Raw genomic sequence first — 248955 nt, forward strand, 5'->3', positions numbered from 1 at the left:
AGTGTAGCTTTATAAACTTCTCCCTTTTTTTTCCTTTTTTCATGTTAAAGCATTTACTAGAAGAAATTATTCCAGAGCAATACAACAATCAAACTTTGCAAAAGAACTGAGAGATGCTTGAGGAGCAGCCCCTCTCTGCCTCGACTCATCAAAGGCAACAGAAGTCTTTCTAAAGAAGGTGACACCTCTGGTATCACAGGTATAGATCATTACAGTCTTAACAAAGGAAAATCTGGCAGAATAATACCACAACACATATCCCCAGATCAAAGTAATGTTTTTTCCTTGGCCTTGGAGGTAAATAGACAAGAGGAAGAAAATATATCAATTACCCAAGGAAATCACAAACTCTTTCATTAGCATTGTTTGACACAGCACATACTACAGAGCACACCACAAAGGAGAAGAGGTTCAGTGCTGTACTCCCATCCCTTTCACCTGCCCTACAGTGACTAGATTTAGCTTAGGGCAACTTGTGTCCCATTAATACAATATGAGATTGACAACTGTGCAAAAGCATCCATAGCTCACCTTCTCACTGTCTTCTTTTTAACTCTGGACATCAGCAGCTTCTGAATAAACCATCCATCTCCCTGGCAGCAACACCAACATATGATCTTCCATCATCAAACGGTTTAGCTGACTTGAAGTATCCCTTTTGCATCGTCGTGGTTTTGCCCAGCCAGCCAGCCAGCCCCTGGGGCTGAGGATGGTTTTGTCCAGGTGGATTTCTGGACAAAGAAGCCAATTAAAACTCTCAGTAACGCCTTTGCTAATTACATATTTAAGAAAATGAAAGAGAAGGTGGGTTACGCAGTTGAAATCAGGAGCAGCAGCCATGTAGGAGAGGCATCGGCTGGCCCCAAGGTGGGCCAAGGCCCCCTCCTTCCCCGGCTTGGGCCGGGGGCAGGGGTGGCACTGAAGCCTCCCCTTCTCTCTTGTAAGAGAGTGAAGAAAAAAAAAACTTTAAATGACTGACTGCTTGGACAAAGAACCACCGCAAAAGAATTCTAGCAAAGAGATAAGGGACTTCCAAGGTCAAAGCTGGCAGCCGGAGGAGAGAGAAGAAAAGTGCGAAGGGGGGCTTGTTTCTCTCCCCTTTTGCTCTCTCCCTTCAGCAGGGAAAAGACTGAAAAATAAATCCCTGCTACCTGTGAAAGTTTGTTGGGATGAGAAGACCCCCATGTTGCTTGTGGAGGAGCCTACACTAGAGTAAGTTGCATGAGGAAGCCGAGGACTGAAATGAGGCAGAGTCCTGTTGAAGATTTGTTGCCCTGAGAGAGACGAGACTTACGCTGGAGCGAAAGATGGCTCGGGTAAGCTTGGGGTCTGTGTGAAAGATCCATGCTGCTGCTGCTGCTGATTTGTGACTCTGAGAGAGAAGAGCCTTACGCTGGAGCAGAAAACGGCCCAGGCAAGGATGTTGGGATCTCTGTGTGGGATCCATGCTAGACCCATGTTGGAGAGGTCTATCAAGGACTGCTCTCCCATGGAGAGGGACCTCCATAAGGAAATAGGGGTGGACTCATAAACCATTATCCCCTGTAACCCCGTGGAAGAAGATCCATGGTAGGCAAGTGTCCCCTTGCAAGACCATGGAAGAAAAACCTTCAGGGCCTGGGTAATCCCCCAGCCTCCGGTCTTAGCCCAGGAGGGGGGTAGGCCCAGCCCTGGAGGCTGACACAGAGCAAGAGAGAAAGAGAAAGAGTTCCAGCTGCGACGAGAGTGCTGCAGAGTTATTGAAGAAACCTGGAGCTCCAAGAATGGACATACAGACTACTTCTCCTCCTTGGACTGATATAAAGGGGGGAGAAGTATTTCTATAAATACATAGTACTTTTACTTAAGTAGAATTGTTATAGATATAGTTTCTTAGTAATTTTTATTTTGCTAGTAATAAGTGTTCATTCTATTTTCCCTAAATCCAATCTCTTTTGTCTGCATAAACCTTCTCTCAACTAATAGTAATTGTGTGGGGGATGTGAAAGCAAATTGACCCAAAGTAAAACCACGACATGCATAAATGTTGAGCATCAGAAACTTCTTGGTTCCCTCCCTGTCCCCAGCTGGTTTGTCACAGCAGTATAAGGCCTACCAAACCACAAGGCAAAATTAAACACTGAAGTGCAGACACTCCACCAGGGGCTCTTTTGTCAGATCACTGACAGAGTTCCCTGCTACCTACCTCAAGGGCTAACTACCCCAAGTTGCCCCAGCAAGACTGTGTCACAGGACAGAGGCTGGTGTAGTTAACTTGCAGCAACTGTTAAGTGAACCAGCTCAACACAGCATCACTGAAATAACCGGGTCTAGATCTGGAGTGAGAGAAAACTGCTGAAAACTAAATTTGACCACATAGCAAGCAGTCGAAGACAGTGAAAATAAGGACACATCTTTAACAACTTTATCACGCAGCTTTGGTTACTTCATCTGTACTTTGCTTCCTATCCTATCTTAATCTATCCTATGACCTATTTCAAGTAGCAAGCTGAAGCTTTAGCAGCTACTGTTTAAAAAATAGCAGTGAAGTGCCTCACACTAGTTCTCAGGGGTTTGGCTCTCAGAAGTCATCGTGGAAGATTCCTATTTCAACACATTGCAGGTGCTGCTGCAATATCTACTTCTTCCAGACACCAATATATGCCTAAACTGTAAGGTGTGTTGAGGGACATTCAGCTCTTTTAACAACTGTCACATTCAGGTGAATTAAGATGTTAATTCCCACCTCCTCATGTTGTTGCTCTCCACAGTCTATCATTACAGCTCGGTCTGGAAAAAACACTCTCCAGGCAGAAAGCTTTGACAAAATATTTAGCCAGAGATTGTCTTTGTTCTGCTCCCTCTATATCTGCAGAGGCTCTGTTTCTTGCAGCTGTTTTTCCCCACTAATGTCCTGGCCATATGGCCGGTGATGACTGCAGTGTGTAAACAGTGTCAGGTACTCAGCAAAAGGAAGGCATTCACATTTTAAGGACATCAAGCATGTTCCCCATGGCAGTCCTCAGAGCCAGGGGTGCTGTACAGCAGCATCCTCCCACAGGTGTAAACAGCAGTGAATTTGCATAAACCAAGGTAGGGAGACTAAACACAGTGGAAAAAAACAAATGCGACCAAGTAAATTCCGGCAAGCATTTGGGATGACCTATCTGCAGAATCACAGAATATAAGTACTCTATGAGACAGAAAGTTGTGCATAAGTTGTAAGATATTATAAAATAACAGAAGGGTATTCAAATATACTTAGATCCCACATAACCTGCATGCAACATAAATATATGATAGATGGCAGCTATTCAGTAACTGCAAGTAACCACAACCACCTTAGCAGAATGTTATTGCCTGCTTGAGATAATGCTTGCAAATTGGTTTGGCCTATCTAAAATAAAAAGTATTGATTTTTTTTCCTTCTTTTTCTTTTTTTTTTTTTTCATTTTTCATTTATTTTATTTTCCACAGGAGAAAGTCTTTCTACTTATCTCTCTCCCTTTGAGTTTATTTGATAAGTTTGTCAATACAAGTGCACATAGCTGTAGTAGAAGAGCATCTGAGAGGCATGTCTGTACCAATGCATGAAAAGAAGAATTAAATACTTTCTGAAAAGTCAAAGGCATTGAAGATGCCAAAGCTTTGGCTATACAAGCTTTGATTTTCAGCTTATAGTAGCAGACTAAACTGACAGGATCAGAGCACTTCTCAAGTTTGCTTTTAGCGGGGAGAGAGGAAAGGAGAAGAGATCAAGCAATGCAGATTGGAGCCAAATGGCAAAGAAAATGCACATCTACCACCAAACTATTAAAATAATGGAATGCAAGTACCTTTCAAATCATCCAGAACAGTAGAAGGTCTTTTAGAGGTTATGTCATACTTACAGCTGAAGAAGATTTCTATTGTCAACTTCAATGCAAATTTCTTCCTACTACTGTGGGTAGTTAAGTGTGAGCCACTCTCTCTCTCTCCTGTATGCATCCAGGATAAATTAGGAGGCACTTACTGGACTGCAGAGACCTTAGGTTTCCAAAGCATGTTCCCTCAGCTGTAAATCTGAATTACAGCACCTTCCTGCCTAGAAAAAGCCTGTTTACTCTTCTGTGGAGTATTCCAGACAAGTTGTGGTGACTGCACAGCACTGCATGCAGCGCTGAACTGCTACATCTTGCCACAGAAAGTTCTCAGCTTGCAACAGAGCATGAGCTGGATGTTAAAACCTTCTGCCAACTTAAGTAGCCATTCTCTAGTGAGACCATTCCCTCTCCAGTCAAGCTCAGTCATCTGTCTATTTATTTAAGCTGATTGCATGGGGATTGCACGCTGCAGCTGTAAAACCTTTTGCGGAGGTTTTTCACTGTTTCAGAGGGCCTCTTCTGCCTAAATTGGGCGATGCAATTAGATGTGAGAATCTTTCTGAAGCACCAAATAATTTTAAACACACTTACCAAACTATGCTCCTCACTAGAAATCGATGCCTTTCTGATCTGTAATTTCCTTTTCCAGAAGGATTACCAGTGGAATGATACTCTTATTAGTTCATTGCCTGAGTCTGCTTATTTAAAAGCAATCTAAAAACAATAAGCTGAGCGAATTTGAAAGTGGACTTTTTAATGTTTTGCATATGGAATATAGCACTATAGAAAGCACTGAACAGACAAGTCCAAGGAACCCCAAAAATGTTGTTATTACTCATTTCCCAGAAAAAAGTTACAGATATGATCCACTTACTCCATTGTTACTCCATTGGTAATAACAACAGGTTGTGATGACTGCAAAAGAAAGTGGTGGTTAGAGAAACATTGCTCATTTATTTGTTAAACTGATAATATATACCCCAAATACAAATTATCCCCCAAATACAAATTGCATCAACTTTGTGATTCTAACCCAAATCCTTTCCCTTGTCAAATCTCCTCGAAAGAAGGTCAACTAAGTAGAATTGCGCAAAGTGAGTTTCAAGAATTTAAAGTGAATGAAAGAGTGCCCACCATGTGGTATGGAAAGTACTGAAGTACCAGCCTGCTACAGTTCATTAGTCCTTGCTTTTGCAATGGAAGAAGCCAAGTATCCAAGAACGCACATACTTGTGGGCTGATCTTCTCCTGTATCTTTCCTTGACACCCTGGATTCAGATTTCCACATCTTTTGTGGAAATAAATCCAACATCTTTTGCCTTAAACAGTATTTGTAGGTACTACTTTCCTGCTACGACTAGTACCTATAGTGAAAAGCAGCATGTATACTGTAACTGTTACATATCAGCCTAATTTTTTAACCTTAACCATATTTCTTAATTTGATAATATCAGTTTGATTTATTTTAGAGTGTTTTGTTGGTTTTTTTTTTCCCCTCTAACGGAGCATCAGGGTTTCTTGCAATTACTGAACCCTTTTTTGGAGTTCATGATATCCCATTCAGCTGTTGTCCCAAAATTGTATATTTGAAAATAATTTATACAGAAATAAAGTACTAAACGATCATATGACCAATATGATCATGTGTCATTGTACTATAGGCTTATACACTCGTGATTTCTGGGTTCAAAACTTTGTTAATATTGATTAATATTATTGACTGATACAAGGAATTAGATAGTCTAGTCAGAGACCCCTAATTTCATGTAAGACATCTGGAAAGGCTTCCTGATATTGTTAAGATTTAACTCCTTCTCCTTTTCTATAGCTGCTAGTTAGACATGTTCTTACCTTCCTTTTCTTGTTACCTGTATAATAGTTCTTATCCTGCATTATATTCTCCTATAAAATCCTATTCTCTTCTCTTTACCACAGTATTATCAAACTAACATAGCCTTGGCATTGGACTCACGTAATTTGAATCAGTTCAACTGATTATGGAAGTGCAGTCTGAACAGGTTTAATAACTCTAAAATTCCTCTCTAACCATCTAAATGTGAATTCTGATGAAGATTTATAGACTACCAGAAGTCAAACTGTTAAAGCTGTACTGAAATCTCCTAAGAATGAAAGAGTGATTTTATCTGCACAATAAGAGCTATGGAGTTTATTTTAGCTGCTAACATGATCTAAAGGTATTCTTTAAATAAAAATCTGCCTATTTTTTCTAGTACTATATAATAATTTTGCACATATGTCAATATTTAAGTGAATAGTACTTTCAGACAGAGAGAGTGGGGGAGGAGAGACAGAAGATACAAAAAGCCCTGGAGGAGGAGGGGCTTTGCCTTTCACCCCTGAAGGTCTGATGAGCTGCGTCTTAAAAAAAGTGGTCCTTCAACAACAGGCCATTATTTAAATTCCTGTAGTTTAAAGTCACTCAGTCATTATCTTCCCTCTTCAACTTGAATGTGTTGCAAGCTTCTTCCAGTTCAATGGTCTTTCTATGAGTTGTGTTTTCTAAAATAATTTCCAAATGTGTCCAGATATTGTTAAAAAGTGATGAAGGAAAAAATCAGTTTCTGACTATTTTCTTTACATAATATGAACTGATAGGCCTTACCTTTCCTGTTTAACAAGCTATGCATGCCACATGAAATTTGATGCATTACATTTTTTATTAACATAGTCTAACAAGAAATGCAGTTTCAGCTTTTCCAAGAACATGCTACAGTTCTGGCTGTGTACATCAGCACACAAAGACTGTTGGGAAGGAGTATCCAATGGGTATGAGACAACCTTCTAAAGAAAATGTTGAATGAAGTTGAAGATTTCAGTAAAAAAGGCCCCCAGGGAATTAAGACATAAGAGTATGATATGTCTGAGACACATGCAAGAAAGTTATTGGTGCTATTATCCTAACAAATGGTCAAAATTGGACTTTTGTATGTTATGGTACTAGTGAAAATCTGGCATCTATACTCTTGAATAGAGGAATCTGGAGGGAGGTGGCCTCTAAACAATTTTTTATTGCATTTGATAAACCCTTAAGGAAAGCAGAGCAAGTCTGAGGATTTTCACAAAAACAAGCAGACGTGTACAGAAGTAAAAAGCTTGTGCATCATCAAGGGATATCAGAGACACTGCTAAAGATGAGCCTTATTAAAAGCCACTGGGACTCAGTATGTGATAAACAGCATATGCCCACATCCTGCTACCAGTTAAAAGTATTCAGACAACAAGAGATCTTGTTTAAAGATATCAACATGGCAATTCCTCAGTTTGACAAGAAAGAATTTTATTTTTTTTTTTTAATGTGGATGAAAACCATCTGTGATCTAAAAAAAATGAACTAGTAAATATTTTTTTGCCTAGCTTCAAATTAATAAAGGCACTGAAAAATGTATATGGCCAAAAATAAGCCCATGAAAGCAAAAGAGATTACATTCCCAACACTTTTAAAAATAGCCCTTGCAGGAGGCAGAGGTTATTGCTGCCAGACAAAAATTTAATTATCTGTTAACTTCCCTGAGACAGTCTTACCAAAATGCAAGTAAATAGGAGATTATGCTTATGAAGTGTTGCATTTTTAGATGAAGTAACTTATGGAATTACCTCTGAGACACATTTCACAACAAAATACAAGTGAAATACTACTTAGCATTATTCCCACACAAAATGTCATAATGGAAAATAGTGAGAAAATAATATCTCCCTACCAAAATGATGCAGACAGGCAGTTCAGTTATGTTAAAAATTCAGTTATGTTAAAAAGCAGAATAACACTGGTGAAATGTAGCTTATCACCAGTGACTTTTTAAAAACCTGCATTATAAACTAACATCAAGATAGCTAGTGACCTGCTGGTGTGTATTGACAAAGAAGGTAAAACAATACGTTCAAAAAAGGGATCTACAGGAATTACCAATATTATGTGAGAGAAAGGAGTCCATCTCTGATGGGAAACAGCTGTCACTAACAGCAGAAACAGGCAGTGGTGAGACATAAATGGGCACCTACAGCACCGAAGTGATGTCTGCAGGTCCCAGCAGGCAGAGAATTTAGCTGTCAAGATGTTTGTTCCTCATAGAGACAGTTATTATATCAGGCTGCAATAGCAAAGTCCCAGAACATGCCACAGCTAAAAGAAATAGATTAAACAGAGCTAAACAATGAGCTGAGAATCTACAGAACACTTCATATAAAAACACTTCAGGCTTGCTTACTGGCTATTTATTGAATTTATTTTATAGTGTTGATGATTATGAGCTGTTTGTTACATTTGGCTGGGAGGAAAGAGATAAAGAACTGTACCTTTTAAGAACATGGAGACTGAGCCATACTGATCAACAACCAAAAATGCTGATCAGCAAGACAGCTAATGATCCAGTTATGTTTTAAATTCCCAAATTTAGAGTGGCATTTCATACTGAGACAACCTTTACAATGCAGAGACATGACTTTCCCAAACTTTATTTTGTCTTCCAGAAAAGTGCAAAAAAACCAGTAGGTTTGCTACCATTGCAGGAAAAACAGAAGGTGCCCCCTCTTCTCAACTTGACTACTTTAAAAATTTAAAAGAGTTTTGGAGGGATGGGGGAGAAGAAGATAATAAAGTGAAGAAAAGAGTATCTCGCTGTCTTGAGTCCAGTGCCAGTGCATGCCCTTCTGCAAAAAGCACATATTGAAGAGAATCCCTTGGCTACAGACAGAACAAACTGTACAAAATACACACAGGTTTCCTGGCTTTGCTATAACACAGAGACATGAGACTTGTCTGATCTGGTGAAGCATCTGACCAATTGGTCTCATAACTCTGCTCTCTCTTCATGTTCTTTTAGTAAGATTATTCTCTGCCTTTGCATGTTTCCCTGTCAGAGCCCTTTATTACCCTGACAGGAACTTGCCTGCACCAGAATAAATAGAGACAAGTGAATCAGGCTTAACTGTGACAACAGATTTCCCTCAATGCTGTTTTCTATCGCACTTCACAAGCTCCACTGAGGACACAGAAATAAGGGCAGGATCTAGCATATCCCAGCATTCAGGTTTTTTTTCAGGTGAACCTAATCACTAATGCATTTCCCAATGCTATAAAAGAAAAAAAATAAAATAATTTTTTCAACAAAAGGATTATCAAACGTTGGAACAAACAAAGCTGACAAGGGATGTATGTGAATCACCATCCCTGGAGGTATTTACTTTCTCCATGTTCGTAAGCTCTTGACCTTTCAGAGCACAATGACATTGATGAAATCTTCTACTGACCTTTTCTGATGGAAAAATTTCCTTTCAGATCATTCCCACAGAATAATCTAGTACAGGATCATGTATTTTTGATTTAGAACTGAAAGCTAGTCGTGAGGTATGGTGAGGAAGAAAGGGTTTTATTGTAGCAAAATAATTTGGAGTGGCATATTGCCAAAAACACCTCATGCTTGTGGACTATCTCTTTTAATACTTTAAGGACTAAATCTGATGTAGTCTTTTTGCTTTGTTTCAGTCTTAGTGACTCAAGTGCATTTTTGGATTCTATTTTTAGAGAATACATTTTAGCTTTGTAGACTGCTGAAGTTTTTCCTTCGTCAGATCAAACTCCATTCAGGTTTACGTGATGGGATTGCTCCATTGTGAGGGTTGGGCATGAGGACCATACTCTTTCCAAAAGGAAAGGAGAGGTCAAGCAGGAGTAAGAGGATGTAGAACATGCCAACCTCCTCCATCCCAATTTTCCTTTTCCTTGGCTGATCTGCATCATGTTGTCTGCAGGTTACTTTGGAACTTCTCAGCGCAGTGTCCCACACTTGCAACAGCTCAGTTTTCCGTGGAACAAAACTCAGCTGCTTTCTGTATCTCCCACTGAAAAATCTATGCCCAGTCAGATGTTTAAATGCACACAAAAACAAAAGATCTAAAGCAGCAAGACCACCTGGGTTCCTGGAATAGGTACAGCAAGTGTGCAGTAGTGTTATCCCAGTGATGCCAAAATCCACTCTGGAGTCATATAAAAATCTGCCTCACATCCCACACCCAACGTCAGCCCTCAGCAGTGCTGACCAGCCCCACTTGGGTCACCCACCCTGGGGGTCCCATTTATAAGCTAAAACTGGGACACACAGGTTTTCCCTGGATGGATGTTGAATCTGTTTCATGGGAAGCCCATCTTCAGAACCATCCTTTGGTGGACTCCTCAGACCCACATCTCAGAACCAGCTCCTGCTTCCTCATCACTTTAAAACGCCATGGATGTTGCAGATCCCAGCTCTGACCCCTGCTACGATCCATGACAGGGGGCATCTTCCCTTACACTACAGTAGTTCCCAGTTTCTTTCCTAATTGATTACAATGTGATTATTATTCCCATTGTAACACTTCTCTAAATTATCTTTTTAATTAAGGAATATCTTAACACTGATGCATTTCTTTGCATCCATATAGACTCAAATGGTTGTCTCTAATCATTTCACTCACTTCTCTCAAAACTTGAGAAGAAAATTTTCAGCACTTTGATTGCTCAGCAAAAGATATATTTAGATCTAGTGAACACTGTATGTAGCCAGCCCAGTTAGAAAACAAATATATTGGCAATATGAAATGTTATTTCCTCCGCATAGACGCATAAGTAATAAATATACACTTGTAGTCAATGACAGCACTGGAAATTCACTGGCAGAGGCACAAACACTGGACAACAAATGGCAATGAGCCAATGTATTTATAGTGAACATTGTGAAATCCCAACCCAGGATTCAGGAAAGAAATCATGAAGTCATTCATGGTTTATTCACATAAAGGTATTTACATCAAATAACTTTAAGATCAAATGCTTGCATGACTTTTCATTTCAGTCTAATTTAGAATTCCTAGAGATATGCAAGAAATCCATTTTATATTAAGACCTTCTTAGTACAAACACTAGATTATGTTCTTCCCAGTTAAAAATAAATTGACCTGTCAATAGGCGAAGAAAGCCTGCACAGAACATGTGAGTTGCCAACTGTATTTTCCCTTAAGGTGAGTTGCTCCTGGCACATATGATCTAAATGTCAAATGAGAGACCATTAACATGCCTTAGAAATCATTGGGCTATCTTTTGAGATGGAGTGATATCTGTCATGGTGTCAGTAGACAGACGTGTCTGAGGAGGACACTATAAATAGTTTATTCTAATTTACTGGCTTCACAGACTCATTCCTCTTAAAATTCTGCTAGACATTTTCAGCCAGTTAACCCTTCTACATTCCTCATACTTACTTTTGTATGATTTACAAGTATTTCTGTTCCACAAATCTCTGTGTGTGTGTAGGTGCTAACTTACTAAAGACAGTTCACCTCTCCAGGTTATTGACGTGTATGAACACTGCTGGTTTCTCTCACAATTTAATTGTTTAGATTATATGTTATGACACATAGTAACTTTATGCAGCAAGCCCCAAAATGTTAAAACATGAAAATAACATCTTTTCAATAAAACATTCTCATTTGACTTTACAATGCATATCCAACCCTGCTTTCTAGGAAAGGAAAAATGTTATGAAATATGTAAATTGTAGACTGCCTTTCTTTCAAGTAGAAGAATACAGCTTTCTATTTTCATGACTAAATCAACTTTTTCAGTTTTATGATTAAGTTCACTGCTCATATGAATGGCTCTGATAGAAGAGCATTGCTACACTGCAATTTTCCAAACAGGTATAGAATGTGTGTTTATTGTTGTATTTTTGTATTTATATTTCCTAACCAGAATGATATTGTAAGATCTTAAACAACAATAACAAGAACAAAACAAAACCCCAAAAACAAAACAAGCAAAAAAACAACAAAGGAAAAAACCTACTTTTATATACTTTTCTTCTGCAGACTAACCCATTGTATTCTGAGTTTTGTAATTTCATAACAAACAGTAGTGGGAAGAGGAGATGAGGTCTCCCTAGAGGGGACAAAGCTACTTATTCCCCTAATGTCTGGAATAATGCAACTCCAATGAAAACCAAGTATTTTCAAGTGCTTTGGTTTCAGTTTTAGTTTGGTTTTTTGGCTTTGTTTTGTTTGGGGATCAGGGTTTGGGTTTGCTTATTTGTGGTTTATTTGTTTTCCTTTGATTTCTGGGTTGAATTTTGTAGCTGTATAGTGAAAATGCCCTCTTTTTAAATCATGTATATCAATGAAGAAGTTAGTTGTTTCGATTATCATTTGTTGTATTTTCTGCACACTGCTAATGGAAGAAGCAAACTGAAAATTTAGTGGAGAAAGGGTGTTAAAAAGGAACGAATGGCAAAAAAATTCTGTCTGTATAGATAAATAAAATTAGCTAGATCATGAGTATTTCAAGATTTATTTAGCTGATTTTTGCCATCTGAAGTGGCACCTGCAGTCTAATGTGACCAAAATTACTCCATCTGTGGATATGCTCTTATATGAGGTGTATAAGTGTTTGTGCTCTGCCAACTGCTGGGAGCTGGAAGGCATTAGGGGATAGCTGAATTAGTTAGTCTGATTGGTGGAAGAAGCTTACTGCAGCTCCATGCCCCCAGGTCTGAGGCTGAGCCATATTTTTAGCTGTAGGCACACACTCCCAAGCATAATTGTTCAACACATGTATTCGTTTATACCCAGCCAGAGAAAAATTCAGCACATGCAGACACACTCAGTGCTCAAACAAACAAAACCAGCACAACCAGATTTATCCTGTTCCCCTGTTCCCCCCTGGTCAAGATGAAGGCCCATTAGCAGAAAATGTGTATACAGAGAGATATACAGGATGGATCCTTCAGTGGCCAGCTTGAGACTCTCTGATTATCCAGTAGCTGCTCCTGAATTCCTGTTCTCCCCATATGTTGGCATCTGGGCATGTGACCACCACAGCCCCATTTCTGCTGGTGCTACAGAACTCCCTTGCACACACATGGAAATACACACACACAGACACGTGCTGAGGATCCCTCCAGTAGCTGACCTCAGGCACCCTGTCTACCCAGTAGATGGCTCACAGATCTTCCAGTCTCCAGTTCCCTAATGCATGATGAAACACACACCAAATGTGTTTCTCAGCCAACTCCCAAACCCCACAGAGTGCCTAGTATGTCACTTGGACCCCTTGGTTCTTCCAGTAGCCTATTCACAAAGCTCTGCTGCCCTCCTGGCTGTCACCCCCTGTACACAGCCCCACTCTGTCCCCATAGAGTTGGCACTTAACACCTCCCCACAGAGAAAAGACTATTTTGTCTTTCCAAGGAAAACAGTCAGAAATGGAGTTTAATGAGAGGACAAGGCAGTTTAATGATCAGGTACAGGGCATGGCCAGACACACACATCTCTTTGTATACAACCCCAGCCCTTAGTCCTCTAATTTCCCACACTTGCTTCTCCCAGAACCACCTTGATTGTTCCACTTTCTGCCTGTGGCCCTCCCCTAAGGTTCTGCTCTAAACATCCACTGACAAGTCTTTCATAACCCTAAAATTCTGCTGCCTGCAGTCCATAGTAAGTCCTGCAGTGTGGCTGGTAGCCCACCTCAGACTGAGAGGTGATGGAGTGACTTTCAGGTGCCAGCCCTGGGTAGACTGGTTGTCACTTTTCTGGGACAGGGGCTCAGGTCTCTTATAAGCCTGCTGAGTCACTTTACCTGCCAGTGGTATGCTGGGCTCCTCTGTCTGTCTGGACTTAAGTCTTTAATCACATAACCTAACAGAAGCTTAAGCAAGTCAATACAACACACAGTTGTGTCAAAATACAGACGGGCAATGTCTCTCTCAAGAAATGCTGACATCCAGTCCTTATGACCTAGTAGGTAAATAGCAGCAATAGAAAATAGCTACTGGCTAACTTATTTGCCATAAAAAATGTTTGTAGTTAAGCTGGAATCCTGCTTACTAGCAACTAACAAAGATTGTACCTGGGGGAACAGGTAATTTCAGTAATAGTCTGTGAACTCAGCCTGCCTGGAGGAGATATTAGCTCTTTTAAGGCAAATTACAGATTTGCACCAAGTCGCAGTAACCAGTGAAGCTAATTGAAAAGTTCATAGAATCTAAAACACTTCCTTTAAAACAAAACTCACTGCCCTCTGCACTGACTGAAGGCAGAAGTTACACAGTGATCCATACTGAAGTTAGCACAGAGTGTAACATAAAATTTAGCAATGTGAGTCCTGTTTGGAATTTAGATTCCTCTGGGAGATGTAAGAACTTGCCAAAAATTATACTTTTTTCACTTCAGTGATGAAAAAATAAAAAAATAACTTTAAGACTCCAGTTTTTAAGAAACAATATTTAATTTACTTAAAAATGCTTATCGCCTATTGCTTTTACTCAGTGAGTTATGATTACATGCCAGTAGCAAATACTTAAAAAAAAAATGCTTCAAATTTTATTCTTTTACTACCTATTTAAATTTTTATAAATTACCTCAAACTTGTTTTTAAGGATCAGAGGGGGAAAATTACTACTAATGTTAAATACTACTACTAAGGAAAATAACTGACTTTTTCAGTAGCAGAAACTTGGTTTGTCAATGTATGTGAGGTTTTTGAAGACAGAAGAATTCGATTTTTAAAAAGTATAATAAATCAAAATGCTTATTTTAATTTATTTGAAATGGCTTCACAAACCCCAACACGTGCATGTCCAAGAGGCCACACCTCCCAGAAGATGGAAGGGCTTCAATCCCAGACAGGGGAGGGGAACAGACAAGGAGTTGCTGTGTCCAGCATACAGCATCTGCTGTACCTTGAGAAATTAGGGTAAGCTGTTATGTAGTAAAATGAGACCAATTAAATAAACAGGCCTAACCCCAAAGGGGCTCATGTTTCTTCTGTAAAAGGAAAATGACAGGCCTTGAGGTTGCTACGTTTGTTTCCTTGATTTTGCTGCCTCAACTGAGGCAGATGGAATAGTGTTACCTCTTTCTAGCAGCCTCCAGCTCAGCATTCCTGGAGCCTAAGACATGCTAGGCCATTTGCACCCTCCACAGCGCTGCTTTCCTCTCTGCCTTGGGAAGCAGAAGGCGGGGAACTGCTGAGCTGCTGCAGCACATGGCTCTGCTCCCTCTCACCCCTTTCCCCATCTGTCTTCCAGCCCCCTCAGCCCCTGGCACATGGTGCTTGGGGCCACCCTGCTGAGTCGCTTGGTGAATCCTGGGGTGTGCAAGTGCACCAGAGGCTGATGGTTCACAAATACTAAGTTCCTGACACTGAGAGTTACAACATCTCCTTGCTGGAATTGGACCAGCCTGGCCTGTGCAGCCTCTCAGTCCGGCTCTCCTGCCTGCCCGATGCCACACTGAGTGTGTTAGAGCTGAAAGGCTGTTAACATTTCTGGCTGTGCTGCCACCATGACAAGAAGTAAGTTCCTAAAAGGGACACATGCCCTGAGGGCAAGCTTGTCACGCTGGGGAAAGATGGGCTGAGCTTCCTGACACAGAGGCCAAAACCAGAGTCAGACTGCAGGATGTTTGCCTCTGAAGATAGAGCCCTGCCAGACAGCAGGGACACAGACACCCCTCCAGAGGCAGACTCAAACCCTCAGGAAGGGTTTCACTGCCAGGCAGGACACGGAGCTGCTGGGTACTCATTCTGTTCTCTGCTCACAGCTGCACAAGGCACCTTTCTCCTGTAGGAGGCAAAGGAGCATCAATACCCAGCTCTGGAACAGCAGCCAGTGGCACACAGGGCATGTCCACATCCAGAACTTGTGTGCTGGGTACCCACAGGACAGTAAGGACACTTGCCAGGTAGGAGCACGTTTCGAGTCACTCAGCCCCCAACAGTGTGAGCAGCCCCATCAGCACTACCCAAACACAGCTCAGCATGTTCTTTGCCTGGCCAGCTGCTCTCCCAACCCTTGACCCCCTCCACTACTGGGACTTCCCTCCCCTTCCCCATCCATGGGGAAGTGCCCAGTACTCTGACCAAAGAGGCCATCCATGTTCCTGGTAGCCCAGAGGTCCAGATGCTGACCCTGGAACATCCATTCTCTACACCTCTGGGAACTCTGAGCACAAACGAGAGAGAGCCCTACCTTAAATGACCCCAACCTGTTCCCAGTCGAGCTTCTGGAGGCTCCAGCACCTGAGCAGAGCCTTGATCTGCTGGGAATCCAGCTCTAGCTGGGGCTGGGAGAGTGAAGGATCCAGCCCTACATGCTGATAGGGACCACCCAACACCACCTTAGTCCTGTCTGCTCTACTGCAGGGTGACATTGGGAGGCCTCTTGTCTTCAAAGGTAACAATACTGAATTCTCCTGCCTGGTAAGTTGTCCTGACCAGGTGGGGAATAGGCTGTGCCAGAGCCAAGCTGCCTGGAGTCTACATTTCCACTCAGTCCTCTTGCAGGTGGATCCTGGTCCAGATGGGCCAGAGCCCAGAGCAGCTACTACAGTGCCAGTGCCTGCCTACATCTCAACCCCCCTGCAGACACCAAGTCCAAGACCAACGCAACTCAATTTCCCCTGTGTCCATTTCCATGTGAGAAACTGCTGCAATTTTCTAGTCTGCTGCAGGAGCTGTTGCAGTTCCTAAGGGGAAATGTGGCTTGAGTAGCAGGATGGACAGGCTCCAGTGCAGCCTGCAGTGGACCGTGAATCTTTCCTGATTCAAAGGCAGCCTCAGTGCCAAAACCTGCTCTGTCCTGCCCACCCCCCTCTCTGCACTCAATCAAATGCTGACACTGACTTAGATGTTGTTGAAATGAAGTTGCCTGTTCTTGCAGTTAACATGTCTGCAGTCTCAATCAGTCTCCCGACAATGCTTAGATGTTATTTTTCACGATAAATCCACATGTAACCTTGCACTGTATATCTCACCAAATGATTCTTCTTAAAAGATTTGAGTTTTTACCTTCTACATGAAATAGAACATGAATGGATGGAAGAAAAGATGAAAAACATTTTAGTTTTACAGTTATTGTGTAGCTGTACGTGAACTATTCCACATATTTTTAAGAAAATAGCAACATTCTTCTTTTTCTCTGTCATGTTGTCATCTTTACTTTATGATCAGCATTGTAATCATTTTGAGAAAAGTGAAAAGTAAACCTCTAAGCCATGAAACTGCTTTTGGAAAGGATAGCCTAAAAAACAAATTGTCCCAGATATTGCTCTCAGATTTTATCATTGGGAGACACAAACTCATGCATTTTTCATACAGAAGCAGTGATAGTTAAAATTCTTTCTAGAACTCTGCAGTTTTAATCAAATTAGAGGATGCCTTGGTAGCTATTTAATCACTCTAAAATATGTAGAGGTGTTCTTCCAAAGAATCATATTGTTCTACAAGCTACAAGCTACTATCACACTTAAGTTTTTGAAGTAAAGAGTATGTTTTTACATATTATACAGAAAAAATACCCTTTGATCCGTTACTGTGAAACATGCAATCCAAAGTAACTTTTATTTCTCCCATATTTCTTATGCTAAATTTTTTAATCAATGCTCAAACAAGAAGCTTCACAGCATAAGCACTTAGGGAGCCTTAGACTTTTACAGTTATCCACTAGGTACCATAATAGCTAAAAAGCAGCCAAAACCAGCTGTAACAAAAGATATTTAAATACGGAATTGAAATATCACAATTGACCATTCATGAGAAGAAGTTTTACATTTTTGCTTTTCAGATTCCACACACAGGCTTTGTTATAAGCCTGGTCCATTCTGGCCATAGTATTACCAACATTAGAACTGACTTTGAATTCTGAGATTAGGGTTGGTTTTTGCTAGAAGGATCCTCAAAAGCTTATTTCACACACTTTTTACATTTCCATTCCCTTTATCCCACTGCCTTCAGTTCTGTACTTTATTATAGCCCCTGTAAAGGGTCTCAGAAGTGTCAGAGATTGTGATCTTCAAAAATGGCTTTTTTCATAAGGATGTGTGCATAATTATGTATGAAAGAAAGAGAATAAGAAGACTGGAAGACTCCTGAAAGAACAACAAAGTTACAAGATCTTGAATTTTCTAACATTTTCAAGGAGAGTCTGTTAACCTGTTGGTTGTAAATTGAATTATAAAAACATGAATGGAGAGCATCCAAAAGGCACAGAGAACAGAAAGTTAAGTAAAAATACTCGATTTTTTTGTTTGTTTAAGTACTACTTATTCCATGCTTAATTATAGAGGGCTGTCTCACAAAAGGCTAATATTTATTTACATTTACATTTAGATTTTGTTTCACTGTATTAGCACTGCATCAGAATCCAAAATCCTCCTGAAAAATTTACATGATGACCCTTCCATTATGTTTGGGTTTGTTCCTCTTATGGGGGATATATGACCTCAGAGGTCAGAGGCAGAAGGAGCAGGCAGCCATTTGAAAACTCACTGCTTACACCCCACAGCTCAGACACAATGTAGTGTCTAAGTTAAGCCAGTTATAGAACAATGCAATAATCTGTTTTTACGGATGAGCTTGACCTTGCATCACGGAAACATTGTTGCCCAGCGTAAATTAGCCTTGTCTTTCCTCTGTTTTGAGAGACTGTCCCATTTTTGGACTGATACTAACATTTTCCATAAAGCTGGCACCTGTGTCTTTCATTCCTGTGCTTAAATTCTCACCCCATATGAACAATTCTTTATTGAGCATACTTGCTTCCTTTGAGCTGTCCAACAACAGTTACACATTCTGTTTGCAAAACCTGTAATATCCTAAGAGCTGAAATAAAATCAGTCCTGCAAATGCAACTTAAAAATTCTCAGGAGAAAACGAAATCTTCTTGGGATTTTTTGCCACTGAATCTTCTGACCAAAAGTTTACGGTACATTTATTGAAGACAGTGTTTTCTGTTGCCTTATTGTTAACTGGAACAAAGATGAGAGAAGAAGTTATCCTAAAACATGGAAAAGCACTGAGCTGGCCTTTTCAGCCTTCACAGAGAGGCAATCAAAGAGATGGAGAAGCAGGAGTAGAAAGAGTAGAAAATCAACACGGAGATGGACACAAGTGGTAGAGCAATTCTTCAGCCTGCCTCCACTCCCTGGCAGCACACAGAGCTTTTTGTAAGCAGCACATACTGCAGAATCCCTCCCCCACACTACACACAAACTGTACAATTCATCCAAGTCAACCTGGACAAATGTTATTTTTAACATAACCAGGGTCTGTATTCAAAAATCTTTCTGGATGAATTAACCTAGTTTTGGAAACCTTATTCCAGCCTAGCAAACACCACTCTCATAAAGTCCCTTTATAAATCTTGGCTAAAATTATGTAATGATGAGTTTAGATTCGGCAGCTGAAAGGATTAATTTTAACAATGAGGTCAGTAAGCGGGAGGAGATGATGACGTATGGTGTGGTGGCTGCAATCCAGTCCAAACAGTCAGGAAAGTAAAGTAAATACTTCTAGTCTGGTCTTGGTCTGCTCTTCCTACTTGCACCTGCTCAAAGGCTCATTGATGTACAGTATATGAAATTATAATGCTCAGTGTGCATTATGAACATGTTCTGCAGTCACAACCAGTTGTAAGATTGCAAAATTTTAATCTGTTTATTGAGAAACAAACCACTTAGTCTTGTCACAGGACATGCCTAAGATTTGTTTCCACTGTGCATGTTGCACATACGTACTGTCTTAAAGAAGAAAAAGTTAAAAGTATAGTCTCTTAATATTACAAGACACAGCTGTGCAGAAAAAAAATCCAACATTCACCTGTATTTTCTTCTTAATTGCTCTTCACACCCCCAGATAGAGCTTTAATAGTAGAGCTGTCCTATAGCTATATTGTGCCTCAAGTTCCCAAAGAGAGAAAGAGAGAAAAGAGCTCCCACTAAATCTCGCTGAGTTTTGTGTGTCTTTACTACCACAGTCACATCATTCAGTTCACAGTCCTTAAGATAAATCAAGGAAACTGACCTGAAGCAGTCTTTCCCAAAAATAAAATAAAATAAAAAAATAAACAAACCCCAACAAACATAAACTACAAAAACCCCCACAAATATACAGTTTGGTACTAAAACTTCAAGTCCTATTGTTTAAGTACTTAGCACATGCAGCATTGCCATTTGAGCAGTTGCTTCAATTCAGAACTTTCTTTTTCTGACCACAGAGATGCTGACTGGGAGATTAAAAAAGAGTAGAAGGCTCAGTTTCCTTTTGAACTCTCTCTCAAAGCACTCCAATAAAGATGTGGATACACCTTTGGATATACCAAAGTATGTTCTACTGTAAAATGAAATTGACATAATCCAGAAAAAGGGCTCTTGTAGTAGTCTGTAGTGGAAGAAAGAGCATTTTTTTTTACTTCTAAGTTCTTCATCCACTCATACCATATTTCTGATGCAGCTTTAGCACCATACAAAGAAATGGCAAAGTTTCAGTGGTAGGGGAGAATTCAGATATTTCTTCAGGCCTAGTGCATATTCTGATTTTGCAAGGAAAGTCAACTCTAAGCTGAAAGGTGACCATCTTCACCTTCTCCACTCGAGAATCTTCTGGTTGATTCATCCATGACAGGACTACTCCCTTCACAAGTCATGCTGCCAGACATTCCTTTTGGAGTGAGAAGGTATGGAGCCTGGTGAAACACACCTTTAAAATGAAGGGGGTTATTTTCATACAGAATAAACAAAAAAAGTAAGCAGTGATTTTAAAGAAGCTTTAAGATTTGCTTTGAAATTATTTTTTACTTTTAAGGACTGTTGTGTTTCTCACTTAATTCAGTGGTATGGTCAGGGAGTCAGCTGCTGCCTGTGCATTTCTGTGATTAATGTCTCATAACTAATAAAATGGTCCTCAAAGGGCCACTGAAACTTTCATCAGCTAAGGTGATCTGGCTTTAGGAAAAATGTCAAGTGAAGATATTCGCAAGACAACTTCACATTTCAATCAATATATTACATAGAAGGTTGGGCAAGAACAATTGTCTCAAAGAATCTTTGTTATAAAAGAAAAAACCTCTTCAATATCTCTCAGTAAATTATTCCCTGTAGGCCACAACTGTAGTTTTAATGTGTAGTAGAGCTGTTGGACTGTTTCCCTCACATTGCAATGGACTAAACTCTGCATTATTCCTGCATAAAAGGTGAACAGTATATTGGCTTCTATGGTGTACCTGAGAGTTTGGTTAACTTCTACTTAGGTATTAATGAAGCAGGGACCACAGATGCACCACACCACAGCTCACTCCTTAGTTACAAAGTTATTAACAAGAAAATACTCATGGTGACTTCAGTCTCTTGCTACAAACAAGTTTACGTTGAATACAATTTCACAGAGACATTGCCATGAACTATCAATGTTTTTAAAGACTACTGCATTTATTAAGGGAGCTCTTTGAGGTTTTTTCCTCATTCAACACCAAGTAAGAAGTATTAAATGCAAATGTAACTGAAGGCCTGGGTTGTTCCAACATGAATGAATTTGAACCATTTTGTGATACTTTATCTGACTTGAAAAGAGAGAGCAATGAGAGAAGTCAGTTATTTATTGATAATTTACATTTAATCTTAAGCTCTTTGGGTTCATCTCTTTTTATTCTCATTTTTCTGCACTACCTAGTACCAACAGCAGTTGGCCCAAACAAAGATTGGTAGGCATGGTGATTTTTAATATTGTACAGATTCTTTCTCCCAGTATTTTTTCTATTTGCTTCCAATATCTCACTGAATAGGAAGCTTTAGAGGCAGCAATACAAAACAAGAAGATTTGTGCCCAAGTTTTCTTGGGATTTGTAATAAACTACCAAATGAGGCACACCTAAGTAGAACTGGTGTTTTAAGTTTTCTTCTGTGGGTCACTCCCATGTCACCTGAATAGTTTTCAGGATCCACAAAATTCTTGGTCACGAAACTTTCTAGGCTGTGCAATGAAGCCTACAATTGGGAATATTGCAATACAGAGATAAGGAAGAAATTGATTACATAGTGTTTACCCTTTGGGTCAGAATGATTATCACAATGAGTTATAAATCATAAAATATTGATTCTGACAAATGACACATGACCCAAGCATCAAAATTACTATTATAAAAGAGCAGAACAAGCCCATTTCACCATTAAGGTAAGTCAATCACAAGTTGGATGGCTGACAAATCCAGAAACCACAATGGATCTACAGCCGTGTAGCACTAGGAAATATATCAGTCTCCCTTCTTTACAAGGAAAGTTATATTTAAACCTAATTCTTACAAGAAAATACTCTAATCAGCATCCAGGGACAGACATCACCACTGAAATGATATGGCTCTTAGAAGATAATTTTGGATTCACAATGCTATCAATCTCTGAATGCAAAGATCTCTAAAATGAGCAGTCACTGCACTAAATCTCATTAGTTCAACAGGCAAGCATGAAAGATAGACACCGCTGGACATCCCACAGAGAAAGTCTGATAAACTCCAAGCTATCTGATCTGGCAAGACATCTTACAACAGCTTTTTAGGTTAGAAGCCTTTTTCATTTGCAGTATTAGGCTGAAAAAAATTTGGAAGAATGAGAGGATGAGGCCTCCCACAAATAGGAGCAGGCTCATGTCCACAGGCCCTGGGGAAATTCAACTACATTAATGTGTAGTAGAAAGAAAACATAAGTAATGCAGGAGGTTCATGAAGGACATCAGTGACAATTTCCTGTCACAGCTGGAAAGGACAGGTGCAGTGCTGGATCTCATACTCAGAAACAGGGAATGTTTACTGGGAACTTACTGGGAATGTGAAGGCTGAAGGCAGCCTTGGCTGCAGGGACTACCAGGGGGTGACGTTCAGAATCAGGAAAGCAAAACCAGAGCAAAAACAGTCTACAACCCTGGACTGCAGTAGAGCAGACTCCTCAAGGATGTTCTCAGAAGAGTGCCACTGCAGGAAGAGCCCAGGAAAGCTGGTTAATACCCAAGGATCTCATCCAAGCTCAAGAACAATCCATCCCAAAGAACAGCTATCCAGCATAAAACATCAGGGACCCTGCATGAATGAAAAAGAGGCTCATGACAAAAATAAGTCACAAAAAAAGGGAAGCATTCAGAAGGTAAAAGCGGGGAGAATTAAGCTGGGAGAAATACAGTGACAGCATTTGAGCATGAAGGAATGAGGTCAGGAAAGCCAAAGCCCTCCTGAAACTGAATCTGATGGCAGATAGAACAGGTAACAAGTAGGACTGAGGTACTGAATCTAAGACTGGCCTTCCTGAATCCCAGGTCTCCAAGAGAAGGGAAAAGCCTGGAGCAAAGGAGACTTACCCTTGCTGGAAGAGGACCAGAGAAGAGAATGCTTGAGCAAAGCAGGCAGACAAGAGAGTCCTGATGGGATGGACTCTGAAGTGCCAAGGGACAGGCTGGTGTCACAGCAAGGCCTCTCCTGAAACTCTTTGAACAAACACACTGATGGAAGAAGTGCCTGAGGACTGGAGGAAAGCAAGTCCTCCCTTTGAGAATGGCAGGACATCAGTTTGCCTCACCTGGTCTTCTGCAGAGGCTGGGAAGCAGCTAATCCTGGGAACCATTTCCAGGTACATAAGGAAGAGAAGGTGATGAGGAGTAGTCAGCATGGATTTACCAAGGGGCAGTCCTGCTTGACCAACCTGACAACCTTCTGTGAGCACCTCTCTCTGCAGGAAAGCCTGGACAGGGAAGACTTGGGAGAAATCTCATCAATGTGTTTATATTTCCAAAGAGAATACAAAGAGGATGGAGCCAGGCTCTACCCAGACAGGACAAGAGGCACAAAATGAAAGACAAGAGGTTCTGTATGACAAACGAGAAACACTTTTTTTCTGTGAGAGTGACTGAGCAGTGACACAGGTTGCCCAGAGAAAGGGCAGTTGATGGAGTTCCCCTTCTTGGAGACCTTCAGAGGCCATCTAAGCATGATCCTGGGAAACTAGCTCTAGTTCCATCTGGTTGAGCCCCCCTGCTCAGCTGAGGCAAGTTGGACCAGATGAGCTCCAAAGTTCTCCTCTAACTTTAGCCCTTCACATGCACACATGTGAGTTTAAGAAATGGGGTTCTATACATGGTACTATAAAGTCCATAGGAAAATGTTGGATTCTGATGAAATTACATGATTTCTCTCCTCAAGTAGGAGCAAGAGCATATTACAGATGGCCACATAGACAAGATGCAGTTGAAGGCTGTTTCACTGTTTCCTAAGTTGTCCAATTGTAAGCATTCAAGATAATATATTCCATATGGCTAACATTCTGAGTATTAATTTATTGTTAAACTCTAAATAGAAAATGTCACCTTTGTTGTTGTTGCACAGTTTTTTTGGGAAATTTAAGATTAGAGTCATTATGTGTTAAAGGATATTTTCCTCATATTGGTGGTGTGTGTTTTGCTAGAGGCATTGACTATATATTACTAAATTAATAGCTACACTAAGGAAACAATCATTCAGGCAAAACCTCATAAAATTTGAATGTCACGTTAAGCAGAAATTCAAGACTGTGGATAGCAGGTCTATCAGATCTGGGCACAGTCCAGGAATGGGTCTCATCTCTTTCCTTTATCACACTCATATCTTTAAGTAGCTTTTTGAACTCCATTTGAGCTTTAAAAATAAGGTCATACTGCATGCTATTAAATCAACTTTCTTTTTCTAAAGTAGTCTGTCTGGAGAAGTGACTTTCATTTAATTTTTTTTAGGTGTACACCCTCAATTATGCTGTAAAATATGCTGTTCAAATTACACCGAGATAACCAAGCAATTGAGACCCTCCTTTAAAATAACCTGGTTTTAATAATTACTTCATTATTTCCTTGTAAGCTATACATCTGATCAAATTGAACCAATTACTTGAATTTGAAATGACAACTGCTTAAAAGAAACTTTGATGAGAGGTTTGCAAATCAAGATCCATCTATAGAGTGTTTCTCAGTAAATAGTTCTAACAATGATAGATATTATAAAAGTTATAAATAATCACTGGGAAAACTGAAAGATAGGTTGAGTCTCATAGCATAAATTATTCACTGGAAATATGTGATAAGAACAATGTAACTGCAAGAATAATATCAAAATCAACTACGGGTTCATCAGCTCTCACCAATACTGCATGTGCAGATATGTGCTCCTAACCAAGAACTGTGCAGTGCTAGTTTGAAACAACTGGCAAAATCTCCTTCCTTCTGTGGCACTTCACTGGTAACTCTTTGGCTGAACAATTCATGGAGCTCTCAGTGTGAGTCCTTATAATTAGAATGATTTTGTGACACTGCTGACAGCACCATACCTGCACTTTGTCAAACTGTTTCCACTCATCTATGAAATAAATAGATTAAATGAAGTTGTTAAATTCAGGTGTGTGTTAGAGAAGTTATTCATCTGTCCTGAAGTGTGTGACTATATGTTCTAGTAAAAAAGACTGAGAAATTTAGTTCCATGGCCCCGTTAATTTTATTGCAGCTAATTATATATTGTACCTTATGGAGGTGATTCCTTCACATACCCCTGTATAACCATTATGGACTTTCACTGAGAGTTAATTTCCAGAAATAAATTGATCTAGAAAAACAGTTCTTTCTGGCTACAGCAGCAACAAAGTAGTCACATGGTACAGGATGAAGCCTAAATTATGTAGATATGGAAGAATCAAAGTTGTTTTACTTTTTTTTTTTTTTTTTCACAGAATGTATTTCAAAGGAATGTTCTACATTTCTTACTTAATGATACAAGTGGTCTACCAATCCACACTGATCAATTAAATGCTTTAATTCATCTTCTCAATAACACACAGAAGCTCATTTAGTAGGTCATGGATTGCTAAGAATGAAGCTTAAAGATGTTGCTAGTACCTTACTGGGACAGTTCTGAAGAATTGTGCACCTAGAGAAAACTATGCTTTTGTCCACATTCCTTTTCCATTCACATGTGATAACTCAGTATTAAAAAAAAATTTAGTAAAATATATGAAATTATTTCCTAGGCATGTACAACTGAATTGAGGAATCATTCAACTCAGGTCATACCTATGATGTTGAATTCAAGACCCCAGAAGTAATTAGCCTTTGTTATGATCAGTGCACATGAATTCCTTTGAAACTTTTAAGATAATGCATTCACACTTGAGTGTATATGTAAGTGAAAGTCTTATGAATCAACAAATCAAGTTAGTATGACCTGAGTAATTGCAATTCTCAAGCAATTCTTGATTGAGATTAAGAACTGATTGAAATCAAGAACTGATTTAAATCAGGAAATTTCTCTGCCTCTGTCATCATGTTTGTTACAGTATTTGGTTGTTTTGGCTTTTTTGTGTTTCACCTTATAATATAGCATTCAGGTATTTTCCATAGTACAGAGTGTTATCACATTTTCTTTGGGAGATTTTATTCTACTCTTAATTGAATTCAAGCAGGTGTGTTTGAGATAAGTGATGGTACTTTTGAATAGCTGCAGATCTGATGGCTGGAATCCAGCTTCCATTGAAGTAAAAGGAAACACTTCAATTGATTTAATAGGTCTTGGATCTGATCCAAGGTGCACTTTGACTTAATTGGACTGTTCCTGGGAGTAAGTGCAGTATCTACTTGAGAACTCACACACAAATGAGCACTTGTGAGATCTAATACTTAGAAGTGAGAATCTGAGAGGCAAGAAGAGCCATTCTCATAGTACAATTAGTGAAAAAGCATAAGAAATAAGAACCAGGAAAGTTTTGCAAAAAATAAGAATATGGCAGAACGATACCTCAAGAGTTGACCTTTCACATCTCTGTGAAACATCCATATAAATTTGTACTTTTATGCATGGTAATACAAGCCAAACTCCCAAGGGATAAAAAAAGATAGAAGCAGAACTAGGTCTTATAAACCCAGTAAATGCTGCTAACTATAGTAATTGATCTTATCATCAGTATATATAAAATGCTGAAAATGCATCAATACAATCTCAATTATGATGTGTTAGACTATATTCGTCTGAAGATGTTTCTACAAAACTATAACACAATGTCTTTCCTGGTCCCTTATCCACTGCAAATGTGAAAAGTCCTCAAAGTGATTAATCCTGAACCAATTTGGGAGTGAAGTCGAGCCCACAGGGAAGAAGGGATGGGTGGAGGAAAGGTTTTTTAAGATTTGGTTTTATTTCTCGTTACCTACCCAGATATGATTGGTAATAAATTCAGTTGAATTACCCACACGGAATCAGTTTTGCCCACGACAGTAACTGGTGAGTGATCTCTCCCTCTCCTTAACTCACGAGCCTTTCCTTATATTTTCTCCCCCCACCCCTCTGAGAGGAGCAACTTTGATGGCGACCTGGCTTCCTGTAAGGGCCAACCCACCAGATTTACACAACCCAAACATCTCTAGAAAGCCACCACTTAAAAGCCACCCTCCTCTGTGATGAACTCTGACAAGATGGCTGTTCTAGGTCGGTATGTGAAAATCCACTGCATGAGATGCAAGGTGATCTGTTGGCTCCAGATATACCCAGCCAACTGTCCCATCAAGTTAGACAAGAATTGCAACAAAACAGCAGAATTTAGAGTACAAATGTGGGGGAAAAAAAATCATCCCAGAAAGAGAAATTACATCTGTTTGAACTGCAGAGGAAGAAATTCAGTCCAGTGCAAAATTACTCTGGTTTAAAATTTTCTTATTTTTTCTATTCTTCCCTACCTAACTCTTTCTTCTATATCATCTCTGTTTCCTCCAGTTTTTTAATATTTTCCAATTTGAAAGGATCTCCCACTTCCTTGTCACTAATGCTACCTAATATATCAAGGTATTTTCACGCTCTGTTTTTGGCTTTCTGTTTATTTCTCCTTGTATATTACATCTCTTTGGATTTTGGAAGAACTATGATAAGATAAGCCAGTAAAGAGGCAGGTTAAGTTGTTACTATCAAGAATTCACCTCTGTGCATCACTGAACCAAAGCAGTTGGGTGCAGGAGAGATCTGCATGTGTTACCCACACAGACAGTGATCCCTGTGGCACCCCTCCTCGCACCCCACTTCAGATCTGCTAAACAAGCTTCTAATTAATTTAATCTAATTTCTCTGTTGAATTTTACTAACTTCTAGAATTTTGAGTGGTCATATGAAAGAGGACTCACAAGCCTTTTCCACACCCAAGCACATTTGGTTGTAATAAACATTTGTACCAACTCGTAATAAAATTCTGTAATTTGATAGAGTACCTCCACATATCACCAGCATCTAGTAATTGCTGTTACTTAAGCTCTGATCTTGCAAAGAGTTATGTCTATTAAGATAATGCTGTAACTTTAGAAATATCAGGCTTATTTAGTTAAATTACACTACCCATATGACTAATTACAGAATTGGTGTGTCAGCAACAGAAACCAATACAGACAAACAGCATTAAGGAAAATTGATGATCCTTAAGTCCATCTTAAAACAATCTTTTTTTAACAAACAAGATTTTCCTTTTATATCCCCTGGAGTTTATATGGATAAGTTTAAGTAGACAATCACCTTACTCTCTGAAGTACTGTGTTTGCAATGATGTTTTGTCTCTCACATTTTTGTGATGGAAATAAAATCTTGAGTGAAATTACAGAAAATTGAGAATTAGGTTAAAAATTAGTTTGCAAAGGTGTACAGCTTCTTCCTTAAAATACTAAAATATTGATTTGTAAGAAGAAAGTCTTTGATTCTGACATTTGGGCAGTCTGATTAAAGAATCACTTCTTTAATCACTTACTTCTTCAAATGAAAAAAAAGGTGCAATCACTTTTTTGTTTTTAAGAAAAGATAAATAAATTCTTTCAGACACTACTTTCAAGATGATTAATCACTCAAACCATGAGAGAAAGCAAGTATCACGGTCAGATGAAACTGACGAGTCTACCACTACTAAGAAAACAGTTTTCTTATATTAGTTAAAAGCAATCCAAACACAATGTGGTCCATTAAACTTGCAACCTGGGCTGGAACAAAAAAGGTGTGGGCCAGCAGCTTGAGAAAGATGATTGTGCCCCTCTAGTCTGCCCTCATGGATTCCACCTGGAGTACTGCATCCAGCTCTGTGGTCCTCGGCACGAGAAAGACTTGGACCCATTAGAGCAAGTCTGGAGGAGGCCACAAAGATGATCCAAGGGCTGGAACTCCTGTGCTGTGAAAGCAGGCTGTGAGATCTGGGGTTGTTCAGCCTGGAGTACTGAATGCTCGAGGGAAAACTTTCAGCAATCTTCCAGCACCCAAAGGGGGCTTCTAGAAAAGAATCAGAGGGAATTTTTACATAGGTAGAAAGCAATAGGCCCAGGGGGAATGGTTTTAAACTAAAAGATGAAAGATTTAGATTAGATGTTAGGAAGAAATTCTTTACTGTGAGGCACTGAAACCGTTGCCTAGAGAGGCTCTGGATGCTCCATCCCTGGAAATGTTCAAGGCCAGGCTGGGCAGACCTCTGAGCAACAAGGTCTAGTGGAAGGTGTCCCTGTCCATGGAAGGGAGGTTGGAACTGGATGATCTTCGAAGTCCCTTCCAACCCAAGGTTGACTATTCAGTCTTAATTTTTATAGAGAATTTTTTGGGCAAAATAGACAGAAACAGTCAAATATGCAAGTTTATTATTTCCCTCTGAATAGTGGGATATTTCAAGAAAGCAGCAATATCAGCATCTCAAAACATAGAATCATGCCCAGTATTCAGTCTGAATTAATACGTATTAGTCTGAAGGTAACAGTGAACTCTGCAGCTTTTTTGTTTGTTTGTTGTTGCTTTCTTTTTTTCTGTTTTGGTTGGTAACATGTGGCATTCACTACAAAAGGCTTTGTAAAACAGCTTACCATTGGAAGTTTCCACACAGGTGAGAAGATCTGCCAGTATGACATGGTATTCTACTTTCACTCTAGCTATTGTCATGTTATTTGGATCTGCCCAGCTCTGTTTGATAATGAGAGAACTCTTATGGTTCCCCTGTAATTAAAGACACAGCATTCATCCTAAATCTCTCAACTATTTCGAGAAATAGCATTTAGTTTGGCAATTTATACACGCATTTTCCCCTACCTGGCCCAGAGAGCACCTCAATCTTACAGTTCATTAGATGCAGTAAAGTCTGGTTTAAGTTTGTATAAACAAAGTGGTCGCTGCTACATATAGAGGTCAAATATGTACTTAATGTTTCTTTAACCTTTTTACAATAGAAGGCTTTTCTTGCAATTTTATTCTTGAGCTAAGAACACTTAAGCCACTGAAACACGAGGAGGGTAAGCATGCCAAATTTCACGCAATTCCATTTCCTTAAGTGGAGTTCTAACCTTGATAACTTATTTTATTGCTTGTGCTTTGAATACTTACAGGTGAATTATGCCAAACTTACTGGAACAGCTTGTTTTACCCTGACATTTGAGTTGTTGTCATTTTCAGCAATGGACTTCAAAGTGTATCAAGTCTTGTTAAGGCTGCAGAGATTCAACATTCATTTAAAAATAAAACAAAAGAAAAGGAAACAAAACCACAAAAAACCCACAAAATAAAAAACCCAAACACTACTGCACCTGTGTTCTTTCCAATAGGCAGTAGTTGAATTTATTACAACAACCCTTTTACCTTTACTACATTCCAGCATTTACTTTTACTAATTTTTTTTTTTTTCCCCTGGCAGGAAGCCATGATGTCATTGCTTTATATTCCTAGTCAATGTTAACTCAACTGTAAAATAAATTATGCGAGTTATTTTAGAAACACTGAAGTGGCAAAATCTTACAGTAGAAAATGTAGTAAAATGTCCCCTTTTTAATCATCCCAATCAGCCTTGCCAGAAACTATAGCTAGAACAAAATTATTGCCGTATAGAACAGCCACTCTCAGGAACAGAAAAGGCAATATTTGGATTCTGAAGTGCTAAATAAGCTATAAAACTTCATCAATCTTTATTCAAACTTTTTATTCTCTGCTAAGCAAATATATTTTCTCTCTGAAAGAACAGAAGAACCTCAAAGAGCAACAAGTTTCTGCAAGAAAAAGTCAATTGTAGTTCACCAAAACTTTTCAGAACACAAGAAGGTAACGTTCCTTTTTCCAGGACAGAAACAAATGTCCCCTTAAACAGACCAGGGTGCTTCCCCATAATAGATTTCAACTCTGAAACCTCCATTTTGCAGCAAGATATTATTTCAAAAGGTAGCATACAGCTTAGCAAACTGGGAAAATTGTTTTCTTTCTGGACTTCCAATCCGCCTACACCATGCAGCAAGCCCTGAGAAAGGACAAAAAGATAGCAAAGAGCTTTTTTGCCACTGCCACGGAGAATCCAAAGCTTTTACCTTACAACCATCTGAACCACATACCACAGGTTAAGTGGGATAGAGGAAACCAACCAAAGATGTCATCATTTACTGCATTGCCATTAATAGAGCATGTGTATTTATTTTAAAGTAATATGTGAGCAGAGTTTACATACTTTGTAAACGTAAAGCTCTGTAGAGATGGTGACAATTTCAGGAGTCTTTCCAAAGTACCAAACTCACAGTAGTCATATATACCACCTTACTTGTGTTCTGTCAACCACTAGCAAAATAAGAAAGCCTCTCTCCCCAGATGATGGAAATTTTTACATTCCTTTTGTCCTGAAAGGAGTCTGAGTGAACACACAAAACAATATGATCCTTTAGAACAGTTCCCTTTAGAATTTGCTACTACATTTAATAAGAAGTTAATGATTTTGCTCTCTGTGTATGAGAGGGTTATGAACTTGATTTAAAAAAGAACACTGGAAAGTAAAAGACCAGATTGCTCATTCAACACAAAGGGATGCTTTAATCACTGAATCATCACATAGTAGTGTGAATTAAGTATCTTACTCCACCACTGTTTTCAAGTGACCAAGGAAAGAAGGCATTTGCTCCCTCTTTTTTAACTGTTAAAAAAAAATAAAACAACAAAACAAAACAAAAAAACCCAAACCAAACAAAACCAAAAAAAAAAAAAACCACCACCAAAACAAATCCAGATGAAGTAAAGCAAACTTTGACTTGGTGGCTGGCAACGGAACAGCAATAGGTTTCTAAAACTCCTTTCCCTAGTGAATGAAAGTTTCTTCTTCTCCACTAATTGTCAGCAAGAAACATATCACAGGTGACTGCTCTCATACATATGCTGTTAGTTCTGCTTGTTTGTGCATTCAGTAGAATGAATGACACACCCCAGTCTCCTCATGAGCACATTCAGAGAGTTAGTGCCATCAGCCTGAAGAAATCATGCAGCTGGCTAGAAAAGAAATGTACAAAATTCATTGCACTGGAATGGGATCCTGTGCTTTTATTCATTGTACACTCATCTGTGTGCTGAGCCATTTATATTTCTGTAACTGGTCTGACCTTCCAGCTGACTTACAAACCTAAATTTATTATTTCACTAGGCTATCAAGGTACAAGAACTGATGAATTAGAAACAATTTACACTGTCTATCTATTTAAGAAATTGCCATAAAGTACAGCGCTGCAGGATGAAAATTTGTGTACTAGGGAAAGCAGAGAAAGACATACCACTATTTTGAGTCCAAGTGCCTCAAGGTAATTTAGAAAACACATTGCACTGTATGTTGAAGAAGCATAAAGATTCCACAGGGAGGCATTGTGTAGTCTAATACACTTTTCACTCTAATACAAAACATTACACAGAAACAGCAGATTGGCAGGCTCAAGTAACTAGAAACAAAACTAATCCAGAAACTGAAACAAAATTATTTTTCTTTTTAAGTCTTTTAACAGGAAAAGACAAAGATGGTGTTCTTCATACAGGTTCTGTAGCTTTGAATGAAGCTGCAGCTTTGCCTTTGCTTTATTTGATCTTTGCTTTGAGGTGAAGATTACAATTTCAAATTGTTATAGTCACCTGCTGCCTTGGAGAGGAAGAAACTCTCTTTGACATAGAGTAACCTAATTCCTAGGATATGTTTGGTAAAAAATGCTGAAAGAACAACTTAAGCTACCTTGGAGAGCCATGCATGTACACTAGGAAACACAAGAGTTCTTACTGTCCAGGTCTGGGTCTGTTGTGTAAAACAGATAAAGAATGAAGCTATATTCTAGCTGGATTTATTAAGTGATGCAGTGCTTGGAAGAAAGGAACATGAAGGCAGGTAGTGAAATGTTCTTAAGTAAAACTGGAGGGGTAACTTCATGTACAACTCTCTGGTTTTGACTACGTGTGTGTGCCCACCAAGCCCCTCTATCACTCTCCATCTCAGCTCAACAGGACAGAGGAAATAAGATGGAAAACAACTCATAGGTTGAGATAAGGCATTTTACTAAAGCAAAAGGTTGCACATGTACAAGGGAAGGGAAACCCCCAATTTTATTCTCTACTTCCCATCAGCAAGCAATGTCCAGGCACTTCCTGGGAAGCAGGATCTCAGCACAGGTAGCTCCAGAAGGCCAGCATTGCAAATAATGAATGCCAACCCTCCTTCCTTCCTTCTTTTTTTATATGTCTTTCTATATCTTTTCTATCTTTTCTTATTATCTTTCCATATCTTATGTCTAAGCCATTGTCATATGGTAAGGAACACCCCTTTGTTGGTTTTGGGTCAGCTGTCCTGGTTGTGTCCTCTCCTAAGATCTTGCCCAACCTATTGATGGGGGGGTGGAATGTTGGAGAGACAGCACTGATGCTGTGCCAGCACTTCTCAGCATTACTGAAAGCACCTTTCTAACTACCAGTGCAAAGCACAGCACTGTGAGGATGGCTACGGGGGAAATTAACTCCATCCCAGCTAGACCCAGCACAAAGACTACAGAAATGTTTCCCTGGACCAAACTTATACAAGGGTATTTGTGCAACAAAATGTGTTTTTCAAATTTGTTGGATTTCAGAAGGTGAAAACAGGACAGCAGGATCTCAGTAGGTTGAAATTTTGCAAGTCACTTAAAAGAGTTCTGCACATCACTGAAGAAGCAGTTACAGCAGTGTTATTTCTGGCATAGCTATAGGGAGACTCCTCTGGCACATGAACTACAGGCAGGCATTATTCCCTGCATCAGATCAAATCCATATGTATACGCTGGAAAAACTCTGCCCAAGTTTCACCTGGGCAGCTCTTCTGACCTACTTATTCCAGACACTGGTCATTCAATGGATCTACTCAAATGTCTGGCCAGCAGCTGGCAAACGTGGTACAGTTGCTATACTTCACTGAGATGCAGCCAGGGGAACACTGCAAGGATGTTCCTACATCCTGATAGATGACAGTTTTCCTTCACCCTGTCCTCAGTCTATTTTACCTGTGTTAGTTTGTGTGGCTCCATGTGGTGGGGTGCCCAAGTTAATGAGAAAGATGCTTCTTCATGTTATAGTAAATAGCATTTAAGAAAATGCTTCTCAGGCTGTAGTGGTCTTTTCTCTACAAATCCAAATATCTGATCATTTTTTCACATCACCTGAGTACACCACAGAGGAAGAAACTCTACTTGCCACAAAGAGTCCTGAAAATTTCTGGAGCAGCTACAGGATAAAGGAAAAATACACATTTTTTTTTTTTTTTGATGTGCTGACTGCATTCAAAGCTTGACACTACAGACTGGTATATATTTGGAGTGCTTTCAGAGGTAATGATACAATGGCAAAGCATAGGCATTTTTCTAGCCCATGAAAAATACAATTATACAGGTTTTTTGGAGGACAACTGGAAAGCATGCAGCTAATTATTTTTCCACCCATGGAAGTAGACAATCCTTAGCCCTAGTTAATTGGCTTAACTATATATATATTAGCTTTCATATGCTGTTATTCTATGGCCTCCTGAGTAGCTATTAGGTGAACAAAGAACACGACATTATTTCTTGCATCCAGATAAAAGGTAGTTTGGTTCCTGGAAACTGTGGATACTTTGCTGATGCCTCCTGCATCTGATGGTTTCTTCCTGACTTCTTCAATCAATCAGCGTCAAACCTGAAAGCACAACAGGATGTGCTCTCTGTGGGCATCCAACCAGTCTGAAATGGTACGTTCGTGGAACAAGCAAAGCTCTTCGACATGAGGCCCGGGAAGACAGGAACACGAACACGTCATCAGTCAGGGAATTTTCCTGCAGGTACAACATCATTTGTCAGGAGATCCGTTTTCCTGAAAGCATCTCGGGGGTTTAAAAATTAAACTAAACGCGTTCTGAAAACAGGATTACTTATGACAATTTGTCTCTCTTTTCAATGATGTGATATTATTATTTTAATAGAATAAATTGACTGAATTCTCTCTACAAAGTGGGGAGAGGGGTATGCAGCTAAGCCACCCAAAGGCCTATTGATGTATAGAGTCCCACAGCACATATTAGTGAGGAGAAAAGCTTATATCATTGCTGCTTTTAAGAGGTCTTTTCCACTGTACTTGTAGTTTGCCAAATACCTGATTGCTTCTAGGAGCATCTCAGTTATGAACATACTGTGAAGAAAATTCTGAGCATTTAAGAGAGCCTCATCAGATCAGTCCTTGCTACTGTGTAAGTCTGCTTTGAAATATTTCAGGAGAAAACACTTGGAGTCAAAGAAAGGCACTGGGCAGTGACTGGTATAGTTGGGAAATCTCTAACTCAGAATCATTCCAGTGAGTACCTGTACTCCAGTGAGCATATGTGTATAGAGAAGGTATAAATTCCTTTCTGGGTGCCAAATTTTCTTGCAAGGTGTCACTAAGATCTGTGCACCTAAAAAGAAATATAGGAACTCCTATTTCTTTACAAAAAGGACTGCTGTTTTGCCATATGAGACTTTCCTAGCTCCTTTTTTTCATCCTCTGGGTGAGAAATGAAGCATAGATTTTCTTTCTTGGCTGCCTACAGCGTTATTGTGAAGTATGAGAGAACAAAAATTAGATCGTGTCTACATAAAAATTTTTAATTGAACTGAAACTGGGTCAAAACAATAGCAGTAGTCTGCAGCAGCTATTTCAAAGCTGAGTTTCTAAATTGGATTTTTTAAATTCCTTTCGTGCTGCAAAATCAACATTTAAAAAAATTGCATGAATTATGAGGTTAACCTGTGCATTGAAGAGACACTTTACAGTGAGTGCCATAGGTCAGCTGAGGAGAAAAAAACAATTTAGCTATTTAATGTGTACGTTTCTGAGTTTCAAAATCAGAGGTAATGAGGAGAAAAAAAAAAAAAGAAAAAAAAAAAAGGTTTTCTCCTTGGGGTACTGTAGCGTTTGGGGCCTGGCCTGGGGCCTGGGTACAGCAGACAGAATTGTTTTCAGAGTCTTCTATTTTGCTCTAGTCAAAGAGGAGGATTGCTGTACTGCAGAAGTGTATAGGTTTCGTTTTGGCTCCTAATACATCTGATCTATAGAAATCTCTTTCTACAGCTTGGTGTGATGACAGTGACAAGCCTGTACAGACTGTCACAGATATACTCCCTCAAAACCCTAGCTCAGGCAAACCCACTCAGCTTTATCTGTCACCAGAGATTTTCTGTATCACTTTTGTTTTTGCTTTCAAGTTTCATTAAGTGCATTTGTTTCCTACATTAAAACATGTGGATCAATCTGGACAAAACTCAAAAAAAAACATTTCTGTTGTCAAGGGACAAGCCTTGATCTCAGGTCAATTTCCTCTCTATAGCAACAACTGCAACTAGGAAAAGGCTTTATTCAGAGCCAATCTTGATGGCCTTGAATGATGATTAGGACCAGATCTTGATGACAATAGAATTACTGTCCTCTTGTGAGGGCAAAATGAGAAGAAAATTTGCTTTTACATCAAGTGGGAAAATGGTCTTCAGTAGTCTTTGAACTGGGTCCACAGGCTTTGTTTTTTGAGGCCTGAGACATTCAAGGACAATCTGGTCATCCAAAGGGACAGCTTTTTTTTGTTTATTCCTTGTAAAAGATCAAAGGTGTAATGAGTCCTGCCAGCTTGAAATATATAAATGTGCAGAAATGATTGAAATGTTAAACTGCTCTAAATTGGCGACATTATGAAGTGCTAAATCCGGCAGGGCTTCGGGTGTTTTATTATCTGCCACTTGCATGAGCATCTAATTTTGGTCCTCTGTTCATTAATGCCATAGTGCTCATCCTGTCAGGCTCGGCTTCCTACTCTCCATACAAAACCAGGGCAAGGGAGGGCCTCATTGTGAGCAATGACTTAGCACATCATGTCATTTGGCTTCTCTGACACTGTCCTCGCAGTACAGCCCCTCAGGTACTCAGCAAGAAAACAGGAATAGTGTTTCAGGCATATGAATGAAGATAAGAGCTATGCTTTAATTAGATGACATGTTACGAATTTAACTCATTCATGAGTGACTCTGGGATTAGCTCAGCTGGTTAGAGCAGGGTGCTAATAACACCAAGGTTTTGGGGTTGACCTCTGTAAAGGCCATTCACTTAAGAGCTGGACTCGATGACCCTTGTGGTTCCAGCTCAGAATATTCTGTGATTCTGGGATGCATTACATCTTATTCAATGTGGCTGTGATTCTTTAGTAATTTCTACAAGGCAGAAGATTTTCATACCCCAAACCTTACCAGAGCTGGCTCTGAACTCACCCTTGGGAAGCTTGCCTTCTGTGCATGGATGATGCCCATGCAGAGGGCAGTACCAGTCCCTTGCAGTACCAGGGACAAGGAACGCTAGCTTTCTTCCACTAGCTCTTGGAAGATGCTTCCTTTTGCATTGCTGTCCAGTTTTTTAAGAGAGTGGATCACCACTGCAGAAATATCACTCTAACCAGAATACTATCTCTCTCCTTCCTGCCCTTAGATGTGGCTGGAAAATTCTTCCCAGACAGCATTGCTGAAAAAAAACCCACTTCCTTTCCAGCCCCCTTTCCAGTGCTTTCTTCTCATCTTCATTGACAAGACCAGCCCTCAGTAATCTCGGACCCAGGAGACCAGAGTAACAGAATGCTGGAAGGAAGATTTTCCCTTGGTCAAGGAGGATTGAATTAGAGAACACACAGACAAACCTGACATCCCAAGTCCAGGGACCCTGGAATGCACTCCTAAGTGCTGAGAGAGCTGGCAGATACCACAGCAAGGCTGCTCACAATCATCTTTGAAAGGTTGTGGCAATCAGGAGAGGTACCTGACGACTGGAAGAAGTCAAAGGTTACTCCAGTCTGCAACAAGGGCAAGAAGGAGGACCAAGGGAACTCCTAGCTGGTCAGACTCATCAAAACCCCTGGGAGTGCCTCTCTCTAGTGATGGAGGCCGTCAATATCCCCGTGGATGACCAGGTGATCAGGAGTAGCCAGTATGGATTCACTAAAAGTAAATCATGCTATTTGCCTTCTACAGTGAAAAAACTACCTGGATGGATGAGGAGAGAGCAGTGGATAATTGTCTACCTTGACTTCAGCAAGACTTTCAACACTGTCTTACACAACATCCTCATAGACAAACTCAGGAAGTGTGGACTATATGAGCAGACTGTGAGGTGGACTGAGAAGTGCCTGAACAGAAGGTCCCAGAGGGTCAGAGCCAGTGGCACAGAGTCTAGCTGAAAGCCTGTTACTAGTGGTGTCCCCCAAGGTTCAGATGTATGCTTTCAACCTTACCCATGACATAGTTCTGTGAAAACATGGCTGGGAGCTAGCTAGAGCAATGTTCTTGCTCAAACTTTCATGTTACCCATCACTGTAAAACCTAGGCACTGGTACTGAACAGGTGTGAAAAGATAAACCTCTTGTTTTTCTGACATGTCGTTTGTCACTCTGATAGGACAATAATTACGTGGCAATTTATTGCGGCTTTTTTTTTTAATCTTAACTTATCTACCAATCAGAGTTTGCACTGTGACTGTTGGTTGTATTTTAAAAGCAGAATTGTTACAATTCCACTTTTGCAGTGCTTAAGGAAACAGCGAAAACAAAATGCTGCATATGATCAAAAAAAAGACAGCAACATCTGAAAAAATTCTGGCTAGATAAGAAAGCAAATGTGGTGGAAATGAAGACTTTGTTACTTATATGAGGTATAATTATCTCACTAAAACCCATATGCTTTTAATTTTTTGTCAGGTTCAGAAGGAGCAGAACACACTTTGGATGTTTCAAACTACAATCATTATTGTGCAGGGCTCAACAATATATCCAATAGTGAAGTAATTCCTGTCCTACAAAATATTTGTTATATTAATGCATTGAATAAACACATAGAGGCTTGAACTATTTTTGCAATATCAGGAGCAACTAATTTTGCACAGACAATTTTTTAAAAATCCAGCATTCCAATGTTAGCTTCTTTGCTGATTTCATTTAGTCAGTTTTTCAGCATAGTCTTCTCTCACTTGGAATTTGCATTAGCATCTGCAAATTTCTTCTAATCTCTAGCAGTGGGTTTACTTGTTATCCTACTAATAGTGATTGCCTTTAAAAGTCACTTAACTAATTAACTTTGTTCCAACATTTTTCTCTGCAAAGGTCTCAAAGTAGTGACAGTCTGATTTTCTTAAGCAGCATTGACCTGATGATTCATCAAGTGACAGGAATAAATAGATAAGGTGAACAAATGTGACCCAGAAATCAGGAGGAACATTTCTTTATGCAAAATCAGAAATTCTAGTTTATAATTAAGTTGTTTTACTTTACCGATTACTGACATTTTGAAGCTCATGAATTTCAATGTGGCCTCCCTTTTTGAAGGGTTTTTGAAGGGCACTGCAGTAGAAATGGTATTTGGTTTGAAATTTTTTTTCTGTATGTGACTCAAAATCTGCAGGGGATTCAACTGAATCCCTGAACAAAGTTTGCTGCTGGATTTTATCATAATGTTGATAGTGACACTGACAGGACGTAAATATCAGCTAGGTAATGAAGAAATTGAAGAAATTATACAAATTTATAGCTTACCTCCTGAGGAAGCAAGCACATTGCCTCAGAAGAGCTTCATATGTGTCCTGAAAAAAGAGAGACCACAGGAAAGGGCCTTTAGCCCTATGAGGAGAGTAAAGGGCTACTAACTGAACAAGAAATAGAAAAGCGATTGAAAAGACAGTAAAACAACAACAGGGGAAAAGAGCTTAGAAAAGGGATGGAAATACTGATGCAGACATGGGAAAGTGAACAGTGATGTGGCTTTGGGAATGCGGAGATAGAGACACTGGGAAGTGAGCAGATATGAAAGCAAGGGTTAAGATCAGGGTATGTGAGGAAACAAAGAGTGGTGATGAAGAGCATGAAAAGAACAATGAAGAAAGTGAGGAAAATACATTCAGTAGTAAATAATTATATCCTAGACACAGGTCACTCATTCCACAGCAGGTACATAACCATTTTGTAGAGTGATTTTACTTACCTAGCAAAAGAGCATGAGCTATAGGTAGGCAAAGAAAAGAAGACTTGGAAAAACAATTTAATATCAATTGATTATTAGCTCACACTCAATGCAAGCACATGTCCTTGGAGGCTTGAATCAGAAAAAAAAAATCTTTCTACTTGCTACTATATCAATATTTTTTATTACTATATAATAATTATATTAATTTAAAGCACAGAAGTAGCTTAGAACATTTACATCCCGTGGAGTTTCTCTGTTTGGAGGTGGTCTGTACTTCACAGACAGGAATTATCAGACCTAGGACGGGTATGGAAGCTACTTATACTGTTAGTTCTTCTACTTTTTGGGCAGAAATGGATGAGCTAGTTACCATTTTTTAAGAAATTTAAGCAAACTCGCAACATGCAACTGACCAAGTTTAAAAGACCCCAGTCTGCTATCCAGCTTTTCTCCCTAGAATGAAACTAAATGCCGTATTTGTAGGATGTTCCTTGGAACCTTCCAGCAAATAGGTAGAAAGTAGTTTTCCCATAGGACATTGGCTGAATTGCTTCTAGTGGGTTTGTCTTTTCATTCATTCTCATTCATTTATTCATTCATTCAGTGATTTGCTACAGCTTATGTTTGCTGATGATTGCCTCCTCTACCACCTGTTTGTGTTTCCTTACCATTTATTAATTATGAAAGGAAAAGAGGCAATCATTCATTCCAAGCACACTGCCCTGCCATATAACTACAAAGAAGTGTGTGAAGAAAGCCAAGGCACATGCAGTGCTTTTGTACATGACTCAAAATGGATTCTATTAACCTCAAAAACAAGCAGTTGCCTGAAGAAGGTCATAAGCTAATTACTTAACTTATCATTTAAAAAATTACAAGAACACAGCGGAAATACTAGATAACCACTTTCGTAATTACTAGAGGGTAATAAAGGATTTTCAACTGTTGTTAGTATTGGTAGGAATGTTAGGTAGTCTTTTAAGAGAACAAAAAATTAATAAACACAGAAATCATTTTAAGTAATCAGAGTACTACCAAATAAATAAAAAATATCAGCAATAAACCCTTATATTTAGATTGTCACAGACTATTTTCAGAGTGAGCTCTTCTCCAGGGTGGCTCAAAATTCTGGTCACCAAAACTGGACATCCTAAAACATGTTATTGCTTTAAATATGGGTGTCTTATCCACCTAATACGTAAAAAAGAAATTCTTTAAAAACATTAATCTTCTTTGCACATTATGGTCTAGATAAAACTAAATATTCCATGTGTCTAAAAATGGTTAAATGTATCACCTGAAGAGATTTGTAATGGCATTGAAGGTGAGTTTCTGTGTTGATAAAGTGTGAAGCAAACAAATCAGGTAAATGGTTATTCCCAGACTAATATCTATATATTCTGGAAATTAGGAATTTTAAGTAAAGGCCAAATGGGTTTTGAATTTGTTGGGCAACAAACAGTGAAGCGAAGAAGGCACTTGTTTCTGTTTCATAGCAGTTCCATGTGTTATCACATAAATCTACAGATAAAAAACCAAGGTGACATATATGATCTGCAAGATTCAATTCACTTCTTCAAAAAATAATTGAATTCTTTCTAATTTCTATTTTTCCAATCCTCTTACAAAAAGACAGTAAGCAAGCAGCCCAATTCTAGAATGCAGAGAGAGGAAAACCTTGTTATAAGCAGCTAAAACATTCGAGAGACTATCACATGCAGTCATGATGCATGGGATTAATTTATTGCAGTTTGATCGATTAACCACTGAACCACTTCCTTAGAATCAGCAATGCAATACTTTCTCATCAATGAAACACACCTGTATTCATATTCTGAAAAGTTGGGAGTCTAATAACCATTCTAATCAGACCAGATCTGGATGCACAGTGTGCCATTGCTGCAGCAGTGGAGCATTTCTCCCATTGAGCTTGGATGAGATGATCCTTGGGTATTAACCAGCTTTCCTGAGCTCTTCCTGCAGTGGCACTCTTCTGAGAACATCCTTGAGGAGTTCAGAGTTTTCTCTACTGCAGTCCACAGTTGTGATGTTACTTTTGCTCTGTTTATTCCCTCCTTTCCTGGTTCTAAACGTCACCATCTGGTGGTCCCTGTAGCCAAGGTTGCCTTCAACCTTCACATTCCCAGTGAGACTCTTCCTGTTTCAGAGTATGAAATCCAGCACTGCACCTGTCCTTGCTGGTTTCTCTATCAGCTGAGACAGGAAATTGTCACTGGTGTCCTTCATGGCAATCCTCTTCATTTCCTTACGTCATCCTCATTTTTTCTTCTAGTAGACAAAACAGCAGTTGAGGTTCTCCCACGGGGACCAGATCCTGCAAATATAAGGTGCTGTTTTCTGTCTGTGTAGACTTCAGCTGCCTTTTCTTCCTCATCAGGTAGCCTATAGCAGACACACTCTACAGTGTCACCCTTACCTGTCTTCTCTTTAATCTTCAGGTTCTCTATTGACTCCCTATTGACACCAGGTGCTTTCTAATTCAAAGGGTAAATCCTCCCCCCTCCATCTTCCTAATCTGTCTTTCCTGTAGAGTGTGTAATCCTCCACTGCAACATTTCATTCACAGAAGTCATCCCACCTGTGTGATCCCAACAAGATCAAAGCCCTGCAGCTGCCCACAGATCTGTAACCCAACCATTTATTACCCTTGCTGCCTGTTTTAGTATACAGGTAGTTCAGAGGGGCATCCCAGCATACTGATTTCCCAGAAATTTTTGACATTTCTCCATAATAGGCATTTCCTTGCTTACATGCAAAGTGGTAGAGGTGACCCCACTTTAGTCCCATTTTGCTGATTTTGTGACTCTTTCCCATCACATCACGCTGTGCTATTTACTCGTTGAGCCTGTCCATCGTTCCTTCCCAGGGTTGGTAGTGACTCTTTTACTGCAGCATCATTCACAGTTTTAAGCCCTCCTTAGCAACTCAGACATTCTGCTGGCAAAGATAACTTTGACCTGCTTAGTGAGGTGAAGTCCATTTCTCCCAAGAAGCTGCTGATCTGCGTAAAGTGCTCAGTGGTTGTTGAACCAAAGGCCCCATCACCAGCATCAGCTCCACAGTCAATTATTGAACCTCACTATCAGTACCCTCCCTCCTCCTCACTAGTGTAGGTTGTGAGATGTACTAAAAATAGAATAGACATTGAAGTGTACAACTTTGCATGGTAAAATTATGCAGAATTATATATATGCTGTGCTAACAGTCCATAAATGGTGGGAATTATCTTGTTACTACATAGAAAAAAAAAAATTTTGATTAGCTTACAGAGTATTCACTAATTTGGCCTGATTAGGAGGCTTTGCACTCTGCTGAGTGGAAAGCAATTAGTAAAAATATTCCATACACTACGTGTTTTCTACCACCAGCAAGCAAATTGATGCTACTAATCCTTTCAAATATAGCTGTATTTATTATAAACAAATTCTAGTTTTTAAAGGAATCTGCTGCGTTTTCATTTATACTCATCACATATCTTGCATACTGCAATCCATAGGATGGAACTAGGGATTTTTGACAGCTGATGTTAAGATTTTCTCGAATTAGAATTCTGCAATGTTTGCACATCTTCATAGATAAAATGTTAACAGAGCTCAAATACCCCCTTCATCACAGAAAAAAACCCCAAAAGTTCAGCTTAATTTTGCTTTGCTTAGGCTTGCTTAATTCCCTGTGATCCCTGTGTGCAAGAAATAGCAGAGAAAGATACAGTGAAAACATCTGTGTATTTTAAGGACTAGGTCCTTATGAGGACTGTTAACCCAAAAGTATTAATTAAGACAAATCAGTACACTAGAGAGGAAGTCCAATAAAAGCCAATTGCCTTGGCTGTGTTTAATCTAAGCCTGATATGTGAATGCCAGTGACTACACATCTTACACTAAGCTAATTCAATGTTTCATCAGCCTTAAAATAAGATCCACATTCTGGTTTTTAAACTTGGTGTTTCATATAAATTCATGTCATCCAAAAATGTTCTGTGGCATGTATTATCCAGGACTTAGCATTAACCAGTTTTTGTTAAATACTCTGCTGCTGGAATTTCTTGGAAAGTGTAGTCTCGATTCACATATGCAGTAAAGGAGAATGTAGATTAGTGGTAATGCAACGAGGTAAGCAGTGAGTGCTGTAAAATGTGTGTAAATAACTGGAGGCACACAGGTAAATAGCTGAAATTAAGCTAAATGCTCATTGTAGACTTGCTATTTGAACACCAGATTACCAGGGTAACCCTTTCTTTCCCAAAGGAATCTCCTTTCTTAAGCCCTCCCTCCCAAGAGAAGTTGCAGTTACAACAAACTTGGCTGACTGCATTACATCCCAGACTCTGTGCCTGATAGGTGGGGAAAATATACTCCATTTAATGACAGTAAATTATCAAATTATGTAAATTGGTGCTGATCCTATATATAAAGACAACAGGGAAATTTACACAAGACAAGAATCCATATTTTCCACAGAGCTGTAATCTCAGTGGAATCTTACCTGTCTCAGGTGCTTTAATTTGCTATATCTCTAAAGCATATTTTCAGGTATATACAATATGTATTCCCAAACCCTAAATTTGCTTGTCTGGTAAATTACATTCAAAAGCCTCTCTAGAATGTTTCAACTGAATAATATAAACAACTTTTTTTTTTTTTTTTTTTGATTGTCAGTAAAACCTTTATCAATAAAATTGACGAAATTTTCATGTAAGAAGTAGAAAGTTAGCTTGAAGATGTACTATGATGTTCAAAATTGTTACTTACTATTCAAGGAAAAAGTTAATTACAGTTTCTGTCTCCAGCTAGAGATTCGGGGTTGGTACTGCAATTGTTACTCAATTGTGGTGTTTAATTTTCATTGTATTTAACTTCTTAGTGCTGTCTACTTGCTGAAACTTTGCTGAAAGTACTAACAAAACATGAGGGATTTATCTACATTATTTTCCTATTTCTTATTCTTTCCTTTTAGCTCTAACAGAGTTAAAGCAAGATTGTCTCCCCCAGCTTCCCAGTTGATGTCAGCAGTCTGTAGCAAACCTTACTGAATCAATATTCTCTTTTGAAGACAGCACCATTTGATCTTCCATAGATGAATTCTTTTCCCAGTCCTGTGAACTGAGAAGGTTGCTACAAGGTCTGTGAAAAGAAAGCTTTGTTCAGTGGAAGATGGAATTTTACAGCTCTATAATGCCAGTAGGATGACTTAGCAAAGTCTAGTGACCTAACCTCCAATGCAAAACAGCCCCTTTGAAAGAGAGAATTATATATATATACACAAACATAGTTAATGGGAAGTCTGTCTTTCTACTAACTCACATTTTGACACACTAGAGAATTGCACACTGATGGGAAAACAAGTGCTTATGCTTTGAAACCTACTTTTTGCTACATGAAATAGATTTTCAACATTATAACTAGCTTTGTTTTAAGCACAAACTTAGCTTTTAATTCTTCAATATGAGGAGATTCTCTAAGATAGGGAAGAGGTGTTTTTTTATGATTAGACTGTCTTAAAAAGATAAACATGGATTTTTGCACTTTTTTCCCAGTATATTTGAGAAATTATACTAGATGTTTTATATGACAGGCAAGAAACACACAGTTGACATAACTGTGTATTTTTATTGATCCTATTTTGGTCAATATAGGCTGCAATATCAGGGAATTACTTATGTGGGTACACACTTACTGAAGTGCCTACGTAGTGTACAATTGTGTGTTGGTGTAGTTAGCATTGTGATACCTAGAAATACCCAATAATGCACACTTTGGAAAATGAGGTGAAGAAATCTAAGGTAATTTCCTGAAGGTATTGTAAGGCTTGTAGATGCTCCATTGCTTTCCTCATCTTTTTTCTTTATTAACTTCCCTTTCAAAAAAGTAATTCCTCCCATAAATATGTAACAATTGCTTCTAAGCTGGCCATTATCACATTAGGAACAAAAAAAGAAATCTGGATCCAGAGGGCTCTGAAAATATCTACTTATTTTGTTAAAGTAATCAAGGACAAAATGGCAATAATTGATAGGAAAAGACCTGAGAGCAAAACAGTTATACTACTACATACTTCCCTGTTACATTTGTATATTAAATTCTGCCCACAGATCTGATTACTTTGTGTCAAAAGGATACATTAAAATGAAAAGGTAAAAAATTATTAGAATTGAACAAAAAAATTTCCACATAATGTGGAATTAAACAGACAAAGGGTTCTTATCCTGAAGAAGAAGCAGTTGGGGAAGACTTTGACAGATATCCACAAATCCTTGAAAGAGAGAAGAAAGAATGTTAAAGTTCTTTTTCAGAAATTATATGTGGTAATCATGTGAAACTCTCTGCTGCAAGTTGCTTAAGATACCAGAACAGAAGAAGCCTAATCATCAGTTAGGTGAATGAATGGTAGAAAAAGACAGAGGTATTGAATTGATTGACTGGTGCTACAAATCCCAGCTCATGGAGTGCTGAAAAATTGCTGGAAACAAGAATTTCTCTCGAAAAATACTGTGTTGGCTCTCATTTTACAGTTTTTTGTCTGTGACCAGTGAGAAACATAGATTTCAGGTACTGATTCTCCTGTGGATTGACCTCACATAGTCTTAGTTTGGCTTTGGTAATGACAAATAAATTCTTTGATAAATCTGCTCTTCATTTTCGGCGAGAAGTTAAATCACATTGAGATAAATGTGACCTGACAGAGGCATCTGGTCATACCTAAAAAAGTGCCTTTCACAACAAAATTGGTGGCATTTTAATTATTAGGAGTTTTGGGGTGGTTTTTTTAGGATTTCAGAATAAAAGAGCAAACATGCCTTTACTTGAAGAGCAATGTGAATCATAAAATACACTGAGTTGGAAGGGACCCACAAGGACCATCAAGTCCAACTCCTGTCCCTGTACAGGACAAGACCCAAGAACCACACCACACGCCTGAGAGCACTGTGCAAATGCTTCCTAAAATCTGGCAGGCGTTATGCCTGGGGAGGCTGTTCCAGCACCCAGTGACCCTCTGGATCAAGAACTCTTTCCAAATACCTAATTCAAGTCTCCCCTGACACAGCTTCATGCCATTCCCTTTGGTCCTGTCACTGCTCACAAGAGTGAAGAGATCAGTACCTGCCCCTCTGCTTCCCTCATCAGGGTTTGAAGACCATGATGAGGTCTCTCCTCAGCCTCCTCCTGGCTGAACAAATTAAGCGACCTCAACTGCAGCTCTTAATGCTTCCCCTCAACACTCTTCACCATTCTCATTGCCCTCCTTTGGATGCTCTCTAAGAGCTTAATATCTTTCTTATATTGCCCAAAACAGCACAGAGCACTCAAAGTGAGGCTGAACCAGTGCAGAGCACAGTGGGACAATCACTTCTTTTGACTGGCTGGTTATGCTACAAAGTTACTTAGCCGGGAGACTGAAGGATTTAATGCTACCCCCTTGTAGAAAGCAGGACTTAAAATTAGACTTTTTTCATGGACAATCCTTTTCATCTCATTCTTGCTCTCCACAAGCGTAGGGAGAAGAAAATATGAAGACTCCTTTGAACTTTGTTTCCCTCTTTTGGTAAGCTCTTCAGTGACAAATGGCTTGTCGGATGAGATTGGTAGAGAGATCATTTTTGCAGTGATTGCTTCAATACTCAGAGAGTCTGAAGCTCTTATTAACAAACTGACTATATCCTGGAAATTACCAAAGGGTTGTAAAGCAGTTAGATAATTATAGCTATATTAGCTCTCTGACTCACAGGAAGATCAAGTAACAAACTGGCACTTCTTAAATTATGCCTTTACATCAGGGTAGGCAGACTGGATAATGAGCCACATGCAGGAACTGTAGAGCTGTCTCTTATTTTGATGCCCTTTGAAAATCAGAATGAAAAGTACAATTTTGGAGAAGCCACTTCGGTGAGAATGGAAGTGAAAATAAAATTTTAAAAGACTGCCAGAAGGAACAAGAAAAACAAATATAAATTCACCCCAAAAAATGGACACAAATGAAATAAATTCTAAGGCAGGTCTGTCTGCCCTGTCTTTACCTATGGAAAACTCTTGCAGCTAGATCTGCTGCATCCCCACCTCCAACCTCCCCACCCTTCTTGTGTTCCCTGAAATTCATCTTGACCACCATTCCTTTGTGTGTTATTGCTTGAAATCAAATCAAACACTACAGTCCCTAGCTCTAAAGCCTCTAAGTGTCTCTGCACAAGTACTACTACACTTTGGGGCCCTATAAAACATGACTCTTTTTAGCAAAAAGAGCATTTAGAAAAAGCTTAGAGCAGGAAAACAACAGTATTTATTGTGATGATCACTAATATACAGCAACTGCAGAGCTTTTCATCTCATTTAATTCCTTTCTCAGTAAGTCTTTCAATTCAATATCCTCTAGTTTGAACTCAAAAGTAATATTGCTGAATCAGCTTCATCCTCACAGGGGGAGCATGAACAAAGTCAAAGACTGGAAAGAAAGGCAGTTACACTGCACTATGAGAAACTTCACAGGCTTGGGCAATATCTGTGTCTAATAACACTTTTTTAGGAATTGGGTCAGCATCTTTTTTTTTTTTTTTTTAATTGCTGTTAAAAATACATCAATAAAAAGCCATTCAAAAGTGGAGAAGCAAATCACTGAATGCTTTAATAGTGTACTGATTATTACTGCACTGTGTTTGGGAGCTGCCAATAAGAGGTTGATTTCTTTTGAAAAGCATACCTTCTACTACAATGTTACAGCTTCAGGGATTTCTGAAGATTATGTTTTTCAGCCACTTTCCATTAATGAAGGGTTGTGCATTGAAAACAGATTATAATTAGTTGGGTATCAGAGGTGCTTTTTGCACTAGGTTTTTAAACAGGTATATTGATCCCCTTTTTCATGCCAAAGAGGAAGAATTACCATACCTGGAGGTCTTGAGTTTTGAGAGGATTTGAGCACTTACACAAGGATAACAAAAAAGTACTTACCATAATTCACATGAAGGAGTCATGATGTTATTGGTGCAACAGAACAATGTCTACAGTCTCCATCTTCATAAATGTTGCTGAACAGAGGGAAGAAGTGTTGATGACAACTTAAGGCTGTTTCTGCATGATACTTTTAAAGCCATGTTACTAACTCCCCGTCTCCTTCAACAGTGTGATTTCTAAGGGTTCCTGGACAAGAAAGCTGTCTTGATTATTATGTTTTCATCATTTTGAAAATCTTCTCAAGGGCCTAAGGAAATTTTTGATGAATTTTTCAAGTATTTGAAGCCTTTATGATCCCCCTACAAAAGCTGTGCCAACTGTTAACCAAACTTCCAACAAAGTGAAAACCTTGAACACCTCTTAGTGTAAGTAAATCACCCCTCTCCAGGACTGGTTTTTTTCTGTGAAGGAAAGGTCACTGAGCCTTTCCACACTACTCTCAGAAGAAAAAGGCTTATTCCTCACCCTATCAAACACCTTTTAGAGAAAGTACATGCACAATTAGCCATCCTCTCCAAAGGTGCTGATATTATGCATCATTTGGTGGCATAACTAATTAATTTCTCTGCTGTGCTTCTCTGCCCGAATTCTTTTTAGTATCTTTGGCATCTATAATTTGTGATTTCATGCTTTAAAAAAATGAAATACTGTGATAATTTAGATCTTATAATTTGGGATAAATGTCTTAATGATGTTGTCCACAGAAATGAGACTTTGTGGGCAAAGCCCAGTAGAGAAATCCACATACCCCATGAGTACTGGCATCTGGTAAATAAAACATATATATATGTATATATATATATACATATACATACACATATCAGCTCTCCTGCCCTAACTTGTCTAGGTCAGAGACAGTTCATCACACACACTTGAAAAAAAAGTATTTTAGTATTTCAGATCTCCCTTTCTGAATCTTGCTTGGTTTCCAACATCACAATCCAAGTTTTTAAGCCCTCTTCAGACGTGAAAAAATGAATGACAACCCTTGAATGACAAGAAAACAGTGGCAAGGCTAAAGGGGCCTTCCAGAAACTTAGTAATGTCAGGTTCATTAAGGATTTGGTGGACAACCTGAACTCTCAGCATTTTCCATTATTTAGGCTTCATGGTAGGTGAGCACTTAAGTGATCATAACAAGTGATAGCAAAGAAGTCATTTACTGTGCTGCGTTCAATGCATATTATTAGATAAAAACACCAAAGATTTTAAATTTGCTGATCATCTTGAGGAAATCTGATTTCTTCCCTGGCTTATCCAAGAAGTGTTATTTTTTCATTTGCTTGTTTCACCTGAACATGTGAAACAAGATGTGCCAGATGTAGCCGAACTGCCCCTGCTTTGGGTCCGTACTGGGTTTGTGCTTAAGAGGTGAAGATGTAGAGGATGTGAGTTGAACAAGTTTTCTGAATGAATGGCCAATTTGTCATCCTCATACTTCTGGTTCAGGCTAGGAATGGGCAACAATTATTCAAAGAGATACTTTGATGGGAAGCTGAAATGAAGATAGGAAGTCCATCAGTGTCACATATTTCATTTTTCCTCAAGTACGACCAGGTTAGGATTTAGAAATGAAGGGTGTAGGTCTATTTTCTTTCCTGGCAAAGATAACAGCAGGAATGTAATGTCCAAGATGACAGTTTAAGTGAAGCAGATGGAAGGCTTTCAGAGGTTATTGCAGTTTCTGGTCTTTGGACCACACATGGACATTTCAGAATAAAGGATCTATAGATGCACAGATCTAAGGATCTATAGACACAGCCCCCACACATCTTGACTGATCTGCACATTCCTTGGAAATGGAGAATAACTTAAACAGTTAGGTTTTGGTTTTACTTTTAGTTTGGTTTGTGTGCTTTTGGGGCTTCTTTTTGGTGGAGAGTGATTTTTACTAGCCTTGGCAGAGCAAACAACACCAGCCAGGTTGTGATCACTTTCAACCCCTACTCTGCCTTCTCCAACTGCTCAAATTTCATACAAAAAGGGAATTTTAAAATTTTGGGTTTCAATTTAGACTGTGAATTCACTTCCATCTGTGTTTCCACAGAACATCCTGCAGAAGCTTCAGCACATTAAAATATGTATATTCTGAGAAATGAGGCTCAGAGAACCTTTTTCTTTCTTTTGTTTAGCAGTGCAATGTGATTATGTGACATTTTGTTCCAGATGAAGAAATGATAGCAACCTCTGCAATTTGCGCTTTGCACCATTTACTGTTTTTTTCCCATATTGGTATTTATTTCGTTACTGACAATTTGTTTACATTAGTCTTGATACTGTTTATAATAATTTTTAAATGCAATATAAGAAAGCATATTTCTTAAATGTGCCCAGGAGGTGAAAACATTCTTTTGGATGTGATACACTTTGTTTTAAAAAGGTGTACCCAAAAAGTTCTTAATATATGGGTTATATAATCAAATGCAGGAGAATCTGATCCCAAACAGGCCTATCTTGCTGACAAGTTCAGAGTAAGCGTTACTTTTGTATATACATTAATGATTAGGCAATAAAAGTAATTTATTAAATACTCCCTATTTCAGCATTATTCCTTTCTTCATCATAGTTATTGAAGTCATTGTAAGTTTTTAAACAGTTTTTCAGTTTTTTCAGATAGATGGATAGATAATTTCCTATTGAAACATAAAAACTTTAAACAAGCTCATAAAGGTTGAAAGTCCATCTATTCTAGGAATAAATCCAATCAAGAAACACAAAACTTTATTGTTATTAGTAAAATGTTTGGAAAGAGATAACATAAATCAAAACAACCAACCATAGCTGTTATCACTATCTCAAAGTGAATTGCAATCATTTGGAAATTGGATGTCTTTATGATTCATATAATTTGCATTGTCTGTTTTTCCAAGTTCTTTCTCTGAAAAAAAAAAAATGGCCACAGCAATGACCTCTCCCAGTAATTTAATGAGCAAGAGGAGGTTCTCGTGCAAATTGCTACCACATATATAAAATTATGGTGCCTCCTGGTTCAGACATATGGTCCTCTGAGTATCTGAACTAATAATGACAGTGATCTGCTGCTGCTTAAACAAGATAGAATGGTAACCATAACAGTTCCCTGATTGCTCTGTAAATGCTGGGCTGTCTTCTGAGGAAGCACTATCGATGCACAGTATACTAAGGATACTTGCTGGTAGCAAATCTGCTCAGGAAACAGTGAAATGATGCAAAACAAACATAATTTCTGGAAAGCCCAGAAAAAAAAATAAATCAGGTCTATCCTGATGAGGATGAGCCCTTCAGGCAGGGTAGCTGGTGGACCATTTTGGACTTGATGAACCTCAGAAAAATAGCTACAATGTCCCAATACAGAACAGACTGCTACAGTTATTTTGGTGAGTAGAAGTTATCCCATCTTACCCGCAGGCCACAATTATGCAAATGAAGGGTAAAATCGTCCCCATCATTAGGAGCACGAGAGGTTTGAAAAGGAAAGTGAAAGAAAACATAAGGACCAGAGATTCTTAGGTAGAGGACCTACTTGTTTTAAGGGAATCTGGGAGTATTTTCCCCTGCATCTGTCTTTTCTTCAGTTTCCCAGGATTTCTCCTGGAAAATAGAATGTTTCTTTGAGCACTGCCCCCGGGAATGCAGATTAATTAACTTGATGAACTTCCCAGCTCAGCATTTGAAGGAGAAGTTTTTCATAAATGTAAAAGAGGCAAGTTAAAGAAGAAACCTTGATAGTACCACCAAAACCAAATTCAGAATTCTGAGAACGATTTCACTCCTTTTTATTCAATAGTAGTTCAGCAATGCAGAATGAAAATGCCCATATCAGAGACAGATTGCAGTCCAACAAAAGGTGATTATGTTTTTATACTGACATATCTGATTTTTCAGGGTTTAGTGGAAATGCCAATAAACATTCAAGCTATGAGAATTTTTAAAGTGCATCCATGCAGGTAGTAAAGCTAAAATAAAATTTAAACATTAATTCCAACTGAGCCACTAGGCTGCTTTACCTAAGATTAATCCTTATTAAACTTTCTGGAAACTAATTATTTTAATGCATCAGTTACAGTCTCTAACATATCACACAAATTTGAAGTTGAATACTGTTTTTATTGCAGTTGCTGTAAATTTTCTGTTGACTGCTGTTGAACATGAGACAGTACAAGAGAAAGAATGAGTGTGTAAAGCTTTGAGAGTGGAACAGATTTTACCACTTCGGAAGCAACAAGCTGTTAATTTGGTTTAGCTGCCTGTGGAACTGCAAACTGCACTTGTGAAAATATGTAACATTCACATAACACAACATTTTTTGATGAACATGAGTTTTAAATATGGTCAGGTTCTCTACTGTTTTATGTCATTCATCAGGAAATGATGTAAGACCAGAACAATTGCTGCCTTTGTTCAAAACATCAAATTAAAGAAAAGAAGTTGCTCAAAAATGAAAATAATACCTGGAATATACGATTGAAAAGTAACAAAACTAATCTAAATTATTCTCCAATATTTAAGTTTACAAACAGCAGATGAGTTGAGAAGTTACGTTCTCAAATTATAGTTTAGAGCTGAACTTGAAAGCCCTAAGACAAAATACTTTGAACTGAAAACCTGAGAGCCATCAGAGCAAGATGGTTCCACTGCACTGAAGTACATTTAAAGTATACAGGAATTAACCAGCTGGATTCCTATGCATTCCTCTGGGAACAAGTACCCCAGTAAATTCAGATTTGTGAATTCTGACAGTAAATTCAAGACTTGTAACTCAAAAAAAAAAAAAACAAACCTGTAATGGAACATGAAACTTCAGCCTGTACCTTAAATCTGTGTTATAGCAAATTAGATCCTGGGAGTGCTTTCATATTTCTGTTCTCTTCTGAAAAGTAAAGATTATTAACAGTCATGAAAGGGGAGGCTTAAAGAGTTAAACTAAATTCAGCAGTTAAAAAAACAAACAAACAAACACGAAACAAACATAACCAGAAAAACTGTAGCTCAACAAGTGTATAAGTCCTCCTGGCAACTTTCACTTATATATGTAGATTAGGACATAATCCAGGGCCTAAATGTGGCAAATAGATGATATGTTACAAAGGACATCTATAAACATGGTAGACACTATGTACAAATGGCCTGCCTCAGGAAAACAAGTTTTCCTGCTGAAAGCTTCTATTTAGTTGAACCTGCATAAAGTGACATCTGTTTACAATGAGTCTTTTATTTTCTGTCTATGCACATACAGTTAGCTATTGAAATTGAGCACTTTACCTATTGGTTTGGTGATACTGTGGAAGATCACCATTAAGTTTGAGATTTAGAATTCCAATGTTGAATTAAGAGAAAGAAAAAAGAACAAGCAAAAAGAAAAACACATTTTTCATTCAGGTATGGTATCTTTTTTTCAGGTTTATAGGATCAAAACACCTTTTTATTTTCCACAGCTCACATGCTAGATTCTTTTGGATTGCCAGGTTTCTAAGCTGCAGCAACAACATGAAACGTGTCACATGTCACATGTGCAAGATTTTCTGCATGAAATTCCCATGGAGTGGTAAGGATTTGCTGGGAATTAAAACTGAATTTTAAATTGTCACTTCGAAAGTTCTTGGGAGAACTTCCTGTCCTGTCAAGCTGGGAGCGATGTTAGCATCTCCAGTCAAAAGGGAGAAGGCAGCATTTTAATTAATTCAAAAGAGCAGGATCAGCAACAACTGTACAGAACTTACTGCCACACCTCTAACATGCCATTAAAACAGCTAGATGTCACGTTATCAGATCCTGCTTCTGGTGCTCACTGTTGCTGTCAGCCCACTGACTGCATTATGAAGACCAGGCAATTACCTTGCCCGTGCCTGGAACCTGAAGGCAGATACTTTTGATGTGAATTAAAAGTGCAGCTGAAACACCTTTCAGCTCTTTGGGGTGGCACATGTTTGGTCATGGCATGTGGGCTTGTGTCAACTATTTATACACCACAGAGATTATCAGAGAGAAAAAAAGTGCAGCTGCGAGTTGCACCAGCTTTCATCACTTCTAGTGCTTCAAATTAAAAAGCCAGAGGCAGACAAGGAAATGACTGAAGGTCCACCTTTGTGGAAACAGGAAAACCTACATGTAGGAAACGCTATTGTTGCACACTCACCTAAGCACCAGTGTAGATACGTGCCTGCACATTTCATAGGAACTTTATGGGGTATGGTCTAGAGGTAAGAAATCTGTTTTGGTGAGAAGGTATAAAGGGGAAAAAACACCAGCGTGGGCTGGGACAGAGCAGAAAAGATTAAGTTCTAATTTGATATAAAAACTAATAACAATATCCCTGCAATTTTCTTGGTCACTTTCTGAGCTGTAGCAAAACTCAGAATTTACCAGTCTTGAACTGAGTAGTTAATAAATTAGTTACATTACATTCCTTTAGTGATTGCTTCCCAATTCCACCCTGACTGCCTTTTGTTGAGGCCAGAGAAGATGACACTGCAAGCACGAAGCAGTGAGATGAGGTGTCTTGAATTTTAGTTATGCCATGCATAAAAAAAACCAAAACAAAACTGACCTTAAAATGTCCTGAGAAACATATGAGATGATGAAGAAAGAGAGATGAACAAATGTGATGTTCAGTGTACAGTGGTGACACAAAATGGCTGTGGTTTTGGCATGATGGCAATCATAGGGAAGTAGTAAGTAATGCCTATTAAAAAATGTTAAAATTGAAAGTGATGAGCCTGCAGGATGATTCTGGACCAATGTTCAAGAGAGATATCAGAGATGTTGTAATTTAGAAGGCGAAACACAGATTTTTCTGGGTTGCAAATATGAGTAAGAAAGTTGAATCCTGGGAAACGTAACCTGAAGAACAAATGAAGTTTTTACCCTACTGCAGCTTTTCTCTTGAAAAAAACCAGCAGTTTTTAAAAAGCAGTCCACTTGATTTTTTTACTCAAGTACACAGTGTAGCATTTCCCATTTCTTAGTGTATGGGAGCTACTGAATGCCTGGTGTTTCTTTCAGCATGTAAACAGTTACTATAATATAGAAGAATAAAGTTTTAAAATTTCCCAAGGTGTGCAATTATCTATCCCTCTTTAGAACTATTACATAGCAGATGGAATTCAGCTTTTTTTTACACAGTAATATGAGCTAAGACTCAGGAGACGAGCAGATCTACCTTTAAATTAATTCAGAATACAGTGATGTGGCCAAAATTTAGTGATGCTAACAAGCCATTCAAAAGCACTGGCCATTTTTCATGTTACTGATCTCATTAAGAATGAGAACATGACATAAATGGTAAGCAATACTATAGAAGTTTAGCAATACAGTAAAATAGTGGGTGGACAGGTGGTTTGAAATACCTGTTAATATTCACTGTTTGATACATGACCTTATATAGAATGGGATTTAACAAAACTAAAAAAAGTGTAAATTTACTCAAGACAGTCGGTCCTCTTGACTCTGAAATCAATGGGTTTGAATTAAGACAACAAACAAACAAAAAAATCACTTCTCCCAAGAATGATTATTTTATTTAATTTTTTAAAAACATATTTGAGAAATAAAATCCTTCTACAGCAAAGTGTTTATTGATAAATATTATACAAAACTATCTTGGTTTGGGAAAACTTAGCAGCGATTAAAAAAATGAAAGGAAATAGACCAAATTATAGACCAAATTTTTATTTATAGTAGTTAATGTAAATATAGATGTCTCTACAGGGATGTATAGACATAATAAGGCAGATTGCCTCCAGAATAGTCTTGTTTGTACACAGCAACATATTTCACACATTTCACATTATTTAGAGGGCACCAAGGTCAAAGTTATCATTTCTAGGACAAGTTCAGCCATCCTGATGGGCAGGTTAAAAACTCAACCCAGCACAAACTAAACAAAAAACCTCAGGATGCAAAAAAACAATGATTCTTCCAGCATACATAGTGGGCAGTGGAGAAGGAAGGCAACAAACACGATGAAAGAACCAAAGGATGGTACAACTTACAAACAGCATGTAAGAGGATGGTATTTTTTTTCTGTTTAGAGGATAGTGAGGGGGATACTCATTGCTGTTTACAACTTCCTCAAGAGGGGTTAGTAGTGAAGGAGATGCTGATGTCCCCTTGAGTGTTCAGAGACACAAGGAAAAGGCTTAAAGCCGCATCATGGGAAGTCTGAACTCAGCATTAGGAGAAGGTTCTTTACTGAGAGGGAGGGGAGTCAGGCACTGGAACAAGCTCCCCCAGGAAGTGGTCACAGCCCGAAGTCTGTCTGTATTCAAGAAGCATTTGTACAGCAGAGTTAGACATGAAGTCTAACTTGTAAGTTGCCCTCTGTGGAGCCAAGAATTGTGCTCAATGATCCTCATGAGTGCCACCCAGATCAGGATATTCTGTGATTATATGGGAGAGATTTCTGCTTTTCTTTAAGCATGAAACTAAACTGTTTATTATCAAAGTCTATTTCGTTTTAAAACATAAAACTTTTTTTCCCTCTGTGCCATTTTAATTTTATATTACAACAGATGATGCTTTCTTGAATGAATCAAACTACTTCGGGAACTTTTGTTTAAAATCTTTAAAAAAAAAAAAAAAGAAAGAAGAAAGATGATTATGAATAAAATACCATGATGTTTAAAAGCAAGCTTTATCCTAGAGGACAGACTTGCCCAGTATTCCTCTGGCCTTATTTCCCAGAAGTATTTCATATCAAAGTAAATATGAAATGTGTCCTTTTGTACCTTTTAATATATTTAATAAGAAAGCAACTAAATTTTCATTCTAAAAGCCATATTGAATCAATGCTTATAGAGACAGAGACATACCTTGGGATTATGGTTTCCTTAAATTTCTTCTGACATCAATAAGAACTAGATATTCCTGTAGTCATCAAGAAGCACCTGACAAGTGTTAGCAAATCAGTTGCTGACAACAGGAGAAGTAGCTGTAGGAAAGTCACTATCTTTTTATTGAATTATTCATATTTCAGTTAAACTCCTTGTAAAGTAATTAAAGAGTAAGGTATTCATCTAGAGCATAAATCATCCCTGCAAAATAGGAAGATGAGAGCAGGAGAAAGGGGGGGGGGAATGCTATATGACTAGATAAATTGTTTGAATTTTTTTTCTATTATGCATTAGGTGTTAAAAAGTATTATGGAAATGAGATGGAATAGAGATGAATGTTCTGTTCTTGTGCTGAATGACTTTAAGGACAGGAGTTAATTGAACAGTTTATCACATTCGAAAGGTGCATGAAACATGGCTGTCAGAAGACCTCATCATAAAGTGCACTGTATGCCAAAAATAAAAACACACCCCCACCTTCATTTATGTTTCTTAAAAATCTAATGTAGTTATTTAATCTCAAAGCAGAAATTATCATCATGATCATGGCATCACTACTGAAATCAGGAAGTCATTCACTACCTGCTATATTTCTCTGCCAGCAGTTTTCAGCTGAATGGGGTTTTTAAACAAAGTAGTCTTGGGTTAAAAATACAATCAAGTGATTTTTAGGAGGGAGAAGAAAGTGCTGCAGAATAACAGTTTATTCAAGTTAAATTTCCAAGATTATTTCTAAACTGTGACAATTAATAAAAAAAGTATGGGTTATTCCGAATTATTCACCAAAGGACCTTTACACACACAAGGGTGGACCACGTGGTAACTCGGATAGACAGAAGTCGAGTCAGTCAAGGAGATGTACCCTTTTATTTTCTCAGAGTTTTCCTGATGTGCTGCCAGTGCCGAGATCACCATGGCCAGTACCCTGCAAGTGGGACATGCTGGTTAAGGACAAGAAATAGTTATCCTGGAGTTCTGCCTTTCCCTTCACCTTAGTGATTTCTAACTGCAGTGCCTGCTCAGGTAAACTGTGTCAATGAAGGTTTTCTGAAAAGTTATCTCTGGGGTTGACAGTACTAAGAGAAACTTAGAGTGGCATTTGTTGGAAAGGAAATATTTTGGCAAGCACCAAAGACTGAATAATTTCTCCTGGGAGAAAAAAATTTGCCAGTGAATATTAAACTGTTGGGGCCTCTTCTCCCTCACCAACTTGTCCAGTTCATCTTTTTCAGAGTATCAGAAGTATCCTTTTTTTTTTTTTTACTTTCTTTTTCATGCATAGCCAGTTTTCCCTACAAGGAATACACATTCATTCCTAAAATAAGGTCTTTCTTGCAGGTAAATTTCAAAATAGTTTAATTTCAAAATTAATAAATCCAGTTTAAGCATGCATTTAAACTTGACTTCTTTTCTAAGAATATACCTTTTTTTTCTTCTTTTTTTCTTTTTTTTTTTATTTTTTAAATTGATTCCTTTGGTCCTTTCTGAGTGCACTTTCTGCTGAATGACCATAAACTTCTGCACCTTTGTATTTGAAGACCTAAACATATTGAAATAAAGGATGATAATGCTCTGCTGTAAGTTGTATTTCACTGAGCTTGTCCCTGGAGGCCACCTCCTAGGTGATTTTTTTACTATTATATTAATCAGCACTTGCAATTATCTTCATTTTTGTAAGATAAGGGTTAGTATAACAGTTTAGCTACCTTCTGCTTTCTGCAGGGGTTTTCCAAACAGCAAGTAATACCATAACCCTGGAAAAAGAGTTGGAACACTGCTTGATGATTTCTTATAAATTTAGGGATGGTTTTGGGGGGATTTACCCCAGCACTAATCTAACAAACACAAGTCAGCAGGAGTCACAAGATTCTGGTTATGTCCACAAGCCTCAGCAAAGAACCTTTTTGCCTGCAACAGACAAGTACTGTCACTTTTCAAATGCAGTTCTCTGTTAAAGACCTAATCAACACAAAAACCTAGCCAGAAAAAGAATCATTAACCCTCTGGGGCTTCCTTTAATAACTCCATCACTTTTTCTTTATTATTTTTTTTTTAGAAAAGCTGAAATATTCTCTCTTTCTAAGTCATTTAATGATGGAGCCTTATTATGGTGCCAGTGAAATTGCTCAACCAGCACTTTGGAGAATACTTAGGGGAATGAGACACAGGCAGTCCATCAGGTCAAATCAGTCCATCCATCATCACCTTCAAAACCAGCATACAACCTTTACCACTTCCTAAACCTTTGTGTTGATTAGTAATAAACTTTGGATTTGGTGTCCAGTTTCAAGCTCAACTATGGTTTCACAAAAAGCCTTCACAGAGAATGAGGTATTCATGTTTCTTCTGTAAACAGTGACCTGCCCTTTTTCTGTTCAGATGTCTTAGGTACTGTCCAAGTCAGCCTCCATTAGACACCATTTCTTTTAATTAATGTTTTCTTTATAATCTAGCCAATACTTTTAGTCTAGCCCACAGAGTGAAAAGTAACTCGCACTTCTCTTGGTTGAAGACATTACGTTTATTATTATATTTTAAAAAGCATAGAACAACCCAGGGAGGAAGTGGTTTTTAGCTATTTTTAAGTGCTGTTGAGAAGGAAAAATTCAGCTCAACTGGAAGTAATCCATCCCTATTTTAATCACATCAGCTTTTGCATGCATCTGTCACATTTTGCAGTGAATCTTTTCTTTTCTAGAAAATTCTGCAAGACTTGTAAGCGCAAGCTAACAACCACTAAATATCTTGCACTGCTACAGAGCTCAGATGACTTCTTTCAGGTCTGCATTACCACTACAAAAAACAGTCTTTGAACACCAGACTGCTATGCTGGGGCTACGTCAGTGCAGTTGTGAAACTTAAATTTTACCAGAGGAAACCCTGGGTCCTCCTTTCGGGGACATGGTCACCTCTGTCTCCTTCTCCAAAAGGCCCTCTGTCCAAGAAAAGAAAGAGATCCAGCTCGTAATTTTCACAATGCAAGGACATGAGATATCCACGTTTTCCTGGGATTTCCTGTTTTGAGAAGCCTATTTCCCAGAAGCATCCTTGGAAATTCCATACGAAGTTTAGGATGCACGCAGTATCATCCAACACTGAATGACTTGAAAAGTGTCAAGAAAACTCATCCATCTATTTCATAGTAATGAAATTCATAGAATCATAGAGTGGTTTGTGTTGGAAGATGATCTAGTTCCAATCCCCACACCATGGGCAGGGATGCAGCTTTCTGGGCTGTGAGCACACGCTGTTACTAATTCCTGTTGCTTTTAAGAAAGCGGTCCTTCCCTTCCATCCCTCATGTCATAGACATCCCCCACCTCATGTTTCACACAATAAAATTTTAGTTCCTTTTTCATTTTTAACTGGTGCTATTTGACGAAGATTTTCATGGGGAAAATTTTTTTCTTTACTGCATGAGAACGGGTTTCTATGATGTTATATTCTATTGATAGAGCAATTACATCTTAGTCATAGAAAAAAATGGGTAAAATTAAAGCACGAACCCCAGAGGATTAAATCATGCAAGAAATTAAAGGGATAGTAAATGCTTCAGAGTCAATCATTTTAAAGTACTCTGCACCCACTCAACACCTCTGGCAGCCTTCCCAGTCCCTGTTGACCTGAGCTTTGATTCCTGCCCTCCTCTTCCAGCTACTGCATAACTGTCTCAGGATGCAACTCTGGTAGCTTTGTGACATCAAGACAGCAGTGCTACAAGCAGCCCCAGAGCCTCTCGAGAACCTGGAGGCTGCCAAAACACGGTCAGCATTTCCTCTCCATAGTGAAAAATACGGGGGAGCTGCAGTGACCTGATTCTGCAATTCCTCATTGAAATGAAAGCATAATATGCTGAACTAGACAGAGAACAGTTGGTACTCAGAGGCTTTGTTGTGCCTGTACTGGTGCTGTATTAGAGCCATGACAGAATGGCTTTTCTAACAGTGTTTCTTTTCTATCTATACCTCAAATTTAAAAGTCTATTCTGCCTCCACAGAGCCCAGTTCCTGTCAGTATTACAAGTGCCTTACAAAGGCCCAGCACCTTCAGGCTATAATACCTGGCTGGAAAGGACATGATCTGAAGTGGTTTCCACATTTCTCACAGAGAGGACAAGCAGGGACAAAATTCCATCTGAAACTCTATTATGTGCACAGTTTAATTTAACAAGCAGCAGTATTTCTGCTGCATATTTTCTGACCCTCATTCCTATGTTGTTTGTTTCCAGACTAAATTGCTTTTATTGATTTTGTGCTGTTTTGTCTAATGATTTTTCTTGTAAACCCCACTGAAAATGATTTATGACCCCCATTCCTCTGCTGCAAATTCAGTTGCAGGATGCTTACTCTACCAATAAATCAATTATTTTAAACATTAACTCAGAGGGCCTTCTCAGCAGATTTATCCATCGCACCTTAGAGATGTCGCCTGCCTTTTCCACCTCCTGTCTAACATCTTTATCTCTTGCTGTGCACGCACTCCCCTGTGGAGCACACTTATTACAAATGTCTTTTGAGGATGAGATATCTGGAGAGTGGACTCCACTACTCCAGGTAACTTCTTCTAGCATTTGTTGTGTAGTTGACATAGTTAGCTTATCCACAGCCCTGATAGTTACAAAAGAAATCTATGGATGGTTTAAGCCTTTAAATATCATAAGGGGGTGTCAATCTGGTTTGGCTTACCATCTGTGGCAGGATAGCCCACCCTGAACAGACCTAAAATCCAATAATGCACACTATGCAAGCCATCATGCAAGCTGTCATGCAAGTTCAGCTGCTGGCACCAGGGTGCTGTCTTGGTGTTAAATTATGCCAAGGCCATCCTGGTTCACCAGACTTTCAAATACACATCCTTTTTTTTGACACAAGGTGTGGCAGATAAACTAGTCTGCGAGCCTGTAAATCTGTGACTACCAGTCCATCACTTCCGAACTATAAAAGCCCTGTCCAACTTCCACGGGGGAAATTCTTCCACATACTTTCCTAAAGTGTAGAGCTTCTCCTATGAAGCAGGAATGTCTCTTCATGGTCACTCCCCAGGGGTTAAGAGAAAGAGAGAAGTGTGCCTGCTGTATGGTGAGTTATATCAATCTCTACCTAATAATTATTTCTTTTGCTAGCTTTGATACAATTACTTTAATACAATTTCTTTGTTGCAGTGCACTATATTAGTTATATAATACTTTACTAGTAGGGTTTTTTTAGCTTTTACACTGTGTAGCAAATAATTCTGTTTAAGATCTTTCCCCTGTTCACCTGTTTGTTAATTTGTCATAATAAATAATTCAATTATATAAATACATCTGCTTTGCCATCACTAAAACCTGAGGGACAAAGTGGCTTAATCACACTTCTTATAATGCCTTTAAATTCAAACTGTTAACAAAGTCTGAGGCTAAGATAGGATTCAGCTGCACCTAAACCCTCCTCAGAGAAGGGGTTTAGAAAGCAAGGGAGTACTTTCGGTACCTAGAGACTCGTTGATAAGGCTTTCCTTTTTAATAACTTTGTCTAAGCCTTTCACTCTCCCGTGGCACCATCTACATAACTAGAAACAAATGAACAATCTAAACCCTGGCAAAGCTGTGGTTTGAGCTGTCATTTCCCTTAAGAGCCTGTTAAAGTCAGGCCACAATGTACTTCACATTGTTTCTGTCACATAAAACTACAGAGATTTTAAGTTGCCTTGAAATCAGAAATAAGGTAACTGATTTCATCTGCACTTCCCACGTTTTAAAGCTAAAATGCCAAAATGGTAATCTGTGTTGAAGGATTTTTGTGATATTAGTCCAGGGGAGCTCTCATTTGTGACATACATTAAAAGCTACAGCAAGGAAAAGAATTCTTATATTTCCTGGTAATGACATACGACTGCATAGAACAACAAACCTGATGACACTAAAATTTTATGATGCACTAAAACCTTATGACACACTAAAACCTTATGGCACAATAAAAATAACTTTTCCTCCCATTTTCATAATAATAAACTCTAAGAAGAAAATACAACAAAAGGCAGAAAAAAATGGTACCTTTTTACTTTAGTTTAATCACCAACTCCAAGCTGATTTTTGTTCTAAAACCTCTGCTAGGAACTCAATATTGCATTTAAGTCAGATTACACAATTGAATTAACCAGAGATTTTTGTTATTCAGCTTCAAAGAGTGTGTATTAAGAACTTAAAATCAATAAAAAACAATAACCACAAGATTTAATCAAGACTTACCTATTTCAACTGCAAAGGTGATAGTGGAACTGAAAGAGCTTGACAGAATGTACCAGAACAAAGACAGGCAAATCTTATTTCCCATTACTTTGATGAAGCAGATGTGTTTAAGTAATACTAGATAAAATGGACAGCACTAAAATAGCCTGACTTGATAAGACTTGCCTGTAAGATGCTGCCTTTGCAACTACCCATTTTCTCTAAGTCTTTAGCACTGATAATTGCCTCAGTTTTTCACAGTTCATACCTGTGCAGCCACATACAGACTGTGGACTCAGAGGCACATATAAGCAGTAATTTTCTTATAAATGCATCCCACTGACAGAATTTCTGGTTGCAGAATTTATTTTGTCAGTCAATTTTATATGCTGCATGGCATATATTAAAAAAAAAACAGATGTGGTCATAGTCACCAAATTTACTTAATTTACTTTATTTCTTTGGCTTGTATGTGGATGGATTCATTGTCCTCTGTTCAGTAACAGTTTAACATGTGGCTGGTGCAGACTACAGGGGCTAAAAAGTGCCTGTGCACTGCATACTTAGATATTTTTTATCTGAAATGGGCTCAACACAACCCTGCCCTTGGACTCTGCAAGGACAACATGTTAGACAACACCAAGAAATGCACTGAACCCTAGCCTGACAGGTCATTTATAATTAAACCAGAACTTTTCTTCTGCTTGGCTATAGAAGAATTAGGTATTTTGCGTCTGAATTCAAGTGGTTACATTCATCCAGACACATATTTTAGCTGCGTTTTCTGTGTCATGTTGATTCATTCTGACAAGTTAAAGAAGACACATGCCACACAGTTCATTTTCACATAGACATTTTTGCTCTGCCTCGTGTTTTTTTTCAGGTCTTAACCCCAAAACAGTTATTTGATGTTGCTTCACACTGCATAAATATGCCACGCTGATAGAGAACCTCACACAGCTCCCACAAGGAAAAAAAAAAAAAAAAAAAAGAAAAAAGAGAAATGCCTGATGCTTAACTCCTGAGCATATATTATAAAGTGAATGATCCACTGACAACAAGTACCCAGTTGTTCACCACCTGGCATACGCAGTATAATTTCTCAGCCACTTTGCCAAAAGAGCATTTTGGCCAATACAAACTGGTTTCAAGTCAGACTAGAACAAGAAAAAATTAAAATTAAAAAAATACTACACTCAAGACCATCCATTTATGGCATGTAATAAAAATGTCATGTGGTTTTGTCCAGTACATGCTCTAATCTTAATCTCAGCAATGGTGTTTCAAGGCATAGCCTGTAGACAAGCAATAAGCTTCACAGACTGACAGTATAGTCTGTATTTACTGTGTCCTTAAGAAAAAGAGAGGTTAATGCTAATACATGCCTTAATTAACCCTAATAGGTATTAATAAAACTGTACTTCTATAATTTTACAGAATGACATTAGCTCTCACATCCAAAATATTGTATAAACTTGGCATAATTTCTCTAAAGTAATTGAAGAGTTTTATCTCTCATGCAAAATCCAAGCACAGGGGAAAAATTTTGCTCACATCATGATCTTTTTGACAATCCCCAATCCTGAATGACAGTGATTAAAAAAACCCTCAATACCATTGGTTGCAATACATGGGTAATTTCTCTAAAAGGTTAATTATTAATTATTAATTATTATAGCTATTAGAAAGCTATCCATGAATACTTGATACATCAAGAAGAGATATAAATTGAATAATATTACACAAGGTGGACCTTCACCAGGACAGCTGACAAATTCCTACAAGAAGCAAATGCATAAAAGAGGCCTGTTTTGAAAGACTTTTGTCCCCAAGTGACAAGGCTGTGAAATCCCTGAGCATTAACAAACACCACCAGGGAACCCTTTCTCTTTAGAGACTATGTCTTTCTAAGTAAGAATAACACAAAAAAAAAAAAAAAATTAACACTGGTAAGTTGAGGGTTTTATAATAAAAGAATGATCACCTCACTTGCAATAAAGAATCCCTACAGCATTCAAGTGCAATGGCTATTGCAGATTTGCTGTGTGATACATTAATTTTAAACATTAATCTGCTAATACTCTCGAAGCATCTTAATCTCTACTGAGTATAGTATGACCAGATGAGGAGATACAGCATGGATCAGTGCAAGATTACAAGCACTTTTAATTCAGTCAACGCTGACCTTCCAGCTGTGAGCTTAAAAACAGCTGAAAAATGAACCATTCAGTGATTACTGATTCCCACTGGAATTTAGTTGTCCCTGGTGTTTGTGTGACTAAGGGCCTCACACCCTGTCAATTCTTGCACTGGTTTTGGTAGCACCAAGAAAATGAGTGCTTTATCAGCTTTGGCAGATATGCCTGAGGGCAAGAATTTAAAATGAACTAGTTGAAAGAACCAAAATATTCTAGTTTCTATTTTGAAAAAGTGAAGCATTTGATACTTCTTATCCAGATCTATCTTATAGGATCTGCAGTTTATTTGTTCCCAGTGCTTTTAGGGTCTTGAAAATACGGTAACTAATTAATGAACTGAACTAGCATTAAATTTGCATTAAACACTGCTGTACCAATCCCCTGCTGCCCTTTCCCCCCAAAAACCAACACCTGTTCGTGAGTACCTCTCTGCAGTGATACACTCTGCTTAGCTCTTCAGTCTAAGACATATTCGCACTTCTGAAATCTTAGCCATACAGTGAAGTTAAAGTATTGAATTATGACTTCATTCATTCAATGAAAAAAAAATTTAAGTCAGTGACAAACTAAATTAATTTCATCTCTAAAAACAGAGCTGGAAATGCAGGGGCAGTATCCTTGTAGAAAGTACTTGGGCAGGTGCACTGCACGTTATATTCTTGCTTTTTTCATATTAAACCAAAAATTCCGTTTTAAATTGTGCTAATAGTTCATTTTAATTTCAGTTAATAACTTGAGGCAAAGATTATAAAATATAACTTCATGACCTCCTGACAGGGATGTGTAGGAAAAGAGGAGTTGAAAGTTTTAGAAAACTAATTCAAATGACAGATAGGGCATTTTTATTATCATTGTGTCACACAGGAGCTGCACAAAGAACAAATGTCAACCTAGAGATTGTCACTTTAATAAGATGCAAATATGGTGAATCTCTCTCTAAAGTGATGGAACAGTCCTGAAAGTACTGAAAATACTTTCACAGCAGAGAGGATCATTAAGGAACTTGTTGAGTGAGGCTCAGAGGAGAATGAAGATGAACTCCTAGAGAAGATGGAAAGAGGGCTCTGCCTCCTGCTACATTCACTTTGTCCAGCAGTAAAACCAGTTCTATGGAAGGAGAGGTGAGGAAGAAAAAGAATTCTGTCACAACTACGGGAATATTAGGAAAAGGATGTTTTTCATCACAGTTTCTGCTCCCACACCCTGCCAGACAGTTTGTGCCCTATTCCAGCTAAAGGGGGATCTCACTCTGATACACGTCATTGCTTTTTTAATATGAAATAGTGTCAAAATTTATAATCAAGAATTTAACCCTCTTTATTTTTTCACTAGACTTAGACATACAGCAACAATTAGCTTATTCTGAACTCAGCCAAATATAATAAGTATTGATGGGATTCTTTACAGTGTTGCAAATAATCCCTTTGTCTCTAAACATTAAAGCAATTTTGGGAAGTCTGTAAGGCTGTTTGTCTTCTGCTATTGCAGGTCAGTTTGGGAATTAGAGGAAATGCAGTCTATGATGCGTGCAAGTGGAAAGCTCCTGAATCTGGATGTGCTTAGCAAACAAATATCCTGAATTGGTTGTCATCTATTGACTCTTATAACATTTCAGCTGAAAAGCCTATTTATCATTTACGAAGAAGAAAAATCATCTGGATTGATTTCTAACTCTACTGCTCCTTAAGAAAATGCAAAAGGAAAATAACCTACATCTCCAAAACTCCCAAAGTAGTATTTACAAATGCACACCATTGAAGTAAAACCTTATATTCTTTCTAACATACGTGTCTATATCTGAGAAGAAAAAGAGAGAACTGGAAAGGTACACCTGACTCGCCCCTAGGTACCTACCAGAAGAGGCCCCAAACAGGAGAAAGATATTTACAGAATGAAAGATTAAAATAGAAACAGCAGAGATCAGACAAAGAGGATAAACCAGCTTTCCAGTGAAACATCCTCTTTCTGTTCCCAGCCTCAGTAGATGATTATGTAGCCACCAGAGTGCCAGTGCCTGAACAATTTGTAAGTATGTTTGACAGCTGAATTCACTGATATTTCTTTTCTTAAAAAAGAAGGTAAAGTTGTGTCTGATCACAGCTGCCACATGAGGTTTAAGTCCCATATCAACAACTCATGACCACTCTTGTTTTGTTGGCTGCCCATCAGTTCCAATAGGGTGTTAAATGGAGAGTGAAGGCAAAACCCCAGGTAGAATGATTTCCTCCTCTTTCATAAAGATCTAAAAACATAGGTTCCTGAGGAACCTATGTTTTCTGCCCTCAGGTGTCTGTTAACTAGACCCAAAGCTCTCTAGAGTACTTAACCTTCTGAGACATTATCTCATTTACCTAACAGAAAGCTATAACCTACATTTTCAGCAGTGCTTGTCTAATGGAGAAAAGCACCCAGAGCCATTGCTGTTCTAGGTGAGGTCACCTGAACAAGCTGACACAGAAATCCCCAGCTCAAGGAGAAACACAGCAGGGAGTAACAGGAAAGCATTGTAGATCACTGCCAAACACCCAGATAAACACACAAATTATTTTCCCAGTGTAAGATGTCTCTATACAAAAGTTTCTGTCATAACAGAATGTTCTTAGGAGCATGGCTTCAACCTAAAATAAGAAGTTTTGCTTTAGATCTACAGTATTTTGATCTTAAGAATCACCCAACACCACAAATCAAAGCAATGTGCAATGGGGATTATGCATTAATTATCAAATGGATAATTTCAATGACACAAATTATAACTTCTTTACTACCTAAAATGTATTTCTATTTTTTCCAGAGTTCTATCAGATTTGAAATTTAAAGTATAAAATCATAATAATGTTTTATTTTAAAAAAATATTAAAAAATATAATTTCTATCAAGTCACAAAACTGCTAATACTTTATGGCTTTTCATGTACCAAACTTAATCCAAACCCTCCAATGTTATTTACATAAGCCAATCAGCAGAGGGGATTATTTCTCTATTAAGTCCATGAGTACAGACTGTGAGATAGGAATTACTAATAAAGGCTCAGAATTGCAGTTTGTTCATTTTACTCTGTACAGGAACACTGACTCAAGCTCTCTTTTTACAAAGAAAAATTCCAGATCTGAGCCCAAGTTTATGATCCTATTTGTAAAGCAGCTGCCATTTTTTGCAAAGTCAAGAACTAAAACCATATAAAGAAAGGTTTTAAATCCATTCATTTTTTTTCCTAATTTTTAAGTTTGTTTCTGTGTCATTTATATGAAATATTTATCCTTCTGTATATCCTCATCTATACTTGTTTACCTATATAAATAATATTGCCCCATCACCTTCAAGTGGTAAGTCAACAATGTAAGAGTAAATTCCAATTGTTGATTAAATAAAATTTAATGCTTTAGAACTTTTTTGTAAAAAATATTGCTTAGTCTAAAGAATCCCTAAGAAACACAAGTCCCAAGCAACTGACACACAGAAAGAAATATGGAAAACTCACTCCAAAATGCTACTGAGAAGAACAATCCATTCTCTATAACACACTGTTTTGATCCATCCCTTCTTTCACCATTAGACAAAAGCCATGATTTTCTTTATTCAGCTGTTACAAATTTATGAACTGTTTTGACTATCACAAGTATTTCTATTGTTTACTTTTCAGCCGTCAAAAAAAATTAGACAAGCAATTCTTTTCAAAAATTGTGTTCTTTGTCTTAATTAGGTATCATATCAAATGAAGACCACTGAATGAAAATAAAATAATAAAAAACCCCAAAAAACCTCACTCCACACCAAAAACCATACTGTATTTACTGATTCCATTTGTCAACTGATAACATAACTTTCATCAGCTTAAGAACTGGGCACCAATAGCAGCCATAATGTTATTAGTAATGTCCAAATGTTATCACCTCATGAAATGTTATCACCTGAGGAAACGCTAATCATCTCTAGATTTTGCTATCAGAGCACTGATAGAAATGAGTGGTTTAGGGTACCCAAAGAATCACTGGCAAAGGCATCAGCCAGACAGGTTTAACATAAAAGTGGAAGTGTGGCAAAGTTCATTGGCAAGGTTCACCCTACTACTTTAACCACTAGATAGTTAAAGCACACAGAGAAAATCTAAAATCAAGCAATCTAAAAATAAAATCAATCTAAAATGATTTATGCGGAGGTTGGGGATGGAAAAAGGGCAAGAATGGGAAAGGGTAAGGATAAAAAGGAATCAGGGAGACCCTTCCAATGAGGCACAAGGTTCAGAGTGGACCCCCTTGCCCCAGAATGGACAAACAATTTAGGCCCAAAGGTTTTAACAGCCCTTAAACTTAACAGCAATTAATTGATAGTCTAATTTAAGCAATTTAACAAAAGAGTTTATAGAACTATAAGCACAACAATAGCTCATTTATAGGCCTAACTTATCTTCCAGTATAATGTACTTAAGAATCTAAGACAGAGCTACATTCACAATACGTTTGCCCCAGCACTTTCACACTTGCACAGACCTAAAGCAGCATGTACAAGGTATCTACCTGTGAAAAACTGCCCCTGAGTTCAATGAATTACCCACATCAGATTCCTTTGCATCTTCTCACTGGGCAAAGGGTTGAGCCTCGAGGACTGGGGGTATCAGCCCAGGCTCCACGGGCAGCACTTGACATCAGTCCTCCAAATATCACAAACTCGAGAGTTCTCTGGCTCTGAGAGGCATCCCGCTGAGAGGAAAATTGCTGGTCACAGACAGCTGTGGTACAGAAGACCTAAAAGGGTCTCACTTAGGACTGCAAGAGAGTCACTACAGGGTTGCAAGAACGTTGGCTTTAATCATAGTAATTTTCCATCCTGGCTGCAATTTCAGTCAGTAAGTTTCCTTGAAAGTGTGATAAAAATGTTGTTCCACTTGGGCTGTTACTAATAATGGCCAGTCTTCGCAAGCGAAGATCCGGGGAAGGTCTTTCCACCTTCCAGCCTGCGCATTGGATTTTTTAGGTGAGACACAGTGTGCGCGGAACTGAGCCCACCCTTTAATCCTAAGATTCATCTGCCGGGGCCAAGCGAGCTTGGACGGTGGCAGCGAGGTCCTTAGGACGTAGGTGGGTTGCCTTTAAGGGCTAACGAGCCCCACCTGCCCGGGAGTGGCCCTGACCGGGAATCGAACCCGGGTCTCCGCGGTGATAGCGCGGCGCCTTTACCACTAGACCAACAGGGGCTCTATGCGTGGGCTGTTACACAGGCAAGGAAAATAACAAGGCTGTTTATTGAAAAACAGGAGCTCATTAGACACGACAAGTTCCTAGGAGCTTGTGAGACAATTAAGCCAGTTTTATTTTTGAAGTGTTAGGCTACAAGAAGGTTTAACTACTTTTTTAATAAGATCTAGTATTCTTTCTTATATTACATTAAGACCAACCTTTGGCCAAAAATTCTCACCTCCCCCTTACAGCAGACAATTCTGAATTTATGATCCTGTTCCCTGGTCACACAGAAAAATAAATGAGGACAAGGCTTAGCTCAGCCACTGACCAGCCACGAGGTTTTCAAGAACCCTGTTCTGCGAAAGTACCTACCATGGCACAATTCTCTTAGGAGAAAGAATAATTAGGGAGAAGAAAAGCAGTTGCACCAAACTGGGAAAGATGGGAGAAGTTACATTTTACTTCTATTTTTGTTTTGCTCCAGCACATCTTCATCTTCAGCCCATGTCCAAAAGCACATGTTGCACATTTCATGACTTTTTGCTGCAAGCTACAAACTGGGTTTACCCAAACAGTACTCACTAGAGGTGTAAAAGACACTTTATGCCACTTCTTCCAACCCACATCACCCAACCAAAATTGCTGCTATAGCAGTTCTCCCAGCCCAGATGAACTTGTAGACCAACACACTGCAACCTGCACAAACATATGAAAGCCAAGAGCCGCCCACACCCTACTCCAGCCCTCTTCTCCAGCTGCAGCTTGGCAGTTTCCTCTCACACAGCCTAATCAAGTCACCAGCTCCCAGCACAGGCCATCCCTGCTCCCAAAAAAGGGGTTGTGTGGTGGTAAGCATGGGGCAGGGGAGGCTGATGAGGAAAGCTGGGTTTGCACCGTATTTGGGCAATCAGTGACCACCTCTGCCCAGCAACATGGCAAATGCCGTGCTGCAGGCACTGCCAGAGGCCAGGTCCCATCACTCATGGGTTTCCATCCACTTCAGACCACCAAAAACACAAGCTGGGGGTATGATGGCTTTGCACTCATGGAAAGCTTCAAGAGGGGTCCCTGCTTGCTCCCCTCTAATCGACTACCAATAGTTTTTGTGAAATAAAGAAAACATCAAGCCTTAAAATAAGGGAAAATAAAAACAGGGATGAATTTTCAGCTGGAACACTTTGCTGTATTTTAAGATGAGCAGCTCCTCATACATATTTCTAAATAGGAGTGGAGGTAAGAAAGATAGGAACAAAAGAAATTCCTTGTCAGGGCTCCTGAGTCTCAGTTAGCTCCTAATTTTTAATACACGGCTGTTTTACAACCGTATAAAAAAAAAATTTAATGATAGGAATTCTACTTAAACAAAATGCACTTTATACTGTAGCACATAAAATTATATCCTTTGAGGTTAAAATAAATTTACGTACAGAATATTAGAAATTGTGTTGTTTTAAGTTTAATTGGAACTTGCCTACAGCTTAGCATGAGTGGGCCCCTGCTCAAAGATTGGCATAGGTGAACTTGGCTGAACAAGAAGTTCCAAAACCCAAAATTTAGATATGCTCAAGTTCAGGTGGGAATGCCCAGTACCTCCCCCAGGGTGGGGAGTTTCCCAATGGGTGATTTAGCTCTTTGAGACCTGGGCTATTTTTGGAATCTTCCATGGTCTAGGTGTTGCAGTTGGTTTCTTTAACACCCAGGTTTTAGCCTGAGGTGTCAGGTGTGCCCTGGGCAGCTGCTGCAAACAATCCATTTATTAACAGTCCATCAGAAATGACACAGAGGGTGTAAAACACACAGTTTTGGTTATACCCACATAGTGATAAACTGGTCCCAGCCCCTGTAACTATGACAATCATGTTTTGGGATTGGGTATTTTGTGTGATAAAAGAGAAAATGAAACTTGTTCCTTGCTGTGCTTCCATGTCGCTGCAACACAATGGTAAGATTTTGAAAAAAAAAAAACAAAAAACAACTCAATGTAATTTATTCTATCTTCTAGCTGCCCTGAGATACTCATGTGAAGATTTGGTATATTTCTTGGACCCAATACTCTGTTTTTCAAAGAGTAACAAATGTATGGGTGCACAAATAAGGATGTCTGAAGGATGCCATTGGTCAACCCATTCAATAATTCTTTATTCCAAATGATTTTAATAAAAGCAGATTAACTTACTTCCCTCTGATACTGTCAGACTCCTGAGACAAAGGGGCTTCTTTCAGTTGCTGTTGTTTACTGCATGTCCTCTTGCTATTTCATTGAACAATGAACTGTTTGCTCTGCCAGTTTGAAACTGGAAAAACACATCTGATTGGTAGAAACATCCTAATTCTCCTTAAAATCCAAGGTGGATTTTAAGTTTTGGTGGATATTGCGTTTTGACTAAGCTGTTAGATTTAGGTCACTGTGCTATTCCTTTTGAGGTTATATAACCATTCTGACCTGGATTTTTATAATACAGGGATTTTCCATAGCAGTTCCTGTGGCTGGCAAGCTGCAATGTTTTAACGTGAACATATACAATATATGAATGGGAAGATAAAATATCTCTAGCAATTAGCTATTTGAGTCTGTTTTACTACATGTGTATACAGACAAGGAGAAGTTTAATAGAGTAGTAAAGAGAAAATCAATATTGTATTATTTTAGGTTAGATGCTTAACTGGTGAAGACATCAGTACTGTAATACACAGCAGCTATTCTTTTATTTCATATAGAAAACAAGCTGTGATAAAGTTCTGCCTTAAACAGAACAAGGCACTTGTCTTGGGTTTTGAGCAGCTCCACTGAGCCAAGAGAGAATTTGCTTTCTGTATTATGGTATGGAAGCTATAGTTCACAAAGCTTTATGAGGCAAAAGTGAGAATAAGAAGGAAAGGACAAAGTTATCAAGGTTATTTGTTAGATCAGGAAGACTGCATCTCTTTATGCGTCTATGTTTTACCAAATATGAGCTGAATATTAGAGCGAGATCTTGTTGTTTCTTATGGAACATTGAACATGCAACTCAGGAGGAAGCAGAATTAAAAATGATGCAACACATTGCACTAAGACAGGAAAAAAAAAGGAAAAAACTCTTCACTTTTCTCATTTCACTGGAATAGTTTTATAAAAGTTTCACTGAGAACAGGTGGTTGATACAGAAAAATACCTGAACCACCATTAGAAGGCAGGATTGCCAAACTCAGTATTTTGTATATATTTGCGGTTCTCTTTGTTGGCTGCAAAGCTAAATTCTGTTAACTCACTGATAAGAGTCTCATATTCAAGAGTCCACAAATGGCAGCTAAAGGAAGAAAACCAACCAAATGCCGTGAAAGTCACAATGCATTGTCTCAGGCATTACTGTAGGGTCTCAAAACAACAGCTGTTTTTCCCAGGTGTAAGAATTCACAATACCTTAAAGGTCCAAGAGTTTCACCAGGAAAGCAGCCAAAGGCTATACGCTGCATTCGTATAGATTTTGCACAAATTTGGCAAAATTACAGAAAGGAACTGCTACTGCACTTGAATACCTAAATATTTATGAAACTGCACACTACAAATCTGTATAATTTTGTTGTCTAAATCACTGTTAATATTAGATCTACGGAATCTGTCCCTTTCTTACAAATAAAGACTTTTTCAGCTGTAGAGATGGCACACTCCTAAATTTTTTTCTCAGTAGATTTTATTTATTCATGTGTAGCACTAACCACAGTGCTTCTAAGGGAATTTTTCTTTATTCCTGTCTTCATATATTTCGGTATCTCTGTTATCAGACTGCAAATACATCCAAGTGTAACTGTAGGTGTGGAAAATGACCTGATTTCATGTGCAGAAAGCAATCTCTTTTTTAACAGTGTGAAATTGTGCTGCTTACCCTAGACACCAAGATTCCTGAAAGCGATTGTGCTGTCTGCCTGGGTGTATCAGCATCCTGCTGCAAAGCCACAGGGGTGAAGGGGCGAAAAACGCCTTGTTTCAGAGGGTTATTGCCAAGTGGGAACCCAGCTGTTTTGTATGGGATGCAGCTCATTACAGGACATAATGGAAGACATAAACTGGATTTCTAAAGGATTACAGACTCAAAAAAAAAAATGTGTATTGAATGTAACCTCAGTACATCTTTTGCTTTCACTAGGCATTGCCCTTAAAATGCTCAGGGTGCACTCATGTAGAATTTCCCAATGCAGATTCCTCAAACACATAGATGGTGTAAAGCAGTAATATATATGCTAACCAAGTGTGACTTTCCACTGCAGAGAAAAATGACAGTTGCCTGGGGACATAATTTTGCTCTATGTGGTATCCATACATGTGCACGACTTCGGGGTAAAAAGAATAACAATGAAAAAGGAATTGAGTGCTTTGGCAGGAAAATACTTTTTTAAAAGAATTTCAGGGTGTTAAGGGTTTCGGTAGCAGCGTTTGGGGATTCTTCTGTCCTTTATGCGTGTCAAAGGCTATTTATTATAGATTTGGTTTTCATTTATTTTCAACCATTTGTTGCAAAACAGGAATGAAATAACAACATGTCAGAGGGGCATCATGGACATGGCGAACTACAATTGTTTCATTTATTTTCATCACAGTATTGCTCCAACTTCCTAAGAATTTATAACCTTCTGGATATTATTCAACCAGACCTACATTTTAAAGAACCTTAAAAAATCCTTCCCTCTGTAGAGTCTGCTGCATTTGAAGAGCCATTTCACAGTCTCCTTTGCAGAACAAACACTTAGGTGTTGCTTTAAGGACTCTAGTGTGGCCACACAGCGTTTTGTTTTTTGGGGTTTTGGGGGTTTTTTTTACCCCAGATGAGGAGGTCAGAAAAATTAGTCCTTTAATTACTATTTTAAAATCTGCACTAAAGTGGATCAAGTCTTCATTTGCTGTATTGGCACTCACTCCACCCAGTTTTAATATAAACTTATACTGCAGAACATTGCAGGCATTCAAAACACCAGTAGCTTCCACAGACAACATTAGCAGCCAGATGTGCTCACAAAGGTTCTTTTTTTATTTAATTCCATGGTTTTACTCTGTGACTAATAAAATTATGCAAAATCACAGTACATCAAAAGATGCCATTACCTTAAATGAAGTACTCTACCATAACGCAGGAAAAAAACCCCCACCAGATAATGTTCCATATCAAAGCTGCTTCAGAAATAAATGTGACATTTTAGGAAAGGAATTTGTAAACTAACAACTTGGAAGTCACAGAGGGAAACCGCCTTCCCAAATAAAAATTTTTGAAATCTCATCATAAGAACCTACTGCAGTGATAATAGAAATTTTCCTCATATGCTCTTCATCACATATGATTTAGGTACTGGTTTATGTTTTCCTGTTCTTTCTAAATTTACTGCCTTTCTTTTTTCTTCTGCAGCAAAGAGGAGTTATTCACAAGTAAAATTCTAGTCCCTCACATAATTTTTTACAGAATAAAGAGGGCAAGTTTGACTCTCCCTGCAGGGCAACATGCAGATTTTTTATCTTGCTAGAAGGGAATATGTAGCCTGATGATATGGCACCTCACCTTCTCTCGATTGAGAAGATAATACTGAATTTCTCACTCCAGTATTGTCGTGGTTTTGTCCTGGTTCAATTTACTTTTATACCCCCACACAATTATTATCAGTTGAGAGAAGGTTTATGCAGACAAAAAGAGACTGAATTGAAAAAAAGTATGAGTATTTATTATTAACAAACTAAAACTAAAGAATTATATTTACAACAATTCTACTTAAGTAAAAGGTATTATGCATTTACAGAAGATACTTTTCCCCCCACCTCCCTTTATATCAGTCCAAGGAGGAGAAGTAGTCCTTTTCTGTTCTCAGAATTCCAGCTCTCTCTCTCTCCAGTAACTCTGCAGCACTTTCGTCGCAGTTGGAACTTCTTTATCTCTCTCTCTCATTCTGTGTTGGCCTCCAGGGCTGGGCCTACCCCCCTCTTGGGTTAAAACCAAAGGCTGAGGGTTACCCAGGTCCTGAAGGGTCTCCTTCCATAGACTTGCAAGGGGACACTTGCTTACTATGGATCTTCTTCCACAGGGTCACAGGGGATAATGGTTTAAGAGTTCACCCCTGTTTCCCTATGGAGGTCCCTCCCCATGGGAGAACAGTCCTTGATTGACTTCTCGGCATGGGTCTAGTCTGGATCCCTTACTCGGATCCCAATATCCCACCTGAGCCATTTTCTGCTCCAGCGTAGGTTCTCTCTAGCACCAGCAGCACGGATCCCACACATGGATCCCAACATCCCTACCTGAACCGTTTTGTGTTCCAGCGTAGGTTCTAATACCCGTCAGGGTCATAAATCTTCAACAGCAGTAGCATGGATCTCTCACTGAGATCCCAAGCTTATCTGAGCCGTCTCACTCCAGCATAAGCATCGATCCCTTCGAGGGTCACAAAGTCTTTAACAGGACTCTGCCTCATCTGAGCCGCTTTTACTCCAGCATAAGGCTTTCTCTCTGTTAAAGTCACAAATCTCTGGTGCATCCACAAGCTCCTCTGTGAGCCGCATGGGGGTCTCTTCACCCCAACAAACTTCTACAGGTGGCAGGGTTTTATTTTTCAGTCTTTACCCTGCTGAAGGGAGGGAGAGCGAAAAGGGAGAAAAACAGCAGCTCTCCCCCCTTCGAACTTTTCTTCTCTCTCCTGTTGCAGCTTCAGCTGCCAGTTTCGACCTTGAAGTCCTGTTATCTCATGGCTGGAATTCTTCTGCAGCGGTTTCTCATCTAAGCAGTTTGTCTTTTAAACTTTTTTTCTTCACTCTCTCACAAGAGAGAAATTTCAGTACTACACCTGCCCCGGCCCAAGCCGGAGGAGGAGGAGACCTTAGCCCTCCTCGGGCCCACCGCGTCTCTCCTACATGGCTGTTGTTCCTAATTTTCAACTGCGCCACAACCTTCTCTTCCGTTTTCTTAAAGATGTAATTAGCAAAGGCGTCACTGAACTTTTTGATTGGTTTTTTGTCCGGAAATCACCTGGACAAAACCATCCTCAGCCCCAGGGATGGGCTGCTGGGCAAAACCACGACAAGTATGAGAGGTAAAACAGTTCTGCAGATGTTGTGAATAGAAACATGTGAACTGTTTTATTGTACCCTGCCACTGGCCATCATGACCTTCAGGAAAAAGCCTAAAAGACTATGGCTTTACTGGAGATGCTCTAACAGTTGGAAAATTAAAGATGCTTCCAAACACTTGATACTTGACATAGCTGTCCTCCATTACTTGCCCAAGTGCTATTCCAAACTCTCCTGTACTCTTCCCCTCCAAAGCCTGATGACTGAAGATTTTGTCCTAGGCTTGTAAGACCCATAGGTGTATAAACTACCACATTATCCTTCACCTAATTTTTCTCTTCTTCTTTCCCAGGAAAGCCCTGTGCTTTCTTCATCCTTTCACCCACTTTGCAGCTGGTCCTTAGAGAACTGTTCCTAATGGACCCATGGTTTCTTTTTTAAAGGTAACAAGTAATTAGAGTACCTTACGAACTGTAGATAAGGCTGGTTTTTCCTGAGTGTACTACTTTGCACTTACTGATAATGAGTGAGATTTGCCCTCTCATTTGCAGTCATGAAGCATGAACCAAATTTTCTTTAGCTCTTCCTGGAAGCTTTCAGTGCAAGTATTTGGATAATTTAGTACCACCTCCAAAGAATTAGTGCAGAAGTTATCTAGTTGTTTTCCCATAATTGTAGGTTTCTCTATCCAAGCACAAACCTAGACTTTGTCAGGCATTGAATTTGATCAAGAAACCTTATTATAGTGTAAGGGAATGCAAACCCTGAAAATTATATCTCTGAGGAATTTGTAAATCTAGGTCTGTCCTGTTCCTAAATATGCTGAATTTACGGTGTTGAATTCAGACTTTTATTTCAAAAACATATATTGTGCATTTTGTAAAATACAATTTATTTTTGTATTTTTCATTTACTTTAAAGCTTTATTCATAGTAAATTCCAGTTAGATACATAAGTTTCATAACCATTTATTTAAAAAATATGTGGTTTGTATCTGTCTGACATTTGCCATTGCTCCCAATCTCCTGGGTATGAAGAACTTGAATCCAACAGATGAAGGACTTTCATGAATCTGAGGGAAATTCTACAAAAGCCACTGGAAAAATCAGTCTTTGTCTTGTCCTGACTATGATTTTTAATGTCTTTTTTATTCTTCATGGAATCGTGATGTACTTTCCATTCCTGCAATAAGGAAGAACATTACTCAGGAAAAAATCAGAGACACAAGTTAAATGCACCAGCAGAATGGCTGCTGTTTTGGGTAAATCACTTAACACAAAAAGATACTATTCCTGTTTCTATTACCGTCCTAATGATTTGTCTCCCCAGCATTGCTGGTAGATTTTCTGTAGAATAAAAAGTTTATTCATAATCTGCCCAAGTGCTTTCATTCCTAACCACTTGTTTCTCCAACGTAGATGCATTACCCATGTAAGTGGCTTTGTCAGAAGCCAGAACAAAGATATATAGACACTTTCATGTGTATACAGCTCTAGGTTCCCATGCTTAAGCATTGGACTGGAACAGATGACCTCCAGAGATTCCTTCCAATCCCAACAAGTCCATAATTCCGTAACACGTGTTTGTGTTTTAATGGTGAAAATACACACAAAACAAAAAAAACTCTAACTCCACTTGGGCTGACTCTGCTTTAAGCAGGGAGTTGGATTAAATGGTCTCCAAAGATTCCTTCCAACTTCAACCACACTATGTTTCTGTGGTTACTGTTTACAAGTAGTCACTTTAAAATCATCACTTTTACCTCATTTTAATATCTTGAATAAGAACAGTGTCAAGAGCTATTCCTCAAGTACAGCACATACAGCAAGAAATTTTAATAAAGACAAACACAATGCAAACAGCAGCCCTTTGACAGAAGAAAATACATATGTCAGAATGCATTATAGTCTTATAACACAGTTTGAACCACAGAATATGACAATGCAATATTAAATATGATCTGGGAAAAAAAAAAAAAAAAAAAAAGAAACAGCTCACCATATGCAGTTTTCTTCATTTTTAGCTAATCCTCAGTCCTGGGAGTCTGATGCTGACCCAGTTTCGGCTTACTACAGGTGGAAACCTCACAGTCTGTGACAGTAACAGTTATTATTCCTTGTTTTTCACTGAAATGCATTGACATAAGGTGCTGATGAAGAGTAGCTCTCCTACAAATAAATGAAAAATATTGTTTATTGTTCTTTTGTGCAGATCATTATATTGCACTAAAGCAGATCAAGCAACCAAGGCTGAAGTTATCATTTCATTCTAGCTGTCCCTTTTCAATTTCTCCTAATTTTCTCACGCCTTAATGCCTTCATGAAAACTTGTCTTTGGGAACAATATTTCCCGCACTCAGTCTCTGTTTAAAACATGAATTTTCCTCTACAGTATGAGCAAAGGTTACTCTCTAAGTGTAACATTCAGTTACTCTCTAAGTGTGTGACATTGAAAACATTTATCTCCTTGAATATTCCAAACAGAAATGTCAGGCTCAGACAAATCCCTAACTCAGAAATTAGAAACTCCAATAAAAACGAAAGTAGTTTATTTCATAGGCACCACTGATCAAGGATGTAGTATTTTCAGCAAATTAATTGTTTAAGTTATCTGCCTCACCATGAACAAAAGTTTTATTATGTGATTCAAGCCATTTTCACACTCAGTGCTCACTGTTTGGAGATGCAGGATGTGATCAGGTTCATGGAGCAAAAGCAACCTGACAAAATTCATCTGCAAGTCCATAGCTTTATGGGAGATGGAAAGGTGTAAGTCAGTCAGTGCCTGGGAGTCTCTAGCTTTTATAATTTTTTCCAGTAGAACTACGAGACCAAAAAGCTTTCAGCAAACAAGAGGATTATTTAAAAAAAGCTCCACAAATGGATTTCAAAACAAGACATCGCAAAATAATTTCCTCACACTATCTTTTTATCCCTCACCCCTACTTAATACTAAAGAATGCAAATATTACCACTCTGCTGCAATGTCAGGAACTAGCTTCCACTAAAATTTTCAGTTAATTTGTTTTGGATGAATACATTGTTGATGCAGGTAAACCAAATTAATTACTGCAAGGTCAAGTATTTGGCTTCAGAACTGTTGTAGGGAAAAAATAGCCTCCAAAAACCCCAAATGAAAACAGTGGAACAGAATTTTGGGAAGCAGCAGTCAGACCTGTAGGTTACTGCTGTAGCCTCAGAGTTAAGACGTGAGAGCCACTGAGGATGGAGATTTGGAGATAATTATTCACTGACCAGGCTTCCTCCTACAGTCTGAAATTTTTTGAAGTACTGAACGGAAAGAGAGAAGTGGGTATTTTCTTCCTCTCCTGTGTTACAAGTGTTCAGCCAAGACTTCCAGACGGTGGAGGATTTCACTCTCATATAATGTCTGGTAAATGTACAAGAATGTTCTGAAGAAATGTCAGAATGTGATTTATGGGGTTTTTTAATGCTCTAACTTCCTTGTTTGGCCCGATTTTTAGTTTATTGTTATCAGATTAGTTCCTACCTCCCAGGTACATGAGATGTTTTCAGATATGCTCCCTGATCTCCTTTTGGAAAACCTGTGTAATTGTCTGCCATGTAGAATTAGCAACCACAGTGTGAAAGGTTATTTCTTATTATTGTTTCTTATGAGCTTTGTTTACAGCAAAATAGCAATGTGACAAGGGAAGGAAATGATTTGCTACAAAGAAAAAACAGGCCAAACGATTATCTGATCTCACTGAGCCTTAGGTGATTCAGTGAAATTTCTCAAAAGGTTCTATTAGTAAACAAACAAACAAAGATAGAATAGAAATTACTTTTTTGACATTTTGGACATGATTTTGATTAAAAGCAGACTGCATAGTCCTTGGCTCTTTGCATTAATGGTTTTTCAGCCAGCCTCTCTTGTTTGATGAAGGACTGCAAAAGCTGGCTGAGAGCAATTCAAGGGAATAATTACATCACTCTATCAATTAAATCTCACCACTGCTACTCCCAGAAAATCTGACAAGCAGTGAGCACAAGGGGAGCTGCACTGAATTTCCAATGAAAGCTGATATTTTCAGCATATTTGGTTTAACTGATTGTCACAGCCCCCCCCCCCAAAAAAAGGCTCACAACAAAGAGAAGAACAGCAAAATAAAAGTTAAGCAAGAAAAATACCATGATAATTTGAGACATAACCAAACATGGACATTCAATAGCTATGCAGGGTTCAGTTTGTGTTTTCAGACCAGTTGTAAACTCATCGAAACGAAGTTAGAAAAACAAAACTAATTCACATTTTAATTTTAACATTCCACAACACTGCAAGGTGGCAAGCCAAACAGAGCCATGCTGAAATAAAATACGTTAGAGTGCAGACCTTAACGCAGTTTCCATAGCTGCAGCTGAGTCAGTAAGGCCACTCAATGAAATTAAACATAATAAATTAAAGGCACATGTAATTGGCTCTCTGTATTTACCACCCTCTTGCTTTTCACCACATTTGAATATGCTCAGGATTGATTTGTATTATTTGTTTTCTTTACTTCACAGGGGTCTCAGAGGTTAAAAAAAATGATCACTAAGACCTGAACTGAATTTCTGTGTGCCTTCTCATATGTTTGAGGCAGTGATTTTTTTATTTCTTTTTTACTGCCTTAATAGAAGTTGGTAATGAAAACAAACATGAGTAAGTTAAGACCATCTTTCCCATACACAGACATTCCTTGACGTTAATAACCTGACAAAACCTGTAATCAGTGCCATAATTACAATAGAAAGTTAAAGGTGCTCCTCTTCTGCTTCCTTCCATCTAACACATCTGTTACCAGTACAACCAATGCTCCCTTGCACTGCCCAGTTATCTCCTAAGCAGCAAGGTAAATCTTACCATGTTGACTGAATGCTGATGTGTGAACTCCTTCCCTTCCAGCTTGCCTAGCTCCTCACTCACTTATAAGAGATTGTGAAGGAAAAGTAGCCAGGATCTAGCAGCCCTTCATATGTCACAGTAAGCATGTCTCTGGAAGTAGACAGAGCTGTAGCATGGTGGTTTAAATACTGAGTTAAGAAAAGCCAAAAAAAACCAAAAAACAACCAGCAAAAATAAACAAATAAGGGGACAGCTGGATATCCACCCACCCTTTTTTGTTTCTGTGCCTGTGTTCTCCTAGATTTCCACCAATTCTGTGGTCATTAAAAAAATAACAACCCATAACACAAGGACTAAAAAACTAGTTTTTTTTATTCCTATACTGTAGCAATGGAGGTGGACGCTGCAGCTCCCTGGTGAGGAAGCAATAATCCAGTGGCATGCCAATAAAATCACACTAGTCCGCCAACTACGAGATGGCCTGAGGGGATTATATCTTGGACTTTATCACCCAGCATTATAAAGACAAGGTAGGACAGACAGCACCTCATCTGTGGACAGCTCTGGTTGTCAACAGGAAGTACAGAGCCTCTTACTTACTAATTTTCAGTGGGAATGCTAAAATACGTAAGTTATTCCATATTACCCTTCCTGACACTCCCAAAGCCATAAACTTCCTTCTGCAAAGCCCAAGACTTTATATGGCCAGCTTTGAATACAAAGTCTACCACGTTCCTTCTCGCTAATGTTGCTCACCGCCACAGTAGTTCTTTGTTTTTCCACCTCATTAACATTGGGCTAATTACTCCAAACAACCTCAGCACACTTCACAAAGAAAGGAAGCTCTTGCCATTTATAAAATAGCTGGATTGAGCTGATACCAAAGTGAACCAATCAACACATAAAAAGCATGCAGAAAGTAAAAGGCACACATCCAACAGATCTAAAAGCCCTTATGTAAACAAGAAGGACCTTCTTTATCTTCAAGTTAATGGAATACCAAGTGTTACTAGATCACACTGTTTCTGGCAGATTCACATTAATTTCTTCAGTAAGTGGAGAATTAGCTGTTAGAAAAGCAATTAACTACTGAGTTTTTCCTTCAATTTTTTTTTTTTTTACTTAATATGTTATAAAAAGTAACTAAAAAACTGCCTTCTTCTATAACAGGCAGAGAAAACAGAATGATTTATTTTGCTTCCTATACAGCTTGAACCGCTGATGTGTCAAAAATTTCTAAGAACCATGGCATAATACAAAAAAATTTGAAACTTCTACCATAAAAAAAAAAAAAAAGAAGAAGAAAAGGAAAAAAAAAGGAAGAACAAAATTTTGAAAAAGCATTATTATAATTTTATATATCATAACCGGTTCACTATATCATTCTTAGCTCTACAGTCCATCAACAGCTTTAAAGTGGTGAGCTTAACATGGACTGGTCTACCCTGCTATCTAACTCAGCTGGTACTGGTCCACATCAGTGCCTACGCCAGCTGGTGCAAACCTGGCTAAGTGCTGAGACCCATGCTGAATCAGTTATTCCACCCAGCAACACCGGATTTGCCCATGGGAAAATAAGGGAAACACAGGACAGAACCTTCCAAGACTCAGAGTGCCCACCTGTCCAAGCACTGGAGCTGTAGACGTAGTAATGACTTTGCTTTTCAAAATAGATGATCCCACCAAGTGGGGGGAAACAGGTTGCTAGGACGGGAATAGGTGGCTCACTCTTTCATTCCAATTTTCTAAATATTTTCTTTAGACTGACTATATTAATTCACAACTTTTTATCTCTTACTATTTCCTGCACATGCGGATTTCTTCCGCTACCTTCTATTACCTTCTTTTAAGCTGAAAAGGTGAAAGGAAAGTATCCCAAAAACGTTAGGAAGACAGCACTTCAAAGGAAGGCAGAATTACTGAATCAATCGCATTGCCAGCTTCAATTTTCATGGTTCATAATTTCCAAGAGAATGACTTGGCAATCTTTCCAGTATTTGGAAACATGATGAACTCAATGTTACATTTCCAATGCTGCCCTCAGGGCCATGGCACAGGATGCAAAATGCTGTCTGGGAACTCCTGGCTGACCGTCAGGATGGGGTTCTGCCTGAGTGTATCCTGACGTTTTTCTCTTCCAAGGATAACCAGCTAGCTCCAGGCACCTGTCAGGGGAAACTGACACCTTGAATCATCAATGACTTTCCTCTCCTTCTCCCTCTACTCCTCCCTTCTGCAGGAGCTGCTCAGCTGACCTGACAGATATTTCCTTTATTCTTAGGAAGAAAGGATCTGGTTTATTCTCATATGAATCTGTCAGTCTCAATTCGTCTGCTCACTTCAGTGCAAGTAAATTGGTGCACTTGCTTCCAAGAAAGACATTAGGCTCGGTTGACTAATTCAACACATCTCCCCAGAGGAGGCCAAGAGAGATGTAGAGAAAAAGAACTCTCCACTGTTCTTCTCTGGCAGAGGGGTTGCTGGAGGCAGGGACAGGCTGTACTAGGTTTGAGGCAGAGCCTAGATCTGCATGAGTACTTTTCCAATTCACTTGATCCTGAGCTGGGCCAAAGCACTCAAGTCTTCTCGTCCCATGGGACCATGCCTAGACCTGAAGAGGATGGTTCCAGTCTACCAGCATATCAAAGTTATTTCAAACCTACTGAATGGAGCCACTTCTCGTAAAACAGCTGTCATGACCTGTTAAAGTTAGCACATTAAAGAAGAGTACATTTTCATGTGAAGAAATGTGTGAGAGGCTGAAGGAGGAATCTCTTCAGCCATACTTCAGCCCTAGAAACCTCTGAAGTGCAAGGCAAAGCAAAGCAAGGAAAATCAAAGCGACTGATAAGAAAGAACTCTCTTGTCAAATTGGCAGACTAATGAAAGTATCTGGGTAAATTGTCTGAGCTGTGTTATTCCCAGTATTCCCTTAATACAATGACCGTAATTTATAATTCTGAAAATGAGGAAAAAAAAAAAAAATCAGGTACATTTATTATGGAGCTGTCTAGTAGCATTAGAGATGTCTTTTTAGTTGTTCTTCTCTAACAGTGAAGGTTGTATCAAAAAGGAAATAAAGTGGCAGTTGCCTTTATGGGGAACAAAGCATGCCCTAAGCTCACCAATATAAATTCCAGCTTCACTCTCTACTTTAATTCTAGTCATTTGTGCTTTTACCAAAGCCTGACCAGGCTGGAATGAAAATTTTTCCTGGAGGGAAAAATTCTGATGAATTTTTTTTTTTTTTTTTAAGTTTTCTGTCATCCTGCCTGCCTCATTCAGAGGCAACATGCAATAAATCTTGTCTCTATGGATTCCAGACTCGTATTTCAGCACATGAAGTTTTATTATATTTATTTTCAAATATTTGGGAAAGGCATATTAGGGAACTTGAGAAAATGGTGAGGAACACAGGTCTGGGGAAAGATAGACTGCAGTGGGGACATAAGAGGGCTATTTTAGGGAAAATCTTATATTAGAAAACCTTATTTAAGTCAATGCATATATTGTGAACCATACAGTCAATAAATTTGAGGAAAATTATTCTGGCAAGAACAGCCATCATGCCTTTGAAAGATGAACAGTTTTGAATATGCCTTCATCTGCTGCCATTGAAAAGAAAAAAAATGGGGTTAGCTAACAGAGATGGAATAGAGTGAGTATTTGAAAGGAGCAAAGAGAAATGCTTTGGTTCTTGCTTTTTTTATACAGACACTCTCAGTATGTACCTACTATAAATGGTTATTCCTTGAATCAGGAGATGATGTTCTCATAGCTATTTCAGGATAATTTACCAAATGTTCATACTAAAAAAGTCAAAAAGCCATGGCAATTGGTCTTTTAAAATATCAAAAAACACTACCCCACTGCACGAAAAGTAACATCTTTCCACTTGGTTCTGAGGATTGGCTTGTGAATGGCAGTAATTTTGACACACCTGTTGTAACTCTGCTTTGGTTCCAATCTCTCCATAAGTGCTCCCATCTGGCCTGGTTTTTCATTTGGACACAGTTTTTGTTGAGATCCCACTAGCTTTTCAGAAGCTGATACTTCAGGATCACATTCTCCAAGTTTGAAAATGATCTATTCCATCAAATAGGAAATTAGCCAAAGGGTGGCAGGAGGACCACAGAGATGAGCAAGGAGCTCTTGACTGAACTTGGACATAAAAAGGGACTGTTCAATAGGTGGAAGCAGCAACAGGTGCCTCAGGATGAGTATAGAGTTGCTGTCACATCTTGTAGAAATGAGGATAGGATAGGAAAGGCAAGACAAACTTGAGGAGAGCACAGGATGCAAAGGGAAAGAAGTAAATCATCCACAAATACATAAACAGCAAAAGAAGGCTAGGGGGAACATGGACCAGCTGATGAATGGGGCAGGGGAGCTGGTGATAAAGGACACAAAATAGGCCAAGGTATTAATGATTAATGACTCAGTCCTTATCTCTGAAAAAACCTTCAAGAATCCCAGGCCACTCAAACCAAGAGATAGTCTGGAGCCAGGAAGACTTAGACTTCACAGAGGAAGAGCAGGTTGGGGAGACCTTAAAAAACATGGCACAACCATAGGTCCATAGAGCCTGGTAGGATGCACACATGAGTGCTGAGGCAGCTGTCTGGTTTCAGTGAAAGGCCATTCTTGCTAATCTTTAGATGATGTTGAGGAATACATCCAGTGCAAGTAGCTTGGTTTGTAAGCTGCAGTGCCAGCTGCAGGTTGAGCTCTGGGTGGCAGAAGCCCCAGGCAAGAGGCTGTGAGCTGCTGAACCTTTGCAGGGACCTGTGGTGCTGGCCAGGTGACTGGACACTCAGAGACAGCAGAAGCCCATGACCCCTAGGATTTTCCCCCCTGAAACTGTGAAGGAATAAAAGCCCAGGGTTTTCTGTGCTCCAGGGTCCCTCCTCAGAGCCATCTAGCTCAAGGTGTTATTTTGTTATTTAGTTATTGCACCGAGATTATGCAATTTTCAGGATTAGGAAGTCAGGGAGTCTGCTGTGGGAAACCTGGGGTTGGGCCAGTAAGGGAGCCTGGTCTGACTGTGTGAGTGTGCAGGGTGAGAAGCTCCTTCAGAAGGGGCTTCAGTCCCAGCTCAGGGGGTGCGAGTGCGACTGCCAGAGTGGCCCCTGGATGGTCAGACAGGGAAGTTTCCTTAACACTGGTGTTGATGCCCAAGGACTGGAATAAAGCAAATATCACACCAAGCTTCAAAAAGGGCAAGAAGAAAGACCCAGGGAACTGAACTACAGGCTGGTAAGCCTTGCCTTGATCCTCGGAGAGGTGATGGAGCAACTAATTGTGGAGAACCTTCCAGGAACATGAAGGGTAATAATATGATTACAGGTAGTCATCATTTTCATTACTCTTAATGAAATAGCCTTTTACAATGACCACCTTGACTTTAGTAAGGTTTTTCATGGTGTCTCATAACACCCTCACAGACACCATGACAACCCATAGGTTAGGTGAATGGACAGTGAGGGGGACTGGAAACTGGATGAATGTCTGGGCCCAGAGCATGGTGATCAGTGCACTAGCACATATGTATACTAGTGTTGTACCTCAGGGGTTATTACTGAAATCAACACTGTTTAACATTCTTCATTAATACTTGGGCAATGGGTCCAAGTGTTTCCTCGTCAAGTTTGCAGGTGACCCAAAAGTAGGAGAAGTAGTTAACTTGCCCTTGTCACCATTCAGGGGGACCTTGCCAGGTTGAAGAAATGGATAAACACACTTTTTTTTGGTTTTTTTTTTCTTTTTTGACAGTGAGGATGGTGAAAGACTAGAACAGATTACTCATGGATTTTGTGGACACCAAACTTCAGACTCACTCTGGAGATATTAAAAACCTGATTGAACAGAGTCCTAAGCTACCTATTCTAGGCAACCCTTCTTTCAGCACTGGGAGGTGGACAATCTCCAGAGGATCCTCCTGGTATCAACCACTATGTGATTCTGTGAAATTGCAAGTGCCAGACTGTAATTTTAAGACTGCACTTTATATGATTCACATCAGCTTCATACACCAACTTAGCCACATTCAGTAATAATAACTGTCAGCATCACTTACACCAACAAAATAAGATAAATTTGACGTCTCAGATCATTACTAATGAAAGTTCCAGTTTATTTATACTCATGTGAAAACAAAAACCCGAAATAAACTCTGATAGAAGACATATGGAATTCAGGCAGAGAACACACTTTTCTCTGTAAAGTGAGTAGGAATTTGGCTTTTCATTTCAACATGGACCAGATGTGTACAGTGATAGTGAATGATGTCGGACCCCCTCAGAATCCTCAAAGAACATACAAAAGTGCAGCTTCAAGAGAGAGCAGCAGTCCTTTTGAGAATTTTAGTTCATGCCTTTCTAAAATTGAAGTGTTAATGTGCTTGGGGTTTGTAGTTTTTTGGATTTTTTTCGTTTAATTTATATGGATAATTGCTTTAGCAGCAGTAGGTCTAATTGTAGCAATTAGCAATGTCATGCTTTTCCTTAAAAAAAAAAAATTCCAGCTGAGAGTATGGAAAGGAATAAGGGTAAAAAATTAAATTAGCAGTGCTGAAGACTTCCCAACATAGCATATTTCATTTATACTCCCACTAAATAAAGACACAACAGAATGACTTTAATTTTTGAGCTTAGCATGCAGTTTTGAGAATTAAAAAGCCATGACCACATGAAGGAATCATACAGATCACAAAATATTCTTTCAAGTCTAGGAGATCATCTGCTCATCACCTGAACAGATTTTCCATTTCATACTTCCCTTTGTCCTGATGTGCTGCTTACCCAGAGGCAAGTAAGTGACAAAAAATGCTAAAGTTCAGGCAACTAAATAAACTCCTGACATGTGTGCCACATTTAGCTTCCTTTCTCTTTTTGCACCTTTACTGTATACTGGTAAAACTGATTAGACTGCTGCATCTTCTATGCATTCATCACAGTAACTGTGAAAAGACACAGAAACTCCAAGTAATTTGCATTTCCAAAGAGCTTCCTGAATTTTTTCTAGAAAAGTGTTTCATGCCCAGCCTATTCCAACTTTGCAAGCCAAACTACACCATCCATTCCTTCATCCCCTTGGGAGGCAGGTAATGACAGAGAAGGTCTGTAGCTCCTCCTCTTTCCCCACCCTCCGTCTCCATACAGCACTAGTAGTGACCAGTAAGGCCAGCCTGGATAGTGATACTCCACCTCCCCTACCCCAATGAAATGCCATGGACAGACAGTATATCAATTACAAAGCACATCACTGGCCACAGATAGAGCACAATGCCATGGGTATTAGCATTTCATATTGCTTTTTATGACCAGACTCTACTCAGCAAATGGGTATCCCAGCATCCTCAAAGTCATGGCAGCTGCTTTTGACTCTGTCTTGCAAATCCATCTCAAAACCTTCTTAATCAATTACGGGAGCATTTTACACAGATTCTGGGCACACAGCTGAAATTAAGTCATGCTGGCGTATCAGCCAAACTAAAAAGAGGAATACATTTTTAGAGGAAGACATTAGGAATTTGGGAATTGCTACGGTAATTCTCGTACCATTCAAAGACTCAATTTCAGATGTCATTAATATTTTAAGCTGCTGAATACTTAAGCCACTTTTAAACCTTTCTCCTAGCCATACAGGCTACACCTTTCTAGCAGCCTAAAGTGCAATTTCTTCTTTCCACCAAGCATTTAGCATATTCAATAGCCTATTATATATCCTGAGTTAGTCCGAAGTTACATACAGCAGTTATGTTATGAAACACTGATTTGCAGCTCAATATCACTTCCTGGTACATCACATCACATATTAACACATTGACTACACCTCTTCTGAGAAGAATATTGTCATAGTGGGGAGGGAAAGGACAGAAATAAGTAACTACTTGAGTTTACTGCATTAAAATAGAGTTTCACTACCTTTCTATTTTTCCCTTTATGCTCCAGCAAATGGGACATGCAGAGTGAAACTAACTCTGGCTAGTTGCTCAGTTACTCGTGATAACAGTTTGCAGGAGAAAAGAAGGGAATAGTGAAGAAGTTAGGTCTCACTGGTACATGCAGAGAGAAATATTTTCTCTGCAATGAAGCAGAAAGTCAGTGGTTGGAGGCTAAACCATTGTCTGCAGAAAAGACAAAAGGCAGAAGGAAAGAAGAAGGGAAAACAAATCAATGGGAAAATAGGAAACTGGTATACAGTACCCAGAATAGTTGATCAGGAAAAACAACAAATAAAACACGTATCTTCAAGAAAAAGCATATATGAAGAGGATAAGAAAAGTTTGAATATGTATCAGCTAGGTTCTCTGGATGCTTTAAGTTTTGATCCCCCTTTAGGGAACGCCTATTATCATCAAGCTTTCAAACTAGAAGGTGTGAATGTAAATTAAATCCAGTGATAAAATACAACCTAGAAAAACTTCTGTTGAAGTTGAGTTCTTTTGGCTGTGAAATGAATACAGGATCAGGATGTGATTCTTTTAGCAGAATTTTTTCTTAACCATCTGTTCCATGTCTTGAATTAATATTACAGCCTTCCCTGGAGGAGTTTTGGAGCCTTAAATGTTTCTGCTTCAAGAAAACAGCCAGAACAACAATCAGTTGGGATTGGCCACGATCAACAGGAGTGATGTCCAGAACCCTTTGCTTTGGGTAGCAGCAGCAGAAGCATACAACAACGTGTCTCTTCTCCAAGCACAGTGCATATTAGGTTGTGCAGATGCCAGGTTTGTAAAGAGAAGAAAAGCAGGTTATTATTGCCTTCCGATAGCACTGCAAACGTAGAAAAGAAGGTGGGGAGGGCTGGGGGAGATAGAGAAACACATTCATTTTAATGGCTTTTTTTTTCTGGTAAAGCGAGCTATTATAGTCATAGAGAAAGTTCAGCTAGCTGACCAAATATAATTTATTCTCTGCAAATTTTCATTTCAGGATCTTTTCAAAGAGAGTAATTTTGTAAAGGATAACTTGGTGCAGAGTCTCCTTCTCTGGAGGCATTCAAAACCCACCTGGATGCAATCCTGTACTACCTACTGCAGGTGAACCTGCTTTAGCAGGAGGGTTGCACCAGATGATCTCCAGGTTGCTTACAAGCCCAATCATTCTGTGATTCTGTGAACCTTAAAGCAGTGTTCAAGTGAGCTGCACTAAATGTCTAGCAGCTGAGTTCAGTTTCCTTTAGATACCGCTATGGCAATTAAAGACTGAAGGGCAAGACACCTAATACATTTGTGCTATCAAAATACCACGTCTTGATTCCAGCCAGGACATGGTTAATTTTTAATGAATTTTGTGTAATCAAATACCACTCAATGCACAGTTAACTCCAGTGCTAAAACTGTGAGAATTTATGCCCTTGTTCTGTTAAAAGTAACCAGCAATCAAATGCAACTACGTATTTCTGGCTTCAGAAAGCGCTGCAGAAGCAGTGAGAAAGCTAGAGGGAAGTTCATGTAAAGAGAGATGAACACTATATTCATCAATTTTCATCATGGAAAACTATCAGAGTTTCTGGGTGCTTACAGGCTCAGAGCTACAACACAACGATGATATGCTACGCTGCATTACAGGTGCAGTTTCTTCACTTTACAAAGCATGGAATGTGGGAGGGAAGACAAAGATGGGACTTTAAACAGAGCAGGAGACCCTGCTCCTTACCAGGCTTCCGTTTCCCTCTCTTCCTTTGTCACAGCTGTTGTTATTAAAGTTAAGAAAATGTTTTCAATACACCTTTCTGCATGAGCCTGTCATTGGTTTTGCTCTTTCTTATTTCATCAGCAGCTCTTAATTACTGCAGCTTTGTTCTACAGTCTCTGATAAACAAAAGCAATCTCCCTTTTCATGCTTTCATTCTACTGAATTGAAGGTGATGATTCCAGAAGCTGCAAGCGGAGTTAACACAAGATAAAAATTCCCCACCACACAGATGATTACTCACATCATGGCTCCCACTTTGGTTCAGTTATTTCAGGAGACAAGGTTTTGACAAGAGTTAAAGAAAGGCAAATATCCAGCATGTGTGGAAGAACAAAATAGACTTCACTACATTTTATTTGGACTGTGTTGTGGCTTCAGTCCATTTCCTGAACTTTTCTTTGCTGCCTGAGAATGTATGAGATGTCCTTGCCTGCTTGCCAGCGGGAGTGGAACAGGAACAGCTTTAGCTGTGTAACACTTACAGAAACGGACCGGGTCTCACTTTGCTAACTCCCAACTGACAGAAACAATAACAAAATGCTGAACAGCATTACCAACACAAATATTGTTCTGAGGATAACTTCCAGCTGACAGCTTCAGAACAAGTGAGTTCAAAGGCAGGGTGCCCTCAACCAAAGATGACCCCTATAGGACAACTGTATTTTAAAGTTTTTGTGTCTTTGCTTTGGTGTTCGGGGGTTTGTTTTGTTTTGTTTGTTTGTTTGCTTTGTTTTGTTTTTATTTTTATTTGTTTTTTGTGTGTGTGTGTGTGTGTGGTTTTTTTAACTGATCCATGAAGACAAATTCCCTCTTGCTGGCACTATTTTTCTCCCTTCTGTTTCAGGTAGGACACTAGAAAGATAAAAGCATGCTATGTTTTTATATGACGGAATTAATTCCATTCTTAAGCCTGTCAGAGGGATACTTAAAGTGGAGGATCTACACAGTGGTAGAGGTAATCCTCTCTAAGCAGACAAAGAGAACAGTTTTCTGGAACATACATATTTTTGCTATTGAATGTTCAGCTATAAACTTCTAAACCCAGAACCATTCAATTGAACTTCAAAATGCAAGAGGACTTAGCTGCAGAACTCATTGATCTTAACATGAATTGCAGAGATGGAAAGGATATGTTCCTTTACAAATGTATGTATAGCTGTTCAGTAATTTTTTAATGATTTAGAATTTCTACCTACTGAAGCATTTACACATCAAGTGAAATGCTTGGGAGTTTCTGTAACAGAAATTTCACTAACGTTTGTATTTCTACGATTAATGTTCCTATAACTTGCAAGAGATTGGATGCTATCATATTATAGATAAAAGCATTATCTCTATAAACCTGGCCTTGTGAGAGCCTAAATCAGTATATAATTGTATTAAAGAGTGAAGCACAAATACAATATAAGCCGAAAATCTCACAAGGCTATTTTGTTTCTGGGGCCTGTTGAAGCCCTCAAATGGACTTGGTGGCCTGCTGTACATGGCACAACACAGACCAAGAAGTAGAATCATCTCAGAGACCTCCTACTCATGTGTCAAATAACAGAGAAAAGGAGAAAAATGAAGACGTATTAGTCAGCCATGGCAAGCAGAATCCACTCAGACAACTGTATAAGATACTTAAAGACATAGTTTAGCAGTAGTATTTTACATTGATGATGAAAGAGGTGTGAGTTCAGCTTCAGAAGAGCAGAAAACCCGTATTCATTTAGGTAATACAGAAGATGGGTGGGTAGCTAACATACTGCTGAGCTCCTAACTTTTGTTTACTAAAAGTACATAATAAAAAAAAACTATGCAAACTCCGTTTTAGATTTGCCTATGTTTCTGTTGGCTGTCATCCTAATTCTAACTTCTAGCATGGCTTCCACCAAATTCATTAAGCTCCTCAAGTCAAAAATAAGGATATTGACAAAATTTTCCTCATGCATTTAATATAAACGTCCTTGTCAAAAGCATGTGTTTCACATGAGTTACAATATCTTTGATATAACTTCAGGAAACTGCATTATACAAAGTGGGGCATGTGCTGCAATCAGTCAAAGAATACTCAAGCCAGACAGGTACCTTCCACAAGCCATTAATGTTCATTGAAACTGATATTGTTGGAACTGGGAGGATTTCTGAAGGGTCATTGGTGTTGGTGATGGTGATGTTTAACGGCATCCTATTTCTAGGAAAGTGATCTTGATCTTATAGGTTATAGCAGGTTGTCAAATTGCATTGCTTTGATTAAACTTTGAGCTGCAAACCAATTGTTCCCATGATAAAAAAATATTCTAGTGGACAAAGTAAGCCATGTTTGATTCCTTTGACATCTCTTCCAAAACAACTCATCCTGTGACTTCAAAAGTCTTCTACCAGCTTCTGCCAGCAAGGTCCTTCATGAGCCATTTAAACTCTGACAGCATGGGCTTCCACAAACAGTTCCCTAGCTTCAGTGATGTTTGTGTCCTCACCTTTTCCCATGAACAAGTTGACAATCCATTTTCCAGGGTAATCAGTACACTTCTTCCTGATTTCTAATTCTTACCTGTGTAACCACGGCATGCAGGGGGCCGGGAACAGACCCCACATAGGCAGGCACCCGTGCACCTTGTCATTATGCTTCTCCATCCCTTCTTTGTACCACATCTGGCAATAGCAAATAATCCTCCTCCTCTCTAGGTAAAGGAAGATGTGGAGTCAAACCTCCCAGCAGTTATTTCTCTCTGTCACCCTGTGCTTACTCAGGCTCTCCTGGATTTCTCTCTAGGTCTGGAAGCATGACTTACTTGCCTGCTTGCAAAGGTAGTGCCATAGTCGCCTGTGGGATAACAGCAGCATAAGAAGGGAATGGTAGATAATCTCCCATCAGCCAATAAGTCCTGGCACAAATTAGAGGAGGTACAGAGTAGCTGCAGTGTGTACTGACCAGCTGTGTGAGACTACCAGAGGAATTCTTTTGTCAGTGCCATCACACGGTTTTGCTGGCTCCATCCCATTCAGGAAAAGTGAAGATATGCCTTAGCCACCTCTCATAGTCCCACTGTGGCCTGTTGGCAGACAGTGTTCCTCTCCTCACACTCTACAGACACGGGCACAGTCAATCTTGCCTTCTTCTCTAAACCTTTTAGACGTGGATCGTAGTCCCACTGACAAACCTTACCTGAGTGGGTAGTTCACAGTCCTTCTCTTACAACAGCTGCAGGAATCCTACTGCCTGCAAACCTGTTCAGTTCAAGCAACATTTCCCCCCTCCTCCTGAAGCTGGGTGCAGCCTTTTGTAACCCCAGCAATCACCAATCCCTTCCAGGGCTGAAGCTTTACAAAGAGCTCATATGAGCTCTTAAGAAAATTGGCTTAAATTTTTAAAGCTTTCAGTATAATTACATCCAGAAAGCCCAATCCTTTGCACTCATAATCTGCTTTCTCCTAGATGATGACTTTTACATCACTTTTCCAAAAGCTGATCTTGCCCATGCCACAACAGCAAAGATATTGCAAAGCTTCTGAGACAATTTAGGACTTTCAAATAAGCTCTAGTGTAGCTTTAATCATCCACATAATGTCATCCAAATGACATTCATCCTTTATTCCTCTCTCCTGCAGAATCTGGTTCTAATAAAAAAACTCCCTGTAGAAAATCTTTAAAATTCCTCCATTAAAGCCTCCTGTAAAAATGGGTTCCTGTATAAATGGCCCATGAAATAACATAAATTCCTTCTGTCTTACTCTCAAAGTGAGTGCAGATGAAGAGGTAACTATGATTCACTCATATGGCTGAATGGCAGTGGTACAGACTTCAAAAATAATTTCTAAAATTTAATTTTTTAAAAAGAATTATATCGTGAAAGTATGGTTTATGTAGGACATGGCCTACTGCAATCTCTCTTATCAGCCTGATTTATGAATCTTATCTGGTAGCAAAAAGAACTTTCTGAATCACTTCATTTGATAGAGACCTCCTTCAATACAGAAGAGAGCTTCTGTATCAAAATAAGATAAACATATCCTGCTCTGAAGGACTGATTTTCAGATTCTCAGGAACTGAAGGATATTTAGAAAAGGCAAGTAATCCTGCAATTTTGTATCTCTTCACACCCCACCAATGTCATCCATTCAAGGTGCGTGAAAAAGAACAGTAAGTTGTGGTTCACATCAAGTTTTGTTGGAGGACAAGATGGAAAATACTAAATAATCACGAATTAATATTTAAAGTATTATTTAAAAAGAGATTTTGCAAGAATAAGACAGATAGAGAACACCCAAACATGTTTTGTTGGAAGAGTTAAAAGAGTTGCTTCCCAGGTAAAATTTTATTTCCTTAGAAGGTAGATACAGAACCAGATCCTGAGCCCCACCCAAATGTGATCTTAGTGCATGGCTGCCTTGACACAGTCTACAAGTGTGAAGCCACTCCCAACCCATCCATTTCACTTATTTTCTGAGCAAATTCAAGACTACTGTGATGCCACTTGCGCTTCTACATCAAGTAGCAGAAAATTTATGCCACACTTTGATGCTGCACATTGGCCAGGAATCATGTTAGCTTTATGGTCCTCTTTCAGTGCTCAAATGCTCTCGAAGACCACTTGGAAGTTAGAATGCAGCTTTATGTGATCTGATTCATGTCAAAATTTGGTAAGTGAACTAGACATAAAGATGCTGTGAACAGGTGTAGTGGGTTGACCTTGGCTGGATTCCAAATACCCACCAAAAGTCGCTCTCTCACTCTCCCTCTGCAATTAGACAGAGGAGAGAAAAAAGAACCGCTGAGGAATTCATAAATAGAGAAAAGAGCCGGGACAAGTCACTTACTGATCATGGGCAAAACAGACTCAAAGTAGGGATAGAGCTTAAATTTATAACTACCAGGGTAAGACTTAAAGAGTGAGAAATAAAATAGTCTTAAAACACCTTCTCCCCCACCCCTCCTTCCTTCCATGTTCTCCCTCCTTCCTTCCATGTTCTCCCTCCTAACCCCCAGCAGTGCAGGGGGATGGAGAAGGGGGTTTGTAGCCAGTTGTTGTTTCCCATGGGGTGCAGTCGAGTCTCTGTACCCCGATGGTCCTCCATGGAAGACAAATATTCTCTGTTACTGGTATTACTCTGAAATAGCTACAGTAATCTGGAGTGTACAGCTTGCCATTAAAATATCAATTCCTTTTTAGTCATAGGAAACCTCAGAGAATTTTTATATTGAATTATAACAGATGCTTCAGTCTTAGAGGTATTCCTCAATAGCATCAAAAAACTGTCATTTTTTCCTCCTCCCAAATGTCAAATGCCACCAGCAAAAGTTTAATTGGTCACTTCCTGCCCTCCAGAGTTTTTACCTTTATTGATCTGTTTTGACAGTCTTACAATGAGACCAATCTGACATAAATTTGTTACCACTGCTATTGATCACCCCCTTCAGACAGTTTAAGTGACCCAGAGTAGACAAAAAAGAAAGATTATATAGAGCAGTAACTGAAGGAGCCATTTGTTCCCTTTCATAGGAGGAAATGTCACAACCCAAAAAATCCTCAAGAACAGACAAAACGCAGATTCTCTTATTTCTATAATCCTAATAGATAGCAATATCTACAGGACTTTTCCTACCAGTGTCAGTGATATTCACCTCAGTGCGTTTTCTTTTGTAATCCTGATATTATTATTGCTCTTTGGTGCTTTAGACTAGGTTTGCAGTAACCAAAATAAGGTCAAAGTTTTGTCTATAGTTACCTAAAATTGTTATAAAAGCACAAGAAAGAGGCAAATACTCACCGCTTAACAGTAGTTGGACCACAGTCCCAGGCTTTCGAATCCCAAATATTCAATGGCTTAGCTTAACAATTTAAGTATCATAGGACTTAACAGATATCTCTGGCCATGCTGGTAGTCAAGATGGTCAACTTACTGTCTTAGTTCAGTCCTCAGGAGGTAACTGATTTCTTGACGACAGCAGTACTTCAGTTTATCTTAGAATTATCAAATTTCCTGAGAAGCACCATATATTTTCTGCCTAATCATTGCTGAGTCTTTCCCCTGTGATGTATTTGTACCACTGAGTATCCTGCTTACTGCTGTAGGACAAGGCAGATCCTGGGCAGAAGTTTTTTTGCACCTATGCATTCACTCCACAGATGTTTTTCAATGTAGCAGAGTTTTTAGCTGTACAAATTATATCTGAAAACACACCAGGCTACTAAGTCAGAGAGAAATCAGTGGTTTCTACACAGCTTTTAGCAGGTTTGTGGTGATGATTCAAGAGAGCCAGGATGGCCGTACTTCCTGCCTGACCAATCCAATGGCCTTCTATGATGAAGTGACTCTAACAGTGGACAAGGGAAGAGCTATGGATATCATCTATCTGGACTTCTATAGAGCCTCTGACATGGTCCCCCCTCAGAATCCTTTGTTCTAAATTGGAGAGAGATGGATTTGATGGGTGGACTGTTCAGTGCATGAGAAACTGGCTGGATGGTGGCATCCAGAGGATAGTTAGTGGCCAGTGGAAGGAGGCCCACAGAAAGGTTCAGAGGGCTGGAACACCACGTCTGTGAAGGCAGCCTGAGAGAGTTGGGGTTCAGACTGGAGGAGAAAGCTCCAGAGAGACGTTATGGCAGCCTTTCAGTACCTGAAGAATGCCTATAAGAAAGGTGGGGACAAACTTTTCTGCAGGGTCTGTTGCAATAAGGTGAGAAAAGTAATGGTTTTACACTCTAAGAGAGTTGATTTATATTAGATACAAGGAAGAAGGGGTTTTTTACAATGAGATTGGTAAATTACTGAAACAGGTTGCCCAAGGAGGTGGGATATGCCCCATCCCTGAACAATCTGATGATCTAGCTGAAGATGTCAGTGCTTGTTGCAAGGGCTATTGGACTAGATGACCTTTAAAGGTCTCTTCCAAGCCAAACTGTTCTATGATTCTATGACCTCCAGAGGTCCCTTTCCATTTCAGTTATTCTATGACTGTGTGTGATTCCATAAAATGGAATGTCTCAGGAGCTAAGCACCCTCCTGCTTTTTCAATGTTTTCCCTAAGACTTTGCTTCCTTGTGTCACTGAGCCCTTTAATGTCTGTTGAATCCGTGAGTGCTGGATGCTTCAGACCTAATTTTGGAGATGCATTTTAAATCTGGAAAGGTTTTGTGTTCCTGTTTCTGGCAAAAAACTCAAGATGTCATGAGAATAGACTCAGGGAAGTGGTAATAAAATTCAGGATAGTCTAAAGAGAAGTGACAGGTAAATGGAAAATGTAAATGCCTTGCAACAGAGCTGGGAACCAATTCAACAAAGTGCTATAGTTCAGCAGTTTTACACATCAGTGATGTCATTACAGTGCCTAACTTCATATTTGTATGAATAAACTATGAAGGTTCTGGAAAATCATTTCATCTGGCATATATAATTTTGGGTTAAATCCATAAGCTCACAACAACATTTATGTGAAAAATTAAATTCCTTGCTATGGTGATATTAAAAGGATATAGATTCCCTTAGTTCTCCAAATTTGTCATCAGTACAAGTACAGCAGATGCTAGGAACTGAAGGTGTAAGGGAAAGAGAAGTGGGACAAGACTGCAAAAGTTCCTGCTGAGTGCCAACTTTTTGTAACTGGAGGACATTTTATTCAAAAAAAAAAAAAGTCAAGTCAGATGCGTGCTAGCATTGGTACTGAACTTCAACTCTTAGCATTAAAGATATGTTTCCTGTCTCATTGACTCTGCCCAGAAAAAGAAAATCCCAGCAATACAGCCTCTGAATAGATATTTATCGCACAGGGTGAAGGCAAAACAACAAGAAAACAAATGCAAGTATTTCAGGCGCTGATAAAAAGTACACAGAAGGAGGCACATTTTAATATTAGCTGGGCATTTGCTCCCTCAGCCACACCCAGGTAAAGCAGTGGGGTGCAGTTCTTCAAAAATGTTTCCTGTGTTTTTCGAATGGCACTGCAAAGCATTGTGTACCCAGTGCTTAATGGTTACATCTGTGCTAGTCCTTCATTTGTTTTTTTATTAAACCTTTTAATCTTCTTTTCTTTCTGCTGTTTCTTTCATTCCGTTTCTTGTGCTATTTTCTCACAAATATTTTAATGTCTATTTTAACTAAATTTTGAATTTACACAGGTACTCTTTTTTGTCCACTGTACCTCCTCCTTCCTTGCAAATTTATGTTCATTATCCACTCTTGCCCTACACATCAAGGCTAGTAAAATCGCTTACGCACACATAACCTTCTGACTTTACAAGCCTAAAAACCAGTCTATTTTCCTGACTCCTCATGTGATTTACCACACACTTTCTTTCCCATTGCCCACCACTATCTGCTCCTGTCACAAACACAGCATTTATGCTTTCTTTTTACAGTGCTTCTTTAGCCTGGTGCTGAGCTGAATCCAGGCAGATGTGGTAGCTCCCTGATGAGCACAGCACCATGCCAAGCACAAAAAAAAAAAAAAGAAAGAGAATCTTCTCTTTGGTTTCTTGCATGCTCCCTTCTTTGCCCAGCCCCACATTTCTTTCAGAGCAGGCTCTCTTCTAAGGGTGTTCCAGGACAAATCTTGATCTCTCTGGTCTCTTACACACCACAGGGCAAGATCCATGGATGTGCCCTTGTGTCTGTCCCTTAAACACTTGCTGACTGTGGCAGAAATTATGACTAATATAATTTTACAAGTAAGACAAATCTTCTGCTACCAGCAGTTCTGGAGTGCAAAACACAGTGTTTCCCACTCAGTTTTATCACAGACATCTCCCTACAACTTGTTTGGTTAAAAGCACCTATAGTCTCTGGATATCCTCCAATAACAGCACATGCTGGGGGAATTGGTTCATCACTTGGCCCCAGTTAAACAGATTTGCTCCTCCTTGTCAACAGAAAATATTCAGTTATTACTCAGATTCATTCTGAATTTCCCACTAACAAAAACCTTTGTCTGAATGCAGTAAATAAGAGATCGTAGGTGAATGCGCTTTATTTCAGTCACATAGCTGTGGTTGCAGTGTTACATCAGCTGTATACTACCATCTAGAAGCCTTTGCTTAAAGGAACTTCATCATTTAAAGCAGTGATGTGCCACATAACAGTGCCATTTATGAAGTTGCAACAGAAAGACTAAAACATCTTAGGCACAAAACACTGAAGCATCTTTGACACAAAGCTGTCAAAGATCCCACTCCCAGTTAAATAACACTAAAGTGTGTCATATCTAAAAAGAGGAAAAACTAAAATTTGCCAGCTCAGCTACCACTTCACAAAACTTGATCTTGCTGGTCAGAACAAATCAGGTGTGGAAGATTTACATTTTCAGTACTGCTCCAGAGAGTCGCAGCATTTGTCTCTGCACGTACAAGTGGAATGCAAAGCAATGGGAAAAGCTTTCAGGAAGAAAGTAAAGCAAAGTTCTACTTTAAAACAAGTTTTATGCTCCAGTCTCTTAGCATAAAAAGAGACACACACCTCTCTGAATTTACATCCTTCCTATCTACACTGTCACACAAGAAACACTTTTATTGCATTCTTCACTTGACTGGATTCCTCGTTTTTATCTTGAAGTGATGGTAGCACTTTGTTCAGGCTGCACTGTGCCAGCTACTAGCAATCACACTCTAAAAGCCTTAAGGTGCGTCCCCCAATGCCACAATGATTTGTACAAACTCAGGCTCCTGCTGCTTCTTATGTGTGACTTGTCCTTACGTGGGAGCAGATCCTCGCTTTGGTTTCGAGGCCGAACTACACTCAGCAGTTCTCTCTCTGGTCACCCACAGTCCAAACACCATCTTCAAAGCATTTAATTAGCTTGTGTTTTCTTTAGCCAGCAGTGTATGGACAGATGTGAAAAATTAGCACAGTTTATTGCTCCATATCACCCTAATGAAGAGTGAGAGCAACAAAACTCAGCCTGCAGTGTACAGTACATCTTGGGATCACTGCCTACATGGTTAAACACTAAGTAAACACTAAATCAAGAAGGACACTTTTAATTAATCTCCACAGTTCACATAAATAGCAAACAACTGTTCAATAATAAGGGACCCAGAAAAAAGGATGTAAAATTACAGTTTCTAGTATGTAGGCCATTTATCTGCTGTCTTACATCTTAATTACCATTATTTATTATGGAACTGATAAATATGGTTCTGGAATTCGAGACAAAAGACTTGAAGGGAAAAAAAAAAAAAAGGAGATCAAGCAAATCCCAAGATTTTGTTCTTACAGACTTAAGCATTACAGACTTTTTTTAATTTCCAAAGTTTTTGCATTTTCCTGCTTTGGTGGGATTTCAGGATGAAGGAGACCAGAGGAAGAGGTGAAGTAATAATATCCAGAACACTTTTAACTTACAGTGACAGGCAAATGGAAACAATTTAAAGTACCACTGGAAACTCATTCAGTAAAATATTCTAGTTCAGCAGTTTTATATGGCAATGACATCATGAAACCATAACAGAAATATCATGCTGGCTCAAAAATTGCAATACTATAGTAATATATACTGCAAATGGAAAGACCCAAGAAAAAGGAAAATAGGAAAGTGAGATTGAGTCATGACAAGTCGTTTCATTAATCAAATGAATAAATGCTGACAGATGAAAATGTAAAGAAAATTATTCTAAGACATGAAAGGACTGAAAATGGACAACTTTATGTTACTTACAGATGTATGACAGATTATAACCTTCAGAAATGTTCATTTATTGTAAGTAGTTAGACTTAGTGAAACACCTCACTGTGCTGCAATTAAGCACCATAATTATCACTGCTACCATAACGTCACAGCTGTAGAAGGCATTTTTTGCCTTCTACTACTTCTACTTCTCATGTGATTCTCTTTTTAAAAATAGACCAGAGACAAAACCCCTTTCCCCAGTCAGTGTCTCACCAATTTTTAGTCCCTATGCTTTTCCAAAAACGTTAACAGATTTCAAGTTGCAGGAAAATCAGATATAGCCTGCACATGTGTTTTGTTTGTATCTTAAAGCTGGCATCATTCTTTGGGGCAGTATCTTCGGTGTAGCAAACTACATCTTAAGAAGTTAAGAAACCGAAAGAAGTTTAAATTGCCTATTTGCTTAAAAGTTTAAAAAAAGTGTTTGTTAAGTCTCCACAGGCCCTCAGCATGTGCAGTACACTCCTGTGAGTCGTTTTACCAGCATCATAACCTTTTTCAGGAGTCTTGAGGCATTGTTAAGCACACACTAGTGCAAAGGCTCCGAAAGGCACTTTTGTGCACATCCTTCTGGTCTTTGATGAGTGCAGAACATGCCTCTCTCTGTATTGCTTTTTGGGACGGCCGTTTGGTACCTTTTCCCCCACATGTCCCATGATATGGTAGGACCAAGTGAATGGCCCAGGCCCACTAGCCCCACAAAGGGGAAGGAGTGATGGTTTTGCCCCTTTCTTCACAATGCCCATTCAGAGCAAACAGGGAATGGGTGTGGGACCAGGCTCCCTTTCCCTGTGGGGACAGGGAGAAACATGATGTGCATAGGACAACCTACCACTTCAAATCAATGAATCCTCAGTTTGGCACCCTCCTTTCACTCCCTCCAAACACTGATTAATGAGGCCCTTTTGCTTCTCAAAAGCAGCTGCTGGCAGCAAGCACAGCTCTTGTCCCACACTGGCTTGCACTGCCTGTTCACTGCTCCAAGGAGAGGCTACTGGCAGCACAGGCGGCAGCAAGGAGATGACTTGGGCAGAAAGTCATGCCAACTCCCGTGGCTGAGCTTCAAACCTCCCCCTGGCCCTCTGTTTTTTTTCTTCAGCTTGAGAACCAGTGCTTTGATGCAGAGTATACTCAGCAAGTCTTAGAAAGTCCAACCTGCTGTTTTCCCTTCACCCAGGAGATAAAAATGCTGTTAAATCAGTGAGTGGGAAAACACGTCCTCATTGTGTTGTAGGGATTTCTGAGGTTTCTGGGTGTTGAATGCCGAGATTTTTTTTTTTTTTTTTTTTTTTTTAAAGAATGGCAGTGTCTTGAAAGCCAAAGGGCAAGCAGTCCACAACCCACTTCCCAGCAATGAAACCAGGAAACCTATTCCCAGGGTAAGGAGGTTTTGGGGAAAATTGGTCATTATGTTCTATTGTGAATTCGCTAGTCACACATTTACAAATGGACATCATACACACAAAAATTTCACTTTACAATCAAGATTATGATTCGGACTAGACAAAAGCAAACAGTTGATTAGCACAGACATTCCCATCTTAATCTATACATATGTAACATTACACTAACACTTTTGTGCTTTTTTTTTTTGTTTTAATTTTAATATGATCTTCTTAGAAGGCATATTATTCCTTAGACAAACTAACACAAGTTCTCAAGTTATCTCAGGATAGTTATTTCAAAAGACAATGCAATATTTCATAATAAACATTTATAATCAGGTTTTTAACAAAGTAATTCATCATATAAACAAATGAACCAGTCAGACACTAAATAAATATTTTTACTGGTAAATACTAGCATTTTGCTTATATCATGTAGGACCTGATCCTGCAAGCCCTCTGTATACATCTTTATCCCCACTGAATGATTGGTTTCATTGCTTGTTCTAATCTACTATTTTACTTTGAGCTGAGCAAACACTTTCTGGCCACTAAATTAAGTAACTGAAATAAGCACTGGAATACATCCCAGTAGGCAATGATTTCCTTAGATATCTTTGCAAATAATTAATTTTTTTCTTGTTCATGAAATCATCACAAACATTTATCAACAGGCAGTTTTTGATATTTGCAGTGTGAGCTGCATTGGTTAGTTGAGATCGATCAGATAAATCACACATTCCTTGTTCTTGGCTTTCTTATTGAAAAAGTGTAACCTTTGCACCCAACTTAAAGAGTAGTTTCTGAGAACTATTTCATACGATACTGAATTTCACTTTTGACAAATGTTTGAGCTGACAATACTGGGCAATGAAGGCAAGAGCTCCAGGAGAACAACAAGCCAGGAGCTCTCCTTGAGCAGGGCAGAAAAGCATGAATTACCCTCTATCTGTTCCCATCTACAACAACTACTACCCTCTCCAAGGCAAGGGAATGGCCTTATTTTTAAGCATACAAGAAGCAATTGCCAGCCCTTCAACTCTGACTTTACCCAACCCTTTTTAGGGTTGCTTTTTTCCTTGCACAATGAATCCAGAACAGAGAACCACAGATAAGAGACCTACACACCCTCCTTATGCCTTAGGAAATTTGTCAGGATATCCTGTATAAATAGATTTGTCAGTGAATTCCAAACTCTTAGTTGTTGGTTTGGGCTTTTTTTGAAAGGAAATGCAGAAGTTGATGGCTACAGCTGAAACAGTTACAACTTTTTCTCGCCCAGATCCATTTGAAATGTAGTTTAAAATCAAGGGTACTGAGGCTATTGGATGTACCCACTGCATTGTTTTAAGTTTAGCTGAATCGTGATGGTTTCCTGGATGTCTCTGAGTTCTTACCACAGTAAAACATGAAATTTTCCAAGCATGTGGCAAATATCACAATGACTGTAACAAATCACTGCCTGAACTGAAAAAGGGAACGTACTTTGAAATTACTCTGCCTATATATCTATATGTATATAGGGATATACACACATGCACACAAACACATGCACACATATATATCCCTATATAAACATTTCCCTAAAATTGGAAATTTTTTTTATTATTTTCTGTTGGTATCCCTTTAAATACTTCATGAATCCACAATATGACAACTTCAGGCTGTCCGGAGAGATGTATCTGAACACAGTCTTACAATCTCCACTAATATAAATACATTGGCAAGGAACTTTGACCAGCAATAGTGAATTTTGAAACTTAAATAATTATTCTACAACTATTTTAATTTTAACAACAAGTTGCTGCTGAGTACCAACACTCATGGAAGATGTAAAAAATAAAAAAAAAAATAAAAAAAATAGAGCTTTTACTTCTAACACTCTGTAACAAGTGCAGCTTTATGAAAGGAATGTAAAAGAAAATTATGTATTAGAGACTCATTCTAAAAAGAGAAAGAGCAACTTATACTATGTGTTTCAAAATAAGAATACTGTATGCCTGCACTTTATTATAAATGACCATGTTAAGCCATAGTTACTTCTTGCCTGCAAATGAAGGATGTTGGCTCACAAATCTTCCAAAGTGTATATGAATATTTGATTAAATCCTGTTCGTTGTGAAAACAAAGTTCATTTACACTTTGATTGAACAACGATGAGGAGTTTGTTTTAATAATAAGACTTTTAAGGACCTTGGTAGCCAGTACCAGTTGTATTTGCAAGTAGCTCCTCGGCTTTACTCTCTTTTTAAAAAATAAAGGTACAATTATAGTTATTCATTTACTTTAAAAATTCTAAAGATGAAGAAAAGTAGCATTTATACATATAAGTCCTCATATAAATTATAAAACTCAAGTTTATCTTATAGAGTTCCATCCCCAGAAGAAGCATAAAGCACTTTTGTGGTACCTTCACTGGTAAATATTTGTATCACATCAAATCTGAGAAATGCAACAAAGATGATACTGCATCTGAAAGCTAAAAGAGAACATTCTTCTGATACAGTCTCTTGTGATGGATATGCTCCATGGTATTATACGATTCCCATGACTTGACGGAATTTCAAATAAAGGAAATATGAAGGAGTTCACCTCACCAGTTCAGTAGGTATGAGAAACATCAGTGAACAGCAGAGTCATCTCGTTTGAGGTCAACAGTCTTTGGAAGACAATGAGGAGGGAGTTTAAAACTACAACAGCAAAATCAAATAAGACAATAATGAGGTAAACTCCCTTAAAAAGGCCAAATAGGCTGAGATGTCAGGACAGAGTCCAGTTGTACCTGACACCCAAATGTTTCTGTAGCCAGAGTCCAGCAAGCTGCATGGTAGAGGCAAATGTGCTTGCTTTCGACCCTAAGCACATTTTATATTGTTTTGGATCTAAATTGGGGTCACACTGAACTGGATGGAAAATATGAACAACTCCTACTTCCTGACTTCTGAAAGCCTTCAAGCCAGATGTTATCACTTTAGTAAAGAGGTCTACATCCTCAAGTCCCCAGCCTTGAATAGAGGTATCGAATCCACCAGCAGTAAGCAGATCACTTTTGTAAATACAGGTAATTCCAAATCCATACTCCCTCCAAAATCCAGTTCTTTTTGTGAAAACAAAACTACTGTCAGCTGGAGGGTTGTCTCCATATATTACTTTTGGATCATATTGGCTAAAGATGATAGGATAATAAACCTGTTCTCCCTGAATAGTGTTATCTCTGCATCGCTGGAGGAAGTCTGGCGTGAATACCAGATCAACATCACAGAATAGCAGCAAAGTGCCATTGTCAAATTGAGATGAGGCCATCTCAAGACCTAAACCTCTAGAAAACTTTCCTGCCATTGGAATCAGGGTCATATCTGCCTTAGGATACTTAATGCTGTATTGTTTCATTAGTTCTATGTGTTTGCTAGAGTCTTGGCCCGGCTCGGAACTGAAGAGAATTATTGCCAACTTTACATTCTGCCTGGGAATCAGACAAGTCTTCTCAAAGTTATCCATAAATCTTGAGAAAATATCAAATCTTCCTGTGATAGGGACAAGGATATGTATTTTCTTGTTACTGTGCCCCCCAATGTCTTTGGTGCCTTGCAACGATGAGGAAAAAATCTTTAAAGAATTCGAAAGGAAAGAGAAAGACTGAGTGTCAGTGTTGGTATCCTCCAGCAAGCTTCTTACATCCAGCTCTTCTGCTTCTTTGAAGAAAGGTTTGCTAAACAATTGCTGAAGGTAAGCATGGCGTCTCACTGGAACAGTAACTTTCCTTCCTTTGTGCCTTTTGTACAAAAGCAGTAAATCCAGGATGTACTCCACTCCATGCAGAGGGTCCACCCTGCGGTAGCCATACTGTATCTCCTTGAAATCAATGAGCCTTCCTCTAGACCTAGAGTTCTCGTTGATCATTTCCATTACCTGCATCACGGTATCATCCAGCGCGGCCCGCAGGACGCTGCTCAGGCTCTGCCGGGGTGGCTGGTTCTCCACCATCGAATACAAAAACTTTCCTGTCAGGAACTCCCACTCGATGACTTCACCCCTTTCACGTGGCTGGAAATGGTTGAAGGACGGCATCCCCCCCAGCTGCTGATCTTCCTTATTTACCTCAGTGTTGCTGAGCTTGCTCATCAGGGCACTTTCCCGATGGAGCTGGATGGTCCGATAGCGCAGGTCGGAAATCTTGCGGCTCAGGATGTAGTTGTGCAGCCTGTACTGGTAGGCTGGCCTTTTGTTTGGATGGAGTGTTATGGCTGTGTGAATCTTGCTGTTGTGAAGGTCTTGAATGTAACCCTTGCGGTTGTGTTCGTAGTTTTCGTGGAACAACTGCTGCATCTAGAAAGAGAGAGAGAGAGAGAGGGGTGTAGGGGGAAAAGAGATATTAAGTGGAGGTGCTTTTACTCACAAAAGGACTCACACTGGCATCATGCTGAGTATTACCAATTTTTATATAGATTAGGGTTATTTTAAGGCATAGAACTTCAAAGCATTCAGCAGGAAATATTTACACTGTTTTGGTGCCTGCTCTAGTAGTGCCCACAGTAAGCAAATACCATCCTCTACCTAAGTGAAAAGGTGGGTATCTTGGGTTTATCTGTACTTCATCTAACTGCAGAGCTACACTAACACCTACTAACTGCAGAGAAATAGAATTATTTCCCATGAGTGGTAGATAAAGGAAAAACGGCTGGGTTTTTTGGTTTTTTTTTAATCTGCAAACAGACTGGTCTGTAATTAATACATAAGGAAAATGTGCTAATTAGATTGAAAATGTTATTCAATGAGGTGTTGTAAGCTTGAGCTACAATCGCATTTTGAGATGGGTATTGAAGTTTGTCTTTCATACACTGAAGAAATCATGAGAGATAAGTTCTGATTGCATAAACGTCTCACACTCAAAACATTCATCTTCAATTCTGTCAAGCACAGAAGTTTTGCTACTGGAAGTAATACTAAGCATAAGGCAATAAATGCAAAATAACTCCTAACAAAACTGAGAACCATGAAAGTTATTGAAACCATTAGCATGTATGAGAAACAAACACTGTCACACTTAATAACCAGAACTTTAATACAAAACTTCAAGAACGCCTCTCCCATCCCATTCAAATGGCTTCAAATGGCTCTGCTTGAGCAAACATGGTTGCTACTTAGTTAGATTAAAATTTTTGAGGCTACAGTCATATAACATGTAGAAAAGCAACAGTCTAATTCTGAGAAATACCTTAAGCTATCTTAAATTTGCCTCTAAAAAACCAGCTATCTCTTGTTATATTAAAGCAATAATAAATGTGAAAAAAAAACATACAAAATTACAACATGACTCAAATACTCTTTACTCACAAAAACTCCTCCCTAAAGCTGTCACAGAACATTTGCTCTGTGTTGGAAGGTGAGTGTTTTGCTTGTTACCTACCAGAAGGCAGGTGGGCTCTGCAGAGGGACCTGGATAGACTGGAGAGATGGGCTGACTCCAATGGGATGAAGTTCAACAAGGCCAAGTGCCGGGTCCTGCACTTTGGCCACAACAACCCCTGCAGCGCTACAGGCTGGGGACAGAGTGGTTGGAGAGCAGCCAGGTGGAAAGGGACCTGGGGGTGCTGATCGACAGGAAGCTGAACATGAGCCAGCAGTGTGCCCAGGTGGCCAAGAAGGCCAATAGATCCTGACCTGCATCAAGAACAGTGTGGCAGCAGGAGCAGGGAAGTGATCCTTCCCCTGTACTCTGCGTTGGTGAGGCCGCACCTTGAGTATTGTGTTCAGCTCTGGGCCCCTCAGTTCAGGAAGGATATTGAGGTGCTGGAGTGGGTCCAGAGAAGAGCAACCAGGCTGGTGAAGGGACTTGAGCACAAGTCCTATGAGGAGAGGCTGAGGGAGCTGGGATTGTTTAGTCTGGAGAAGAGAAGGCTTAGAGGTGACCTCATCACTCTCTTCAACTACCTGAAGGGAAGTTATAGCCAGGTGGGGGTTGGTCTCTTCTCCCAGGCAACCAACAACAGGACAAGGGGACATGGGCTCAAGCTCTGCCAGGGGAAGTTTAGGTTAGATGTTAGGAAGAAATTCTTTACAGAGAGGGTGATCAGGCATTGGAACGGCCTGCCCAGAGAGGTGGTGGATTCACCATCCCTGGAAGTTTTTAAAAAGAGATTGGACATGGCCCTTAGTGCCATGATATAGTAATTAGAGTTGGATCAGGGGTTGGACTTGATGATCTTGGAGGTCTTTTCCAACCCAATCTATTCTATGATTCTATGATTCTATGAGATGGGATGAAATGAGATAAAATGGATCAGGGATAGCAACTGCTGTCACAGAGAATAGGAACCAACACCATCAGTCCTGTTAATGTTTAAACCAGCAGTGCAGCAAAAATTGAAATATGGCTTCCTTGAGGACAAGAGATGGACACGGGCAGATTAGAGACTGAATTGGAAAAGAGTGCCTAGGAAAGGGCTTGGTGATGATATTTTCTCTTTGGAAAAAAAAATCCAAAAAAACAACCAAGCAATTTTCTCTTCTCCCTCTATAATTTACATTTTGAATTATGATAAAAGAACAGCTGATCTGTTTAGCTTTCAATCTCTCCAGTTATAAGGCAGACTTCCTTCCTGGCCTTTTATACTTTAAAGTTGCCTGCGGTGAGCTCTGCAAGGTGAGTGTGCTTTTGCATTCTACACTTTTTCTGGAAAAAGTTGAAGCCACGGTTTTCACACCTAGGATTTTATGGTAAAGTCCCCTTATAAGAAAATAAAGAAAATGTGCAATGTTGAAAATAAAAGAAAGAAGGGGAGGTTGTTTTGCAGCTGAATGGTATAAGCATCCTTTCTCACAAAGCCTGACACTCCTCTCTTTCCTAAATCCTCTAACGAAGAATGGTATATGAGCATAAATGAAACAACCATTAACTACCTTCACACATTTATCTTAAGGGACATGATATTACACAGTAAGTTTTTTTGAAAGTAGTATACCGTATTTTATCCAAAAGATTTGTAACAGACAACAAGCTATTGCTGTAAAGCTAAATGCTGTCCTCCAATTGTGCAAATTCTTCTGTAACCCTCAGCTTACTACAAAACCAGCTTCATAGCAGACTTATTAGCAGCCTAATAGAAATGTTCTATTAACGTAATACTGCATTTTTCATGCATTCCAATTTCAGACGTCTTGGTTTATTTCATGTGCTCCACTGAAACCACAGAGAGAGGATGTACTACATTATACTAATGATTTTGCTTTTGCCAATCAACAACAGATTAACAGCAGCAATGAAAAAAAATTGAATCAACTCGGCACTATAGTATTTTCACACATACAAAAACCTGTACTAATCCATTTTCAATTATGTTACCGAAAACTTTTAATAGAGATCAATTTGGAGAAAGCAGTTCAGAACAAATACGACACTGAAACAGTAAACTCTTCCTGAAGAGAGCATGTTTTAATCTTGGTGCAATGCAGAAATTTGTTTTCAATATTGCAGTAAGAAAATGTCTTTTTACAACTCAAATTATTAACATCTAGTTGAAAGCAATTCAATTTGATCCTAACTTTGCTGTGAAATTTCTAAGCAAGGTGCTCAAGCCCCAGAGGCAAAGGGAAGAATGATTAAATTTCCTGGAAAATGGATCTGTGTGAGAGCCTGAATTGGTAAATGCAGTCCAAAATGATCTGAAAAAGGAGGTGGTTTGGGAAGTGGCAAGATTTATTGAATATAAATTAGAATTACTCAGCATGCTGAAAGTAAACCTTCCTATACAAATTTTCATGGTTTTGAATGGCAAGGTAATAAAGTAGATTAAATTCTGTGTAGATAAATGCAAAGTGTATGTGAAGAACACAGTCCTAACTATACCTGAAGAAAGTCAGAGTGAGTGCAACCTGTTAGGACTCTGGCAAGAGAACCCAGTTACACAGTATGCAATTTGGTGCAGGTATCACACTGAGGTTCAGTAGTGATTAAAGCAAGTAGCTTGAGGACAGGACTAGAGTGAATCAGAAATATCATTACATATTGTGGCCGAAGTGCACCTGAATCTTGAAGGCTGTGGGCAAGTCAATATCGTGATGCCCCATCTGAAATCAATCACACAGAATCACAGAATATTAAGGGTTGGAAGGCACCTTAGAGAACATCTAGTCCCAAGCCCCCCCTGCCATGGGCAGGGACACCTCCCACTAGACCAGGCTGCTCAAAGCATTATCCAGCCTGGCCTTGAACACTGACAGGACTGGGGCGTCCATAACCTCCCTGGGCAGCCTTGTTCTAGTGTTTCTCCACTTTCAGTAAAGAAAAACAGAGTAATCCAAAGGCAGCCAAGCCCGGGATCAATGAAGTCAGCGTAACTGAGCACCATAAGGAAAATGGATAGGAACGGTCACCATCTCTTCTCACACAAAGAACTATGACAACCTACTGGAATGCACTCAAGACTCAAAAACAGGAAAGGAAATACACAGCTCAAGCACAGATCTTACTGGGACAGCAAGCTGCTGATGGTAAAATTTTGGATGTCTTTAAAGAGCAAGCCAGCAGTTTGTTGGGAGACTTCAACCATTGCTATGAACTCCTGGAGCTCCAGCTGAGGATGTGTCAAAACATCTCCTTATTGCCCTACACCCTTTCCTCAGCTACTGGTTACTGCAGAAAGAGACTACTTTGCTAAACGAACATTTAGTTTTACCTGATACAACCACTTCACGTTCACTGAAAGCAGGGTATGGGAGAATTAAATTCAGTACAATACATGGAGGCACAACAGTTTTTTTTCGTATTGCATGACTTTGTGACTTCCCTGAATAGTTTGCTGTCATCTGAATGATTCTTACATCACAACTAATGCAAGAGTTGGCAAGGACTTCTGCTTGCCTCTTTTCATCCCAGCTGAAACTATAAGTTGGCAAGAAATGCTAATAATCTAATCATGCTCTGAGGAACTTTGAACTGCAAGCAGGAATTTAAAAAAAAAAAAGAGAGAAAGAAATCACAACAAAGACAATGCTTTATTTTAATGGCAGAGAAATACAATAGCTAATACGTAAGCACAATGTAATTTGCATTGCAAGCTCTGAAACCATTGTAGTTGTTGTGATTTACTGATGTAATAAAAAAGGAAAGTTCTTATTACATATACACAAAAGCCAAAGCCAACCTACTTTATTATTGCAAGACTATTACATATTGAAAGAATGAAGGCAAATGGTGCTTTACTAATTAACACAATTTTTCTTTGAACATTAAGAACAGTTTCTCCAAATTAACAGAGAAGACATAAAACTTCATCCATCCACCCTAGCTCTTCTTAAATCCACAGTAGTATTAAACTGTTGGCCATTTTATCTAAACTGGACTTCTAATAAATGTAGAAATAATATGAATAGGAACTATTCCTACTCTTTCTTTCCCCTGTTCTCTAAGAGTTTAGCTCCACTAAAGATGAAGATTTATTCACTATTTGCAGTGAGTTTGAGTAGATTTACACATGTAAATCTAGGGTGTTTGAGATGATATTGTTTTGCTGAGCAGCAGCAAGCTGTGTGCTTTAGAAACCCCTGAAATTCAGATGACTGCAGGCACGTTAGGATGTTCTTCATAATGTGTAACTATAATAAAGTGCAACACTAAGCTACGGGTCACCATAAGTTTCTGGGCAAGGAAACAGATTTGAGCAAGTAATTTTTGGTCCTATGAGAAATATTGTCTGCCTGGAGAAGATAAGGATTAAGAACGGAATTATGAAATGCGTATGAACTCAGTAACAGGGAAGCAAAAACAAGCTGTGTTTAAATGAGGAATTGTCAGTTTGGAGGGGAGTTATTTCGGAGGGAAGCTTCTGGGGAACAGTATCATACCTAGTGACACTGGCACAAAGTCTTGGACACTGCTCATGACACAAAGTCAAGGGTGTCAGGAATAGCTGAGAGAAGACATCCCACAAGAAGAGCCAGAGAATTTGGAAGATGAAACACTGCAGAAACAAAGTCATTATAATAATACAACACATATAATCCTACATTCATGGTTGTAAGAGGTAGGTGACTAAGTATCTTAAGAGAGTTGACTTTTTAAACTGGAAGTAACTGACATGTAAGAATATGAGAACATTAGCAGGCAGGAAGATGACATGAAGAGATTATGAAGTTTCAGTGTGAATCCTCTGTAGAAAAGGGAAACAAAATTTTGTGTTGCATCAGTCAGAATATTTCTGAAAGACACAGCACACAATTTCACACAATTCTGGACCTGCATCTTTATCAATGTATGGGACCACATCAATACAAAAGAAAGTTGTTGGGACCAGAAACTATCCTACGAGAAGGGTTTAATGTCATTTGGCTTGTTTAACTTTGCAAAATGAAGGACAAGAATCACATTGTCTCTAAACACATGATGTAAATAAGAAAAGGAAAATGAAAGCAAAACAGCCTTAGGTTTACCTGGGAAATTAAAGGAAAATTTATAGCTGTCAGAAGAGTTTAGATCAGATTTTCAATATAATCAGTGCATACAATTCAATCAGGTCATAAGCCACTAGATTGCTTGTGAGTAGGTGAATCAATGACTTAAGATATCCATTCATTTTTTCCTAATAATACAGTGCTTGTTTTTAGCAAGAATTAATTACATATTACTAATTCCTACAAACAAACATTACATTGAAAATACCTAACATCCTCTTTCTAGTCACAGTCCTCAGCCATAGCATTTCCTTATGTTTGCACTTAGTGTAATGGCTAACAAACTAGCTTTATATCTGTAAAAACAATGACTGGTAATGTAATAACACAACCATTTGTTTTTAGTTTATAATGCATCTGAGTAATAATGCTGAGGAGCACTGTGGTAGAAAAACAGAACAAGGATTCGGGTTTCACTATTCAAACTCTTGTAAGGGATTAAAACCTACTGCTGTCTTTAGCATCACTTTGGCATATAATGCACGCAGAAACAACAGGGAAAACTGGAGTGTAATTATAATCTGTGAACGATAGTAAAATGCCATGTGTACAGGAGTTACATCTTGCTGCATATTGAAAGGTGTATCTGCTAGCTTTCCCTAGAGAAGGAAGTTTGAGCCAACACAGTCAGAGAAGAAAGTGATGAATGCTATTCCGTTTCACACACACCATTAAAAGACACATTAAACAACTTAAGCACCAGAATCAAGTCTTGTTGCTGACTCTATCTCCAGGATGAACAAAGCTTGATGTATTGATTCCAGGTCTGATATACAGGGGATTAGTAATGGGAAGAATTACAGGTGCATACCACAAATTCAATTAATACTTACTTCAGCATTATGACTGTTCTCTCAATAGAAGGGGATCTAACTTCTTATTCACACATTAGCTAGGTATAATATGTAGCTATCAAAATAAAAACTAAAAAAAAGGAGTAATTTTTTAGACTATTTAGAAGTAGAACAGCACTTAATTATTTATAAGTGTTCTGCTGGCCCTGATCTTGATAAATAAAGGCTAATAACAGACCCTTTTGGACCATTTTCCCCACACCTCCTTTCCCACATCATCCAAGCCGCTGGACTGAAATCAGCTCAGCACACTCTAAGCCAAGTGATATCAAGAAAAGCTAAAACAATGCATTCATGAAACAGTGCTGCTCTGCTAATATTAGTAGCCTTTGTTGACACATCATAACTCCAAACCAAAATACGCTGCACCAAATCCCAAAGTTTTCCTGAAATGTAATATCGACAGCACAAGAAGGCTCTGTAAAGCCATGCTATTTTGTGTATGATTCCAGCTACCCTTTGGCTACAGAGACACTTAACCAAGCACACAGCATAATAAAATCTAACAAATCTGTACGGGCAAAAGAAGTAGATGTTAAAAGAAAAAAAAAAAAAAAGGTAAATACTTGAACTTACAACATGAGCCTTGGGAGCTGAACATGCCCTCCTTGGCATTAAATGAATATACTTGCAGTCCAGCAGGTAGTTTTTGCAGTTTTGTCCCTCGTTTGCCTCAACACAGAAGGTGAATTTATCACATTATCATTGCCTAATATTGCATCCAGGCCACAACCCTCAGCGTGCATGTACTCTGTCTCCTTTTGAAGATCTTGGTGGGACGTGTGCACTTCCCTAGGCAACAGGTCTATGTCTAAACCTTTTCCAAATGCCAAAATTGTTCTCGGGCTCTTGCCTGTCTGATTATTTCTACAGATATTTTCTCCTCAGTTTAGGCACATCTGCAAGGAAGTCTTTTCATGTCTGATATATTTGTAACTCATAATTGTAAATCAGATTGATAATCAAAAGACACCTCGAGCACTGAAATGAGAAAAACTGTTTAAAAAGTCATTGAGTCAAGAAGTCAAGAAAAAATTAAATCGGCTGGGAAAAAAAAATCCCATAACTCTATATATTTCAACACAATCCATAATTATGCATCTAAAATTTTATTCCTCTCGAGGCACAGGCAGGCAGCTTGTTTTCTTCTCTACTGTTCACCAACTACAATTTTCTTTTTTCTTTTAATCTCAAGAAGCTATCATCTCACGGCAAATACACTTCAGAAAACTGCTGGTTTTACCCTTGAAAGAAGCCTTTGAATCCTTTAATTATTCAAAGAAAACTCGGTAAATGCTTGCATAGCCAATTAAGCACAGATTTATATTCCGGCACTATCAGATAATGTTGAAATGATGTATGAAGAACAGCATCCATAACTTCCATCAAGTAACACCATGAATCCTGTGTTTAAACACTTCATCAACCAAACAAATTAAGTATCTGAAATTATTACACACTTGTTTACATTAATGCCTAAACACCTACAACAAAAACAGGGGGTTGTAAGTTTAGGAAAACACCTGGCCTTGAATGTCTTTGTTGTTTCATAATTAGCAATATTTCACTATTAGTTTAAGTAATTTAATGCCCCAGTCTATTGGCCTTATTTGGATAGATTTTTCCACACAAAATAAAGAAAGGAGAAGCATTATAAAGAAACATAAGAGATACAGGATGATGGAAACTGGCAGACTGAAAGAAGAAAGAGATCAGGGCTAGTGCGTATCTAAGTCTTACAAGGAAGAACATATTAAGATTAAAAACAGGCAATCTCATAGAAGAGAGTATTTGTAGCAGAGCCCCAACTTTCTGTTTAAAACTCTGGGGGCCTTAATGTTATTTAATTTGCTTTGAAGTCTGCATATTTATTCAAACTGTCATCAAAATCTGGCTTCTTGCAAAAGTTCTTGGGTGGACGAGGTGCTCAGATACGGACATGCTAGATCACAGGACTCCCAAAAAGCAGCATCCAGGGGGGAAAAAGTGTGATTTCATATTATCTGTGATTGACAGACAAATGACAGATGACACAAACATTGAAATGTGTTTAAACACTCAGCCATGACTTAATTTACTCATATATATTTACATGGAAGTGGTCTGGGAGATTTAGAGCCATGACAAAGTGTTGCCTACAGCAGGAAATGCTGCTGACTGGTAATCTTGGATCATTAAAGCAATCCACTGAGCAGTGTCCCCCTCTGGGTGGCATATATTTTTATCTGCATGAGGTAAAAGGGAATAATAGAATCACAGAATTATAGAACAATTTGAGTTGGAAGGGAGATTTATTGGTCATCTAGTCCTTGCACTAAGCAGGGACATCTTTAACTAGAACAGGTTGCCTCAGAGCCCCATAGGGATGTGGCCTCTTCCACCTCCCTGGGCAGTGTTACCCCATGCTCTTTGTAAAAAATTTCTTTCTTGTATCTAATCTAAATTGATCCTCCTTCAGTTTTAAAGCCATTCCCTCTTCCCCTAATACTCCATGCTCTTGTAAGAACTCAGTCAGGTGACTGAGTTGGGTACTGGGAGCAAAGCCCAAAGATAACTTGAACTAACACTTTTCTCCAGTGAGATTTTTCTGATGCTACGAATATTAGCCTTATGGAGGAAACATACAGTCATGCAGTAGCAATAATACAGGAATAATTTATAGATAATAACTAATGAAAATCAGGTAAGGATAAAGGACAAAGGAATAGAAAGTCAGCAAATGTAAAGTAAAGGAAATGGGAAAAACCTGTGTGTAATAAAGTACCTAAGAGAGACAAGGCTTTTAATGTTATTGAAGCTCAGAACTCAGCATGCAGCTAAAAGTATTAAACATACAGATAATAAGAACATCCAAGATGACACTATAATAGACAAGAGCAATTTGTTAGCTCAGTAACAGGCCATAGGAAGGTGTCAGCATGATCTCACCACAAATATCAAGCCTACAGAATGCAATAATAAAATATATCACATAGCATTAAAATATTCAAAACAGGACTTTCAGCATCTTTGGGCAACAAAACAATAACGGACTGGTGAAAAAAAGAACCACTCTCTTTTTTTCAATTGGTAAGTGCATCTTGGGAACACTTACATATATTACTAAGTAACATTTTAAACTCTCATATTAAGTACAACAGAAGTGTCAGCAGACCTACTTAGTATGGACCAAGGCTGTCTATTCTATCTCCACTAATTAAATACTCCATCTGTATAATAAAGTATACATAAAATTTTTAACAACTCCTACTAAATCTGAGAATGATTGAAACCTGGTTCTGGTGGCTGGCAGACTTGAAAGTAGTTTCCCAAAAGTTATCACTGGAGAACTAATGACTGAAGCACTCAAAAAGTATTCTTCTCCCAAAGAAACACTCAAAACACACAAAAAACACAGAGTACAGGCAGACTTCCTGTTAAACTTCTTCATTCCCTTGACATAAAAGCTTCCCATCAGTCTGCATACTAGCCAGATTTCTGCATCATAGGTCAGATTTAATCTGGCTGTTTATTAAATTTTCCTACACTGTACTACATTCAGTCATTATCCAGCTGAGGAACTGAACAGCATGATCTCCTTGTCAGCCAAGTATTGCCTTCTTGCTGTGTCAGTAAAAGAAAATTCAAAAGAAGCCCATTCAAATTAGGACTTCATTTCTCATGGTGTAATCAAGGAAGTAAGTATGGCTTCCTTCCAGCTGATTGTACTAGCATTAAAGTTTATGATAAATTATGAACGCCCTTGAGGTAAAGATCCAATTAAAATAACATAAGCAAGGCAGGATGTCTGTTACAGTGCTTCTCTTAGGAGAAATCCTAATTATCGCGGCGAATGAGTTCCAGCAGAGACAGACTTTGTCCAGGCACGGCTCCGTTCTTTGTTGCCCTATACATCTATCACACTGATAGGGACCCGAGCTTTCAAGCCAGGTCAGATGTTTTCCATCAGCACACATAACACACAAGCCCACGTGGCTGATTTCAGTCACAAAAAAACAATCATGCCTCAAGTGGCTTTCCTTGCATGACCTTGTCATGCTTTCTCGAAGCTCTGGCTCGCTCAAGACTGCAGTGTTTTGCTTTACTGTTTTACTCTTCCTCTTTTATCATCTAGGTGGCTGGCACTGTCTGTCCAGCTGCTCCTGCAAATTATATTGCCATTATACTTTTGCACAGGTATAGCTGTGGTTTTTTGACTGAGTGGTATGAAAACATAACACGAGCGTGACCCTATTCTTACAACAACACTGAAAATCAGAATTACACCAAGAATTAAAAAATCCCAAGCCTACTGAGCTATATGCTATATGGGGAATGGAGATCTCAGACAGAACATTGACTCTTCATCCTCCCAGTATTATAAAATATCCCTAACAAGGTATTTAATTTGGGGATTTCTGAATTGGGTAGTGCTGTTGGTTAATAAAAAGTCTTCCAGATAGAGAGTGGCAACTTAAAGCCATTTTATAGTGCCTCATTTGTCTTTATGGCTGAAACTGGTTTCAATAGAGATTTGAAGATTTATTTTATGAAAAAAAGTGTTATCACTCTCCTAATTCAAGTCACAGGATTCAAACTGGGGGGTTTTCTTCAGGTAGTAAAAGACCTGCACATTCACAGATTTGCTCTTCAGTAATAAACTCTAGTGATTTTCCAACAAATCACAAAAGTGTGTCTATCTTGGGGATTAACTGACTAAGAAATTCATAAACTACATGCACTGTGTCTTGTTAAGCATTACATCACATCACTGTTTAACACCATATTCTGTCACACAATAATCAAACACACAGTAAGCAGTTCTATAAATATTTACCATAAACATTTTCAAACAAGACAAAGCAAAAAAAACCCCAACCAACCCAAAATCAAAAATAGGTAATAAATGGGATACAGAAAATGGCTGGGATTGATATATTTGGAAAAATACCCAGGAGAATTGAATTCCTGGTGAAAACATTTCAGAAAACAAATTAAGGACCTCAAATTTTTTACCAATCCAATTGACCAAAATCATTTGGAAATAAGTTGCCTTAGTTTTTATTAGATTGTTGTTTGGCTTGATTTGTGCTTCAGATGGAGTACATAGGGAAGAAGAGAACAGGAAAAGGAGAGTAAAAATTGAAACAAAGGGCAATAATCCATTTTACTGTTCTTTTGTCTCTTGTTGTAAAAGCTTAACGATACCTTGAAGGAATAAGAACTGAACTATAGCTGGGGCTATTTCTGTAGGATAACATTACATTTATTTTTAATAGGATGAGTATTAAGAAAATAATTACTCTGTCAAGGTGGTCCAACTGTTCTATTTCATAACAATGGTGACACCAAATATTAAGATAACCTCTTTCTCATACAATTTATTTTATGATTAGCTTGAAATAACATTACAGAGCTGTCTGAAACCCACCTAATAGGTTTATTACATTTGTCTCCTTGGCTGTATGCCTACAGGGGGCTGCTATTACCGTTAAAACTCTGCACAGTAAATCCTATAAAAAGTAAAGCCAGACAATCATAGAATCATAGAAGGGATTGGGCTGGAAGGGACCTTAAAGATCATCTAATTGCACACCCCCCACACACACACCTTTCACCATGTCAGGTTGCTCAAAGCCCCATCCAACCTGGCCCTGAACACTTCCAGGGATGGGGCATCCACAACTTCTCTGGGAAACCTGTTCCAGTGCCGCACCAACCTCTGAGTAAAGAACTTCCTTCTACAATCTAATCTAAATCTCTCCTCTTTTGATGAAATTCTCCCTTGCCCTATCACTTATCTGCCCATGCAAAAAGTTGCTCTCCCTTCTTTTTGCAAGTCCCCTTGCAAGTACAGTATGGTCTCCCTGGAGACTTCTCTTCTCCAGACTGACCAGTCCCAGCTCCCTCAGCCTGTCATCATAAAAGAGGTAGACTTTGCATTCTGGGAAAAACTCTATACTATAATGTGCAAATGCCCTCACTTGTATATGGATTTCACAAATTCTATCAAAAAGGAAGAAAGAAATAATGTTTAACATATAAAGCCAAAGCGCACTAAAACTAGAAATGAGAGAAATAATGATTAGTGTCCCTGTCATTATTGTGAATATGCTGAACTGATCAACTGTTTGCTGAAAGTTTCAGCGAGCAAGAAGATTCAGCTATCTTTTATTTGGAAATTAGATTTGGTCTTTTCTTTTAGCATCAGCTGGGGTTTTTAACATTTAAAGCATGTATCAACGTATTTTCCTTCAAGATATCTCCAACAGGAGTTTCTTTCAAAAATAGGTCTAAATGGTGTAAACATACAGCATCTGAAATTGCAGTGACCTCTTCTACCACATAGAAATGTTGCATTTAGTCTGTTTTTAAAAGGAAAAATAATGGTGTTAGTAACTCAGATTTAAGCTCTTTTCTGTACTTATTTATAATACCTATGCAACAGGTGCTATGTGCTAGCAACAGCTGTTATATATTACTGTATTTCAATCACTTCAAGTCTGAGTTATAGTTACACTGGTGATGCAGAACAGCTCAACACCACAACAATGAAGAAAACCCACCTAGCCAAAAGGATCATTCTGCATAGACATACTTAGCAAGCATGTAAGTTGCATTAAGTAATTTGTATACTTGAAGCAGCTGAAAAACTTCTTTACTGGTTTTACAATTTTATTCTTTCTCCCATTCAGCTTAAAGAAAATGTAAACTAGAAACTAGTCCTCACTCCTCTTTCAAAGTCAGGTGTTTACAAAGTATGTACTTACCTATATTTTTAAGATGCCTACATTAGAAACCTTAACACATAATGACATGAAATCTATTTTTGCATAAAATAAATTCAGAATCCCATCACCAAATTTTCATTCATTTCCAACCCACGCAAGATTTGGAAAAGAAAGTGAAACCTGGATGCAGCACACACAGCAAGGAGCATCCATGGACAGTTATGCATAATCCCTGTTTTAACACTGGCATTTCTGGTATAGGAGGCACTATTTTCAGTGTGGTCTGATCTATCAGTTTCATGCAGCTGACTTAGATTAAAAGCATGAGAGGAAAACATCAGAGCCACTTAAAATATCAAATGATCGAAAAACATGGCTTCTTATCAGTCATGGCAGTTAGGTGAAGTCCCTGGTGACTGGAAAAAGGGAAACATTTCACCCACCAGTCTTTGTAAAGGGTAAGAAGGAAGAACCTGGGAACTACCAACCCACCAGCCTCACCTCTGTGCCTGGGAGGACCAGGGAATAGACCCTCCTAGAAGCTGTGCTAAGGCAGGTGGAGGACAGGGAGGTGATTCAGGAGGGCCAGCAAGGCTTCACCAAGGACGAGTCCTGCCTGACCAACCTAATAGCCTTCTATGCTCGGGGACTGCATCAGTGGACAAAGGAAGGGTTACAGATGTCGTTTATCTGGACTTCTGTAAAGCCTCTGACACATTCCCTCACAACATCTTTCTCTCTTAGCTGGAGAGAGATGGATTTGATGGATGGGTGGTTCAGTGGGTGAGGAAGTGTTTGGATTGTGGCATTCAAAGGGCAGTGGTCAACAGCTCAGTGTTACAGTAAGCATGTCAAGATCCTCAAAACCCTCTCCATTATCTACACATTTACTTTCCAGAGATGGGTTATAGATTCAATGTGCTCAATATCCACAAATGATTGAAGTTGCAAAGAATAAAAACCTGCATAAATACAGTATTTGCAAATACAAGTAGCTAAAATAAGCATTTCCCAGGAACATCATACAAATGACACCCCAAACTTACAATACTTTAAAGTCTGCAAATTAAGATTCAGAAGTCAGGAAACACAGGGTCCTTTAGAAAAACACTAAGTGGTCGCATTTTAAAAGTATTAAAATATAATTAACTTCCTATGCTCTGTAAACAAAAAGATCATCCATAGTATAGAATCCCATTGGAATAAATGACTTTATCACTTTTCCAATTCTGTTAACTCTTCCTCCCACTCGCTGAAGATTTTCCTCAAAAGATCTAAGTGATTTCATGCAATGGAAGTGCCAAATAATTCTTTTCAAGTTGCATTTAATTGGAAATTATTGCTGTATTGAAGACTTGAAATGGGTTTGTATGACCAAATTCTCTTTTACCACCTATATTAGGTAGATCAAATAAACAGCGTTATCTTTCTCTCCACATTTTTTCCCTTATACAAACTCAAAAGCATTGATGCAAAAAAAGAATTAAGCCTGACCTTCCCGAATTCCTGAATGTAGAAAATTTCAGTTCTTCTATTCTTTACTAAATTCTGGATGTAATTTTCCTGTTCCTTACCAAGAATCAACACTTAAAAACAAGTACTCATTATTCCATCCATACTACATAAATGATTGCTCTTATCCAATTTTTGGAATTCACAATTAAGTTCAGGATCAAAGGTATGGTGCATGGCAGCCTAGGGCCAGAAGATTAGCAAGTTCAAAGCACAAAGGCCCAAGATTGGTCAAAAATAGTCAGGGAGTGCCATTCTGACTCCTGGCCTTTACTATTAATTCAATTAAATCCTAAAACCTCAGCACGGGCTTCATCTTTGAATTAATGAAGGCCAATCAGAAAAAAAGCTTTCAGTCTGCTTTTAGCTGTGGCTGAACAGAAAGGAGTGTAGAAATGAGAACTCCAACTGTTCACTCCAAAAGGTACATGCTCTACAACCTACACATCTTCTGCTCATGTTCCTGTTGGTACCTGTGATCACTTCTACTTTATTTTCTCCTTAAGGCTTTGGTCCTGGTCAGTATTCCTCTGCCAGCTGCAGTGCCCATTTCCCCATTCTCTTCCTATCTGCATTCCCATGTGATTTTTTTTTCCCCTCCCCATGCCCTTCCATTTCACTCCCTGAAGTCCCTGTGGGGTCATGGGTAACCACTCCTCTTGGCACACAGGAGTTGTCAAATGGCAAAGCATCCTTCCAGCAGTGGTACCTTTCCACAGTGCCGTTATCTCCATATTTCCTACAAAACCACAGTCAGTTTGGGGGCAAATTTCCATAGCAGTGGTAAGTGTACACCTCCACCTTGGTCACCAGCCCATTAATTTTCAAGTAATCACCCACAAATATGAATGAGAAACAATTTGTCTTTAAGAGAGCATTTACACTTTCTTTAATACAGACCAGCAGCACAGTTTCCCTAATCTTGCTCTTCAAAGGGCAACATTTTTCATGAAACTTAAACAAATCTGTTCATGGCATAGAAAATTTTAGACCTCACTGGTCAGAAATATAAGCAAAGAAAATAAAGCCTTTTCATTGGAAGATTTACGCAGCCTGTAATTAACAGCCCATAATGTCTGATCAAAAGTCCAGGCAGGTTTACACGAGGTGTTCTGTTTAACCCAAATTTTCCTATCACTTCTATCACTAGAATACCCCCCATCAGGGTTTGTTACTAGATTTGTAGCTGTTTGAGTACTAATTTATTAATTAATGATTTAAAATATATTGCTTAGGATTTAAAAAGTTGCATAAGATTTAAAATATTGGAATTTGTAATACTTTAAAAAATAATTTTATTTATATATTGTTCTCTCTTTTTACATAATTTTCTACTGCCTTTAAACCACAGTCATAATAGATTTTTTCCCTATCAAGAGAAAAAATACGACCTGAAATTAGTCAAAATTTGGATCAATATAATGCTCATTTAACATCAAATATTTACAAAGTTTTGTGCAGGAAAACACATAATTTTTTCCCTCTGTTACAAAACGTAGGTCTCCTCAATTTTGGCTAGGCATTTTCTGAGAGGAGCCCTTTGGGTTACAGTTGTGTTCCCAAGTATCCAAAGACACTTCAGACTTGTGAATACAGGGTATTGCAGCCACTGAGTACACAACTGAGGTTTGGGGATTATTCTTGAAGTGTATTACCACAGATCTGAACTATGCTGAAAATGTAGGAGGAAACCCTGTAATCTGACAATTAAGTAAAACAAAATGGAAAATGGCTTCTTTGGATTATGGATCTGGTAAGTTCAAGCCCTCAAGGGCCAAAAGAACCCAAGAAAACAAGAAGGAATGGCCAATACAGTGTTGCTGTAAATATATACAAAATTTGGAATGGAAATTAAGGCAATGAAAAATTGTTTCCTACATACTGTTTTCTTACGAAGGCGTGGTCCTGCAGACAGTTGCTGTTCCTGTGACCTTCAGGCAAGGATGCAACATGGAGACAGGAGACTCCACTAATAAAAGCCTCAAAGCAGAACTGCAGCAGCTCTGCAACAAAATTTTCATGGAAGCAATCCAGCTTAAGACTTGTGAGCTCAGCACTGTGTGTATTGTATTTATAGCCTCCCACTCCTGTAAATGAAATCTTCGCTGATAAAAGCAAACCCATCATCACTTACACTAGTAAAGTGCTTTGCACAGATGTTCAAGAGCTATGAAAAACATTACGAGTCAAGCTGATTTTATACTTGGTTGTATTTTCTTTTAAAACAGATGGGTTTCTTTTTATGGCTTGTAAAGTCAATTTTTATATATATTTTAATTATCTCTATTCGATCTGTGCAGTTTAATTACTGATTTATTTCCCTTTTTAGCAAGTTATCCATCCACATATATTTAATTCCTGTCTATATTAAGGAATGCAAATAACTTCATTTTCCTTATGGAAGTGATGATGCATCTTTTAAAGACAGCACAGTTAGGTCATGTTCCACATAGCTAAACAAACTTCAGAGAGTAGGCACTGCAACTGCAATTTGCTTTACTAGTCTCTATATCTTATCAGGTAATCGTAAAACCCACTTTTGTTGATGAGAGAAAATAGTATATATACATTAGTATTTATGCACTAATTCAACATCTGATTCCACCTCATTTTGCATAAAGCTTGCCAAGAAATGTATGACAATTATCTCTGCATATCCACAAACTGGGGAAACAGGGTCTCTGAAAAAGTGTGTCACTTTTTAATGTAAACATCAAGGTATTAGTAAAATTCCCAGTTCAAACTTGGACAGACTCATTCTGATTTTGATGTAGTTCTAATTCTGCACATACAGAGAAAGTGGCAGCACCTGCCCCTGAGAATGTGTCCTTTTTTAGTAATAACATGGGTCCTGTTATGAACATTCCCAGATTTTAACACAACCCTGTCTAAATGGTACAGGTGCTTAAACAGTCATAAGAAAGCACATCAACAGTTAAGAAACAGTACAATAGACTCAGTTCACAATCCACAGTTGGAAAGTTACCTACGTGAATATATATAAAATTTAGGAAAATGGTGCAGAACTGATCCCCAAGATTACAAAAAATAGCATTGTTGCTTTAACATATGAAATGTGGTTTTTTTTACAATCCTGTCATTTCTGGACATGTGAGCTGCTTCCAACCAACTGGAGTGCAAAATGCCATATGCATTTATTACTATGGCTTGTAAATCTTTTCCTCTTCAAGAGCAATTGTCTAGAAATAACTAGACATTTAAATAGTAACATTCCTAGTATAAGCAAAATGATGCACAAAGCCTGCAAAAAAGCATTAATATTGTCAGAGGCTAATATGTATATCAACCCAAATTCTGTGAGGCTTTTAAGAATGCCTGTACCTTTTCAACAGGCTGATACAAAAGAGACCAAACTGTATCCAAAACCAGGCATCTTTTACACTTGACCAAGCAAAACTCAAAAGAAAGCAAAACCTATATGCTGCCATTTTTCGTAAACAGCAGCTGCAATTAATTTATATCAGAGCTGCTGTGAAAGATAAGAACTTACAAACCATCTTATGACAGCTGAAGTGTTTTCATAGAAACAAATAAGATCCCTCCCTAGGAACTGACGGATTGAACATTCTGAAGTGCATCACTGACCAAGAACACAGGGTTTATTGTAATCAAATTATTACACTTTTCATTGCGATCATCATCGAAGAAAAACTTCAAACCCCCAGATTTTTGTGCTTTATTGGGTTTATGCGGCCCAATTTTGGAAGTGGAGAGGGCGACATGCCTGGGTCCTGTGAGAGAATGCCAGAAACTTACCCTCCATGTCAGAGACAGTGCCAGCTGGCTCCGTAACAAAGCCAAGCCCCCCAGCAAAGGTCTGGAATAACCTACTTAAGAAGGGAGTTAAAAACCTACACAACTGCAGCCAGAGCAGAGGAGTGAGAGAAACAGCCCTGCAGACACCAAGGTCAGGGGGGAATGAGGGGCAGGAGGTGCTCCAGGCACCAGAGTAGAGATTCCCCTGCAGGCTGTGGGGAAGACCATGATGAGGAAGCTGTCCCTCCACAGCCCATGGAGGTCCCCATGCTGGAGCAGATGGATGTGCCCAAGGGTGTTCACCTTCACCACTCCGTGGGAGGAATTCGGGAGCGAATTTGAGGATGGAAAGAAGGGAGGGGTGGAGGGTGTCAGAGGCTGAAATAGTTAACGACTTACACATTGTAAGATCACCAAAAGACTTTTGCAAACTCAAAAGAAGAAGCTGCTCACTCAGCAAAGCCCACCCCTCCCCGAATATGCCTATTGCGAAACGACCTTCAGATCAGGTAAGTGGGTGCCATTGTCCAACTGTCCCAGCTGTAGGAGAGTACGTATACCTGGAGCTATAAACTCGATTTCCAGCTAAGGAAACAATGAGGTAAATCTCCTTGAGGTGGGATAATCCTTCTTACCATGCCAATGTCCTCCCTTACATGATGACTCCGCTGTGAAAACCCCTTGGGGAGCATCAAAAACTCGTGACATGTCCCATGACATGAAAACTCCCTATATATATATATTTCCACCTTTATCTTTCCTTCTCTTCCTTCCCTTATGCATTTCCTTAAGTGTAATTTTTATGCTTTAATATTGCTATGCTTTAGTAGTGCTATATTACTATGCTTTAATATTTTTGTATTGCTATAGAAGATAACACCCCAAACAGCAAAATATATAAAAATGCCTACCTTTGAAACAAAATTGTTCTAAAATACACCCTACATATATATGTTTACAAACACTGATTATTCAGTGTCGTTTCACTCTAATCCACACTAAGGGATTTATTAACAAGAAACTGGGTTACCCTGCCCTTCTGGGGCGGGTCATAACAGAGGGGAAGATTTTTTGAAACACGATTTTTATTTCTCATTACTCTGCTAGGATTTGATTGGTAAGAAACTCAGTGAATGTCCCCCAGTTGACACTTTTGCCTGTGAATGTAACAGGTCAGTGATCCATGCCTGTCCCTCTGTTAATCCAGGTACCCTGGCCTGTATTTTCTCTCTCCTGTCCAGCTGAGGGGAGGGATAGAGCAGGGCTAGTGGGTACCAGGCAGAGTCAATCCACCACATGTACTTCACCTTGACTTTAGATTAAGATCATGCTTTCATACAAGTTATCATATAGCATTAGGAGGTCTTCCAGAAATAAAAAGATTTATCAAACAAATTTACTTAATTTGGTCTTCTTAAGTCAGGGTGAGGCTTTCCTGGAGCAGTTAGCTAAGGCTATTATACATCAATTGCTCTCCTTACTTTAGCCCAAGTGAAAGCAGTCGTCCTATGAATCAATACTGAACCAAGCATGATTGATTGCAACCTCAAGCACTTCTGTAACTCCAGCTTCCATGACACCCTTAAATTACTGTTCAGCTGTCAGCATCCCGTGCTTTTTAGGGCCGCCTTCCACGCTCTGACTTGAGCTGCCTGACATCAGCTTAAATGATCACTTAACTCCAATCAAGAATTCTTGTACAGAAAATCTGTAATAGGCAAGAGCAACGACAGTCCACCTTCATTATCTTGAGTAACAGGCAGAAAGAGGATTCCTGCAATGATGGGATAAAACAGATCACATGGGATTAGACAGCAATGAGCGCGGAGTGCCAGTGGTGGTGGGTGGGTATGCTCCTGCCTGGGCCTCTGTGCTGGTAGCCGAGGGTTTATCAGCCCAAGCACCCCACTGTCCTGAAGCAGCTGTTGCACTTCACCTGGAAGCCACAGGGATGTATCTGTGAGGGCACTGGAGTAAGTAAACCCTGCCTGCCCTCAGCCAGCTCCGCCCAGCACCAGCTCTGTGCCCCGCTCAGTTCGCAGCTCAAATAATCCAGCCCTGATTAAAATAAGTGACAACTCTACCCAAGAGCTGGAGCACAGGGAAGGTGACCTCCAAATCAGCTGCACCACCTATCACAGAAGACCATGAACTGCAGCGATAGTGTCTCCTGCTGCTTGCAAAATCACCATTTATTGCAGCAACCATTTTAAATCTGATTTCTGAAGGACTTCTTTTCCCCAATAAGTTCTCATTCATATTCCACTTACTTTCGTAGTTAAAGTCATATGTTTTGTGGATTTTTTTTCAAGGTATTTTAGCTATTTAAAGCCATATGGTTCGATTTCCTGTGTTAGTGACTGTAAAAGGTTACTAAAGTTTTTTTTTCTCTAGAGAAGAACATCACAGTTTCCCTTATTTAAAGAGACTTCTCTTCTGTAAGACTCTTTAGAAACTTGGATATTGAAATTAAAAAAAGAAAGCAAAATAAGAACAAGACTAATATGTAACAGATGAAGTCCAGTACTTTGCAAAAACTAACACCCATAAAGATGCTCAACAAGACAGGATTCACTAAAAACAAACAAATGGAAATACAGTAAATTCCAGCATAAGATAAACAAAGGGGAGAATTTATAACTCCAGGACTTGCAACTTAACACTTTCTTAAGTCTCAAAATACGAAACTGAAATCGTTCAGGTGATCACTCTAGTCTCGGATGCTGAGATTTAAGAAACATTCAGATGAAAACAACATCTCCTATGACCCCTGCTGCAGAGTTCCAATGCAAATCCTTGCCATGTCTCACTGCAGGGTCAAGAGTCTACGATGGTGAGATATATACAAAACCAAGTTCTGAAGAAGTTCCAGAAGGGGATTGAATAAAACTATTCCAGATTTGAGACTGTTTTGAGCAACTAGTCACAAAGACACATTGCTTCTGTAATGGTATCGTGGTAAACCAAGTATTCCACACCTTTTTCGACACATAAAACAGAAAAAACAAATATGCCCTGTATAGCCCACACAGAAAATAACTCAGATTTACTTTCAGCTAAATGTGAGATCATATTTTTAAATAATGCAGGTGAAGCTAAAATATATAACCAAGACATGCATTAGGTTTATACCAGCAGCTAATTTTTTAGGATAATGTCCTGTAGCCTGTAGTTAATCTGACAGTTTCATGGACTATTACACAGAACCATGCACTTCTCTCACTTTTTCCCTACATACTTAGATAATTTCTTGAATATTCTGCAATTACTGTAGCTAGATCAAAATTATAACTTTCACGAGAGATAATTAGAAACAGGGAGGAACATGCAAATATGCATAAAATGATGAAATGAAACCCTAAACTAGGAGAGAGGATATCAATTGTAACCAGGTTTCTTCTTTTTTTTTTTTTTTTTCCCTTCTTCTTCTTTTGTGCCAGGAAATAAAATTATTCAAGGAATTTGAAAGTGTTCCACTCAGCATAGAAGATAAATGTGATGAGTAACTGAGATAAAATTTTAGCATCACGTCTGGGAATACTAGCTAGCTATGGATCTTGTTACAGGTCATCATTTTCCCTCTTTGCCTTGTCTTGGGACGGTTACCATAACTGAGCTGCCTTTTATGCAGCTCTTTCTTCTTTCATCAAAACCTTTAAAAAGAAAATCGCAATTTAAGGCATCATTGAGTGCAACAACAGAATTATTTTATTTTATAAGACTCTGGTAACCTTAAGGTATGACAGCAGAGCTGGTAATCTGCTGAAACTACTGTCCTACATATAATATAAACAACTGGCAATTCTGTGACACATGGTTAAGCCCTGGCTCACACACATCAGTGTTTCTAAATCTTTTCTTAATCTCCTGCATCCTTGAAGGAATATCTCAAAACAAACAATTCAGGTAGAGGAAGTTACTGATTAATTTTATTATAGAGCTGGATGGATAAACTTGGAAAACTAAGCACTCCCACACTTTAAAGGAAGTAGGCTTAATATGAGCATAGATCATACTAATTTGAACAAAAGCACACACATACAAAAGCTTAAAAAGATTTTGACTGGTGAAAACAGTTAAGTTTTAAGCAAAACCAAGCCAGTCATTTGAATCAGACATCTTCAGATATTACTAGATGTTATGGTTAAAACACTTCTGTATTTCACTTAGTTCTCTTGTTATAAATACAACCACCACATGTTTATGACAAACAAGGTTTATTGTGAAACTGTTCTGCTATAATTTTGTGGGAGCTGTTATCCAGAATCTGATCAAAGCGTGATTTTATCATCATATTTTTTCACCTCCTTATGCCTTTTCCCAGCTTGTGCTTCTCACATGGAAAAAATTGTAAGAAAAAAACCCCAAAACAAACTGTTTTCTGCAAACGAACTTTTCAGCTAAAAGATGGCTGAGAGCAACTAATAGTCCTCTAACAATATAGCAATCATTATTATTGTATTGCAAATGTAAATTGAAATTCAGCAATTTTGTAGATTGCATTCACAAAACAATTGTTCCTTAATGCCCTTATCTACAAGCACAGTAACACAGCTTATTTTGCAAAATTGTTTTCCTTGTGTTCTTTATCTTTTGCTTCACACATACTATGCCCCACAAAAAATGCCTGTTTTCATGCTAAAGTAAAAAATGAAATGCATTTGTTCTTACATTTCTTTTCCAACTATTTCCAGTGTTAATAAAAAAACGTGTAATGTGACACAAGACTGGAATTCATGTGCTATATTGAAAAACTGATGTAAGGAGTTATTCTGGAAATGAATAGTGAGTTATATCTGAGTAAGTGTTGGATTTTGCTACCTAAAGGATAAGGATTATTTAGAAAGAAACTTCGGGTTTGAAGATCCTCTGTGTTCTCACTTCTCCAGATTTATAAAGAAGAGTACCTCGCACACTTTGTCTCAGTATTCAGATATATCTAATGGAGGTATTTAATGTAACAGATAAACTTCAAGCCTTGGAAAAATAACATGGCATAATAAACATATAATAAACGTTTAACAATCTAACCAAGGGCAGTGTGTTGTGGATATTGACAAAATCCCATAAGTACACGTGAATTGTAAAATCATTCAGGAACAACCCAAAAAACCTCCTGTTCTGGTCTTACATCTTCAGGTCCAAACAACTGTATTTTCCTCTGGCAAAGAGGTTGCATTTGTGCAGCAGAACCATCAGGGATGAAAACACAGCCCACCTGAAGCACTGGTCAGCACTGTAGCTAAATGAGTCTGCAGTGCCTTCACCCTTTCTGCTGCAAAGGGGGCCAGTGCCGTGTGAGCAACCTTCTGTCTTATCACCTGCTTTCATCCCAAAACTGTAGTGGTACAGTCACTGTGCTTCGAAAATCAGTCACCTCCACACATGTGGCTGAAGAGAAGAGAGTTAAGTCTTCTTTGCTTTTCTGGATTACTACAATAGTCCTTATGCTGTCTGACTAGAAAGAAAGGAATCAAAAGCTTTCTGACTTTTCTTTTGAAGCTCAAATTCCAGTTTCCAGAACAAAAACAATTTCTAAATGAAACATGGCTAGTTATATGACAGTCCAATAAAAAAACAAAAAATAGGAATCAGGGAAAAAACCTCATACAAATTGCTGTTGGTGTCCACTGCCAATTCACAGTTACATTTATGTTGGAGAGGGAGCTTGTTCAGTTTTTCTGGTTAGTTTGCTGCAAGAATTCAGCTCTCTAACTATATATACCACCAAAACGTGGCACAGAAGTAACCTAACAGTGGGCAAATGTACTTTTCAGTATATTTCAAAATCTATTTCCAGAGTGCAAACTGCAGAAATACTCTTCAGAATAGTTCTTGTCATCACTTTACAAGCAACACTTCGTAAAGACTAGCTCATCCCAGCAGCTAGTATGCATTAACAGACTCCCATCCTCGGGTGAAGGAAGGGGATTGATGCTCTCCCTTACAGCTGCTGACTTTCCATCACAATAGATGGAAAGTCTATCTACTCCTGAGGAAGGATGCTAAAATTTGCTGGCATATGCAAACCTGATTATATAGTTAGGTACGTCATCTTTGAAATAAATGGTTTTACCTCGTGTCAATTCAATAAAGAAAAAGAAAGGTTTCTGTTATTGTTCTAGAAGAGGATTTTCTGGATTCTTAGTCATGGAAATTACCAGGATAACTGAAAATCCAGAATACATAAAACCAAACCCATCATAAGGATATCTATTTTAAGTATCATATTCTGTTAGAGATCACAAGTGCTTTTTAAACACAGAGTAGAATACAAAGTGTTTCCACACAGAGTTTCTACGGAAAAAGAGAATACCTGAAGAATTTATGTGAAAATTCATTTCCCTTACAGATTGCCACACACAATTTCAGTACTATAAATAACACCCTTTTTATTGCCAACAGAAAAAAGACATATAAACAACCTGTACCCCCCAAAATGCTTATAATTGTCTATCTCCTGTTTTTTTCAACCTACAGGACTCTTATACTGGGTGTCATAAATTAAATTCTGAAAAAAAAAAATTAATTGTATAAAACTAACTCCTACTCCAACTTGTCAAAAAACATATATAGAAAAACAGCTTCAACGATTCTGTGGAAAAAAACCCCAACCCATCACACTGCACTTATAAATTTTTCACTGGAAGGAGAACACTTCAGCTTTTCTCTGCTGACTTTTTAACACAAACCATCTACTTCAGGTTAACTTTTTCTGCAGCCACTCTCCAGCATGTCTGACTTGTGTGCCAAACTTGGTTAAGAATTAATAACCCCAAGTTTCCATTAGGGAACACCTTGCAGCTGCAGAATGCTTGCCAAAATATGAAACCTCGCTGTGCTGTGTTAACACATTTTATTGTGCTCCCTTCTGGTCCCCTGCCTCTTCCACAGAAAGTCAGACACGTCTTCCATTGCTTTAGGCAGGAGATCAGATGGCAAAACCTTTCTGGGTTCACAGAAATGTGTAACTGTAAAATCTATTGCTACATATTGTTTCATGGGTGTCTTTTGGGAGGGACTTTGTTTGTTTTTAGAACAGGAAAAAGGTGTCTTCATAATATTGAAAACTAGGTACGTTCATCCCAGAAATAGATTGACACAATACTTGCAAAAATACTGATCTTCCTCTCCATTGTACCTCAAATGTTCATTAAGCAAAGAGAATAAGAGCAGGTAACTAAAAGTTAAAGAAATGGCTGTTGGAGGATTCAGTCACTGCAGTTTGAGGAAGTGGCGACACTGGAGAAAAGTCCTTTTGAGTTATGATGAAAAAAATGAGGGACAAAGCAAGAAGGTAATGTGGGCCTCTAAAGTCTCACTGAAATTAGTTTTAAAGCTTATGCTAATGCTTGCATATAAGGCATTACTTGGCAGGCGCTCATCCCAGTTTTGTTGTGCTTGCATGGAGCAGAGCCAACTGCAAACAGGTATTTAATAAATAACATCAGAAACAACAGGTACTGTCTGCAAATACAGATACACCTCCAATGCATCATGATACTGCTAGGGCATCACTGGATTGGCTCTCAAAGATCTCTTAAGACCAAGCTCGTGCAAGGATTTCTGCTAAATCCAAATTACCTCAAGGAATGTGAAACTTCTGCTTCTGTATCCTCTCCCTGTCTTTCCCTGTTCTCCCCTTTCCTGTTGTGGAGGGGCTCTTTTTCTTTTTGGCCTCTTCTCTGTAAGTGAGAGGAAAGGGATACTTATGAAAGAAAGATTAAAACACAACTCAGTGAAGTTCCACCCTTCTCCACACCCAAAACTTTCCAAAAGAATGCAAAGAGCTGTCCTTCTCATTAAAAACAAAACAAGTCTTTGCAGCTAAGGAAAAAAAATAAATAAAGGAGACTAAAAAAACGCAAACTTTCCTTAAAACTTTGTGTTTCAAACACTTTAGTGGTTTCCCTCCTTTCTGTATTTTAATGAAATATTTAAAAGGTTTAAGAAACAATTATTCGAAAGATACAAGTATCTGAATCCCAAATCCTGTATGACTGCTCAGTACTTTTCAGTGAGAGGGTGACACTAATACCACTGAATTTCTTGGCTCATTTAGTCTACCAAAATTAAGATACTTAGAATAAATAATCAGACACTTAAAGAAAGCCTAGCTTAGAACACAGGAAATCTGTCAGTTATCAACAGAAATTTATGGCTCTTGCCCAACATGGGAGAAAGCTCTGCAAGCCAATGGTTCGAATGGTACTAACCACTTGGACATGATTTCACAGTACATTTGCAGCAGTTGGCATAAGCCAAACTCACACATTCTCTCTCGGTCAGTTTGTCTGACAATATTTAACAGAACAATGGATTTGACACTTCCTTATGCACCGTGCTGGGCAGTCCTCCCTGTGCTTTAAATGTACCTTTCCAAGGCCAGCTCTAATGATCTCCCCGACCACCATGTAATCATGATCACCTGCCAGCAGTCTTGCAAGTGGAGTGACGAAAAAAACCAACATGAGACAAAACGAAGATGTGAGAACATATGAAATGATTAACTGTGAAAATAGATCCAGGAATCATTGTTCTGAAAGTTTTTAAGATGGCATCTTGAACACCTAATAAAGGAGTCTTCACCAGCCACTCCCTGTTCCCCCTTCCAACAGGTTGTCAGATATTGAGGACAGCAGGCACCATTGTGACAACTCACCTTGACCCTCTTACATGTTCTGCAACATTTTAACCCAAAATTCCTGAAACAACATGATGAATTCTAAGTCTAACCTTTTGAAAAGACTGTCAATCTTATGAGCTAAGGAGAAAAAAAGTTTGGACACATACAACAGGTGTTCAGTACATCTGTTTCAACAGATAATTGCTTTAATTCCTAAGCACTGTGCTTAGCAATTCAGACTTCAAGGTTGAATTTGTATTATTTGAACTTTCTTTGTTTCTGTGATGCCTTTGGGACTGAAAAGTGTTCACCTAACCAAAATATCTCACCCATGCAAAACTCGCAGTATTTGCAGAAAAGGGATGAGGCCTGCCTGAGGAATGGAAGATGGAGGTAGTATTGTGGGAATTCCAGTGCTTCCACCCAGAATGACTTAAAATATATGTCTTTTAACACATTATTTATATGCACATAAAACAAATACTGCTGGAAATTCTGAAAGCAGGAAGAAGGACCAGTGCATAGATAAAAGAGAGAATTTCTTTTGTATACCAGACATGTTCAACTCTTCATGGTTTACGTATTTCTGACTCTCTCTTGTGAGTATACACCTGACAGCATTGAGAGGAGACCTGGCTATATGTTATGTTATCATTTAACTGTTGTTAAATTAACTTTTGTCTCCTTTTTTTTTTAATATACAGAACTGCAATTTGAAAGGCAGAAATCCAATCTGACCTGAGTGTTCCAGGAGCATACTAATACAGCTTTAAGGAGGGCTCAGGACCAAACCTGCTAAGGGGTTACCTGGAAAGAGTGCAACACATTTCAAATTCTATCAAAACTCAAGATTGACAGTTGATTCAGCCAATATTTTGGTCTTCAGTGTTTTACCATCTTCTGAAGTAATACAAGGAAACAAATCTCCATGATGTCAAACCAGAAAAAAAGAATAGATTTTGGTCACTATGAAAATCCCATAGCTGTACCTGGGTCTCACAAAATCTTTAGTCAGACCCTACACATTGCTAAACATCAAAGATGTACACAGAATATTGTCTCAGACCTTAAATCTACATTAACAAATGGGGCCCAAACGACAGATGAATATAACCAAAGTCTCTGACAGCTTACAAAAATTAGCATTATTTGTCTAAGTTTTGATAGGCAACACTCAAGACTGGGCACCTGGCAGCAATCTGAAGTCAAGTAAGGCAATGTTAACAAGAAAGGCACAGGCAGCATTCCATACACAGGGAAAAAGAAAGAACAAGGGGAAGAAGGGGAGTAAAGACAGATAGTCGCCTGTAGAAGAAATTGAAAAAATAGTCAAATGTTTTCTATTCTCAATTGAGCAGAGGGATTAAGCTCAAGCGTGCATTTATCTTTCAACTATGAAATGCAAAATGCCCTATTTTTAGATTTTCTCAGTGTATACACAGTGTAGAAATTCTGAACGGAGAGGCAACATAATCTCTGTATACAAAACAGTATATTTAATCTGTTAGTTTTTATAACTTTCTCTCTAAGATACTGGTGTAAGCAAAATGAATGGACTACTGTTCTGTTCTTCCACAGAGAATAACTAGTTTTTCTTTTACATTCTTAGCATCTTAGTATACATAAGAATAAGACAATCTGTGAATTTTATAAAAAAGCAGAACAGAACAGGATAAAAAAAAATGCAATTTACAGAGATATAACTAGATTATGGGAAACTTTTAGATATTTACAGTTTGGGTTATTTTTCCTTGTCAAGACAATGCTGGAAGAAATAAAACAGTCTGGAAGTTCTACCTAACTTGAGGTTTTATCATTAGTCCCTTTAGGAATTTCTAATTTTTGAAGGCCATAGAAACTGAAGATGACCAAATTTGGAAACCCCTCTAATAATGTGTAGTAAGATGGGTATCTATAAAAAGTAAATACCTTTTGATTCTCAACTAGCATAAACTTGGAACTGACATTTCATTTTAATGGTACATACAATTTAGTCCCTCTTCAAACACAGGACATTAGAATCAAATTTTCCATCACATGGAAACCCCAGAAGAAAAATGCTAAAATTTGAACAGCTGGCTTATGTGAACTTGATTATAGTTAGGTATATGACCACTGAAGCAAATTAATAGTTTTACCTCTTGTTGTATCAATTTCATAAAGAAAAATCTAGAAAGGTTTATGTTATTCTAAAAGAGATTTTTCTGGATTCTCAGTCATGGAAATAACAGGAAAATCAAACTGTCTCCTCTTGGAGTTTTGTCTTTAGAAAGATTGGATTAACACTGAAAGACCTTTCCACCTTTACTTGGAGACACTTGGATATTCTTAATCTTTACTTAATACATGATTACTTTCATCTTTTTAAACTTTGAGATCAGCATGCATTAAAATAAAATACAGTTTTAGACATCGTGAACAAAACCTGCTTCCTTTTCTCCTTCATGAGTTTATTCCTTAGTTCAAAAGACAACAAATTACATGGCTCTACCTTTAAAGGAAAAACTATGGGAAAGACATAAAATTTTAATGCATTGAATGGGAAAAGGACAAAGACTGTGTATACTGAAGAGAGGGTAAGAGAAGCAAATGAAAATTCACACAGGAAGTATTTTGTGTATATTATATTTATTCACCAGTTACATAACATTTCATACATAATACATAAAATAATTTATATGAAGTAAATAATATGTAAAATTTGTTAGCATGATTACTGGAAGAGTACCCACAAAAATCTGATTTTTCCCTAAAAACCCAATCACAGTGTCTTCATGTTCTGTAGAAACATTTGAAATAACAGCAGATGTAAGGCCGCTTAAGGAAAATGCACACAACAACAGTGACCACCAATCTACTTGCAGATCTGCTATCTGCACAGACAACCAAACCCCACAGATTCTCACTTTCAGATGCATTTAAACTGACATGTTTCTTCTCCATGAGGCATGGAAACCAATGAAGAACTCCTGACATGAAATGGAGTCAGTATGAAAATCCAGCAGGATTAGGAAGGGATGACTTCTCTATTTTCTGCACTTGTTTAGAGGGAGGAATAATGAGCCTGTACACAATTCAATGAATACACTAACTTCCTGTTAGTCTGGCACCATCTATTGTATATATTCTGAACTGTAGATCATTTGCACCTCAGTCTGGTAAAACATTTTTCAAACGAAAAAAGATGCTGAGATAAATTAACCAGTCTAATGAAATCAAATGGTCATCTCAGTTTGAAATGCACTTATTCTGGTTTGGAATTATGTGCTCTAAAAAAACTAATGGTTTTGGTGGCAGTTTTATGACTGAAAATATTGGTACTTAGAGTCTATTTTTATCACTTACTGGATGCCTCTCATATTCCTGTGAGTACACTAGCTTTGAGCAGTTTCCAACTGCACCTAGAACAGACAGGTTGAACTCCACAGCATCTATTAAATCTCTATTTTTTTAAAAACAACTGTCTTTTAACATTGTTGCTCACTGTATCTCCACTTTCCCTCTTCTTAGCACTTTGCAGCTCAGAGGGGGAACAGTGAAGAGCATGGTATGGATGTCAGCTCCTTTCCATAAACTCTGGGGAATGCATCTAAAGATACTGGTACAAAACCAGATTTACTGCTGCCACTGAAGAACTCCCCGCTGTGTTGCTGCTACTCATCTGGGTGTTCACAGACACACACTGCACCCAAAGGACAGATATTGCCCTAGGATTTCTCTCACATATCATCACCTCATCTTGTTTTGGTCTCATTTCCAAAGTCTCAGATCTCTCCATGCTATATTTTATTTATTCTGATCATACAACAGCTACCTTCTCTTTCAAGTTCCAATCTGTTCTGTTTTTCAATCCTTTCTGCTGACAGTATTTGACATTTGTTTGATTTTAATTATCCTATTATTTTAGCCCACCAGGAAGTCACAGTAACACAGAAACTTTAATATGGTCCTTCAGCTGTTAAGATTATATTTTTGCTTATTATTTGCTTATAATAGCAAAAATATCACAGGTAACTCCACATTCTTTTAGTCACTGCCTCCAAGAAATCAGTCTAGTTTATCAAGTTCTTTACTTGACTAACCTCACCACCACCTCACCAAAATTTCTCAGCCCCACCTTCCCTCTCAGTTCACCCCATCTTAGTGCCAGCATTGTATTCTCATTTTCTACATACTTTCACTCTGTCACCTCTGCCATCACTTTCAGAGGCATTGTACCCTTGCCATTTCACTGCAGGAAGATGTGAGAAATGCAGTTTAAGTAGATAACACATCCAGAGAGCAACCTGGCAGCAAGTGAGCCAAAACGGATCATCCATTTTCATGGACTAATAGACCAGAACATCCATTAGAGTGCACAGTCAAGCTTACAAAGCAGAGGTGCTTACATAACTTCTAGTTAAGCCCAGTTTTAAATTCTATATATTTACTTTGGCAAAGAAGTAGCCTTCCAAAAGGCATGCTCTGATTTGAAGGTACCACAGGGAAGAGTAACTGCTGTGTGTCCCAGCTGTTGATGCAGGAATTAAACACGTTCACTTAAGCATTGTAAAATTCTCACCTTGAATTCTTCTGCCTTCACCTTTCAGTCCTTTGGGTTTTGTTTATTGTGATAAGAGAAAGAATCATTTAGTACCAGCAATTTTCCCTTCTGTGTTCAAGTAATTCAGTCATGTCTCCATCTCTTTTCTCTTAGCTAAACCCCTGAACACCTATGTTCACCTCCACTGACATTTTCTCCAACTCCTGGACAGTTTCTCTTTTGAATTATTCTCATTTTTCAAAATGCAAATGTTACATGCCCCCAGGTAGCACTCACAGGTTTTCTCGGTGGAAGTAAACCTACTTTCTATTTACTTCTTTCTCGTCTTCAAGGATTTCACTTACTGTGGCAGCCACACTGTGAGCTCAGGTTCAGTGTTTTCTGTTCTGACTCCTGAATTCCATATGGAGCTGTTTTCATCACATTTTTGAAGGAACAGTTTCTTTTCCATGTTCCTGAAGCACTCATTCTTCACTTGCCTCAGACACTGGTCACTTTTGCTACCACTGTGCTCTCTTTTAACCTATTTTTCCATTGTGCTTTTCACTGTCTGTGTCAGGTCAAGCAGAAAATGCAATTCCTAGAAGCAACTGCTCTCTCCCAGCTGGCAAGTATCTTTAAAGTTTTGACACAGTTAGGTGAATCTGAATGGCTTTAACATGTACTCTCTTCATAGAGTACAACACTATTAAGAAAAATTATGCCAAGCAGTATTAAAAGTTAACAAAAATTATTAGTTCTACACAATTTATCTTAACTAAACAAATCTGAATCTCATCAAAGGATGCAAATGAATCTGGCTGACAGTTTTTATTTTCCATGTAACAGTTCTGATGAATGTTAACTACATTCTTCACTTTCAATTGTATTGAATTTTTCTTCCATAAATTACAAGTAATAGTGGACTATTGAACTTCAAGATGCTAATACAGTTCCAGAATGCATTTACAGAACCAAGTTATGGAAGAAATACAATCCATGATAAAAGAGTAAACAGGGACTCAGAGCTGCCAACGTGTGAGCTGGTAGAATCCCTCAGAAACAGCATACAAAACAAGCTATGTTCAGGACATTTCTCTTATGCTAACAAACTTTGAAATTAGTTTGAATTGAAAAGGTTGCAGGGTACATGATTCCTTATTGTCACCTCACAACACAAGGACAAAACAAGACAACCTTTCAATGGACATGAAGAGAGAGGAAATCACCAGCAATATATGAGAAAGGTACCTGGCAAGAGCTGTCACGGTTACAACAGACATGATATGATATAATGAAGTAAAATATTTCATTAAGTTACTGATTAAAAAAGGTCTAACCACATCACTAATGAAAGTCCTCATAAGTTCAAATGAAAATCTCTTTTTGTTGCCTAAGCCAAAGCTTCTCCCTCTCCTTATGCCCATTAAGCACAGAATGCACTTACGAGGTTACAGGAAATGCTGAGAACATTTTGCTGCTCTCAAGCACAGTAATCTCTCACTTTTTGCTGAAGATCTATCACAAAATATCTAGGTTAAGGAATTATAAAGACAAGAACAAACAGAATGGCCACAACCTATGAGAAGATAGTATATGCATTTATGAACTGCAACCACGAAACCCCTAAAAAGAACAAAGTTTCTTCTGTCTGAATATAACCAAGGCCAACAGCCAAAATAACCAAATAGTCTAACTGCTTTTACAGTAAATTACGTAATGTCAAATTTTCAAGATCCTATTAAGGGATGACATCATATTTTTGAGTTAATGCTTCAAACTTCTGGCTCAAATCTACTATTGTGAGCTTACTGTCAAACAGTCTGTAGCTAACGTATGTCCTGAAATCTGGTGTTTTACACTGCACCATTAAACACACAGACCACTATAAAATGGTAAATGTAGTCATACAAAAGCTCCCTTTTACTCAGAAAGTGATGTATTAGAGTGAGGTACATGCTACCTAGAAAATAAAAAGAAATAAACCACCATAAGTAGTTTAAACACAGTGTTTGCTGCATATGGAAGAGGACAGAAAGGGCCAACTGCTGGTTTGTTTTTTTTTAATAAACAGCACTATAATTACAATAAAACAGGACTATATTAATGAAATGCATGGAATATATTAATAAGGTAATATCCTAGTAGGAAAGGGTGAATGAAAAGCTAAGCTTTAGTCACCATACAAGCAGACAGCCAGGGGTCACACAAAGTGACCAACAAGAACACACTCAACCACAGCAGCCACTAAAAGGTTCCCTGTAAAAAGGTTTAAAAAATAATTTTTTAGTAAGTGTTTGTGCAACTCATTTTGCATCAGAGGAATCATTTCAGTTGATAAGTACACTACATAGAGCATTCACTGAGAGCCACAGAAATTAAACATACCATAAACTCTCACCAGTGGTTGCAATACAGGGATTACAACTGACTGCATTCAGGGAACAGCTTAATATATGGGGCTATTTGCATCCACATGTTTAAGGGTATATTATATTTTATAAGGTTTTGTCTTTGACTTGATTCTTAAAAATAAAGGTGGAGAACACTACAGATTCTGAGAATTTAAAATTAGAGGAGATCGGAGGAACTGAACAAGGATGGACAATGAAGAAAAAAAAAAGAGATAAAGGAATACAACATTAAGAAAAAGGCAGTAAGAGGGTATGATACTGCTTAGCCAGATTAATGTTTACTGCATGTTATGTAAATGTCTCTGAATAATACAAACCCATACATATTACAGTAAAGATGATATTAAGGTCTTAAGCTTGTACACAAATGCATCCAGAAAAAAAACCCAACCAACAAACAACAACAAACAAAACAAAACAAAACAAAACAAAACAAAACAAAACAAAACAAAGCCACCAAACCAAAAACCACAAAACCAAAAAACCCCAACAAGGACATCAAAATAAACAGGTTCACTTAAAATACATTCTGGAAAGGGGTGAAAGCACTGTCATATTATTCAGCTTATTTCAATTTCCAAGAGAGTTTTCAAGACTGAAGGCTAATCTATCTTTCCTGGTGTACACTATTCATAAACAAAACAAGAGTATTTAGGGCAACATCTGTCTGAATTTATCACCAAATGTTCTTTCTAGCCACAATTTGTAAATAAATCTCCTTAGGTTTAAAAATTAAGATAACTGATCTGTTTTATATCTATCTTTCAATGGTGTCTGTACAACAAGGACAAAGGCATAGATGTATTTTAACACACATTTCACATTATTTTGTTTCTTTTTCAGAATCAATGGTAACAAACAAATAAATATTGGGTTACCCCTCCCCAATTCTTATTTTACTTTTCTGCACTGATTACTTTTGAGTCCTACTAAAACCCATCACTAGTTTGACCATTTCATCCAGATTTGCTTCAACAGAATCTAATCTTTATGTAACCTTTTTCTGTGTTGGTTAGATTTCAGGCTCTAAAAGACTGGGCTATATTCTAACATTTTTATCTTCCTGACCTTTTCACCTTACCATACAGCCGAAGTCTACTAAAAGTGCCTGACTATAACAATACAGCTAATGTGCTAAGAAGACACAGAGAAAGAGCTGTGGATTTTATGGTAGCATCATTACACACCAGATTCAAATCTCTAAGGGGGGAAAAAAATGCACATAACCCTCTTCTATGTTGCTCCTTTTCCAGAAGCAGAGCTCCCACAATACTAAATGTATAAACACACACACAGGAGCTTTGCAATTACAGTATTGTAGCCATAAGATTGCATTATATGGCATCGCTATAGGAGGAGCCAGATTGATCCTGGGTGGCTTTTTTCTTTACTCAGTCTCAAATCCATGGATAATCACATCTGCTTTGCTGCCAAATGCACAGGATGAGTACAATAACTAATACAAAAATCAATTATATTACAAGTAGATGACCTAGGCAAACAGAAGTTTCATAAAAACCAGACAGCACTCAACGTTTGTGGCATATGCAGTTCCCCTACATAATTCCCTATGCCACAGATAAGGAGCAGTTTATCCTAGGTGTTCTTAATTTCTCTGCTCTCAGGTACAATATCTCTGGCAGAGCATGGAGCGGAAGTGTACATGGATCACTGAAGTGCTTTGAAGGGCATGTAACATCCTCCGACCCTACACACCACGTATCCATGACATGAAACACATCTGCCAACTGCACGTCTAGGATAGCGCCCGCAATCCTACTGTTACTCTGCTTTTTCAAGCATCTGCCACTCGCAGCTCTCCTCCCTCGCCAGGATTTCATTCATCCTGGCAGGCAGCTCTGCAGGAATGACCAGCAGCTGGTGTCTGCAGACCCTGACAGCAGATGACAACATGCTCGAACAATGCATGCTGGAGGCACAAGTGCTCCCTATTTCAGTGTGCTCTTTTCGCTTCTAAGTGAAAAACAAAAAAAAACAGCCAGGACAAGGAAGTTTCAATTTAAAGGAGCTAAAATAACAAAATATACAAAATGAAGTCTCGCTGTGCCGTCTGCAGAGGGTGAAGAAGAGATCCAACTCCTTAACAGCAGAGAGCTCAATAAATCAGGCTGCACTTATTAACATCAATTAGCTTAAGTTATCAAAAACACTTTAAAAGTATCATAAAAAATAGGCTTACAGAGTGCCTTATAGACAGCAATAATCTGACAAGATTATTATCAATTATATTGTGGAGAAAATCCTAATAATACCCATCCCAGTGCTACTACTATGCTGAGAGCTGCAAATGCATTTATATGAGGAAAGCATGAGGTCCTCAATCAATTTATAACCTGTACTCTGTGGAAAAGCCTGTTGCTCAGTTTTCAAGCACAGATTCAAGCATACCTTCATAAACAGAAAAAGTTTTCCTTTCTCCCACATAAAAGCTACGCAAACTTAGATTGTGCTAAGGAAAACAAACAAACAGACAAAACAAAACACCTAGAAGGAAATTCCACTCAGCTTGCAGTTTTCTTTCCACCATAAAATTACACAGTGAAAACACCATAATTTTTACATGCTCCAGCCAGTAGTTTCTTCTGTCTGAATATAACCAACTCCAGTCAGTAGCTAGGCAGATGTCACCTCTGATCCCACCAAGCGAAAAAGCAAAATATGATTTGCATTGATCAGACAGTATTTAAATTTGGAGCGTTGGATCAAGGGAGAGGTTCTGTCAATATGTATCTTCCAGCTCCTGCAAAAGGTGGGATTTTACACAGCACAGTAGACTCCATGTTCTGGGATTATGGGGTGTCTGTCCCAGTGTTGGTGGCAGGGGTCTGTGACAGCAGAGAGAACATCACAGTCATAGCAGGAGGTGCCTTTTTAATTGGCAGAAAATTAAATTATTTTTCCCCAAGCTGAGTTTGCTTTGCCCACGATGACAGTCTGTGAGTGATCTCAGACTCTTGACCCTTTGCACCCCCACCCACTGAGGCAGGGAATGAGCAAGCACCTGGGGGGGATGTTGGTCCTTAGACAAGGCTAACCCACTACACCAGGTCAAGTGCTCAACAAGTACCTTCGGTTTTACCAGAGCAACTACCAGAACAACAGCGTCCAAACACCTTTTTTGGCAAGAAAAGTTTCTACATTCCAGACACAACAACTCATTTTTATCACAAGACCTGTTAAGGACCTACATTTTTTTATTTTGTCTGTAGAGAGCTGCCAGGACACACACTGCTGAAAACACCAAGCCAGTTAGGGGAAGGTAAGCTTGAATCCACAGCTGCAGACACAGCACCAGTACAATATTCATTCTGAATATACCCTGGGTTTACTAAACTACATAAGACTGTAATCAACAGGTATATCTGAACAAAGATTTACATTTCTCCCAGTGTAATTCAACAAAAGGACAAACCACTGAGTATTGGGCTGATACAATATGCTTAGTGAGTAAATGATAATGCAACACTCATTTCAGACGTAAGAATAAATTTATCTATGTTAGTGAAAAAAGGTGACTGATCTATTCAGCCTGTATTTTTTCAACATGCCTTGAGTGATGGCTGACCTAATCTTGAAAATATGCATATTTACAGAGCGTTCTTCAGAGACAGAATTCAGGCAACACAAAGTGATAGATAAAAAATGAGCAGTTGTTCCTTCACTTTTTCGAAAACAGCTTTTCACTCAGCCAAGCCTCATAAGTGTTGGTATTTAAACGAGAGAAAGCAAAAATTCTTTAATTGTTATATGCATTCAATGTTCCAGAACCAATAAGGAAATTGTTGCATAATGGTCAGCAAAAGACTTTTTAAAAGCCCAAAAACGCAAACCAAACCACCCTTGAAACACACCCTACTCACTCCTTTCCAACACATGATAGCTGTATGTAGTCTGGAGCTTACCTGGCTATAGAATATGTGAGGATATCAAGAAGAACAGTTTGGGAGCAGTGAGGTGTACACACCTTCTTCCTTCTTAATTTTTAATACCTCTCTTTTGGTGTTTTTTTTGTTGGTTTTGTTTTTGTTTTGTTTTGTTTTTTTTTAATATGAGCCTAAGACGGACAGCAGCCAAGTCCAAAAATCAGGTTTTACCTTTATTCTCAAGGTGTATAGTTAATGTATGTCAGAAAGCATTAACAAAGTCACTTAGGCCAGTGGAGGCACAATGATGGCAAAAGACTTTGTATCTGTTGATAACTGAAAGCTGTAATAAGAATGCAAATGAGAAGAATAGTAGACATCAAACAGAGGAGGGGATAGAGAAACAGAACAAGTTACACAGACATGGCATCAAAAGGAGAAGAAATGCCAATATATAACATGAGCTCTATACAACATCATGATTCTTTCTTCACTACTAAAATCCAGTGTCTGATCTTCTAAGGGTGTTGTAAGGGAAGAAGAAAACAACAAACAATTCAGAGATCTAGGTGTAATCACCTACTTCTTCACACAACACTAATCATGATGTTTTCCAATCAATCTTTCAAGAGCCTAAATGAGAAAGAGTAGAAAACAATTTCTACAGAAACAACCATCAGAAATTGTACTGAGATTCAATCCTTAAATTTAACCTTTCTCACTACTTGAGAAAAGATCAAGGAGAAAATGGTGTTTGATGCAAAGAGATGTTTCTTGTCTCCATAGAGGATTGGACAAGTATTAATATTAAACTGCAGCATGAGAGAGGCAGGGAGAAAAAAAAGCCTGTAAAAGGAACTTGTGTTAACACTGAAATGGACTTCCTAATGAGGTTATGGGATGTCACTCGCAGAAGGTTCCTAAAAAGAACTTAAGCAAAAATGCATATGGAGTGACATAGAAATTGATCCTGCAAACATGAACTAAATGATCTTGTCAGATCTGCACAAGCCTGTTTTTTTTCAAGAGTTAATATTAAGAACTTTGGCTATCATGGTCAACAGTAGTCAATTCAGGTGACAATTATCTTCATGGAACAAGTGATAATACATACACAGAATCCTTGTTACTTATATAAGAAAAAGACAAAATATATTTTTTTTTTTAATTTAGCCAACTCATAGCTCAAGCTGCTGTTGTTTTTATACATGCAGCTTTCAGAAGACAGACCACATGTGGCACGCTGACCGTCATTTTTAAAAGAAGCCAAAGGGATCTAAGTATATAAAAAACTCCATTCTGAGATATATTCTGCATGGTGCCACCTGACCTTGTTAACAATATCTTCAGGTTTTGACACAATCTTTTCAATGAAGCTACCGACAGTCTACAGATGTTGAGGAAAGCACAAAACCAGCTCAGGCTGGAAACACAGTCCAGCTGAAAAAAACGGGAACTACAAAGAGAAGAATGAATGAAAAATAAGAAGCAACCTTCTGGTATTCAAGAAAATCATTATCAGGAATGTGGTTATGAGCTCTTCCTCATGTTCATTTGCCCTCCAGGGACAGAATATGAGGAATGGTATTCAATTTGCAGCAGGGTTCTTTTGCTTACCCATTAGAAACAGAAAAACCTTTCACATACATAGTATATCTGTCAGTAAATAGGATATACTAAGAGTGTCCTAACTGGGACACTTTTAAGAACTTATGTCCATGTTCTTGGTCTAAGTGGACTTAAGCAGGCCTCAAGGAACTGAATCTGTTGAGGTCAGATGACCTTCATGCTTCATTTCTGTGCGTGAAATTCAGGTATTTAAAATTTATGTAGCCATATTAGAAGGAACAAATCAGAAATTAAATGTATTTTGACAGTGAACTAGGTTAAAAAATTATCCTTTTAAGAACATCTCAGAGCTCATGAAATAATTTATATACACAAATGTCTACTTTAATACATACACAGTTTAATAAAAATTTCAGAATTTGAAGTGGTATCAAAAAATAATAATAAAAATTAAGATAAAAACAAAACAAAGCCCTCAAACCTGTGAATAATTGGTATAAGACCCTTAGTATATGGAAAAAATACCATATTCCTTCTGGAGGACTTCCACTAACCTTGGAGGTTTCTAAACTGCTCAAACCCAGAAGTCAGAAATAAAAAACTGGTTCTGTTTCAAAGGCTATATTTGTTTGACTCTAAAATACAAAGATAGGTCAAAATATTCATGGTTTCCTCAGAGGAATGCCTTTCATGTACAAAGAAGTTCTGTGTCTACTCTTGAAGTAATCAAAGCTTTTACACATCAGGTGGAACAAAGTCTCCCTCTCCCTTAAATTTGTCCTCCTGAAGAGACCACTGCAGAAGTCTTGCTTGGAGGTGCTAAAGTTTGTTTTCTAACTCCTGTTGCTTTTGTGATCCTGTTTACTGACTGCTTTGTGAAAAAAAAAAAAAAAGGGGGGGAAAAAAAAAAAAAAAAAAAAGGAGAAATCCAAATTTTCTTTTTAAAATGCCCCCAAGGACAGACAACACGTGGCAACTTATTCATAGCCAAACAACAAAAGGGCTGTACCACCACATTGCCTGGAAGAGCTCAAGCTCCCCAGCACGCAGGCAGCAGCCACATGTTCCAACACATTACACTGGTAAAACAGAGGTCAGAGTTGAACCAACAAGTTAACAAGGCCAATCTCAGCTCCAGAGACTGAGATTGCACCCCATCACACCTCTTTTTAGAGGTACTGTTAAATCCATCTTGGGTGGGGAAAACAAGTTCACTTCAGCACGGATGCCCGGAAATCACACTTATGACTTCAGCACTGTAATCTCCCCATTTCATCATATTTTCCACTATTCTCCAAGGCCATTGTCACTTGAACTCAGGGTTCACAATGACTCTTGAGTTTCTTCCACTCTGTTCTTTTACAAACAGATTGTCAATGAAAAAAAAGATTCAGCTGTTTTATCCACATTTTCAGGGTGATGTAAAAATGTCACAATGTGACCGTTTGTCACCATGGAACACAGAACCTTCAAATCATACAGAAAAGACCCTTCATGCACTTTGGTCTGTTCCGAATCAATGACCAACAGCTGCAAACAAGGTCTGGATATTTTAAAAGTACTCTAATAAATGTTTCAGCTCAGGTAGGTTGAATCTGCATTTATACCTAATTAATATGTTTCATTTGCTGGCATGGTTACTGTCAGATGGCACATTTCTTTGGCTCATTCATTTGACAAGGGAATCGGTTCAGACAGCACTATACACACTTCACTTTTTTAAAAAAGGAGATGCTTTCTGTCATTTTTAACAGTTTGGCTAAAGTAGAACTTTAAAGTGTGGAAAATACTAGCAGGAATTCAGCATACCCAAACAAATTCTTTATTAACAGAGGCCTCTTAAGATTCCTCTAAATTAGATGGTATTTCAGTCCTCTGTTACAAGGTTGCCAAGGTTACGAGTGACAACCTAATGCAAGAGCTATAAGAGGACCCAAAAAGTGGGATTTTGATCCTGCAGAGCCTGTCTGTGTGAAGCCCCTGCTCCAGCCTAAGCTGAAACGAGAGGTGGCAATAACCAGAAGCAGTTACACAGAACAGTATGGGACTGTCACAGTCATTGACACATAACCAGCATCTAAATCCTTGTCATCCTTGATTACACAGATATCAGGAGAGATTTTAACTTTCACACTGGGTAGAACAGGAGTAGAAGGAAGGGGAAAAGCATCTGACTCTGGAAGACAAACATTCGAACTGTTTATAAACTAAGAACATAATTTAGCCTCCTTCCTTGAACCACCTTCAAAAAGATGGAGGCATCTTTTTCCTCAGTATAGAACGAGTCCAAGAAGATGGATACTGATACACAGCAAGCTGATATGTAGACACAACAAGCATGTGACCACAAATCCCATCTGCACCTCTTCAAAAGTGTTCTCCTTTGCTTATTAAGCCTATTCTTCTGCACTTTTGAAAAAGCCATTGTGTAAAAGATCACACTACTTAAAACTTGCATTGCACTGCTCCAGTGATCACCTGATTTTTTTGGCCTCCAGTATACACTTCACTGCTAAGTAAGCTACATAGGCAGACAAGTATTTGGATACTAAGAGATAGCTTGCACATCATGTTTGAAGACATCATATTAAAATGTCATCTCTTGACAGGAAGTAAGCTACATGAAGACCTCAAATATTGAACGCAATTAAATATTGACATAAAATTAGTGGGAATGGAAAGGTGTTAATGAAGATTAGATTCTCAAGGTCACATGTGAAGACACTGAAAATTATTCTGGAACTGTTCCCAGGCAAATATCACTTATGACTACTGGCTGAGATACTGCTTTGCTGAGACACATTAGGAAGATGATGAAAGAAAAAATATTACAATGAGCAGGTAAGATGCCAGATTTTATGTGTCCTAGGAAGAGTTTTTTGGTTGACAAAACCCAGGAAATTAAACATGCCAATGAGTAGGATAACACTGAGAAGAACACTGGGATAAAACAAGTATCACTTTAAAAGAGTATTTTATTTGCTATCTTCCACTTTACATCACTAATGAAAGAATTTTTACTGTTCTGTGTGGATCTCAACGTTTAAAATATGCTATTAATGAACTAGCAGTGAATCTTCTGGAGTTCCACCAAAACTCACTAAGCTTGAAATGTAGCTTCTACCTGGGGCAGTTTAGGTAAGATTGTAATTACTGTGTTGTCTTACAATCATTTTGCAAGCAATTGCTGCCTGAACTTTGGGAGGAATAAATAAATCCTTTGGACTTCACTTGGTAGCTCTGTATGTCTGCATATGTTACCACAAGCTGCAGACAGAGTGGACCTGCTTGACCTGAGTGTTAAAATAGCACATTCCACTTTTCACATTCAGGATCAAACAAAGCTAAAATGAAACCAATGACCATCACTCTGGGGTCAGCACTATCTGACTTCACACAAGGTGAGAATTCATATTAAGAACCAACAGTTCCCATTGGGGTTAACGTATAAAAGACCTCCTTAGCAAAAGATATTAGGAAAGGTGTTCAGCTTAGGTAATGATGGTCAAATGAGAGATGGTCAAAATCTGGATAGGCCATTTAGTTACAGAAACCTATTCCTACCTCTTTTATAACGTGCAACAGAATTACTTGCTCCTCAGAGAACAATGTTCCTCTATGTGCACTAACAGTGAAGACTGAGGAAACTGCTCCATCCTTTTTATTCTGTTCAGCATTCAAATCTCTCCAAGCTGTCCTGAAGAGATATCTGTAACAATATGTTACGCAAGAAGAACTTGCCAAAGGAGACCTACATGCATGGGGAATGTACAAAATATAACCTGTCCTGTGTTTTCTGCCATGCTGAGGACTGCACTGCAGAGCTTTACTTCAGGGAGAAAACAGCCAGATGGAGGTAAACAACTTCTGTCACACTCCTGCTGATAAACCTTTTTTTTTTCTTTCTCTCCCCTGCTGAGTGTCTTGCAGTGCTTCCACAACTACAGTATTTTAGTTCAAAACTTTTTCAAATCTTCCTCCTGAGGGAGAAGAGTTTGTTAGGTTTATTTTTCTTCTTGTGGAAGAACATCTGTAGTGAACCACTTGGACCCTGCGGTTAAATTTTGCCCTAAACAAGCTGTTTTCGAACTAAAGGAGAAAACACCCTTAAGCAATAGGTCCTGCAAAGATGGGGTAGTTTGTTCTTTTTCTTATGCCAGTCTCTTCCCCAGACCTTGCAGCTGCAAAACTCAGAAAAAGTTTCCTCAGAACTTGGTCCAGGCACATCTGGACACACAGATACACACACTGACACCCTCCCCTTGACACTGCCTGACCCCCAGAGTATTCCAGAAAGAAGACTCTGCATGCTGAGAACTCCTCCCAGACGAGGTACTGGGGGATTTACTGGAAGAACCAAGATTATAAACCCCCCCATATTTTATGCATATGCAGGTGCCCATCTCTAATGGACCAAGGCTGCATGTCACGATCATGATCACTCATGTATCGCTGGAGCCACGGGTGGCATTACCCTTCTATCTCTTCTCCTCTCTTTCTTCCTCTGTTTTTCTCTCTCCAGTTTTCCTCTCTTATGTGACCACACATCCCAGAATGTCCTACACCCCTTTCCAGTCCGTTTTTTTCCAGTTATGATTTCAAAGCAGACCCTCTTAATAAAACTTGTTGGTTTATTGGTTATTTGGCATCATTTCACTTTAATCTGTCCCATAGGATCCATTAAATACAAACCTGTTGTCCTGCCAAGGTGAGTCACAACATCTAACTCACTTCTTCGAAAAAAGCAGTGTGATACAGGTGGGTTGAAAGGTCACCAGCACTTCAGTATTTGTTATCACAAGAATTGAGAGCAGGAAAAAAACCCAAACAACATAACCCCCCCAAACAATTAGCTAGTTAAAAAAAAAAAATAAAAAAAATTCTTCTATGTCAAGAATACAAAACCCCCAGGCATCCTGTGGATGATCAACTTCTAAACTACAACGGTATATTTGGAAAAGAAGAAATATTTTTTTGTGGATAAAGATTCACAGGAATATACAATGTTGTACTGTAATGTTTAATACTGCTATCTTAACTAGATATTTTAGTTACTCTCCCCGCCCCCCAGTAAAAATTAAGTATCTAAATCCACAGATCTCTGCACTAGTTGTTGCACAGAACAACAGGACTTACTCATAGCGCTCTCATAAAACAATTTGCATTTCCAACCCATGGACAGTCCTGTAACTCAAACAGCTGCACTCCTGTGCCTGTAGATGCTGAGGTAGGCACAAAGAGCAGTCCCACTTCTCTGGTCTGCTGCTACTTGGTTTCTGCACAGCTGAGAAGAGGAGGCTTAGTGCTGTGCTCAAGCCACTGAAGCTATTCTGCTGACGGCTCTCTGGCTCTGCACAACTACTACTATTGCTGCTGCTGAGTCAGTGCCTTGCTCCTGGCTGCAGCATTTTGCCATCTAAAATCCAGATAGGTGTCTTAGCAGGTAAACTCACACTATGAAACCACTAAGCATAACCCAACTCCTCTTTTTTTCAAGCTTTCAGTCAACTGCAGGAAAAGCCTGCAGCAATGGCACAGAGCTATCCCGCTGAAAAACACTCGGGATAACACTCTGTATCGGGTTAAAATCTATTCAGTCAGGAGAGCAATGATGTGGTAAGCGGCCTTGACTGCAAGGCTCCATTTAAAAGCACACTTTTCCCACAATTAAAATGCTAACTGGAGGGGATTGGGGGTGTGTTTTAAGATGCTAAATATCAGCAATTTGTCATTAATCATAGAGACGTAATCAAAATTTGTAAGCTAGGCTTTTCCTGTTAAGGAAACTTCCCAACCTAAATATTCAGTCACAGACATCGGGCTGTCACTGCTGGGACCGAAGCCCCTTTGCAGTGAGCAGCTCCAAAGAGCCCATGGGTGCCCCTGCAGAGAATATTCTAAGTCAGAAGGGACCCACAAGGATCCTTGAGTCCAACTCTTAAGTGAAGATCGCCCATACAGCGATCAAACCCACAACCTTGGTGCGGTTACCACCATGCTCTAACCAAAATAATCTCAGGGTCACGCCACTCACACAGTCAGACCAGGTTTCCTGACCAGTTTGACCCCGGGTTTCCCATAGCAGAGTCTCAGATGTCTCGTTCCATAAAGCGATTCATTCACGGTGCAGTAACACAGGAACAGCCTGAGCTGGTGCCCCTGAGGAGGACCCCAAACAAAGACACTCCTGGGCTTTTACAACCCCACAGTCTAAGCACACACAAGTCTCCTGAGTCCTCGGCTCCTGCTGTCAGTGCCCACTCCCCTGGCTGGTGCCACCCTCTTCGTGCCCTTTGTGCAAAAGCTTGGTGGTTCACGGCCTCCTGGCTCTCTGGGCTCCCACCCTGCAACTTGAACTGCAGCTTGCAAACTAAGCTATCTCCACCAGATGTATTCCTAATTTCCCCCAGTTTTAGGCTTAACATAGGTTTTTCCAGGCTTGCTTCACAGACCGAAAGCATGTATTAAAATCACAGTGACTTCTACAGCTACTGCAGATATTAAAGAAATCTAGATCTATTCAATTAAAACTTTCTAATTGTAACAGTGTTTCAGTCATACCAGACACAAAATATGATAAGAAAATCAAAGTAAGTTGTGTGTGCTTTACAAAAATTTGGAGAAATTACTTTTATTTTCTAAATGCAAGAAAGACAGCGACGCTCTCAAAAAGAGAAAAAAATAATATTAATAAATATTTACAACATAATCAGTTATTTTTGCTTATTTTCTTGCAGAGAGGGTATAATCATTGAATTGTCATCACTGCCTTCAACAGAATGCTAGAAAAAGCATTATGAGTTACATATTGCGTTTTTAAAAGCCTGTTGTTTTCAGTGGAAACTACATTAGGCTTTCACAGTAACCACTCAATTTCTAAACTTACTTCTTAAATGAGTATCTCATTGCCAACCTCAAAAATCTGCAATCTCAAGGCAGAAGGGACCTCTCAAGGATTTCCCAACTACAGGGATATCCTGAACTTCAGGTCGCAACAAACTGCAGAACATACTGAGAAGAAAACCTGGCCTCTGTTTCCACGCACAGAAAGCTGATTTGATCCCATGGGAGCTTCCAGAGGAGTAGAGCTCAAGTACTGTAGGCTTGGAATAGGTGTAGGTGCCTGCCCATGAGCACGGGCACACTTTGGCAGCAGAAGGGAAGAACAAGCTCTACCACCAAGAGAAGAACAGCACAGGTAAGTCATTATTGGGACTTTGCTCTGTTGTTTGGTGCCCAGATGAGTAAATTTTAAAAACCTAGGTAACACAATTCCTGCAGACAAGCCTCTGTTGTCCTCCCCATAGGCTAGGACATGTTTTCACAGCAAACAACGCTGCACCTCAGAAACAATTCTCAGTAATAACTTTGCCAATCCTGAGCTTGCAGAGACGGGCCGTGTCAGCTCAGGATGAATCCCAAAAGAGCCACACAGAAGGTTGCCACAAAGTGCCTTACACAGAACCCATGAATTTGGTGTGTAACCTTTCATGTAATGTTAGTAATGATTTAGTTAGAATCTATAATGTCTTTCTGTTCTCTAACATGCAACAGCCATTTCCACCTAGTTATTGGTTTTTTTTTGATACTGAATAAATCACACAATTCCTGTTCTGTGTAACAGCTCTCTCTTAAACCTCCACTGCACCGTGCTGTCACTGCATGTCATTACTAAAGCAGAATAACAATTAATGATGTTGGCACGTTGTGTGAAGTTCTGCTTGGATGGACTCCCCTACACCTAAGGTAAGTGCTTTGCACTGCTACAGTCACAGTTCCAGTGCCCTCTGAGGCTGCAGCTAACATGTGCCATCAATCATTTTTGATCAAATCAAATTTAATACCACATAAAGGCAAAAAATTTTCCAGAAAAATCTTCCAACCAACCATCTCCTGCCCAGGTGTCCTCACCTCAAAATCATCCACAGACATGCTCCATCTCTATGAGAATCATCTTGGCTGATGTAGCATTAAAGTGCTAGTTTAAAAACATAATTGGTCAAATAAATCTTCCATGTAAAGTAGCTGAAGAGTTTTAAGAGTTTGTTGGGCAATGTAATGCAATGTAAAGATGCAATGTAATTTCAAAGAAAAATACTTAATTTCATTCAGAAAATATGTATTACATATTTTTTCAAAACCCCCCAAGTTTTTTCAGGAAACACAAACCTAAAAGCTGGAGAACTTGACTATTGTTTGAGCTAAAGACAGTAAAATATAAAGTGTTCAGCCTATGACAGCTGCAAAATCATCTCACATGCAAATGAAAGGGCAAATGGAATAAATAGGAACATATTTACTTGATAATAAACATGGACTTACTGGACTGGCATGTTTATGTTGACAGACAGACAATACAGCTGTCAGAAACAGATTTACGTATCAGCAAAGGTTTACACACAGGAATGAAACTATATTTCACCCTAATTAATTCCATCCCAAGATATTTACTTCAATAATTACCTGCATTTTCATCTGGTTCCTGTTATATTCATCGGATGTGCCCTCATTTAATTGGATTCTCTCTATTCTCACTGTCCTGAGGCTACTCTCTCGATTTCAAATTTCTTGTTTCAGATCGCTGCTTCTTCTCCTCGCCTTTGATTATCTTCACTGTTACTTCTACCTGATTGGATTCTGTTGCTGATACCTTTTTTATCAGATTTTACTCTATCAGGACCAGTACCTGAAAAACCAATCTTTTCTTCCATTTATTTCTACTCACTCACATTTTTGATTCCTTAAATGCACACTCCCTAGTTTCCTTTTCTGCTAATAGTACAGATATAACTAATACTGAAATATCAGGGGAGAAGAAGATAAAAAATGAAAGAGTGCTTCAATGGAATAGTGTTACTGAAAACACCAGTCATGCCCTTGCCCACCCACCACCAGTCACAGGCCAGAGTAGCCATGAAATTGTGAGAGATCGCGGTTTGGCATCAGCGTTAAAATGAAGAAATGATATGTTAGATGGAACATAACACACCAGTCCCCACCACAAATCTGATAATCTGCAAATGTGCAGCATTGTCTTCAGTCCCTTCTAAAACTGAGAATTCTTTGTTGTGTATTTTGGCCAGCACAGTGGCTTCAAGCATCACTACAGCTGTTGCAAAAACCCCTAAAATTTAGTAACTTCATTTATTGTGAAAGAATAGAAAAATAAATTTTCATATGCATCAACAGAGATTGTATTAAGGTAATGACAAGTACTCAAACTAAAATTCTCTATTTCTTTATTGTGATTGAACATTTGGTAGTCCTACCACCCCAAAATATTTTTTTTTTAAATCCCATATAAGAGATATTTGCCAAGTATTATTTTTAATCTATGATTCCATATGCCTACAGACTGAGATGTATTTTTTTCAAGTTTCTTAAATTTATTTACACTGAATTTTCCCTCATAAAGCGTTTTCAACACAGAAGACGATCGCATTAGACTGGCGCTCAGAAATAATAAAAAGAACCAACTTATTACAATTGTGATGTACACATGCCATGGAAGTGTACAAAAGGATTACTTCAGGGTTACTCCACTTCCCTGCTCCACTTCCTGAGATTGTACAAGGAATTTACACATAGGAAGAAATTGTACTTAAATCCCATATGTTTTGGAAGCTTTATTTCACTGTACGTTCTCCTCTACTGGTAGATTAGCCCCAAAAATAAAACTATCTAAAATCACGTAGACTGTTAATTCAAAAATGTTATTTTGAATGCAGCAAAACTCAAAAGTCTTACTACAACACATATATAAAAAACGCATCACTGCCTCAACTAGATACACATTAGAATAGCAGAAATAATGACAAAGTCCCTGATCCTCAGTCACAAACAAGCTTCAGATTTCTACCCCTACCAACACTGCAGCAAGGCTTGACTAAAGCACCCCAATGACTGTCCTAGATGGGTAGGAAAAGCACAATCAGTTCAAAGGCAACTGGGCAAGTCTAACACTTAGATTTATAGGGTTGGTGGGTTGTTTGTTGGTTGGCTTGGGTTTCATCTGAAATTCTATAATAGCTAAAACACACAGAGATCAAGAATTATAGAAGTGTTTCTAATTAGCCTCATATTTTAGTAACCAGGGTAGAAAAAATTAAGTTATATGTAACCCTTCATGTCTGTTCCCATGTGATACAGGAATCCTCGACTTGTGTCTCCTAAAGGTATGGTTCCATCTATAAATTTCTTCAGTATTTTTTCTGCAATACTTCACCAAGAAAACCATAACCATCAAACAATACAGAAAGAAAAAAAGACAAGTTCTTTCCAAGTCTTCTACTACAAAGTGTTAAAGTCAAGTTCTCATGTACTTTGTCACCAGAAGAGCACCTTATCCCAGTCTTGTAGTTTTGTAGCTTAAACTTGTCTATTGTTCTAGCATAAAATTACTAAAAAGACAAATTTTAAGAGATGTCCAAAATTAGTCAAATGTAAGCCAATGATACAGAGCACTGTCCTAGGATGTGAAATTGGCACAGCTATACTTAAACGTCTATTTGCACATAACTTGTGGAGAAGGAAGAGAAAATAAGAGAAAATCTAAAAAAATTACTTTTAAGATAATTTACTTTTAGACTACAAATAAGATTTAAGTATTTGAAAGATTGAGTTTTTTTCTTCAATGAATACACAGCTTAAAGGTGTCTTAGAACTATTACAAGTGAGCAAAACGTACTGAAGAGTAAAATGTCACACTCCTACCAGAAACTGGGGAACCTATGAGAGAACTGTAGGGATAGATTACAACTCTGAAGTATGAACGTAACTTTTGTTTTAGCATCAGGGTTTGCTTTGTTTAAAAACAGAACAGTGTCCAGATTAATTCATAGACTCTTTCCTATCTGGCTTTACAAGTTTTCCAAAGTTCTGCTTAACGTAACCTGTGGCATGCAACTTTTTCTGTCTGCATTTCCTGCTCATCTAGCTATTCAGAATTGTTTCTAAAAGCATGAAATGTGTTTTAAGGGTTTTTTTTTCCCTCCAGTTTCTCCGATGCATCATTTTCTCCAAAAACACAACAGATAACACAACTCATAGGATATAGCAAAATTAATAACATAATCCCTATGGTAATATAAGTAGTAAAATGTGAGACTAACCACAGTATCAGAAGACAGAAGAGCAAAGAAAAGAATCCACTGGGAAGTAACTGAAGAGAATTTACAAATTATGGTAACTAAGAAACACAAAATACCGTATATAAAAACTGATTAATTCTGCAACATCAATAGAACGCAGAAAAAAGAACTACACTGATCTGAGTTTCCAGAATTCTGGGAAAGTAAGTTTTCAGTCACAGTACAGTTAGAGATCATCCAGTCTGGAGATCATCCAGTCCAACCCCCCTGCCAAGGCAGGGTCACCTAGAGCAGGTTACACAGGAAATCATCCAGGTGGATTTTGAATGTCTCCAGAGAGAGAGACTCCATAACCTCCCTGGGCAGCCTGTTCCAGTGCTCTGCCACCCTCAATGTGAAGAAGATCTTCCTCCTGTTGAGGTGGAACTTCTTGTGTTTTAATTTATGGCCATTCCTCCTTGTCTTATTGTTGGGCACCACTGAAAAGAGTGTGGCACCGCCCTCTTGACACCTGCATTTGAGATACTTGTATGCATTGATGAGATCCCTCCCTGAGTCTTCCCTTCTCTAGATTAAACAAAGCAAAAGCCAACCTCCTTCACCCCCAGACCAACAACAACTCCGCCCCAAACCTTTCCCAAAAACAAACAAACCAAAAAACAAAGCCAAAACAAACCAAACCCTCACCACTCGCTTCCTGTTCATGTTTTAAACTTCTCTTCTGGTAACCCATTGAGTATTTCATAGTAAGGTAGCCAACTGCACTCAAAAGTTGATAACCTAGAAAGTGGGGTTTGCCAACCTTTAAAGTGCATCAGTAGTGTTTACACATTTTACGTACTGAGGGACACCTGACAAAAGCAGATGTTTACTGGTAGAGTACCCACACCCACATTCAGGGTCTACAGACACTACTGGACACACAACAAATGACACTCAAATCATGTTTTATACGTACCATACATACTTAGCTTTTGTAGAAAAAGTAATCAATAAAACCAGAGAAAACCAACGGTGGAGGTTGTTGACCCAGTGTAGGTCATCAAAGATGTCTAAGATATTGCCTAGCCACAATTCACCCTGCAAGCAAATCTGTGACAAATATTTTCCTGTTCCCACAGGTGGCTGAGGATATCCAGCAACAGCTTTATCTGTTCCCTGTTTTGTGTAGCTCCTGCAGCTCCTTCATGGAGGTCTTTCTCTTCCTTCAAAACCTGCTCCAGCTCCCAGATTCCCCAAATTTACTCATCCCTTTTCTCTGAGGCATTACAGCCTCGTTGCCTGGCTTGAATTATCAAGTAATTTCCTATTAGTAAAGCAAAGGGGAGGTGTTGGGCGAAAAGAAGGACGGTATGTATCTTCATGTACAAAGCACACATCTGAAGACTGAAGAAATCTGGTCCCTTTGCCAGGCAACACCACTGCTGAAGGGATGAAGGGATACAGGCTGTGAGTGATAAGAGTCAGAGGACAGGAATTCATATTGCTAGTCAACATGGAAATGGACTCTTGATATTTATAATGGTATATATTCATTTGGTAGAAAATCAGAATTACTTTTTTTAACACCATAGTTATTAACCTACACCACATTATTCCCAGCAAGTACAAAGGGGAAATTTGCAGTTTTTCAATATGCCTTATGAGAGTAAGTTGATAACACTCTCTTTTATAAAGGAAGAAAATATAGCACGGAAATTAAGGTTTTATCTTAATCTGGGGTATAAGTCTATTTCATGCTTGCAAACACTTCTGTCACTTATTATGTGCTATTCTTTGTTCCACTGGCAAGAACACCATCCATTTATTTCCTAAGCAGTATTTTTCCTGCATGAGTACATGGATATACCACTGGAGATTGCAGGATAATGCACAGGCTGAGGCAAACAAGTTCAGCTGGTGTGGTCAGTCTTCACACTAACACACAAACATGACTATGTAGAATACCTTTACATATAGTACCTACACTTCTTCTCATTGCGATTTTTTTTTTTTTTTAATTTTATTTTAATATGCCAGTTGCAGCTCTGTGTGTGTTATACAGTGAAGAACCCTCTAGCTACTAAATATCCAACTTCAACAAGTACAATTCCCATCGAACTGTCCTGTTTCCAACGGGTTTCCTAGGTAACTAAGATTCATAACAATTTACAGTGTTTTTTCAACAGCAAAATGTTTCCTGACAGACACAGTAATTTCTTTTTTTTTTTTTTTTTTTTACTTTGCTGTATTGCCAACAAATAGTATCAGAAGATTTGAACCTGCCTTTAAGATCATTTCCTGGATGCAGCAACAAGAACTACAAGAAGCATCAGGCGATTTAAAACTTAATATAATTTTCTGATTTGCAGTATGTGTTAGAGAAGAGCATCTCTACTTATGTTTAACAGCATAGGAACAAGGAGATAGTAAATCTTTACTAACTGGATCTCCTAGCTGTTACCTGCTAAATATTTCCAATATTTTACCTTTATTATTGGTAGATAAACACATGCACAAATATGTGTGTAGATGCAACTTCAAGCCACAGAGCACTGAACTAAGTGAAGACAAACCTAGTTACCTTTGTATTTTTCTACTCTTTTTCCACTCTCTTCATGAGAATGAAAAATTCTATTACCTGTAAAGTAAAAAGGAGTCATCGTTTTCCATTACAAAACTGTACTTATTCTATATCCAAGTCTGTCTGTACTGTTTCTCTATACTAGTGCTTAATATGATCTGAAGCAGGATATGCTTGTAGCAAAAACATTGTATGAACACTGAAATGTCATTATATGATAATTAGGGCTGAATGTCATCTTGCTGTTTTATGTTTAGAAGAGGAAAAAAATAAATAAGGGAACAGTTTTCACTAAAGAAGGTTCCACCTGATGTAATGGTTACTTTTGAGTCCAGTAGAACAATCTTCTGCAGCTTTACAAAGTGAAAATGTTCCTCTGTCTGTTTTCTCTACACAGGATGAGGCATTAATTTAAAGATTATATGAGTTACAGTTTTACTGAATGACAAATCATATAAGTTAAGGCCAAAATTTGAAATAGCATCTCCAGCTCATTTTTTTCTGTAAATTCTAGGCCTGTTTTAGCAGCCATCATAGGATCACTTTCTCCCAAGGTGATAATACTGGCAAGTTGTGAATAACTAATTTGAAATGGAAGGAAGAGGAAAATTTAAAATGCTATGCTAGGAACTTCAAGGACACCAGAACTGAGATTCCCTTCACATTTGCTAAGGGTATATTTGCAACTACAAACGTCACTAGTCCGTGCAGTGGATATGCATCTGAAAGCTACAGTAGACTTTTTGGGGGTGTTGTTTATTTTAAGGCTGTCAGAATCCAGTCAAAACAGTAGGCTTTCTCTGGCATCCATTTTAATAAATCTTAAAATATACTGAAAAGTTTTATTTTCAATGTGTCAACAATATAAAATTATGCAAGAGGGAAGACTTACTCAAAAGAATACAGTTTTCTAAAGAACCAAATACCTCCTGAAATTAATCATCAGCTTAACATCACAAATAATACTACAGCTAATACTACTAATACTACAGCTAATACTACAGCTTCCTTAACTTCACAACTACGTAACTGAATATTCTCTGTGAATGACACACTTACCTCAACTTTGATAAAAGCCCACACCTGCAGCAGGAAAATCGGAAAGTGTTACTCAACCTCATAGGCTTCTGTTTTGTAGAGGTCTCCATATTTGCTTTATTCAATTTGAAATTTAAATAAAATGATTCAAAATAAAACTAGGAGGTGATGGAGTAAATAAAATATGTCTTCTCGTGAAGACAGAAAGATGCAGTTATTTTATGAATCTAGAACTTCATAGAAGTTGCTTTAGTACAGCATGTTTGGAATAAAGTTCTTTCATTATTTCTGTAGACCACCTGATTAGAAAAAAAGAAATTATTTGAGTGAATAAAACCAAGATCAGAATTTTCACTGTTCTATTTAATTAAAATTGATTTGTGCATCTCAAAAAGCTTTAAGTGGGATGTATATTATAAATACAGGTTAGTAAAGACACAGTAGGACTCCTAACAAGTTTAAAAGATTTTGAAAATTTCCAGTAACAGTTTGAAGTGCATTACGTCATTTCACAGAACTTTATTAGATTCCTCTCCTGAACTGTGCTTTTATTCTACCCAACTCTCACTGTCAAAATTCCTACAATTATTTTAATCCGGTCCAGTTACACTCCACATAGCAGAGGCCTCTACAGTAATGCTGAAAGCATAAAAATGGATGACTTTGAGAACAAATCAGGTTACACAGTCCACATAAATATAGTATTACATTAGGAAATTGCAATTAACTGCTTAGGAACTGATGCAATAATAGATGCTACACTGAAAATACAGTTGAATACTACCAATAGGAACAATTGCATACACTTCTGCTTCAGAAGGAGTAACATTAGCTATTATTATTCCTGAAAATTAAGTTTTGTATAAGAATTGACATATATTCAGCATCTTTTAAATGTCAGTTCCTAGTAAATAATTCTCCTTAGATAAGGAAACAGAACTGCTAACAGAACATGAAGCATACAAGCACCTTCAAAGCAGAAATTTAGTTTCTTCCTATGGCTGTATCAGACAGAATATTTTTTTCAGAGGGGCATTTTTTAAATTTTAAAATACAAACAAGAATATTCAAAGGAAGACAAACAAGAAAAAGTCAGAGATAAAGTACAACAGCTCAGCACGCAGAAAAAGCTTCAATAAAGGTTTTAATTTTATAAGCAAAATAGTGCAAGATGGAGGGAAAGCAGTTCTACTTTCTGAAATATTATACACTGACACTGCTTGTAGATGTAAAACACTGCCAATGCAGTTCAACAGTAAATATGTCCAACTTAATTACAAAACAACCTTCTCCCATAGATTTCCTTTACAGATGCAGTAGAGAGGAGAGATATTAGAGATTTGTAATAGCGCTCCGAAATGTGCCTAGGGACTTTCTTCTGTTAGGTGTATTTGCACTTAGAATAATCTGGGATTTAAAAGCACTAAGGATAACTTCACCTAGTTCTTTCCACAAATTTTTTTAACAAAAGTCTCTGAAACCCAGCTACCAAAGGTACACTAAATATACTACCTGACATTAAGGAAATTAACATGTACAGTTCTACTATTTAAAACACTTCACATTAGAGTACACTCAAGCACAACTGCCAATTTCAAAAAGAAGTAAGGTTAAACGAGGATCAAAACAATCTCTTTTTAAAATTAGTTTTAGGATTTTCTTCTGCCTTATATTGGCAAGTTTAAGAATCTAAAGACATCTTATTTAAACATGTCCAGAGTTTCCCTGTAAGTGGCGGTAAATAAAGATAGAAGTGGTATTTCTCACAAATGAAAACCAAAATAAACTCTCCCTACTACATCCTTTCTCTCCACATAGGCAAGAAGACAACCACAGTATTTCTAAACTAACACTTCAGATTTCTTAACCAGCACCAAGACTGAAAAACAAAGTAATGACATCCCTTTTTCACAAGGTACTACTTATAATGTTAACAGCTCTAGGCATTAAAGTTTTATGATCAGCCAGTATGTTGATGAAGCTATCTCACTCCAACAGCTTTAAAGCATTTCAAAATTCAAAATTCAAAACCTGTACAAAACGAGACAAAGTAACTGACATTCTACAGATATATTTTTATTTTACATACATAACACCAAAAAATAGGAAGAATCTTATTTCTTTGCTTTCTTTCTACAAGATGTTTTAAGATCAAATGTTGACAGATTTGCACAGAAAACCATAGTGGCAAAATTCTCCCAGTAAGATTTGGAATGGTCAGCATTCCATGTATTTCCCTGTCATAAAGTCTGAAAGGCTACACATAAATCCTTAAAGTAACGACTATTGCAGTACAACCTTGTATCTAATTTTAAAAAGGAATTTATTTATTTATTTATTTATTTATTTAACCTCAGAGTAGGCACAAAAGGCTGTCAAGAGATTTGATGTCTAGGTTGACTTGAATGAAGTGATGCCTTCAAGTTAACATAGAGCAGCTGGGTTCCCAAATAAATTTAAGGGCTCATCAGGTGAGCTTAGAGGGCTTTATACATGCATATGTCCATTTTTAAGCAGAACCAGGTAGGCAAAGTTATCCCTTTTTCACTTGTTCATTATTTCTCACTATTTTAAGTAAGAATTCAATTAAGAATTCTTACTAACAGAACATACAATTTTTATTTAAGAAAGCTACCAAAAAGACGAGGTCCTTTGGAGACTATAGTCTTCTAAAATGGGGATACATTAAGGATAATTTGTAGTGTATGAAATGCTACGGGTTTATACTATTTATTAGTAAGCCTCAAAAAACTTCTGGTCAGTAAAAAGGATGATGTATTCCCTGTGTGATGTTATCAACTTATTTTTATCACTGTCCTAAGAATAAGAATCTCTCAGTGCCTTCCCACAAGACACAGCCATGATTCAAAGCTGCAAAGAGAACAGACATGAAGGGTTGTATTTGCTGTCTAAAACGTGACAGCTGCTGGAGTACTTTGCCTGTACAGAGAAATCCGACCATAGAGCAGACAATTAACCAAACTCTATTTCTGTAGAAGTAACTAGTCCAGAACTGGAAAAAAAGCGCCATTTTTCTCATATAAAAAATTGCAAATACGGCTCTCAAAAGCTTTGTTACCATTTTCATAGTCTGTGAAAGAAGACTGCCTTAAAAGTTTCCTCTCCAACACCCCAGACACCGCATTCCTCACAGTTCTTACCTACTGAAGGCTCACAGGGCTGGAGGACAGTGGCTGCATCATACCATTGAAACCTTTATGGCTCTGAAGTTTCTGCTCTAATCTGCTGTCGGGTTTGGCAGTACCTTATTCTCACCCTTCCCAGATGTCTCTTCTTGTCACTGTTTTGACTTACGAAGTTTTAAGCCATACATCGTCTCTCCTTCGCCCGCATGATTTTTCATGAAAGATGCGTTTGCTTGCAGTGGTGCTCACATATTTTTTAACAGGAAGAAAAAGAAGTAACAGCAACACAAGTACTCTGGAGATCTCCACTACCTGAGAACTGCTGCTGTAACACAGATAACATCCTATGGTCTTTAACACTGGTGAGCAGGAAGAAGGAGAAGGAACCACAAAAAAGTTCCCCACTAATACAAAGCATTTTTGAAGCAGCAGACAAAAATATATCAGAATATACCTTTTATACAACACCAAACTAACCTGTCTGGTTTCATGTAATGAATTCAGATAACATAGATGCACATGATAGCTTAAGAACAACGAGTTCATGGTCAATAAAACAAGCTTTCACAAGAATATTCTAGTTGTCCAATAATGAAGCTTTATCCTTTGTTTCATTCTAAATTAGCTGTTTCCCTTTCCAAATCAAAGTACACTGGTATCTGATGATATATTAATTGTGCATATAAATTGAATTGCTCTAAATACATATTGAGAAGGTGAATCTCAGCTGATGGGGTATCACAGGACAGCAAACTGCCTATAAAACATGGCCACTTTATGCTGCACTTACTGACAGTTTTTCTGTGCAATGATCTGGTGCTGCACAACATTAAAAAGTGTAGTTTGCAGTACCTTCATATTTAAAGGTATCATCCTATAGAGAGAGTGTATCATCAAAATCAGAATAAAAACCCAGGACTATTCCTTTAATTCTGTGTAAGGCACTGTCAGCTTTTGAACCTCCTCTTCTAGGTCCATGTTTTCTTTAACACTCTGGGTTTGTGCATTTGCTTTAACACTGAACTTAACTTAAATCATCCAGTTAAGAATTTGTCAAATGCACGTGAAACAAAAGCGCTATAATATTACTGCAACAATTCTGACAAAGAATTTTAAGCTACTCAACAACCAAACTTTACAACATTCCTTTCTAAAAATTAAAATTTAGTCAGTGCTGCCATGGAGTAACAATAAAACTGAGTTATAACAACATCAATAATATTAACACCCCTATCAAACAGTAAACAGACATAAATGAGATATTCTTTACTAATCTTTTAATAAACAAGCAAATCTTACAAAAATGAGCTGTTCAACAAAAAAGAAACTAACTAAAGAAAGAATTTTGATGTGAAGGGTAAATACAAAGGCACGATAATTTGACATCTGTACCAAAATTATCCCATGTGTAGTGATTTGGCATGGCCAGGATGTAAAGTTTAGGCAATGTACATATGTTATAAGCCTATGGACAAAACGGTTCAGGAAGCAATGACTGGAATGAATGGCTCTGCAAATGACAAATATAAATAATCTTCCTTACATATACTACAGAAAACAGGTGGAAGACTTATTCCACCCTGGATTCAAATGAAGCATTTTTCCACTAACTTTATCTGTGTACATATCAATGTGCAAGAAGAGAAAGGATTCTTGCAACATTTTTCCTTCCTCAATTTTATATTATTGTTTAAATGATTTTTTAAAAAAATTTATTATGATGCCTTTCCAAACAAATTGTGCATTATTCACTATTAGTAATTTATCTTTGGCATATAATTCCAAGACTGTAAATAAAAGAATTTTACAAAAAACATAACAGTTATAATCTAAACATATTTATTAGGCTGTTTAGCTAAAACCAGAATAGGTTGTTCACAAACAATATCAATTACAAGGGGGCTAATAAAAAAAAAACTAAAGGAAGAGCACATTTATTCTCAGGAATGCACATATATGTCTTTCAGCCAAATACAGAATCCATTTCCATTATGAAAGAGTCACTATGAAATTAAAAACAAAACCTTAGGAATGAAAATAAAGATTTCTCATAAGAGTAGAATGGCAATTTTCAGTTTGAATCATAACAATCTTAAAAAAAAAAAGCAGCAAACAATTGCAACTCTGATGTTGTCACTATCTCTTTCATGCTAACAAGATAGAAGGAATAATAAATAGTAAAGCTGCTGTGTCCATCCCTCATCTTTTTCACTCTCCTTCTTGTCTCTACTGTAAAAACAACTCTGAACTACCCACAATGCTTGAAGAACAAGGAGTATCACCTTTATTATAACTTATCATAGTCATGAATATTCTCATAAAGGCAGAGGGGAAAAATACAGCTCCTAATGGAGAACAGGTGCTACTTTTTAGTACTTCCTAATAAAAAAGAAAATTAAAAAAGTACAGATTTTACCACTATAATCAGATTCTTACTTTATTTGTAGTTGACTATTTTATAAGTTTCTGAGAAAGGAGTCCTAGGTAAGGAAAAAAAAACCAGCAGAAACCACAAAAAGCAACCCAAATTTCCCTGTATGTTCTCATGGGAAAGGCATTTGATTCCAGCAACTCATCTCAACAGAGTGTAAAAATACAACCTTAATTTAATGTTCAAGATTACCAGGGCCACAGTGATGAACTATGTATCCAAAATAGAAATTAATTATGCTAGGAAGTTCTAAAAATATTGCAAGATTAATCATTCTCTTCATTCACCCAGAGAGGTCAATCTACTCAGCTTTTACTCTTTATGTTCCAAACGTGCAGTTTATACATCAAGAGGATAAACCAGCTGTTACAGCTGAGATGACAACAAAACAGATTTCTGTCAGTCTTTTGGTTAATTATGTCACATTCCAAGTTTAAAAAAACCAGCAAGGATATCATACTTACAAAGGTGGTAAAAAACAAGTATTTGTGAACATATTGGTTGCAATTTATTTCCGTTGTTTCTTTAAATGCTTTACTACTTCCAAATTAAAAGGCCATTCTGCACTGAAACTCTAGAGCCTTTATAATACCACTATTAGACAGCCTTCTTCTAATTGCATTTATTAAAATTAACTTAACTTCTTCAATTTATCTCACAATTTATGGCAACTACAAAAACGTTTATGTAAAGAACTGCTTGTAAGGGCATTTCCTAACAGCGACCCATCTCATCAGAGCAGTGTCTCTCGGAGTAACTACAGCTCTTTACTGCAGCAGCCACCAACTTTTACTGAATTAGGACACCGATAAGACTTAAAATGTAGACGTAAAATGTAGCTGAGAAGGATGTGACCACTCTTTACAGAAGAACCAAGGAAGGCAATAACAGAAAATGCTATCTCTTGGGATCTACCTTTTCCATAACTGATATTTGACAAACCACATTCAAAACTTGCTCAAGGGCTGCTATTATTTGAGGATAAAAGCAATACATCCTACACCTGCAAAGAAGAAGAGGAATAATATAAAACACAAAAATATTTTTTCACTTTTTATAAATGCCACACTATTAAGCAAAATAATTAATAAAAGTGGGACACTGCTGACACTGATCAGATACTCCTCAATGAACAACTAATACCCAGTTCATGACATTGTATCATACATTGAAGCCTGCCTACACAAGTCTACAGAATCAACAAGAATTTAAAAAAAGAATTGTTCTAACTTGATTTTAGTATATATTTAGTATTATACACACACACACACACGTGTATACAGCAAAAATACCCTCCTTCCAACTGAAATACTTTAGAAATAGATTAAAATAGATAGACACACAAACAGCAGGAGTTAATTAAGGGATTTACCCCCTAGATACAAGCTCTTGAATTATATCTTACATTCATATATCAGAATCCAGACATACCAGAATCCAGATCAAAATTACCATTCAAATTATTTGTCAACTAGAGAGATTGTGTAATTACCAACAATATCATAAGTAATGCATTGAATTTACATCCAAGCTAACAGCTATTAATGATTAAATTACACAGAGATTTTAAATACATTATTTGAGAACTAAACAAGGAGATGCTTAAGTGCCTTCTTAATACCAACAAATAAATATTAGTCTATACCTATGGCAAAAAGAACTACGTGTGTACCTACTACCGACAGAAAACTGACTTCATTGAAAGGAAGGTCTTATCATATGTTCTGATTATTATTTTTAACTTTCCTTGCTTATTTTTTAAGTTGTCTTAATGGATCCTGGCTAGAGGAGAATACTACAGTTGCTTCTACGTTTAAGATATCTACCTAAAGAGCCCCAAAAGGCCAGCTTTCCTGGGGACCTGTTCCTAAATGAGACGTGTAAGCCTTGTCACATGTAATGTCTCTCCACATGTATTTTTCAATGTTACAGACCACAGAAGTGTTTATAGGCTTAATGAGCTGCTCCAAAGGGAAGAAATTAGCAGCTACAGTGTTACTAGCTTCTGGGAGGCGCAAACTTTTAATGTTTATACACTGTCTAGCAAAAGGAAAATCAGCATCTGCTAAAGCAGATTCATCCCGTAAGGCAGTATAACCAAACGTATCAATTTCTTGCCCTTTTTATGTCAAGTATTTGGTGACTGACAAAGCTAACAGCCACCTTAGGGTTGGACCACAAATTCCTCTTAGGGCTAGCTATTCCAGCTGACATGACAGCAACACCACTTCAAGGTGTCTGCCACTGCCAGAGACTTTTGGCCCCTCGATTTACCAGTCAGGTGGTAATTAAGCTAATGTTCAAATGAACCCAGTTGATCTTCCTTAAAACAAGACAGGGTGCAATTCCAGGGACAACAGGCACAGAGAAAAGGAACCTTACCTGAAATGACAAGGGCAGTAGGAAGTGATAGCCTTCAGCCTGCATATTTATAAAAATCTCAACTTCCCTTTTAAAACCAGCATATCCCAATCTCAAAGAAGCTGCACAGATAAAACATGGAAAAGACTAAGATCTGCAAAAACTACCATGAAGTCAAGAGTGTGGGAGGGGGAGTGTAAAGTTTCTGCAATGTCATCACTTTTACTTATATTTTTAACAATTGTTGGTACTTAATTAATGATTAAATATACTTTTGTAAATATGGACACTGAATAAATAAGTTAAGTACAAAGTGGAAGTGCACTCCACTAACTTGTGCTCAGTTCAGTTGAAATTCCTGTAGAGAATGCTTTTCCACAGGGTACTTATGGGGTACAATTAAGCTCTGAACAGCTCATAATTAGCACATAATAATAATAAAAATACGAGTCCAGGAGTCTGAACAACAGGGTTTCCAAAAAGGGGATCTCAGGTTTCTAATCCTGATATAGGAAGATTAATTTCCACTAGCAAAAAGACAGCAGGTGCACTTTTCTGCAACAATTAGTGCATTATTTTGTTGCTAGTAATCTAGTACATTAGTAAGCAGATACCTAGCACTCTTTGTGGCTTTAAAAGCATCGATGCCTACTGTCACCAAAGCATTCACATTCATCAAGTAGTTCCCTGTAAGAGTTCTTGTTTTCATTATGCTTAATAGCCTAAGCCAAACACACCAGCAAAAACAGCTGTGGAGAAATAGGGAGGAAAGAAGCCTTTGACACAAGAAAGCAACACATTGCTATCTTTCATCCTTTATCTTTGCATGAACACCACACTGTCAGCTTTTCCTCTCTCATCTTTGATGGGGTGCAGCTCTAACCAGCGGAGTCAGTTTGTTTCAAGTGCCCGACAGCTGCCATCAAAGGCTTTCTGGGTCAATGAACTTAGGATGTGCTCAGAAACGAAACAAAAGCACATGATTTTCAATATACCAGCTAATCTCGACTCAAAGATCTTGATCGGTAACGTCTTGAAAAGCCTGAAGAGAAGTTTTTCAAATTACAACTTTTGACCTGCTGCAAGGTAATCATGAACCAAACTACTCAGTCCTAGAGTAGAACAAAGCAACTTCAATCCAGCTGCAGTCTTGGCATATGCAGTTCATGTCCTTTTGATGGCTCATAAATAAGGGAATAGCTCCCCTATGGGAGCCTCCCTATCGCAAAATGTCCCTTGTTCCAGTCTTAACCTCGAAAAACAAAGTGTACTTTTAATTGGATATTTTTTCAGAGTGCTAATACTCTAGATTGCAAGACTGCCAAGCCACTCAGACAAAGTTCCTTTCACGAACTGATTAACATTTACAGAAACACACCTAACTAAGAGGTGGTACAGTGAAGAATACTGAATCTCACAAGCCCTCTATTAATCAGAAATTAATGAGGCTGAAAAGCAACAACTGAGCAAATGAAATGGAACAGTTTTATACAGCTTCAGTCAAATTCAAGGTAGAGTGTACACTACACTACACTATTTCACTGCCTTTTGCACTTCCATGCTAATTACCATTTCTTAGCATAAATCAGATGCAAATCTGTTTCTGGGTGAGGCCTCAGAGATGAATTATAATGAGAACTTTCAGCTTAATTCACCAGTGTTTGATGTTTAGATTGATTGTCGCTTAAGATGTGGGAAATGGAGTAATAAGGCAAGACCACCACTAGTGCAAGTCATGTCAAAGGAAGTGTTTCTCTTCTTTATTATTCTGATCGTAGTCACATGTTTAAGTTTTGGAGGGAAATCATTAAATAACATAAAAACATAAAAAAAGGACAAAATAAAACAGAAAATGTTGAAACTTTTATCACTGCACTTAATATCACTGATTCTTATTGGACATACAATAGCAGCTGACACCAAACTACATTTAGAATGTTAACCCTCTGTAATCTTTCTTTCCGTCCTTCTAAAAAAAATCAAAGCCTTCAAATAAATAAGATGTCCAAGATCAAGCATCTGAACAGACCTGCCAGAAGTGTTCACGTGGTCATGCCTAAGAGTATTTTAAACCTGCTGAGTGCATGTCTTTGGCATTTGCAATTAAATTCTGCCTTGGACTCACTTGCTCTCAGATCCACAGCTGGACCAGAACTCCATGCCTGCAATCCCGGATAAGGATTTTAGTTCTGATTAAATTAAAAAAAACCCAATGAACTACATTCTACATTAAAAAAAAAATGTGGAGTTTTAAGCATGACACAAAGCTGATTATTCAAACTATTAGTGCCAATATGCATTTGCCTCTAGGATGTAGAGATCTATCTGTTACTTGTAATAGAAAAGCTTGAAACAGCACATATTCTGAAGTGAATACTGAACGTTTGTGTACATATTTCTTACACAAAGTTTCCAAATTCACCTTCCCTTTCTCTTTTTTTTCCACATAGTACACAGAGTTGCGAAAAGTATTTTTTAGGTAATGGGTATATAAAGATGGTGTGAAAAATTTTACATGAAAAAAGGGTTATAAACACTCAAAAACCTCATTGCAACATTGTATGTTTTCTTCTTCTATGGGCATTTGCTTTTTGTATATAATTTTCATATGAACAACACGTAATACAGAAAAAAAAAACCAAATAAAGAAGAAAATGCCAGAGGAATCTTTCCAACCATCTAGACACCATTGGGAGAAAAACTTACAGGAACTCCAATTGGATCTACTGCTGAATGTAAATAAAAGGAAACTATCGAACACGACTAATGTTTCCTCAGAAGAAATAAATATCATATAATAGATAAAATACTACACAGATTTCATTAAATACATTAAGTATGCTATATATAGCGTAGCAAGTATCTTTTTAGCAGTTTCTGTACTCGTAGTATCGCTCATTAGAATCTCCATCAGAAAAAGACCCCTTTAAAACTGAAGTCTGATTATATACTCAGATTGAGATTAAAAGGATGTATTAATCAACAATATATTGAATGGGTGCAGTTAAAGGCTTTGTAATGGATACCTCAAAAGAAATCTTTGCCTTTCTTCCAATGTAATTCGATGAAAATGACCTTCATCTTATCCTGATCATTCCTGCAAGTTTTTAATTCTACAGATGTAAAAAGAATACTTCTGGGAAACATAAAGAAAAGAACTGGCTTGCAGGTCTTTAAAAATAATATTTTTTAAAAAATCACTCACCCTCACTCAGAGGAAGAAATGGTAACAAATCTAAAGCCACATGAATCAGTTTACTAATTATGGAATAAAGTGTATACAGGATAAAATGTGTGTACTGTTAATGTTTTCTGAAATTTGTGAAATTGTAAATTTGAAAACTGGAATTCTTACAGAAAGTATTTTGCCATATCTGATTCTTAAAAAACAAACTGAACACAACCTTTGAGACCAAATAAATTTAGAAAGCAACACATCCAACAGAAGGAAATGTGCAAATGCAATCAACACATAATTTATTAAATTTATTGTAAGTCTTCGCAGTAACCTGAAAACAAATGCTGTTGGGCTTGGAAATGGAAAACATACATTCCAATTTTTCTTTTTACATCTTTTCTGTAACAGGATGCAAAAATGTGCTGAATTAAGACACCTACTCATGGAGTACTTAAGGAATTTTATACAGTTCCGCAATGGCAGATTTTAAAATACAATTTTAATGCAGCAAGCATGTTAATATGGAGATCAATTATTTTAATAGAGAATGAAATTATGTTGCAACATAGTAGCCACTCTATATGAATTTCAGCCATATTTCAAGAAAACTTATTTTCAGTTTACTACCAAAAAAAAAAAAAAATCCCACAACTCTGCTACTTATACATCATGAAATTTTTTTCTAGAAAGCAGTATTTTAACTGAGTGGAGCAGAAATCACTCTTCTAACTCAGACACAGACTGAACAGGAAAAAATAAACCAGAAAGAAGCGTATAATTTTTATTTACTCTTAGTTCAGGCTGTGCCTTTCAGAACTGTGGAAGCCTGAATGAATGAACAGAATATGTACTACATAATTTGTATTTTTACAATAATGGCCAAGACCTCATGCAAGATACCATTTCCAATTTCATTTTATGTTAATAACATTTTTGACTAGAGAAACATGATCATTTAACAAAACGCTGGATACTGTCATTGTTTCCTTTTAAACTGACTTCACTTGGAGCTTTCATTGATTTACTTTCACTCTCTTGAAGGTATCCTACAAGATTCTTGATTAATTACAACTAAAAACCCAATGCTCTCTTTTCTGTAGCAGATGTGCAGTAGTTTGAGAGGTGAAATGCTGTGATACTTTCAGAATTCAGTATGTGAACAGGCATCACAGCATACAAGTGACCTACAGGTTCTCACAAGGTTATGATGCCTTACAACTGAAAACAGTGAAAAGGTTAAAAGATCCTTGTATCATGAATAACAAAAAGGATTTGAAGTATTCAAAAGCCTGAAAGTCCGTGGAGATCTGTTAAAGTTACAAATTCACCTAATCAGTGTAGCTTATAACATTAGGGTAATTCTGTTTCATGTGGGAATTTAAATCTGGATTTCAAAGGCCTGAGAATGTAACACACACTGAATCAGAGTTTGGCTGAATCAACAGGACATGGCCTGAATAAATTATTTCTATACTAATGTCTAACTTAACAAGAGAATCTGTATTATCTGTATCAAAACCAAGCAAAACCAACTAACTCCCCTAAGCATTTTTACCTATTCATAGCTAATTTAGCTACAGTGGTAAGTCCAAATGATAGTTACAAACTGAAAAGAGTGGTAAAATTGGTGAAACAGTCAAGGAGCCCATGCAAATGCATTACCAACTGGCAACACCCATCAGAACCAAGAACCTTCCAAGCCTAGCATGGCCAACTGATTGTGACTGGTTTTTCAGGTGAGCAGTGACAACATCCCAACAAGAAGTCTGTGGAGAGTCAAGAAGGACCTCAGGGCCTAGAGACAACTGGTTGAGGGAACTGGAGCACAAGTCATGTTGCATTTTAGGTAGACTTGAGTCCAGGTCATTATAGCCTGTCCCCACGTGTCCAGTCCCCCTTCTATCAGCAGCTGTGCAAGTTATTCCTCCTCTGGCCACTGCAACATCAGAGGTTTCCCTTACTCCAAGAAGAACATATATACTTGCTATTGAACTATATTCAATTTCCATGGCTACACTAAAAGCTACTTGTAGTAACCACATTGATTTTAATCATCCGAATTAGGTAAACTGAATTATACGAGACGTAATTTTTAATTTCTTTGGTACCAGTCGAGTTGCTTTTAATTAATTTCCCCTCTGAAAAGATATTTACAGAGTGTTCGGTTTTCCTGCGGATATGGAATATGTGGTGATTTAATTACCTTTAACAAAATAGTGCAAGTTTTAGAAATCTTAAATAACTTTCTTAATGTTCTAATACACTGGTGTGTGGCCAGCACATAGCATACATCTGTTTTTTCCACTGTTTTGGACCAATTATCTTAAGCAATAAGCAAGAGGTACATACAGTTTTAACAAACAATTTCCTCAGAACGAAGACACTTCAGTCTGCAAGTCTACTCTCGACCCCATTTAGAGAGTTTTTCTCCTTATATCTCTAATAACCCAGACCTAATTCCATCATAACTGGAAAATGACAAAGCAGTCAAAACAAAAATACATAATCATGGAATCATTGGGTTGGAAAAGATCTTCCAGATCACTGAATCCAACCATTAACCCAGCACTGCCAAGTCCACCACAAAACCATGTCCCCATGTGCCACATCTAAAATACCTCCAGGGATGGTGACTCAACCACTTTCCTGGCTGGCCTCTTCCAATGCCTCAGCCCCTGCTCACACACTTCTCCTACACACCATGCCTTAAAACACATACAGTAAAATAAATGCCCTACAATACCATGCCATATACCAAAGAATGCACGAAATACAGAACATAATGCAACGTCATAGCACACAATATCACGTAGTGCTGTACTGTATTGTACAACACATACTGCAAAATACAATACGGAGTAAAGCACAGTGAAATGCAGATGATGCTTTTCAAATGCAGCCAAAAGCTGTCTTCTCCATCGTCTTAATGCAATGGTTAAGTGGGAAACAGAGAGGAGGAAAGACCTCCCCATGTTCAGTTGCATTTTGCTGTGGCCCTGCTCCTTACTGTAACACCTTTCTTGCAGGATAGATTGTCACTGGTCATAAGAAAACACAGCAATTTTTCATTCCAATATGAAACCAGAAACATCTGCCAAGTGTCTTTGAAAATCCATGGCTGCAAGTACTATTTACAAAAAGCCCTTCTGTTTGAATTTTATAATTGAGTTTTTTGAGGTTCTTAGGAGCAAAACACAATCCAATCCCCTGAGGTGTGCTGTCCCCCTGGAGCCTGGGCAGGGAACATCACCAAGAACCTTCCCAGCCTAGTATGGCCAAATGACTGGGACTGGTTTTTCAGGTGAGCAGTGATAACATCCCAACAAAAAGTCTGTGGACAGTCACGAAGGACCTCAGGGTCTTGAGACAATTCATTGAGGGAACTGGAGCACGAGTTCTGTTCTCTTCTGTCCTGCCAGTTGCAGGGAATGATGGGGTAAGAAACAGGAAAATCCTGCACGTGAATACCTGACCTTGAGACTGGTGTTACCAGCAGAATTTGGGGTTTTTTTTTGATCATGTGTTGTTTTTTAACCAAGTAGCAAAAGGAGGCTTAACTGGGATACTGATACAATCAAATACTTTTGTAAAGTGCTAGTGCACCAATGCACGCAGTATGGGGGAAAAACCAGGAGGAACTAGAGACCTGTGAACAGTCACAAGGCTTTGATCTCACTGTGATTATGGAGACGTGGCGGGATAGCTGACGTGTCTGAAAAGTTGTCATGAAGGGTTACAGGCTCTTTAGGAAAGATGGAACAGGAAGGCACAGTGATGGAGTCACTTGGAATGTATCAAGCTCTATCTTCGGATGGATGATGAACAAGGCAAGGGTTTACAGGTTACAATAAAAGGGCAGACTAGTGAGGGTGACACTGTGGGTGTTTGCTATGGGCTGCCTGATCAGGAGGTGGAAGTGGATGGGTATTTCCACAGGCAGCTTAAAGCAGCCCCAAAGTCACAAGCACTGTTTCTTGTGGGGGATATTAACTACCCTGACATCTGCCACAGAAGCACAAATAGCCCAGGAGGTTCCTGGAAGGCAGTGATGACAAATTCCTGTCACAGGTAGCGGAGGATCCCACATGGAATGGTGTGCGCTTGACTCAAGAACATGTTGAAAATGTGAAAGTTGGGGGCAGCCTTGGCTGTAGCGGTCACAGGTGCTGAGAGAGCTCCTTACAGTCATCTTTGAGAGGTCATGGGATCAGGAGAGGTGCCTGAAGACTGGAAGAAAGCAAATGTCATCCCAGTCTTCCAAAAGGGAAAGCAGGGGGATCGAGAAGACTACCAATCAGTTAGCCTTGCTTAAATCCCTGCAAAGGTGATGGAGTGCCTCATTCTGGAAGGCATCAATATGCACCTGGGTGACAGTGAAGTGAATTGAGACCTGGCTGAATAGCAGGTTCCAGGGGGTCATAATCAGTGGCAGAGGGTCTAGTTGGAGGTCTGTCACTACGGGTGTCCCCCAAGGTTCCATACTGGGCCCAGTATTGTTTAATTTATTCACCAGTGACTTGGATGAAGGGGTAGAGGCCTCCTCAGCAAATTCACTGATGACACAAAGCTGGGAGGAGTGGCCAGTACCCCAGAGGGCTGTGCAGCCCTGCAGAAGGACCTGGACAGGCTGGAGGGATAAGCAGAGCAGAAACACATGAAGCTGAACAAACCAAGTGTAGGGAGGAACAACCCCAGGCACCAGCACAGCCTGGGATCTGACCTGCTGGAAAGCAGCTCTGTGGAGAAGGACCTGGGGGTCCTGGTGCACAGTGAGCTGTCCATGAGCCAGCAGTGTGTCCTTGTGGCCACGAAGGCCAATGGGATCCTGGGGTGCATTAGGAAAAGCACTGCCAGCAGGTCGAGGGAGGGGATCCCCTCTACAAGAAGACAATGCTAAGACTGAGGAAACTGAAACACAGAACAGCTTATTGCATTATATTTACAAAAACTATTTAAACATCCTATTTATGACATCCTCCTACATGGATATTTTAAAGCCTGTATAATTCTGTAGAATTTCTAATAACTACAGTAACGAAAAGAATCAGAAAGAACCTGCTGTAACATTTGACTATGTGCACTTTGGCAAATACTTCAAGGCAGAAACTGTAAAACACACTTCATGGAAAACATAAAAGTTCAAGATCCAAAATAAAAATTCTCTGTAGGAGTAGCATTTGAGTGGTTGGGGTTTATTTCCTGCCAAATGCTGTGTCCCAGCTCCTTCCCAAGTCCCAAGTCCTGAAAACATCCTTCAGATTGTTCAACCAAATCAAAGCCTTGCTTCATATTCTGGTTGGTTCCTAAAGCCTCCCTCACAGAACAATTTTTCTTTCATATTTTCGGTTATCCTGAGGTAGGTTGGTTATTGAAGTCAATCAAACTGAAAGGAAAAATCCCAATAAAAAAAGGTATTTTTCTCCTACACACTAAGAAAAAATAGACACATCAGTTTCTATCAGAGTTATTATGAACATATCATCTGATGCTAATACCTGTAGCTGACATCAGTGGTACTCTTCAGTAGAATATGGAGTTTGGGTGTGAGGGGTTTTTTTTTTTAAACTTTCATGTGCCCTCTAGTAATCTAAATGTTTTGGTTCCTTTTCTTTTTCTGAAATTCTCCTTCTTTTAAGGAGATTCCACTCAGAATGTTTTGTCTCCTGATGGGAACAAGACACTTTCACTGCTGAAAACAGACAACATTTAAAAAAAAATAGCTTATCCCTTAAACAGCACACTGTAGACCCTGCTAAAACTGTCAACCACTATACCTGTATTTGACCTGTGCATCTACATGGGCACCTAGGGACTTTTAACACAAAGAACCTTCTTTTCTCTCACTTGGCCTATGGGACAAGCAATTTAACTTTTCAATTTTATTTTCTGTATGGGCTCAACCATATAAATAAATCTGTATACTTCAAAAGAGCTAAGAGTAATAAATTACTTTATTATGGATTATTTGCTGAGTCACCCATTTCTTTCCATTATCTCACTGCAAGAACCAATATATTGCTGGAGAATAAGCGTTAACATCAAATACTCAGGTATTTTCTTTCTAAAAAAGGAGTTATAATCCCTTTTAGATTTCAAGAGGACCCAGGAGAACAGTGGTGAACTGCTGGTATCCTGTACTCTCCTGAGGCAGCTGAGGGAGGCTCAGCTCAGGGGCAATCCTGCACACTCACCACGTACACTGAAAATGTATATCCATATTCTTTTCCCAAAGACAGTGTGATATAATCAGCACTGCCCAACCCGCCATTCTTGCACACACATCTTTGATCAGCAGGATGAAGAAAAGCAGCGACATTTTGGAAAGGATCAGAAACAGGTAAGAAAACCTGCTACTTGGTTTCACAGGTATGAGTCAGAGAAGAACTTCTCTCTTTTTTTCTGCTAGAAGTAAAAAAATACGGATTTGTATTTACCTGGAACTCTATCAAATCCAAGTCAGAATTGTAAACTTTAATGCTTTGTATCTGTTAGCCTGAAGGACCAAACTAATAGGTTGCATTTTAAAAAAAAAGTTAAAGAAATCTCAATACAAATACAAATTTTAAAATTATTTTCACATAATGACAAGAAGAAAGGGTTTCCGGTTTCACATGCCAAAACAGCAGAAGCAACAGTGAAAACTGGAAGAGAATTGCCTGTACTAGAAAGAAATAGTTTGATAAGAGCGAGAAGAGAAAAATATTGTTTTATCTGAATAGTGATTGACTTGGGGAAAAACATAAATTTGTATTAATAAAAATATAAAAATATAAATTGTAATTATTACTTGAAAGGAAATATTTTTTCCTATCTTTTTAAGTCTATTGGAATTTTCAGAACTATTTCACAGCATGAAAAAACACTTAACAGACTTCCTCTGTTGCCCTCAATCAAATTCATGTACTTTTGTGCTTATTTTTCTTCAAAAGACCAGAACCAAGCAATAACAGAGATATAAATGCTTTATAAATTGTTTTCTATTTAACATGCCAGACAAACTAACACATAATATTTAAAAAAAAAAAAAAAAAAAAAAAGGCATTTTTTCATAATACTAGAAATTTGGGTTTTTTGAAGGGAAATGTATTTCATTCAGTTTATTGGATTTTGAATCTGTCTCTAAATATTTCGTCCTTAAATCAATTCTGTGCATATGTGCTGCTTTATACTGCCTGTAGGAAATAAGGACTAGCAGAAACCCTGAATAATTCTGCAGCCTTTCATAGTTAAACAATAGCCCATGTACTAAATACTGCATCTCTAAAGAGAGCACAAAAATTACAATGGTATAACTAGATGTTCATTTTATACCTTAAATGAATAGAAAAACGAAAGAGGACCATTTTTTAAAAGCATCAACAGTCATCCAACTTGTAGAATAATTTTGATTTTTAAAGAAATTTTACATAACTAAATATATATTTAATTTTAAAACACTGGCATTTTCTGTCAGTACAATAGAACTGGGTTAAGTATGTAGTACCACACATTTGTAACAGCATTTTAAGTTCCAAGTGTCAGTATTTTCTCATCAGGAACATTACACATATTTCCAGAAACTGTGAACTAAACATACACACTGCCTGCATAACTACATTTCCAATCCCCATTTTTGAAACTAAAACACTGTATTAAGAGACAAATTAAACTTAAATTATTGTATACCATAAAACTTTAATGAAAATTTAACGACCAAGCAGAATGCCCTGAGGAGATAAATTTCACAGCACATACGTCATTTTATCAGGGGTTTTTATATTCAGCCTGATGCAAAATCACTTTTCAAGCTAGGATATTTGAATATTATATTAAAATGGCAGGTAAAGTGAAGAGTAATAAAAGTTTTATACATGATAGTTCTGTCCTACCATAAATGAAAGGCAATAGCACCCTTTCTAACAGGTAATTTCACTGAAAAGTAATAAAAAATTGTGCTTCTGAAATTTTTCAACCACAACACCCAGAAAGGAAAATCCAAAAATATTCCATTTCAGCTAATAAATACTTTTATTCAGTCTTTCAGAGACCATGTTTACAAGTCTGGGAAGTTTTTTGGGTTTTTTTTTTCCATAAGAGGAGAAAAAAAATCCAACAGAAAATAGAGAGAGAAGAAGAACTAAGGATACCCTAAGGATATAAATTTAGAAAATATGAACTCAGCTTGAAAGAGCCTCAAAATGAAAACATTAAGTTCTTCACTCAGTTGTAAAACTCAATCCAGCAGTCAGATGAATAAATTATTCTCCTTCTCCAGCCAGCTCATTTAGCTCTGCTGCTTTCATATTCTTTTTATCAGGAGAATGTTACAATAATATAGCTGCTATAAAATCTCAAAGGTGTCTTCTGTGTGCCAATAGAGCCTTAAAAGAGATGAAAAAATCTCAAGTGTTTTATTTTTCAAAATATTCAGCAAACTAGCCACAGGAAGTTTTTCTCTGAAGTTGTTGGGGGTTGACATGTATTGAGAAACGACTCAAACTACAGACTGCCTTTCAGAATAAATAAATAATGAATGAAATCCCACTCTATTTGGTTTCAGGTTCAAAAATAAAATTACTTGGAGAACGCAAAAAAAGAGAGCTGCAAAACTAAGTGGCTGTATCCTGTTGCAAACCCAGTAGTGAGGAGAAAATGGGTAGATAAATCTTCTCTCTGCAAAAAATATAGACAGATCAAGCAAAGAAGGCAGAAAGAGTAAATAAAATATTAATAGTAAAACAGTTAATGAAAATTTTTATTTACTGAGAAAATTTGAAACCTTCACAATGAAACAGAATTCTCCATGGAGGCAAAACCCTGATTAGAAGAACTCAGATGGTCTGACTAAAGCAATACAGTAGACAAAAGGAGGTATGGAACAGAGTCTAGACATCAGCCTCATAAAATTTTGAGCAGCAGGCACTACCTTGACAGTGTTTACCTACCCAAACAATGTGGTCGTTGTTTTAGTACTGACCCTCACGCCTCCCATCTCACACCTCACAGCCATCAACTAGGCTGCTTTACAATAATCATACAAAATAACCACACAAAGTTACAAAGCTTAGCTGCTAAAACTTGAGGGTAATGGTAAATAAAAAAAAAAAATCTTTAAAACAAATTTACAAAAACCTTTAAAAACTAGTTAAAAAAACCTTTCATAATATAGCTTTCACTAAACTCTATCAAATCAAACTCAAAATGTTTCTGTGCAACATTCATGCTTTTAATACACACATTTCTAATTAAAGAGCTTTCAAGTACATATTTAGAATTTTTATTATTTTTTCTGCTTAATATCTGAGAAATACACTATTATATTGTGCACTGCATTAAGTATCAAAATACTTCAGCATATTCCTGGAGAGAATAGGAGAGCAAGCAGTAGGAAATTTTTGCTTTCTGCTCACATCTACAAAGTTTTTTAAAAGTATTTCTTATTTCCTACAGTTCTCAGAATGATTCTCAGTAGCATCAGCAATGTATTTAATTTGTATACTTACATATTTATAGTTTTCCCCATGACTAATCTCTCAAATTTCGTACAACATATTATCTTGCACAGGATAATAAATTAGATCATATGTGACAGAAGACTGTGCTAAGAATCTGTAGAATCAATGTCAACAACCTATTTGAATATTTAGAAACTACTGTTATGAAAACATGACTTTCCTGTTGTGTGTTCACCAGACCGCCAAACTTCTTCAGAGCTCCTTTAAAATCCTCAGGAATGGTCATTCTCACTTAGCATCTGGACAACCAACTTTGAGCCTGATCTTTATTAACTGTCTTGACCTGCTTCTAGCTGGGAGGAACGTGCCCCTGATTAAGTCATTAGAAGAAAAAATGCCAAGATTGTTGTGATTCTGTTCCCATTTTCAGCAGTTTTCTGGAGCTGGTTGAAGGCAAAACTCAGAAGAAGGGGTGGAATGAAATGCTTAATGAGGCAACCTAAAAAACAAATCCCTCTCTCTTGCACAGGCACAGCATTTTGAACAGCCTCATACCAACATTTTCAAAGAAACTGCCAGCCATGTGATATTTTTCTGATGAGTCAGAGCTAAGACTAAAAAACAAAGACTAACACTAACCCAAACCACCTAAATAGCTACTAGTATGAACTGTAGGGATTTATTTTATTTTTAAACAAAATACATTTTAACGGTAAAAATACCATTTCACTGTAATTTACACTTTTGAGCAAACAAACATTTTACAGATGGTAAGACAGTGTTTGCAACATGCACTGATAATCACCACATGGGAGGCAGCAAAAATAAAAAAAGCATTTATTACTTGGAAGTATTATTATTATGAATGGAGCACATTCAAAAAAATGTATCAAAAATAAAAATAAAAATCAGAACCCAAAAGAAGCAGCCCTGCAACAACGTGGTACAGGGGTAGGTGCTCTGAATTGCTGAAATTCCAATTCCTGTTGAAACAAGCAGATGAGTAAACAACTAGTGATTACAATTTAGGTTTAAACATGTTATCAAATCTCAGTCAGCGTTACATAATACATAAAGCGTCACAGATTCATGAGAAACACATGAAAAATCTACAGTCACTTCCTGATCCCATTAGCTTAATGGAAGGGATATTAGTGGATCGGACAAAACATAAAAGTAGATTTAGTTAAAAGGCTGTTCTCCCAGGGAAAAAAAAACCCAAATCAAACTCTTCTTAAAGGTAGTAACTCAGAAAAGCACGTACTAAAAGACAGTCCTCAAAAGGAAACACACACTTCGAAGCTCACTGCAGATGGAAGACCAAATAGCCCCGGATTCCAGAAAAGGCTTCAAGGACTTCATCAACGAGAGGAATTGTAGGTGGACATAAGGACCTTTATAGAAGGATGAAACCCCCACAATTAGAATAAATCTTGACATGAAATGAAGTGAAAGAAGACTGTTGAGTACCCAGGATTTAGAAAAACATGGAAGTAAAACCAGACTAAGAATACAGACCATCTGACTCCATATAGAGAATGAGAAATGTGTTAAATAGTTATAGGAAATCTTCTTCCCCTTTCATGAAACCAGGAAAAAAGGAGAGGATAAAGATCACAGATGGAAAGATCTTTCTTTTATTTTTGCTCCCCAGTTTAGAATTGTAGGTGTATATAAGAACAACATCAGAGAAGACACACACATTGAAGAGAATGTATATTGATGCAGATCATCAGAAACAGCACCATAACATAACACGGTAGTTTTTTAAACAACAAAGAAAAAAAATATACCAAGCCACAAGATAAAGAGATCAGAAGACTCTGAATACTGACAAGGTTTTAAAGACTGACAGAAATACAAAAGAATAAGAAAAACAAAATCATAGAAAAAATAATAGTGAAAGATAAAAATAGATACAGAGTAATAGGGGAAGTATTACCCAGTATAAATATGAAAGTGAACAGAGAAAAGGCACCTGAAAAAAATACTTTTTCAAGCTCTTCCCAGACATCAATCTCTAATAAAAGCGATTCAGTGTGACAATTCCAACACCAAATGCACCTAAGTACTGCACACTGATGTAAAGAATCACCTTCAAAAAATTGTCCAGGAAAAGAATTCTTTTCTCCAAATTAAAAAAAAAAAGTAATTTTTATACAAGAGAAAGCAATGACAGATAAAAACAACCCATTGTTACAAAAGAAGGATGTAAACAATAAGGATAACTTAGGAGATGGCTAGCAAGCATGATTTGATTAACCAGATAGTGCAAAAACAGTGCACTGTATCAAGTCCCAAAGCAACTCAAACAACTAGAACATAAAGGAGGACACATGGAAGACTTAAAGAGACCTCCAGATATGTCAAAACAGAGAAGAACAGTATTGGAAGTCAGGGTAGACATAGTTATTATACTGCAGTTGAACGCAGACAAGAAAAGAGAAGGGTTAGAAAAGGTTACTAGGTAAGAGAAACACACTGACTTTATATGACACAATGGATGAAGAGATCACATATTCTACAGAAACAGAAGTGATGGCTTCTCTCTGGTAGAAATGTTAATAAAATAGCAGATTGAAATAAACACACAAAAAGAAGCATATTAGCAAAGCTTCAAAGGAGAAGGCACCAGGATTTGAATCAGATCACCTACCACTTCAAAAACATCTGATTGTCTACCACCTATAACCTCAGAATTATGAAACTGTAAAACCACTACAATTATAAGAAAATAATTATTTTTAAATACCATTTGTGAGAAAAAACTAAAAAGTTTTTTTTTTTTTTTTAACTTGTGGCGTCATCCCACGGTGCTGAAATTGAAGGCATACTATAATGCTTCTACAGATGGTATGAAAAACAGCATTACCAAGAAACTCGACACTGAAAATAAACTGCAGTATAATTGTCATAATTATTTCATACACAAATGTGTTTTTCTGCAAGGGAAATCACAAATATCTTGTTGCTTTCAAAATACAATGTTGCCTCTGGGAATAAAGCCATATTTCTGTTTGTGATATGGAGAAAGAGTTCCCTGTGATAGTGATTACTGTACTGTGAGACTGAAGGAGTTCACAAATTCCTTTCTAATGCAACAGTTGGAAGCATGGGTCAAGACAGACACCATAATCTGATGTTGAAATCTCCCTGCAGTTATAGCTCAGAGAAATAGGAAAAAAAAAAAAGTACTCCATTGTTTTTATTATTTTAGCTGTTCTGTTTATTTTCTTATCTACTGCCAGATCCTTTTGACAGTATACACATAGAAGAATCCCAGTGTGTCTAGTATAACCAAAACATTAAAATCCTTCATAAATAAAAAGTTACTGCATAACACACAATTTAGGAAGTAAGTGTGCCTGCTCAGATAACCTAAACGACTGGAAGATAAGGTTCATTTAAACAAATGTTACACAGAACTCTACATATATTTGCCCAACGCTTGTCCTGGCTTTAAGACCACCAAGCTGCTTGTTTATATAAAACTTCACTATGTGATAAAGTAATATTCCAAATGCTACATTGCTTTAAAAGTGTCCAAGTCTCAAGTTTCATAGTAGATTTACCTACCAATCTCGTTGTGTTTACAAACTTCTCTCCAGCAACACTTCAGTACAAAAAAAGTAGGAAATCTTCATGACTACCAACCAGTACAATGATTTTAGATTGCTTAGAGTTGAGAATCCTCAATGCTATATATGTGTTTTGTGACCTGCAAAATTTGCTTGAGACACTGCCCAAGGTGACAGAGCTCTGATCGAAGTAGCCACTCCTATCTTCAAAACAGATGTTCACAGGTGTGCTGAAATGGAGAAGCCATTTATTAAATATTATATGCATCTTTGGTACTAAATAAGTCAACATAGAAAGTCTTCTGTATAAACACACTCTATTTTGCAGTGAAATGGACAAAGGAAAACAGACACCCTGGCAGCAGTTAGTGGTAATCATTTTGAAAGCACATTTGTTTTGCAGTATTCAAGTGCTTCTGTTCTTCAAAAGGAAAACTGGAACTCATCAGGATCTTCTTGGCAGGCAAGGGACTAAACTGGTCAATGAACAAAAGCACAGCTCTGTAGAACTGAATTACAACAAAGTGAGCCAATCCCTCATTACAAAATCAGAATACTTGCAAGAAAGCTGCTACTTCAAATTCTGATGCAAGTCCAAGAACAGCCATGAAGATTTGCCTATCCAGAATGCATCAAAAATTTACGCTGCACTGTGTGTACATACAGTGGACAACAAGCTGCTTTTAAAGCAGTAATCCTGAAACCTGTGTTAATGTTAAATAATAATAAAAAAACTGGCTAATTTAATCCTCATTAAGTAATAAATTACACTGTTGTAATATTTCTCAGCAATATTCAAACACTGTCAGAATTAAATATAAACTTACCAGCAAAGCTAACTGCAATGTACTTGAAACAATTACTATGTATGTCCATACTTGCCTATATTTTACTAAGACATAAATCAGTTAAAATATATTCAGCTAAGTGTCACTGTAATTAACTTACTGACTTGTGTTTCTTCTCTAATCATTACATACTCTTCCCCTTTCTAAATTTAACTGCTTTGATTTTGTCACTGTTCAGCCACATTTATTAGACAATTTTTCTGTACTACTACACTGAATTCATAGTTTTCTGCAATCAAACATAAGGGCTCTTTCTCTCCTTTCCTCTCTGCAACTCAGTCACCTCCTGACTGAATCCACTGCTTACCTTGGCTTAATTCTGACATCTTTCCAAGCAGAAGGTAAGCCAACTGAACTCCAGTAAGCTACTTCATAATACTAATATTTCAGGGTCATTGCTTTGATGATACAGTGAGCAGAGGTATCTTCTGACTCAGAGGAACACAAGCTGGACCAGGACAGGATGGGACTGCTGTCCTATTATGGTAACATTGGTTGACCACTCAGCTAGAACTGTGCAAACATGAAACTACACAGTTAAGTCTGTAGAGGCTGAATGGCCAGGACTCTTGCAACAGGCTTTGTTGCACATCTTACAAACTTTTACATCATTTGCCATCAATATGGTGGCTGCTTTGATCCTACACATTTAAGCAATCCAATTAAGAGCTGATGTACCTCAAACACAACCCAGTCCTTGACAGGAAAGCTGCTAGTTATAGAATTTTTTTTAAAGGATATTAAGGAAGCATACTTATTTGAATACTCACAGTATAATTGACTGTAAAACTGTTCATTAAAAATGCTAGAGTTTTACTGTAATTTCTTCAATATAAACTTTCTCAAAAATGTAGAGAAATGTTCTATTAATAGTAACGTGCAGGAAGTCAATATCAAGTCAGAAGCAGAATAGTTTAGCTACTGAAAAATATATCACTTATAAATATAAGTGCTCTATTGATTAGAAGAAAATATCAACTGCTTCATTGATAAAACTATGTTTTACCATCTTAAATATTATATGCTGTAGACATATCATCTTCCTCTGCTCTTTAGTTATTAAACAGATTACCTAATTCTGAGTAAAGAATTATACAAATCAACTTGATTTCATTCAGAATGCTGAATGCTTTCATTTACAACACCCTATTAAAAGGACAGAAAAAGCTGGAAAGGAAAGCGTATAAAAATACACACTGTGGATGTTGTCTGGATGCTCAGGCTACAAAATACTTAAGAAATCCATGTGACATTTGTGTATTGGGGTGGAGGCTGTTTTGCTGTGGATGAAAGGCCAATACAGCCACCTGGCTGCTGTCCTGCCACTTGCACAGTGGCATGTATTATCATAAAGTAGTAATAACAGCCCTTAGCTCGGCTTGCCCCTTTTTTCCTTCCAATACAATTCTATCAAACTCTCAATCCCCAAGTTTCAGCATAGTAATTGTCAGTCTCTACCTCGGGATAAACAGTGTTTCCTGGAGAAGAAAGGAGGGAAGGTCAGACAAGGGAGAGGTCATGACAACTAAACAAGTTTGAGCATACCAAAATCCTTGAGATCTGTTCTAGCAAAGCTGAAAGCAGAAAACAGACCCCTCAAATCTGGCAAAACCTGGGTGAAAGGGATGTTGCTTTCCCCTACCCTTTTGGAAAACCTTTGTTGTGCAAAACAGACCTCTTAAAAAAGGCATTTTAAATAACATTTTAAGGGCTGCAGCTGCTCAGAAGTAACAGTATGTAAGTTCCTAGTACAGCCTTAACTTGGATCACATGTATTCACAGAACACAGTCGTGGGTATACATCTCTCCAGAAGGGCTGACACTTCAACGAAGGCAGAAAATGCACTGTGGTTCTTGTAGTGTTGAAAAAAATGCAGTGAAAAAAATATTCACTAGTCCTTTTTTTTTTCTCTCCACGTGTTTTATTGTGGATCCCGTAAATTATGCTCTGAACGAAAAATGGTTAGTTTTTCCTGTGCTTTTCTGCAGTGATCACAGCTACAGCAAACACGTCTCAGGAACAGTAATACCCTTCTCCCTCTCACAGCAGATCTGTAAGTTTTTTCCAGTTTAACAAATGAAGGAACAAAAACAGGGCAGGGATTCTAAGGATGCACTAGCTCTGAATTTCTAGTTTCAGAAATGCATACGTAGTTCACCAGTGACTAAATAGAGAAATCACTGTGCTCATACTAAAACAATGTTAAATTCAGCAGCCACAATTAACATACCAGAGTTTGGGTGATTTTGCACTCCAGTTACTTTTGATTTTGATAAACAGAGGACGTATTAATTACATGTAATGTTACAAGAGAGACTGGCCTTTTCAGATCAAGAAAATCCAAATTCTGCCTAGAAAACAAAATGGTTTGATATCTGTAGTGGCAGAGTCTGTTAGAATACTTATTTTTACAGCAACCAATTATACATAAGATGCTGGTTTAGACAATGCTGAGGCACTGGAAATACTCCTCTTGTTTTCTCTGCAAATTAAATTTATGCACAAACCTAACTTTTAAAAAAAAAAAAAAGTAAAATTAAAGACAACTATTTCACATTAATTTCTAGTTACAATTTTGTCCTTTTTCTCAGTCATGGAGCAATTATTTTTCAAGGTTTTATGAAGACCTAAATACTAAATTTAGAAATTACACACTGGAAATTGAACACATAGTAGAAATACTAGCTTTTTTTTTTCAGTTTTCTCAACTTCTTCAAATATGATGAGCTCGTCATCTTAAGGTTGGAGAGGTCTGATCTCCAGTGGCAGTGCCCTGGTTGAGTTTGCAATCTTGAGGAACATGGGCCTAACAAAACGCAAAGTTCTCTCCCTGAACTTTGCAAGAGTGGAATTCCAGTTGCTCAAAGAATTCAGTGGAAGAAAGCCCCTGGAAAACTGTCCTTAGGGACAAAGGAGCTTATCAGAGCTGGCAGGTCTTTAAGGACACTTTTCTTAGAGCACAAGAGCTCTCCATCCTCATGTTTAGGAAATCAAGCAAGGCAGACTGGAATCTGCTCCTCAAGCAGAGGAGTAAGAAGGAGATGCACAGGCAGTGGAAGCAAGGATGTGTGACCTGGGAAGGGTACAGGGATATGGCTCGGATGTGTAGCATGGGACCAGCAAAGCTAAGGCACAGATATAATGGAACTTGGTAGGAGATGTGAAGAACAACAAAAAGGGATTCTATATCAGTCAGGTATATCAAGAAAAGAAAAGCCAAGCAGCATGTACACCCCTCAATAAATGACGAAGGAAAACTGATGACAATGGATATGGAGAAGGCTGAGGTACTCAGTGAGTTTCTCTGCCTCAGTCTTCACAATCTTCTCGTAAGGCCGCCCACTTCTCTCAAGTCCATGAACCTCTGAGTCAGTGCTGAGGGAGTAAATGAAGAGCAGGTTTGGGACCACAAGATGAAACTGAATAGCCACAGGTCTCTGGGGCCTGATGAGATGCATCCCAGAGTCCAGGCTGACGCTGTTGCCAAGCTACTCTCAATCACATTTGAAAAGACATGGCAATCAAAGTCCCCAGTGGTAGGAAAAAGGGAAACGTTACTCCTAGGTAGGAAGGAAGACCCAGGGACTGCAGACCGGTGATCCTCCTCTCTGTGCCTGGGAAGATCATGGAGCAGATTCTCATGGACACACGCTGAGGCACATACAAGACAAGGAAGTGGTCAGAGACAGCCTGCACGGCTTTACTGAGGCCAAATTTTGCCTGAGCGATATGGTGGCCTGTACTTCTTTAAGTCCTTCAACATGTAATTGGAAGGGTGGACTATTTGGGGGGATAAGATATTGGCTCAATGGACACATCCAGACAGTTGTGGTCAATGGTTCTATGTCCAGGTAGAGGCCAGTGATGAGTGGAGTCCCTCAGCGCTCTGTTTTGGGACCAATGCTCCTCAAGATCTTCACCAGTGACACAGACAGTGGGATTGAGTGCACTGTCAGCAATTCTGCAGATGACACAAAGCTGAGTAGTGCAGCAGATCCAAAGGGACATGCACAACCTTCAGGAAGTGGGCCCACAAGAACCTCAAGAAGTTTAACAAGTCCCAGTTTGAGGTGCTCCACCTTGGTCAGGGCAATCCCGGACATGAGGACAGACTGGAAGTAGAATTGAAAGCAGTTCTGTGGAGAAGGACTGAAGGTTCTTCTGGATGAAAACCTGGACATGAGCCAACAGTTTGTGTTCTCAGCCTAGAAAGCCAAGAGCATATTGCGCTGCATCAAAAGAAGCATGGCCAGCAGATCTGGGAGATGACTCTCCTCTACTCTGCCCTCATGGATCCCACCTGGAATACCGTGCCCAGCTCTGAACACAGCACAAATAGCTTTTCTCCAGCACAAGAAGGGCATGGACCTGTTACAATGAGTCCAGAGGCCACAGAGACGATCAGAGCTCCTCTCCTACGAGGACAGGCTGAGAGAGCTGGGGCTTGCAACCTTTCAGTATTTAAAGGGGGCTTATAAAAAAAGAGGGAGAGCAACTTTTTACATAGGCAGAGAGTGACAGGACAAGGGGGAATGATTTTCAACTAAAAGAGGAGAGATTTAGATTAGATAGTAGAAAGAAATTCCTTACTGTAAGGGTGGTGAGGCACTGGATGCCCAGAGAAGCTGTGGATGTCCCATCCTTGGAAGTATTCAAGGCCAGTTTGGATGAAGCCCTGAGGAAATGAATGAATGGCATCCCTGCCCATGACAGGGAGGCTGGAAATAGAATATCTTTAAGGTCCCTTCCAACCCAAAGCATTCTGTAATTTTGTACTGGATGACTAGGTGCCATGGCAATAGCACTATGAAGATTTTACATCATGCCACAGGTACCCACGTGTATTTTTTCCTTACCTTTGCCAACAGTTTCTGTGGAATGAATTAATGTTTTCTTTTAGTAAGACACATTACTAAAGAAATAATAAAAGTAACAGCTTTTCAGCATTTTCAGTGAAGAAGAGCAGCTGCAAAAATACATTTACCTTTCAATATTTTTCCACAAAACAAAGCTTGTGCTACAAAGACATGTACTAGAAGTGATGCCCAAAAAGGCAGGTAAAAAAGGGATAGTGATCAGAAAAACTAACAAGGTCTCTAATGCCAAACAGCCCTGTTCAATACAACAACACTGAAATCTGCACATTTGTAACACTGACATGGTCCTCCTGCAAACTGGTCTTCCTTTCCCTGATCGCTGAGGAGTCTGTGGAAGGTTGCTAAAAAAGGCACCCTTACATAGTTGTTATGAACCACTTTTCAAAGGAAGTCCAAAAGATACATGATCATCTTACTGGCTCCAAAAGCTATTTGGTAGAACAAGCACTCTCACAGACAAACAATTTAGAAGTAATTTGAACCAAAAAAATTGCATTAAGCTAATGTACTGAATGGAACAAAATTCTCTGTATTTGTTATATTGCAAAAAAATAAAAAGAATAATTCTGGCTCTAGAGAAAAAATCATGACTACCACTGTCTCTGCTCTCGAATAGTAAATCAACGTCTTACAGACTAAATTACATCTCATGAAGCATACAAAAGACAGCAAATCTAATATTATAAATAAATCAACACCAGCATATACTTCACACTTTCTCTACATATAAAATTGTACACACATAATTTTTTTCACAGTGAATTAGAGAAAGACAAAACTACAAACTAAGAAACTATCTAATTTATTTTGAAGCATATTAAATCTTCAAAGTCCATTTGAAGTATATTCAACTCCCAAAGTCCCTATGAGCTTACATGACCAAGCAGAAATATATTAATGGACTTGCTTGAAACTGCTGAACAATATTTGTCACAACTTTATGGTCTTAATCTTCATGTTACATGATACCTAGATGCTGGCTCTTTTCCCATCAACTTCTCTCTCCTTAAACACACCTTAAAAGCTGCAAATCTTTCTCTCAGAGCTCAGCTCATTTCAGGAGCCTGGTTTTGTACTTCTTCTTGTTCTCAGGACTGGTAGCTGACTCCTGACAGCACAGAATAACTTCTTGAATAAGTAAAATGTGTCATTAGAGTAGATGGGTGCCTGTAGCAATAGATCTGTTTTCCAGTGCCACAGAACTGCTTTTGCTGATAGAGACATATTTGTGATGAGGTGTGAGGGAACACAGCTCATAAACACTTACTTGAAAATGCACATTATTCCCATTCTAAACACGTCTGTGAACAGATTGTGCGGTGTCAGGGGAAACAGATAACAACGTGGGTGATTTGGATGGAAAAAGAGACTGAGTATCATAAAATAATAGTAAAGGTAAGATCAGTGAAAAAGTTAGAATGTTTTCAGAAAGTTTATGTTTATCCAGAAAGAAGACATTGGTTATTTCCCATATTTTTTGGGACATGGACTCAAAAGAGGGCAAAGCAGTGTTACCAAATGTTTTTCCCTTATGAACGCAACACAGTTGGAATAAACACAGGCAGCTTAGATGATCATCAGAGAAATATACTTCAGTGTATGCTGGTTCAGTGAAACCAATCTGAAACTTCCAGTTAGTCATCTTCAACATTATATTCTTTATACAATAATGAGTAAGGCTCCAAGAGGCAATTGCTAAAGAATCTAAGTAGAAAATACTGTTGGGTTGTGCTGATAATACATACTAAAAGGATTACGTTCCAGGCAGTCAGGAAAACTCACTGAAGAAGACACTGATAGCCTGCAGTTTTAAACTTCACCTTCTGGAAGCAATTACAGAATGGATGGATCTAATCATCAGTTTCAGATGCAGAAGTTCCAGTCCATGATAACTAATTTTTAGAGGAAGAAGAAACAGGCCAGACTGTCAGTTCTTAACAGTAAGGCCTCTCTGGAGTTTTCTGTTTCCAAAAGCATTACACTTGACTGAAACTTTAGAAAGTGGCAGATGAGATGAATGAGGAAAAAAACCTTTAAAACTTGCTATAAAGTGCTACTAAAACATGCCTCATTTTGGCCACTCCAGATGAAATAGAAGATGCCTGCAAGGTGCAATATCCCCTTTCCAAAACGATGCTTTTGAGAACAAACTTGGCAAGGTTTAGAGGCTACCAGAATCAGCAGCTTCTTGAGGACAAAGGACTCAAGTTATTACAGCTGAACTTAAAAAACCTGCCCATATATTATGCTTGTGTTCTGAACAACAAATTTAAACCCCGAGGAACTTGTTACCAAGACTAAAACTTCTTATTCCTTGTAATAAGCTAATAAAGTCTAATCTTGCCCTGGATTTAACACAGTTGTGGAGACATGACTGTGGATGGCTCTGCAAATGCCTGTCCTGCAGCAGAAGGAATTTCTGAGGGGATCACTTGTCATTGATTATTCATAAGACTTACCAGGGCTGTTACTAAATCAGATGTGAACACATGCCTTCATTATAGATGGACCAGTATAATTACAGACACAATTGCTTGTAAAAGCAGTTTCCTACACCTTTCACTATTCCTGACAACAAAGGTGAAAGCAGAAGGAATCTCAGATGCTTCTCTTCTCACAAGAAAAATGCTTTCTCCACAACCTAAATTGGTTGTGGAAGAAGGTGATAGGAGTTAATTACTATACTTCATGGAAATAAAGAATGAAAATAGTGATCCTATTTTTTTAACAGCTCAGGTTCCTACCCTTATAGATTCTATAAATCTATTTTCATATTGCACAACCCTCAAACATAGCTGGCTTTTTATGGCTTAGAGCTCCATATAACACTGTTCAATAACTTACTGAAACCCAAGTGATGCAGGCTCCACGCTGTCATGCCTACTGCACCTCTGTTAATCCCAGTTACTTCATGTAGTTCTTTATTATCCTGAAGTCTGCAGTATGGAAAAACTCAAAGTAGCTGAATGGAATAGGAATGTCATCACACAATTTTGCCATTTATATTATACTGCTCTGCAAGAAATACTGTTTTGCAATGATCTAAATCCTCAGATGCTCAAAAAATAGTAATTATACAATTGTGCCAGAAGGGAACTCTACCTCATATTTAACCTGCAGTAAGATTAAATAAGAGGATTACTGAGTTATACTTAACAATGCTTTCACAGATTTTTCTGTTAAATCTTTTCCTTATGAAGGAATTAGCCAAATAGGAATCAAGCCACTAATATTCAGGAAACATCATTACAATTACATTATTTTCTGATTGGCTAAAATAATCAGATCCTTTAACTCACCTAGGGAGCATTCAAAGGAAATTAAAACAAACAAACAAAAAAAAAACAGGGAAAAACCCAACTGAGAGATAACATATAATAGTTACAATACTAATATCAATCAAAATATGCAACCTCTAGATCCCCATTAATCTGGAAAACCAGTAGAGACACCAGGCTCCCTTGACATAATTTAAAGTGGGATAACTCTGAAGACACAAGGACTGCACTTAACAATCTCAGAGGGATTAAAAGGGAAAGAAAAATACCATTCTTGCAGCAGAAAAAGATGCTCACATCCCAGAGGAATGAAAGCAGATCAGATGTGTTTAAGATTCCTGAGAATAAAACTGCCGGAGTTCGCAAAACCCAAGTGTCTGTACCAAAGACACACAGTGGAGTCGCAAAAAAAATGTCATGCATTTAATCGAGTAAGCCTGAACACTACTCAGGCAACACCCTCTCTCACTTCCAGTCCCAAAAGACAGCTCACCAAATTTCAGAGAGTCAAATCAGGCACTCTAGGTGCAGGGCCAATCCCTGGGACAAAAGAGGAAGGAAAGGCAGACAAAAGAGAGAAATTTTAAAAGGAATGGAAAAAAAAAATATCTCGTTGCTTTTTAAGAAAAGACTGTTCTTCTACAGAACCCTTTAATTCATGAGACAACTGGAAATGGAAACCCAGTGGCCAACTAGTAACATTAATACTCTGGAAAGGTCTAGTTCCTTTCAAGTACATAAATACTTGAGGAATATTCACTCGTCCTCCACTCTGAGTACAACACATGGTTAAAATTTCAAGGTTCATGAGGACAAAAGCAACTGATCCATTTCTACACATGAGAAGACAACAGAAATTAAGGCGAAGTTAGTGTACTGACTGAAAAATATATATTGCATTCTCCTCAGCACAGGTGACACTATAACCTACCCACCACAGCTGTACATATGCCAGAAGAAAGTGGAAATTCCCTGTTTAAAGAGTCCTGTATCTATGACTAAGACACAGCAGCCTGGAGAAAGCAGGGGACCTCTTTTTAATCTATTTCTGTCAAGGAAATGCAAGAGAGAAAGGTATGGAGAGTTAGCAGGCTGAAAAAAAAAAAAAAGGGAGCCCGAGATCAGAAAGTCTAAGAGGTGAGGACAACTACTTCTATACTCAGGTTGCCTTCCTACAGCAAAGCCAAGAGAGGAATTCACCTCTTGATTACCTGATTTCAAGAAGAACACTAACTTTCTCACTGTCTTCTAAACACATGGAATTCTGATGTATACTGAGCTGAGACTGCAGGAGATCCTTGGCAGCAAAGTCATTATAGTCACTCAAAGTTCTCTTCCTAAGAAAAGTGAATACTGCATAAAGAAAAAAATACTTCTCCATAATCAAATCCAACCCCATCTCAATGGATCAAAGGGAAAAAAACACCAAAGCCAACCATTCTTTAGCATGACACACAGAAAAGGGAAATAAATACATAAATAAAGAAATAGAGAAGAAAAGTGACATGTCAAAAGCCTTTCTATACCACATCTTTATACAAAAGAAAATGCTATAGAATTAATTGTGGTTAGTCTTCAGCCCTATTAATTTCTATCTTTCCTCCCCAAATGCTGAAATGCTAAATTAATTTATATCTAGTAATAATAATAATTAAAAAAAAAGAGCACTGAAAAGGTATTATTCATATAAATCAATTATCTCTAATAATGGAACCCATTACTAACATGGTTTACACTTTGTGAAAAATTATGCAATTTTGCACTTTTATAATAAATGATGCAGCATTCACACAACTTAGAGCAATGAAATTCGTTACAAATGCTACTAATGCTTGTTAAAATTCAAAGCAATCCCTCGATGAATGTAATGACTTATTACAATAAAAGGGAAATTATTCCAAGCAAGAAAATGCCTAATAACAATTAATGTCTTTATTTCTGTAAAAGTATCTGTAAGAATAAAGCAAGGACTATTTGTCTTAGGATAGATGTCACTGACACACTGCTCAGTGAAATGCCATACACAGAGCAACAGCATAATTGCTGATACAAAAACAGCAGCAGGCAAGATTAAGGTTTAACGTCTCGTTTTCTTGAGTTGAATGAGAAATTCATTTTCCACCTGCTTTTATTATATAGCAATTTGACAAAGTCCTCAGCTCCACTTAAAACTTGTGTGCTCTAATATCCCACTCTCTAGCATGTAATAACATCAAAGGTGGCAGAAAAAAGACACATTTCTGAATTCCCTTCCATACCGAAATTTAAAAATATCTAATACAATTAATTAATAGTAGTAGCTAAGCACTGTGTTCCACTACTGTGATTATAAAATCACACTGGAAATATTTATATCTTAACATCCAGGCAAATGTTACTTAGTAAAAGACAAAATATACTATTTTTCCAATTCAAAGTGTCTTCTTCAGTTCAAAGTCCTTCCAGTTTTCAAGATTAAAATAATTTTGGTCTATGTGAATTTCCTCTGTCTTTTATCTAAAAATGTCATGGACTTTTGGAAAACAGTCTGCTTTGGATCTGGGTTTTTTTGGACAAACTTCATGGTGTTCTCCTGGCAGATGCCCTGCACTATTTAGGGGTATCCAATGTCATCCAGAGAATGAAAATGCAAGGCATATGTTAACAAGAAATTTATCCTCTGCAAGCATAAGGCTTCAAGGTCAAAAAAAAAAAAAATACACAGCAGCTCAAAATTCAATTGATCAAAATGAATTTTTTTTCTCATTTAATAGAATAATTTTTAATATTTCAGAGACAAAAATCAAGAAATCACATCCAGGAAATTGCTACCCACATAGAGGAAACTCCTTTCATTTGATCCTACTTTTTCCTGAGTTAGTGTTTCTACACTTACAATTTAAGAACACCTAAACTTTCCTACCTTTCACTGGATGTTACTCAATAGTTGTCTTCCAGTGTGATGAACCTAATTCAGTGTTCTCTCTTTCTTTTTTTTCCACCAGTTCTTTCTGCACTTCTGATATACACATATCACTTTTCTGACAGCACCAAGGCAGTTAATAATCACATGGGTCACGGGACACAGCAGTAAGACTGCCACTTAAAAAGTAATTTATAGCTTTATAGTCTGCTTATCTAAAAGGCTGTGCCTGTTTGACAGAGCCAGGTATTAACAACTTCATAAAATGCATCATGGAAGAGGTTCAAATGAGAAATGCAAGTATTCCCAACAAAATACAACACTAACCACGGAAGTACCAACAGGAGTACCTGTAAATGTAGAAAAAAGTTCTGTTTCACAATCTTCAGGAAAGATTCAGATTCAAAAAGCTTTCAAAATAACAATAACTGCAATCCAGACAACAGGCAACAGAGAAACACACTGACAGAAGAGCAACAAAACAGAGTTTTGCAGGAAAAACAAGTATGTTACAAGCAGATGTGACTTCTGCAAGACATGATGAGCAGCATCAAAGGCCAAGTTAAAAAGCCCATGTCGTGCTCAACCTGCACAGCCAACTTGTTTCAAATAGTTCCTTCTGTACCTTAACTCTACTGGAAAACCTGCCCAAGAGCCTTCTGCCTCACACCTTGCAGAACACTGTTACAGTATTTATTACATTTTTTTTGGCCTCTTTCCTGGGTGTTAGGACTTGCATTTCAAAGACAGGAGTTTGTCACCTCTGATCTCAGTGATCACTCACCCTTGGACAACATCACTGTACAGAAGTCCATGCCAACTAATAACATACACAAGAAAGATGAGGGATGCACTTGGGGGTGTTTTTTACACAACAAACTTCAAGCACCAGGTTTTTAACAATACTGAGAGTAGAAGTGACTAACTCTTGGTCTTCTGCAAAGAGCTGAAGAAAAATTAAAACTGCATCATCTAAAATATCCCCACTCTCTCCCTGCCTCAGTATGCTGATTATGTCAGTCAAATAAAACATGAAAGAGAGGGATATGCCTGAAATCTTGCTGTGACAGGTTTTGCATTAAAAGTAATGTAAAAATTGCAGCATTAAAACACACCATTAAATCCAAACAGCCTCAAATGTCTGCTAACATCTGCCAGTGTAAATGTTCCTGGATGAATAACACCAAAGCACTGGACATCAGGTGACTATGATATTCTGCTGACCCAGGAGAACAGGTGAGAATGCACATCTCAGCCTTCAGCATCCAAGTTCATCCCACAGAAAATCAGTTTTATTGACTCTATGAAAATCAGAGAGCCAATGTTTAAAGTGTTGAGGTCTCCGAGAAAGAAGCCAACAGCTGTGAATTATCTTTTGTCAGACAAGCCTTGAATAACTGTTGAATGCCAAGGATAGAACACAGGGATAAAAATAAAAATACCATTTTGTTTATCCTGGGCGGAGATCACCAGGACAAAATCTCCAGAACACGTGTAGAGATTCTGGTTGTTTCTAGAAAAAGCTGTGTTGTAACAAACTAGAATATACCAAAGTTTTATGCTGTATTTACACAAGACATAAAATTCACAACTAAGAAATAAATAAATATCAACATCCTGGGATTAACACTTGAAGAGCAATTGATACCAAGAACCATATGACTAGATGAGTACACGATTTTTTCCATATTTTAAGCCATACATCTGCTTTAATTGAGACTAAATGTTTCAAAATACTGTCTTGATATTAATCCACATCAGGATATCAAAACTAAATATTTTAGTTAAAATATTCCAGTTGCATTCTGATCACTACACTCCATGTTCTTCATTCAGGAAACTGACCTGTGACATGGCCTGAACAGGAGGGAACAGCACATCCTAACTCATGGTGAAGTAGTAACTAATAAAGGTGTTCTTTACAGTATAAGTGGCCAACTCTTAGAGTACACACGTATTTAAAAGATAAAAAGTGCCATATGAATGATTCACACAATTAATAGTGTAGTTTGTTTAGGGATTCATGAGGGATTGAAGATCTTTCCTTAATGCCTTTCTAGAAGTAACCTAAGTGACAAGACAATTCTACTTCCCAGATTACAATGGATTTACAATTGATTTACGGACCAGTGAGCACAGATCACTCCAGCTAAGAGCAAGAGAGATTGTGGTTGACTGGGGAAATTCCATAAGCTTTTAAGAGCTGAATATAAGCTTGAAACCTAATTGTACTAGAATGAATCCAAAATTTCATAAATGTACCTGCTTCCATCCCTCTTTGTATAATCCTGAGACTTTACAAACCTATCTGTGGTAAGCTCTGTTCCCCTTTCTGCCTAAGCTAAGAAGCATCAGAACCTGGAGTTGCTTTATAGAAGTAACTGAAAGATTAATGTGCAGAAGTGCTTTTCTAAAAGCACAGAAACAACCAGAAAGTACAGAAACAAATAACCAGTAAAGGCACTGCACGTGCAGTTACTCAGTTTTCCAATAATTACTGTTACAGCTTCAAGGTTGTCAGAACAGAATTTTAGTGTCTCAAATGCTTGCAGTACTTTTGAAGTATGTTACAGTAGCCTTTTTGTTTAAATATCCAAGTATTCTTACTTCCAGATTGTGCGTCTACACATCAAAGTAAGCAGACTAGAGAATAAAGGCAACTTACAAAATTTTACACATAGATGGCTAATGGCTACGTAAATAACCTTTATAATAGCTCTTCAAAATCTTACAGGTGCAATTCTTTTAATTTAAATAAGCTAATTAAATAGCTTATTTTCATGCACAAAAACGGAACAATTTCCTGCCATCTCAGTTAGAATAACCAGATCCTTTGGCATCCAATACTGCTACATTCTCTTGAACAATGTCACTGTTCCTTCCCCTGTAGTTAGTTATGGTTAGTAAACTGTAATTTATACTGGTACCTTTTCCCATTTAAAGCAGAGCACTCCACAGTATATTTGGGAATAAATGCCTGTTAATCAGGATCAGTTTACATTAACATACTGTGGTGGGTTGGCCCAGGTGCCCACCCATCCACTCTATCACTCCCTTTCCCAGCTGAAGAAGGGGGAGAGCAAGAGGGAAAATAACCCGTGGGTTGGGATAAGGTAGTTCATTAAAGCAGAAGCAGAGTGAAGTGAAAGACAGCAGGGTTTATTCTCTACTTCCCATGAGCAGTGATGGTCTGAAGCAGGGCTTCAGGAGGCACAGTGCTTCCCCAGCAGGCAGCCTTTGGAGACAATGAATGTCCCCCTTCCTGCTCCTTGCCTCAGCTTTTACATCTGAGCTGATGTCATAAGGTATGGAATATCCCTTTGGTCAGTTTGGGTCAGCTGGCCTGGCTGGGTCCCCTCCCAGGATCTTGCTCTCGACTGAGGAAGGAATGTCACAATCCTGATGATGTGCTCAGCAGTGGATTATCAACACCCTTCTAGCTACCAATGCAAAGCACAGCACTGTGAGTTCTACTTTTGGGGGAAATGAACTCCAGTTCAGCCAGACCCGATACAATCTCCACCCCTTATTCCATACCATTTATGTCACACTCAGATCCCATATCTGACTATCTCCTGCACTTGCACAGATCTCGTTTCATGGCCTTCTTCCACCACTCCATATCTTGGGCTCCATTCCTATCAGGTTGCTTAAGTGCGATTTCCCTTTAGTGAATTCATGCTGACTACTCCTCATCATTTTATTGCCTTCCATGTGCTCACAGATGGTGTTCAGAATGAGCCGCTCCATAACCTTCCCAGGGACTGAGGTGAGGGCTTTTTTTTCCTCCCCTGCCCCACAGGAAAAAGTCCAGGCAGACCAGAACCATATTTAGCTTCAGAATGAATGATATATCTTCTTTGATTGAAAGTTTATTTTGGCACACTACAAGTTTTAAATTAGTTTCCAAATGCAAATTAATTTGGGAACTCAAGAAACAAAAATGTCACAACTTTCTGATTTTGAAGCAGAAAGTGCCTCTACCACTAGCTCAATTAACTTAGTGAAACTGATGTGAACTCACCCAAAAAAAGAAAACCACACACTATAAACCAGAGACTATATACCTGTGGCTAAGCTACTTGACTGGGGAAAAAAAAAAAAAAGAACACATGCCCTGTTCTGGCACACTGAATATATTTAAATACTTTTCAGTTCTTCAGAGCATGCTGTGCACCACTTTTGAATACGGCAGGAAATATCTACTGAAGTTTCTGTATCGTAATGATCCAAGCCAACCAGTTCCTGTAATTTGATTTTTTCTACATGTGTGTAATAAACAAGCCTCCCAAAGACCCGCTGCTCCACTGAAAACACCTTTTTGTTAGACACTTTGCTTTAAATCTCATCACTATGATCTAATGTAAAACATGAAAGTTTTCCCCACCAAGTGCTAATGAAATATGAGTTGATTAGTGTTGCTGGAAAAAGCACAGTCTAGTCAACCAACAACTACTGTGACTCCAAATACTAACAGAAAAAGTATGCTACTCCCAGTTTCCCACACACACTTCCAACTGACCAAATCGAGACTTGCTTAAAATAGACACACACTGGATTAAAATATTCCAACCACAGGATTGTATTTGTTGGAAAAAAAAAAAAAAAATAGCTGTCCCGATACTATTTATATGCCACTTGACAGGGGGATGAATCCTTCTGACCATGCTAAAGAATTTCATCCGTTCAAGAGTCACAGCTTCCAAAACTCACAGGGAGGGAAAACCCTGGGAGCAGTCCAATGCTGGAAAACGGCAACGTGGCTGATACATGGGCTGCCCAGGCAAGTGGTTAAAATGCTTTGATTTTCCTCAGTCTAAGCATGATTTTAGACCTTATTTCGAACCTGAGTTCACACAGTTGCAGTTTTCAGAGTGTAACTGTGATTCAATGATGTGTTTCACTGTTTTCATCAGTTACACTTCCCATGCAGGTATTCATTCATCAGTTGTAAAAAGATCACTTCATTTTTTTTTTATTTCTTTTTTTTTTTTTTTCTCTGTTCACGGACATGAATGAGATACAAGAACTTGAAACCACAAAAATTAAAAAATTCTGCCCGCTGAAACAATTTTTGCAATATCAAAAGCAAAATCAGCATTATTCCGTAAATAATTTCTCAACCCCGTACTGAGTTTCCAGCTAAAGACCATGTGGATCAGGATTATAATGGTTATATGAAGAAATTCCTTTAACTCACAATCCTCTAAAAGATAGATGCCTCAGAAAGAAATGACATTTAAGTGTGACTCAGTTGAAAAAGATGATTCTAGAAAAAAATCATTTGGGCATTCACTATGTGTCTTTTCCGTGCATATTTTGCTCAGGTGGAAGACCAAATGCTTTCCTAACTAAAGTATTGCAAATTTTGCCTAGGCTCAGAGCCAAGACAGACACTTTCCATGTCAGGAATTACCACAAAAAATAAAATCTGTTACCCACACAGCAACGTTTATGAAATCCACTCAAATCTGTTGGGTCAAAAATGTATTTCCTTCAGCAAAGGCAAGGCCCTTGAAATCAGGTTCCCACTTCTCAATCCTGACACTACCTTCAGAGTTCTCCAGCAAGTTTTCAGGCCATGTGGTGGACACAGCTTCTCTGTTACAGAGAACACTGGTGTTGGTGCATCCAATTCCCAAACACTACACCAACACCTTTGGGTTTCAGTCCTGATTCAAAGCAGAAAAACGGTGATACTATCAGGGTCACATGCAACCCAAAAATAACACACGGTCACAGCAGTATTCATCAGAAATATAACTGGGAGGCTGGCTGCAGCTTCACGTTCTGACTGATATTTGCACTTCCAAACAGAACTTAAGAATCAGTACCAAATACAAATAACACGTCTGATCACACACAAAGTGGCAGGATGCTCCATGATTAAAATACAAGAAGCTTTTATTAAAGGGAACTTTAATTAAGGGTATCTTTATTACTTTTCTTCCAACATGCTATTTCCTCTTTTTTTTAATGCAATATAAATTACACTAGAAATTATTATGTTATTACTAGTGATGTATGATATATAAATGAAGAAGGACCAAGAGTTCTTCCATCTACCCCACACTTTGTTTTAAAAAATAAAAGACAGGTTAGGAGAAGGAGGAGTGTCCTATCTTTTACTACTACTTTTTTTGTTCTTTACTTTCACCTTTTTTCTCCCTAATACAAGAGCAAATTTAACAAGAACATAACAAACTCAGAGGTAGCATATCATCCGCTACTTAGGGAGTTCCCTAATTCCTTTTGTTGAGATTTAACTAACTAGGATTTTATTCCTTTTTAGTAGACCACACTGCTGTTTCGTCTTCTCAACACGCCTACTTTGCCTAAAAATTCAAGTAATTCATTCTCTTTCTCTCTGCAGCCTATTTTACATTACATCTATAGTATTTCATAGAATCATAGAATTGGTTTAGTTGGAAAAGACCTTCCAGGTCACCAGGTTCAACTGTTCCCTCAGCACTGCCAATTCCACTCAAACACATCAAGTGGTATAGCACAGTCACACCGAAATCTGAATAATTGTACTCTCCTTATGCTGCACCACCTAAAGTTTTGAGCCTTCCAAGAGTTTTGTAGAGTGTGATGACCTCATCAGTCAGTACTTCCTGGGGCAAAGAAAAGCTGCCTTTAACATTTGGTTCCTTGAAACTTCAGTTGAATACCATTTAATTTAGTTCCTAAATTATTTATTATTAGGCTATTAAAAACACACTTCTTTCCTCCTGAAAGAATGCAGTCATAACCAAATTAAAGTATATAACCATGGCAAGTACAAAATAGAAAATTTCTCACAAATGATGTGGTTAACAAGGCACAGCATACTCATTGACACATCTTTATAAAACATATAATTACATCCTGAACTGCATGGCTTTACAACATAGTAGCATATTACAGTATAACTCACAGTGGAAATTTTTAACAGCTTGTCAGCATCATGTACAGCTTGGGTAGGATTTCACATTAAGAGGCACCTCTCTTTTTGTTCAAGATTTTATACATCTTGAAACCCTATTTGCCACTTTCCATCTATCAGGAGCTTACAACAAAGATTTTGAGATAAATGACATGACAACAGACTAAATTAAAAGGATTCCAAATAGAAATTACAATTTTGGGTGTGATGCTTTAGGCTTTTATCACAGCAAAATCCAAACTTTCCATTTAATTAAGAACTGTGAGTGAAAAGCTGCAATGCTTAAGGACAAAACCAGCTATCCAGACAGCGTGTCTTTGAATTACCCTTTATATATTCACCCAGTGCCTTGTGTGGCCCCTCTGTAAAACCATAAGCCATTTAATGAGATGCAGATAAAGGCTTGAAGATCTCCACAGTAATTCTGTCTCGATGACCATTACTATCCTTTTGCTAAGGAACTCCTGATATATTTGGTTTGTCCTAATAACCAGAAGGATTTTACATCGACTGAAAACTGGCAACAAGGTGGCAAAAAGTAAGCATCACAAAATAGCACCAGTTTATAAATTCAAGAAAAAATCTTTCAGGAGTGAGTTTATATTTCATTCAGTTATCTATTAACAGCAGCACTGAAGAAATGATGGATACTTTTAGCATGAAGACTTGCTTTGAGGATACACAAGACTGCACTAATGCCAACAATACTGATACACTGAAGAGAATATTCCACTACGAATCACAAAAATTACCAACAATCCAACACTGGGAGGGGACCAAATTTATTTCTGAAAATCTAATGCACTAAAAACATCTAGCTCCAACCTGTTATTAGACCATCACTACAAAAAGTGAGTTGAGATTAACATCTCTGTAAAATTTCTGCCAACATTCCACAAAACTGGGCTTCATAACAGAAGCAGCACTGCTGCAAAGACTGCGCATCAGTGGGGTGTCCAGCAGTGGGCAGTCATGCCAGTTAAATCCAAGTTTTACTTATCCAAACACAGGAACAAAAGCAGTTTGTATTCAAACAGATCTGAAAGAAGTTAAAGGATACAGCTAACTCATGAAATTAAATAGGGGGGCAGAGTCAGAGTGGAAGAGACAGAAACACAAAAAAGCCAAAAGGGTTGTCAAGGCATATGGAAGACAGGGAGGTGATTCTAGAGTGAGCCAACTCAGATGCACTAATGGAAAATCGTGCCAATCTAATCCAGTGGCCATCTCCAATGGAGTGACTGTGTTGCTGGACAAGGCAAGAGCAACTGTATCACCTACCTGGACTTCTGTAAGGCCTTGGATATAGTCCCACACAAAATACTTGCCAATAAACTGGAGAGACATGGATTTCATGGCTGGCCAACAGCAAGGAATTCAGTTAACAGCTCAATAGTCAAATGGAGATAAGTAATAAGTGGTGTCCCAAAAGCTACAGCCCCTTCCCAACACAATTTTGTCCATGGTTCCACCACGTGTACACACAAGGTGTGCAGGTTCCAAGAGCATCTTTTGCTTGCCCTACAAGGTTTATAATGGGGAAGAAGAGCAGGTATGGACACTGTGTAAAGTGCTTCTTGGTAGCCAACCCCACAGAGCACAGACAGGTGCCCAGCTGGTCCTGCTGCTGTTCCAATGTTTGCTGCCTACACCCTATCTTCCTATTGGTAAAAGAGAGGAACAGATAATTTGAGCATGAATCCCTTCCAGTCATGCATCTAGAACTTTGCCATCTTGTTTAATTCTGCCCAAGTCCTGGTTTGCTGTGTCATTCATGCCTACCTGAAAGAATAAGGCATAATCAAATATAACTGCTTCCACCAAGTTGTCATCTCTGTGGCATCCTGGGCCTTAGCATCTGAAGAGCAGCAAACTTCACAGTTCCCTGTTAGGCTGACAAAGGGGTGTCTCTGAGAGGTACTCACTTCTTTTTGTAGTTTCTAATGTGTGCTGTGGGTGTGGTTTCTCCCTCCAGAGAGTGCTCACTGGTGTCTTCAGCTGTTACAACAGGTACAGGTCGATGTTCTTCCTGTGCTGGGGACACCAGATCTGGACACAATACTCCAAGTGGGGTCTCACCAGAACAGAAGGATAGAATCACCTCTCTAGACCTGCTGGCCACACTGCTTCTGTTCTCATCTTGTCCTGGTTGCTATGCAGGAGGGTGGAGAGTTCCACTCTTGTGGGTCACCAGAGTAGTGTCTCTGTTGTGTCTCACTCAGAGTAGCACCAACCATAAGAGACTGACGACAAAAGCTTCACCTGTCTCTTCTTCAGCCCCTCTAGTACCAGACAGTCTTCTCCATGTGTCCTGTAACTCAGCCAGCTGGTACCTGGCCTCAGCCTGCCTGTACCTTTCACAGATACTTGCTTGTGCCTCAGGAGGAAAGCCTGGACACTCGCCACAACCTGAGGGCTGCACTGTGAACTCCTTCCCTAGCACTTCTGTCTGGAAGGAAGCACTGGACATGTCAGGGGTTCTTGCTGCACAAATCCCAGTTTTTGCTCTGGGACAAGCACTCCACCAGCACCACGGCTGGCAGCCTCGGCGAGCACGTTGGCACCTAATTACAAAAACACGACTGGGATTTATTTAGAACTTGCCACAGAAATCAACAACTCCTTAGAAGCCAAGGAGAAAGAGGAGAGTGATGCCGGCACTTCCACATATGTACATTTTGGTACTCATGTCCCCAGTTTTTTACCCTCCGTGCCTGGCACACCTCTGTGTTCAAACATCAGCTACCTGGACCGGCTGAAATAACTGTGTGTTTCATATTTCTCACAATGCAAATGGGGGATTCATGCTATGAAGGAGGAAGAAAGTGAAAAAAAAGAGGATTTTGTTACAAATACCAATTTTCACTGCTTGGGAAATTGTCTGTCTACTTTGGGAAGTCTACTTCTCAAAGTAGATGCCTCACCAAAACTGTCACCACGTTTGCCTCAGGTAACTACAAAAAAAGCTGAAGCATAAACTTTGCTGCTGATGAATACCTTCAAAATTACCAGCATGGGAGCCAGAATAACTACAGTTCTGAGAACACTGCGAGATTGTCGCCACATAATTCTTAGAGAAACTGATGGCAATTATGTAAATTATGACTCAGATTAAACAGTTGGCAATGCACACACCAAATAGGATCTGTGTACCATGAAAGTCCTAGGACTGCACTGAGATTGTTTAAATCAGACACTACAGACAACTTTGCTATCTCCATAGTCCAGAAAGTAATTGCCAAATTCAGCTCAACAGTTCAGCCCCAGCCCTTGAAAATAAACTGGTTCAGATACTATTTTCAGCTCAAGGATTTGTCAGGATTTTTGCCCTCCATTAAAGTGTACGTGAACAAACTTCTCCACAGAACAGCATAAAACGCCAGCATGTTACTAACTTGCACTGCATTTGACATGAATATTCATCTTCCACAATTCTGCTAAAAATATTGTTTAAAAAGATGAGATGCACGGATGATTTCAATGTGAGCAGAATTTGTGGAAGAATGGAAAGAATTCTGCAGTGCTCATCCCGAGACACAGTATACTCAAACAGGATAGATATTCAAGAGGTTTTGCAAATGTGACATCAGCTAGCATCCTTTCAATTTAAAATAATTGTATTTGTCTTGCCAAAAATACAGGTGAGTCAGAGTATGCCAGCAGAACCCAATCACTGTAATGCATTGTTGTCATCTGAGCTTTTTGAAATAACAAGGTGACACAAAGAAGACTTAAAGGAGATGCCACAGAGGAAAAAACCAAATCCTCATCTTCTCTGCAGCAAAGAAGCTGGGATTTTTTTTTTTTTGTCACTTCAAAAAAATTCCTTAAGAGAAAGTCAAACAAATATGAGTGTCTTACCTTCAGTGAAGCTAAGAGATACAGACCTGGGAGAAGACTTATAATAGCATTTAGGCATCAACAGATAGATATTAGACATGTAGAAAACATTAGGAATACCTTTAGATACCAAAGTAATCTTAATCACAATTAAAAATGTATTCTTATCCATAAAAATCTGGAAAATAATTTAAATCCAATAGTGTAGTATCTGTTTTAAGATCTGGAGATACACTAAAAAGCAGTATTTGCTTTATAGTAGAAGCTCTTCAGAACCCTAATGCAAGATTATTTATCTGTGGTAAGAGGTTTTCAACATTCAGATTCCCAGATAGACCACAAAAATATTTGGATTGTTTTCTCAAGACTGCACAAGTCTATTTTAGTCATGCTTTTAGCAGAAGATAATAGACACTGAACTCTGCAAGTTTCCCATCATTTTTGGGGTTTTTTAATGAAATAACTGTTTCATTTGAACACCCAGGATATACATCAGTTAACTAACAACAATCAAAAGGTAGAGCTGGGCATTAAGCATCATCAATTACTTCAAACATCAAAAAAATCGAGGCTTCTGTTGTCTTGATTAGTAACATTATGTTAGCAATAACTCAATCCAGTGCTTCTAGATTGTGATCTGGTAAAAAAAAAAAGTAAATGAGTAATCAATGTGGAAATAAACAGCTCAAAATCAAAGGCTTGTGGGCTCTTGTCCTGCTGGGGTATTTCAACCATCCCAGCACCTACTCTAAAAGTGGAACAGTGAGCAATCCAGGAGACTCCTGGATTGCACAGAGGATAACTTCTTAAGACATGCAATAGATTGTCCTACCAGAGGGGATGCAGTAGGGTAAAGTGGAAACACACTGGTGGAGTTTGCAGACCTGAGGGATATGGGTGAGGTGAAGAGGAAAGAAAGTCTTGAACTTTAGGAAGGCAAACTTCCAGCTCTTCAAGGTAACATATTTTTATCTTATTCTAATATCTTTCTTTACTCCTCCTCTCTTCTTCTCTCTCTCTCTTTACTCCTGTTTCTTTTCTTCATCTCCTTTCTTTACTCTTTTCCTAAATCTCTTGGGTAACTCAAAACTGATAGGCTGTATTTTACCATGTTATGTGGGTTAGCGTGTGCTGGGTGTTTTGGTGAAAGTTTTGTCTTGGTTGTATGTTACCCCTTTTCAGCTTTTGCCAAAATGCCTATTTTCTCACTAATTTAAAAGAAACCTCTTGGGAAACGTATGCAGCGTTTTCTCTTTACATGATCTCGAGGTATTAAAGAACCACAAGGCTCTGCAAAAATTCAGTGGGTGAAATTTTGGAGCCTTAAATATAAGTAAAATGCCTGAACAAACACATGGCTTTAACCTGGGGTCTTACACCTTCCATTACCTACAGGGGATTTATAAGAAAGATGGGCACAGAGCTTTTAGCAGGGCCTGTTGAGTTAGGACAAAGGGTAATGGTTTTAAACTAAAAGAGGGTCAACTTAGGCTACATGTAAGGAAGACATCTGTCACAATGAGGATGCTGAAACACTGGAGGAGGTTGCCCAGAGAGGTGGTAGATGCCACACCTCCCTGGAAACATTCCAGGTCAGTCTAGTCTGGATGAGGCTCTGAGCAACCCGCTCTAGTTGAAGATATCCCTGCTCATTGCAGGGGAGTTGGACGAGACGGTCTTTGAAGCTCCCTTCCAACCCAAAGCATTCTGTGATTCTATGATAAAGTGGCTTCCATTTGTGCAAGCAGACTTAGAAAAATTAAATTCTTAACCGTAGCCAAAGCAATCCTTTAAGAAGCTGTGTTGCTATGAGATCATGAAGGAAAAAGAATATGCGAAGAGATAATGCAGACACATAACTTTCTCATGAGAACGTGGAAGTATTCCCAAGGTGATTACCACTTCCCACTTTAGCAAACTAAAAATTAGGGGACTGTAATCCTGAAATAAGCATGCTTAGACACAGAGATGTCTTGAATGTGGTACTGCTAAAATGCACAGCTTTAAAATGTACTGAGTCCAGTTCAGCATAAAGTTTTTTTTAAAAAGTATAAATTATACATTCAAGACTATTCAAAGCAATAAAACCATGGTTGAAAGGATATACAAGCTTTTCCCTGTTAGTAGCATTAGCCTGTAATACTTTCTTGACTCATTTTACTAAAGTAGTCAGAAGCAAGTAATCCAGTTGTACTGAACATGACACCTACTTAAATGAAATATCCATACTTAAACTACAATCCAGCAATACAAAAAAATAACTTCCCCAAAATATCTTATCACTGGCTTATCTGTTCTAACTTGTTTTAACAGGGCAACATATGTCATATCATCCAGGTGGAAAAACTATTGTGCAGCACTCCACAGAAGAGTGTGAATAACAAAAATTTCCTCCTTTAGCATTGCATGTTTTTAAAGGTTGCTTAAATGCAGGAGAAAAATAAAACACTAATTAGGCCAACTATTTTTAAATTTACCTCACAGGCAAGGAAATGGGAGAATGCATTTTGAACCTGCTTTAACACTTCTGAATAATGCTTCTGTTATAACCTCACTCAAAAATTTTACCATTTTACAGTTCCATGTTGGACACAGACAGAACTCTGAAACAAAATAAAATAAATTTGTACCTGTCTGAAGATACCATTTCATGAAGGAAGAGTTCCAGCCATTGGAGAATATTCTACTGTCATAACCAACACTCAGTGTCCTCTAACTTGTGAAGCACTATCTGAAGTGCAACTCAGTACAACTGAATGCAACTAGAGATGACAAAGCAGGCTGTACTCAGTTATCTTTGAGATGCAGAGACCTGCAGCACTTCAGTTTTACACTGTCAGCAAAGAGTGCCTGTTACACTTCTGTAGAAGTAATTTTACATTTATCAGCTGTCTAAGCTATAATGTGTTCAAAAGCTCAAAATCAAGAAACATATAATGATTCATCACATGACAAATGAAACGAACATCTTCATGTAATGTTACACAAATTCTCTATTTTATTCAAAGATACAGCTGACTACAAAATAACCAACGGTCCATAAAACAGGGCTGACAGGTCTAAATTTCAAACATCATTAAACGTTAGATAATTAGTCCACAAATGGACTTTTAAGTTACTCAAACCTATTCAGAAGGCACTTAGCACAAAGCGTGATCAGCCACTACCTACTAAAACCATCCAAAATTCAGGCTGTGTTTACATTTGATCACAACAAACACTCATAGCTTTTTTCTACCTACCTCAATGCTCTCCTCTGGATAACCAAGTCAGAGGCAACCTGCACTGCTCAAACACTCTGGGAAATCACTGCATATTAAATGGCACGCTTTGTTAAGCTGGCTAGCTCATATCAGTCAAAGCAAGGTCTGTTTTGTACAAGATCACGATTGGCCACCTTACAGGTCACACAAAAAGCAGCAGGCCACATGCCACTTGTTGTCTGCACTAGCTACATGAGGAATTCAGTTCTGCCAAGTCAAACAGACCTCTGCGTGCTGCACTCATGCTTTTTATACAAGATTTCTTAACCACTTTCTTAGTTCTTTCCAGTTAAGATGTAATACTGATGTAAAAATTACATTTCAAGTATTTTGTTTTATTATAAAGTCTTTCTCCAGTGCCACACCATCTTCTAAAACTGTATCAATTTCTGCCACGATGTTAGTCTATAATACTGAATCAACAGTCAGTTTTTAACAAGTGAAGTATCAAACTTCATTATGATCAACAGTCTCAATAAAATGCCCCATGACACATTTTGCTTCTCCTATTCCTTTATTTCTTTCATTAAAGTTTCAGTAAAAATGAATTAGGGACTTTTTAAATAAATCTTATGAGAAAGTATATGTCACGACACGGCAGGAAAGTGAGAAAAAATGCTTCCAGTTATTTAACTAAGAAACTTAGTTAAGTTTCTTAGAACAGAAGACAGAACTCTGAACTCACACACAAGCTGAAATGGAGTACAAGGCTACCTTACCCATTACTTTCTCTCTTGTGTATAAAATGTAAACCACGGTAAGCAGTTATGCTATTAATACATGTTTCTAAACGTTACAAAACATACCATTAAGTAATAGGAATATGCATTCAAAAGGAGAATTTATTATGCATCACACTACCCCGTTTATGGGATTGTTGTCTTTTGTGATGAGATGTCTATTAGAGACAAGAGAAATCACGATCTGCTGCCTTATCATGGTCACTACATATTACTGTACAGCATGCTCCACCAGTTTATCAATTTGTGCAAATCCTTTAAAGCAAAATTTTACATTTATCCACTGAAAGGACACTTACATGCAAGCCCATCATTAGACGTTCTATTTTAACACAACAAAGACACGTTTAAATTACATCCCAGTGCTTCAAGTTTTAAGTGCTTGACCAAGCAACCTTAAATGTTTTAAATAGATGGGTTTTGTTTGCTTTGTATATATGTTTTTAATTCGCTGCTAAGTGTAAAATCATTTAAGAAAGTAATTTAGCAGCTTCAAAAATCAAGTTTCAAAGAACAGTTTAAGAAGGATTTCCAATAGCACCCCATGATAACTGAATCTTGTGTAGAGCTCAAAAATGCTCAAAATACAACACAAGCCTTGTCACACAAATTTGTCCCAAGAGTTGGTAGGCATCTAACATTGCCTCTTGGGAGCAAAACACTATTGTGGAAGTAATCTCTCAAGTTATGAGCAGAAAATACCTAGCCTTGAGCAGGATCACAGTGGTAAGATTTATCACAAACTTAATTATGAATTCCTATAATAACTATAATACTATATAGTCTCTTCATGGTTCTTCAAGTCACATCACTCTGTTACTCTTCTAGGCCTGTAAAGTTCCACATGCTACTTTTTACAGCAAATGGCAGCTTTTTAAAGAAGATACTGGAGGATATATTTTTCCTAAAAAAAGTTTCAAGACTTTATTACATAACGCACAAAAACAAAAACAAGGCACATTGGGTTTTGAAACATTTTTACATTCCTTTTATGTTTTCACATCAGATGTTTATTATAAGCCATGTTACTTGACCACGTTTCATTAAATGGTCTTTTTATGCTGACAGATTATCTTAACTGACCTATACACAAGAAGATATCCATAACCAGGGAGAGACACCTCTTAATGTTTTTACTGACATCACAAGCGTATTGTTTCACAGGAGTGTCTCCACTTCATTCTTTTATCTCATCACACTCCAGAGAGGTTACTAGCACAGCTACAACAGTTTGTACAGTGCAGTGTCTGCTTTATTTCAAGCAGATTACATGTTGTACAGCAGATCTAACAAAAATGGAATTAACCAGAGTAATCCTCAGTAACTACACTATATTTAGTCAACAGGGAGATCATAACAGACCACTATAGATTATTTTTGAAACAATTAAAATACTATCTTTTGGAACATATTTCTGCATTTCTTATCAGAAAGTGATCAAAATGAACAGAACAACTTTCAGTAATTTTCAAATAGCTTCCAATTTGAAAAAAGATTTAAACAAAAAACATATTAATAAATTGCTTCAGTAGAGTCAGCTCTTAAAACATTTGAGTGTTAAAACCTTATCTGCAATAGCAGCACTAAGTACACGAATCAGATCCCCGCCTCTGTGCATGTTTACACTTAAACAAGATTATTTACTCCAAGTTTCGTACAAATGGTAATTTATAATTAATACATATACATACATTTGCTGTCCCAAACAGCTAATCAGTCACCAGTGAATAACAGAGAATGATGTGGAAAAAAAATAGTGAATTTACAAAAGAGAATGTATTACTCAAAGCATTCAGTAATGATGAAGTTGGATTATCCATCTGTACTTAAAAATGCAACAGCTGGCATTTACAATATCCAACTGGGACATTTATTGAGGTCTGTAACAGATAAGCAATTCCAAACAACTTAAGAGGAGTTCAGCTCTGAAAAAGAGAAACCTTATTTGATGTGCTCCTTGAAAGAGCTTCAAGCATAAGTTTCTCCAGTAATCCAATTCCAACTAATTAATACTTTCTAGCAACATCCTAAATGCACACAACTCATATTTGCAGCAAAATTACTGTTTTCTGTATTTAAAGCCCTTCTTAGTCTTCACTTCCTCAGATGAATTTGTAAACTGCATAAATAAATTCAAATACAGCAAACATTTCCATAAAGAAGCAATCTGACTCATATACAGAGTCAGCTTTCTTGCTCGCTCACTCTTCAACAGGCTTGTAAATGTCTGAAATACAAACTGTAACAGATTTCAGCTTGTACAGTACACTTGTGCCGTAAATTATGCTTGAAAATTGGATTCCTGGTTGTGTAGGATTTTTTTCTCTCCTTCAGGGAGGAAAAACTACCTTTGGAGGACCAGGCTAGTCAAGTAAGACTTCTCTGCATATACCATAAAGAAAAGTACACATATTGCTTAAGGTTTGGAGATTTTGCCCTTTTAAGAAGAAAAATGTTTTTCTTATGAACTGTCCAGTTCACACATTTTTGTTCTTTTCATTGTACTCACTAGATATGATTATAAACATGCAGGCGTCTTTCTTGAATCTTTCATTTATATAAACAACAGTATTACTTCTCTCTGAGTAACAGGGTGCAAGACTTTAATAGAGGCACATGACATACATGCTTCCCTTGTGACAGCAGTTAAGGAAATATCCACATAGAAATCATGCACTTGGGATCATGTCAGTAAGATTTAAGAATCTAACTTGGGGACTAGGGGATGACATGGACCCAGACACCACCAAAAGCCTTCTGAAATCAGCTTTAGAAGTGGATTATACTCTCATAAACTGATGTAAATTTTCCATTTTTCTGCAATACTTAATAAAAGTGTTAAGAGGCATCTTTCCTATTAAAAGGAAAGAAAGGAAGGATAACTATTCCTATTAGTTTCCTTAACATTGTAAAACTGTTAGTTTGATTTTTAGCCTGTATTAAATGCAGCTGAGTCTTCTGGGCCACTTCCTTTGACTAACTCCAACTGTGGTGTAATCAGCAATTAAGAAAAGCTCACACCTCAAAAAAAACGAGAACAGTCATTAGTCTAATTTGTGGTCATCAATATTACCAGACCATATTGTAAGACCATTAACTGTCAATACATGTTACTGCCAACTGTTATTACAGAAAGAATTTCATTCTGACAGCAACTGCGCGTTATCATATTTTAAAATATTTGAGTTTGTGGCGTATATGGACAGTTGGCTTTTGCTAATTATACATTACTAAACATCTTAATAATCTCATTAATTAAGTAACTTCTCTATACTGGGAGGTAAAAAAGACTAAGACGGGCAGAAAAGTGACCCCGAGCCTCTACGACTTAAGGCCAACCTGACAAAGAAAAATCTTTGTTCAACTTCTTTAAGACAAAATACTGCTGCAATCTGATATAATCAAAAGGTGCAAGTCAAAGAGTTTATTCAAATGCCACTACTTTTTACTTAGCAAAAATTAGCAAAATTTGAGAAAAAAATATGAAACAGGCAGTCTCAGTGGGGTGTAAAAGCACTGGAAAAGTATTATAATCCTGCCTTGTGGCTGAGTGAAGTTTATGAAAATTAAAATGAAATAGCCAATACAACAAAACAATATATGCTTTTTAAAACTTTAATGGAAAGTTAGACATTTTCATGTGTTTTGTATAAGGCTCCACTTTGATTAAAAAACAGTTTTTAAAATACTGACTTATATAATTCTGCTGTTTTCAAACGTCATTTTTTTTTTTCTACTATGGTTTAAGAATGCTGAAACCTCAGTTTTTCTAAATACCCAGGGAAATTCTAGTGCCATAACTTTAACGTTATAAATCTTGAAATTATGGAAACCACACATTTTTCTCCCCATTATTTGCTCTTCAAGTAAATTCCTGTCTTGGTCCATAGTTACCTTTTTTAAGGGTAAATGTAATTTAAGGAGACATGCCTATTAATGCACAGATATTTGTATACCATAACACATTTGTACAGCAGAGTCATCTAAACTTGAAAAGACAGAATTGGTGTGATGACATTTCATTCTAATAATTCATATCTTGCACAGATCTCCCTAGCATCAAACAGCACCATCGATTCGTTACTGGAAAAACTCAGCATCTTAGTGTCTTTTGTGTACAAATCAAATTAGTTCCAACACACAGTCAGTTCAACATAATCCAACAAATTCTAAAACTGAAGATTGACATCAAGGCATCATATTTAAAAAGGTGTGGGGATTTTTTATGTACCTTCTATTATTAACTTGCCTTAATAACATTACCTCTTCTTGATTACTTCCTTTCCCTTTGCATGCTTTCCTTGCTATTTTGCCTGTTGCAGGGAATCTACTGCAGCAGATCCCTGAGGATCTGAATGAGCAGTGTGCAACATCTGCTCATCCCAACACAACTGGAATACTCCTACCTGCTTTACACTTTGGTAAATTCAATCCTCTCCCTTTTTTTTGTACCACCAAGGAAAACAAGCTCATTTTCAGAAAAGGTGCTGATTTGCATACAAGATACAGAGTGTAAAAATTAAAGGTTATTACTAGAGTGGTGATAACATCTTTTCAAATGTGTGCTCATTAGAATTGTGTTTTCATTAGCAACTACGTGAGATTGTTGCCATTTAAATCACCAATTAAAGCAATGAGCAATTAAAAATATATAAACCAAAACACTGACAAAACTAAATTTGCAAAAAGGGGAAATTAACAGAATTACAGGAAAAGTTGGGTTTGTTGGTTTTTGGTTTTGGTTTGGTTTTGTTAAAATGCCTTTTTTTCTAGAACTTGCTATTGAAAAGAAGCTTTTTCAATCTGTATTAGGATTGCCTGGAACTATTTCACCCCTGGGAGAAACCACATAATAAACACATTGTCCTTGCTATTTCTTTTTTTTGTCATGTGGCTTCACTGTATTTCCTGCAATAAATAAGAACTGTCTCGCTTGACATCAAATATTTAAAGTGCTCTTTTCCCCAATATATCCTGCCCTATTGCCCTACTAATGCACTGAAATAAAACTCATTTTGTATATGCAAATTACCACACCAAAAATAAAACACTTGTAGTCAAGAGCTTAGAAGACACTGTAAATAACGTGCTTTGAAGCCAATTTAAACATTAACTGCCTTTTGTGAAGAAAGAGGGCTTCTCTCAAACTTTGATCTTTCTTTTATTTTCCTCATGTAGAGAAAGGAAATTACTTGCACTTGTAGTTGCTTTCTGAACACAAAGGCTATTTACACAAAGGACACTTTCAGTCTGTTTTGGAATATTTATACTTTTTTTAACACTTTTGAAATTGTTATAAAGTATTTCCATCATCTCCAGTAACAATGTAAACAAACTAAACCTGTATCAAAAGTACACATATACATCTATTCCTCTACTTAAAAAAAAACTTATTAAAAATCAGATTTCTTTACGCAGGTGAAACATAATCAAGAAGAAGTAGCAGAGCTCTTACAACTTAAGGGCTTGCAAACAAAAGAGCATAAGCATGGACCCAGAACAGCACATTTCAAAACATGTGAACATTTTAAAGTGAGAAGATGAGAACAGGTAGAATGATACACAAGAAGTCTCTTGGTTTTTACTTTTAATCAGGTTTTTTTTTAAATTCAGCCATATTTGATTCTCTAAGTCAATGCTCTATCAGAATGGCTTGTTTAACAACCATTTCAGAGAACACCATCATAACGTCTCTCTCTGAGAAGGCATTAGGGGAAAAAAGCACGTGGCACTTACTAATTAAAAACTGAGTGAACCAGAAACAAACCAATCTAATTCCAACAGCTAAACCACTCCCAGTGAACTAATCTGATATGTTAGAAACCAGGGCATACCACACTGAAGATGTGTCATCACAGGAAAAGTCTATCCAGTTCTGCTAAGTATTCAGTGGAGTTTACTACCAGTCCATCCCTTACATACTGGCCAAAAGACAAGGTTTATTAACCAAGATGAATATTTAAAATTAAGTGTTTTCTGTCCCACAAAGCTGAAGTGAATCAATACATCCTCCTATTACTGTATTAACTAAATATTGCTTTTAGTCAACCAATCTGTAACTTTAATCATAAATTTTACCCCTAATTTTTGACCAAGTTAAAAAAAAAAAACAAACCACACAAACAACATCTGACAAAATAAAATCTTGATAAATCTTCAGAATACATAGCAAAAAGGGAAACCTGATAAATATTACATGGAAACCTGACAAATTAATTCCTGCTTAATTGTTGTTATAATAACAGATTTTCAGTCTAACATTTAAAGATCTTGGGAAACTGATAACTATCAAGAGCATTAAGCATAGAAGAAAAACATTTAGAATTCAAGAACCAAAACAAATACACAACAGATGGGAAAAAGTGCAGCACTTTATCTCAGGGATCAACGGAAGTAATAAAAAATAATGTATGAAGCATAAGCAATGTTGTCATTCCACAGCAGTACAGCTTGTGAATGCTAGAGCAATTAATGCATGCTGTTCGTCTCTGAACAAAGTATATTTGCTTCATTTTTAACAAAGGTTGAGCAATTCCTCATTGTAAAAGTACCAGATAGCCACATAGCAAAGCTTAGTCTAATCAGCACAGCTGCTGAAATCAGGTGGTAACAAACTCTCCAATACAGTCTGTCATCCCTACAGATTTTTTATTAATGGGTCTCACTGCCTCAGGGACAAAGTGTTGTACTTCAAGTTTAGTATCTCATGACACTTCCTTGATCAGAAGAAAATCTGGAAAGGAATTCTGAGACAAAAAATCGGATGAAGAAATGACAGAATAGGTATTCACACATGCAGTCACGGAAATTCTTTTCCATAAACAGCAAATACATTATATGCATTTTGTAAATTACACTGGCTTGTATGTCAGAGGAACATGAAGTATGGTGCTATTAGTGGTTACAATTAGTCTAGACTTTAAATATAAGGTCAGAATAAAACCTTGAATGAATCCATCTTGCTAATGTAATCATGAAGCAGAAAAGTGTTTAGAGTATTAAGCGTGCAATCACAATCTACAATTGATCAAACAATTGTAGGGTTTTTTTCTTTCATTTTCTTCCTTTTTATTCTGCCTCTCAGGTAGATTCACACAAAGTAAGTACAGGAATGTGCATGCTCACATTTAAAGAAAATCCTGATTCATTTACACTTTGTGGGACAAAATGGCACAATAAATGTCTGTAAAAGTATTCAACTGAAAGTCAGTCAAGGACAGAAAGGCCATGCTGTGTCATATACATCCTAGATAATTTAAAATATTCAGATATTATAATTTAGAATTAAAAAAAGGAATTTAAAAAATCTTAATTCTTACAGAACTGGCAGTTTGCACGGGCAAACCGTACCACCTCAAACCTACCTCTTCTTGATGGGATAAATCTTGGGATGTTGTTCATGTCAGAGAATAAAGAAAAACGCTTTCAGAAAAGACGCTATTTTATGATCCTTCCCAATCCCTTCACACAGGGGCACATTATTTTCCTCCCGTGTTATGACAAGTGAAGGACTGGTCAGAATATGAGGGCCCTCCCATGCAAAAGGAGGGTCTCAGAGGATGCTGATACATGGGCTGAACTACCTGAACTGTTCCCCCCATATACCAGTTCCTGCCTTGTTTCACCTAGAAAGGCAAAACACCTTCCTGTCCCTGCCTGGCTGCTAAAAGTAAGGCTCCTGCTTTCTTCATTTGCAGCATTCTCGTGTCTCTCACTGCTTACTCATACTGACAGATGTGCTGTTGGAGGGTTTCCTGACAGTGTCTACCTATCAAAGAGATTTTCTTAATAAAAGACAAGGGTAACAGAAGTGTTGTGGACTTCGACAACAGAGAAAAATCAGAATGTTCGAATTCATTTCCCTCCACTCGGCTCATAGGGGTTTTTTATGAGGCAGTCATTTGCTTTCATGTGGCATTCCTACCTTCATTGTAACACTCTTTGAAATGTGCTGGGAGAGAAAACAGACAAATTAACATCATGTGGCCATCAAAGACTTAAAAGAAATCACATTTCATTACCTGTAAGGAAAGAAAAATTTATTATGGTAAATGACTACTACACAACTGACACGTTATTTAAAGCTACCATCTTTAGACACAAACTACTAAAAACCCTGCAAGTCGGTAAACTGGACAGGAATCAACTACGCTGTTAATAATGTTTCTGAACAGCAGCTGTTCTCAAGTTAGTTTGCTTTTCTACCTCTGTACTGCACCAGATAGTCTGCAAAAAACAGACAACTTGCCAAGCAACAAAATTTTACCTTTTGCTCACACTTGCAGAAGTTGTTCTAGAATGCAGCATACTAAAAGCTGAGCTGCTTCTCTGTGAGGATAGTGAAGATAACTGTTGACAGAAGTGCAGTATACATTTTCAGCTGAAAACTGGTATGAAAGGACAGTAGACAGCATAAGACATATATTGGTTTAAAAATAAGACATAATGTCAAAAAAAAAAGTCATCAAGTAGAATCACAAGTTGACTGAAATTTTATGATGAGACTGCCAATGGGGCAAAACAGTAAAACTGACAGAATAAATAGGAACACATTTTCCACTCCTTTTATTAAGTGAAGATGATTAACATCACTAACCTACTGCACAGACTCTGATGTGACTTCTTGTTGGTAGCACTGACAATAGTGAAAGGCTGGGGATTTATAGTCCTAAGAAATTGCAGAACAAGGCTGACTGACAGCACTAATCCATTGAATTGGGGGGGGGGGAACAAATAAAAACAAATAAACAAAAACACAATAACAACAAAAACAAACAAAAATCACAAAACAAAACAAAAAAAACCACAACAAAAACAGCGATAGTGGCAAATCCCTATAAAACATACATTCATATATTTAAATTCACTCTCACTCTTGCAGTCAGGGGTCACTGCTTTTTTGTACAGTTTTATTTGATTTGGTTGCTTATTGTATAAGCTATAGAAATAAAAATTTTAATAAATAAATAAATAAATAAATAAGATAACGAGAGGAGTTGTTTAAAAAAAAAAAAATTCCAATTTCTTAAGGCTACTCAAGGAGAGGACTTTTTTTTTGTTATTAAAACTGCAATTCACTAAAGCCTTCATTTAAATGTCCTTTACGTTAGGTACAAACCCTTAATGAACTCGTTGTTTTAAAGCACATTAGCTGCTTCTGCCAAACAGATCATGTCTTAACTAGTGCAACTATAATTTTGCTCAGAACATCCCACTGCCATTACCACTACATCATAAACTGACTGCCTTTGGACATTATTAGCATTTAGTAGTTCTTCCAATTTATCCTTTCTTCACCCACCTACAGCAGTCCCAAATGGATCTCCTTTGCCGGAAACAAACATTCACAACCATGGAAAGCCTCCCTCTGTTTTCAACTCTTAACAGCACTTGGCTGAAAGTCCTCAAGCTCAGGGCCCTGTCTCAGGGCTATACATGTTACCCTAGACTAGACATACTTGGTTATATTCTTTCCTAGGTGATCACACTTTTTCCTTTCTCTCCACTTTCCTCTTTCAAGTTCTCACTTTGTCACGTCCTTCTCCCCTACAGATGTAGTATGGTTTTTCCCCTTCTTGTCTCTCAAGAGCTCACAGAAAACCTTCCAACTGAGCATCTATCTTGTTTTGCCTAACAACAGTATTTCTCAATCTTGCCTTCTGTCTTCAGCACTGATCATGCAGACGCTTAAGATGCTCCCACCCCTCCCAGCTCTTCATTACTGCAGGGCTTTGCTGGTACCCAGTCACCCGCTGGGTCAGGGCCTTGTCTTGTGAATCTTCTGGAAACGATCCCATTCTTTGCATCTTAACTACAATGCAACTTTTCAGCAGCATAATCTCTAGTAGTGGAAAATACACATGCAAAGACGGTTCTCGGTCTGAAGCCTATAAAGGCCATGCAAGCTTCTAAATCATGCAAATGAGAGCATCTGTCAGTTTAATGTCTATTTCTAAATCTAACAGCTTGATAAAGCAACTATTTGTTAAATCTATATTACATAGGTTTTAGGAGAAATTTTTACTTTTAAATATCCTTTTTCTTAAGAATAGCTTATTTACGTATGTATACATACATCAATGAATAAATATACACACACATATATTAACTGATACGTTCTTTATTCAAAGACAATTAATTGGATTTGTTTTTCCCTTGAGAGCATATATCCTCTAAGAGGATGTATTTTTTTCTATACTTACATTTGAGAAACACTTCACAATCCCGTTTTAGAAACCCTGAAGCCAATGGTATGCACCAGCAGTTCCCAATCCAAACAACCCGTTCAGCTTTGCCTACCAACAATTACTTACAGTGCTCACTGAGCACACATGCAGTGAAAAGTCATGTGGATGAAGGTCATAAACCATTTGAACACTGAAAGATTTTATAATTACTTGTGTAGAAGTCCGAGGAGTTCAGCTCTTAAACACGGCAAAACTTCATCTGGCTAAAAAATTAACGTCGTTGAGCTGTTTAATAATGCATGGCAATACTGTAACAATTTTCAAAGAGGTTTACGCAGGTTGACCATGAAACAGCAAAAGTTAGACAAAGACTATCAAGTAGGTTAATGTGTGATTTCTTTGCGTCATTATTTGCCACGATGACAACAATCTCTTACAAAGGCAGCACCTCGAGAAGCAGTACCTGAAGAGCTCCTCTCTCACTCTTGTCTGCAGGCATTCACCAGGTGTGGATTCAGGAAAGTGAGAACTGCACCAGGTATTGCCAGGATAATTTATTTCAAATGCCTAATGTCTCCCATAGGTTTCTCATCCAAATAACGTTGAATACTAACCACATTTAACTGATTACATCTGAAAGATTTAGAACACAGAACATGGCTGTGGGCATTCAGGGAGACACTCTAAAAAAACCACACATTACCATGGAGAAGGCATTTTCATTGCTCGGCCATTTCATCATCTACGGAACGTTAATACGTACGAAATTATTAAACATTAAAAATCCTTTCTAAAAGCTATTATTGCCTCCGTCTTGGGCAAAACCTTCAAGACATGTGTCCCATTAAGAACACAGTCTTCAGGTTTCGAAAACTGGCAACAAAGAATGCTACGTGTCATAAAATTTGACAGCTGAAGGACTACGGATGATGAATGAACAGAAAGGATGAGTACAAACAATGTGGCCTCATGAGTTCAGCAGTGCTTTCTATGACTGCCAAAGAACAACAGTACTGAAGATAAACTATTAATAAAAAAAATATCCAAGACGTAGAGGTGCACAGGAAACCCCAGGAAAACTGAGCTTACCTTAAAATACGTCTGGGTGTCAAAGCACCATTTCAGGCAATGGCATTCAGCTGCCCAGCACTAGAGGATAACAGAAGGAATAAGGCAGAGCACCATCTTCAATGCCTTTATCACTGTGTGAGGAACACCAATCTTTCATCTGGGGTGGACTGCACCGCAGATTGACACAGCAGTAACCTGCACCCCACCCAACTCCAGAGAATCGTTGTCACCTTCAAAAAAAAAAAACTGTAAGACTTTCTCTGGAAAACCTAAGATTATAGAAACCATAATCTTAGGAAAATACATATATATCAATTTAAAAAAAAGGTTTTTTCAACTGAAGATTTGAGGAAGAGAATATACTTGAGAAGTGTCTATGCACGTATTTCTTGATTCAAGCAACCAGCTTGAGAGCTACTTTTCTGGGATATTGGGGAAAAACAGCTCAAAAAACTACATTAAAAAAAATTTACTTCCTCCTCAATAACCTCCAAAAGTTATTCAGGTTTCATTGTACTGAAAATGACATTCCCCTTTCTACGGCTGCTCCAATCACTGAAGAAAATTTTAACAGCCCACATCATTCCTTTAATATGTTTGCATTGCACATCTATTTCATTAGCAAGATTTTTTTTTCTTTTCACAGACAGATCATAGCTTTTATCAAAACAGTTTCACTCCCACAGTAACACAACACAGAGCAATTTTTTATGGGTTTATAGGCTTTCATGTCACTTCAAAAGTAGAGGCAAGAGTCAGAATGCAAACCAGACGAAGTGGCAAAAGATCACAAAGGGCAAAGCCATAGACAGGGACAGAGGATGAAGGGAATGTGAGCTCTGAGCAAGGAGGCAATTTCATGGCAGAAAATAAGTCACTATATTCAGTATGTGACATACATTTAATTGAAATTTAAATTGAAGAGACTTCAGAGACAGGAATTAACACTGTTTTCTCCCTGAATAGAGACAGCAAGTGCAATAAGGCGGGAGAGCAGACAAGCTTTCCCTAGGGAATAATTGACTACTCTTAACCAAACACTTTGGTGAAGTTTCCTGCTACCACACAGCTTTGTGTCAGCTGAAAGGAGAACACAAAAAAGTCACTACAGAACACGACAAACTCAAGGGCTGCACCTCCCCTAAAAGTATAGGTTTTGCATTACAGCTATAAGGAAAGGACATAAAAAGGTAGTGATTTTGATCAGAGCAAAGAGGGAATATGGACTGATTCCATCTCATCTCACAGAAATCGTCATGGACAGCAGCTGTAACACCTGCATGTTCTAAGGGCCATCAGAGTCTCCCCAAGAGTTTTATGGCTCTTCTTATCATTTGAACGCCAAAAGGGTACCAAAAGCATATCTTTTCATACCTAAGGGTGTATCAGCATTTAACACAGATCACTGCAAGAAAGCTACCAGAGCTGCCAGGAGCAGACTGCCTCTACACTGCTGTTTGTTTAGTATGTGAGCTGTTTGTTTAGTATCACTTGCAGAACTGGTGCCAACCCGAAGACACAGGCATGAACTAACCTGCCTAAGGAATACAGGTACACATGAGATTTAACACACATGTATTTACTACTTATTACTGAAGTTTAAAAGCTCTGAAGAAGAATTAACACCGGAAATAATCCTCGCACTTATGCAAACCTTGTTTTCACAGGCATATAATATTCAACCTACCCGAAAAGCTCTTCCAGAAGTTTGTATTTTATTGCAGATATTTCAGGAAAACTGCCTCAAGCCATCTCATTGAAAAGCACTACCATGCTCTTCTAGCATTTTTCATATGTATATATTTACACACATATATACATACGTGTGTGTGTATACATATACAATTCTTCAAGGTTTATTTCCATAAAAAATTATTTGAAGTCTTCCACTCGAATACTTCATGAATTAAAGCATTCATGAACACTACACACAGGATTTTTTTTTTTCTTTTTTAGTAAAATAGGTATGAATTCAGAGCATGAAAAGATCTGTGTTACAAAGTAAACATGTTTCAACCAAAAACATCAGCTCTACCAGCAGACTCCAGCATTTGCCAGCATTTGTCCCACCTACAACGGCTGTAGGTCTAAAAGGAAAACTACTGCATGTTTGTCTTCCACAGATGTTTAACTTCAGATTCATGTAACAGACTACAAACAGAAAGTCCAATGTGCTAAAATAATCCTTCAAGCTCCCTCAGGGGTTTCTGATAATTTATGTGTTTATTTGCAGTCATTTCACAATGAATGACAAAAAAGAAAACGGCAAATGAAAGAGGATAAAGTTTAAAGACCAAAAGGTGACTTTCTTCTAAGGTAGCACTGAATCGCTTCCTTTAGTTGGAATTAAAGCCCTCCACAACTAACATTATATGATAAAGCTATTTCTGAGATAAAACCTTTCTTATTCACCAAACATTTGCCTACTAGGAGGTCCAAGCAGACTTGGCACAACAGCTAGCATTTTCCACATGGGATGTGATCATGCAAAAAACAACACATTCCCTCTTGTTCTATCAGAGCATCTGCCTTTGCAGTGCAGGTCACTGTACCAACCAGGAACGACTCCTTTACACAAGAAAAGACGATTTTTACCTGATATAGCAATATCGTGTTCAGGATGGCACAGTTTTCCAATAGTAACAGGATTAAACATGCAACTACTATACAAGTAAATTTTAAAATAAGTGAAATATTGTGCCAGTCAGAAACTCAATAGGTGGAAATGGGTGAAGATGACACTGACCTGGCAGTACTAGCCAGCTGAGAAATGGTGATGAATTTACAGCCTTAAAAATGATAAAAGCAATCCTCAGCTGCAGTGGCAAGGCTGGACACTGAGCACTGCTGTAGAAGTTACAGGTAAGTTCCCACACAAAGTACCACACATAATCCTGATCACATCTTTTTAATAAAATTAATAAAAGACAGGCTGAGGCAAATCAAAGGAAGGGTGATGAAGAGAATAAGAGGATCATAGATTCTTGTACCTCTCTGAGTAAAAGCTCTGTCCTACTCACCAATATATTTACAAGGGACAAAACAAGAGCTTTCTAAAGTAAATAGTAACAACTCACAAAAGAAAAAATGGCTGCATGTTTGCCTCAAAAAAGTTTAAATTGCTACTTACTATGGCAATAGCATTTATACAGCAATATTCCAGTGGCACAGGACAAGTAGAAATAGAAAACCCTACTATTTTAGATGGAGATCAATATGCTTATAAAAAGTAATGACGGGATGTATGTCAGGTATCTTAAATACCTTCTTAGAGTGTCTCAATACAGGGAAATATCAACCAGTTAAATACAACGGTGCTGCTGGTTTATTATCTGTACTGATTAACAGATGCCAAAAACTCTACTGAGCATCTCTCATTGCTATGTACTTTTTTCCCAGTGAACAAAATAGAACAGTTATACCACAAAATACACAAAAAAATTCTTGAAACTGTTTAAAAAAATAACAGAGCAACAGTCTATGATTCTTTCCTTTTACTAGTCTTTAAAGCTACTCTTCCCATAAAACTGAAATTGTTAAACCAGCAACTATTTTTATTACCTACCTACATAATCACTGTGGATATGGCAAGGACAAAAAGTTACTTCATTTTTACAGGCTAGTATCTATGCTGTAGAGAAAGACTTATATTAACCAAACTGATTAATATAACTATGGAAAAACAGAAACAAGTAAATAAAAATCAACAAGCAAAGAAAAAATCCCTTCCTCCACCAATTCAGGGCATCATATTTTATTCCAAGTCTGAAAAAATACACAGTGGGCCTACACTGAAGGTAAGATGGATATAAAAACTAGTAAAAACATCAGCTAGTTTGTTTTTGTTGGCCACTTCACAGATTTATGACACAACCACCAAGTAAATCTTTTCAAAGGCCATTTCCAAGGAAAACAGTAGGTCTCCAAATGACGTTTAGCAACGAAAAATTAACAATGAGGTTATTTACCAAAATTATGAGTTTAGTACTAAACTAAACATTCCAATTTGTAACAGCAAAGTTCTTTCAAATTGAGATGAACAGGAATGCTACTGCTGAGGCACATTTTCAGACAAAAAAGGAGGTATCACCAGGACTCAGAACTATGAAAAATTTGACTGCTCCTATTTAATCAATAACCAACATACTCTCAGGAACATATTTTAACATGATTGTTCTGAGATCCTCAGATTTTTTCCCTTCTGAACTAATGAAATTTTATCAGCATTTTATCAACAGCATACACAGTTAATGGAAATCCTATTCAGATCAATGTGGAAGTTTAAGTGCTTTCACATCCCTCAATGCACTAGCAAAACATGGGAAGTAGGTAAATACTATAGAAGATAACTGGCATATTTAACAGGAACATAAAAACATTCTAACACTGGATTCTCACATGGGGACGAGGACCACACAGTCCTACATACTTCAAGGCACAACAACTGCTATAATAATCACCAGTCTCCAGAAATAGTTGGTAACAAGCAAACTAAATGACAAATATTTAATGGTCTTTATGATTATTCGCTGCTTAAAGTGGAATAAAAAGGCAAATGATTCGTAGTAGCTCTTTTCTAACAGGCCAACCTCAAAGGCATGTCTGTTATTCCAACCCACCTTCTTCAAGCATTTCCCTCTCCTGCTTCTAGCATCTGTAAAATCATAAAATTGTCAAGGCTGGGAGAGAGACCTTCGAGATCATCAAATCTAACCATGGACCCAGCATTCTTACCCTTGAGAAGATCAACATTCCCAGCCAGCTTAGTGTTGTCCGCAAATTTACTGAGGGTGCGCTCAATCCCCGCACCTGGACCATCAACAAAGATGTTAAACAGGACCAGCCCCAAAACCAAGCCCTGGGTGGAACACTGCCAGCAAACAGCTGCCAACTGGACTTAGCTCCATTCACCACAGTTCTCTGGGCCCAGCACTCCAGCCAGTTTTTTACCCATCAAAGAGTCAGTCCACCCGTTCAAGTCACGAGCAGCCAGTTTTCCTAGGAGGAGCGCAGCTAAAATAATAAAGCCACAGCTGTTCAAAGTACTTTTCCAGTGATGAGCTAGGAAGCTCAGGCTGGGCTGGGCTTGCTGATAAGCACACTGAAGAAACAAGACCAGTCTTAGATCACTCAAGGCTCTCTGCCCCATTAAGACTACACGTCTTTTACATCTCTCTCCCATGACACGGTTGCCACCTTCAAGGTGGCAACCACCAGCATGGAGGAATGCCCAGTGCATTTGGTACAGAACTCTTTCTTGAAAGTACAAACAATGACCAATTTTTGCAAAGATGTAACACACACACTCCAAAACTCTAAGCAAGCCTCACGCATGAAATGCCACAAAAGAAATACACGCACACTTACATGACCCTCTTGGAAATATTAATACTACGTTTCCCAAAATTACTGCAGCCAAACACTATGAAAAAAATATTTTGTATTGTTTGAAAATATTTTCTATTACAGTCAACTACCCTCAGTTAGATGCAGTTATTTTCCCCTATCACATGACAAAAAAAAAATTTAAAAAAAATTGAGTAGAAGAAAAGAAGAATCAAATATAACAGTACCTGCTTTCATTCACTCTTGCAACCAGATTCATACCTATCAGATTACTTTAAAACAACAATTAAAAATATCAAAAAGCATATAACAAAATTATTTCATTTGTTGAGTCAAGCAGTTTACTAAAAGCTTAGTCATCAGCTACATTTGTTGTAGCTGAATTCCCTGACTCCTGGAACTGAGACTCACTGCACTGCAGAAATTTTGCCCCCAAACTGATAAAAAGTGACAGAAAAAGTCACAGTGTTTTATCATCATCAACCATAGGAAGTTGTGCAATTCTGGCAGGATAAGAGCTGGTCCATGATGAGCCCTTTCCATGATGAAAAGTTATTATGATAATAGGTGTGCTATTGTCTGCAGCCAGAAAGAAAAAGCTTTCAAGGAAAGCCAAAGAAAACTACATTAAACTGAAGCCAAGATACACTTATGTACAGAAAGAAGGACACAGAAGTAACTACAAAGAGAAATTAAAAACAAACTGGAAGCTAAATTCTCATGCTTTAGAGTAGAGACACTGCAATAAGCACCTGGAAACACAATTATTCTCCAGAGGACCCTCACTGATGCCCCTGAAAGCTTGGCTATCAACTAGGCACAACCTTTAAATACATGTAAATACACATGTACATTTTTGTGCACACAGATTTACAGTGTATGCGTCATATAGAAGTTAAGGCCACATATATTTCCACTGCATTGAGGCCATGCACACCACTAAACAAATGCTGCATTTCTTCAATGACTTACACTGCTTACACACCATGAGGAGCTCATTCACACGTGCTGCCTTGTGAACCAGCGCCTCCCTTATGCCAGCAAATGCAATGGCAAAAAAATTATGGTCCCTGGTGATCCAGTTACTGTCCTTCAGATTTTAATTTGCCCTTGAATGGTTGGAAAAAATATTAATAATGAAGAAAAGGGCAAAATTTTTATGGACTCAAATGCACTTTAATTAAAGCATTCCTGAAAGTATAAAATTCTTCAAAGTAACAAATACACACAGATACACACACACAATTACCATCCTATTTTAAAATTACTTAAAGGAACACTTTTAAGTTTCTAAATAAAATATCACAAACTAAAAATTAAAATTATGCAGACAACCTCTCCACACAGTACCTCAGGTTTTAATCTTCAGTATTCAACTGCCTGGTTAAACCAGCATGTTAAAGATTACTTTACCAAAGCTAAAGCGTCAACTAATGTGGAGAAAGTATCTCAAAAGCACTAAATAAAAGACAATGGAAAATGTATCTCAAAAGCCTTTGACACCGTCTCCCAGGGCACACTCCTGGAAAAGCTGCAGCCCAGGGCTTGGACATGGCACTCTATGCTGGGTTAGGAACTGGCTGGAGGGCCCAGAGAGTGATGGGAACGGGGCTGCATCCAGCTGGGATCCAGTCACCAGGGGTATTCCCAGAGATCAGTGCTGATGATCTGGATAAAGGGATTGAGTCCACCAATAGCAAATCTGTAGATGACACCAAACTGGGGAAAGTGTCAATCTGCTGGAAGGCAGGAGGGCTCTGCAGAGGGACCTGGACAGGCTGGAGGGTTGGGCTGATTCCAATGGGATGATGTTTAACGGGTCCTGCACTTTGGCCACAACAACCCCTGCAGCACCATGGGCTGGGCACAGAGTGGCTGGAGAGCAGCCAGGCAGGAAGGGACCTGGGAGTTTGGATTGACAGGAGGCTGAACATGAGCCAGAGTGTGCCCAGGGGGCCAAGAGGGCCAATGGATCCTGGCCTGGATCAGGAACAGTGTGGCAGCAGGAGCAGGGCAGTGATCCTTCCCCTGCACTCAGCACTGGTGAGGCCACCCCTGGAGTGCTGTGTCCAGCTCTGGGCCCTCAGGGCAGGAAGGACATGGAGGGGCTGGAGCAGGGGCAGAGAAGAACAACCAGGCTGGGGAAGGGACTGGAGCACAAGTGCTATGAGCAGAGGCTGAGGGAGCTGGGGTTGTTCAGCCTGGAGAAGAGGAGGCTCAGGGGAGACCTCAGCACTCTCTGTAGCTCCCTGAGAGGAGGTTGTAGCCAGGTGGGGGTCGGTCTCTTCTCCCAGGCAATCAGCAGCAGGATAAGAGGGCATGGGCTTAAGCTGTGCCAGGAGAGGTTTAGGTTCGATATTAGGAAGAAATTTTTTACAGGGAGGGTAATCAGGCATTGGACTGGGCTGCCCAGGGAGATGGTAGAGTCACCATCCCTGGAGGTGTTTAAGAATAGACTGGATGTGGCACTGAGTGCCATGGTCTAGTAGGTCAAAGGTTGGACTTGATGACCTGAGAGGTCTTTTCCAACCTAGTTGATTCTGTAATTCTGTGAAAAGCACTACATTAAAAAAAAAAAAAAAAAAAAGCTAACATTTTTCCCTTCCTCTGTTCATTTTAAGACTAAATCATAAAACAGCATTCAAGAAGCCTATATCAGTTACCAGGCTCCTTATCCTCCTCCAGAATTTCCTAAAATTATACCTCTAGTACAAGATGTTCTTTATTTTCTGAAGTATATGAATGCTTTAAAAGAATTCTTACAGGCAGGCCAAAACCCTTTGCTTAGTGTAATACTCAGAAGCCAAAAATATTGCAGCTGGGGTGGAACTACACATTTACTTGCTGCCCAGTTCCAAATATGTACTAGAAAGTGACCAATCTGTGCACTCGTTTTGAGCTTAAATCAGTATCCAGCACTAGTCTGATAGAATAAACTCCTCTGAGCATAGCAGCTCTTGCTATACTTTTAATAATATATGTATTCTTTGAGTATTTCATGTTATGCAATGCAATGCAATAACGAGCATACTGCAGAGAATATGTTACAGCATCATATATTGATGATGACTTAATACATTCCTTCTCACATAAGAACTGAAAAGAGCTGGAAACCACTTTGGTAATGAAAACCACAGAATAAATAAATGATGAAGACCTAAAATGACCCAGTTACACTTCATACCTATCTTGTGTACTTGAAGAAAACTCCCAAGAAAGAGAAAAACTGGAAGAGTAGTTTGAAAGCTTATTCTTCTAAAAAAAAGACATATCCTATTTTTGAAATATAAAGAAATACTGTAATATTTCACTGGGTTTCAAAAGTACATTTAATTATTTCAAAAAATTACCATAGCTCTCCTGTTTACAATTTTCAGCTTCTCTCTTCGTGAGCATTTTTTTATTTCAGTGGAAGTGTGTCTTTTCATGTCAAAGAGATGTGAAGTTGGAAAGTGAAGGTCAGGAAAAAGTTAGCTGTGGGAGATTTTTCTAAGTTACGATGAGAAGAGGTACAAAGAACAGTCCAGAACCATTAACAGACCCCATCTGCACTGGGAGTCAGAAGGGAGTAGGAGAACACAACTTGTGGACTATTAGTGCCTTTGAGAAGATTAAACACACTTTGAGTAACTCTCCACTATTTAATTTACCTGGTAATCTGCAATAAACCCTCCATCTTCAGAAAGGCTCAGGTAGAGGACAGTTTAACAAAACTGTTACTCAAAGCATGACCAATAACCACAATCAGATCTGTACATATGAAAGGGAAACTTATTTTAGAACACACAGAAGAGAGGAAATTTTGAAAATTTAGATAATTCTGGAAATATCTATAAGAACTACTACTTCACATGTAAAGGTTTCATTTACTTGATTTTAAGGCAAAGTACAGACAACTATTTCAAGTTAAAAGATAAACATCAGGGTTTCATTGTGCTTTGTTTCATGAATTCCCTTAAAGCAGAAACTTCTCTGTTGACCCTAAAGCAGAGTTCTTCATCTGTTACTCTCTTTTTAAAAATCAAGTTTATTCCTTGTATAATAATAAGGCACTGTGTGATGTGACGGGTTTAAATGAGATGACACTTACAATAGTTGTGCCACAATGCATCAGCTCATGACAAACACTATTTTTAAACACATTTGAACACCCTAGAATTCTGCACTAGACATCTGTGGAAGTACACCTGGATATATTCAATTGCACAAAAGTCTCAAGAAAACATTTCAAATAAAACTGAGAGCAAACTTGAGGAAAAAAAAGTCTAACATGGTTAGCTTTAAATATCCAGGAAGTTGAGAGATGCTTCAGGATACCCATATGAAGAACTAAAGACATACGTGATCCTTTGGTAAGTCAAACAAGAGCTTATTCTTAAGGAGGAAAACCTTTAAAATACTTGCTTTAAGAATGCACAAACACTTGAAACTGACTAGAAAGCTGTTAGCTAGTCTGCATAGTTCTGCACATAAGTAGCTGCTGGTATGTTAGATGAAAATACATTAGAAGGAAGGTGTAGCCATCCATTCATCGTCATGGACATGAAAATACACCCCCAGAGTCTTTGCCCCTTGGTAACTCAGCCCCAGGTGTCAGAATTACACTGCTGTCAAACTCCAGAAAGGTACTAGCAGTATTTCCTCTTAAGGTAGAGCAGAAAAGATAGGACACTCAACCTGAAACCAAGCCAAAAGCATAAGAGAACCCTGCTCTCAACCAGGCTGAGAAACAGCCCTCTCAGCTCTTGTCTCTACACATCAGATGCCACTATACAGTGGACCACAGCCATGGGCTTGTGTGTTCTGCTGCACTTCTCTGTGGTAGCTATGGGAACGATATCCTTCACAATAAAGATCCCAAAAAAACATATCTCCAACTCTTGCCATCGTGCTGAGCCCCATGAGGAAACACAGCTCAGTAACATGGAAGTACCAGGGACAACTCTGTTTTCTCACCATGGACTTCCTCAACTCCCAGCCAAGCTGACCATGGAAGAATAAAGGAGCAAGCAGTCAGGGAGTCCCCAGGTACACAAACCCAAAGGAGGCAGTGACCTTAAGCAGTCTCTCCAGATTCTCCAAGTAAAAGAGCAAATGAACAACAAAGCCTGAGAAAGAGCAGGGTAAGACTAATGACCCAATTTAGCACCATGTGTTTATTCATCACAGAAACACTTTATTACAATACTATGAAAATAAAGAACTGTGCTAAGCAGGTGAGAATCACAAGTTTTACAAGTACGTTTAACATCACTGTTATCAGACAGATTTTAACAGCAAACAGTTAAGACAGCACACAAAAAAATCCTGTATCTGTAATTGGCCATTTATGCAAATAGTTCTGAGGCCTCTGGAATCACCTGGTTCCTCTCCATGCAGCCTCAGAGACGCCTGCTACAGGGGTACACTCCTCCATGCATTTTTATTCTAGGATCACTCCCAGTTCACTCTGTGGTTTTGGCTTTTTTTAGTTATGGCTGCATTTATGTAACTACATAATGAAGCTGCCCAAACTCAACAGCTTAAGTGTGGGTGGGTACTGCTGCTTCAAGACTGATCAGTCCAGCACCCAAATGAGCAAAATACCCAAAATACCATCTTGTCACCATCAAAGGCAGAAGCACTTCTAATGCTTCATTTGGTGTAGCGTTGAACTCTTAAGCTTAGTAGTGATCCACCAACATCTTCATCAAAGCAAGAGATAAAGCCTCAAATGAAAAATTAAATGGCATCAGGAAGCAAAATTACATTAAACGGGAAAATATAAAGTATTTTTAGAGCAGACAGAAGATGGCTTACAAAGGTTCCAGAACCTCCGGAGACAGTCAAAATACCAATGTAAAGGAAATGTTTCTGAGCACGCAATTTGATCCAAAGAGGCATTTTCCCAAGATATTTACTGTAATATTTACTGTAACTGCTAGGAATCAAAAACAAATAGGATATTAAGAGCTATTTTATTTAAAAAATGTTACAGTAATGAGACTGTATTCTACCGCTCTCATAGAAGTTTGACAAATGAAAAAAAAAAAAATGGAAAAAACAGAGATATCAATAATGTGGACTGCTTGTAGTATAAAGTACCATATTTTCTTTCAACATCAACATACACATTACCTAAAGATCAAAAGTATACAGGGTGTTTTGAATAAATGCAGTTTTTAAGTATAAAAGGAATGTAGCTCACTCTGGACTTGATAGTCCTTATGGCTCCCCTCTAACTTGAGATAGTCTGTGCTATTTTCTCCTACAAAAAGCGAAAAAAGGCCACAAAAGGAAAAACTTCACAAACATTTCTTTGAATAGATGTTAAAATTCACCAATGAATGGTGTTTAGACATTTTGCTGCATTTGTCATTTTTCATCTTCTAAAAAGAAACCCCACATTCTCTGATAGTATTTGCACCCTGACAATGTTTGAGTTCTGCTTCAATTGTTATAGCCACTTCATTCATACACAGCATTTTATTTTGTCCTTTTCTGGAACTACACTATTGGCTCTGTTAGAAACAGATAATTTAAAGAAAAGAAAGAAAAAAGACAGGGAAAAGCAAAGCAATCAACCCTTTATTCCAAATGGTCCTCTATAGTCAAATCCCTGCTGAAAAGCTAAGTGAGGAACAACACACCATCTCAGGTTTTTAACTACATTTTTATTTCAAAAAAAATAGAACACATATGAGTCACGAAAAAATCAATCTAATTTCTTCATTCCTTTAAAAGGAAAATATTTCAAGGCTTCAAAATTACTGGAAGAGAGTGATAGCTTGAAATATGTATTTTCAAAGCACAAAAGCAAAAGGTCTCTTTTAATCTCCACAGTTACTGATTTGGGGAAGCAGACAATGCTAAAACCTTACAAAAACTAAAAGGCTTTTTGCTGAGTCCCAGATAGAGGAGTCGCTCGTTGTAGGCTCACATACATCTTCTTTTCTTATTCATTCTTACAACAACAACAAAAAAAACTTGACAAGGAAAAAATAAAGTAAAAGTTGTAACCCTCTCCTTGCCAGCAAGGAGATTATGCATACAAGCTACCATTATGCACATAAGATACCAAATGCTTACTTGCTGACCCTAAGTGGCAGCAGAAAAAGCTCTGACAGGCAGCCAGTCCTCACTACAATAGTTGAGGCACCCAGAAAAGATCAAGCATTTCAGGTTTTCTCTTTAACTCCGATTTATTTCAAACTCACCAAAAAGAGACTTTCCGATCCAGTTCTTAGAAAAGAAATCTAGTAAAAAATGAGGAAACAGTGATTCAGCTCTTCTGGAGATGAAAAGCTTCTATGAATTTTAACGAAATTGTTTCCAGTTTATATAGCCTTCAGCAGCACATCCAAAATACAAATTATACTTCTTACCAAAATCAACTAAGTTCATAATAATCTTGCATCTCAACAGGCCTCAGTTTAATACTTACAAGAGGACTTCAGGACAAAAGTGCAACACATGCATCTGAGGGAATATTCCCTTTCTAGCACACAGTGTTTCTGACCTAACACAGGAATGGAAAAAGCACAGAGTAACACAGTTTCAGTGCCACAGCAAAAAAAAAAAAAAAAAAAAAAAAAAAAAATCACCCTTGCAACCACCTAATCTAACAATCTGCAACACGTGGATCTGCTCAGGTGCAGTATTATACTGCTGCAGAGCACAGACTATGCCAAAGCATAACTGCAGCTTCTCTCTCCGGACACCCTATTTCACTCCTTCCTTTTCATATAGATTTAACATTGGGATAACATTCTAAGCAGCTTTGTCTTAATCATCTGCGTTTTCTGGAGCAGCTTCTGTACTGGCAACAGAGTCAAAGATTCTTCAGAATCAGACAGGAATACTGGTCAGAAACGAGTAGGTGCTATTGCAAAGCCCAACACATTTTTCTTCTTCTTCCATTCTTCATTACCTACACCTAGGTCCTTCAAGGGCAACTGACAGACAGGACTGGTGCCACTCTATTCCAGATCCCATAAAAACATGTTTTTTTTCAAAAAGTTTGTTTTCAGGCCCCAATCCTACCACAAAAATCTGAGCTTCTGGGCAGTCATACAGTTTAATCTCCAAAACTGTATTTTTTTCTCCATCCCCATTAAGCTCCATACCTGGAGCCAACAATTCCTGACATTCAGCATCAAAAGAAATTATATCCACAGTGATAACGCTGTCTGTTATCAGTTTTCTTCCCTTCTCCAGACTTCTCACCAAGCAGACAAACCAGAGACACAAAACCAAACCAAACCCCCTTCCAAGGCACAACTGTAAAGGCAGAATCATAATTCTGCCAACCGTGTGCCCGTGAGGACTGGAAAAAAACTTTGTACAGACGTAGCCCAAACACATCTGAGTGTAGGATTAAGCTCCCAATGTCGCATGCGGTTTGGATGACTTATTAAGGAGCTACATCAACTTCCATCAGCACCATAAATGCCTTCCCTGCTCTACCAGGTGTACTGGTGCAATGGGTGTATTATTTCACATGGGCATTTACAACACATATCAAAATAGTCGCTAAAGACACCTTTGCATTCCTAAGGAGATGATCTTCCCCACTTGAGCTTTCTACCTAACTGATACTAACTATCCAGTAGTCACTTTCGTTCACATATTTACATACATTGTAGCCTAACAAACCCATTTTTAAATGGCCACCTTTCCCTGGGACATTGAGAAAAACACTAATCCACAAAATTAATCATTTTTCCTGTCTTTTTGTCATCAAATACCACATAACCTCTTACTGTGGCCCATTTAAATGATTTTTTCCTGCTTAATGAGGGAGTGCCACATGGGCAAGGATATATTAATATTAAAGAACTGGTCAAAATAACTAAAATCATATTCATCATATTAGCTATAACCTTTTACACCTTCTGGCAGTTGCATGCTTAGTCTATTTTTATCTACAAAGATAGTCTTGCCAGTAATCACAGTATTTTCAGAGAAAGAGGTCTGAATTTTAGTTATGGCATTGCACATAAACTTTTTGGGTACTGCAACACATCATTATGACTTCAGAAAATGCTACTACTGAATGAAGTAATTTGTTCCTAAAATTACTTCAGCAGAGGAAAATTTGTTGTACTACATATGTCCTTAATATATTTTAACACTGCTCTACACTTTCCTACTAGGAAAAACACTATTAAAGCTGTATCATAGACAAAGGCAGTGCACTGAAATTTCATTTCTGTACAAAAAACCCCAACCAAACAACCCCTGTTGTTCAATAATGAACTCCACTAAAATATATCTGAGTAATTAAGATACATTTTAAAAGACTGTGATGCAGAACAAACAGATATGCCACGTGCTTATCCAATGCCAAGTTCTTTGAAAAGATCCAACCTGAACAGCACACATCAAATACAGCAGCTCCCTGTCGAGGGTTATGTGTAAAAACTCTCAAGGTAATGCTCTAGCAACTTACAGCATACCAATGCTTAGACATGGCTGCAATAATTGTCACCAATGAAAACTGAAAGACACAAGTAGAAATAATATGCTTACAGCAACATGCTGTGAGTATTTTCCTCTCCTTTCGTTTTTTTTTCCTTAACAGCCTGCAGTTCACATTCTGATGCATGCATTAAAACTTAATTTTGGTGGAAAGGTACTGTGGATACAGCCACTTACATCGCAAGGCGTAAAACTCCGTCAACAAACAGCACACTGCAATTTCCACCACCACTTACCTCATACGACCAAACGCACTGAGTTCCTCCAAACCTTCGGACACACCTGCCCACCTCCACGTCCTCGTGAGTAGTGTACATTTCTCGAAGGCATTCACCTATATGTGGCACCATCCTCCTGAGAACCTCCCGGCTGAAGATCATTCCTGGCCCTCCCATGCAGAAATTCTCTCCAGGCTCCAGCCCAAGTTTTCCAAGTTCTTCAATATTACCCAGACCAGTCTGCCCCAAATACAGAGGTTTACTGCTGTTCAGTGAGCGAAGAAACTCCTCCAATTTTTCACCTGAAAAAAAGATTACTGTTATTTCTCTGACTTCTCTGCCAGCCATCTCTTTTCATGCAGTTCAAGCTTTTACAGAAATATAACAGGCACCTGAGGCTGTCATAGGAAATCTCTACTAAAGTAGAATCCTACATCTAATTGAAAATATCCTTGGACAAACTTACTTTTTTTGGTTTGAGGACTTTTTTTAATTAACATTACAATTAAATTTTCCTTCAGCCAAAAGTCAGAATATGATCAAAATTAAATTTAACCAGCAAAGTTTGCTCTAATCAACCAATACTGATGGAAGGCACTCACTTGCTAGCTTAAAACTCTCTCCAAAGTCAGATAATTTGGACAATACGGTTCCAGGTTGGGGAAGCAGAGTAAATCTAATTGAATCAAGCAAAATACATTTAATTACAGACTAATTTTCAGGAAAAAAAAGTAAAGCTCAGGTCCCTTTCAAATTACTTCCAGTGCTACAGTGTTTACACTCTTTTCTTGCAAACCCCTTGCCTAGTTCTTTTAAGAAATTTTGATTTCATGTTTACTTGAAATGGAAAGTTTCTGGATAGGCTTAACTTGGTACCCTGCAACCAGCTAAAGGCAGGTTCATTACAACTTCGACATGAGCCCAAACAAAACACTGACAACTTTACATCTGCAACTGAATATAGACACACATATACGAGTGTACATGTGCCAATATTTGACAGGTGAAAGACAGCAGATGACCAAGCATATTAAGTGACTCAAAATCAAGTGACAAACTGGGAAGGGTACAGGAACCTTCAGCGAACTTAAAACACTGTAAGCAACCAAGCTGACAACCTGGGCTTATTTACGCTTACAACTTCAGCTTCTCTTTCCTGAGCGCGGGACGCGACAAGAATAACGGCAGAGCAACAGCAGACCAAAAGGAAGCTGCAGAGCATCACGTCCTAACGGTGCTATGGAAGTCGCAGGGAGCAGGGATGCTGCTGTCCGGCGACGCGCCCTGCACTGAACAGCAGCTTCACGCAGGGTCCGCGTTCGCTGAGCCCAGGGTCGGGGCAGACGCATGACAGCAGCACCGCTCCCGAGGAGTCCCGCACCGACCCCGCCGGGGGAGCCGGGACGAGGCGGGACCGACAGACACACACCCTGCGGCCGCGGCCGCGACGGCAGCGAGCGCGGCGGCCGCCCCAGCACCGGGACCCCACGCCCACCCGAGGCACCGCTCGCCGTGCCCGGCGCGGTCCAACCCGCAGCTCTCCAACGCGTCGCGGCCTCCGCACGTCGGGGTTCCCTCGGGGACCACAGCGACGGGGCGGCTCTGCATGGCCCGCACGCTGCGGCTGGAAGCAAACGCCGCCGGGGCGGGGGCAGGTCCAGATACCCCATGCGCTCACCGCCCCAGATGGGAAGCGACTCTCCCCTCCACCGACGACGGGACCACGCCGGGCTCCCAGACACCGCTCCCCTGCCTCCCGCCGGCGGGGCGCGCCCCGGTCACCTTTAATGTAGACGTCGTCGTCCGCCCGCATGAACCACTCGTACTTGTCCAGGTAGTGGTCGTGCATGTACTTGATCATCATGAAGGACTTCTTCTGCGGCGGGTAAGAGTCGTCCACGCCGGGCAGGGCGACGACAGGCAGCGGGGGCATCCCGGGGGGCGCGGCGGAGCCCTGGCTGGAGAAGAACTCCACGCGGCCCGGCACCGAGGGCGCCCAGGTCCGCTGCGCCGCCACCGCCCGGCTGCCCAGGTACTTCTGGGCCGTCATCACCCCCACGTAGAGGAAGTTGCGGGGCTTGGCGCAGCCCGGGGCGCCCCCCCAGTCCCCGCTCCCGTTGTGGCTGCCGCCAGGTCGGCCGCTCCGCTTCTCGCCGCCTTCCTCCTCCTCCTCCGGCTCCCCTTCCCCGCCGGCGGCGGGGCTGGACACCGTGCCCTCCGCCGCCGCCGGCGGCAGCTCCCAGGGGCTGCTCCTGAAACTCGTGCCGCCCAGCACCGCCGCTGCCTCCGGCGGCGCCTGCTGCCCGCCCGGCGCCGCGCCCCGCGCTGCCCCCGGCCCCGCCGCCCGGCCGTGGAAGGAGCAGAGGCTGGCGCCGCGCCGCTTCTTCTCGCTGAGCTCGGCCACCCGCGGGGCGATCAGCCAGGAAGCGGCGGTGAAGCCCAGCACCAGCCCCAGCACCACGCTCAGCCAGGGTCTCCGGGATCGCGCTGCCATGTCGCGGGCGGGGCGGCTCCCGCAGCGCCGCCGCTGCCGCCGCCGGCGTCCCGCTTGGAGGCGACCCCGTCCCCGCGGCGGCCCCGGGCGCGGCGCCTCCTGCCCGCGGCTCCCTGCCCTGCCCTGCCCTGCCCCGCCGCGCCGGCCCGGGCGGCTGCGCTGCTCCCCACTCAAAACTTCTGCGGGCGGGAGGGCGGCGGAGCGAGAGCGGCGGCGGCGGCGGCGGCGCCTCCGCTCCGCTGGCACCTCGTCCCCGCGGCGCCTGGTCCCTCCCGCCTCTCCCACGGCTCAGCCCCCGCCGCACGGCTCCCGGCCCCGCTCCGCGCCCGCCGCCTTCCTCCGCGGCTGCCGAGCGCCTCACCCCGGAGGGCGCCGCCGGTGCCCGAGCCGCGTTGGGCGATGGGCAGCCGCCGCCGCTCCGGAAGGAAACGATTTTTTTTTTTTTTTTTTTAGGTGCCGTTCTCGGATCCCCCCGCGCCGCGGCCTCGGCCCCCGGCCCGGTCCCACCGCCCGCCCGCGACCCCTCCTCCCGCTGGGGCTGGGGTGGGGCGGGGCGGTGGGGTGGTGGTGTCCCCGTGTCTGCCGTGCTCTGGATGCCCTGGTGTGTCCCCCTCCCGCCGGGGGCTCATCTGCGGGCGCGGAGCCGCATCACCCGAGGGTGGCCACGGGCCGGACCGTCGCACCCGGCGCTCTTCTCCAGAGAGGGGATCGTGCGAGGCAGCTCCGGGCTGTCGCGTCGGGAAGCCGTCTCTTTTGCCCCCACTCTGGCCTCTGCTTTCCGCCCCGGACATTCAACGACTCCCCAGCGAAGAGCGCCTTTCCCTGTGGCGTGCATTCCCGACCTCAGGGTTCTGGCGTTGTCCACAGCCTGGGATGACCGACGGCAGGAATTAAGTGACCAGGACGCTGTGCCTGTAGGGACAGCTTTAATTTTGAAGTTTAAGTTTCCCTGCCTATCCTCCATATTTATATGCATCCCTTATTTAATTGTGCAAGATGCCCATCTCCAGCGAAAACCATAAACTACTCATCGCATCCATTCGTTGTTTCACTGAAATACATCCAAGCAACAGAAGATCCAGTAGCGTATATTGAACAGTTTTTCAGCAAAACCACTCAGTTTTATAACTAAGTCTGTGACATTGTGGGTCACTTCATACGACTTTATCAATTGTCAGACACATATGTCAAGGTGAGAGCTGAAGTATGGAGGCTGCTTTTGTGTGATGCTAGCAAAAGTATGGGAATAGTGAGAGGAAAATTTCAAGCCTTTTTGGAAAAAGATAACACTTTGCTCACCTAACTAAGAAAATCTACTCTTCATTGTCTTTAACTGTGAAGAAGCTGAAGCAATTTGCATTTTTCCATATGACTCCACCACATTCAGTGAGAATTCTGTGTTCTTTTCCGGATTTTGGGATGTGGAAGTATCAGCCTCAGTAAACATACCCTGTGCCTTCCCCAAGATGAAATATCTTTTCCAAAGCAGCCCATCATGAATTTCCTCTCCATGTGCACACAGGCCGGTGAACTTATGCCACCAAACAGTAAGGCACTAGGTATTTACTCCAGCTGTCACCACTAAAACCAACAATCCAAGCATTGTGTCTAGGCATATAAACACCACTTGAGATGTTCTGTGAGCAACATGATAGCAATCCTGGGTCTGTCTTTACCAAGCTACCAACAGACAAGTAGGAAGGATGTCCTGCAGAAAACCTTTACAGTGGCATTGAGAATCATCAGTATTATAAGTGTTTCAGTTTTCCATATGAGTCTTGCATTTAAAAATGCTGTCTCCCAGCCCTTCTCCCCAGCTCCTTGCAAACAGCTGGGAATTGATGGGCCCTTGTGAGTCATGTGCAGTACCATCTCCAGTAGTAAGGGCTCCTCTAAACCTACACAGCCCCATCGTAATGGTGTCCTACATTTTCAGACAGCTTACTGCTATGAGGTTGCAGAGGTACAATGTATGACACTAAGCCACTTCCATTGCTTATGCATATACTGAAATTACTCCAGTCAGTGTCAGCTGTGCCAACTCCTTAGGTCTGACAGCTCTTATTTTTGTCACAGAAAGAGCAGGCAGACCCATGAGAGGTGACCATAAAGCCCTTTGAACACTTCCAAGATGAAAATGGACCTTAAGGTCTTGTGAGTACCAAAATAGTTTGTGAGGGAATTGAGTATAAGGTGTGAATCTACATTTATATTTTTAGTTCAGTGCTATACCACTATTTTGATACACCGTGGGGAAATCAGTTGAAGGTTTGTGGGTTTAACAAAGATACAGAGTGGACCACTTTTATAGGAGCAACGGTGGCATCTAGTGGCTAATAATAACAGTCCTGTACCTGTGTTCAGAATGCCTTTCCAGATCATGTGAAGGGCTTCTGAAACAACACGGGGCATCTAAAACACAATTCACAATCTCTTCACAACGGCCATAGGTGGAAAGCACTGACTAAAGCTTGCTTCACTTTAAGTGAGGCTTAGACTAATCTGTGAACCTTTCTTTGAGCACAGTCTTATATCCTGCTGGTCCCATGTCCTGTGTCAATCACGTGAAGAAATGTCATTTTAGCAGTGTAGGTTGATCAGCTGAAGCACACATAGCCCAGGAGCACATTAGAGCTGGGCAGGGAAAACAAAGCATCCAGTTGAATTCCACAGTCAGAAAGGAGCTCACTGAACTAAATTCTGGTTCCAAATTTCGTTCAACCTCAGATATCCTACATAAAGTAACAGGTGTCCTAGAGTAGTAGGATTTCTTTGCGTATTTGTAACCAGCTGCTGAAACTTGCAATGTGTCAAAAAAACCTGAAGCATGACTATGAAGAAAAATTTATTACTTCAATTGCATTTGAGCTGTTAGTCAAAATAGAACTCCTGACTGTTAATTGTATTAAGTTTTGCTTCAAAGAGAGCTTTATAGAATAGTAAGATTAAATATATACATAAATATAAATATACATAAATAAATATATACATAAAAATAGGTACACATATCAAAGAAACTGTTGCACTATTTCTTGATAAAGCAGCTTAGTGTCATTCCTGCTAAGAGACTATTTACTTAGGATTGTTGGTATGGTGAGTGTCTCAGCTTTCCATATGTGTTTCATTTATACTTGTGTTGCTACAAAAAATCGTATGATGCATGGTTCCGCCAAGGTAGACCAAAATGAACTTTAACATGTAATTAGTGGGGTTTGTTTTGATTTTGAGGTATTAAGGACAGGCTAGATAACTTCAGAGATGAAAAAATAATCAGACATCTAATTTTTGGGGGGGTTTAAGACTATCTTGGTAACATATTGTGTTAATTTCAAAACTAGCTTTACAGATGGCTTCAGTTTATGTTGTAGCAGCCACTACAATCAACCTAAGCTCTGTTAGGAAGTTAAGAAAGAATAATTGCAATGACTGTCATTTAAAAAAAAAGAAAAGGTCTTAGAAAAGTGGTGACAAATGGACCTGCTTGATGCAAGAAAAGGGAAACTTAAGACTGGAATATTAATTATTGTAAGGACTGGAGCTATTGCTACCAGACAAATCTGAAAAATTTGCAGTGGTCTTTAAAGCCAAACCAAAACTTCTTTCACTAATTTCTCACTTTTGTTCTTTAAAATGTCACCGTGAATAAGTTTGAATAGCTCCCTTTTAGGTGTGTTATAGTAAAACAAATGTATAGCTTGTGGCTTTAAGTGAAAGACAATAACGTGCCCACGCCACAAAAATAACTCACATCTGACTTAACACAGCCACCTGCAAAAGATAAAGACATTTCAATTGTCGTTGTAGAGCAAACTTTTAGAAACTCTAAGACTGAAATCCCATTTGAGCATTCAGTTTTATTATGGAGGCATATACACATCACTTACAGAGCAGTAGTTGTAACCAACAGCTGTCTCTTAAAATTTTTGTAACCAAATATTTATTCATTGATACACCTGGGTAATCATATGCATCAGTGACATTTTGACTAAGAAATAGTTTTATTGTCTTTATTTGTTTTTTGGTTTTTGGTTTTTTTTAAATATTCTAAAACTCCCCAGTGCTTATGGCTGCATTTGATATTTTTACACTGTGCTTGTGTTATTCCAACATCTGACTATAGCCATTAGAATTTCCAGGCACAGTTTTTTTTTTTTTGGAAGGTAAGTAATTGACCAATCCGTTAACCCTCAAATGAATGTTATTAAAGCCCTTCCTGTTGATTTTACTGGGCATGGGGCCCAGCCAGATCTTGGATAAGTATAGCTCTTCCTTTCAAGAGAGATCAGCTCCTTGTGTATATTCCCTCACATTCACACACTTACAGTCTTACATTTCTGATGGTCATGGACTCAGTCCTGCTCTAGACTGAGATAAGTGAAGTGCAACAGGCATTACTGAAAATAAAACCTTTATATCTTTTAGAATTACACATAGTTCTGAAAATCCATCAGTAACTCGAATTTTAGGTTCAAGGGGATTTTGCAAAATCAACTGTTACCAAACCCATCTTTTATCTGTGGAAAAAAAACCAAACCAAAACAAAACAAAACAAAAACACACACACACACACACACGCAAAACCACCACAAATGTGGAACTCCATACTCCTGTAATTTATTTTTGGATTAAAACCAAACTGAAATACTGTATGAGATAGGCTGGGCTTAGGAAAATCCTTTCAGATTTAACACTTGCTCCATTATTTATGAAAAATTATTAAACTGAAGTTTACATTGGCAATTTGTATGTAAATTTCATTTAACTTGCTTTATTTTGCTCCTCTTTCAAACTGTTTTTCTTGTCTGTATTTTGTGGTTATTTTCCCTCTCATCTTGGAGTACAAATAAATGAGGCTAAATCACCCTCTTTTATGGATAGGAGACATCCATACATAGCTCTAGATGGCATACATTAAGAGGTCCCATGTGATGGACAGCAGTGTTTACTCTGTTCCTCCTCAGGTGCTACAATAGCCATGGACTTGTATGGAAGGCATAGTCTCAAGTGGCTTAAATGTGTTTGCCTTAACATTTTTGTCACGCTTTTTTGCCTACTTGTGGCAGACATAAGGATTAAGCGAAGCAATTTCTGCCATTTAAAAGAAAGTCAGCAATGTCTTATGTCTCCATATGCACTTAGGACAGACAAAAAACCATCTGCATCAATCGTGGTAATGAGATAGCTACTACTGTAAGGAGCACGACAGAAAATATCTCTTTTAAAGACCTCGGCAGAAACATTTAGTTCTCAATGTACTCTGAGACCAGCCTCTACGGAGGAAGATCAAATATGCTCATAAGACTGAAAATTTTTTTGTTGTAGTAGTTTTTACTAATTGTTGCAGTACCAAAAGTACCGTTTGATCAACCTGGCCACAAGAAGTCTTTTTTTTTTTTTTTCCCCCTCTTGGAAACAAAAGAAGGTAAAATAGAAAGTTAATTTCTAATAGCAATG

General features: G+C 38.5%; 1 protein-coding gene and 1 pseudogene across 2 annotated transcripts; one reads left to right on the plus strand and one right to left on the minus strand.

Moving 5' to 3' along the window:
- Positions 1 to 13090: 13090 nt before the first annotated feature.
- On the plus strand, positions 13091 to 16012 carry LOC126647034 (acrosin-like; annotated as a pseudogene).
- An 83392-nt stretch (positions 16013 to 99404) lies between these two features.
- Positions 99405 to 243501, minus strand: CHSY3 (chondroitin sulfate synthase 3). 2 transcript variants are annotated; one of them, XR_007630554.1, is made up of 4 exons: positions 242790 to 243501; positions 241026 to 241309; positions 107324 to 109239; positions 99405 to 99498 (listed from the first exon to the last, which is right to left on the minus strand). XR_007630554.1 is itself a non-coding variant. In XM_050329427.1 (3 exons), exons 1-3 carry the CDS (start codon positions 243499 to 243501, stop codon positions 107674 to 107676), a joined length of 2562 nt encoding a protein of 853 aa, XP_050185384.1. In that variant the 3' UTR covers positions 101857 to 107673. The 2 variants fall into 2 exon arrangements, 1 of the variants encoding a protein (XP_050185384.1); XM_050329427.1 differs by lacking the exon at positions 99405 to 99498 and having other exon boundaries at positions 101857 to 109239.
- Positions 243502 to 248955: the final 5454 nt, after the last annotated feature.

The sequence above is a fragment of the Myiozetetes cayanensis genome, unplaced genomic scaffold (genome assembly GCF_022539395.1).
Source record: "Myiozetetes cayanensis isolate MyiCay16 unplaced genomic scaffold, myiCay2020 scf4, whole genome shotgun sequence".
NCBI classification, from domain to species: domain Eukaryota; kingdom Metazoa; phylum Chordata; class Aves; order Passeriformes; family Tyrannidae; genus Myiozetetes; species Myiozetetes cayanensis.

What these genes read in the sequence shown, in the direction of transcription:
- CHSY3 (XM_050329427.1), bottom strand. Translation starts at nt 243,501, where the DNA reads ATGGCAGCGCGATCCCGGAGACCCTGGCTGAGCGTGGTGCTGGGGCTG. An exon ending in CGACGACGTCTACATTAAAG is followed by an intron (nt 241,310 to 242,789) that starts GTGACCGGGGCG and finishes TCTTTTTTTCAG; the next exon opens with GTGAAAAATTGGAGGAGTTT. An exon ending in AGTGCGTTTGGTCGTATGAG is followed by an intron (nt 109,240 to 241,025) that starts GTAAGTGGTGGT and finishes CTCTCTTTCTAG; the next exon opens with ATGCAGCAGTTGTTCCACGA.